This window comes from Euprymna scolopes, chromosome 23, assembly GCF_053919585.1.
Source record: "Euprymna scolopes isolate OS-2025 chromosome 23, ASM5391958v1, whole genome shotgun sequence".
NCBI lineage: Eukaryota > Metazoa > Mollusca > Cephalopoda > Sepiida > Sepiolidae > Euprymna > Euprymna scolopes.
Window position 1 is genome coordinate 78,255,405 of NC_136504.1, and position 237,945 is coordinate 78,493,349.

Consider the following 237,945-nt stretch of genomic DNA (forward strand, 5'->3'; position numbering starts at 1 on the left):
TGATATTCACATATGAGAGAAACAGTCCACCAACCTGATCTTTCAAAAATGCATATTTTTGGTTCAATGTGTTATGCCTACTCTAACATAAAAGGAACACTAGACCACAAAATGCCAAAAGGGGATATTGATATGACAGAAACCGCCTACCATATCTTGTCAATAAATAATCCAGAAAATAGAAAAGTATATAAAAATTATATTCATCAACAATGCCATCAAACAACACACTGAAACCTATCCACCAAGTAATGATGACAAGAATCTTTTCCCAAAAAATTTGATGAAAAATTTAAAATTAAAAGAAAACCGTAAACAATCTAGTGTTGATCAACCAATAATGCCACAGAAGAGGATAGCTATGCTTGGAGATACCCTAGGCGGGAGCACAAACTACCCATCTACTTACTATATGACAATAGTTCAGGACGAGAGTGATTACACACTAATTAATGTCGACTACTGCTACAGAGCTGCACATGGTGTACAACAGACTTATGAAGAAGCTGCCACTGGATCAAAGCAATGCGTAACCTCCTCACCAAAAATAACTTTACCGAGAATCAAGTAAATCATTGCATGTACATACATCACAATGATAAAAAAAAGAATCACTATCATCTCATGTCATTTGATGATTTAATTATTGCTGCTGATAATATTGATTCACTAAAATGAAAGACTTGAGAAAACTCCGCCATTTTCTAGGGATAGATTTCAAAATAGCTGAAGGTTATATACAAATGAACCAAGAAAAATATACAATAAAAATACTAGAAAGACAATTTGTCATAATCTACATCCTCTATTTCTGAATCTGAGGATTGTAAGTACCTTAAATATTTAGTCTTTCTATCACAGTGGCAATGCAACCGCTGCATCTTTTTTCTCATAAACAGCTCTAGTTTTAGAATCAATGGATAATATTCCATTAATGTCAAGTTTCTTATTTGATCATTAAGCAATTTCGCTTGCCATTAATTTTAAAATTAAAAAAAAACTTTAAACATACGTAGTCTGTGTTCGGTATGAGATTTATAAAAATCCAAGCAACAAAATACCAATAATAAAAATACCAGGCACGGTTGAAAAACTTGTGAAAAAAAATATTTATATGCCATTCAGCAGAGTCCATGCTAAGAATCGGAGAGTTCTTTTTTGTTTTGATTTAAAATTTTAATAACTGTAAAATAAACACTAGAAACATTTAGTATTATCAGCTTACAAGATACAAGGAGTCATTGCAGAAGTGAAAAATGTGGACTTGGTGAAGGGAAAATGGCATGTAAACAGGGGCTGTGGAGGTGTTTATGGAAAGGGGACTGGTAGAAGAAGTGCTAGTTGATAATGGTATGTCCTTTTGCTCAGAGAGCTATGTGCAAAGTAGAACGTTAGGCATTATATTCGAGTTGCATACTGGCCAAGTGGCAATGGGATTATAGAGAGGTACCATGATACTATAAAAGCTGTGGCAACAAGAAGTCAAATTTCACCCCAAAGGCAATATTTTGGTATAATATAGCACCAAAGTGTCGCCAAAATGAAATGTCAGTGCCACATCGATCCATTTTCACATACAAATGGAGACATCCATTGGCTGTAACAGAAAAAGTGAAATTGTCTGTGTTTGTGTTCTGCAGCCACAGCATACACACGTTCTCTGGGTTCTGTCACTTTACGGATCTCATTTAACCGCCCCTGTGGTACTCCAGGTACTCCAGTAAGTTGGTCAGCTCTGTTATCGTAAGACTTCATGAGCCCTACATTGATTGTTAATGTATATACAAGGCTAAAAGGTGATGCCTAATTAACATTTCTGAGGCTACTTTGGTGTGCACTCTCATCTGTCCAGACAAGATGTCAGTTATCTACCGATATACACAGGCAGAGTCCATTCATAAATATATGCTTTTAGCTTTTCACTGTAATGCAAGGTTGACACCTCACAGCGTAGCATCAAGCTCAGCTAAATTTATGTGCTTGTCTTCATCCTCTGCCACAGAACCATTGCTTTCCATAACCACAGCAATGGAACTAGCATCGACCCACACTATAACATTTTCTCCACAAATACATCAGTCACCTTTCACTGGATCGGCCTGGGCTGCTCTCAAACAAATGTCTTCGATCATCTGTGCTAGAATCGGGTCTTGCACTTCGTCATCCCATCCAGTTGTCATCATATTTACTCTTTGTTTTACAAATGCTGTGGTGATGCTTAACCAGCCACACACCCGGAAATGACCAGTCAGTTTCCCACACACTGAAAATACAATCCAGCGAGTAAGTCTATTGGGAACTACTGGAAGGTTACTCCATGCCGATATAACAATTTTCCGTGCTCCTCCTGGACACGTAATCCCAATACGTGTGAGCCCAGTCTCAACTCTTCTGGGATCTTGCTTTCCAAACCAAACTTCTTCAAATGTTCCTTGACACAGGTTCCAGAACACACTTTCATCTACAAAAATTTGTTAACATGTTCTTGCAAATAGGCTTGATGTCAATCCAGCACTGCAGTGTTTGGTCCCTGGTGTTGCTATTCCCTCAATTTTTGTAAGCAAATATTTGTGTTGACCGTATGCACATCCATATACTCATTTAGCTCCTGATAATCCATAATGGGCCACACTTTCTGTTTATTCTCCTGCACAACAGCCATGAGGGGGATTAGACATTTTGGAGGGCCAAGTTCATCTTCAGGATATGGCAGCAGCCAACCATTATCGATGCACACCTACAGTTCACAATCATTTTCCCTTTTGTAACCTGTGAACCATATAGTTGTCCCATAAACCATATGAAACTGTTTTTTCCATGAACTATATAAAATTGTTTTTTCCCCAATTTTTTATCACATAATTTGTGAAAAAGACTTTCATCAGAATTTGATGTAATTTTGGAAAAGGGGGAGATAACAACTGTTTGTAGGCCTTATGGTCTACCATACCTGAGGTAATATCACGTAACACTGAAAGAAATTATCATATTTTTAGCAAAATGCACACTTATTTATGGACTTTTCTTTTTTGGTATTGATTCTTCAAAGCATTTCTTATTTAATTATATATTAGCAATATTGGGCTCACTAAAAGAAAAAGGATTTAAAAGTAGTGTTTTTCATAAAAACAATGAAAATATATAATTTTTTTGCTAATCTGAAAGATAATTGTCATTAACATATTCAACGAATTTCACACTTCAAAACACAAAAGATGAAAAATTAAACACATTTAAAATTCAAATTTTCAACCTTAAAATCTGGTAAAGTGTTCTTTTTTGTTTGGTTGTTTTATCTACAATCCTCACCCTCCCCACAATACAATATATTTTGTTCAGTTTTGGCTTATTATTTTAAGCATATTTGTAACCAGAAATAAAGAAGAGGGGTTTTGTAGACAAAAAAACAATATATATAAATCTTGATTATAGAAAAAAAAAAGTACACCGTTATAAAGTTCATTCTTCACTCAGTGAAAATTTTATATTGATTTTTACTTGATTTTTTGATAGATTTTTAAAGAGAAACTCCATCAAAAAATACTTACTCCAGTAAGGTTTTGAAGGTTTTTGTTTCAATTATGAACTTTATGCAGCCCAATCAAAAAGTCGGCAAATTTTTCGCAACACCAAGTGACAGCAAGGGCTGCTTTCTCAACCTGAGCATATCTCTGTTCCATTTCAGTAAGTGCTCTCGATGCATAAAATACAGGTCTCCAGTCATTCCCTTGTTTCTGGAGCAGTATTCCTCCCAAGCCATAGGAAGATGCATCAGCCGAAATTTTTGTTGGCTTATCAGCACTATAATGGAGCAGTACTGGTGCAGAACTCAGATTTTTCTTTAGTGTTTTAAATGCAGTTTCCTGAGGCTCATCCCAAATCCATGCATTGTCATTCCTCAGATCTCCGAGTGGTTTTGTGGTCTCTGCTAAATTTTCAGCAAATTTACTAACATGATTTGCCATCCCTAGCAGTCGTCGCAGTTCAGACACGTTTTGTGGTGGGTGTTTTCTGATATATTTCCTCACTGTAGTCTTCTGCAGAATAATCTAATCCAAAACTGTTCTTATTTTTCTGGTTTATTAATAATACCGCCGGTGATATACTGGCAACCATTTGTGGTGTGGAGTTATAACACAACAGGAAATGGCTCAGTTTTGAACATAAACCTTCCTCATGATTCATTTTCTTCATTCTTAAAAATATGTGCACACGTATTTCAGCCAATTCATTTGAATATGCTTTGGTAATGCTTGATTCCTTGCCTCAACATAAAAGCTTGGAATTTTTCATCTACAAACATGGACACATTGTCTTGTATGATTTTTTAGGTCACTTGTGAATTGCAAAACATCTTTGTAAGTTTTTGTGGTTGCTGAGTTTGATATATTGACATCTAGCCATTTGCTGAAAGCATCTACTATTACCAGAAACATGAGACCTTTAAATGGACCTGCATAATCTATGTGGAGTCTGCTTACTTGAAATAAGACTAAAAAAAAAAATACAATAAAATAAAAAATGAAACTCCTTTATAAAGGTATCTTCAAAGTCTTTTAAAAGTCTTTCCTCTCAATCATTCTTTCAGAATGTGATATAAAAAACTGTTTTTACAAATAGTCTTTTTATTCACAAAGCGAATTCTATTCAAACCGTTTTGGGTTTAAATTATCTCTTCAGACTCTTTTTCGTCTTGTTGATAAATTTGATAAATGAAGAGAGAATCTCTTTTCCAATCTCTTCTAAAAAAAAAGTTGCTTTTTCCCAAATGAGGGCAGCCAAAAACCTGCCTACTCTCTTCGGTTCTGGCTTGTCAACAAATTTTATGTTTATAATTTCTATAGACGGAGTCCCAAAAACACACAACTGGGAGGAGATTTTAAAACTGACTAAAATGGCCAAAGAAACTTTGTTCCTCAAACCCCTCCTTCACCTTCACTTGCCAGCTAACCATTCCCATGTTGTAAATAAAACACACCTTCAGCTGAAAATGACACTCCTCAAAACACATCATTACCACACGTTCTAAAAATAGCAACAACCGTTTTCAAACAATAGAGAGAAAACACAAAAACTTCATCTTTCACAAACTAAACAAAAACAAAGGAATAGATTAAAATAAATACAGTTAATAAACACTGAAGACACTTTTAACTGTATGTAATACGGTGTGAAATGAATTATAGTCATTCATTATTTAGCGACACCATCACTGGTCATGGAGCCTGTATCACGAATGGCTCTTCATAAAGTCAGCAGTTTTCAGTTTTCAGTTCGGCCCGGGAGCTAGGAGCACTCCCATTTTAACTTGACTCTAGTTGCCATGGGAGCAAGGGGTGGCAGACTCCACTATTTACTGCTGTCTGCCTCCAGGGACTCACTCTCACAATTTGCCACTACGATCCCTAAACCTACTTCAACCCTGGCTCACTTCCAGTGACTCCAACTCACTCCTGCAGTGACTCCAGCGGCTCTCCAGTTTACTATTGTGGCTTCCACTTCGTTTCCAGCGACTCCAACTTACTCCTGCAGCACTTCCAGCTCACTCCAGCAGCTTTCAGTGACTCCAGCTTACTCCTGCAATTCTAACATTTCCAGTCACCAACTCCTACAGCTCACTGATGTCCGGCTACCCAACATACACATTACATTCAGCTATCTACTCCAGTGGCCACTGACGTCCAGTTATCTGCTCCACTGCCCATTGATGCCACTTGCTTCAGTGTCCACTGACAGCCAGCTACCCAATTCAAGTGCGCACTGATGTCCAGCTACCCGTTTCCAGTATGCACTGATGTCCAACTATCCGTTCCAATGCCCACTGACGTCCAGCTATCTGTTCCAATGGCCACCGATGTCCAACTACCAGTTCCTACCTCACAGATTCAAGAATCTCAAACCCACAAGATGCCTGTTCTCACTTTGGTGGCTTATCTTGAATCCATTGTCGTACATTTTACTTTTTTTTATTGTCTTAAACCAAACATCTGAATTTGTCATCCTTCTTAACTATTGCCGTTACTTCTTTGGCTTCTGTTCATTTTATTAGTTGCATGATTGATTGGCACCTTCACACCTGTTGTCGCTCATGCTTTTTTGTTCCTGTTTCATCCCTTTCCCTTTGGCTGGACTACTATGGAGGCAAGGAAGTGACAGAGAGTGGTCATGACAAATGACTCATACTAACTGAGCTAAACAGGCAAAAAGGGCTAAACTCTCATCATTTTCCCTGCACAGCTTGATGGCTGAAAGAGTTAAAAAAAATAACATTTTCAAAAATTCTTTTAGATAGTGGAAGACCGAATAGGATGAATAAAGAGTAAATTCTAAAAAAAGTGGTGGGAGGAGACCATTTGAAAGAGAGAGAGAGAGAGAGAGAGATAGAGAGAGAGAGAGAGAGAGAGAGAGAGAGAGAGAGAGAGAGAACCTAATTCTATTAGTTTTTATTATTATTTTATTAATATTTTATTAATTGTAAGACATACACATAGCAAACAAGAAAAGTACCAGACTCAAAGTCAGAAGCAAACGGTGTTCGTGAGATACATTTCCTTATATTAATCCATAATGTAAGTTCCAACAAAAGTTGCAGTTTCCCAAATTTATTTATTTTTGCAGTGATCTGCTATGTCTAGCTGGAATAAATAACAGGCAAGAATATTTTCACAGCAATTATCACTTTGAAACACGCGTAGGAACATGACTTTGTGATGTGACCACATGCATACATAAAAGCAAAGGAACTATGTTTATGCACCCTCGCGCTTGGATACAGTGATCAGTCCTGAAGCAGCAGGCAGCACTATAAAGGCATTTACCCCCCGAAAATCAAAGCAGTTTCTCTCCAAATTCTCAAGTGCAACACATGTTCAAGCGAACTCTGTCTTCATGAGATGTTAAAATACTCATCATAATTTTACGTGGGTCATGGAAATTCACCACATCCAGTGAGAACTCAAACCTCCATTTAAACATTCGTATCCTAAACCACTGTCTTTATAATACGAGCACACACACACACACACACACACACACACACACACACACACACACACACACACACACACACATTCACTTATATGGATTACAGCATTTCCGTGTTTTTTATCGAGTGCCGTCTTTTCCTGAATTCATTTTTATTTCTTTATTTAAGGATGTAAATTGGTAACTCTTCCAATAAATTGGCAACTCCATTTAATTTATTAAGGATCCTGAAAATGCATCCTAGAATTTCATTGTGAAACAAAACCCACCTCATAGAATGCAATTCTATGAGTAAACATCACTGCTGCCCGTCCTCAGCACATATGCCAAACTCTGTCTATTCCGATGTAAAACAGCTTCGGCGAGAATGCAGTGAAATATGTACCTTAATTCTCATCTTGGAAAGTTATCACATTGAACGAGAATTAATTCTTCTTAAACAAATTTTATTTCCAACTACTGTTTTCTTATGTGATGAACAACCACAGCATTCCGCTTTTTTTATTTATTTATTTCATTTTCACCCCAAACAAGACACAGTGCCACTTTGATATAGGGGGCTACTATTGGTGACATACGTTGCAGGGATATTATGTAGGGAGTTGAGCAGCGAGATATCTGTTTACATTACACTTGAATTTCTGAATATTAGTACAGTTGGGAAAGCAGGAACTCAGAAGGAGTTCCAAAGCCTAGTAGTTCTGGGGAAGAAACTATTAGAGTAAAAGGCTTTCTTACATCTAGGGATTTCTACTGTGTAGAGGTGAGATTCGGCTGCTTGTTAGGTCTGTCAGGGGTATTTACATTGAGGGGGTACAAGGGCTTGTAGTTTGTTGTAACATTCACCATTAAAATACTTGTAGAACAGGCAAAAGGATGCAACATTATGTCAATGGGACAAAGGTTGAAGCTTAGATGACAGTTTGGGACCAATCAGGTTGGCGACTCTCTTCTGAACACTGTCCAGGGGCGAGAGACTAGTAGCAGGTACACCAGCCCAAATGTGACAATAGTACTCCATACATGAACGAATGGTGGCCTTATAGAGATACAGGATACTTTCAGGTGTAAGTAGCTTTCTAGCATGGTATAGGGAGCCCACCTTCTTTGCAACAGCCTTGGCAATGCTCCCAATATATCTGTTCCAACTCATGTTCCCTGTGAACGTTAGGCCAAGGAGTTTGAAAGAAGTACATTCAGGTAATGTGTCTTTAGTCATAGCTATTAGTGGTAGAGAAGGTTTCTTGTAATTATTGAAGGAAACAAGATTAGTCTTACATGGTTTAATGACTATTTTCTTTCCCTCAGAAAATAACCACACGTGACACTTTGTCCCGTCTATAAGAATCAGTAATCTTAAGCTTCATACCATTTCCACGAGTTGCTCATTTACCTAAGCCTGCTAATGAACACTCGTTGTAAAAACCTTAACCTTGGAACGATTTGAATTAATGTTTCTCAAACACATAGATAAATGTTATTTCATTTCAATACTTTGTTAAGTGTTGTTATTTTCTGTAGTTATTCATATTTTTTATTTTATGTGTAAGGTGTGAGAAATTCCACATACAACTGCCATCTTTCTTTTAGGTCAGCCATACAGTTCTAGTAGCTGGTCTGTGATTAGTTTAAATTTGAATGTGTCAGGTGATTTGACTCGGCACCTTTTTTGTATTCATGCGTTTATTTTTCAGTCTAAGAAAAAACACGGAACGGTATAGACTCACAGCAGTTCGCTCTCTAGGAAGCCAAGACAATTCCTTCATGGACACCAAACAGTCGGTGAATGAAAGACACATCTCTACAAGCTGAGACAACTTATTTTGCTGAACCTATTCAAATCAAGGAGGACATTCTACTACTGTTCAGCATGTTATTATCCAATTATTGGATCTTATTTTATTTCTTCTTGAGTTCCAAGGGGCTCACATTATGCCTGATAATGTCTGGGTGAACACTCAGATTCAGTTTGTCGTGGAAGTAAGGGATTTCCTTACTCGTGTACAGTCTGGGCTGGGTTGAAAACCCATTTTCGTGTCATGTGGCCTAAAGTCCTTTGTGGGCCGAACAACATATTCTGAAACACAGAACAGTATTTTTCCCGTCTTTAGAAAATGAAAGTAAATGGAGGCCTTCTCTCACATGAAGTAGGTTACTTGAAACAACTTTCCGGTAAAGTGCCTCCTCCAAGGCTTATTCCTTGATAAAGATGGGTTAAATAGAACCAGAGGAAGGACACAGAATTCTGATATTCTGCCTTTCGAGGTCAAGTTTCCCCTTTTGTTGGAAAAAAATCATTATTTAACAAAACTGGCGATTAAGGAAGCTCATCTTAACTGTTGTCACATGGGGGTTAATTCAAATCTCAGTAAGTTAAGGCTTTCTGGGGTTTGGATCCCTCAGGGGAGACAAGTCGTAAAAGCCTTCGTCCGTACTTGCACCATATGTAAAAAAATAAATGCTCTGCCTTGTAAGGCACCTGCAGGGTCACTATTGCCTGCTCATAGGATGAACTTTGTTTGCCCATTCAAACAAGTCGGTGTGGATTTCACCGGTCAAAAGAACTGACCCATTAAATTATCGCCCTATTAGCCTCCTCCCACTTTTTGCCAAAATATTTGAGACCTTAATTAACCATGCTCTAGTCCAGCACCTTACAGATGCTAAACTTCTGACCGACCGTCAATATGGATTTAGACAAGCCCGTTCCACGGCAGACATCCTCACTGTAATCTCTGAACGCATATACCATTCACTGGACAAAGCAGGAGAGGGAAGAGCGGTAGCTCTAGATATATCTAAGGCTTTTGACAGGGTATGGCATGAGGGTCTCCTCAGGAAGATTAGATCTTACGGTATCACTGGTAGAATACTTAACGTAATTAAATCCTTCTTAGATAAGAGAAAAATCCAGGTTGTCCTCGACGGTCGTACATCTAAACAATATGATATAAATGCAGGAGTGCCCCAAGGATCTATCCTGGGACCTCTGCTGTTCCTGATATTCATAAATGACCTCCCCGACAAGATTGCCTCTGAGATGGGGATATATGCTGATGACACCACACTCTATAGCAGGCACGACAGGAAAACAAACGAACATATATCTAAAGTAATGGCAGAAACACTAGAGGATGACCTCCAATCAGTAGTGGAATGGGGACAAAAATGGATGGTAACGTTCAATGCCACCAAGACAAAACTGGTTTCATTCAATAATTACAAGAAACCTTCTCTACCACCTATAGCAATGGCCAACGACTCTTTATCTGAGAGTACGTCTCTCAAGCTCCTTGGCCTAACGTTCACTGGAAACATGAGTTGGAACAGTTACATCGAGGGCATTGCCAGGGCCGCTGCAAGGAAGGTGGGCTCTCTCTACCATGCTAGAAAACTACTAACACCTGAAAGTATCCTGTACCTCTATAAGGCAACCATTCGCCCATGTATGGAGTATTGCTGTCATATTTGGGCCGGTGCATCGGCTACTAGTCTCTCGCTCCTTGACAGGGTTCAAAAGAGAGTCGCAAATCTGATAGGCCCTAAACTGGCATCAAAACTTCAGCCTCTGTCCCATCGTCGAAACGTTGCATCCCTCTGCCTGTTCTACAAGTACTATAATGGTGAATGCTCTGAAGAACTGCAAGCACTTGTGCCCCCACGACGTGAACACCCTCGACAGACCCGACAAGCTGCAAAATCCCACCCCCACACTGTAGAGATCCCTAGATGTAAAAGATCCTTCTACTCCAGTAGTTTCTTCCCCAGAACTGCTAGACTTTGGAATTCCATTCCGGGTCACTGCTTCCCCAACTGTACTGACATGCATAAGTTCAAGTGCAACGTGAACCAACATCTCGCTGCCCTAATCCCTACATAGTACCCCAGTAGATGTTTCCCCTGATAGTAGCCCCCTACACCAAAGTGGCAATGTGCCTTGTTTGGGGTGAAAATGTAATAAAAAAAAAAAAAAAAAAAAATTAAAATGTACATATTACTCTTTACATGCATGAGTTTGCATGCAATTCACTTGAAATTATTGTCGGATATGAGCACCCGCTCTTTTATGCTGGTCTTTGTAAAGTTTACCAACTTATTTGGTATCCCTACGCATGTATATTCCGATAATATGAAATCTTTTGTTGCGTCTGGAATATTGTTATCGAACGTGTTTGAATCGGACGAGTTGAAGGAACAATTTAAATCTATACACATCATCCATCGAACAATTCCCCTTTACTCTGCGTGGCAGGGGGGAGCCTGGGAGAGACTAATTAAAACTGTCAAACAATATTTGAGGAAACTGTTGGGCAGAAGAAAGTTGGATTATTTTGAATTTCTGACTGCACTTTCTGATGTGCAAAAGGCAATAAATGACAGACCCCTCACTTATATTGTTTCTGCCGACAAAGACTTTAATATTTTAACTCGGAATCATTTTCTTCAAACAGGATACCAATTATGATGCTGAATTATTTCCTGACCCTCCAAATAGGACTGCCTTATTACATTCCCTCGAAATGAGGAATAAATTTGTTGAAAAATTCAATCGTATCTGGCATAATGATGAAGTCGATGCCAAAATCGGGAGCAATTGGACCCCCAAGTAATCTGTTGGAGAGATAGTACTTATTAAGACTCCCAACAAAACCAGACAATTTTGAAATCTTGCTAAAATAATCAAATTAATTACTGGAAGCGACAATAATGTTCATTCTGCGGTTGTTCTTAAGGATGGGTGTGAACAGGTCCATTCCTTAAAAAATCTTGTGCCCTTGGAAATTGAGAGAAATGATGATATTGTATCAACTGAGTTTATAGAAGAAGGAGGTCTCTTTTTCTGTTCAATGTGTTCTGTTCCTAATGATGGAACATCGCCAATGGTGTGCTGTGATTCCTGTGACAGCTGGTACCATTTCAGCTGCGTAGGAGTTAATTGGCAAGATACCTTAGGGGAGTGGTTTTGTTCTAGTTGTAAGGATGAAGCTCCTCAGGTCAGTCCATACAGTGGAAATTAGCTAATGTCTGGATGGATGAGAATTTTGAAGTTTAAACTGAAAATTGACAACAGAAAGTGGCACACATATATTAATATTAAAAAAAAAATTTAATTGAATTAAAGTTGTAATTAACTAGTATTGGGAAAAAGTAATGATTATCCATTACTTTTTCCTCTCCTCCTTGGCAGTGTAATATTAAGAAAGTTTAACTGAATTAAGTTATAATTATTGAATCTCAACCATATTAAGTTAAGAAATAACCATATTAAAGTTAAGAAATTTAACGGAATTAAAACATATTGAAATTATAAAATTGTCTAAGTTAAGACTTATGTTTATTGGATTAACTTGCTATTCGTCGTTTATCCGACCGTTTTATTAATTAACTTGTATTTGGAAAAAAGTAATGATTATCCATTACTTTTTCCTCTTCTCCTTGGCAGTGTGTGAGAAATTCCACATACAACTGCCATCTTTCTTTTAGGCCGGTCATACAGTTCTAGTAGCTGGTCTGTGATTGGTTTAAATTTGAATGTGTCAGGTGATTTGACTTGACGCCTTTTTTGTATTCATACATTTATTTTTCAGTCTAAGAAAGAACACGGAACGGTATAGACTCAAACCAGCGGTTCCCTCACTAGGAAGCCAAGATAATTCCTTCATGGACACCAAATACGAAGGCACATCTCTACAAGCAGAGACAACTTATTTTGCTGAACCTATTCAAATTAAGGAGGACATTCTACTACTGTTCAGCATGTTATTATCCAAATATTGGATCTTATCTTATTTCTTCTTGAGTCCCAAGGGGCTTACATTGTGTCTGATTATAGGCACCATCATTCCCGCCGTGTTCTCCATGATCATCATGGATCCTTCCAAAGGAACAACGAACTAACATTCCAACAATAGGAATTCATACTTAAGGCTCCATGCGTATGGTAGCAAATCGGGCCACCGTTTTGTAAAAGGACTTACCGGAACCAAAGAACTTTCATTGCTGTGACATTGTGAATAAATTTTGAGTGTAAGGTATGGCTTTTGTTTGTGGAATTCATTTGCTTCTGCAGGGAGGAAATTGAGTGTGTAAGAAAGAAATTTTTTACAAAGGATGTGATTTGGCGGAAGCCTGTTCATCGGCGATTACCTTAAATTTACCTTTAACGGTCCCGTGAATACTTTACTATTTTCGATTTCTAGAGATTCCTGCACCTGCAACCTCGGTCTTAAAAATTGATAGATCCCGATTATGAATTGGTGAACACCGACTACCACCCTCTCCAACGTTACAAATTGAGCTTTAGCTTTTCAAAGTTGCTATAAACTTCTTCATCCTTTATGGCGTCATCCATTTTTAATTAAATAAATCTTATAAAAACATGATCAGTAACTAATGTTAAAGTTAGTAAACTGACCCAACGGGTAATCTCTTAATTATATTTACTTGCCTTTAACAGAGTGGGGTGGGGAAAGCACACCTCTCCCAATCATAATAAGGGCCGCTAGCGCTTGCTGGGGTAGTGGTATTAAATTGTCTTTTCCTCCTATCGCGTCACTAAATTTTATTTACTCCCAATCACTACTTCCTCTCTCAATTTTTGTTGTTTATTCTCTCCCTCTCCTTTTTTAATTCTTACTCATACTGCTCCTCATCATTTTTCACGCAATAGCAAAGAGAGAGAGAGAGAGAGAGAGAGAGAGAGAGAGAGAGAGAGAGATTTATGTGTTATTATTATTATTATTATTATTATTATTACTACTACTACTACTACAAGGAAAAAAGTATACTGTAGCTGTTCTGGCTTCGGACTTCCACCCTGCAAGGTAGTTTCTCGTTGTTGATTATTTAATTGTTTTATTTTTAATAGATTTAGGTTGATATCTCGGATAATTCAGCTTCTTTTCTAACTTCTTCAGAATTCTACTTTAGAATGCTGAAAAGCTATTTTAATATATAAAAGTTGTTGAGCACTGAAACATCGATCAGGTATTTAAAAAAAAAAAATTTCATGATACAAAATGACATAATAGTATTACAATTTCGTCTTGCTTGGAAACTGTCTTGTATAAATGTATTTCTTTATAACTGAGACGCGAAGATATTTTGAAATATTTTAATTCTATGTATCGAACTAACCAGTTGGCAAACACCGAATGCAAACTAAAGTGATTAAAAAATGTCAACGTCCCAATATTAATAATCCCATATTTTAGTTTTGGATGTATTGAAACAGTTCGCTTAAAAATGCTTTTCATTGTTTTCAGGTGTAAAAAAAATTAAAGCAAAGACGATTATTCAGTAAAGGTTAATTTTATCAAACATGGTTTATTTTAAATTTTCTTTATTGTTTATATGATGTACGGTTGCAGATTACGCAACGTTTGCCTCGTTATACTCACGCGACGCATATGTCGTTTCTTATATATAAAATATTGATAATGTGTATTTTGAATACTAAACTAAATGTTAATATTTTTATTTTAATGCTGTTCTTCCGACTCAAAATTACCTTTAATAAATATGTCCCACTCATGTTTAACACCTGTGTTATTTTATGTCAATTCATGCTTACACTCAAATAAAAAATACAAACAATTCCACTTTTTAATTAATAAAAAATTACTTGTTATTACATTTATTAAAAAGTAAATAAAACCGTTTATTTGCCAATTTTCTCTATATTTGTCAAAAGTAAAGTAGAGATTGTTGAATTTATTTTCGTATTTTTATTTTTACAAATATTTCAATATTTGGCATAAATAAAAATATGAAAAATAGGGAAAATATTAGTAAAAATTAAAACCTACATTAAAAAAATATTAGTAAAAATTAAAAATATATAAAAATGCGCTGTTTAATTAAAATTTTTGGATTTTTTTTTATTTAGATCCAATAATATTTACGTTTTAATTTAATTTTGGATTGACAACTGACAGATCAACTGAAAACATTTTCCGTCTTTATTTAAAGTAAACAGTAATTTGACTGTTGCATGAAAAAAATACCCTTAAAAGATTCTAACCAGTTCTAATTGCATGAAAATGTTTTTTTTATTTTTTTTCATAAATATTTAAATGAAAATCTTTCTGACGACGATAACCTCATATTTGCATGTTCACCAAACAACTCTGTAGTTGAGCGCAATTACACAACACAGTGGGAGTTCCTTTTTTATTATTATTTTCTTTTTAGACACGACAGATTGAATTTAATTCGCTGTTTCCGTCTTTTGTTGTTTATATTGCAAAACTTCTAAATTATTTTAAATAATGTTGAAATAACGATTCATCAGTTTTATAATAAAACGCTTATTAGAAAAAAGATCAATCAATGTTTGGATATTTTCGATGCTAATCAATCGTAGGTGTGAGGTTTTTTTTTGCCCCCCCCCTCCCAAATATAAGCAAAACTTTGGACAAATTCTTTACTTTTATACTTCTACATTACACCGTCTCAGTTTGTCTAAAATTAGTATTTGTCCTGTGACTTAATTATTTGCATCAATTAAATTTTAGGGAAAATGTTGATATCGATGATCAAGCGATAAAAATAGTCGATACTTCTGCAGTTTTGTTAGGTGAAAGTACAGAATAGTTAACAAAGCCCCCACCCCTTCATCAAGAACGAGTTTCTAAATAATAGTTTCATTTCAGCATGGTCCGTAAATTGTAAAGATACCAAATGCTTTGACGTTAATATCAAACCATTTCCAGTTTAAATCTACGCATGTAATCTGATTAAAAACGCGTTCCAAATATGTAAATAAAGGTGCATACTGCATATTCAGATGGGCATTTATGGCGACAATTAAAAGTAAAAATTCGTATTTTCGTCGGCCATGTTTAAATCCGATAAAATAAAGGGGGGGGGAACTCAAATCGAAGTTGGGAGGTGAAAAATCAATGCAGTTTGGTAGCAAAATCGCTAAAAATCGCAAGTTTTCATTTTCTTAGTTTTAAATAAAACTATTTGATCGATTTACGTAATTTTGGGATTATGACATTTTCGTTCTGTAACGAGTACATACGCACCATATAGACCTTCTTTAATTGTCAATCTGAATAAGCACCAATAAAAACGCCATCTTGTAAAAATCTCGATTATTTTAGTATGTTTACACATTTCAAACGTTTTTCTTCAAATGACAAGCGGTAAAATCGACGGCCTAAACAGAATGCGCTAAAAATTTATAAATGCACGTATGCATTCTGTTTAGGCCGTCGATTTTACCGCTTGTCATTTTTTTTTTTTTTTTTTTTTATCAAACTGTATTGACTGAGTAGTTAGTAGGCTTGCTGAAAAATGATTCGGCGATTCTTAAGATAGAATCGACAGATCAATTATAAAAAAAAAAAAGTGTGGTTTTTAAGCAAAAACAACAGTACTCACTTAATGTCGAAAATAGTAACATATCCAAAAATTACGAAAATTCATCGAATAGAAAATTATTTGGCAATGTTAACTTTATAAGTCCGCAAGATGGCGTCCGTGAACGAATGGAAAGTGGAAAGGAACGCATTTATATATATAAAGGGAGTCACCACTTATCAAGGCCCGACCATTCGAGGATAAGGGTTAATAAGTGTACACTGTACAGTAGTTAGTTGGAAAATGTCGAAGTAATTGTTAGTAGTGGAAATTTGGTAAACTTGATTACTTAAGGGAATGGCTCATAAGCGAATTTGTTTACGTTGGACTTAAAGACAACCATATTGTATTCTGTTGGAAAGCAGGAAAACGGAACAGAGTTCCACACTCCACAGGTGTGCAGTTCTAAGAAAGAAGCTTTGTTCATGAAATCTACGTTTAGGTTTAGGCACAGATAAAGTGTGGAAAATTATTGATAATGGTTTTAGCTATGACAGGGGGACCATAAATTGGAGCTCAGACTGTCACTTGCCATGAAAATAACGATAAAGCAGAAACAGGCTTGCAATGTCTCTTCTGTGGGAAAGAGGTTGCAGGGAAGAGAAAAGGGCATTCCCAACTAGGCTACAAAGTTTATTTAGTCTTTGTCAAGGCAGCTCCTGCCCAGTTGTGGCAACAGTACTCCATCCTTACTACTTGGCTCTTATACAGGTAGAGAATTGCATCAGCAGTGAGACTGGAGCAGTAGAAGGATCCCACCATTTTTGCAGCAGCCTTGGCAATGGATTTGATGTAGTGTTCCATCTCAGATCAGGAGTAAAGGTCAGACCTAGAAGTTTGTCAAACATGGAGCCTCCTCAAGATGAGAACCATTCATTTTGATTGATGCCAGACGGGATCAGAGCATTGATGATGGAAAGATAGAAGCTTGGTTTTAGATGCATTAAAATTAACCAGCCATCTCTTTCCCCATTGTACCACGTGATCAAGATCAGAGGAGAGAGAATCAGAAAGAACTTGGTCGTTTGAGGTGTTGCCATAGATGGTAGTGTCGTCAGCATAAATGTCTACAAATGATCTTAGGATGTGATTTGGGAGATCATTTATGCAGATCAAGAAAAGAGTTGGACCCAGGATTGACCCTAAGGGATTCCAGCATTAATACTGAACTTCTAGTATTTGCCCATCAACCACTACTCTTATGAACCTATCAGAGAGAAATGATTTAATAACTGAAAAGACAGTTCCAACTATACCATAGCTGGATATTTTGTGGAGTAGACCTTCATGTCATACCCTATCAAAGACCTTTGATATGTCGAAGGGAGTGAAACGAAATTAGTCAGTTAAGTGTACAACCTAGCAAGAAAAAAACAAAAAAACTTGACTGTTGATAACAACAACTAATAACTAAGAAATGTTTTTTTGTTGTTTCAACTAGACTGTAGTTTCACATAACATTTTAATAAACAAAACATACCATAAAAATTGACTTTCATCTTCCTTTCTCTGCATAATTAACAAAACAATGAAATGAAAAAAAGCCAAAACTTTTTTTCGTATTTTTTTTCCAAATAAGACTGTAGTTTCACATAATTTCATAAACAAAAGATACCGTGAAATTGTTATGTGAAACTACAGTCTTATTTGGAGAAAAAAAAAAAAAAAAAAAATACGAAAAAAGTTTTGGCTTTATTATTTTATGTGAAACTACAGTCCTATATTTAAAAAAAAAAAAAGAAAAGTTTCTTAGTTTTTCCATTTCATTGTTTTGTTTGTAGGTACCTCCATCATGCACTACAGTTTGAACACCCCCTGTATGTAACACGATGTAACAGTAACTTAATTTAAAATTATCATCCTAACTATTTTACCATTTAAAAGAAGCTTCAAACAAACTTCTAATATTAAAAAAAAATTTGGTACTTGTACAGTTTAATCAAGACATTAAAAAATGAAAATATCGGAAAAAGGTTATATTGTACGTATCCATTTTGGACTGAAGACCTCCGAAAAAAAAATTTCAGTTAATTTTATGGAGTAGTTTTTTTTTTTTTTTTTTATGACAGTGTAGGTAGCCATCTTTGAATTTTTTTAACATGCCATGGGGAGATAACTCAGTTTAAAGCGCGACACTCCCTCCCCATCTTTAATACTAGCTTTTCTTCCTAAACATGACTATCTTTTGCTCGGTATCATAACAAATTGTTTTTTCGCTGTAAAAAGAAAACTACTTGATAAAATTAAAGGAATTTTTGTTTTCAGAGAACTTCATTCCATAATGGAGGCATATAATATAACTTTTTTTTCTCGATATTTTCATTTTTTAATGTCTTGATTAAACTGTACAAGTACCAAAACTTTTTTACAGCATACCAAAATAATGAAAATGCGAGACTAAAATCATGTTTACATTATCGACGCTTTAAAACAACGTTCCTATGTAGTGACGTTTTTGAAGCTGTAAACATACCCATGTTTTAAAAATCTAGCTAAAATCGTCATAATTAGTCCTATTTTCCTGAAGTTTCGATATTTATTCATTATTCAATAAACTTGCATAATAAAACGAGGTTTTGTTAAATATATTAGAGAAAATATTTTTTAGGTGTTCTGCCCTTCCCCCATATTTCATGTTACAAAAACTAAACAAAATAAATGAAGCTTGATAAAAATTTCAACATGCATTATTTTCATAAAAAAAGCAAAAATAAATTCATGCATTTTTTTTTTTTTTTTTTACTATTGAAGACAGATAACGTTGTTTAAACAAAAGAATACATTTGTACTAAGATTTAAGTAAAAATAACAGGTTCATTATGTTCCGTGATCATTATTTGTTAAATACTGAAAATTTCATTAAAATTGGGATATTTCCTGTTTTTTTTTGTGATTTTTTTAAGTAAAGGGAGTGGTCAAAATGTTTATACATTTTGAGCATCGGCATTCATTTTGCACGTACCTATTATTTTCTAGTTAACTTACAGTTTTACTATGTCTTTTTTTTTTTTTAAATTGTTAGATGAAAGTACAAAATAGTTACAAAACACCATCTTCTCCCCATGTTAAGAATGGCTTTCTAAACAATAGCGTTATTATTTCAGCATGATTCAGTAAGTGCACCACTGCACCGGTACTGCCATTCTTAACATGGGGAGGGGAGAGTGTTTTGTAACTATTCTGGATGTCCACCTACATATATTCTTATTTATTATATTTAAAGACAATATATTTTAATAATTGTGTGAAAATAAACATTTATGCGACAAACTTCATGAGGGGATGAAAAATTGGTCTATTCCGGAAACTCCTAATTTCCTGCTGATTACACTTGGCCTTTTGGCCAAGATCAAAGTGTAGTATCTGTTCTTCAGATGCTGCACTTCCATTTCTCGTTCTCTTTCAGTGGAGGAGAAATCCTTCACGATTGAGACAATTTTTATTTTTGTACCTTTTCTCCACGTTAAAAAACGACCCTGGTGTCTAACTCTGTCCCGTGGGGAGGCATTGTAAATAGGTACAATCAGTTAATATGCTGAATTACCAAACTTCAAGTCATGGCGAGAAAAGCAGGCATACACGAACAATCTTTGTAGTAAGATAAGATTTTCTATCACTAATAAAGATTAATTTGAAAATACTATAAAAAGGAATATCATGATAACATAAGTGCATAAGCACCAGAAATAGTATACACATATTCTTATTTATTATATTTAAAGACAATATATTGATGTCATTAATAGTTTGTAATAAAAAAAAATATGAACAGATTTAAATCATAACAAACAAAACACGCTTGATGACTAATTTCTAAGTTAAACCACAAATTTTTGGATTCTATTGGTGCTATCTTTGTCATATACAAGCCTTTTTAAAATTATTTTCTCATCGGTAAAAAGTTGTTTATTAAATACATGTAAATTATAATGATCATGATATTTTTAGCATTTAAAATAAAAAAAATATAATAGAGATATTTGTAACATTACTAATATACTAGTAGTACCTGTGACTCATTGGGTTATAACGATTATCCCTATGTCAGGAAAGATAGACTTTAACGAATGAAACAACCGAACAAAACAGGTACTACATTGTCCCTAACCTTAAACCCTAACCCTAGCTGCCCAGAAGAGGAGGTAATTAATCTCTGTGAGAATGGTCTCATGATGACAGAATAGATACTTGTAGGGGACTAGGATATATAAATACCCCAATCCCGTTACAAATGAATAATGAAACGAATGGAATTGAAGGAAACAAAGACTCAATTGATGGATAAGATAAACGTGTTGTTTATTTACTGTTGAAAGAATGAACGTTTTAGTTATAACATGTGTTCATGTCCGCGCGTGTGTAAACAATGTTCGTTGCGGGACTGGTGTTGTAGCAAGAATAGGAAATATGTATTCATCTCAAGTTCGGGTCACTATCGTTTGTTCGCGCATGGGAAGAGAAATGAGTGTTGTAGTGAAAATGAGAATGATAGTCCAGCGTGTAGACAAAGAAGAGGATATGAGAGTTGACATCAGTTAGTAGTCAGCTACGCGAAAGTGTTCTCAGGGACCAGTAGTAGATAGAGTGAGAAAGAGTGTGAATGTGTACATACGGTCTGTTAGCTCGTGCCCATACATAGTAGTAAGTGGGCTTGAGGTACGCGTGTGCGCACACCGAAACAGCGGCGGCTAGTGCGCCGACCAGCCACCTAGGAGGCTAGTCTCGAAAAAGTAAGAAGCCGGTTGTTACTCTCTCTTTTATACTCATTTCCGGTGGTCCTTTGCGCATGTGTATATTTCCTTAGAAAGCGGAAGTGACGTCGTCCATGTGTGCGTCCGTATGCGCTTGTGTGAGTACATATGTGTGCGTTAGCATGTGTGTATATACACATGAATGTGAGTGTATGTACGCGAACGTGAATATGTGTACATGTGTGGACGTGGGCGCGTATGTTTGTGTGCGCGTATGTATATGACATAGCTTGAAATGTGAATGTGTGTTTTTGTGTGAGGCTTGAAAAAGGCTTGTACATACTACACTATCCCCCTCCCCACTCAAAGGAGGAGGCAATGCTTGAGAGCGAACAGATGTTACTCCCTCAAAGGAGGAGGTAATGCTTTTGTGACAACAGAACATATACTATACGACCGACCCTTCTCTAAAAAAAACAAAAACAAAGGAGTAATGCCTGAGAGGATGATTATCTACTCACTCCTGAATTTAGTCTGAAACAGTATAGTAAACTGAACTGAACATTAAAAGATTAAAATAATTTTTTTTATTTTTAAAATTTTCTTATTTTGTTCAAGCTTGGGATGAGATTTATTTATTTTCTGTACCTCCCCCCTCAAATGTAGGGCAAATGAATAGTGCGTGTTTTCTTTGTTTTTAAAATTAATGTTTCCATCCAACAATTTACTATCTCCGGTACTACTCATTATTCACAGTGGCATGCACAAATCTTTCTGTAAATTTAACAAGCTCCTGGTTTTGACCTTTACTCCTGATCTGAAATGGAACACGTATATAAAGTCTGTTGCCCGGGCTGCTGGGAAAATGGTAGGATCCTTCTACCGCTCAAGAAGACATCTCACTACTGATTCAATTCTCTATCTCTATAAAAGCCAAGTACGTCCAAAGATGGAGTACTGCTACCACATCTGGGCTGGAGCTTCAAAAAACAGCCTATCCTGCTTTGACAAAGTACAAAATAGACTTCGTGGCTTAGTGGGGGATGCTCTCTTCTCTTCCCTGCAACCTCTCTCCCACAGAAGAGACGTTGCGAGCCTGTCTTTGTTTTATCTTTATTTCCATGGCAAGTGCTCGTCCGAGCTCCAATCTCTGGTCCCCCCTCGCCAATTTTTCATGATAAACACCCGTCTAGCTAAAACCACTGTCAGTAATTTCCTCCACTCTTTATCTGTGCCTAAATAAAAACGTAGATTCCATGAACATAGCTTTTTTCTGAGAAGTGCATGCCTGTGGAATTCTCTTCCGTTTGCCTGTTTCCCACCTGACTACCACTTGGACGTCTTCAAGTCCAACATAAACAAATTCCTGATTAATCGCCCCCTTAAGTAAGACGTTTTATCAAATATCCAATACCAACTATTACTACGATATTATCCCATTGATTATTGTACACAAAATAATCCTTATCCCCGAGTGGCTTACGGGCCTTGATAAGTGGCGATCCCCATGTAAAAAAAAAAAAAAAAAAATCCAAAACCTTCACCTGCTATCTCATACATTCCAGTCGAGATCTTTTTAAGATTCTAAACGTCCCTTTAAGTGTAATTGTTTGAATCTTTCTTGTACTTGGTTCACCAAGTAGTTTTGTAGAGCTAAAAATGAAATATTATTATATTAGCTTTTCAAGCAATAAAAAAACTCAGATAATCATAACATGTACATATATTATAGCTTTTTTCATGTTAAATAAGGCCATTGCCACTGATAATAAAAGAGGCTGCTGTGAACTAGGGGTCATACTTACAGAGGCATCTTAAGTGAAGAGTTGTGTAGCAGATATTTGTTTACATTACATTTAAATTTCTCCATGTTGATAAAGCCAGGAAAACAGGAAACAGGAGGGAAAATCCAAATGCTAACAGTTTGAGGAAAGAAATTATTAGAGTAGAAAGTGTTTCGGCATCTGAGGACCCCTACAGTGAATGGATGAAATTTTGTTGACTGATAGTTGAGAGTATTTACGTCAAGGAGCACCAGTGCAGCAAGTGACAGGACAGAGCTTGATAGTGTGGGAAACTATTAAATTAGAGGTTTTCATTTGGACCCTGTCTAAGAGGGAGAGAGACTAGTGTTTGATGTGCCAGCCCATATGTTACAACAATACCTGGATCTTTCTTTTGGCCAAAAAGATGATAGTAAATATTCCTCTATTAATATCATACAAATTAATTTACATGAGAATTTCTTCATGCTCGACCTTGTCAAAGGCTTTGAATATATCAAGCACTACTGTCCTAGCTTCACCAGCTTTATTCCAAGATGATCGTTAGAATATCTGCAGTAGAACGTGCTTGCGTGTTGGTCAGAAAGAAGTTTAGCTTTGACAAGGTAGTCTATGTATGTATAATTTGATTTCTCACGAGACAAAAACTAATGATCTCACTCCCTCTTTTTCTACAATATTTTAAGGAGTAGATAGGCTCTGCCTATCACCGGCTTCCATACTCCTTCTTTGCCTATTAGCCAGGCGCAGAGGTACTATCACAGAGATTCGACAGAAACACTCAGTGGTAGATCTTGTTTCCTGACTAGGGTAATGAATGCCGTTTTCCCCACTCCCAACACATCCCACCCCTCTAAACTTGGCACTTGGGAGTGCTTGAGTGTCACATATGCCAGTGCAATTAGATTGGGTTGACCTTCGTCTGATGGGTCGAGGGTACCAGATTGACAGTTCCTGGCTGCTGTTTCCAACTGGTAGTACAGGTGTCCTAACTCTTTGGTAGCACTTAGAGCAGCTGTTCCATTAACAGTTGTATAATATCGGGATGTTTGTAGTGCCATGTCGTGCATGAAAAGGGACCCTGCACTCATCCCTGATGGGCTTTCCTGAAACCACAATCCTAGTAGATGAAAGGTCAGCTGATTGTCTACTTGTGTTGCATGTCTGGTATTCTGCTCAACCACTTGTTCAGCACCCCCCTACCTAAACTGAAACTCCTTAACAAAACAAATGACAGTACAATCAAAAATGACGCTTATGTCAGGCTTAGGTTCAAAGAAAATCAAATTGCCTCCTCATTTGAGGCTTGCATTTATGGACATCCGTGGGCTTAGAACTAATTTAGATGATGTTGAAGCATTTTTCCTAACAAACACCCCAGATATCTTAGCACTGAGTGAGACTAACCTACACTCCTCCATCCCCTCTAACTACTTTAACATGCCTGGATATCTCCCATTCTGCCGTAAGGACTCTGACAGACATAGGCACGGAGTCTATATTCGTAATACCCTCGCCTTGACTAGAGAAAGAAACCTAGAATCGGTCGATCAAGCCTTTATGTGCTTTATACTTAACATGCAACATAACATTAGCTACTTCTATTTTCTCTACTGCTCTCCCTCAACCCAGGACTGTACCCTAATAAACAAAGTCTCTGACAACATAGATACAGCACTCTCCCTCGACACCAGTGCACAAGTACATGTATTTGGTGACTTCAATGTCCACCAGAGAAACTGGCTTGAATTCTCTACTCACACAGATGCTGCTGGTAGTACAACACATAGCTTCTCTATATCTCACTCCCTATTACAGATGGTTATGTTTCCAACCTGTTTCCCAGACCAACAAGAGCAACATGCATCACTTCTAGATCTGCTTCTGACCACAGTTCCCGATGATTGTATAACAAATGCGCACAGCCCACTTGGGAACGCTGATCATGTAGTGATAATGGTTGAAATCACCCTAAACTCTAGAGCCAAAAGTGAAGAGCCAGTGCTCAAAACAACGAGATACTATAAAAAGGCTGACTGGGAAGCCATCAGGGATCTCCTCAGAGATGCCCCATGGGGAAATATCTTTTCTCTTCCTGCTGAACAGTGCGCAAATGAGACCACCGAATGGTTCAAAACGGCAATTGAAGCGAATGTTCCCACGCGGAAATTTTATAGCAAGCCCCACTCTCCCCAATGGTTTACTTCTACTTGCGCAACTGCCATTGCGCAAAGGCAGCATGCGTACTGCATATTTAACCGACATAAGTCCAGTTCAAACAGACAGAAGTATATAGAAGCTAGAAATAACTGTAAGAAAGCAATAGCGATAGCTAAGAGAGAATTTACTGAAACAACCAAAAAATGCATCGAAGCACAAAAACTAGGAACCCGTGATTTCTGAAGAATCTACAATAGTGTAGTAAATAATGGGCAATCAACAATTCCCCCACTAACCAACAATCATGAGGTTGTTTGCTCAGCAACCGAGAAAGCTAACATGCTCGCCAGTCGGTTTGCCTCCAACTCCACACTGGACCCTGCAAACCACCCCCTCCTTGACATTCCTTTGCAGACTGACACCATGCTAGACGATCTGAAAATCACTTCTTTTCAGGTGCATGTTATCATAAAAAATCTTGACACTTCAAAAGCATGTGGACCTGCACTCATCCCGGTTGTGCTATTAAAAAAATGCTCTGCCGAAGTAGCTCCAGTGCTCTCCAAACTTTACAACAATGCCTTAATGAATCTTGCTTTCCGAACTGCTGCTTCTGTGGTACCAGTTTTTAAGAATTCTGGCGAAAGAACTTACCCATTAAATTATCGCCCCATTAACCTCCTCCCACTTTTCGCCAAAATATTTGAGTCCATAATTAATCAAGCTCTAGTCCATCACCTTACAGATGCTAAACTTCTGACCGATCAACAATGGATTTAGGCAAGCCCGTTCCACAGCAGATATCCTAACTGTAATCTCTGAACATATATACCATTCACTGGACAAAGCAGAGGAGGGTAGAGTGGTAGCTCTAGATATATTTAAGGCTTTTGACAGGATATGGCATGAAGGTCTTCTCAGGAAAATCAGATCGTATGGTATCACTGGACGAATACTTAACATAATTAAATTCTTCTTAGATAAGAGAAAAATTTAGGTTGTCCTCGACGGTCGTACATGTAAACAATATGATATAAATGCGGGAGTGCCTCAGGGGTCTATCTTTGGACCTTTATTATTCCTAATATTTATAAATAATCTCTCCGACAAAATTGCCTCTGAGATGGGTATCTATGTTGATGACACCACACACTATAACAGGCACGACAGGAAACAAATAAATACATATCTAGGGAAGTGGCAGAAACGCTAGAGGATGACCTCCAATCTGTAGTGGAATGGGACAAAAATGGATGGTCACATTCAATGCCGCCAAGACAACTTGTTTCCTTCAGTAATTACAAGAAACCTTCTCTACCACCAATAGCAATGGCCAAAGATTCATTAACTGAAAGTACATCTTTCAAAATTTTTTTTTTTTTTTTTTTTTACACAGGAATCACCACTTTATCAAGGCCAAGAGGCCACTCAAGGATAAGGGTTAAAGAGTGTACAGTAGAAATTGGACAATATAGTAATCATTAGTAATGAAAATTCGGTAAATTTGATAACTTATATGGAACGGCTCATCAAGAACTTATTTACGTTAGACTTGAACACAACCATATTGTAGTCAGCCGGAAAGCAGGAAAACGGAAGACAATTTTAAAGGCGTGCAGTTCTAAGAAAGAAGCTTTGTTCATGGAATCTACGTTTAGGTTTAGGCACAGATAAAGAGTGGGGGGAATTATTGATAGTGTTTTAAGCTAGATGAGTGTTTCTTGTGAAAGTTTGGCGAGGGGGGGACCATAGACTTAAGCTCAGTCGAACACTTTCCATGAAAATAACGATACATCAGAGACAAACTCGCAACATCTCTTCTGTGAGATAGTGGTTGCAGGGAAGAGAAAAGGACATCTCTTACGAGGCTACGAAGTCTATTTTGAACTCTATCAAGGCAGGACAAGTCCTTTCTAGCAGCTCCTGCCCAGATGTGGCAACAGTATTCCATCCTTGGACGTACCTGGCTCTTATATAAATAGAGAATTGCATCAGCAGTGAGATATCTACTGGATCGATAGAAAGATTCCACCATTTTTCCAGCGGCCTTGGCAACAGATTTGATGTATGCGTTCCATTTAAGATCAGGAGTAAAGGTCAAGCCCAGAAGCTTGTCAAAACTTGAGGCCTCCTGAAGACGAGAGCCATTTATTTCAATTGATGCCAGATGTGGATCAGAATGTTGATGATGTAAAGAGAGAAGCTTGGTTTTAGATGCATTAAAAGTAACCAGCCACTCCTTTCCCCATTGTACTACATGCTCAAGATCAGAGGAGAGAGAATCGGAGAGAACTTGGTCGTTTACTGTCTTAGATGTGCTACCATAAATGGTAGTGTCGTCAGCATAAATGTCTACAAATGATGTAAGGATGTGATTTGGAAGATCATTAATGTAGATCAGGAAAAGAGTTGGGCCCAGAATGGACCCCTGAGAGACACCAGCATTAATACTGTGAGCTTCTGATTTTTGCCCCTCAACTACTACTCTTATGAACCTATCAGAAAGAAATGATTTAATAATTGAGAAGACATTTCCAGCTATACCATAGCTAGAGATCTTGTGAAGTAAACCTTTATGCCATACCCTATCAAAGGCTTTAGATATGTCAAGAGCAATTGCCCTAGAAAGGTAGCCTCCGTCGAGAGATTTGCTAATCCTATGAGATATAACATAGCACATCTGCTGTAGATCTAGCAGAACGGAAACCATATTGAGTGTCACTAAGAAGGTTATTTTTGTTGAGATGGTTGATTACTTCTCTATTTAACACAGATTCCAGCAACTTACTCATGACACACAGAAGACTTATTGGCCTGTACTGAGAGGGGGATGAGCGATCACCTGAATTCTTAAATACAGGGCATACTGATGAAATTTTCCAGGGTGAAGGGAAACTATTCTCCTTAAGACAATGTTTAAAGAGTTTTGTAAGTATGGGCGCTAGTTCAGGTTGAAGTTTTTTGAATACTATAATTGGAATACCGTCAGGGCCAGTTGCTTTACTGGAATCAAGGGTTTTTGATTAGCTTGGCAACATCACGTACAGATATACGTATATCACATCGCGTGTTTTCTGATACAGGAGGAAATATTGGGGGTTGGCGGCCTTGGTCGCAAAGGGTAGAATTAGCTGCAAAGTTCTTGGCAAAGAGTTTGGCTTTGTCTGATGCTGACGAGATTACCTCAGGTTCATTGATGATAGTTGGGATAGAGCACACGCTTCTGTTCAGGATTCTGTTTGCTATTTGCCAAAACTGGTGGGAACCAAGCTGCTGCTCAGCTACTTTGGACTTAACGGATTGAGCATACAACTCTCTTGCGTTCTTTATTACTTTCTTAACTCCTTGGCCTAACGTTCACAGGAAACATGAGTTGGAACAATTGCATTGAGAGCATTGCCAGGACCGCTGCGAGGAAGGTAGGCTCTCTCTACCATGCTAGAAAGCTACTAACGCCTGAAAGTATCCTATACTTCTATAAGGCCACCGTTTGCCCATGTATGGAGTATTGCTGTCATATTTGGGCTGGTGCATCTGCTACTAGTGTCTCGCTCCTGGACAAGGTCCAAAAAAGAGTCTCCAACCTAATAGGTCCTGAACTGTTATCTAAGCTTCAGCCTCTGTCCCATCGACGAAATGTTGCATCCCTTTGCCTGTTCTACAAGTATTTTAATGGTGAATGCTCTGACGAACTGCAAGCACTTGTGCCTCCATGATGTAAATACCCTCAACAAACCCGGCAAACAGCTAAATCCCACCCCTACACAGTAGAGATCCCTAGATGTAAGAGAGCTTTCTACTCCAGTAGTTTCTTCCCCAGAACCGCTAGACTTTGGAATTCCCTTCTGGGTCTCTGCTTCCCCAACATGACATGCAGAAATTTAAGTGTAACATGAACCGACATCTTGCTGCCCAACTCCCTACATAGTATCCCAGTAGCTCATGTCCCTTGTAGTAGCCCCCTACACCAAAGTGACAATGTGCCAATGTGCCTTGTTTGGGGTGAAAATGTAATTAATTAATATATATATATATATATATATATATATATATATACACGTTTTATTTTTTTATTACCGTTTTATCTGTTTGGTTACATATGTTTCGGATGTTGGACCAAGTCTACGATCCAGCAGCCTCGTCAGACCTTACAGAAACTATTGTTATTATTTGGAAGAAGGGTTTTAGAGGAAATACGAGAAAAAAAGGGGGAGTAAGAGATAAGGGGGAGGGAGACGGGTATCGACAATAGTTAAGTTTTGAAGGTTAAGAGACATTAGATTGTAATGTGTGTGTGGGGGGGGGTAGCAGATTCAGGTAGGCGTGGGTGGATATATATGGATATAGGGAAAGGGAGGTAAAAAGGGGGTGGGAAAGAAGGAGGGAGGGAGGAATTTCGATTTTCGATTTTTTAGATTTGACCGCTTTTGGTTATTTTTGCCGGCACTGGAGTATATGGAATAGATGAGAGAGATGAGAGAGAGAGGGAGAGAAAGGACTTTTGTACGTGTTATATGTGCTTGGCCAGTAAGGGATTTCGAATGTTCATAGTAGCTATGATTCGTTCATTTGAGTTGACAGCAAGTTGTTTTTAGATAGTTAAGAGTTAATACATATGCCAACACACGCGCATATATGCATACATACATATGTACATATCTAGACATCCACACACAGTTACATACGCGCATACACATATATACATACAATACACATGCAAACATACATGCATCTAAATGCAGACATACACACACATACTCATATACATAAATACATATACATACACATATATACATATATATATACACATACATGGAGACATAGATCTCCAGTAAGATACTGATGTACATATACATACATACACACACATGTACCCATACATATGCATACACAATTATATAAATATACATATTCATAAAGATATAAATATACACACATATACAGACATATATATATATAGACATGTGCACATTTATACTAAGTAAATAAAGTAAAGTTAGGATAAGTAAATAAATATAGGGGTATAGTTAATAATGCAAGGTTAGGTAGACGCATTGTAAGGTATGTTCAAATATATGCTGTTGGTTTAATATTTAGGTGTCTGTATGGATTTGCCTTGCTGAAAAAAAAAATTTTTTAATTAGAAATTATGAAGTGAAAGTGATAGAGATAGTAGGAGGAAGGGGAGGAAAAATGATGATTGTAAATTAAATGTGGTGTTAATTTTCATTTTCTTAAGTGTTTTTTTTGTGTGTATATATTGGTTAAATTTACATGTATCGGAGACATAAATGTAAGTAGTAAGGGTTATTAGTAAGGCTAGGATATTCAGAATTAAGTTGTGTTATATTTATAGTTATATGGTTAGTAGGATGTCTAGGAGTTTAAACGTGGTTTGACCGATATAGTTTAAAGTTTAAAGATTATGAGGGTGGTGATTAAGTTCTAATGAGCCAGGGGTTCTTGTAGTTCTGTTAAATTCATATATAGAGGGGGTGGACTCCTAACATGATGTTTTGGGCAGTGGTTAGTTTAACCTTATTTTCAGTGTCAATTATATTGCGGACATAGGCACATATATACATACACTCATATAAATCCAGACATAGCTATACTTGTGTACAGACGTTCACCCATGCATGCACATAGATATACATATACACATTACCATTCAGATGCACGCATGCACATACGTGTATTTGTGTATATACACTCGACCCATGAGCATATACACCCATACACGCATATATATAAACACGTTCATAAACCTACACAAATATATACACATAGACCCAATCACGCCCACACATACACATACATATACATACAAAGATACATGTATGTGTCCAACGATAAGTAAGTAGGTGCGTTAAAGATAATAGTATTTCTGGCAAACCTACAAAAAAGTACATATATACACATACAGATATCAATACATATTCTAATATACATACACCCATATATATGTGGAGAGTTTTAGTAGTAATTAGTGAGTGGGGGGTAGTTGGATTCATGGATAGCCGTGTGTGTAGATGGTAAAAGGTAAGTGGAGGAATGAATAGAGGGTGTAAGATAGGTAGTTGGAAATATAGACGGAAGAGAGAGTATGGTGTAGGGGTATGGGGGGGAGGAGAGTATATCAGAGAATATATAGGAATATAGGATAAGTTGAATACTTAGAGTACTAGGAGGGAACAGAGTACATCTGGTGAATAAAGAGGTGAGTTGGTTGGAACTACCTGAAAACAACTCACTGTCAACTCAAATAAACGAATCATAGCTACTATGAACATTTGAAATCCCTTACTGGCCAAGCACATATGACACTTACAAAAGTCCTCGCTCTCTCTCTCTTGCTCTCTCTCTCTCTCGCTCTCTCCCCCATCTATTCCATATACTCCAGTGCCGGCATAAACAACCAAAAGCAGTCAAATCTTAAAACCTAAAATCGAAATTCCTGCTCTCCCCTTTTTTACCTCCCTCTCCCCCTCCCTATATCCAGATATCTCCACTTACGCCTACCTGAATCTGCTACCCCTCACACACACACTACAATCTAATGTATCTTAACCTTCAAAACTTAACTATTGTCGATACCCTCTCCCTCTCCCTTATAATCTCTTAACCCCCCCTTTTTTTTTCTCATATTTCCTCTAAAACCCTTCTTCCAAATAATAACAATCATTTCTGTAAGGTCTGACGATGTTGCTGGATCATAAACATGGTCCAACATCCGAAACATATGTAACCAAACAGATAAAACGGTAATAAAAAATAAAACACATATTTGCTCTGCAATAGTATTGAGCACTCTCTTCAGTTTTTTACTAATTACCAGTTTTACCAAATATATATATATTATTATTATTTAATTTTGACCATCTTAAACTTTTGATTGTTTAATTTAATTGTTCTTTCACATTATGAACTCAACTTGTTTATAAAGATGGTGATTACTTGTTTTTGGTCGAGTTTTCATTTCAGTAGTTTACAAGGAGGTTTTTAGTTCTCTCCTACAGCAAGAACTTAGACATCAGGGTTGGAAAGTGGGATTGAGAAGTCACCGCTCCCGAGGACGTGACACTCTGACCTGCAAAAAAAAAAAACCCCAAAAAACAAGTTTATGCAAAAATTAATTGGGAGCGATATTAATTTTGAACAGCTCTTCCAAAAACTTTTTAATGTTCCTGATCAAAATTTATTCTATAAAAAAAAAATGATAATATGGGATGTGTAACAATATTGACTAAGAATCAATGAAAATTTGGCTATGGTTCATTTAACATAAGGAGAATTTGCATTCTATTAAGCAAACCAGACCTGCCACTGTGAGTAGTGGCAGAGATAGTCAATTGTTGAATGGAAACATTAATTTTAATAACAAAGAAAACACACACCATTCATTTGTTCTATATCGGGGTGGGGGGTTACAGAAAATAAATACATCCATCTATTTATATTAATAAATATATATTTTTTCATCTGTCTTAGCTATACAGTAACATCGAAATAGGTTGTGCTTATTTAACTATCTAATACAACTTTGTTTTGCAATAAAGTGTAAATACCCACAAACACCTTTTAGAACTTAATTTGCATGTCAATTTATGAATAGTTTCTAATGAAGTAACATTATTCTTTAATTGTGATTTTGCATTATTATACAAACGTAATATTTTCGTCGATGATAAAGTCTGATGTTACTGAGATACCGAGAACAGATACTACACTTTGAATTAAAAACAAATCAGACACAAGACCATTTAAAAATGTGGGAAATGGATGTTGTTGGTCAACCTTTGTCACGATAACTAGAAAACTGATTAAAAAATTGATTGAAAATAAATGTCTATATACAATAATTTCATTTGAGAGTGGAGTGAGGGGAAAACAAAGAATAAAAAATTTGGTTAGTAAGATCTTTCCAACCCTTTCTAAATAATAGACCCCCCCCACTGTTTTCCAGTTTGTTTTGAACCAAAAACAAGTATACCAGTCTCTAAGTGAGGGTAAGATCTAAATGAGAGAGAAAAGAAAAAAACATGGGGATGGAGTTTGGAGCGTGAGTGATATCCTTCCAAGATGCAATTTGGTCAGGGATGAAAACATTTAAAATGGAGAGTAAGCATCTTGGAGGCTATTGTTGGTGGTGGTGGGGAGGAGTCATTCACTTGACTAGCTAAAAATAGAAACTTACCCAACTTACTGGGGTCTGACAGGATCAGGAAATGTGTGTGCCATGCTCACGCAGGGAACTTGTATTCATACTTAACTCCTTTTCATACACATAAGCTCACTACTTGTATCCATCTTTTCTCAAAAACCGCAGAATGTAATCTCTTTTTATCACATCCGACATTAACTTTGAATTGCTGCTTGAAGAACATCATCAGATCCTGGTAGCAAAAGATTCAAACCCTTTGTTATCTCCATACCACCATTTGCACTATGGCTAGAATTGCAAGAAATATCATTTGTCTACCTCTTTGCCACAGCGGTGCAGTGTTGTCGATTATATAGGATATGTTTAGTAGGAAAGGGTGCAAAGGATTAATACAAGCCGTTACCTCATTGACATACCACAAGTACCGCCAGAGTTTGTGATATTCGAAGAAGTGTATTTAGGTGTTTCTTCTGCTGGCGTGTTGCAGTAGGGATACTGGGTGAATTCACTATTCTGGACTGTGTTCAGAGTCAACGCGTTTCGGGCCAATCGCCAGGTCAGAGAGAACCTGTTAAGATGATTAAAACCTGGCATCTAACTCCGTTCAGGGTGAATCCTCTTTTCCAATCATCCCACCTGCCTGACAAGATTATCAGGCACCTCCCCTCCGTTACTAATCCCCTATGGAGTTCCTTTCTAGAAGTCAGAGAAAGGTCACTGGACCTAGAAAGCTTTTTGAGTGTAGCTTGGCACTTTCTGAAGAACTGTGTATTGTATTTCAGCCTACGATGACCCTTGACTGAATGGATGAGAATGAGGCAGGAAAGGTGCTAGCAACTGCAGGGTTCCAAAGTTCAGCTTAGGAAGCCCAGTCTCTAAGCTTCTCGATGACATATCATGTCTGGCATCTCCAAGCCTCTCTGATATGGACATTCAATATAAACCCGTCTGTGATAGTCATCAGTATAAGCAAGCATCCACATGTTTGTGCCTTGTGTGGCTCTACGTAAAAACAACAGCAATAATGAACTTACCTTCAGGTGGGATCTGAAAAAGAGATGCCATAAAGATTAACTGAATTTTTATACCAAAACTGGGTCACGTGATGGGGGGGGGGATGGATAAAAACGGTGTTAGAAATGGAAGAGAGAGCAAAGAAAAGAAATGAAGTCACCAGGCATTTTTGTTTAACTGCTACCAGGAAGCAACTGTTGCAGGGACAAATTTATTTTTTTGGAAAGGAAAAATCGGCAACTGAAGTTATTTCAACAATTTTTTAGTTGTTTCTGGCTGACTGTTGCTAACAGCACCATTTTCTTTCCCTGTGAAGTTTTTTCAGTCACTTTATTTGTCACTTTATTTATTGTAAAAAGACTTGATTTGAAGCTGATACCCGAATTTGACAGTTGATGTCAACCTCTGTGAAGAAAAGAGGATACACATGGTGATTTCCTTGAGATTAGCTGGAGGCGCCCTAAGTGTATATCAACAACTTAGTGCTACCAAGAATACTGATTTGACGGCAATTAAAAATGCACTAGACGAGGCATTTGCCATGGATCAGTGAACGGCTTATGAGAAATTTGCTTTGAGGACTCATGCCAGGAGAAACTGTGGATGTTTTTTTGCAGAGCTAAAAACCTTGTAATCCTGTTTGGTGGTGTAGTATTGGAATGAACATATGCATATGTGTTTTTTGCCGGCCTTCCAATCCGTGTAAAGCAACTGCTGAGAGCCTCCACCAGTATTTCAGCAACGCTCCTGGAACACTTGCTGGAACATGCTCAAGCCATCACCAGAGATGTGGAGGATGTAGGGGAACCAGTTGTGATGGCAGCGCAGACATGCCAGAATAGTACAGGGAGACTTCTAGTCTGAGCCCCACGACCAATTGGAGAGGTTTCCGCTGCGGCTAACGGAGTCATGTCGCGAAAAGTTGCAATGCGGCGGTGTTGGACACTTAGCCCAAAACAGTGCAGTAAACACATTAGGGGACAGGACGTCAGCGCCGTTCTGCTCCCCAGACAACATGTAAGGCGCAACCAACAATGACTGCATATGTAAACCAAGTGCTCAGCTCTCCTTGTCTCAGGCTGCTCATATACCATAGTGAGTGCCAGACTGTGTCGAACCTGGAAGAGAAGAACATCAAAGTCACCACAATAGGTGGTGAGATGCAAGCATGCTGTGAAACCATGAAAATCCATACAAACTCCGGTGTGGGCTCAGAATTCAATGTGTTGGTGACGCAAGGGGATTTGCTGGGGTTCGACATTGCTAGGATATGATGTCATTAAGGCACTGGGGGAAATAGTCATTGACCAAGACGGGAGTGTGCGCTTTTTGGAAACCCCAGTGTGTGCTGTGGTATACATCGGTTGGCCTGATTTCAAGGTGGACTCCAACTATCATCAGAAGGCCTGGACTACATCATGAAAGTAGACTGAGGAAAGATGGCCAACCGAGCTTAAGAATGGCATGGCAGAGTACCCCATACCTGACGAGGCTCATAATGAATACGAGCAAGAGCTTAAGGCGTGGATCCAATACCCTGATGACAAGCTGGGATCTCTTAAAGGTCTAATACCTTTAATGGCTGTGGTCCAGCATAATAAAACCAGTGCTGCACTATCATGAACTCGATAAGCACACTGTAGATGCTGATGTGTGCACCAGCAAACTGAGGGAATGGCGCCAGAAAGGCTCTAATGTATTGATATTAGATTTGCAGAAGGCCTATTTGCAGGTGCGAGTTGATGAAACATTCTGGCTGTTCCAGACAATGTGGTTTCAAGGTCAGACACGATTTGGCTTTGGTCTGAATGTAGTACCGCAGATCATGAAGACTATTGTGAATGCGGTGCTGTCCTAGGAAAAGACCATTGAGGATGCAACATCAGCCTACATTGATGATATGTACGTCAATGAGGATGTACAGTCTGCATTATGTGTCAGAGAAAAATTAGCTTAGTTCAGCCTGGAGTGCAAGGATCCAGAACATCTGAAAAATGGAGCACGCGTATTGAGATTTGACATCTGTGAGGAAGAAGGCACTCTACGATGGAGGCGGTGCAGTGAGATTCCAGGCATCCCTGACATTATTACACGACGGACTGTTTTTCCTTGTGTGGGAAACTTGTTGGTCATCGACCTGCCTGTAGCTGGCTCTGTGCAGCTGTCGGTGTTATTAAACGTAGTGAATTTTGTGACCACAGGTTGGGACAATGTATCTGATGATGCTCTCCTAACTCTAATGATAACAGAAACTCTGGAGAGAGTGAATGAAAAGGACTCTGCCCATGAGGAGTGGGTGTCGATGGTGACAATGTAAATGTGTGGATCGATGCCAGTTCATTGGCGTTGGGAGTCTCATAAGAACAAAAAGGAAATGCGTTTAAAGACACATGTTGGCTGCGACCCGTAAGTGATGCTCAGCACCTCAAACTGGCAGAATTGGACACTTGTAAAAGATATAAATCTGGCGCTGCACTGGCAGTCAAAAGAATTGCATCTGTACACAGATTCATTCTGTGTTTACCACTTGGTGTCTCACACACTTTCGGGACAAACAAGAATATGTACTAAGGCGGCCAGTGAAATGTTGATCCGGCAAAGACTAGACCCGCTGAAGAGTCTGGTCTGTGAGTACGGGCTATCGGTGAGTGTAACGCTGGTAGCATCACACTGTAATTGTACTGACCAATTAACTCATGTGCCTCACAAATAGTATAAAGCTGTGAAAATGTGCGTGGAGCACACTGTTCGATCTTGTGCAGTTGCAATTTGTGCGATGAGTCCAGGACAAATAAAGGAGATTCCTGCACAGAGCGGACATCCAGGTATCACGAGAACCTTGTATTTTGCGAGACACGTGGACCCAGCAGTGACAAGGGCAGATGTCAGGCAGATCGTCAAGCACTGTGAGGCATGCCAGTCTATTGATCCTGCACCAAAGCAATAGCAGAAAGGGTGATTGGAAGTTAAGGACATATGGCAACGGGTGGCAATGGTGTAAGCCCTTTTTAACTTGTTGACTGCAGACCTACGTGTTTTGTTGTGTGGCAACAAATGATCAGGCAGGATTTGGCAAATGTTTTCCGCCAATTATCATCCATCTTTTCTGAGCGAGGTGTACCAGAAGAGTTCTTGACGGACAACGACGCTGCTTTTTGCAGCTAACAAGTCCGGCAGTTGTTAGACGAATGGGGCATCTGACTAGGATTGTGATGTGCCATCAGGAAATTGCATTGCTGAAAATGACACTACACAGCTAGTCAATGAGGGAACACTCAACAGATATGAGGGGATACAGTCTGGGTGAGACCTCTAGGAAACCGGTGCACCACCAAGTTCAAACGGGGACAAATATCTGTGGTGATTAGCCAGCAGTCAGTCCTAGTTGATGGAACCCCATGCCATGTGCATGATCTTTGCCTGGCTTCTGAGATACATTACACAACTACAGAGGAGAGCGATGAATCATCAAGTGATGAGCTGCTGAAAAATGCGATCAGCGAACCCTCTCTGCCAGTTAGTCTGATGAAACAGAGTCAGAGCCATAACCAGGCTCAGAACCAGAGATGATGACTGTGCCCCTTAGCAGAAGTGAGCGAAATAAAAGACCAACACTGCAATGCACTCTGTGATCATGAGATCAGGAGGGAGTGTGATAGTCATTAAAGAAGCGCCCCTGTGCTTGTGACTTGTGTGGCTGTATGTAAAAACAACAACAGCAAACTTACCTTCAGGTGAGATCTGAAAAAAAGACGCCATAAAGATTGACTGAACCTTTATACCAAAACTGAGTCACATGTTTACAAGTCATGTGATGGGGGGGGGGGATAAATAAAAACAGTGTTAGAAGTGGAAGAGGGGGCAAAGAAAGGAAATGAAGTCACTAGGCATTTTTGTTTAACCGCTACTAGGAAGCAACTATTGCAAGAACAAATTTATTTTTTTCTGAAAGGAAAAATCGGCAACTGAAGTCATTTCAGCAAACCCAATGCTTTTTCTTGTCCCAAAGAAGTGAGAACATGAGATGCTGGAGGACCTTTTGGTTTTTCACAGGAAGAGAATACTACACTTTGATTTAAGCCAAAAGGCCACAGAACCATTAAATGTTTTTTAACTAGGCGTTTCTAAATGAATGAAAAAAAAAAACTATTATTGTATTATTTTTTAATGTAGTATTGGTTCTGTTGGGCATAAGATTGTCTTCTCAGGAATAGCCTCGTTTTATTTTATAAAGATGAGACTAATCTTACCAAATATTATTTCAGCATTTGAGGGAGGCAGTAATGTAGTATCTGTTCTGTTATGAGATCATCTTCACAGGGACTACATACTTTTTTTGGGTGGGGGTAGTGTAGTATCTTTTAAGTTTCCATGATAGCATACTCACAGATATTATCTTCGCTTATTATTGGGAATCCTCTTTGCTATTATCTCCTATTTTGGAGGGGTCTTGTAGTATTCTCTTGTTATTTCATTTTCTAAGATATTACAACATCCTTTTCGGAGAAGGGGATGAATTCTCCCAGGTTTTACCTTTTCCTTCGGCGGGGGGGGGGGGTAGTGTAGTATATTTTTCTTCATGATACATACTTCCCAAATATTACCTCCTCTTTGGAAAGTTACTGGGTAGCAGTAAAGTATATCTTCATTCCTCACGATACCATCCTCTCAAGATTGTTTTCCTTTATTTTTTGGGGGGAGTGAAGACAGTGCATGCTGTATTTATTTTGTCATCTTCCCGAGCATTAACTCTTCCTTTGATGGCCAGTATATATAGCTTGTGCACACTGATAATATTCCCAACCTAGCAAAACTATGTGACTGGAGGAAGTGTGTGTGTGTGTGTGTTCCCTTTTCAAAGAAAGATTAAAGAATCTACATAAAAGCTAAAAATGTATTCATATGTGAAATTTTCTGGGGAAGACAATCAAAGTGGTCTTGAATCTCCAAGTCTACAATTAAGCTATTAGAGCTGAACTTTCCTTAAAAGTTAAAATATATACTACTAGCATGGGTGCACGGCGTTGCCCGGGTGTTTGGAGGTGTGTTGAGCAAAAAAAAAAGTGGTAGTAGGAAAGCAGGCTCGAACCCGTATCACAAAGGGGGAAAAGAATGGGAAAAAAATGTGACGTCTTTGCTGTTACGACCACTGCCAAACCGGAAGTGACATAGGTTTAAATTAAGGCTAGACAATCGAAAAGAGGGGATGACTTTCGAAAATATCGGTGAAAAAAGCGATCCCTCCCTGTAGAAAAGTGCCCAGTTGAGGGTGAAGAAATTAATGTTTTTAGGCAAGTTTTTTGTATTTGTCGTTTGTTCAAGCATCAAAACAATACTGATCTTGTGAAAATCTGTCGCCTCTGTAGAAAGTTTTAGGCAGACATGCAAACATACATAGATTTATGTATTGGTAGCTCAAATTTTTGACCCAAAGCAATTAAAAAGCTTTCTGTATCTCTGAATACCCTTTATATAAAATTTCAAATGTTTAGACTGTAGAATAATCAAAAGAACTGTGTTAGTCAATAACACACAACAACAACAACAATAATAATAATAGCAGCAACACTTACCAAGGGTCCAGCTCATGCACAAGACAGACATCAGATTGAGCTGGACTGAGGGCTCGTATTTATGTACAAGCATATCCAATCAGGTGATTCAGCCAATCACAATCCAAGGAATAGACTGGCCCATGTGTGCACAATGGAATCTCCCATTGTGCCATAAATAGTTCTCCTCTTTCATGAGAAGTAACTTTAGTATTTGTCAAGTTATCCACAACTTGAACGCTGACCGAAAGTTCACTACACAATTGTCTGAGTAATTTTGTAGAGACCGCACAGGTCAAATTTTTTTAAAACTTTGACCCCCTATTATGACTCCTTAACACATTGTTTTGGGCTCAAATCAAGTTAGATCCATGTTCGAGGAACCTATATCTAAAATTTCAATTGTTTAGACACAATGCCTTTGATAGGGTATGGCATAAAGGTTTACTTCACAAGATCTCTAGCTATGGTATAGCTGGAAATGTCTTCTCAATTATTAAATCATTTCTTTCTGATAGGTTCATAAGAGTAGTAGTTGAGGGGCAAAAATCAGAAGCTCACAGTATTAATGCTGGTGTCTCTCAGGGGTCCATTCTGGGCCCAACTCTTTTCCTGATCTACATTAATGATCTTCCAAATCACATCCTTACATCATTTGTAGACATTTATGCTGACGACACTACCATTTATGGTAGCACATCTAAGACAGTAAACGACCAAGTTCTCTCCGATTCTCTCTCCTCTGATCTTGAGCACGTAGTACAATGGGGAAAGGAGTGGCTGGTTACTTTTAATGCATCTAAAACCAAGCTTCTCTCTTTACATCAACATTCTGATCCACATCTGGCATCAATTGAAATAAATGGCTCTCGTCTTCAAGAGGCCTCAAGTTTTGACAAGCTTCTGGGCTTGACCTTTACTCCTGATCCTAAATGGGACATGTATATCAAATCTTTTGCCAAGGTTGCTGGAAAAATGGTGGGATCCTTCTATTGATCCAGTAGATATATCACTGCTGATGTAATTCTCTATCTATATAAGAGCCAGATACGTCCAAGGATGGAATACTGTTGTCACATCTGGGCAGGAGCTGCTAGAAAGGACTTGTCCTGCCTTGATAGAGTTCAAAATAGACTTCGTAGCCTCGTAAGAGATGTCCTTTTCTCTTCCCTGCAACCTCTATCTCACAGAAGAGATGTTGTGAGTTTGTCTCTAATGTATTATTATTTTCATGGAAAGTGTTCGACTGAGCTTCAATCTATGGTCCCGCCTCGCCAAACTTTCACAAGAAACACTCGTCTAGCTTAAAACACTATTAATAATTCCCCCCACTCTTTATCTGTGCCTAAACCTAAACGTAGATTCCATGAACAAAGCTTCTTTCTTAGAACTGCACACCTGTGGAATTGTCTTCCGTTTTCCTGCTTTCCGTCTGACTACAATATGGTTGTGTTCAAGTCTAACGTAAATAAGTTCTTGATGAGCCGTTCCATATAAGTTAACAAATTTACCGAATTTCCATTACTAATGATTACTATATTGTCCAATTTCTACTGTACACTCTTTAACCCTTATCCTTGAGTGGCCTCTTGGCCTTGATAATGTGGTGATGCCTGTGTAAAAAAAAAATTAAGTGTAATGGAAGCATTAAAAGCTAATTTATAGTCTAAGTTATTACTAAGTACCTCTTGTTCAAAGAATAATGCTGAAATCTCTTACTCTAAATTGGAAAGAACAATGGGTGGAACCTACCTCTTGAATCATAAATCAAGTCACTGTTTGTGTTGGAAGACTGAGTCACAGTGCACTTGTTGAATGAATGTTATATTTTTTACCAGCTGTTTTCAGAATATTTTTGTAATTTTTTTTTTTTTTTTTTGATTTTATCAAATTTATTTGATTTCCAGACCTGTTTTCTTTATGTTAGATAAACTGACATTTCTAAGCAAACCTGCATTTTAAACTGCTTTGTCAAGACTGGACAGATGTGTTGATGCATGCCACAGGTAATAGGAACATCAGTGTATATGTTAATGACTATCTGATCATTTTCTTTTTGTAAGAAGGAAATATATTGTCGTCTAATTAAACCAAACCAGTGACAAAAGCAAAAAATGTTTAAAAAACATCTTAAGAAATCTTTAATTGAACTGAAGAATGAACAACACAGCCAATTTTTAATGTGAGGAAAATCAAGATCCCTAAAAAAAAGGTACTCTGAATTGGTACAAAAATAAAAAAATTGACTCAGTTTAGAAGGATTTCTCCTTCACTGGCAGATAGAATGAAATGTAGTATCAAAATAGATACTACACTTTGCTCCTAGTCAAACGGCCAAAACAATTGTTTTGAAGTGAAATAATTTAAACCTTTATTCTCAACTGATACTTTTGGTTCTTGATGGAAGAAAGTCTGATTAAACTGATTGAAAACCTCTTCAGTCTCAAGAGGTTAAAAATGCAATCTTTTGGAAATATCTAAAAGTTCTTTCACCATGTTTTTTATTTTTTTTTTTTAAATTAGGATGAATGTTTATTTGTATGAATCAATTACTGATGATCCCCATGACATGTCTGTGTTGTCTCCATCTACAAACTGACAAAAACTAAACTAATTGTTCATATAAAGATCAAAATGAATCATGTATTAATGTCCCTAGAAAAACTCCAGTTTCCCCTCTTTCTTCTCTCTCCTGGGGGGGGGGGGGTAAAATTGCCAAATTTTACCAATAGAAATTGATCTTTTTTTTTTTTTCAAATCCACCAAAAATTTTTCATTAATGCTTATTTATGCAAATGAAATACTGATGACTCTAAAGATGTTATAAGGATTGAAAACACCCTCAAATAGAGAAAAACTGCACTTTTTTAGGGGGGGGGGCTATTCTGTTTTTGTTTTGTTTTTTCAAAAAGTTAAAAATTATATACTGAAAACAAGGCACGTTGCTACTGAACTGTAAATTAGGAGGATACCTACAGGTATGCTCCTAATTAAGCAGCTGAGCAGAGAGATGTCTGTTCACATTACATTTGAATTTCTGCATGTTACTACAGTCAAGAAAACAGGGAAAGAAGAAACTATTAGAGTAGAAAGCTTTCCATCATTTGGAAAGGGGTGGGATTTACAAGAATCCTGTACTTATGAATATCGGTAAATATCAGTTACTTCCCCTGCCACCTCTCCATTGTTAAAAATTACTTCTAAATTACAAAGCTAGCAAACATTTTTCACAAATATCAAAAATGTTTGCTTGCATTAATTATTGGTCATCACAGTGCCTGTGGTATTCTATTTTTCACCATAACTTTAGTTTATTTTCACCATAACCACAAATAGGCAAGCCAAGTCTGCTTTTCTACCTGCTTCTAGCACCATCTGTTCCATGATCAGGTGGGCTGTTGGCAACTAAACTGACATTCCCATCGGGCAAGCTTTGGCTTGTCTGAAATAGATGCGTGAACACAAATAGCAATATTAAAAACAATTACTGTCAAAGGACGGATGGTCTCCATGGAATGGCTGTCCATATTGATAAAGAGTAAAAAGTAACTTTTGCCCCTCCCCGCCATTTTGCCCTTTTAGTAATGTTTCTAAGAAAGGTGGAAGAATTGCTGTTTTTTTTAGGTCGACTGTTGTTTTGAGTGGGTGGTATGTGGTGGAGATTTTCAATCCTTTTAGTTTTCATAATTCAACTTATCTAACATGAAATTCCTCCAATTGTGTTAAATGGTTGCTCATTAGTTGAAAAAAAATCAACACTTGTGTTAATTCAAACTTTAGATTAATTTTCATCTGAAACAGGCTAAATGATAAACTAAGACTCTGTTCTTAAGATTTAATGGCTCTTAAATGTTTTTTTATCTAGTATTGAGCTGCTACACAAAATATTCTTATTTGGATTCTTTGGACTACTTTTCTCATCTTGACTGTTTTTTTTTTTCAATGTTTCAGTTGATGTAACCTACCTTCTTCAGGTGTATCTTGTCGAATTTGGGAATGTTTCTGTTGAACTCTAGAATGTGCACAGATTTCAAATAGAACCCTTTACTTAATCCACAAGTATAGTATACTCTTGTTCCATCACCCATGTCTTGGTAGAAGTTCTAAATAATCTGCAATTGTATTTTCACCCGCACTGGGGATTAAACTTTCAACCTTCCAAAAAGTATAACTTTATAACTGAATTTTACCAAGTACTTGTAGACAATTTTAGTATAAATTTTAGGACTCTTAAAATTATTTTTATATCTAGATGTACAATCTTCTTATTATATATCACTATTTATTACTATATATATTAGGCCGCACAGCGTTACTCGATCATAAGATATGCTTAAATTCATGCGGATTACGTTTTCATTATTTATTATATTAAACCTAATACATAGTAGGGAGATCAAAACTAAAAAATATATGACTTGGGTGCCATCAGTTAGAACTGAAACCAAAGCATACACCTCTCCACTGTCATTCCTTAACACACACACATATATAAATTCACCAGTCATTCCTTTTTTAAAACATGGAATCGCATGACCATGGAAGACAAGATTCAAACAATTAAGCAAGGATATTTATATATATATACTAGCAGTACCTGCTAACTGGTGTTTCTCAGTGGAAGCGTGTCTCTTACCTTGAAAAAAAGTATAGTATGGTTGTTGCTTCCCACAGCTATAGAAAAAAATAAATAAATAAAAAAACAAAAAAACATTGATTAAGCCATTGAAGCTGTGGTAATGTTGACTGGTTACTTACCGGCCTCTGCAACTAAAAATAGTTTGTCTCAAAGTTTTATTAAGAAGTAGAAATTTATTTAAGAACACAAACATGGAATCCTATGAAAATGAAACAAAGCTTCTTTCGTGTATTTATCATTTATTATGTATTTCATTAATTACTGCAATAGTTGGTTGCAATTATGTCGCTTATCATAATGAAAGAAAAAGAAAAAAAATATAAAATAAAAATACACCCCCAAACAAACAAAACAGAAAACACCCCGAAAACAAATAAAGGTTTTTCTTTTCATTTTGATAAAAAAAAAAATGGTACGACACCAAGAAAGTGGACCATGCACACACTCATTCTCTCATTTGCTTTTTTTTTTAAGGCCTTTACGACCTGTGCTAATTTTCCAATAGTAGTTTAAAGTTAAATTCAAATTTTTATGATGTCTTTTTTATTGAATTGTTAGGTAGCGCGGGTCGTAAACTGCAGAAGTACTAAAATAAAATGTAACAAAATACTCAAAGAACAATGTTTGTTTTCTTTCATTTTGTTTTACACACCATTCACTAGTTTAAATTTATGTAATCACAAACTAAACCATTTGGTTTAAATATATTTATTACAGTAAATTAAAGGTTTTAAAACAAAGTTGTATGAATTTTCCCCAAAGAAAATGTCATAGAAAATGAAAAATTTAATTTAATAGAAATAAAATAGGCGCACGTAAAAATGAAAGAAAAGGGAATATAAAAAAATAAAGTAGAAAACCAAGTAAAAGTATGTTAACTGGATAAAACAAAAGTGTAAAAATGGAGAACCCTGCGTAAATTTTAAAACATTCCAAAAGAAGAAAAGAGTACGATCCGATGACTGGGAGCGAACGTTCAACCTGTAGCTTACAAAGCAAACGCTCTTATACGTTCCTCCATGAAGACGTCACTGGTATACGACATGTTTTATTCTATTTTAAACAATCCAAGGAAGATGGCTAAACGTGCATGCGTGGTTGGTGAAAGGAACGTTAGCCTTACTGAAAGGGATGTTTTTAAAAACGAAAATAAGTAAACATGGTGTAAATAATGAACTCCCCTTCCCCCATAAGAAAGAAACAAAAATTGGTTGTGAATTAAGTTATAACGTCTGATTGACCTAAATAATACTGCAAAACAGCTTATTTCTCTCTTTCTCACTCCCACTCTCTGTATTTCTCTATTTCTAACTGTCCCTCCCTCCAAGTGACTACACCCAGATGTAGTTTCACATAGCTGTTTATGATTTTGGGTGTCCGTTGATGTCAGATAAGTCTAACAGGATTGTCAATGAGTTATTTTTTTTGGAGTGTAATATTTTCACAAATAAACAATAAAAGTTGAGAGTTTCTAAGCTGAATAATTCTGTGAATTATATAAATAAAATGTAAGAATATTATGTACGTACTGAAATTTGTGGCATGTTTTATAAGTGAGAACTGTTCGTTTATTGGTAGAATAACCGAATAGGGGAATTGTAGAATGTATATTTCTCGTCCAATCAGCTGGGCTGGATATTTCAAAGGGAGAAATTATTATTTGTGTTGGATGTACGGGGGGATAAGAATATGTGATTGTGTAGGAAATTTGTAGTCAGTTAATGATGTCTGCCAGGAAAAGTAGAAAAATGTATAAAAGCACTCTGTGTAAAATGGTGTCGTAAAAAGACTTGGTAAAGTGAGGGTGAAATTTGAGCTACTTCCACTGTAGGTTAGGAAGATGATGAACATAGCACTCCTCAGACTAAATGTATGTTTTAATATTATGGAATAATGTGTATGTAATGTCGTTCCATGGCTAGATAACGTAATGGATAATGGTATAAACATCTGTTGTTGTTAATCTATGGTAGTTTCGTCCATAGGGGAAAAATTGCATCTCCTTTATTATATACAAGATAAATTCATTTGTCATCCCTTTTTTTCTAAAAGATGAAATCGCCTAATCAATGAAGACAAGATGCAAACAAGCAAGATTCACAATGTTATATTTATATTTGATATATATATATATATATATATATATATATATATATATATATATATATATATATATCCCCAAAGCCTCTGGCCTTGATGGAGGGAAAACTAAAACTTGGTGCTATGGTTTCAAATTATCTGAAATAACAGCAAGGGGAGACTTTATTTCAAATATTTCTCATATGTCATATCTCCCCTCTTTTGGAAATAGGGTACGGTTATGAATATTTCCAGTATCAAATAATCTTTATACACTGAAATTTACTTGTATGAAAACCAAAGAGGAGAGCTGTAACACATGAGAAATATTTGGAGTCAAGTCTCCCCTTGCTGTTATTTCAGATCATTTGAAACTATAGCAGCAAGTTTTAGTCTCCCTCCCATCAAGGCTAGAGGTTTTGGGGAAATATCAGATATTTCATAATTCATATGCAAAACTAGGAAAACTGATGACTATGATTGAAACATTTTATGGCTGTAAAAAAAGTGCCAAAAATAGACGCTGGATGATGAATGATCCCCTTGATATGTGACTTTAAGGGTAAATGTCACCTAGCATACTTCACAGTTCAGGTCATTAGTCACTGAGATTTGGAACTTATAAAATTGCCTCAAAAAGTTGTGTGTGTGTGTGTCTCAGGTATTTGTCTAGTAAGATGGTCCTGTGGCGATGGAAGTCATTTTTGGGCTCATGGACTTTAAGTGTCTGAGGGAGTGGCACTCGTCTGACAAGACGTTGCAATCATCATTATATATGTATATATATATATACTTGTAGCCAAATTGAATATTGAAATGCTCATATCTTTGGTTTTGTGAACGAAACTATAAATTTGCAGGGTTTTTGAAGATTATAATACTAGTCTATGCTTAAAATTTTATGACAATTGGTAAAAAAGAACCTATATTTTCAAACCAATAAAATATGCCCAAATTTGCCTATATTTGTATATATAGTGTCCTCGCAGGCCAGCTTTAGTTTTACTGCTTTGGGATGAATTGTGTACTTTTTTTTTTTTTTTGCTTGGTTGTTTCCTCTTTAGCCTTTCCAGGGCAGTAATATTTATAAAATAAAACGTTTGAATAACACTGAGTGCAGTGCCATTATTAATTGTTGAGTTTTTTTTTATAGTTTAGCCATATATTATTAAAGAAGAAAAAATTTGACCACTAAAGGAAACCAAAATACACTTCTAAAATATTTTTTCGTTTCTTTTTTTTTCTTCTCTTTAGCTCTAATTCAATGTTTAAAAACATAAATCAGACAAAAGGGGTGGGATGGAAAAAATAAAACTCTATCAAGAGGATACCCGGATGAAACTTTCTCTATCTTATACAGAGCATGCTTAAAAACTGGAATAGGGCCGACCACTTCCCTAGATGAGTTCATGATTAATGGATACTCCAATTTAACAGCTAAATCTGACTCCCAAGATCGCCATGGGCATGGAATATGTGCCTACATTAAGGATGGCTTCCCATGTGGCAGGGATATCTCTAGAGAAGATCCTAATTTACCCTATATGTGCTTCAGGGTTGCACTTGCTAACACCACTGCATTTATATTTGCCCTCTATAGGCCCCACAACAGCGGAGTTACTATCTTTAAGAGCATATCTGAGAAAATAGACCACATACTGTCTTCACATCCCTCGGCTAACATCCACATCTGTGGTGACTTCAACGTCCATAACGTGGAATGGCTGACCCATTCAAATAAGACAGATGATGAGGGGAGGTTTTGTCATGATTTTGCCATTGCTTATGACCTCACTCAGATTGTTCGCGAACCCACCCGTGTGCCCGATACACCCAATCAATATGCAAGCCTCTTAGACCTTTTTCTCTCAACGTCCCCTGAGCTATGTTCATGTACCGTTCATTCTCCTCTAGGATCCTCCGACCACTCCGTCGTTTCAGTTAAGATAAAAACGAAATGTAAGAAGCCCCCAGACGTACCCCTCCACCGTACTGTATACCGATACTCTATGGCTGACTGGGATAGCTTCCGTACATTCATATCTGATTTACCTCTGCACTCCATGTTTAAAAAGGAAGTGTCCTCTATAGTATCAGATCTGACCGAATGGTTAATTGTAGGCATAGACCAATTCATACCATCTAAAAAAATTCCAACAAAAACCTAACAGCCAGCCATGGTTCTCCCCAGAATGTGCTGCTGCTATCGCGCACAGAAATCACTTTTTCCCTAGCTACCAACTTAATAGATGCACTGAGACTAAAGCTGCTTTCAGGACTGCCAGCAACCACTGTAAAAGAGTAATAAAAAATGCAAGAGAGCTATATGCCCAGTCTGTTAAATCCAAGGTAGCTGATCAGCGGCTTGGTTCCCACCAGTTTTGGCAAATAACAAATAGGATCCTGAACAGAAGTGTGCGTTCTATCCCAACCATTATCAATGGACCAGAGGTCATCTCGTCAGCGTCAGACAAGGCCAAACTATTTGCAAAGAACTTTGCAGCTAATTCTACCCTATGCGACGAAGGCCATCAACTCCCCATATTTCCTCCTATAACACAGAACAAGCTAGGTAACATACAAATATCCGTGCATGAGGTCGCCAAGCTAATAAAAAACCTAGATTCCAGTAAAGCAACTGGCCCTGATGGCATCCCAATTATAGTGTTAAAAAAGCTTCAACCAGAACTTGCTCCCATACTTACGAAACTATTTAAGCGCTGCCTTAAGGAGAAGTGCTTTCCGACCCCCTGGAAGACCTCATCAGTTTGCCCTGTATTTAAGAATTCAGGTGATAAGTCATCTCCCTCTCAGTACAGACCAATAAGTCTTCTCTGTGTTATGAGTAAGTTGCTGGAATCCATATTAAATAGAGAAATAGTCAACCACCTCAGCAGGAATAACCTTCTTAGTGACACACAATATGGTTTCCGCTCTGCAAGATCTACCGCAGATGTGCTGACGGTTATATCCCACAGGATTAGTGAATCTCTTGACAAAGGCTTCCTTTCTAGGGCAATTGCTCTTGACATATCAAAGGCCTTCGACAAAGTATGGCATAAGGGTCTACTTCACAAGATTTCCAGCTACGGTATAACTGGAAATGTTTTCTCAATCATTAAATCATTTCTCTCTGATAGGCTCATAAGAGTAGTGGTAGATGGTCAAAAATCGGAGGCCTGCAATATAAATGCTGGAGTCCCTCAGGGGTCAATCCTGGGCCCAACTCTCTTCCTGATCTACATCAATGACCTCCCTAAACACATAATTAAATCATTCGTTGACATCTATGCTGATGACACGACCATCTACGGCAACACATCAAAGGCTGTAAATGACGAAGTTCTCTCTGATTCACTCTCCTCTGATCTCGAGCGCATGGTTCAGTGGGGGAAGATGTGGCTAGTTACCTTTAATGCATCCAAAACCAAACTCCTATCATCAACGCTCTGATCCCCAGCTGGCATCAATTGTGATGGATGGCTCTCGTCTGGGTGAGGCCCCGTGTTTTGACAAGCTTCTGGGTTTGACCTTTATTCCTGATCTGAAATGGAACACATACATCAAGTCTGTTGCCAAGGTCGCTGGAAAGATGGTGGGATCCTTCTACCGCTCCAGAAGATATCTCACTACTGATGCAATTCTCTATCTATATAAAAGCCAAGTACGCCCAAGGATGGAATACTGTTGCCATATCTGGGCAGGAGCTGCCAAAAACAGCCTATCATGCCTTGACAAAGTACAAAATAGACTTTGTGGTTTAGTGGGGGATGCCCTTTTCTCTACCCTGCAACCCCTCTCCCACAGAAGAGACGTTGCGAGCCTATCCTTGTTTTATCGTTATTTTCATGGCAGGTGCTCGTCTGAACTCCAATCCCTGGTCCCCCCTCGCCAATCTTTCATGAAAAACACCCGTCTAGCTGAATCCACTGTGAAAAATTTCCCCCACTCTATATCTGTGCCTAAATCAAAACGCGGATTTCATGAACAAAGCTTCTTTCTTAGAACTGCACGCCTGTGGAACTCTGTTCTGTCTGCCTGCTTCCCTCCGGACTACAACTTGGATGTCTTCAAGTCTAATGTTAACAAATTCCTAATGAACCGCCCCCTTAAGTAAACACTTCATCAAATCTCCTCATTAACGTAATGTACTTGCAATAACCCTTATCCCTGAGTGGCTTCCGGGCCTTGATAAGTGGTGATCACTGTGTAAAAAAAAAAAAAAAAAAAAAAAAAAAAACTCGCTTAAAAATTCTCAATGCAATATCTATTAATTTGCACCAACTGTTTCTGTGTAAATCGGAATTGGAAACTAGAAAAATGGGAACTTTTTATCTATTTTCCAATACCAAAAACGATTTTTTTATTGCCTTAATATTTGATTTTGCTTAAAGCAAAATCTTCCACTGCTGGTAGTGATGATAAAATAATAAATATTTATTGATTTTTAACAACCAGTAAAACTAAAATCTATAGATCACCCCCTCCCACAAGTGCGATTTTACATTTGAGAAAATATCTATTTTTAACACCTGTTTTTATGATAATCATGAAAAAAATAACTGTATAGTTAAATATAGAAAGATTTATAAGAATCAGAATCAGGAAAAATATTGGAATCGTCCAATCACTGTGTGTGTGTGTGTGTATATATATATATATATATATATAATAATAATAATAATTATTATTATTATTTAGAATTAATGGTGCTTATAGTGTGTTGATTCACTCTCTCCACACATTTTGATGTTCTTCTAACCTTTTAGTGGATGACATGTCTCAGCTTTGTGTAGTTTTCCACATTGATATGGAATCTCATACATACAGTTCTTAGTCATGATTTTTTTCTGAGGTAGTTTGACTCACATAAGATGTTTTTAGGGATTTTAGTTGCTCTTGAATACTGTCCTGATGTCATATGGATTACATATTCTTTAAATTTTTCTGACAAGCCCTTCATATATGGTATACAAATTCTGGTGTTTGGGCCAGATTTCTTGGAGCTGATGTCATGCTCTCTGGATAATTGTTTTAAGGGTTTTTTTTGTCCATCTCCTCTTGATATGCATTGCTGTTACTATATATTGTTTTGCTCAGTGTTGTAGGCAACAGATGATTCTTTTCTTTGTTATACTAGCGGGGGTACCCGGCGTTGCCCGGGTGTTTGTAGGTGTGTGTGGTGTTAAATAAAAAAGAACCCGGGGGGGGGGGAGGGGGTAGGATCGACCCCGAAGCCCTGAGGCAAAGTTTGAAAATAAAATCGGCCAGCCAGAATGAGTTAGTGAAAGATGTTTGAATTTATTTAAGAACGAAATTGACAGGTGCGTGGCCGGAAGTCGTTGAGCGTTACGACGACGACGATATAGGTTTGTTTGTTATAAGCGAAGTAAAAAAAGAAAACAACGTTAACACTTAAGCGGGGGAAAAAAAAACACAAAAAAAACTAACGTAAGGCAAACGAAAGATGAAAACAGAAAAACGAATGCGTGAAAAACGGCTTAAATAAGCCTGTTTCGATAATAAAATTTTAAAAATCGGTGGATACCCAGGTGTTTTTGGGTGTCGTTAAGAATAAGCGAAGTAAAAAAAAATAAAAATAAAAAAATGAACGTTACGTGAAAAATGGCTTAAATAACACTGATTCAATATTTGAATTTAAAAAATCGAAAAAAAAAACCATCTCACACCATGATTCGAACACAAAACGTTTACATAATGAACCAAGGCCTTAACCAACTGAGCTAAAGCGATGTACATGAAATTTGTTCGGTTTTTCAGCTATTTAAAGTAAATCAGGTCACAACATCATCTGACGCATGCGTAGAATTGGTCATTGTCACGAGAGGACCATTTTTGTTGACCCCTCCCCCTGTCGAAAACTGTGATTTCGGGGTGAAAAAGTTAACGTTTTTGGTAAATTTTTCGATATTTTTCGAGCAAAGGATGTAGCTTCGATGTGATACGGAGTTTGTAAATTTTCGTCGCATCTGTTGAAAGTTTTTAGCAGACATCCAAACATACACACATACATACATACATACGTTTTCACTTTTATATATATAGATGGAAGATGGATGGTGGGAGTTAAAGTTTAGATATTTTCCGGTGAAAGCTGGCTTTCAATGTATGGATGATCTAAACCTCTGATTATTGTGAGCTATCATTTAGCAATGATAATTTGTTGTTACTTTTCCATTATTGACTGTATAGATGGGCAGATAGAGTTCATAACAACATTGTGAAAATGACATTTAAGTTGAGAACAATAGTCTGAAGAATCCAAATAATATGAATAATCAAGCATCATCTAAAAAATTAAGAAATGTAACAAAAAATTATTTTGATATTTTTTTAAATAAAATTTTGTTACCATTTCTTGTTTGTGTATTTCTCACCTCTATGTGACTTGTATATTTTTTAATTTCCTATTAATTGGTTATTTATTGGAATTTACTGAAAATTATGCAATAGTATAAACTACTAAAATTTCTTCTTAAAAATCGTATTTAAAAAAATATTTAATTACAAAATAAAATCTGCCAGAATGAATTCACAAATCAGCTATTTCAATCTTTTGTAAAAAAAAGATAAAGAATGAATTTATTTGTGTCTCTTTGAAATTTGAAAGAATTTAAACTGATGAATAGAAAATCATTTGTCTTTTAAAATTCTGAGCAAATTCTCATGTATTAAAAGATTGAATATTCATTCAATAATTATATGAATAAATTAAAACAGCATTACTATAACAAAATCATAGTTTTATAACAATTTGGGCTATATAATTTAACAACCAAATTTAATTTTCAAACTCCTATTTGAAAAAATAATTTAGTAAAACAAAACCAAAATTTCAGTCAAAAGACTCCCAGACAATAGCAAATACATTAGTCTAAGCTGTAAATAAATATTTGATGACAGTCATAATCAAATAAGATGCCTAAACTATTTGCCAAATTACCTTTTTGTTGTCTTTGCTATTTTTTCTTTACCATTCCATATTCATTGCACACTTAATTCTTTATTCACTTTTAGTCTGCTACACAATTAGTTGGTCACCCAATGATGAAGATTAAATCCAATAATGCACAATTATTTTCAAACTGTTGCACGACAAGGGTTGGTTGACCCAGTTGTCAAAGGCAAAAATAAGTCAAATAAAAATAGCTATAAATTTGATAAAATACTCAATACAATCGATACTATATTGGTGTTCTTCTCTCTCACAACTCTCTCTCTCTCTCTCCTTCTCTCTCTCCAAGGATGTAATTGAATAAACCATTAAACAGCATCCAAAAATGAGTCTTCAATCTAACAAGCTCCTGTCCCATCACTGAACTGTTGTTGTACAAGTACTTTAATGAAATGTGTTCTGATGAACTCACAACATTAACGACCCCTCCCCCTCTCCAATAAACATGCCCAACCAACCTGTCAAGAAGCAAAATTTCACTCTTTCATTGTAGAGGTCCTCAAATGCTGGAAAGTATTTTTCCTTGGACTATTAGTCTTTGAAATTTCCTCCCCACTGATTGTACTAACAAGCAGAAAATCAAATGTAATGTGAACAGATATTTCATTATCCAACTCCCTACCTTGTGTCCCTGCAAGTATAGCCCCTAATTCACAGTAGGCCTCGGTGGCATTTCAAAACCATGAGATCTTAAATCTGATGTTTTATCAAATAACCTAATTGAACTTTCTTATAAATAGAGCATAAAACATTACGATAAAAATAATTATAGCTTCGGACTGACGTCATAGCTTTATGATTTATATAACGTTTCTAAGTATATTCAAATGATAACAAATAATAAATGGGTGAACATTATTAAGTGTTGGAAATTATTTTAATAATCCAAGACAATTTATTTTGCTTTAACTACTAATAAGTAGAATGTAGTTTTTTTCACAATTATAGACTGATTTTTTTTTTTTCTTTTTTTTTGTTAACTTCAGGAGGTTTTTACTGCCAAGTTTTTACAACACTGCAATATTTATTTCTCTGTTTCAATACATTTCATTAAAATGCTAACTTACAAATTATTTTTTGATGAATTTGTCTGGGAAATAATCATTCATTTTTGTTTGATAAGAAATATTTTATTAAATTATTTACATGTCTATTCTATTTATGAATAGACATGTAAATAATTTAATAAAATATTTTGATAATTTTTGATTGCAGATGAAATAAATATTTTTTGTTATCAGATACGATCAGATTTTGTTTCATGTGAAAAACAAATATTTTTTAAATAACATTTTATTAATAGTTTTATTTTTATAGTATGCCAGAGAAATTTGGGATTATTTGATAATAAATTTTAGAAAATTGTGAGTCTTATTGATTCGGTCTTCCATTCCTGAGTCTCTTTTTGTTTTAGTTTTAGTTGTGTTAGCTGCCGTTAATAACCTAATGGTGATGGGCACAAATCACTGGATGAGATGAAATAAAACTCTTTTAGAAAACTATTTCCAGCCAAATCAAATGAATATAACAATTCCATTCTTTTAGCATTTTAACAGTTAGTATTTTATTTTGAATCTCACATACAAGTGGACAATGAGAGTATCCATAATCATTCTTATATGTAAAACCTATATTAATTTTTGTTTATCCAGCATTGCTCCTAGCCATCAACTGAATAATCATTAAACAAAACCTTTCTTTTTCTAATGTAGATTCTCATCTAATTTCTATCCACTACCTTTTCTAATTCTCACAATCCGCTATTTAATCTCAAACCTCAGCAGGCAGCGCAAATTTTGAATAATTTTTAACGGACAATTGGACAAAAAATAACCCTTCTTTAAAATTAGTTAACTTGCCTATCTTGATATACATTGTTTCAGAAGTTGTGCCCCATCCAGTTTCTTTTGTTTGTTTTTTTATAAAAATGCATATTATATCTATAATCAAATAAGGATTGGCAAATGGCTAAAGGCTAGTCAGCTTCTGAAATAGAATGAACAACATAAAAATAAACAGAAAGCAAAAGGAAGCATATTGTTCCATCTCTTTTATTGGTTATTAGTTTAACAGATGGTCCAATTGTTTACCTCCTTCATCAAAACATGCATCAATTCTCTTTATAAAACTGTCTTTAACTCTTCTGGAGTTGATCGTTTGACACTTTGTGTGGATGAAATTTCTGTGTTTATAAGAATCAGATGCACTAATAATTTCCTAATCATTAGCTCCTGGCTTATTCTTCTTACCGATTTTATGAGGTTTTAGCAACATTCACCAAAACCTTGTTTTATCATAAGTTGCACTCTTTTGTTGGCCACATCTCTCACGGTCAGTAAAGGAGTCTGTTTCTGTGTAGCATGTGATCTAACAGCAGAAAGTAGTATAGCTCAGTAATCATTCTTGTTTAGGATGATTGTTGTGGAATTTCTGAGCTACACAGCAGTATGTTTCCTCATCTTTTCCAAACATAAAAATCAAATTAACTCTTTTTTCTACTGTTAACGTCTCACCTATAATCTGAAACATAGAAAAGAAAATGAAGACCAGTGTATAGCGCATGACTTCTGGAACAGCCCATATTACATAAGCAGAGAACCCTTTCAATTGTAAATAATTAATTGGAAATAAATTTAATCTGCTATGTTTTTTTTTCCTTAACCAGAAGAAAGAAGCTAAACTTCTTATCTGTAATAGCTAACTTTAAAAGTGGCTGCTATTTTTGCTATCGTTTGTGTGATAAACTATCTCCTGTGAATATGAGTGGTTTGAATGAAAACCTTTTTTTTTCTCATCGGCAAATTACTTTTCTTAGCTTTTTTTAGTCGGCTAACAGAATCCAATGTTTCTTTTAAATTAAGAAGTTTCTATTAATAAACATGTGATTATTTTTTAGTTTTGAATGTAGCTTGTAGTTGTGGGGTCATGTGACATGTTTATTGAAGTTTTGAATATCAATGTTTTTTGACGTGTAAGTAACTTGAATGCAGCTTTCCAATTCCCACATCTTTACCAATGACCATTTTATGCTACCTTTATTACATTGGAAATTTCCAAAGGTCCATGTTATTTCAAATTTTCGTATTGAATTTTAGTTGACATTGGTTAAAGCAAAAATGGGATATATATATATATATATATATATATATATATATATATATATATATATATAAATTGTTATAAAACTGCATGAGAAAATTCTGAAGGTTTAAGTTATTTAAATGTTACTGGAGATATTTTATAAAATTGCTAATAATATAAATGTATTTTCTAATCAATATCAAATAAAAGTTTAATGATTGAATTAGTGCTGGTAGATTTTAATTTTTTTTATTGCTTCCTTGCTGATTGTTGATTCTGTCTGATTGCTAAAACAATATCATTAAAGTTGAACGATATCGCAATTTTCATTTCTGTATTGATTTTGTTTTATTTTTTCTTAGTCTGAGTTGGTAGGCCAATTGATTGACTTTGATTCTGACTCCTAAATCAATAGATTTGTTTTGATTCCCCAACTCTGGACGCACATGGTTTAGTTGGCAATTTGTTTCCTTCTCCTGCTGCTGCTAGTTATATAAAAATCTTTTTTTTTAACCCTCATTAAAAATTCTGAATCTTGATTGGTAATCATAAAAAGTTGTATAGTTAGCTTTGTGTAAACTAGGGCCAAGTCAGTAGTTAATGAAGTTTGTTCAAGCAATTTACAGAAGTTCTTAAACTACTTTTTCAACCAAAGCAAGAGTTTATGAAGTGAAATCTGGCCACTCAAGGTTAAGGGCATGTGTTGTATGGAGAGAAATATGATAATGATGTGATGGATGTGTAATGTGAGCTTTAAAGATAGATGTAGATCTAATAACCTTAGAGGAAGATTAAATTTGGACAGTATAGGGAGATGTGTGCACAGCAGGAGATTTTGTTGGTTTGAACACATTGAAAGAATGGATGATTCTTGGGTTGAGATGTAGAACTGTTAAAGTAGTAGAGGCTGTTGACAGAAGAAGATCAAGGAAAGGATGGATGAAAGTGATAAGGATAGACATGAAAGGAAACAAAAATTGACAAACTTGGTCTCATATGAAAGCCCCCATCCTTTGCCCGACAAATATAAAAAAATTGGCCAAAAAAGTTAATTTTTTTCACCCCGAAATCAACACTTTTCTACAGGGGAGGGGGGTCAGCAAAAACCGTCCTCTCATGACGAGATCAGTTCTACGCATGCGTCAGACAACGTCATATCCTGATTTAGTTTAAATATTTGAAGAACTGATACAATGATCATGTACGTTGTGTTAGATCAGTTGGTTAGAGCGTTGTGTTAGATCAGTTGGTTAGAGCGTTGGGTCATTATCTAAACGTTTTGGGTTTGAATCGTGGTGTGAGATGTCTTTTTTTTTTTTTTTTCGATTTTTAAAATTTTAATATTGAAGCAGGGTTATTTAAGCCATTTTTCACGTAACGTTCGTTTTTCTGTTTGTTTGTTTTTTTTATTTCGCTTATTCTTAGGTTTTCATTAAGACCCCCCAACCCCGACCGACCACACACACCCAAAAACACCCGGGTACCCACCGATTTTTTAAATTTTAATATTGAAACAGGCTTATTTAAGTCATTTTTCATGTTTTTTTTTTTGGTTTTTATTTTTCAGAAGTTTTAACGTTTGTTTTTCTGTTTTTTTTTTTATTTTTACATTTAACATCGTTCGTTTGCCTTATGTTAGTTTTTTTTTTTGTGTTTTTTTTTCGATGTTTTGACCCAAACGCTGCCTCACAGCAAAGCTTAACTGCGTGCTTCTATTTGACCTCGTTAATTAGGTCAAATAGAGGCAGCAGAGTTAACTTTTATTGCGGTCACCTGTTTTTAATACTTAAATAAATAAATTCAAATGTGTTTCCATTGTATATCGCGGTGGCCTAGTGGTTAACGTTGCACTTTTTTTTTCTTTTTTTTTTTTTTTTCACTTTAATTTCCAACTTTGCCTCAAGGGTTCGATCCTCATACTCATACTTTTTTCCTGGCCAGCACCCTAGTCTGTGTAATCAACTCTGCCACCTCCATAGTATTTACACCGGGCAGTTGCTGCAGAGCTATAGAAATATGGTCCGGGAAGCCATTGATAAAAGCCATCTTAACCATCTGTCGATGGCCTCCTCCATTGAATCCTGCTAGTCCCGTCATTGTTGGCGTAAACATCGACAGGCTGTCCGGTCCACACCATACGGCTTAGTTTGCCATATGCCACAAACGGACCTTCGGTAAATGCTTCCTTCAACTTTTCCTCAATGGTGTCAACAGACAGGAGATCCTCCTCCCGCATCTCCAGATATAGGGCCAGAGCATCACCATCCGCGATGTCCAGCAACTTTGCGACAAGTTTAACCTTGGTCAGCCAGGTTATAACATCTCCCTCTCCAGAGAACGTCTTAAGCATTTCACTGCTGATCCTCTTTGCTTCCATAGTTCCCGCCGAAATAGCTTGTAGTAAAGTAGAAAAAAAAAAATAAAAAAAATAAATATATAAGACACAGCTGTTCCTTCCAAAAGGTCGAGCTCTTCAACGTCCAAAAATAATTCACCGTCACAAAAAGAATTCGCCGTCACTTCTTCCAACTGTTGTTTCACTCTCTGCACCCTTCCCCTGCTTAAAAAAAAGTACCGTTTATATGCTGCCCATTTCTCCACTTATGCAAATTGACTATCAACCAGAGCCATCTAGTTTTCCATTTCTCCAAACAGCCAATTTGCAAAGGGGGACAACTCAAACCACAGGGGTGATCCATATTTTTTGAATTTTTAATGTTATCATCAGGGAATTATGTGATGGTTGTAATGGGGAGGAGAAAGAACCATAATTATGTTAATTTTAAACAAGCTCTTGAGTTCTCTTTTGGGGTTGTTATGGAGAGAGTAATGTCCGTTAATATATATAATGTCCGTTTTGCGGTTACAAAGCAATGTCCCACAATGTCATATTCCAAAAATATAGAATATCTGTGGAATCATATTCCGGAAAAGACATAATTTCTCTTACTATTATGTTGTTGTTATGTGGGAGGGAATAACTACATTAATATTGAAATTCGTGGTAAAGTAAAAGTTGCCTAATCACAATCCGTGTTAATGCATTTCTATACTTACTTGGAAAACCTGCTCAGTTATGTTTCAGAAATTATATCATTTCATTTAAAAATATGGCATCGGTATTCGGGAGGAATAGAACACAGTAATGTGGAATTTTGTAGTGAAGCAAGAGTTGCCTTATCACTAAACTTGACACATTTGTGTATTTGTTTGTAAAACCTACTGAGTAATCTTCAGAAAATGAAGTATTTTTCAAAAACATTTTGTGTTGTTAGTGGGGAATTAAAATGAAACACAGTAATGTGGAATTTGATAATGAAGCAAGGGTTGTCTAATCACTAACTGTGTCAGTGTATTTAATCATTTATTTGAAAATCCTACTGAGACATTGTTAAAAAATGTCATAATTTTTCTTACAATTTTAGTGCCGATAGTGACGAAGGAAAAAACCCAGTAATATTGAAATTTATGATGAAACAATGGTTGCCTAATTCTTAACCAAGATGATGTATTTATGTACTAATTTGGAAAGTCTAATGATCTATTTTCTAAAAATTGTTTCAGTTTTCTTAAAATTATGGTAGATTTGGTGGTAAGAGAAATTATTTAACATGTTGTGCAATACCTGTCGATAGTATGTGAAATTGTTTCATGTATGTTTTTTTAATTACCTGTCCGAGGGTAGGTAAAATTATTTTAAATATGTGTTGTATATTACCCATCCCCGCAAAGGAAAAATTATTTCATATATATGGTATAAATTACTTATCCTAGATAAGGTACAATTATATGATACGTGTAATACCCGTCCTAGGGTAGGTAAAATATTCTTTTACTCGAAAAAGCTAATGATACATAGACATTAAAAATTCCTCTATCCGAAAATTAACAAATATGTTCAAAATCAGCTTCAATTTTCTCATTGTTTATACAGTCCCGAGCAACGCCGGGTATCCCCACTAGTCTATATATATAAAAGCGAAAATGTATGTATGTTTGTGTGTCTGCTAAAAACTTTTGACAGACAGAACAAAATTAACAAACTCGGTATCATATTCTTAGCGGCACCCAAAAACACCCGGGTACCTACCGATTTTTTAAAATTTTAATATCGAAACAGGCTTATTTAAGCCATTTTTCACATGTTTTTTTTTGGGGGGGGGTTTAATGTTCGTTTTTCTGTTTTCTTTTTTGTTTTTTCGATTTTTAAATCGTTCGTTTGCCTTATGTTAGTTTTGTTTGTGTTTTTTTTTTCGATGTTTTGATTCCCCCCCCCCGCTTAATTTTTAACGTTCGTTTTTATGTTTTCTTTTTTACTTCGCTTATAACAAACAAACCTGGTCATTGACCTCATTTGCTGAATAACTATTGCTTACGTCGTCATCGTCGTAACGCTCTACGACTTCCGTGCGGGCACCTGTCAATTTGGTTCTTACTTAAATAAATTCAAACATCTTTCAGTAACTCATTCTGGCTGGCCAAACGGTTCATGTTTTTTTCACATTTTATTTTCAAACTTTGCCTCAGGGTTTCGGGTTCGATCCTACTCCCCCCCCCCCCCCCGGTTTCTTTTTTATTTAAGAGCACGCACACCTCCAAACACCCGGGCAATGGCGGATACCCCCGCTAGTCTATAAATATAAAAGCGAAAATGTATGTATGTATGTATGCGTGTTCACTTTTTCTGTGCGTCTACAAAAGGCTTCTTTCAGAGAAGCGGTCGCTCGGTTCACAACTTTTTAAAACTATTTATATCACATGCAAATCGTAATATCTCAGAGTTAACAATGAAGCTCACCTGTCTATTTAATTTGCTCGATTTCGGGAAGATAAATATTCAATATTTGTCGCTCGCCGCATGTGGCTTAGTCTCTTTCCTATAACATCTTCGGGGAAAAAAAAAGCGTTCAGCAGTAAATACTATCCCGCAGTCAAACTGACCTCATTAACTCATTAAAACGAGCACCTGCTAAATCCAAGTAATTAAATAAATTCAAACGTGTTTCTGTAAGCATGTCGCGGTGGGGCAATGGTTAACGTCGCACGTTTTTTTTTTTCACAACTTTGCCTCAAGGGTTCGGGTTCGATCCTCATACTTACTTTTTTTTGACCCCCCCCCCAAACACCCGGGCAATGCCGGGTACCCCTCGCTAGTCTAATATATAAAAGGCAAAACGTATGTGTGTGTTTGTATGTGTGTGTTTGTATGGCCGCTAAAAACTTTCGACAGACAGAACAAAAATTCACAAATTTGGTATCATTTTAAAACCCCACCCTCCGGACGACAAATATCAAATTTTTGGCCCATTAGGACCAGTCTAATGGTGTTAGCTGGGTGTTTTTCTGCAGGGAGGGGGGTACAAAATGCTTTATGTAGATCACTAAAGTTAAGCAATATGTAGTCTGGTCATTCTAACATGTGATTATCAAATGACTTATGCAGATCACTAAAGTTAAGCAATATGGAGTCTTGCTATTACGAGATGGGTGACTACTTGGGATTACCAAATGACTTATGCAGATCACTAAAGTTAAGCAACATGGAGTCTTGCTATTATGAGATGGGTGACTATTTGGGAATACAAAATGTTTTATGTAGCTCACCAAAGTTAAGCAACAATGATGTTGGTCATTCTAAGATGGGTGACTACTTGGGATTACCAATTGATTTATGCAGATCACTAATCACTAGATTGTTATAATATGTAAGTGACCTCCCTTGGATGTAGCTTCGTTGTCGAATACCATTAGAATAATATACAATCATTATTATAATATGCAAGTGAACTCCCTTGGATGTAGCTTCATTATCAGATTGCATTAGAATAATATACAATCATTGTTACAATATGCAAGTGATCTCCCTTGGATGTAGCTTCGTTGTCGAATACCATTAGAATAATATACAATCATTGTTATAATATGCAAGTGATCTCCCTTGGATGTAGCTTCGTTGTTGAATACCATTAGAATAATATACAATCATTGTTATAATATGCAAGTGACCTCCCTTGTATCTAGCTTCATTATTGGATATCATTACATAAATATACAATCATTGTTATAATATGCGAGTGACCTCCCTTGAATGTAACTTCATTATCGACTACCATTAGATTATGCAAGTGATCTCCCTTGGATGTAGCTTCATTGTCAAATACCATTAGATTAATATACAATCATTATTATAATATGCAAGTGACCTCCCTTGGATGTAGCTTTATTGTCGAATACCATTAGATTAATATGTAATCATTGTAATATTATGCCAGTGAACTCTCTTCGATGTGGCTTCATAGCTGGATATTTGTACTAGCAGAATACCCAGCGTTGCCGGTGATTGGATAAGAAAGGTGGATATATGTACTAGCAAAATACCCGACATTGCTTGGGATTGGATGAGATTGGTGGGATGCTTCCTAGGAGCATACCTGGGGTCGGATAAGATAGGTGGATATTTGTGATAACAGAATACCCTATATAGGAAGATGGGGCGATTATGTTGTAAAATCATGAAAAATTATTGTTCAAATAAGTAGCATATCAAAGAATTATGAAAAATGATGAAATGTGAGTTATTTGATTGGTGTGTAATGAAATAACTAGCCTGACAATGTCTAAAATGTATTTTTTGTAAGAGGAAGGGGATTATGTGGGTTAAATCATGAAAATCGATTGTCGAAACTAGCAACATATCCCAGAAATATGAAAAGTGATTAAATGTAAGCTATATGTGTTTATAATGAAATAAACAGCCCATATATAGTCTGAAAGTGATTATTTTAGTAAGAGGGGGTCAATTATGTGGGTTACATGATAAAAAATGATCGTAAAAATTAGTAACATATCCAAGAATTATGAAAAATGAGTAAATTTGAGTTGTTTGGTGTGTTCTTAATGAAATAGAAAGCCAAGATGATGTATCAAAGTTATTATTTTAGTAAGAACGGGGCTATAATTAGTGTTAAATCAAGAAAAATAATTATTGAAATTAGTAAAATATCCAAGAATTATGAAAAATGATGACATGTGAGTTATTTGATTAGTGTGTTTGTAAAGAAATAGACAGCCCAGACAATGTCTGAAGTGTATTATTTTAGTAAGAGGTGGGCGATAATGTTGGGTAACTCATGAAATATGATTGTCGAAATAAGTAACATATCCAAGAATTATGAAAAGTTATGAAATGTAAGTTATTTTATTTGTGTGTTTGTAATGAAATAAACAGCCCAGAAAAAGTCTGAATTATTTCTTTAGTAGGACGGGGTCAATCATGTGGGTTTAATCATGAAAAATTACTGTCGAAATTAGTAACATATCCAAGAATTATGAAAAATGATGAAATGTGCGTTATTTGATTGGTGTGTTTGTAATAAAATAACTAGCCAGATAATATCTCTAGGCTATTATTTTACAACGGGGAAAAGGAATTATTTGGGTTAAATCATGAAAAATGATTGTCGAAATTAGTAACATATCCAAGAATTATGAAATATGATAAAATCTGAGGTATTTGATTGGTATGTTTGTAATTAAATAACCAGCCAGACAATGTCACAAAGTAATTATTTTAGCAAAAGAAAATGATATTATGTGGGTTAAATTATAAAAAACGATTGTCAAAATTAGTAAAATATCCAAGAATTATGAAAAGTGATTTAATGTAAGTTATTGGATTGGTGTGTTTATAATGAAATGAACAGCCCAGATATAGACTTAAAGTTAATATTTTAGTAAGAGGGGGTCGATTATGTGGGTTACATCATTAAAAATGATTGTTGAAATTAGTAATATATCCAAGAAAAGTGAAAAAGGATGAAATGTGTTATGTGATTGGTGTGTTTGTAATGAAATTACCAGCCTAGACAATGTCTCAAATGTATTACTTTAGTAAGAGGAAGGGGATTATGTGGGTTAACTCATGAAACATGATTGTCGAAATTAGTAACATCTCCAAGAATTATGAAAAATGATGAAATGTGAGTTACTTGATTGGTGTGTTTGTAATGTAATAACCACCCCAGACAATGTCTCAAAGTTATGATTTTAGCAAGAGGAAGGAGATTGTGTTGGTTAAATCACTATAAACGATTGTCGAAATTAGTAACATATCCAAGAATTATGAAAAATGATATAATGTGAGTTACTTTGTTGGTGGGTTTGTAATGAAATAACCAGCCATACAATGTCTAAAAGTTATTATTTTAGTGATAGAAGGGGGCGATTATGTGGATTTACTCTAGTAACATACCATAGCCTATGTATCAAAGTTTTTAATTTAGTAAGAGTGGGGACGATAATGTAAGTTAAATCATGTGACATGGTTGTTGAAATTAGTAACATATCCAAAAATTATGAAAAATTATGAAATGTGAGTTATTTGAATGATGTGTTTTTTATTTAATACCACACACATCTCCAAACACCTGGGCAACGCCAGGTAATCCTGCTAGTCTATATATATAAAAGCGAAAATGTGTGTATGTATGTTCGCTTTTTGTGTATGTCCAAGAAAGACTTTTTTCAGAGAAGCGGTCGGCTCGCAACTTCTTAAAATTTTTTATATCACATATAAATTGTAATATCTCGAAGTTAACAACGGAGCTTGCCTGTCTATTTAATTTGCTCGACTTCGGGAAGATAAATATTCAACAGTTTTCACTCGCCGCGTGTGCATTAGGTTTTTTCCTATAATAAAAGCGACATTAATTCTTGCGGTATTTTTCCGGTGGCGATCGCCAGAAATGTCCGAAAGCAATCAGCTTTGATCAATGTGGAAATATTTTCCTTATATCAAACAATTGCTATTCAAATTGGACAAGGGGAGCTGGGTCCCCCCCCCCAACACACATCTTGGGAAAATAAAAATAAAAACTCTGCAGTCAAAGTTGACCTCATTAAGTCATTAAAACGTGCACCTGCCAAATCTAAGTAATTAAATAAATCCAAACGTGTTTCCGTTTCAATGTCGCAGTGGCTCAATGGTTAACATCGCACGTTTTTTTTTTCACACTTTGCCTCAAGGGTTTGGGTTCGATCCTCATACTCACCTATCAAGCAAGGATGTGGAACTTTTTTTCTGATCACTGTTTTGCTTCAGACTACAGCCTTGGTCTTTTCAAGACTAAGGTCAATAGGCATCTCCTTTGCAATAATCAGCTTTCGTTTTTGTTACCTCCTTACATTGAGTGGTTCCATACTTTGCCTCCAGCAATTTCCATAAAAAACATAAATATAATATTTTTATGTAAATGAAAAATGTCCAGTACAAACGCTCTTCTCCCTTTTAAATGAGATTTCATGAACAATTACGTTTTATACTTAGAACTCCTCAATTAGTTTCATTAGAATTTAGTAGAGTCACAACTCTTTCATTTTTCCCTCTCTTTAACTGTGTACATTTATTGAAACGTTCTTCTTCTCTGCCCAAATGTTCATGAAATTAAATATTTTTAATCGCCAAATAGATATTTGTCTAATTTAAGTTTAAGCTTCACTCAATTATTGCCCATCTAATATATAAAGCAGAGCCAGTCTGTTTCTTGGGTCTTTTTGATTATTAGGGTTTTTTGTTGTTGTTGTTTTTTTTTTAATACAAACTATTATTCATAAAGATTACATACTCATTTTTGTTTCATAAGTCATATTTGTTCCTGTTCTTTTTTTTCTATTAATAAAAATTCAAATAATTACTTATTTATGAAGAAACCACAAAGTATTCTAGTAAATTTAATTTCTTTATTAAATTATTCTTTGAAAATAGTAATTAAAAAAAGATCTTTTTAGTACTTGATTTTCTTTTAATGTGTCACTCTGTGTCCTCGGATCCAATAAGTGCATCACAAAATTCCTACTACTACTCAAATTGGATTAGGGCTAAATTTCAAATATGTATTTTAGAAGGAAACAAAATCCATTTTTGCTAATACCTGTGAGACAAAAATGATTTAACCTCAGGAAATAAAATAGAAAGGTTTTTCTTTCATTTTTAGCTTCACTTTTTTCATTTTTATTTATTTTTAGCTTTCTCTTTCATTTTTCTCTTACTAATAATTGGTCCTGTTACTACCAGATCAGGCTGTCTGAAGATACCGGCTTCTTGATCTAAAATGCACCAAACATGATTGTTTTTTTTTTCTTTTCTTTTTGCCAAATTCAATCATTTTTTGCAAATCCAAAAAATAAAAACAATTTTCCTTTACACAACAACCAAATCAAACACTATATATGAATAAATGTTTTAAGATATAAAGAACTTGAAACATAAAATTATGACCAAAATGACCAGATTCAACATTAAATAACCCCCAAAAGTTGATCTGCCATCAAAGAAAACAATCAAACCAAACTTATAATTGCTAATTTGTAGTGAAAAAGAGGAAATCAGAAGAACAAGAACAAATATTTCTTCTTTATTTATTTGTGGAATATTATGCTCATTTTCTATAGTTGCTGTTTTACGACAATTCGGCCAACTATTCCTCTAGCTTTTGTCAGCTGGTAAAATGGTAAAATGGTGACGGGATAGGAATGCCGAGTCTCTTGACTGTATCCTCAGTAATTACTGTCTTCCATAGTTATTGCCGTCTCACCAAAATATTTCTTGCTTGGAAGATACGAGGGGCATGCAATAAGTAATGCCCCTGACCCACTTCCAGTTGTCTGATTTAGCTGAAATTTTGCATGTGCAATGATTTATATCTCTACAGGTTATGTGGCAAATTACAGCTCTGAACTAATTGTGGTTTCTCTTTTACAGGTGTTTGAACTGAGTCAGGTGTGAAATGGAATCTGTTGAATGTCGAGCAGTGATCCGGTTTTTGTATTTGAAAGGACGCACACCACAGGAGACTTTTGATGAAATGAAAGAAACTTATGGTGATAATGCCCCATCATATGACCTTGTAAAACGCTGGCATCGTGAATTCAAACATGGCCGGAAGTCTGTGGAAACAGCTCCCAGACTTGGTCCCCCCCCCCCATCTGACATTGATGAGACATCTGTCTGTCAAGTTGAGGCTGCCATTTTGGAAGATCGGCACATTACTATTCACCAAATAGCCCAAGATGTCAAGATTAGTACAGAGTCTGTGGAAACTATCATTCATGACCATTTGCATATACATAAGGTGTCTGCCAGATGGATTCCCAGGTTGCTCACACCATTCCAGAAGTGAAAACGGGTCGAGTGCTCGAGAATGAATTTGGAGATGTGCCAAGAAGATGAGTTAGTTTTTTAAAAGACTGATTACACAGGATGAAACCTGGGTCCATCACTATAATCCAGAGACCAAAGTCCCGTCAATGCAGTGGAAGCACTTGGACTTACCACCTCCAAAAAAGGCAAGGGTGCAGCCCTCCGCTGGCAAGGTCATGCTCACAGTCTTCTGGGACCAGGACGGAGTAGTGATGACAGATTTCCTGGCAAAGGGTACCACAATTACAGGAGCCTATTATGCTTCACTTTTGAGTAAATTAAGGGAAGCTATCAAAATCAAGAGGCAGGGCAAGATCAGCAAAGATACCCTCCTCCTGCAGGATAATGCTCCAGTCCACAACTCGCATGTCGCCAGATCAGAAGCACGGGCGTGTGGTTATGAAATCCTCCCCCATCCTCCCTACCCTCCTGAACTTGCACCCTCTGACTTTCACCTCTTTCCAGCCATGAAGTTGTTTTTGAAAGGCAAGCGTTTCCCAGATGATGCAGCCTTGATTTCTGAAGTCACGTTGTGGTTGGAGGACCAACCTGGGGTGTTCTACAAAAACGGTCTCCAGAGCTCCATCAACCGATGGGAGAAATGCATAACTCTGGGTGGTTCCTATGTAGAGAAAGACTAATAACTGTGCCAAGTTTCGTTGCTCTACTGCTATGGGAAGTGGGTCAGGGGCATTACTTATTGCATGCCCCTTGTATTTTTTAGAAATTGGGTTAATTTTAAAAATAAACTTTTAAAAATTTCTCCTAAACAACTTGTGTTTAGGTGTGCTTAAGATATTGTTTTTCATGGGGAAAATTGAGGTTCATTCCTGGAACAAACAGATATTGAGATTATACCTCATTTTAGATATTAGAGAAACCAGATGCACATTGAACAGTTTCGTATTGATTTGTAATAGAATCTCAAGCTAGAGTTTTTCAAGGTTATCATAGCTGAGTGTTGACAATAGGGACACATTTTCATTGTCTATAATTATACCTGACAGCACACACCTCCGACTGCCACTGACAGCTAAATCTGCCTCATTCCTGTTTCTGTGAATTAGAGATAAATCTGGTGGAGCTGCTACTATTGATAGGGTCAATTAATTACTGCCTTAAAATCGGTGCTTTGGGTAGATAGGGCTTATGTCTTGAGGAGACAACTCATCTAAGAGAAGGAAAATTAATCTTAAACCTTCACTGCTTTACAGCCATTGTAGGAAAAATCTCAGAACTCAACTGCAAGGAAGGTGAAGCCTGCAACAACACTGGAACCGTATGAATTGATGTTTGCTATTCCAGCAACATAGGTGTGCAGTGAAAGTAATGAAAAACGTGACTTACACAAGCAACAGCATCTCTGTTTATTCTATCTGTGGTGTAAATGAAGAGAAACAAGAACGACCGACCGCGTTTTTGTGTGGCTTACCTCGTGTTCATAATGAAGAAGAAAGAAACAAAAATGGCTGCCCTGTTTCTTTATATGCCTACAGGGTGACCACGAGGTATGCAAATGAGATGCTCCTGATTGGAAATAAAAGAGGAGTGATTTGGGGAAGGAGGGCATTCTGAAGTTTGATTGCGAGCAGAGAAGGTGTATTTGGAGAAGAGAAAAGCTAAAGTTGCAAAAGTGCGTTTTGGAGTGGAGAGAAGACGCGTCAAGCGGGAACGGGAAGGTGAAAGTTCGGACAGCAGTGTCACGCAAGCGACACTATCGGGTGATGGGATCAAGAAAGGAAAGAGAAAAGAAAAATTTTTTGTCTATAGATGGCTTATTAATATACACATGGCATTTGCATATGTTAAAAAGGCAACTACACATATACATAGTTCAAGTGTCGTGCTGTGAAAAAGAATGAAGGAGAAAGCACAGGACAGTCTTTTTTTAGGACAGCTAAAAGAGAGAGATGGTAAAAACAGTTAGCAAAAAATTATCGTTGGGAGTTGGCAGGAAAGTTTGGATGAATATTTATTATTTTTAAGTCTTAGTTTCATTCAGGTGAGAAGTTTGTTGTATGGATAACAGCTTTCTTTTAATCTTACTCTGGCTTTGAACTGGAGAAGTCATTCTCGCTAAATACAACTCCATAGTTCCATGATTGAAGGATGCTTATACATATACTACTATATACGAGTACTATGTTATATATTCTCTCAGTAGCCTGTTTTTTTTGGGGGGGGGGTGTTCTTTTTATCCTTTAATTTAGCTCTTTACCTACTCGCGTATCTTTGATATAAATTTACTACTGATATATGAAAAAAGGTACAAGCAGGTGCTTGAAAACCAGTGTTTTGTTTGGGTAGACAGTGCTTATCTGTCTGAGGACACAAATCATCTAAGAAGAGAAAAATTCTGATCTCAAACCTCTGCTACTTTGTGGCCTTATCCACTTATAGAAAAGACTTCAGCTGTCAACCCTAATAAATAATCTAATGTCAGAGTCCCAAAGTCAGTCTTTGTGGTTGTATAGAGCAATGTTGTTAAGGCAATTACTGTAACGACACTGGAACCATGTATACGTGTGGTTGCCTTTTCAACATAACGTAACTGAGATTGAACTCGCTACACGAGTTTTGTAGTGTAATTCAAATCTTGTCTGTAGCTAAAAACTTGATGCTTCGCTAGGGCTATCAAGGGTATTTTTTTATCGTGACGCATCTCTAGATGGATTGCCTAACACGTTACATATTCAATGCACCATTCATTATGAGATGACTGACCAATTTTTATAATTCCAGGTTCAAATGAACATCTACAGCAAGAATTAGAATACACTCTACTAAAACCTGATTGTCACAGCTGATAAATTTTAAAAATGCAATCTGAACGTGAGGACACTTTATAAGAACAATATGCAATAAAATTCTGTTTTAAACTTGAAAAAATGCCACATGCGTATGAACTGAGCATCAGTGTTTGAGTGTCATGACAGATTCAAGGAAGGCAGAGCGTTTGTGAAGGATGATGAGAGGTGTGGAAGGAGTAAGGAAGTCACAACACCAGAGTTGATTGGTCAAATAAAGAATTTCATGGCCAAGGTCTGTTGTCAGACAATAAGTGCCCAGTTTTGATGTTAGTGTAGGAACTGTAAACACAATTATTTGTATGGAACTGAAGATGCAGAAGATTTGCGTGAAGTTTGTCTCAAAGGTGCTTAGAGAAGATCAGAAAGAAAGTTATTGTCCTGACAGGAGGGAAATGGTTGAGCTGATCAATTTGGATCTCACAGTTCTTGATGCTCTGGTGACCTGCAATGAAAGCTCGATCTGCTATGACTGAGAGACCAAGAGACAGAATTTCCAGAGGAAGCATACTGGTTTTCCCAGACCCAAATCCACCTAGAATCTTTTGATGATCCTCTTTTTGACAGCATGAGCATGCACTGTTGAGTTCCCACTGGACAGACAGTAAACAAAGAATGCAATGGTGAGGTCTTAAGGAAGTTCAGGAAGAGATTCTGTCAGAAGAGGCCAGCACTCTTCAAATCGGATTAGTGGCATTTCCACCAGGACAATGCACCAGTTCATAACTACTTCATTGTCACAGACTATTTGACCAAGACGGGCATCAAGACAGTTCCTCACCCTCCTTATAGTCTAGATCTTGCTCCCTGTGATTTTTGGTTATTCCTTAAGCTCAAGGAAAACCTTAGAGGTGGTTGTTATGAAACAATTGAGGAGATGAAAGAGGCTGTGACGAGGATCATTGACACGCTCACACAAGAGGACTTCCGTGGAGGCTTCCAGAAGTTGTTGGAATGGTACAATAAGTGCATTGCAGCTGGAGGAGATTACTTCGAAGGGGACTAGAGTTTCATGTGTGCACTATCAATAAAAGTGCCCATACAAAAAATCTGGAAAGCACCTTGTATAATAGGTAAAAGGTATGTTATATTATGGAGTTACAGCACCATAAAAGGGGTTGTGTATCCTCAAAAAGGGATTTATGAGTGTTAATCATCTTATTCTGAAATAGGTCACAAATCAAAAAAGGTATATTTTTTGTAGTCATGTCTAGAGTGTATAAACTCGATGTGTATGTATTTGTAAAGAGCCAAATTTGTGTTACATGACCTAACTGAATGCCTGGTTCTTCATTATTTGGACCATATGAGGTCTTATCTATATATCTATCTATCTATCTATCTATCTATATATATATATATATATATATATATATATATATATGAAACCGTCTATTTCTTAGTGTTTTTGCTGTGCATGTGTGTCAGGCATATATTGTATAACATAACTTTTAAACTGCTGTGGGCTGTCTGTCTTTTGGCCCTACCTGGGAATGCCATCCATCCTTGGGGGAGCTGGAATCTTTTGAACAAAGGCATTTCAAACGACCCAAGACGATGATTGGTTTTATATAAAGATTTTATTTCACTTCCTAAGTGTCTTTACGCAGAAGAATGGAAAGTGAATATCTGACTTCTGGGTTTCTCCTAGTCTCCATTTTGAGACGCCTCACCTCCCTCTCAGGGATGGAGGACAGACCCATTTAACCCATCTACTCTCTTTGATGTCTGAAATCTAACTCTACAAAACTTATCTAGTTTCTCAAAAACCAGAAGAATGGACATGTCACTTCCAGCCACTGAGCTTGAGGTCTGTGAAAACAATGACTCTTCAATTCTGTGTGTTTTCTTTGTCAGTTAGATAATAATTACATAAACATATAGATAGATAGATAGATTGATAGATAACACTTTTAATTCTGCTATTATCTAACAATAGCATAGAGTTTAAAAAATTAAACAATGACACACTTAGCTAGGAAATCCATCCTACGAAGAATAAGTCCCGGTGTTAGATGCTAGTGGTACTAGTAGATTTTTGCATGTGAGTAAAATTTATTCCAACTTCCTGTATATATTTCTATTTTGTGGGAATCAGGTAAGCGAGAATAAATATAGGAAATTATAAAATCGAATGAAAAAACTGAAAATTTCTGAAAACATTCATCCATTGGCATAAACTTTTCAAAAGTTCATGGATAAAATTCATCACTGTATTTCCTCCTCACAACTCTCAACTTCCAGCACGCGTCTGTCCCTCCCCCTTCACCTCTGCCAACAGGCGTTTTATTAAAAAACTGATTGCATTTCATTTGCATATGTGTGCAGTGGCCGGTGCAATCTCGTGTGATTCTATGAGATCACACCTTATAAAGCCACCACCGCCATCTTTAATCTCTCTCTCTCTCAGATCCCACATGAAGGTAAGTTGTATAGCCACACAATGCACACACATGTGGGCGCTTGCTTCTTTGATTATAACATTCAGCTCTACACTCCCCCTGGTCTCCAGATCACACGTGGCATTGTCAATGTGGTCGTTTGTTGCAGGCACTCCTACGAAGGAGGATTGGCTGGACTACTTCATCTTCATTGGAGCTCTCAGAAGGGATGTCAGAACCATCAGCGTTAGGGTTTGCAGTCATGTCATCAGGCTGGACATCATCTTCATTGGAGCTTTCAGAAGGGATGCTGGAACTATCGGCATCAGCATTGGAGTTCGCAGTCGTGCCATCACGGGGAATAGGCCGGATCCACAGATCATCGTTGGATGGTTCACCATTACCGCTACTCACCAACTGGTTCATATTTAGGGCAGGCCGGACATCCCTCACATGGCATGGGGTACTATCGAATAACATGGCCTGCTCACTGATGATGCCAGTGATTCATCTTCTTTGAAAGCTGGTGGTATATCGGCTATTGGGAGGCTTCACCCAGACAGTGTCCCATAACTCATATGGCGCTCGGGTTTCCTGCCGATCAAGCAGACGGGCATCAATGTCTTTGATGTGCACTCAATAGCAATGGATTGCATTGGCGGGTGCGTTTGCTGCAGTCACGGCATCCTTTGGTGTTGCATTATATCTATAGACTGCCTCTGCGACTGTGCATTGTTTTCTTGCCGTAATCCTCTTCACGTTCGGTGGCACCACTCTGCTATGCCATTGCTACTCGGCACATACACACATCGGTTTCTGAGCCAGATCCCCCACTCATCTATGAAACGCCTGAACTCCCCACTGAAGAAGGCCATATTGTTGTCCATGGGGATCTCTTCAGGCGGCTCCTTTTCGTAAAATATAGACTCCAACTCACGGATGACACTGGAGGAATCCTGTCTTAATGGGCGCCAGATCACGAACCTCGTCAGTCCACAATCAATTAGGGTGAGGAAGTGCTGGCTACCATAGTGGGTTATGCCCATATTCAGTCAGCTCCAAGTCATGTCTACTTCCAGCCAACCTTTCCACCATCTAGCTGAGGCGGGGTCGATTGACTGGCATGTTTGACTAACACTTTCATTGCACTTTTGGATTGGTCAACTGCACAAAATATCATATCTGTCTCACTCCGAGGTGGCTACTGATGTGGTGTATCTCCCCGATTCTGTCTGCTACCTCTATAGAGGCTGCACATAGTAAGGATACTGGCTCAGCTTCCTTCTTCATGACGCCATACCATCTCTGTGGCACTAAGTGAGCCTATCAGCAAGGTTGCAATTTGAAGTGACCAGTACTGCATCAACAGACAGGTTGTACTCTGTTACCAGCTTACTTACGGTCTCCAACCTCCATCTGATCAGCATCTTGGTGGCTGCCTTAGTGCGCACCTTGGTCTTGCCTGTCAGTGTGTCCAATATCCAGTGGTACACGCATAGCGAATCAGTGTGTATGTGTAATTTCCTGACTTTCCACTGGAATGCCAGGTTGATGCCTTTTATCACCACATCGAGTTCTGCCAGGTTGATATGAGTAGCGTCATTCGCCAGTCGCAATCAGCAGGCGTCCTCAATCGCAGCCCCATTCTTCTTTAACAGCACACCAATTGCCAGAGAGCTCGGATCTACCCGCACATTCAGTTGATCTCCCTGCACACACCAGTCTACTTAGATGGGGGTCATCCTGCTTTACCCTTGCGATGATCTCTTTCACCATGTGAACCAACAGATTGTCTACTGTTTCATCATCCCAGCCCTTGGTGACTGCACTTGCCCTCCTCTTTCTGGTGCCTGTGTCTGCACGAGTCCATCCACACACTGGTAGATGCCCCACAAGTTTTCCACACAGGAAGAATACAACTTGCCTCATGAAAACATTGGGCACTTCAGGAACTGCAATTCCACACTCCTATCGAGGTCCCTCACTCCTGTTGAACGTTCAGGCCCAAGACACGGGCACCATCCTCCAAATGTTCCGAATCCTTGCAAAACAAATCAAACTCAGCCAGTTTGGACCTTATGCATGATGATGACACAATGTCTTCATTCACATATATATCATCAAGGTATGCTGATGTCCTCTCTTTTATTGTTTCTTCCTGTGACAACACAGCATTGGCGATGATCTTTATTATTTGGGGGTGCTACGTTCAGCCTGAAGCCTAGTCTTGTAAGGCAGGATCTCCTGCCGGAAAACACCATCATCTGAAATGGCCACATTGTTTCGCTGATCTGAACCTGCAGGTATGCTTTTCTTAGACCCAGCAGAGACACATTGGAACCCTGCTGGCACCACTCTCATAGCTTGCTGGCACAAACGTCAGCATCTGTCGTGAACACATCAACATGCACGTTTAGTTTGCAGTACTCCATCACTGGCCTCACCTTTGCTTTGTTGTACTGAGCAACCGCCATCAACGGGATCAGGCCTTTGGAAGGTCCAAGATTCTCATAGTGGTAGGGAATTAACCTGCCATTCTTGATCCATTTGTGGAATTCTTCTTTGTATGCAGGCCTCATTTAGTCGGGCACATGGTACTCGGCTACCTCATTTAGCAGTTTAGTTGATTCCTGGTTTTCCAACCACTTCTATGAGGCGGTCCAAGCCTTCTGCTGCTGGTTAAATTCGACAATAAAGTCTGGCTGGTAAATCTTCAGCACAGCGCACACCGGAGCCTTCTCCTGAAACTGTACCGCCCCCGTCTGCGTTATGTGAACACCACTTAGAGCTCTGATGGCATCATAGCCTAGAAGCAGGTCAAAGCTCAGTGGTTTTTCGAGTGCTACCAGTGCCTCAATGTTAGCCGAATTTCCAGTTCTTGTGCGAATGTTCACAGCGCCCACCCCGCAACATGTCCGCATCTCTCCACTGAGGGTGGTCATCCTGACATTCTTCTTTTTCCAAGTGCGGCAGAGGTCCATGCACACTATGGTGCCAGAGCACCGGGAATCGAGGAGTGTTGAGCACAATGCCTTGTTGATATAGACCTGAATGGTCGGAAGCGCCTCGTCTAACTTCTGCTTGGGGAAGAAGTCGCCGCTGGCACCTTGTCCCCAACCTCGTTTCCTGCACAATCCCGGGCCATATGACCAGTCTCATTATGCCGGTAGCATCAAACAGCTGTCAGTCACTGCTGGCAGTTCCTTGCAATGTCGCCCTGGCCATTGCACCTATAACCCACGACCTCACCACGCGGACTGGACCTCTGAAATAGTCCATCATTCAGTGTGGACTGTGCAACAGTGACTACTGGTTCTCTCATCTTATAGGCATTCTTCACGGTCCTGACCCAATCTACCAGGTCATTAAGGGACAACGAAACTATGCTTGAGCTAACTCATAGGAGTTGCTTTGCTACGCTTGGGAGCCCTGCCAGAAATTTGCATGCCAAGGCCCACTCAGCCCACTGAACAACACTGTCAACTTCGTCAGCTCTGCCAGATACATGTCGACAGTTTCACCTGGACGTAAGGTTTTTGCCTCAAATTGCTCTCAAGCAGTGGTGGGGTCGATAGCAAATGCCTTATATAATGCTGCCTTTATGAGATCATAATCCGGTTTTTCCTCAGGACTTAACTGTTGATACACTACGAAAGCTTCACTGAACAGACGTAGAGGAATCAACGTGTTCACGTTAGACAACAGGCAATGCAGTTCCACCTTCTCCTCCCACTCAAGTACTGGGGGTTGAGCCATCGAATTCTGGTATTAATTTAAGATCGAACTTGTCCCCCATTACACCAAAATAGCTTGCAGTTAAATGGGCTGGTATTTTGGGAGAAGATAAAAAAAACACAAAAGTTCACAGATAGTTCGTCACTGTATTTCCTCCTCACAATTTTCTTTCTCAACTTCCTGCATGCGTCTGTTCCCCCTCACCTCTGCCAATGTGCGTTTTATTAAAAAAAAAATGACTGCATTTCATTTGCATATGTGTGTGGTGGGCGGTGTGATCTCATGTGATTCCATGAGATCACACCTTATAAAGCCACAGTCGCCGTTTTTAATCTCTCTCTCTCTCTCTCTCTCTCTCAGATCCTACCTGAAGGTAAGTCATACAGCCACACACTGCACACACATGTGGACACTTGCTTCTTTGATTATTACATTCAATTCTACAACAAACAAGTAAACAATATAAAAAATGTGCGATTTAAAAACAGATCAAAACTACAGTTGTAGTAATCCATTGCTGAAAATTTATACAGATCTAGAACTCCTTCAGTCTCAAATAATTTTTTTTATCCTCATCTTTCTTTTATCAGTTTCTTTATTGTATTTTTTTTTTTACTCTGTTGCCTTTAATTTTCAGAAAAATATTTTAAAAATAAATGCCTAATCTTACTGATTAATTAATAACTAAGACTTGTGGAAATTCCATGGCATGAAAAATATATTTAATCAATAAATGTTTTGATATAGCTGATATTTTTTTTTTTTTTTTTTTTTTAGATAAAGCAAAAATTATGCAGCAAATATGAGTTTATTAACATTTCTATGAAAATAGTGCCCATTGTATTTTAAATATAGAATTGACTCAAATAAGATAAATTAATAAGTTCTCAGAAAGTAACATTGTGCTACATAGTTCAATACAAATAATAAAATCACATTCTAAGAAACACTCTTTAATTTTCTCCTTCAATCAAGCCCCTCTTGGCAGACAATGTTCCTCATATTTTCTGGGTTTTTTTTTAATGTTTCCTTTTTTTATGTAACATTTCGCTGACTTCTTTTTTCAGTGAAGAACTGCTGTACATCCAAATTACTAAGAATTCCTTTCTCACACCATCAGAACAATGATCATATATTATTATAATGATATTCGAAAATGAGACTGCATTAAAGGGAGATCACTCAAATTCTTATCCAGAGTTGCCAGCAAAATTACGGAAATTTGGCATTTTTAGAGGAATTTGACCTTCAAAAATTGTATTTGTCTTTTTTTCAAAGCATAGCATACTAAGGAAGGAACACGTAGAATATTATATAGACTGAACAGATTACATTTTTGTTTTTATTTGTTTGTATCAATTAAGTTTTAAATAAAACTAAAAAAAACTTCCTGTCTTCCCATAAACACTATTCAACTCTTAATGTTTAAAATATCGACTTATTTTTGTAAAAATTTAGTTGAATTTTGAAAACTATGAATAGCATTTTTTTTTTTTTTATGAATAAATTTTTCATATCCGTTCCAAGTAACTCAACATTTGTATCATTGGTATTGATTTTACATACTGGCTTGTGTTTACTGTCTTTTAGTAATGAACTTCCAAACTAATTTATCTTTATTTATCATTCTTTCTCATCACTTCCGATGTTTTCCGTTTATCCATCCCCTTAACTGTTCTACATCTACTAACCCAAACTCTTGCATCAAATTTTTTCAATCTTAAAACTTTTTTGTTCTGTGCACATCTCTATACTGTCCAAATTTGATAGTCCTCTGAGCTCATCAGATTTAAGGCTGTCTTTAAGACTAACATTACGCATCCATTGCATCATTATCATATCATTTTTCCTCATCGAATACATATCTTCAGCCCTCACTATTTTAAACTAAAGACAAATGACATAACATTATAAAGATTTCTAATCATTTTTAAATTCTAAAAAAAAATCATTGTAAAATTCAGTGTTTTTAGTTTTTTTTGTAACTGTATAATCTTTATTTTCACACCTTTCAAAAATGCAGTCGGTGACTTTTTATTGCTTTGAGGTATTTTGACGTTTTTTTTTTTCTTAGGTGAATTATTTCTGAGAAAAATGGTCTGTTTTAAATCAGTTATTTTTTGGTTAAATTGTGAAAGTGATAAACATAAACTAAGAAAAGTAAAGAATGATTTTGTTACTCTTTGATAGCTGAGTGATAAAATTCTTGAGCTTGTGCATTTGTCTGTGTGGGAATGGTACAGTAAGGTAGAAAGTCATGTAACCAGCCATTTTTAGATTTCAAAAGTAAAATGTTCTCATAAGATTTCTATGTATGTTTTAAGAAAAGTTTTATTAAATGGGATAAAACATGCTCATCAGAGAAACACAATTGAACTTTTGGTCCTTATCACCAAGACTGTCCAAGAAATTTGTTTACCACTCTTTATGTTGACCATACCTGACCTCATATCTGCCTAAATATTGATTTCCTTTTCTCATGCTCCTAGTTTATACAGGCAGAGTCAACCATTTAATCTTTGTTGACCTTCCCATCTTCAGCACATCCTGACTAATTGCTACTATATCAGCATATCTACTAGCAAACCTACCCACATCAATGCTACATTAAACTATGCAACAAGAATAAATGTTAAATAGAAGAAATAAGCCAAGCATCTGAGACACTGTTTCTAGTTAGCTGGAGAATATGCTAAAAGTTGCCAATCTGTTGAGCACTTTTATTGATCGTTTGCTTTACATATACACAAACTGTCAGATTAGAAAATTTGTAAATTACTTCTATTTTATAAAAATAGAAGTAATTTACAAATTTTCTAATCTAATACCTAATATATTTTTTAATGAGTCTTTACTGATCAAGGCTAAAAGCCGCTCAAGGATAATGTTTAATGAGATGGATAGGCTGAGTTGAAAGATAAATATTATGATGAGATGATTGAAAATGATGAATGAAATGAATAGCATTTGATCACAAATTTGTAACAAGTATTAAATTCCAAGGTAATAATGTTCTAGCCTTTAGAGAAGCAATTTTGTTGCAACATCTTCCACAGATGGAAGATCCTTAAAAAAGATTTTCATGGAAATTCTGTTAAATGTTTCGAACAAGATGGAAAAAGCTGTTTGAAAGTTTTTCAAAAATAAAATAACAGGAAAACTCATGAATATACTTATTTATCAGTAAGTGTATTATTATTAATAGTGTACACCAAAAATTATGGAAAATTAGCAAGAAGAATTTCAATGAAAATAAAATGAATTAATTATTCAGTTCACAATCTCTGAACAACATTCATATCAAGTCAAACTTGTAGATTATCTGCCTTCTTTCAATATGAAGACAACGTGCTAGCTTACCATTCAGAGTTTTTATTTTTAATAAAAAACATTACTCACTTATTTTCCATAATATTTGTGTACACGAATATGTTTCAATTCAAAAAAGATTTTATTTTCAATTGCCATATTTCGTAATAGACACCAACAATTTTTTTTACCTTGAATCTTAATGAACAAGAGGAAATGGCAAAATTATACATATTTTCTAAAAGTTTTGGCAATTCTTAGACCCTACAATGCTTCCCTCTTAACTATAAAAATCATTTTCACACAGTTTTCCCCACGTTTTTCATGATTTTAACATATTTTTAGATCTAACTTCCTGTTCTTGTTAAAAACTCCATTCTATAAATGGGTTTACATTGTTTTTCTATCAAATGGTTTATCCACTAATAATTCTATTTATATAAATAAAGGAACTCATGATACACATAAAAATATCAGTAAATTCTATTGAAGTCATGTTTACTATTGTTGTAATTTCAGGGAAGAAAGCATGTGTGATACGGATGCTGACGCCAGTGACATAGCAGAAAATCCTGATCCTGAAGCAGATGCTGCAGATGAGGATGTCTTTTCAGTCAACGAGCTGAGCCAAGGTGATGAAGCAGAATCGGACATCAGAGGAGTCCATGAACATGATCACAATGAAGTTGAGGTCAACCAGAACCAAAATGGAGACTTACAATACGAAGTTGAGGCCGGGAATCACTTGCAGGTGTTTGCTCAGCCATTATTGGACATAGCTACAGAGGAGGACCAAAGACGAAACCCTAACCCAGAGGATGTTCATGCTGAGGGTAGCAATGATAATGACCAAATGTGGCGAGATGTTAGAGAAAACAACAGAAATGACGTCGGTTTACTTGCAGATGCACCCGTTTCCATTGATAATAATTCTGTGTGTTTGAGAAATGTGGCTCTTGAAGATGCTGATGAGCAGGCAGAAGACTTTGAGCCTGAATGCGATCAAGCACCAGTAATAAGTGATGAAAATGACAATGTTTGTGAATGCATGAATGATGATGATGATTTGTTGAATGATGATGATATAGAGGATGAAGAAGAGGATGATGATGATGAGGATAGTGAGAACTTATTAGAAGCATCGCCACACAAAGTGAGGATGGAAGATGAATGCTGTTCTTCTGCTGATATGAATGTTCGGGAAGCAAGTATTGTGTATTGTGAAAGTGACGAATCGGAAAGTGGTGCTCCCATGTTTACCCATCGAGGGTATGAATCTCCTGAATTCTCCTCCATAACTAATGGGTCCAACCAACAAGGAAGTGTATATACAGATAGTCAAAAATTTAATTCATTACAAGTGGACAGTAACTCGGAGTGTAGCTCTGATGAAACAACTGTGATCAATTTTAACCGGATGCAGTCAGGAGGACCCAAGCCCTCAACTAGTCTTCTGCCTGCAAAAGATTCTTGTGCCAATATACAATCTGAAAACAGTGAAATTTCTCCAGACGAATCGTCAAGTTCTCATTCATATTCAACAACAGGTTCACCAGAAAATGGGACGTATGATCAATTAATAGATGATATTGAAGTGGACCAGGACGCTGCCATTTCTTTAACAAGTCCAAGTAATGATGATTTAATTGCAGTGTCATCTGCCAACACACTAAGCACTGCGTATGCAGTGACACGAACAAATGGAGCTTCTCTAGATCTATCGATTTCAGATCATGATAGTAAACCTGCAGATTGTGCTATCAGTAAAGATTTGACCACTAACGTGACAACATCCACATCGTTAGTGACAACAACCACATCGTTAGTAACAATGATCAGTGCAAATTCCCCAGAGTCTGGCATTGATTCTGACCATTCCAAAACATCCTCCACAAGCCAGACACCAAGTGAAGATCAACTTTTATCTGAATTAGAAGCTGAATTAGACACATCAAAATGCTTGCTCCCCTCACACAACAGCGAATTGCCTTTAAATGGAATGGCTAAAATTGATTTTGATCAACTGCCAGAATTTGTGGAACTAAAAAAGCGGTTACAGTTAGCAAACATGCAGTTAGCTGCCAAAGACGACCAAATTAAAGAGTAAGTATATTTTCATTTAAGAACAAAAAAAAAATTTTGTAATTTCATCTCGCACACAATAAAATGTTGACTTTTTTTTTTCTTTGTGGTAATTCATCTTTATTTTCCAACTCCAGGAGCATAAGGAAAAGTGAATAAAAATGCAGAAAATCTTAGAAAATCTTCCAAATTGTTATTAAACATAGAACCTGGTGATTTGCGTGGCTTGAAGAGGACTCTGAGAGGTTTAACAACTCTCACTCTCTCTATGACATTAGTAATGATAACAAAAACTGCTGATCAGATTAATTCAATGAAATTGATTAGAAATCAAAGTTTTTGTTTTTAAGCACATAGATCAATATTTGCTAAAATTGAATAAACAGTTTTAAGTATTTAACTAAAAAAGAATTTGAAGGATATTAGAAGGTAAAGATGAATTTTTTTACTTTGAAGAAAACTATAAATGGTTAACTTTTTATTCTGTGTGAGATGAAGCTACAGTGAAAGACAAATTTCTTGATTTTATTTAAAAATTGATTTTTTATGTTTTTTCTTTTTTACTAACATTAGAAAAAAATTCAATGATCAGACAGAGAGGGCCGAAAGAACTCTTAAGTAATCCTCACTTTATTTTTTTTTCAGTAGCACAGTAGTACAGGACGATAAATCTCATTTTAAAACTTGCCAAATAAATATGTTAAAAAAATGTTCTCTTTTAAAAAATATGAAGTTCAAATGATTATTTTAATTTTCTTGCAACATCTTAAATCACAATAGAAGATTGTATAAGCTTTTGGAAAGAGGATTTTGGACCCTAAAAATATGCGCAACTGAAAAAAATTGTAGGTCAAATAAAATGAAATGTTGCTATACAAAAGATAATTCCCCTTCCACCTGGTTTCCCTGAAAATATTTTGTAAAACAAAAAGATAATCAAATCTCATTTAATTACATTGCTATTTTTTTATTTAAAAAAAATTATTTTTGAATGATATTCTAAAAGATGTTTCAAGTTTATCTGCCTATGAAGTGATTAAGAGTGCATCATTTTGGGGATTTGGATTTTTCCCACATTAAAAATTGACTGTGTGTCAGATCCTGTTTGTTCAGTCTGAAGATATCATCATCCTGCGCATGACTTCCTCCTTTCTGAGAGAGGGATAAGTTTATTGTCTATAATGGAAAACAAAACAAAAAACAAAGATTTGATTAATTTTTACGACAAATTTCTTCCTGAAAGGATTCTTTTCATTACCACCAGAAAAGGAAAATCGAGTTGATATGAAATTAGTGGATCTGATAGTGAAGCAGTGGCAGTGAATCTTCAATGTTGATAAAGATTCAGAGAGAAAATAGTCCTCTCCATGTAAGAAGCATCTTATATAAGTAGAGATTCTATTGATCAGTTACAATTTTTTGAAACGTAAAAAATGCATTGCAGAATTTGTTTCCTGTCGGAATATCAGAAATCATAACTACTTTTAGAAGTAGAATCCAAACCAAAACCTTGAGATCTTTGATCTGATATTCTACCAACTGAGCTATTTTTTACCATAACAAAATAATTATAACTTTGGCATGATGTCATAGATTTATGTCATGTTTCAAAACATGAATTCAAACAAAAGTTATTAAAAAATAAATGAATGGGTAAACATTATCAATAGCATTGGAAATTATTTTAATAGCCCCAAACAATTTTTTTGTTACAATAGCATTAAAAACAATTTTAATATATACCAGGATTTGGGTCTATAGAGTCCATAATTCTAGTTAGATAAATTTGCCATCAATAGAGTTTTTACTTGTAATAATAAAATTCTGTGAATTTTGCTTGTTTCCATACATACTGGAGGTCTTCATCATTTTGTGACATCCTCCATTAAAACTGGTGTGAGATGACTATGCAGTAAAGGATGGACTTCAATCATTAAAACAGAGACTGGAGATAGCTGTGCCATCATGAGATTATCTATTAAACCAGAAAGTGTGGGAAAGATCCAATATTTATCAAGCTGATCTGTGATCTTATTAGATGAACCATCTAGTTCTATGAGGTTAAGTATACCATTGAAACTTTGATGGTTTTCATTATTTTGCTTGTTTGTCATCATACACACTTTAGCTGTGTATGGATGATGTAGATGGTGGAAGGAAGTGCAAATAATAACAGAAGTTGATGAGAGGAATGGAATGATGTAAATAATTGAAAGAAGGTGTAAGATAAACTGTGATAGGAGGGGAAAAGAGAGTGAGAGTGTCTTATGACCTTACAATATAATCTGTTTGAAATCTTTTGAATTTGTAATTCTTGTAAGTGCATGAAAGTTAAGAAATTATGGATTAAATGGATTTGAGGCACCTCTGAGCAGTGAACAAAATGTTTTATAAATAAAACTGTTTTTAAATTTAAAATATTTGTATAAAAAAATGTGCTTATGAGTAAAACTTTTGGTTCCCCCGATTTATTGGAGAGGGACCTATGTTTTCAGTGGTGTCCATGTGTCCGTTAGTCGGGATGATTGGCAGATAACCGTCCATTAGTTTTTCCTGAAATTTTTGCCACAAATTGTATTTCATTAAATAGATGTGCACAGTAAAAAAAAAATTTTTGCGAAAATTCCCATTACGTCCCCAGGGGCTCAAAAGAGGTCAAAAATGTCCAAAAATGACACGTTTTGCCCCATAACTTTTGATCAATCCATTAGATTTTTCTGAAACTTGGCCAAAATGTAAACCCCATTGTTCTTAATATAAATCCAATATGGACAACCCTGGCAAAATTCTGGTTCACATCACTGGGTACTTTTAGTGCTAAAAACGCCCCTTTTTGTGGCTCTTTTTTCATATTTCTCAACAAAAACTTGATATAGTCGTTTTTCGTAGTGGTCAACTCAAATATACATGTGTTGAGGCCTGAAACTGCACCCTTATCAATTTACACTGGGATCTGGCATATCCAGGGCCTTAAAAAAGGTAAAAAATGCCCCAAAATGGCCAAAAATTACACTTTTTTAGATTTTCCTGAAACTTGGCCAAAATGTGGAGGCCATTGTTCTTAATATAAATTCAGTATGGATGACTCTGGGGTCCTTCCATGTCAGATCATCCAGAAATATGGGATTTTGAAACCCATATCCTCAGATCTGGTTGTAGTTTGCACTACAGATAGACAAAATACTGCCAACCTAGAAAACAGCTTTTTCTTCTCCCTTTGTCAGAAAAATCACTCATTAAAAAATGAGGACTGAGGGACAAATAAGGAGAAGCGAGAGTAACGGGAGCTGCCGATAATGCATCCACAATGCGTTTTCTACTCTCCATTAAAAAAAAAAAAAGAATTATCAAGTATTATACTTACTAAAAGTCCAACGGACGTGTTTAAGGGAAAGTATGGTGATAGATTCCCCTCTCACAAACTAAAAATGAATACAATTACCTAAGCTATCTTTGCAATCAACTTGGTAGATAAATAAACATTTATGGACGAGAAAAATGCTAGCATTAATAAAACAGAAATACATAAATTAAATACTGAAATAAAATGTAGTTATTAATATTTTAATCTAAAAATAAAACTAGGATTAATATAGAAGTCACTTACTCGAAAAAACACTTCCATCTCCAAAATGCAAACTGTAGAAAAAAGTTTTCGTTTTAATAACATCAGTGTTCAAAAGACTTCTTTTTTCTTTTTTTAATTAAAGTAACAAAACTTGATGAAAAAAAATCGGTTTTTCTGAAAATCCCTGCACATCAACAAAATGTCAAAGCACTGCTAATTTTTGTTTATATGTGATCTAAGAAAGGAATGCAAAGGATATAAAATTTTTTCAATTTCTTGTGTTTCGTGGGGTTTAGACACATTTTAAAATCTGGGTCAAGTTGCCCCCCCCCCCCACTCCCTCATCCCCCATGGTCCACTGCACTCTGGAAAAAAAAAAACATGGTTTTATGAGGGTTAAGAAGCAAATCCTACATTACATTATTGGCTCCCTTGAAAAAAGTGAAAATGGTATATTTGTACCACAAAGCCCTACACACCTATACTATGTTTACCATCCAAAATGTCCTTAAACTATGGATGATCTAGAGTACTTGAGAAATTTGATTAAGAAACTTTTGGAACTACACGTCACAAATTAAGAAACTCCTTGTACTAAGAGGCCAACTCATGTTTCTTATAAAAAAAGAATGTAAGCAAAATGTAGTGCAACTAGATTCTAATTTTCTTTTTTACCTTCAGAAAACTAAATGACTTATGAGGCTTGCTCTATTGGTGTTCAACTCAATTTGAGTGTCACAAGTTTGACTATAATCAGTGCAAGGGACTTGAGAATCTATCAGACTTGGAGCAAGGAATTGTTGAGACATTGTTGTTGAGAGCTGGACTGAAAGAAAATGAAGGTGAATTATCAACCATTTGCTTCCATCACAAACAATAATTTGGAGATGTGTTTGAGTGTAGAGCAAAGACCACCAAGAATTGTGGTGGATTTTTACAACACAAGAGGTATAAGGTGAATGACCGATATCTTTGCCGATGGCAAGATATCTGGATGCAAGAGGGTATAATGTAACATCAGGTCACTTTCTTTGTCATCAGTGCATAAAGAAATATGTGAGCCTAACAGTTGACACAATGGATCCAGACTACGAACCTGTGAGTTCTGTGAAAACTTCACAAAAAATCTTGAATGCGAGACTGGTATCCATGGATGTTTCCCCTGTAGTGTTGCTTCTCATAGCCATGTTCATAGCGTCAAAAAGAAGTTAGAACAAATTGTTGAAACATTCAAAAGTAACATGGTGATCAAGTTGGTATTGACAAACTGACTGTGCAGAATTAATGACAAGTGAAACAGATATCAAAGAAAAAGCAGAACTAGATCAATTACATTATCTGATGGAAGAGAAGTTAAAAGCGCTTCAACTCCTGATCAACTCCAAATCATGACACTTGCTCCTGGTTCCTGGTTTTGTGCATATAGCTCCAAATTCTTCAAGAGGTCTGAGTATGCCGTTCAAACTGCCAGAGAACTGAAAAGGACCAATGGTATTTTGTTAAAACCTAACTCTAACAAAGGGAAATGATTTTCCCTGGAGACAGTCGACCTGATAATGAAAATGTATGAGTATAATGAATACAACTGATAATGCAAATGATTGAGAATAATGAATACAACTGATAATGCAAATGAATGAGAATGATGAATACAACTGATAATGCAAATGATTGAGAATGATGAATACAACTGATAATGCAAATGAATGAGAATAATGAATACAACTGATAATGCAAATGAATGAGAATGATGAATACAACTGATAATGCAAATGAATGAGAATGATGAATACAACTGATAATGCAAATGAATTAGAATGATGAATACAACTGATAATGCAAATGAATGAGAATGATGAATACAACTGATAATGCAAATGATTGAGAATAATGAATACAACTGATAATGCAAATGAATGAGAATGATGAATACAACTGATAATGCAAATGAATGAGAATGATGAATACAACTGATAATGCAAATGATTGAGAATGATGAATACAACTGATAATGCAAATGAATGAGAATAATGAATACAACTGATAATGCAAATGAATGAGAATGATGAATACAACTGATAATGCAAATGAATTAGAATGATGAATACAACTGATAATGCAAATGAATGAGAATGATGAATACAACTGATAATGCAAATGATTGAGAATAATGAATACAACTGATAATGCAAATGAATGAGAATTATGAATACAACTGATAATGCAAATGAATGAGAATGATGAATACAACTGATAATGCAAATGATTGAGAATGATGAATACAACTGATAATGCAAATGAATGAGAATAATGAATAAAACTGATAATGCAAATGAATGAGAATGATGAATACAACTGATAATGCAAATGAATGAGAATAATGAATACAACTGATAATGCAAATGAATGAGAATAATGAATACAACTGATAATGCAAATGATTGAGAATGATGAATACAACTGATAATGCAAATGAATGAGAATGATGAATACAGCTGATAATGCAAATGAATGAGAATGATGAATACAACTGATAATGCAAATGAATGAGAATGATGAATACAACTGATAATGCAAATGAATGAGAATGATGAATACAGCTGATAATGCAAATGAATGAGAATAATGAATACAACTGATAATGCAAATTAATGAGAATAATGAATACAGCTGATAATGCAAATGAATGAGAATGATGAATACAACTGATAATGCAAATGAATGAGAATAATGAATACAGCTGATAATGCAAATGAATGAGAATGATGAATACAACTTATAATGCAAATGAATGAGAATGATGAATACAACTGATAATGCAAATGAATGAGAATAATGAATACTACTGATAATGCAAATGAATGAGAATGATGAATACAACTGATAATGCAAATGAATGAGAATGATGAATACAACTTATAATGCAAATGAATGAGAATGATGAATACAACTGATAATGCAAATGAATGAGAATAATGAATACAACTGATAATGCAAATGAATGAGAATGATGAATACAACTGATAATGCAAATGAATGAGAATAATGAATACAACTGATAATGCAAATGAATGAGAATAATGAATACAACTGATAATGCAAATGATTGAGAATGATGAATACAACTGATAATGCAAATGAATGAGAATGATGAATACAACTGATAATGCAAATGAATGAGAATGATGAATACAACTGATAATGCAAATGAATGAGAATAATGAATACAACTGATAATGCAAATGAATGAGAATAATGAATACAACTGATAATGCAAATAATTGAGAATGATGAATACAGCTGATAATGCAAATGAATGAGAATGATGAATACAATTGATAATGCAAATGAATGAGAATACTGAATACAACTGATAATGCAAATGATTGAGAATGATGAATACAACTGATAATGCAAATGATTGAGAATGATGAATACAACTGATAATGCAAATGAATGAGAATGATGAATACAACTGATAATGCAAATGAATGAGAATAATGAATACAACTGATAATGCAAATGAATGAGAATAATGAATACAACTGATAATGCAAATGATTGAGAATGATGAATACAGCTGATAATGCAAATGAATGAGAATGATGAATACAGCTGATAATGCAAATGAATGAGAATGATGAATACAACTGATAATGCAAATGAATGAGAATAATGAATACAACTGATAATGCAAATGAATGAGAATGATGAATACAACTGATAATGCAAATGAATGAGAATAATGAATACAACTGATAATGCAAATGAATGAGAATAATGAATACAACTGATAATGCAAATGAATGAGAATAATGAATACAACTGATAATGCAAATGAATGAGAATGATGAATACAACTGATAATGCAAATGAATGAGAATAATGAATACAACTGATAATGCAAATGTATGAGAATGATGAATACAACTGATAATGCAAATGAATGAGAATGATGAATACAACTGATAATGCAAATGTATGAGAATGATGAATACAACTGATAATGCAAATGAATGAGAATAATGAATACAACTGATAATGCAAATGAATGAGAATAATGAATACAACTGATAATGCAAATGAATGAGAATAATGAATACAACTGATAATGCAAATGTATGAGAATAATGAATACAACTGATAATGCAAATGTATGAGAATAATGAATACAACTGATAATGCAAATGAATGAGAATACTGAATACAACTGATAATGCAAATGTATGAGAATAATGAATACAACTGATAATGCAAATGTATGAGAATAATGAATACAACTGATAATGCAAATGAATGAGAATACTGAATACAACTGATAATGCAAATGTATGAGAATGATGAATACAACTGATAGTCAAAATGAATGAGAATGATGAATACAACTGATAATGCAAATGTATGAGAATAATGAATACAACTGATAATGCAAATGAATGAGAATAATGAATACAACTGATAATGCAAATGAATGAGAATACTGAATACAACTGATAATGCAAATGTATGAGAATAATGAATACAACTGATAATGCAAATGAATGAGAATAATGAATACAACTGATAATGCAAATGAATGAGAATGATGAATACAACTGATAATGCAAATGAATGAGAATAATGAATACAACTGATAATGCAAATGAATGAGAATAATGAATACAACTGATAATGCAAATGTATGAGAATGAGGAATACAACTGATAATGCAAATGAATGAGAATAATGAATACAACTGATAATGCAAATGTATGAGAATAATGAATACAACTGATAATGCAAATGAATGAGAATAATGAATACAACTGATAATGCAAATGAATGAGAATGATGAATACAACTGATAATGCAAATGAATGAGAATAATGAATACAACTGATAATGCAAATGAATGAGAATGATGAATACAACTGATAATGCAAATGAATGAGAATAATGAATACAACTGATAATGCAAATGTATGAGAATAATGAATACAACTGATTATGCAAATGTATGAGAATAATGAATACAACTGATAATGCAAATGAATGAGAATAATGAATACAACTGATAATGCAAATGAATGAGAATAATGAATACAACTGATAATGCAAATGAATGAGAATAATGAATACAACTGATAATGCAAATGTATGAGAATAATGAATACAACTGATTATGCAAATGAATGAGAATAATGAATACAACTGATAATGCAAATGAATGAGAATAATGAATACAACTGATAATGCAAATGAATGAGAATAATGAATACAACTGATAATGCAAATGAATGAGAATAATGAATACAACTGATAATGCAAATGTATGAGAATAATGAATACAACTGATAATGCAAATGAATGAGAATAATGAATACAACTGATAATGCAAATGAATGAGAATAATGAATACAACTGATAATGCAAATGTATGAGAATAATGAATACAACTGATAATGCAAATGTATGAGAATGATGAATACAACTGATAATGCAAATGAATGAGAATGATGAATACAACTGATAATGCAAATGAATGAGAATAATGAATACTACTGATAATGCAAATGAATGAGAATAATGAATACAACTGATAATGCAAATGAATGAGAATAATGAATACAACTGATAATGCAAATGTATGAGAATAATGAATACAACTGATAATGCAAATGTATGAGAATGATGAATACAACTGATAATGCAAATGAATGAGAATGATGAATACAACTGATAATGCAAATGAATGAGAATAATGAATACTACTGATAATGCAAATGAATGAGAATAATGAATACAACTGATAATGCAAATGAATGAGAATAATGAATACAACTGATAATGCAAATGTATGAGAATAATGAATACAACTGATAATGCAAATGAATGAGAATGATGAATACAACTGATAATGCAAATGAATGAGAATAATGAATACAACTGATAATGCAAATGTATGAGAATGATGAATACAACTGATAATGCAAATGAATGAGAATAATGAATACAACTGATTATGCAAATGAATGAGAATAATGAATACAACTGATTATGCAAATGAATGAGAATAATGAATACAACTGATAATGCAAATGAATGAGAATAATGAATACAACTGATAATGCAAATGAATGAGAATAATGAATACAACTGATAATGCAAATGAATGAGAATAATGAATACAACTGATAATGCAAATGTATGAGAATGATGAATACAACTGATAATGCAAATGAATGAGAATAATGAATACAACTGATAATGCAAATGAATGAGAATAATGAATACAACTGATAATGCAAATGTATGAGAATAATGAATACAACTGATAATGCAAATGAATGAGAATGATGAATACAACTGATAATGCAAATGAATGAGAATGATGAATACAACTGATAATGCAAATGAATGAGAATGATGAATACAACTGATAATGCAAATGTATGAGAATAATGAATACAACTGATAATGCAAATGAATGAGAATAATGAATACAACTGATAATGCAAATGAATGAGAATAATGAATACAACTGATAATGCAAATGAATGAGAATGATGAATACAACTGATAATGCAAATGTATGAGAATAATGAATACAACTGATAATGCAAATGTATGAGAATGATGAATACAACTGATAATGCAAATGTATGAGAATAATGAATACAACTGATAATGCAAATGAATGAGAATGATGAATACAACTGATAATGCAAATGAATGAGAATGATGATACAACTGATAATGCAAATGAATGAGAATAATGAATACAACTGATAATGCAAATGTATGAGAATAATGAATACAGCTGATAATGCAAATGAATGAGAATACTGAATACAACTGATAATGCAAATGTATGAGAATGATGAATACAACTGATAATGCAAATGAATGAGAATGATGAATACAACTGATAATGCAAATGAATGAGAATAATGAATACAACTGATAATGCAAATGAATGAGAATAATGAATACAACTGATAATGCAAATGAATGAGAATAATGAATACAACTGATAATGCAAATGAATGAGAATAATGAATACAACTGATAATGCAAATGAATGAGAATAATGAATACAACTGATAATGCAAATGTATGAGAATGATGAATACAACTGATAATGCAAATGAATGAGAATGATGAATACAACTGATAATGCAAATGAATGAGAATAATGAATACAACTGATAATGCAAATGAATGAGAATAATGAATACAACTGATAATGCAAATGAATGAGAATGATGAATACAACTGATAATGCAAATGAATGAGAATGATGAATACAACTGATAATGCAAATGAATGAGAATAATGAATACAACTGATAATGCAAATGAATGAGAATAATGAATACAACTGATAATGCAAATGTATGAGAATGATGAATACAACTGATAATGCAAATGAATGAGAATGATGAATACAACTGATAATGCAAATGAATGAGAATAATGAATACAACTGATAATGCAAATGAATGAGAATAATGAATACAACTGATAATGCAAATGAATGAGAATGATGAATACAACTGATAATGCAAATGAATGAGAATGATGAATACAACTGATAATGCAAATGAATGAGAATAATGAATACAACTGATAATGCAAATGAATGAGAATAATGAATACAACTGATAATGCAAATGAATGAGAATAATGAATACAACTGATAATGCAAATGAATGAGAATAATGAATACAACTGATAATGCAAATGAATGAGAATAATGAATACAACTGATAATGCAAATGAATGAGAATAATGAATACAACTGATAATGCAAATGAATGAGAATGATGAATACAACTGATAATGCAAATGAATGAGAATGATGAATACAACTGATAATGCAAATGAATGAGAATAATGAATACAACTGATAATGCAAATGAATGAGAATAATGAATACAACTGATAATGCAAATGTATGAGAATGATGAATACAACTGATAATGCAAATGAATGAGAATGATGAATACAACTGATAATGCAAATGAATGAGAATAATGAATACAACTGATAATGCAAATGAATGAGAATAATGAATACAACTGATAATGCAAATGAATGAGAATAATGAATACAACTGATAATGCAAATGAATGAGAATAATGAATACAACTGATAATGCAAATGAATGAGAATAATGAATACAACTGATAATGCAAATGTATGAGAATGATGAATACAACTGATAATGCAAATGAATGAGAATGATGAATACAACTGATAATGCAAATGTATGAGAATGATGAATACAACTGATAATGCAAATGAATGAGAATGATGAATACAACTGATAATGCAAATGAATGAGAATGATGAATACAACTGATAATGCAAATGAATGAGAATAATGAATACAACTGATAATGCAAATGTATAAGAATAATGAATACAACTGATAATGCAAATGTATGAGAATGATGAATACAACTGATAATGCAAATGAATGAGAATAATGAATACAACTGATAATGCAAATGTATGAGAATGATGAATACAACTGATAATGCAAATGAATGAGAATAATGAATACAACTGATAATGCAAATGAATGAGAATGATGAATACAACTGATAATGCAAATGTATAAGAATAATGAATACAACTGATAATGCAAATGTATGAGAATGATGAATACAACTGATAATGCAAATGAATGAGAATAATGAATACAACTGATAATGCAAATGAATGAGAATAATGAATACAACTGATAATGCAAATGAATGAGAATACTGAATACAACTGATAATGCAAATGAATGAGAATAATGAATACAACTGATAATGCAAATGAATGAGAATAATGAATACAACTGATAATGCAAATGAATGAGAATACTGAATACAACTGATAATGCAAATGAATGAGAATAATGAATACAACTGATAATGCAAATGAATGAGAATGATGAATACAACTGATAATGCAAATGTATGAGAATGATGAATACAACTGATAATGCAAATGAATGAGAATAATGAATACAACTGATAATGCAAATGAATGAGAATGATGAATACAACTGATAATGCAAATGAATGAGAATAATGAATACAACTGATAATGCAAATGAATGAGAATGATGAATACAACTGATAATGCAAATGTATGAGAATGATGAATACAACTGATAATGCAAATGTATGAGAATGATGAATACAACTGATAATGCAAATGAATGAGAATGATGAATACAACTGATAATGCAAATGAATGAGAATAATGAATACAACTGATAATGCAAATGAATGAGAATGATGAATACAACTGATAATGCAAATGTATGAGAATAATGAATACAACTGATAATGCAAATGTATGAGAATGATGAATACAACTGATAATGCAAATGTATGAGAATGATGAATACAACTGATAATGCAAATGAATGAGAATAATGAATACAACTGATAATGCAAATGTATGAGAATGATGAATACAACTGATAATGCAAATGAATGAGAATAATGAATACAACTGATAATGCAAATGTATGAGAATGATGAATACAACTGATAATGCAAATGTATGAGAATACTGAATACAACTGATAATGCAAATGAATGAGAATGATGAATACAACTGATAATGCAAATGAATGAGAATGATGAATACAACTGATAATGCAAATGTATGAGAATGATGAATACAACTGATAATGCAAATGAATGAGAATAATGAATACAACTGATAATGCAAATGAATGAGAATACTGAATACAACTGATAATGCAAATGAATGAGAATAATGAATACAACTGATAATGCAAATGTATGAGAATGATGAATACAGCTGATAATGCAAATGTATGAGAATAATGAATACAACTGATAATGCAAATGAATGAGAATACTGAATACAACTGATAATGCAAATGAATGAGAATAATGAATACAACTGATAATGCAAATGTATGAGAATGATGAATACAGCTGATAATGCAAATGTATGAGAATAATGAATACAACTGATAATGCAAATGAATGAGAATGATGAATACAACTGATAATGCAAATGTATGAGAATGATGAATACAACTGATAATGCAAATGAATGAGAATAATGAATACAACTGATAATGCAAATGAATGAGAATACTGAATACAACTGATAATGCAAATGAATGAGAATAATGAATACAACTGATAATGCAAATGAATGAGAATGATGAATACAACTGATAATGCAAATGTATGAGAATGATGAATACAACTGATAATGCAAATGAATGAGAATAATGAATACAACTGATAATGCAAATGAATGAGAATGATGAATACAACTGATAATGCAAATGAATGAGAATAATGAATACAACTGATAATGCAAATGAATGAGAATGATGAATACAACTGATAATGCAAATGTATGAGAATGATGAATACAACTGATAATGCAAATGAATGAGAATAATGAATACAACTGATAATGCAAATGAATGAGAATACTGAATACAACTGATAATGCAAATGTATGAGAATGATGAATACAACTGATAATGCAAATGTATGAGAATAATGAATACAACTGATAATGCAAATGAATGAGAATGATGAATACAACTGATAATGCAAATGAATGAGAATAATGAATACAACTGATAATGCAAATGTATGAGAATGATGAATACAACTGATAATGCAAATGAATGAGAATGATGAATACAACTGATAATGCAAATGAATGAGAATGATGAATACAACTGATAATGCAAATGAATGAGAATAATGAATACAACTGATAATGCAAATGAATGAGAATACTGAATACAACTGATAATGCAAATGAATGAGAATGATGAATACAACTGATAATGCAAATGAATGAGAATAATGAATACAACTGATAATGCAAATGAATGAGAATGATGAATACAACTGATAATGCAAATGAATGAGAATAATGAATACAACTGATAATGCAAATGAATGAGAATGATGAATACAACTGATAATGCAAATGAATGAGAATACTGAATACAACTGATAATGCAAATGTATGAGAATAATGAATACAACTGATAATGCAAATGAATGAGAATGATGAATACAACTGATAATGCAAATGTATGAGAATAATGAATACAACTGATAATGCAAATGAATGAGAATGATGAATACAACTGATAATGCAAATGTATGAGAATAATGAATACAGCTGATAATGCAAATGTATGAGAATAATGAATACAACTGATAATGCAAATGAATGAGAATAATGAATACAACTGATAATGCAAATGAATGAGAATGATGAATACAACTGATAATGCAAATGAATGAGAATACTGAATACAACTGATAATGCAAATGAATGAGAATAATGAATACAACTGATAATGCAAATGAATGAGAATGATGAATACAACTGATAATGCAAATGAATGAGAATGATGAATACAACTGATAATGCAAATGAATGAGAATGATGAATACAACTGATAATGCAAATGTATGAGAATAATGAATACAGCTGATAATGCAAATGAATGAGAATAATGAATACAGCTGATAATGCAAATGTATGAGAATAATGAATACAACTGATAATGCAAATGAATGAGAATGATGAATACAACTGATAATGCAAATGAATGAGAATAATGAATACAACTGATAATGCAAATGAATGAGAATAATGAATACAACTGATAATGCAAATAATTGAGAATGATGAATACAGCTGATAATGCAAATGAATGAGAATGATGAATACAATTGATAATGCAAATGAATGAGAATACTGAATACAACTGATAATGCAAATGATTGAGAATGATGAATACAACTGATAATGCAAATGATTGAGAATGATGAATACAACTGATAATGCAAATGATTGAGAATGATGAATACAACTGATAATGCAAATGTATGAGAATGATGAATACAACTGATAATGCGAATGTATGAGAATAATGAATACAACTGATAATGCAAATGAATGAGAATGATGAATACAACTGATAATGCAAATGAATGAGAATAATGAATACAACTGATAATGCAAATGAATGAGAATAATGAATACAACTGATAATGCAAATGAATGAGAATGATGAATACAACTGATAATGCAAATGAATGAGAATAATGAATACAACTGATAATGCAAATGAATGAGAATAATGAATACAACTGATAATGCAAATGAATGAGAATAATGAATACAGCTGATAATGCAAATGAATGAGAATGATGAATACAACTGATAATGCAAATGAATGAGAATGATGAATACAGCTGATAATGCAAATGAATGAGAATGATGAATACAGCTGATAATGCAAATGAATGAGAATGATGAATACAGCTGATAATGCAAATGAATGAGAATGATGAATACAGCTGATAATGCAAATGAATGAGAATAATGAATACAACTGATAATGCAAATGAATGAGAATAATGAATACAACTGATTATGCAAATGTATGAGAATAATGAATACAACTGATTATGCAAATGAATGAGAATGATGAATACAACTGATAATGCAAATGAATGAGAATGATGAATACAACTTATAATGCAAATGAATGAGAATAATGAATACAACTGATTATGCAAATGAATGAGAATAATGAATACAACTGATAATGCAAATGAATGAGAATGATGAATACAACTGATAATGCAAATGAATGAGAATAATGAATACAACTGATAATGCAAATGTATGAAAATAATGAATACAACTGATAATGCAAATGAATGAGAATGATGAATACAACTGATAATGCAAATGAATGAGAATAATGAATACAACTGATAATGCAAATGTATGAAAATAATGAATACAGCTGCCAAATGCAAAAAAAAATTTTAGTTATAGCAAAGAGTGTTCACAAACAAAAACGCTTGATAGTAATTTGCATGAACTGTACGTTGCTTTTAAACAGAAGTATCCCGATGTCAAGGTGGAGGGTTCCAAATTTTTGGAGATGCATCCAAAGTGGTGTATTTTAGCTGGATCTATGGGTACACATTCTTTTTGTGTCTGTAGCATACATCAGGATGCAAAACTTCTTGTTGATGCCATGAAGTGAAACATCACTTACAAAGATTTGATTTCAAAGTTAGTTTGTGATTCTTCTAATAAAGAGTGTATGATGCATCGCTTTGAAAACTGCCCTGATAAAGAAGCATTGCAGAAATTCTTGGATGAGGAGTTGTATGATTTGAACCCTGATTGCGAGTTTCATATTAGTCAATGGGACACAACCAGCCATGCAACATTAACATATGGAGAATATAACGATTTGTTGATTGACACTTTTGATAATCTTACTAGACACTCATATCTAATTGTTCTGAGAGACTTTGCAGAAAACTTTCAATTTTTAATACAAGACAAAATTCAAAGTTATCATTGGAGCAAGGTATATTGCACCTTGCACTCAGAGGTGATTTACTACTGAGATTCTGATCAGCAGCTAAAGCACATTTCATTATGTTTTATTTCCAATGACAAAACTCATGACATTGCATTCGTGTATCAAACTCAGACACTGACTGTTCACTTAATCCAAACCTTATTACCGCATGTGAACAAATGATGGCTGCAGGGCTCAATATAAAAACTTAAGAATTTCATCAATTTATGTTTGCATAAGGAGGACTTCGGTATTGAAGGTGAGTGGGTTTTCTTCGCCACCAGTCATGGAAAATCCCCTTATGATGAAATTGGTGGTTCAGTAAAACGCCATGTGGTTAAGCGGTCACTTCAATGCCCTCTTAAATAATCAAATCTTTGATTATAAAGCTATGCTTGCTATCTGCCAGATGTCTGCCATCCGTTTCTTTGCGATCAGTAAGGAAATCATGGAGAAGGTGAGAAAGTCACTTGAAGCAAGGTTTTCCAGTGCCAGCAACCAGAGCTAGTCACCTTTTTGTACTATTATCAACATTACAAATTGGCCATAAGTTGTCCCGTGTGGACGAACTATATATTGATATTCATGACTGATTTGCCATCAATCCTTTATATCTCTGACATCACACCAGTTGGCCACAGATTGAAGATACATGGTTTGTTCCCATCAAGAAAATTCTTTGTGTTGTATTCCCAACAACATGTATTGGAAGGACATACGCAATAACTGACCAAGATTATGAAAAAAGCATTTCTGCATCTCAGTGGCATAAAGAACACAGCAGCATGTAAATGTTGAATGCTGACTTTAGTTGTGAAGTTTTTCTGAATACGATTTCACTGCAACTGCTTTATCTTTATTTTTATTTATTCAACTTTTTTTAATGGACGCCTGTTTGAAGATGAAATTTATGGAATTTGGCACGAATGGTCACTCCCCTGATTTAACCCCATACAGATCAAAACTGGTTGCTTCTCATTAAGGTACTTCTCAGGGAATAGTTCAAGTTCGTTTTTGTGTATGAAATAGTTTGTTTGCTCAGAGAGGCCTAGCTAAAACAAACAGCCCTTATGAAATTGCCATGTTTTGCATAAGAAAAGAGAACAAAGGGGAGAAAATGAGTGTACATAAGTTTTTGAATGTCTCAAGACTTTTGAAAAAGTCTTTACTTTCAACAAGACACAATTTAATGTGTGAGATAAATATACAGAGAAAGCCTGTGATGTGAGTTTAACACATATCTAAATTGATTATCACATCCGATAGATGGAGGGAATATTTTTCATCATCAAAAATATACCCGACTTGCAACGGAAACTGTGAGTAAACAACATAAGAACTTTTAACCATTTTTGGTCCAAAGATAATTTATTGTGTCAAAAAAATATATGAAAAAAGTAATGCGTTACCATACGAGGGGCGTGCAATAAGTAATGCCCCTGCCCCACTTCTCATAGCAGTAGAGCAACAAAACTTGGCACAGTTATTAGTCTTTCTCTACATAGGAACCACCCAGAGTTATGCATTTCTCCCATCATTTGATGCAGCTCTGGAGACCGTTTTTGTAGAACACCCCAGGTTGGTCCTCCAAGACACAACGTGACTTCAGAAATCAAGGCTGCATCATCTGGGAAACGCTTGCCTTTCAAAAACAACTTCATGGCTGGAAAGAGGTGAAAGTCAGAGGGTGCAAGTTCAGGAGGGTAGAGAGGATGGGGGAGGATTTCATAACCACACGCCCGTGCTTCTCATCTGGTGACATGCGAGTTCTGGATCGGAGCGTTGTCCTGCAGAAGGAGGGTATCTTTGCTGATCTTGCCCCGCCTCTTGATTTTGATAGCTTCCCTTAATTTACTCAAAAGTGAAGCATAATAGGCTCCTGTAATTTTGGTACCCTTTGCCAGGAAATCTGTCATCACTACTCTGTCCTGGTCCCAGAAGACTGTGAGCATGACCTTGGCAGCGGAGGGCTGCACCCTTGCCTTCTTTGGAGGTGGTGAGTCCAAGTGCTTCCACTGCATTGACTGGGCTTCGGTCTCTGGATCATAGTGATGGACCCAGGTTTCATCCTTGTAATCAGTCTTTTGAAAAACTTTGACTCATCTTCTTGGCACATATCCAAATTCATCATCGAGCACTCAACACGTTCTCGCTTCTGGAATGGTGTGAGCAACCAGGGAATCCATCTGGCAGACACCTTATGCATATGTAAATGGTCATGAATGATAGTTTCCACAGACCCTGTACTAATCTTGACATCTTGGGCTATTTGGCGAATAGTAATGCACTGATCTTCCAAAATGGCAGCCTCAACTTGGCGGACAGATGCTTCATCAATGGCAGAAGGGGTGGGGGGGTGACCAGGTCTGGGAGCTGTTTCCACAGACTTCCAGCCATGTTTGAATTCACAATGCCAGTGTTTTACAAGGTCATATGATGGGGCATTATTACCATAAGTTTCTTTCATTTCATCAAAAGTCTCCTGTGGTGTGGGTCCTTTCAAATACAAAAACTGGATCACTGCTCGACATTCAACAGGCTCCATTTCACACCTGACTCAGTTCAAACACCTGTAAAAGAGAAACCACAATAAATTTAGAACTGTAATTTGCCACATAACCCGTAGAGATATAAATCATTACACATGCAAAATTTCAGCTAGATCAGACAACTGGAAGTGAGTCAGGGGCATTACTTATTGCACGCCCCTTGTATCAGCCACACCCTTTTTTATTCGATTTTGGGGTGCATGTGGAAAACTCCAAAAAACCTTCATTTTGGAGAAAATCTGATGCCATTTTTTTTATTCCTTGGGTCAAAAAACTTACCTGAGTGATTTTTCAGGGCCATACAATCTTTCAATCAGAAAATATTTAAAGAAATGACATCACAAAATTGTTACCCGGGCGTCGCATCATGCGCCTAACACCAAAACAAAAAATGCTCTAAATTGGGAACCGCTTGGAGTTATGTGCTCAAACTTTCAGATTTTTTCGTTTTTATATTGTGTATCTGTAGTGCAAATTATAGCCAAATCTGTGGATATGGGTGTCAAGCTCTGGATGATTTGACACGGAATGAACCCCCTGGCAAAATTCTGTTTTGCATCCCGCTGGGACTTTCAGGGCTAAAAAAACATGTCTTTTTGGAGCTCTTTTTTCATATTACTCCAAAACTTTATATGTATGTCTATATAGTGGTTTTTCCACTATATAGGCATACATATCTATGCACCACAGGTGGACCACACACGCATGACTTGTTTGTTTCATATAGCTACTAGTGGAGGTGTTTGGAGGTGTGTGTGTGTTGGGGGGGGGTAGATAAAAAAAAAACGATGTTAAACTTCTTTAAAAAATTGGAAAAACCAAAAAAAAAAAAAAAAAAACGGCAAACTGTCCAGCATCGCCGGTGTGATAAAAGAAAAATAAGTTTTCGTAGTTAGGTAGGATCGAACCTGGAACCTAGAGGTGAAGATGGAAAAAAATCCTTACATGTTACCCGCTTGCCCATGACGGCAGAGTTACAGAAAAGTTAATTGACAAGTGTGCAAATTTAATGAGGTCAAACATATCCCGCAGTTAACTTTTGCTGCGAGGCAGTTTTTATTTTGTTTTCTTTCCCCAACTTTGGCTGTTTGTTTCCCCAAGATGTAGTGGGGGGGGGGTAGCTCCCTCTAAAAAGGAGTGTTCCAAAGACTAGCAATTGTCTGATATAAGGGGTTTCCACTGCATTGATCAAAACTTATTGTGGACGTCCCCGGCGTGTAAGCCGAGGAAGACGCATTGTTTCAACTGTTTCACTTTATTTATACTAAAAAGCTGAACAAACATGCGACACAGCAAAATAGCGCACATTTTATAAAAGTCGATCAAAATTAATCTAGACACGACGTCCTTTCACAAATCGTACATATTATGATCTAGGAGGTATATAAACGGAGAAGCCCTGCGAAAAAAAGCCTTTCTTAGAAATACAAAAAATGTGCGCACACATTTTGCCTTTTATGTATATAGACTAGCGGGAGGTACCCGGCGTTGCCTGGGTGTTTAGAGGTATGTGTGCTCAGGGGGTAAATCAAAAGAAAAGAAAAAGCTAAGTAAATCACTCTGTTTAAATATTACAAAAAAAAATGTTAAAACTTAAAAAAATCGAAAAAAAAAAAAACTAACGTAAAGCAAACGAATGATGTTAAAATTTCTTAAAATCGGAAAAACAAAAAAAGGAAACACGAATGTTATAGAAAAAAAACAGAAAAAACAAACGTTAAAACTTCTTTAAAAAATCTGAAAAATAAAAACAATAAAAAACAGAACGTGAAAAATAGGTTAAGTTTCAATATTAAACTTTTAAAAATCAAAAAAAACAAAAAAACAAAAGACGTTACCCGCTCGGCCAGCAACAAGGAGTAGCAGAATCGCGTTTGAATTTATTTAAGTATTAAAAACAGAATTGACACGTGTCCGCAATAAAAGTTAACTTTGCTTCTTCTATTTGACCTCATTAATGAGGTCAACTTTAGCTGCAGGGTAGCTTTTGGATTTGTTTACTCAACTTTGACTGTTTTTTTTTCCCCCAAGATGTTGGGGAGGGGGAAACCAGCTCCCCATTGTCCAGATTGAATAGCAATTGTCTGATATAAGGAGTTTGGCCCCACATTGATCAAAGCTGATTGCTTCTGGGCGTTCCCTTGTGCGATTGCCGGGAATGCTGCTTTAGCTTTGAATAAGTTTTGGTTTTATAAAAAGGCTGAACGAACACAAGACGCGCTGAAATAGCATTAATTTTGAAAAATCGACGTAAATAAGTCTAGAGGCAACCCGCGTTCGCAAATCTTAGATATTATTATCTAGGGGGTATATAAACAGTATAAATTAAGCGATATTACCCCCCCCCCCGGGACCGTCGGTGAAAAAACCTTTTTCGAGACATACAAAAAATGTGTGCGCGCATTTGCCTTTTATATATATAGATTTATATATATATAAATTTATATATATAGATTTATATATATATAAATTTATATATATAGATTTATATATATAGATTTATATATATAAATCTATAAATATAAATTTATATATATAGATTTATATATATAAATTTATATTTATATTTATAGATTTATATATATAAATTTATATATATAGATTTATATATATAAATTTTTATATATATAGATTTATATATATAAATTTTTATTTATAGATTTATATATATAGATTTATATATATAAATTTATATATATAGATTTATATATATACATTTATATATATAGATTTATATTTATAGATTTATATATATAGATTTATATATATAGATTTATATATATAGATTTATATATATAGATTTATATATATAAATTTATATTTATAGATTTATATATATAGATTTATATATATAAATTTATATTTATAGATTTATATTTATAGATTTATATATATAGATTTATATATATAGATTTATATTTATAGATTTATATATATAAATTTATATATAGATTAGTAAAACATTTTAAAAAATAAAACCGTTTTTTAAAATAACATCTTGTAAGTAAGCATCCTCTGTCATTGCAGTTTTTTGTTAAAACTAGTAGGCCGTCTGGCATTGCCCAGTCATAAAATATGCTTATATATGATAATTTGATTAAGGCAGATTTCATATTTATTACATTATATTGGACCTAATATATAGTAATGTTTTCAAAAGTTAAAAAAAAAAAAAGAAAATGACTTGTGCACCACCACTGAGAATCAAAACCAAAACGTTTAGCTTCCGATTTATTTTTACCTTTGCTGTTAATGACTGAGCTATGAAGATAGGTTTGCTGCAAGGCTAAAAATTAAAACATGAATTCCATTTTTTTAATTTTCGCACTTTTGCACCGATTTTCCCCAACTAAAACCCAAATATAAAGTTTTGCATAGGTTCAAATACCGTATATATTAAGTTACATGTCTGTAGGCCAAAAACTGACCAAGGAGTTTGGTAGGCAAAATGTTTTAAACATATATACACATACATAAATATATATAGAAAGAGGTTTGTGTTTACTATAACCTTTTTATGTAAATATTACACAAATATAAATCATGCAGATATTCTGCATGAATATAATTACACGTAATAGTTAACTAAAGATGATTATCCTATAAGAAAAACAGAAAAACTAAAAGAGAATTAATTAAAATAAATGTTTAGAAGAATATGCAAATTAGCTAGATCTTTTGCAGATGAATGCAATTCCACAAACCATATATAACAAAGTTGTATTTTCTTTTTAAGTAAATAGAAAAAAAGTTTTGTTTTTTTTAATATGAATATCAATATGTGCACACAAAAAACATATGGTTTTGTTTATAATTCAATTGGAAGTGAAAGTTTAAAACATTAGTGTCCTTTTGTTGTTACTCTTTCTGGGATGCCTCAGTCCTAAATTATACCAGACCACGTGTAATCCATTAGGTCAATATTTGTTATATATATTACTAGCTGTACCCACTGTACCATGCATTGCCGTGGTTTAGTCTGGTTGACGAACAAGCAAGCACGCACACACACACACACATAAATGAAAACACATATGCAAATGCAAACACTCACACACATATACACACTTGCAAATGCAAGTACATGCACACACATACACAAAAATATAAACCCACACAAACTTTGCAAATAGACAGGAATAGGCAGTTTAAAGGCTTCCAAATCGCATATAAGGAAATTTTTAAGTATATAAACTGTAAATTGATGATTATATATATATATAGAGAGAGAGAGAAAAGAAAAATAGACGGATGAATGTAAATGTTTAATAAAATGTTTATATTTATTTTAGTGTCGGCCTTAAAAGAAATGTAAATAAAGTATGTAGCTGATTCGTATGTATGTTTTTAGAGAGAGAGAGAGATGATGATGTAGAACACAACAATGTAATCAGAGCTGTGTAAAGGGTACCATTGAGATGCCATGTTTTAAATGTAGTTTATCGTTCGTTTAAGATGAGAACTTCGTATTGTGGAATGCAAGGCTGGTAAGAGCTCAACCAATCAGAATAGCTGGAGTCAGTGTAGGGAGATGTTAATATTTTTGTATTTAAAAAAAACCGTAAAGATTATGGTCTGTTTGGGTATCTAATAACCAGTTAATAATTATCCAACCAGAATATGCGTGGAAAATGGTGATTTGTACCCGTTGTCAACTAGTAGCAGTGGTAGTAGTAAATATTTATAGGAAAAAATCGTAACTACTTCCTCAGGAGATGTTCAAATTGTGATGGTGGTGCTCCTAAGATTTAATGTAGCATTTTAATATCACAAATGGACATGTATGTAATAGTGGTCGATAGTTGCCTAAGATAGTAGCTAATAGGCTAGATGTATTGAATCTGTATTTAGCATCTGTTGTTGCAATCCTACGATACTTTGGTCCAGAGGGGAATTTCTACAGTCAAAGTATTATATAGTAGATTAGATATATAATTTTTTAACATTAACGTTGGTTCATAATCAAGTTTTTACATGGATTACAAACAGGGTTGCGGAGTCGGATGGTAAAAGTCCGACTCCCGACTCCTAGAATTCCTAGGATGCCGACTCCAACTCCTTATATATCTTCGACTCCGACTCCTTGACTCCTATGTGAAAATCTATTCTGCAGATCCATATACCCGTCTCCCACATCTATTCAGCATGTATTTTCATGTATATCATATTTGACGTTTAACATTCACTTGTATGATAAATATACTCACATATACACTCAACCAGCTTTATTTATTTATTTTACTCATGTTAACTCCTAAATAGGCATATCACCACTTGGATGTAAAAGGGACCATGTCTAGGAAAGATTAACAAGATGTTGGTTTATGTAATATTTTAACTTTTGCATATCAGTACGACCAGGGAAGCAGGTAGCAGGAAGGGAATTCCAAAGTCTAGCTGTTCGAGGGAAGAAATTATTAGAATAGAAAGCTTTCTAGCATCTAGGAACCTCAACAATGAAAGGGTAAGATCTTATTGCTAAGCGGTAAACAGGTTTGTCAGAGATATGTATGGCGAGGAGTACAAGTGAAACGAGTTCATCAGAACACATTCCATTAAAATATTTGTAAAACAGGCACAGTGATGCAACATTGTGGTGATGAGACAAGGGCTGGAGCTTTGTAGATAGTGATTGACAATCCTTTTTTTTGGACCCTATCCAAGAGGGAGAGACTAGTAATAGATGCACCAGCCCAGATGTGACAACAGTACTTCATGCATGGGTGAATGGTGGCTTTGTAGAAGTATAGGATACTCCCATGTGTGAATAGTCTAGCTCAATAGAGGGAACCCACTTTCTTTGCAGCAGTCTTTGCAATGTCCTCTATGTATTTGTTCTAGTTTATATTGCCTGCAAATGTTAGGCAGGGTGTTATTTGTCATCGATATAGGGGGTCGGTGAGGCGTCTTGTAATTGTTAAAGGAGAGCAGCTTAGTTTTACTAGCATTAAATGTTACCATCCATTTGCGGCCCAATTCCACTATAGTCTGGAGGTCATTTTCTAACAATTTTGCCATTGTCTTAGATTTATGTACATCTGTTCTTCCCTCATGCATATTATAGAGCATTATATCATCAGCAAATATACCCATCTCGGACACTATATTATCAGGGATGTCGTTTATGAATATCAGGAATAATAATGGTCCAAGGATCGATCCTTGAGGCACTCCCGCATTAATGTTATGCTGCTTGGATGTATGTCCATCAATGACAACCTATATGCTTCTATTGTTCAAGATGGATCTAACTATATTTAGTATACATCCAGTTATAACATACGATTTAATTTTCATTAGCAGCCCTTTGTGCCAAACTTTGTCAAAGGCCTTGGATATATCAAGGGCTACAGCTATGGCTTTGCCCGCCTTATCTAGTACATGGTAAATGCGTTCAGAGATGAATGTTAAAATATCTGAAGTAGAACGACATTGCCTGAATCCATACTGTTTGTCAGAAGATTTGCTTTTGCGAGGTGGTGAACTAGTGCTTGATTAAGGTCTCAAAGATTTTAGTGAATAGGGAGAAGAGACTAATGGGGCAATAATTGAGAGGGTCTGTTCTTTCACCAGAATTCCTGTACAATAGTACCACAGAGGCCATCTTCCAGCTATTAGGGAAGCAATATCTAGCAAAGCATTAAGTATAGAGCTTGGAAAGTATAGGGGTTAGCTCAGCTGAACATTTCTTAATTAGTATAGCAGGGATGAGATCAGGCCTTTGAGGTGTCTAAGTTTTTTATAATATTGTGGACATGAGACGGGGTGATTTTTGCATCATCTAATGTGACTTCAGTTCGCATAGGGGAATTTGGGAAGGAGGTGTTTCTTGGCTCTAAGGTGGAGTTGAAGGCGAATCGCCGGGCAAGCAGTTCCACCTTCTCCATTGTCCTACATGCAACCTTCTGGTTGTTGCTCAATGAAGGAATTAGTGATTGCCCTTTATTCACTACACTATTATAGATTTTTCAGAAATCACGAGTTCTTATCTTTTGCAATTCTATGCGTTCCCTAATTATTTCATCATGCTTTCATTTGGTTGTCGCTATTTCACTCTTACAATGATTTCTAGCATCTATGAATTTTGCCTATTTGTATTTGACTTATGACGTACGAACTGGTGCAATGCATGCTGTCTTTGTGCAATGGCAACTGCACAATCTGTAGTAAACCATGGGGGTGAGTGGGGCTTGCTATAATACTTCCGTGTGTGAACATGTGCTTCAATGCCCGCTTTGCACCATTCAGTTTTCTCATTGGTACAATGTTTAGCAGGAAGAGAGAAGATATTGGTCCATGGGGCATCTTGGATGTGTTCTCTAATGGTTTCCCAGTCAGCCTTGTTGTAGTAACTTGTTATTTTGAGCAATGATTCCTCACTTTGAGGTTGGGATTTAAATGTAATGTCAACTGATACCACTAGGTGGTCTGCGTTTCCAAGTAGACTGTGGGCATTAGTCACACAATCCTCAGGTTGTGGTGAGGAATAGGTCTAGAAGTAAAGCCTGCTGAGGTTCACGATCTGGTAGGCGGGTTGAGAACATTACTGCCTGTGTGAGGGAATGGGCTTTTTCTTTTATTTTTTTTTTCCTTAGGAGCAGACGACATTTTCTTTTAGCATAATGATAGGCGTTGGAAACATTACTGTCCGTGTGAAGGAATGGGCTATAGAGAAGGTATAAGTAGAGCGTCCAGCTGCATCTGTGTAACCTGAGAAATCAAGCCAATTTTTATGGTGGGCATTAAAGTCACCAAACACAGGTATTTGAGCGTTACTATCTAAGGAGAGTGCTGCATCTATACTATCAAAGACATGATCGATTAGGGTACAATCCTAACTTGAAAAAAAAATGGTAGAGAAAATATAAGTAACTAACGCAGTGATGAAATGTTAGTCGAAAACACATAGCAGCCTGGTCATCCGATTCAAGATTTTTCTCTCTAGTTTAAGGAAGAGTGCTATAAATATATTTCTATGCATGACATGGCACTACAACTATCCTGATATTATACAATTTATGACAGAGCAGTCGGTCTAAGCATTACCAAAGAGTTGGGGAAAACAACAGCCAGACAAACTGTCAATCAGTTACCCTCAACCTCTCAAAAAGACCAACCCAAATAAGTCATGTGAGCACAAGTGGCATGTAAGCAAAACCAATTTTCTCAGTTTCTGAGAGAAAGAGTGAAATTTAAAATAGGGAAGAGGGGAACAATGTCCGATGTCCTAGTCAGAAGACAAAGCCAAGCTTTGTTGAGTCTCTGTTATTGTGTCTCTGGTCTGGCTAATAGACAAAGAAAAAGTATAAAAGCTGGCGATAGGTAAAGCCTATCTACTCCTTAAGCAAGTTAGGTTTGCAAACCAAGAATTTGTTCAAGTCACCAGCTCCAGGAAGGTTGTCGACCATGACTGAGGAGGCCTCCTTCTGCCAAATTTATTATCAGTTTTCTTTCCTTTAGATGAATGATCTGACAAGATCTACGGGTCCATCACACCGAGAGTAACCAGGTATTTCTACACCCCCGCATGAATGAAGATATTGAGTATCTTACTTTAAAGTTTTTCTCTATTCTACATAAATAAGCATAGGATTAGAGATAGATTCCCCTCTAACATTTACAAAAAACTGTATCTTTCAAGTATTGTGAGAGAATCAATCTACTCTACCAACTAATTTGTTTTAAAATACATGAATAAGATATTAATAATAATTACTTCAATATGTAAGGTAATATAAAGCATAGAAAACAAAAGAAATGGGACTAGATCTATATAAAGAGGTTACACACCACATGGATGCACTTAACTTGGTGTCTTCAAGTGACTCATGTTGGTCTAGCTAAAAGACTAGTGTCTCTACGTGGAATGAATTGAGGTGCAAAGATTAGCATTTCTTTGAGAGCAGTAAGAGGGAGGGAGGGAGGATCTGCCTTAAGAGCCAAATGTGTGCTTTGATTTTAATACTTCCTTCTTTTATTTAATTGAAATGATATAATTTTCGATTTCTGTATTAATAATTTAAAACATACAAATTTATTTACCAAAGGTGATGAATACTAAAAAAGAGATGCGTATTTCTAATTTTTCTATTTTGCCTATTCATATATTGCTAACTATTACTGATACATTACAAATGACATGCGAGAAAAATATGGGAAAAAATAGTTTCAAGTGCATAGATAGCACAGAATATAGAAATGGAATAAAATAATAAAATAAATTAATTTTTAATAATGAATTGAGGTGCAATGGTTGGGATTGAGCACATGTTTCTGCTCAATCCCAACCATCATCAATGGATCTGAGGTAATCTCGTCAGCATCAGACAAAGCCAAACTCTTTTCCAAGAAATTTGCAACTAATTATACCCTATGTGACCCCCCCCCCTCCGTATTTCCTCTTGTATCAGAAAACACGCTATGCGACATACAAATATCTGTGCCTGATGTTGCCAAGCTAATCAAAAACTTTGATTCAAATTAAAGCAACTGGCCCTGATTGTATTCCAATTATAGTGCTGAAAAAGCTTCAACCAGAACAAGTTCCCCTACTTATAAGGCCGTTTAAACGTTGTATTGAGGAGAATTGCTTCCCAACACCCCGAAAACCTCATCAGTATGCCCTGTATTTAAGAATTCAGGTGATCGGGCATCTTCCTCTCACTACAGACCAATAAGTCTCCTGTGTGTCATGAGTAAGCTGCTAGAATCTATATTAAATGGAGAAGTAGTAAACCAGCTCAGCAAAAACAACCTTTTTATTAACATGCAATATGGTTTCCATTCTGCAAGATCTACAGTTATCTCATAGGATTAGCGAATCTCTCAATGGAGCCTCCTTTTCTAGAGCAATTGCTCTTGACATATCAAAGACTTTTTATAGGGTATGGCATAAAGGTCTACTTCACAAGATCTCCAACTACAGTATAGCTAGAAAGTTTTCTGAATTATCAAATCATTTCTCTCTGATAGGTTCATCAGAGTAGTGGCTGACAGGCAGAAATCAGAAGCTAACAGTATTAATTCAGGAGTCCCTCAGAGCCCAACTCTCTTCCTGATCTACATCAATGATCTTCTAAATCACATCTTAAGATCATTTGTAGACATTTATGCTGATGACACTACCATCTATGACAACACATCAAAGGCCGTAAATGTCCAAGTTCTCTCTGATTCTCCCTCCTCTGATCTTGAGCAAGTGGTACAATGGGGAAAGAAGTGGCTGGTTAATGTTAATGCATCTAAAACCAAGCTTCTATCTTTACATCATCAACGCTCTGATCCCCTATTTGGCATCAACTGAAATGAATGGCTCTCGTCTTGGGGAGGCTTCATGTTTTGACAATCTTCTGGGCTTAACCTTTACTCCTGATCTGAGATGGAATATGTACATTAAATTTGTTGCCAAGGTAGCTGGGAAAATGGTAGATATCTCACTACTGATGCAATTCTCTACCTATATAAGAGCCAGGTACATTCAAAGATGGAGTACTGTTGCCACATCTCGGCAGGACCTGCTGGAAAGATCTTATCCTGCCTTGACAGAGTTCAAAATAGACTTCATAGTCTAGTGGGGATGCCCTTTTCTCTTCCCTGTAGCCTCTTTCCCATAGAAGAGACACTGCGAGCCTGTCCCTGCTTCATCGCTGTTTTCATGGCAGATGCTCATCTGGGCTCTAAGCGATGGTCCCCTCTCGCCAAACTTTCACGAAAAACACTCATCTAGCTGAAAACACTATCAATAATTCCCCCCACTCTTTATCTGTGCATAAACCTAAATGTAGATTCCATGAACAAAGCTTCTTTCTTAGAACTGCACATCTGTGGAACTCTTCCATTTGCCTGCTTTCCAGCTGACTACAATATGGTCATATTCAAGTCCAACGTAAACAAATTCTTGATGAACCTTTCCCCCTTAAGTAATCCAATTTACCAAATTTCCACTACTAACGATTACTATGATATTGTCTCATTGACCTCTGTTCACTCATTAACCCTTATCCTCGAGTGGCCCCCGGGCCTTGATGTGGTGACTCCTATCTAAAAAAAAAAAAAAGGAAGGAAAAACTATAAAGAACTATAGTTCCATGGGTTGCTTCTTATTGATTTATTGCTTGTTTTTTTAAGATTGTAATTCCGGATTGATCCCGGACTAATCCAGTTGCCAAATTCTAGTAGATTCAGGAACTGGGTAACTATCAGATTACAATCCGATCGTTTTCCAATGTAATCCAAAGTGATCCTACCTAAAGACAGAATTTTCATTGATCCTGCCTGTCTGTTTTGCATGATAAACATTAAACATCCTTATACTTCTAAATCCTCCTCAAATTCCTGTATAACTATATTGTATATTAATGCTGTATTCTTGTAAGTATATCATCTCTCCTGTTCCAACTTGACGAACACCAATTGCTCTTCTCCCCAAGCTGATATAATATCACATACTTTGCACGTACCTTGGGAGAGGGGTTTAGCTTCCTAAACTTTAGTAGGCTGACCCTTTAAAAATTGATAAATACTAAACATCTATAGATTTCTATTGCTAAGGGATGCATTAGCTTAACCTATATTTATACTCTATAGAATATCTATGAAATAGATAACTATTAGCCACAGTTTGTGCCCAGATTATAAGTGATCTATATTAACTAGCAACTATATCTTTCTTTCACTTAGATGGCATAAAGTGCTGGTGATTATCTTTACATGGAAACTAACACTAAGCACATTTCGAAATGCACCCTTACCTATATACTATAATTTCCAATGCGTCACTAATCCACAAACCAAATTTGATCTTTACTTAACCCTAGTAGATATTAACCTTAAATCTACACCCCATACTCATAGATACCTCCTTTCAAAATGTAACCACATCTTCCAATTTTAATCCTATTCTAAGGAGTGTAACTTCAAAGCAGATACTAACTCTATCAATCCAAACTATCACTTCAGGGGCATAGAAATACCTGGCTTTGAAACCAGGCACGGAGAAAATCCTTTTGGTACTGATGGACCTGTAGATCTGGCCAGGGCATCCATCTAGAAGGAGAACTCCGATTTGTAAACCTGTGCCACTGACTTCATACATCTTGGCACCAAATGGGAGAGGGAGGCCTCCGCAGTCCTTGACGACAACCTCCCTCTAGGCTGGTGAGTTGATCAAATCATTGGTTTGCAAACCTAAACTGCTTATCGCTCTGCCTATCGCCCAGCTCCCATACTCCTTTGTCTATTTGTCCAGGCGCAAAGGTGTGGTCGCAGAGGCTTATTAGAAACGTCCAGTGCTTAGCCTTGTTTCCTGACTAGGGCAATGAATGCAGTCCCCCACATTTGCTTCATTCCCTTCCCGTATAGCTGGGAATTTTGGGAGTGCTTGTTTATCATATATGCTAACATGATTGGACTGCTGTTTGACAGGTTTGAGAGTATCAGTTTGACAGTTGCTGGTGGCTGTTTCCGACTGACAGTACAGCAGCCCTAACTCTTTGGTAGCGCTTAGAGCTGCTGCTCTATCATCAATTGTATAATATCGGGATCTTTGTAGTGCAATGTCACGGATGGAAAGGGGCCCTACACTCATCTCTGGTGGGCATTCCCGAGGCCACATTCCTGTAGATGAGGAGCTGGCTGATGGTCTACTTATGTTGCATGGTGGTGACTATGCACATCCATTTTGCCTAGCACCTCAATCTAGATCTGAAACTATGAAATGACAACTCAATCCCCCCCAAAAAAACGTTCAAACCAGACAGACACTCAAAGAATTCGCCTACTCCCTTGAGGCTTGCATTTACAAATATCTTACTGGACTTAGAGCTAACTTAGATGTTGTCGAATCATTTCTCCTAGCAAACTTCCCAGATATCTTAGAAGTAAGTGAAACTAACTTGTACTCCTCCATCCCATCTAACCACTTTAACATGTCTGCTTATCTCCCACTTTGTCATAAGGACTCTGGCAGACACATGCACGGACATGGAGTCTATATTTGTAACACCCTCCTCATGCCTAGGGAACCTAAACTAGAATCAGGTGACCAGGCCTTCATGTGCTTTAAACAAACTTTACACCATAGCATTAGCTACCTGTATTTTCTTTATCGCTCTCCATCAATCTAGGATTGTACTGTAATCAATCATGTCTCTGACAGCATAGTTGTAGCACTCTTCCTTGACACTAACGCCTTTGGTGAGTTTACTGCCCACCTTCTTTTGGCTTCACTAATTACATTGACACAGCTGGTTGCATCATCCATAACTTTGCTATATCCCATTCCTTGACACAGACAGTAACATACCCGATCTGTCTCCCAGATCGTCAGGACCAGCAAGCCTCACTTCTGGATCTTTTTCTGACAACAGTTACTGATGATTGTGTAACAAATACTCATTGCCCACTCAGAAATGCTGATCATGCTGTGATCGACATTACTCTAAACTCTCGACCCCAAAGTTGAAGAGCCATTGCTCCAAACGACAAAGTATTACAATAAGGCTGACTGGGATGCCATTAGAGATTACATCAGAGACGCCCCATGGAGCAATATCTTCTCTCTTCCAGCAGAACAGTGCACAAATGAGATTACTGAATGGTTCAAAGCAGCAATTGAAGCACATGTTCCTACATTGAAGTTATATAGCAAACCCCTTCCCAATGATTTACTTCTACTTGCACAACTGTCATTGCGCAGAGGTAACATGCATACCATAGATTTATCCGGAATAAATCCTGTACAAACAGACAAAAGTTTATAGAAGCTAGAAGTAATTGTAAGAAAGAAGTAGGAACAGTTAAGAGTGAATATACTGAAACCACCAGGAACCGCATTGAAGTGCAGAGATTAGGAACTCATGATTTCTGGAAAATCTATAATAGTGTAGTAAATAATAGGCAATCAACAATACCCCGACTATCCCACAATCAAGGTTGTTTGCTCAGCAACTGAGAAAGCTAACATGCTTGCCTGTCAGTTTGCCTCAAGCTCTACCTTGCACCCAGCAAGCCATTCCTTCCCTGATTTTCCTCAGCGGAGAGAAACCACACAAGATGATCTGAAAATAACCCCTTCTCAAGTACATGATATCATAAAGAAACCTAGACACCTCAAAAACATGTGGACCTGATCTCATCCTGGCTGTCCTATAAAGAAAATGCTCCGCTGCGGTTGCTCCTGTTCACTCTCAACTCTTTAACAAGTGCCTTAATGAATCTTGCTTTCCTACTTGAAAACTGCTTCTGTGGTACCAGTTTACAAAAACTCTGCCGAAAAACTGACCCATTAAATTCTCACCCAATTAGCCTTCTCCCTTCTTTCACCAAAATATTTGAATCCTTAATTAATCAAGTTTTAGTCCACCACCTTACAGCTGCTAAACTTCTTTCTGACACTCAATATGGATTTAGACAAGCCCATTCTACTACAGGTATTCTAACTGTAATCTCTGAACGTATATACCAACCACTGGATAAGGCAGAGAAAGGGAGGGCAGTAGCCCTAGATATATCTAAGGCTTTTGACAGGGTATGGCATGATGGTCTTCTCATGAAAATAAAATCCTATCGTATTACTGGACGAATACTTAACATAATTAAATCCTTCTTAAATGAGAGAAGAATCCAGGTTTTCCTCGATGGGGGTACATCCAAACAATATGATATAAATGCAGGTTTATCTCGGGGATCGATCCTTGGTCCTTTATTATTTCTGATATTCATAAATGACTTACCTGATAAAATTGTCTCTATGAGTATATTTGCTGCGGACACCACACTCTATAGCAGGCACGTGGGGGAAAACTAATGAGCACATATCTAAGGTAATGGCAGAAACCCGAGAAGAAAACCTTCAGTCTGTAGTGGACTGGGGTGAAAAATGGATGGTAACGTTCAACGCTGCCAACACAAAGCTTGTTTCCTTTAATAATTACATAAAACCTTACCAACCGCCAATAGCTATGGTTAAAGATACATTACTGAAAATACTTCATTCAAACTCCTTGGCTTAACGTTCAAAGGGAACATGAGTTGGAATAGATATATCTAGATCATTGCCAAGGCTGCTGCCAAGAAGATGATTTCTCTCTACCGTGCTAGAAAGTTACTTACACGTGAAAGTATCCTGTACCTCTTACAAAGCCATCATTCGCCCATGTATGGAGTACTGCTGTCACATTTGGGCTGGTGCATCTGTTACTATCTCTTGCTTCTGGACAGGGTTCAAAAGAGTCGTCAACCTGATAAGGTTCTAAACTTTCATCTAAGCTTCAGCCCCTGTTCCCATCGATGAAATGTTGCATCCCTCTGCCTGTTTTACAATTTTAATGGTGGACGCTCTGACAAACTCCAAGCCCTTGTACCGCCTCCAAACCCAACAAGCAGCGAAGTCCCATCTTTACACAGTAGAGATCCTTAGATGTAAGAAAGCCTTCTACTCTAATAGTTTCTTCTCCAGAATTGCTAGACTTTAGAATTCTCTTTCGGGTTCCTGCTTCCCCAACTGTACTGACATGCAGAAGTTCAAGTGTAATGTGAACAGACACCTTGCTGCTAAACTCTCTACACAGTACCCCTGCAACTTATGTCCCTAATAGTAGCTCAGTACATCAAAGTGGCAATGTGTTTGGGGTAAAAATGTAATAAAACAAAAAGAAAAACTGGTAAAACCAAACAGGAAAACCATGTGAAAAAAAAAAATTATTGTACTTATGGAGTCGGAGTCAGATAAAAAACTACTACTTTTAGAAATCCGACTCCAGTTAAAACCTCCGACTCTGCAACCCTGATTACAAAACTACATACAACTTTTCTTGCAATGCAACCACATCTATGTTTAAGGCCATGAGGTCCCTCAGTATGTGAGCAGCTTTGCTTATTTGCTTTGGCACTTCATACCCCTAGCATTTAAACTTTTTAGATTCAAGGATATGTCCGTTACTACTACTCAGTGTTAACCACCGACTTGAAGACTTTGAGGATCAGTAGGCTGTAAAATTGGTCGAGATTGTCTGTAAGCAATTTGGACATAAACCCTCTGCCAACATCCAAGGAAAATGTAAGTTTGAGGGCCCTATAAAATGAAGAGTGGATGTACTTTGAGACTATCTCCTCACAACAGACTGCCAACTTTTTAAAGGAGCCATGTCCCTCCTCTACCAACTTCCCCCTTTGCTACCTCTATCATGTTCCATAGGCCTTAGGTGCAATCCACTCCAACCTGCTACACAAATGTGATGATTAAGGGGGCGTTGGGAAAGTTCCTTGGGTTGCTAACCGAACTTCCTATGGCCTGATCTAGGAGCTGCATTGGTCTAATAAATTGCACATTTACATCACATGTAAGGTCCCTCTTACTGGGGGACCTTATATGTAAAGAAAAGGGAGATTCTTTGTTTTGTTCCTTCTACAAGTGGGGGATGACACTGTTCTGTGGCTCATACTGGGTTTCTGCTCTTCTGGGCAGAGAACGGGCACCAACTGAGGGGTGGTCAAAAAAGGATGGGGATTTCTGTTCAGATTCAGGCTCGGGTCTTGGGGTTGCAACGCCCAAACAGGAGAGTCGGAGCTCTTTGCATTGGGAATGGGATCCAGTCTCTGTTTGCATTGGGAATGGGACCTGGTGTTTTTATGATCTTATTCCCTTTGCTGTCACTTTTTCTGAGGCCTGTTTTCCTCTATGTTGCTCTCCTCCCTTGCAGATCACTCTCCTTCTGATTCAGATGATAGGAGGACCTTTCTCTTTAAGGTGCTAGACTGAGCTACCTACAGCTTCTTGGAGATATGACTGAGTGACCCTTTGGGAAGCCACACTCTTCTTACTTCTGAGGGCTGCATCCTGTTGGAGGGGGCTTTCTCTAGTTTGGAGCTTTGTAGTTTTCCAGACTTTACCATTTTGCTGCAACTGTTCTTAGATGTAGCTGTGTTGCCTCCTGTCGGTTTTATTTTGCAGGAACTGTTGATATCAGTTTTTGCAGCAGCAACAGAGGTCTTCATTGGGTTTTTTGTTGGGCAATCTTTGCCATATACTCCTGCTACTGACAAAACCAAAATGGGGCCTCCTGCCCTCCACGATGACTGAGCAAGGTTAGGATTTTATTGTAGCACTCTTGGTCAAATCTCGTCTTCAGATTATAGTGTCCTAACATAAGGTTACGAGAACCACATGAGAGTAAAGCAATAGTGTAAAGATTTGTAACAATGGTTGAGATTGGTCAAAAATTATTTAAGAGGGTAGCTCAACAAGAATTTAACATTGCACTTAAAAATTACCTATTTATAATCAACTGAGAAACAACCCTGTGATGCTGTATTCCACAGATAGGTTTGGGGAAGAAACCTTGCTCATGGAAGTTTTGTTTAGTTTTAGGTACACAGAGGGAGAAAGAAAATTTATTTGCAGTTGTTGTAACAAAACAAGTTTTTGTTATGAATGTTTTACAGGGGAAACCATAGATTGAAGCTTAGTCGAGCATCTACCATGAAAATAACAATAGAGTAGAGAAAGAGGCTCTAGAGGAGAAACAAGTTTAATTGAAATTACTTTTCTGGACTTTCATCTAAAATATTTACATTCAATGAGATGAAAGTTCATAAAATGTAAATAAAAAATATTTAAACAGTTGGTTTGATATATTTAACAAAATAAATTTGTATTTGGCTTTTCTTTTTCTTGTAGGCTTGATACAACAGTTCTTTCTCAAACAGACCAAATTGAAGTCATTAAAATGGAAAGGAATTCTTACCGTAAAGAACTGGAGACATGTAAAGGAAATGATTTATATTTACCACAAATCAAAGCAGTAAGATAAATTTATCATTTTTTTTTATATGAACAAACTTGTACTATGAAATAATGTAGATTCATCAGTGGAAGATGAACAAACTTGTAATATGAAATAATGTAGATTCATCAGTGGAAGATGAACAAACTTGTAATATGAAATAATGTAGATTCATTAGTGGAAGATGAACAAACTTGTAATATGAAATAATGTAGATTCATCAGTGGAAGATGAACAAACTTGTACTATGAAATAATGTAGATTCATCAGTGGAAGATGAACAAACTTGTAATATGAAATAATGTAGATTTATCAGTGGAAGATGAATAAAGTTGCAGCTGTCACTTTCATCTTAATGAAAACAATTCTTTCAACTTTTTCTCACAAGAAAACAATTTTAAATTATACCTATATATCTAATATTATAGAAAAGGAACTGTGAGAGAGAGAGAGAGAGTTCCTTATAGATTCCAAAATGGCTGGACCAAGTTTTTTTTTTAATTTCACACAAATCTATTTGTGTCTGGGAGTGTTCTTATGTATAAATACGATGGTTCAATTGTACTCTAAACAGAAGCATTAATTTTGAACATGCCCCTGTCATATCAAAGAACCAACTGTTGATTTTATTAAATCATTTTTACATAATCACTTGAATTAAAGTTAAACGTACAAAAGTCAAGTATCATGATTCAATTGTGCTCTAAAAAGAAACATTCATTTCGAACATGCCCATTTTATAAAAGAATCTACTGTTGATTTTATATGCTGGGTCTTTCTGTTTGTATGGTGATAAAAATTCTTAAATGCACTTGTGATATTAGGTTGTATAAAATTGTTAACTTTGGTTGAAATCAGACTTTTTTTCTTTAATCAGATTTTCTGATTATCAACTTTTGATACTTATCAGAGGCGTTCTGATACAAAACTTACATAAGAACACTTCCAAAATCATCAAGTGTCTTTGTGTGAAATTTTTTAAAAATCGGCCCAGGGAATGAACTTACACAAAGTTCATTTTCTATAATAGTGGATAAATTTATAAAATCAACAGTAGGTTCTCTACACTGCAATGTAGACAAGAATGTATGGTGGACTAAGTCATTGCAGGAAGGCATGTAATGTTTCCACTTCGTGCACCGCAGTGTGTCCCCAGCTAGTGCAGGCAGTTAATAGATTTGATTAAAAAATGGGCAATTTCACCGATTTCGATGACAATAAAAGTATGTTGAACTCACACAAATTCAATCCCAAGTAAAGTCATACTTCATAAAAAGTGTACTTCTAGTACTTCATAAAAAGTGTACTTCTAGTACTTCATAAAAAGTGTACTTCTAGTACTTCATAAAAAGTGTACTTCTAGTACTTCATAAAAAGTGTACTTCTAGTACTTCATAAAAAGTGTACTTCTAGTACTTCATAAAAAGTGTACTTCTAGTACTTCATAAAAAGTGTACTTCTAGTACTTCATAAAAAGTGTACTTCTAGTACTTCATAAAAAGTGTACTTCTAGTACTTCATAAAAAGTGTACTTCTAGTACTTCATAAAAAGTGTACTTCTAGTACTTCATAAAAAATGTACTTCTAGTACTTCATAAAAAGTGTACTTCTAGTACTTCATAAAAAGTGTACTTCTAGTACTTCATAAAAAGTGTACTTCTAGTACTTCATAAAATGTGTACTTCTAGTACTTCATAAAAAGTGTACTTCTAGTACTTCATAAAATGTGGCCTGTTGTGATATTCTTAATGTAATTTTAAAATTGTGAATATTTGAAAATATTTTATACATAAGAATAAAAAATGAAAATAATGATAAATCAAAATGCCAGTAGCCATTCAAGTGTATCTTAAGAATGATTTTTTTCATAAGTTATGAATAAATTGCAACTTTTGTATAGACCTAAACTTTTGTTAGTTAAAACCTGATAGCATTAAATCTATGAGTGATTGAACTAAATGATGTAAATATGTTAGCTTTATTATGTTATTTTTTGTAGAATAGATTTCACATTAGGAAATTGAATATTAAATTAATATTAAATTGCATAAAAATATGCAATTTCCTGTTCCAATTCATAAGACTTTAATTTGAATCTTTCATAGAAATAGGTTTCCTGTTTCTGAATTATAATAACTAATTCAATATTTCTTAAAGAACATAAATAAAATCAATGTGTTCAATTTTAGAAGCATTTGATGACAGTATCATTCAGAATTTTCTTTAAGGCATTCAAAAAAACAATTCTGGATTTTCGTAACAATGGAAATCATGAAGATTTATGACTCAATTAAAACTGTAAAAAAAAAAAAAAAAATAGTCTCCTTTCAACATAAAAATTGATATAACTTCCAGTAATTGCAGATTCTTTTTCAAATCTAGTGTGAAAACTCTCAGTACTGTCTATAATCACAGCATTAGTCAATTAGAAGATAGAAATAATTTACAGATTTTGGTTCTGTATTTTTGATTATAATGCTCAATATTTCTACATTTATTTACTAAACTCTTAAAATATTCTGGGGTCATATTTTATAATTTCATTTTTATTGTGATCCAAAGACAGTATTCATATTGTGATCAAAAAAACAATATTTATCAAACTTTGAATAATCATTTATGATTGTCTTTTGTTTATTTTCATTCTGTATTTCTGATTATGAATCAAATTCTTTTTTATTTTTCTCCTTTAAAGCTTGAGACAAGCCTTGTTCAGAAAGATACAGAAATCCGAGCCATGAAAGACAGATTAGCTGCTCAAGAGGTTACTTCTAAAAGAGCGATGGCAACTATGCAAAGTGAACACAAAGTTCAAATTGATCAGGTGAATGTCAATGATTCAAATAAAAATCAAATTACATACATTTTAAGATTTTTTCATGTTCTTAGTGACAAGAGGTGATATCAAAAAGACAAGACTGAACAATTCAGGATACTCATTTTCTTTCCACATCAAAGTTACTCTACATGAGACTCAAGGATAAATTACTAGTTGGTCTTGTTCATTTTCTCAGCATGAAATAGTTTTACTTAATGAATTTAATTTCTGCTCTTCCACCAATTCACCCAAAGCCATCTTGTTTATGACATCATATGCTGACATGTAGTTTTAATCTTTTTAACTATTAATGAAATTTTCCACTTTCTATTTAATATAACCTTATGTGTTAGATACCTTTTAATAGTAGCCCACACTCCTTGTTCACTTAAAATTAATAATTTTATCTTTTGAACTTCTCAATTGTATTATATTTTATTTTAGATGTGTGTTGCTATATCCAATTATTCTGCTGAAGGTGCAATTAAATAAAAATGTCTTTTTAAATCACCAGATGGCAAAAAAGTGTGAGGATAGCAAACGAGAAAAAGAATCGATGGTAATGAAATTTGCTCAAGCTGAGCATAAAGGTCTTGACATGCAGAAAACAGCAGAGAAGCTTGAAGCACGCCTTAAAGATGTTCTCAAAGATAAAGACATTCTCTTGGGGAAATTGAGCAATCTACGAGCAGAGAGGCAAAAGATAGTTTCACGGATGGACAGCAAGGTAATATTCTATTTTTTCCATTCATATTAATTTAATATATGTCTTTCAAACTAAATATAAACACAGTATTGTTTGCTGAAAAGAATGTTTGAGTAACGCATTGATCGAAAATTCAAGTATAATGAATTAATGCAATTTGACACATTTTTAATTCAGGAACTGCATAATGTATGTTTCCAGAAACTATGCTTACTATCTTCTTTCAAACTTATATTTATTCCAGATTGGCTGGTTTCCCCAACTATTTATTGCACAAAGAAGATTACAATCATTTTCTCTCTCCTACAATCAACTACTCTAATGCCCCCTCAAATTTACCATGGAATTTATTTTCTTAATAGAGATACTATTGCTTTAATTATTGTAATTATATCATTTTTTTTAAATCTTACTCTTACCTACATACTACATCAGATTTTACAAATAACAAATGCTCCCTCAATTTTACTTTCATACTTCCAGGTGTTGTGACTGTATTCGAGGAATTAAGAAACATTAGATTATATGTCTAATACATAGACCATTATTCTTATAAAAGACTTATTTGTGATGTGATTACTTTAATATTTTAGAAAAAAAATTTATTAATTTTGTAACTGGTCAATTTTGCTATAATAGATATATCATTATGCAGGGCAAATATTGATCTGTGCTATTAAATTGATTTCATTGCTTTAAATATTTAGTCATATATAGAAGAAGATGGAGAAGCTTTCTTCCCCACAGCAAGAAGTCTTGATACCTAAATCACTGATTTTATAATGAACAAATATTTGGATATTCATTAGTGAAAAAGGGAAAAGAAGTTTTCTTTCTGTTCTTTTCACTTTCCTTCTCTCCTTTTTTCCATTACATTTGGTTAATATGGGGAAGGGAAGATAGAGGGAATTCTGGTTTTGAGCAACATTCGACTATGAGACACAAAATTGATTTAGTGGTTAAAATGTTAGCATGCTATATGTTGTGTCGTGGAACAACAGTGGAAATAAGAACACAAAAACAAAAACAACAGCCACCTTCCCCTTTCTTTTTTTTTATCCTTCCCTACTTCCCAACCACGTCGGTGGGGCATTAGAATACACTGACTGTCCCCCTGCAGAGAGTAAAAGCCTCTCAAAGGGGCCACATGTTAGCCATGGGTGGCGACCCGTAATGACTCGGAAAAGGATCCTGGTGGCTGAGCAACTGATATCTAGGGAAATTAAAGATATCAGTTGCAACACTCCACTTTGACCTCGTACAAGGCTAGACGGGCGGTCAGAGGGGCCCGATCCGATCAATCGGCTAGTTACATCAAGCCCTAACACATCTACTTTTCTATGAATTTCCTCTAAACCGTAACAAATACAGTTCTACCCTGTACCACTATAAACTATATACATGTTTTCCCCTCTTTTCCATGTGTTAGAAGGCGGTGGCTAGGGTCAAATGTGCCAAATGATTAAAGTCATGACATGGCTGTATAGTGCCGGAAGTTACCACAAATGACTTGGTTTGTGTAACTAAAGGGTTATGGGTGCTCATGGCTCCCATTTGGAACATGTATACTCTTTATGTAGTTTTGGCATGACAAGGCGAATGGGTTTCCCCCTTAACATGCCCCAATATTGGACTCCGAGGTGGGTGGGAAGCATAAACAATGAATTTAAAACATATGACAAATTATAAAAATTCCAAGCGCCAACACGTCGAATCGGATAGTTCAGATAACGAACTACATCAAACATCCTCAAAATTTATTGTATCGGAATCCACCGAAGAAATCAAAATAACTGACTTATCACCATTATACATAAAATTATATCGGCATATATTCCCCCCCCCCCCCCCCAAAAAAAAAAATGTAAAAACTTAAAAAAATAAAACCCTACTGGTGGAAGTGGAAAGAGAAAAACATGCCACTTTTCTCCTAGGAATGAAAACTTTCCACAACATAAATATCAAAACTTATCCACACAAGAATCTGAATACATCCAAAGGTGTAGTAAAATCGAAAGACCTCTCAATATGCACTAGTGAAGAGATAACAAAAGAATTTAAAAAACCAAGGAGTAATAAACGTTAAAAGAATTACAATAAAAAAAGAGAATCAGACTATACATACAAACACTTACATTATGCAGTTCGATAGACCCACTATCCCAAAAGAAATTAAAATTGGGTTCAACGTTGAAAAAGTTAAACCCTTTAAACCAAACCCACTTTGGTGCTTTAAATACCAGATTTTTGGCCACCATAAGGATGCATGTAGGGGACGAGCAGTGTACGGCAGATGTGGCCAGAGAGATCCAGACCACTCTTTTTGATTGTCTAGTTTTAATTTAAACCTATGTCACTTCCGGTTTGGCAGTGGTCGTAACAGTAAAGACGTCAAATGTATTCAATTTATTGTATACAATTGTTTGAAATAGCATTAAACACCTCCCAGTAAAAAAAAAAGAAAAAGATTCATATGCACACAATGACATCTTAAACAGATAAACCAAACTTTATAAAATTATTTTTATACAAAAGATCATTTTACAAAGTTTTGCTTTACTCTCACTTTATTAAATGTTATTCTTAAAGTTTCATAACTGAAACAAAATATTGGAGCAATAGAAAAATCATTCTGTGTTAATTTTTCCTGCTGTATAAAGTTAATTCTTTGCTTAATTACCTTATTCTTGTCTGTATAGACAAACTGTAAGTATGCAAAAAAAAATTTTTTTTTATATAATTTTATTTGGACATATTGGGGGAGGGGCGTTATTTTTATAAAATCTATAGGATATGCATCTGAGAAATGAGTTACTGTAACATGTAAACAAAGCAACTAAATCTGGCATTTATTTCTACTGATTTTTAGCTTAAATGATAAATGGTTTGATAATTCTTTTCCTTCTTTCAGACTGCAGAATACAATGTTTTGCAGAGGGAATTAGAAAAACAGAAGGAACTCGTTTCAACCGTTGAAAATCGTATGAAATGGACTCAAAATAAATTGTCTGCAGAAATTGAAGCACATAAGGTAAAAGCTTCCTTTTTTCTTTTTTTCCAGAATGAATTATGCGACGTGTGTGCGTGCACATGTCTGCCTTTCGGTGCATCATCCAATCGCTACTGAACGTGATGTAACAGTGTAGTGTTGCATGGGAGTTCTTCAATCTTTACCCAATGGCTTGGAATCTTTTCATTGACAGAAAACAGCAGTTATGTCTCATTGGCACGTTGTGGTTAGTTGACTCAATTGGTAGAAACATTTAGCTGTAAATTTGGTCATGATGTAGCAGCCAAATTTTCTGTACTGTCATCTCTTCACTTGCAGTTGTAATAATACAACAAATAAAAAGGGCAAATAATTGTATTAATCGATAGCTGGTTGCTTTACTTTATTATACCAAACCATTAATGAAGGCTTAGTGTGTCTATTACTTTATATCAAAGTGCCATTAAGTCAACTTAACAAACTTTGAGTGTAGAACTAGTGTACCAAATGCTTCCTTATTACGGTTTCTTATTCAGATGAAATTCTCTAATAAATATGAATCTTTTTTCAAACATAACTCAGTCTCAAAATCGAGGAGTGTACAATGATTTATTTTCAAAATAATAAAATTCTGTGTTTTTTTTAATTATTTAAGATGAATCTCCCACTCTAGAAATGTTTTTCCATTGACTATTGGTTATGATTTGAGATTGTGATCATCCATAAAATATCTAAAAATTATTTAATTTTACACATTGGAGCCGAGATAACTCATTGTGTAAAAAAATTTTCAAATGCTGTGTAAATAAAAATTTGCTTGACCCAGTTGACCTTTTCCTACTCATTTCAAATCCATAAGATTTAAATGAAACACGAAATTAAGAAGATTAACAAAGTACATTTTGCCATCGTATGCATTCATTTTTATATCTAACTTTGCCAGCTCATTATCGCTTTACAAAATACGCTATTTGAAATATTTCAAACTAAAATTTTAAATAATAAACATTTCATAAGTTTCTTGCAAATACCAGAATAAATGTTTTGCATTTATTTGTATAAATAGATAAAAATTAAGTCTGTAATGAAATTAAAAGAAGAAATCAATTCCCTTGAAAAAAAAAAGATGTCATAAATGGGAAAGTGAAAGGAGGGGGGTGAGAAAGAGAAAGCTAGTAAGACAGCCATTTAGCCACCAATCAACCACTCCCTCTCCGTTTTTTAACTTTTGACTGTCTGTAAGAATTCTAGGGAGCAATGTTAGAGGAAAGGTTTTTAGAAAGTTATCCATTTTTTATTAAGCAACTTTAATTACTAACAGTAGTATCAATGAAATTATTGTATATAGACAAAATGGTACAGTAAAATTGCAAATGTATAACACAAACTAAAAAAATAGTTATTGCTAACCAGGCATTCATATGATTATTATGGGATCATTAGTTAGTACTATACATAGAAAGAGTATTTCCAAATATTATGCTATATTATTGATTTAAATAACAGTAACCCATTTTGATAGTAATAAAGAAACAATAAATGAAAAAAAAATTAGCATTTATTTAAAGTGCATTTAGTCTTTCTGCATCACCAATTGTTGAATGTCTTTCAGAGCAATGTATTATTATATTAAAGTTAATAATATTTATATATATATATATATTTATATATATATGTATATACTAGCATTTCAGCCCAGAATTGGTTTGGAGGTGTTTGTTGAGCAAAAATAAAAAAACGTGGTAATAGGAAGGCAGGCTCGAACCCATACCGCGAAGGAGGAAAAGAACGAGAAAAAAGCGTGACGTCTTTACTGTTACGACCACCGCCAAACCAGAAGTGACATAGGTTTAAATTAAGGCTAGACAATCAAAAAGAGGGGATGACTTTCGAAAATATCAGCGAAAAAAAGCGACCCCTCTCTGTTGAAAAGTGCCCAGTTGAGGGTGAAGAAATTAATGTTTTTAGCCAATTTTTCAGTATTTGTCATCTGAAGGGTCGACCTTCAAAACGATACTGATCTTGTAAAAATCTGCCGCCTCTGATTAAACCGATTAAAAAGCTTGCCCTATCTCTGAATACCCTTTATGCAAAATTTCAAATGTTTAGACCAGAAATTGTTTGAGTAATTTGGTAGAGACTGCAGAGATCAAATTTTTTTTAACTTTGACCCCTATTATGACCCCTTAACATTTATTGTTTTGGGCTCAAATCAAGTTATTAAGTTAGATTCATGTCCAAGGAACCTATATCTAAAATTTCAATTGTTTTGTACCCAAAATTGGTGGAGTTTGGTAGAATTCTCAAGGGTCAAATCGTTGAACTTTGACCTCTTAACAGCCAAATTTACAATTACAAAGATTTTCCCAAATCTCAGTACCCTGTATATTAAATTTCGAGTCCGTAGACTGAAAATTGACAGTTATTGTGTAGGGAAACGTACACACACACACAGAGACACTTTCACTTTTATAGACATATAAATATCACAAAATACACGTTAAAATATTCCTGATTTTTTAGATTGAGTTATGTTTGAAAAAGAATCCATTTTAATTATTCTAATAAACTGTAAATCATAATTATTTCATCAAATGACCATTATTCAATATCTGTCCACCACCCTCATCCTCTCTTGTTTGATTTCCCACTCTCTTAATACTGTATCTATCACTCTTGCTTCTAAGACAGGAATAATCCATTGTAATAGGGAATAAGTTTTATGTGTAACTAAAAAGGAAACAAGATAAAGATATTGTATTTTGTATTTCTGGCTTCCAAATGGTAATGAAACTTTTTATAAACATAGAAAATATATTGAAACTAAGATAGGAACAGTGGGGAAAAATAAAAAGTAATAATTTAATACAACGCGAAAAGAAAACTCAATAATTAGCACTGCAAAAGTTTACAACACATTCTAGAAGCTTCTAAGCATTTTAGCATGATAAGCCGTCATAAAATTATTGTAAAATCTAATGAATTTGATATGTGTTGTAAACTTTTGCAGTGCTAATTATTGAGTTTTCTCTTTGCGTTGTGTTAAATTGTTATTTTTTATTTTTCCCACTGTTTCTGTCTTAGTTTCAATACATTTTCTATGTTTATAAAAAGTTTCATTACCATTTGGTAGCTAGAAATACAGAAACTGACAGTTTCCAATGTGTATTATAAACTTTTGCAGGGCACTGTATATTATTACTGGCATTAATCTGTCTCAGGAGACAGTAGATTAATCCATTGGTAAACTGCAACGTCTACTGTTACTGTGCAAGTCTATCCTGGATCAACAAGCTTTGTTGCAGATGCCACAAATATAGGTGGTGTCTGGTTGCAAGAACTCTGTTGCAACATTCTGCTATTTGTACTCTCTACTTCAACTGCTGGTCTCTTCTAACTGTGTTGGAGCATGTTTTTAAAGATCTTTTCCAGCAACTACGGTCTGCAACTGTGAGGAAAATGGTTTACCATACAAACGTCCTCGTGTCTGTCTGTCCTGTGAGTTGCGTGCGTCAAGAAAGAAAGAAAGAGTCTGTCATGGCGGCCGTGACATTTTTTAGTGAACGAAGTCTTGCGAGATCACGTGCGCGTGCCTTATAAAAACAGGTCACTTGTTGGTGGCAGAGGATCGAGAAATCATTTGACGTTTGAGAAGCGGCAAAATCAGTTGGAAGAATTTGTGTGAGCAGTGATTTTTGCCTGTTGATTGACCGCAAGCTATTTCGGCCCATTTTTTTGCAATGAACAAGTTTGATCTGAGATTGATACCGGAGTTCGACGGCTCCTCTGCCGGACTCTCGGTAGTTGAGTGATGGGAAAAAGCTGAGCTTGTTTGCCGGCTTTGCAAAATAAAGGATCCTATGCTTGTCATCCCATTGAGGCTGACCAAGGGGGCATACTCCGTTTATCAACAGCTCGGGGATGAACCAACTCTGGAGGAGGTTAAGGAGAGACTATACACGGCCTTTGCTACAGACCCTTTTATTGCCTGGAGGCAGTTCACCGAACGCCGGCTTGGGTTGGATGAGATGGTGGACGTCTACCTGGCGGATTTAAAGAGATTAGCTGCGCTGTTTGGTGGAATGACTGAATGCATATTAAGTTGTGTCTTTCTCACAGGACTCTCGGATGACACCAGCCGACTACTACGAGCATCATCAAGGCTCAGCGAGATTGGGCTTCAGGAATTGTTGGCTAGAGCCCGCAATATTTTAAAAGAAAAAGATGCGAAGCCGGTGCTAGCAGAAGCATCTACTCCATTAGAAGATGGCATAAGCTGTTATAAATGTGGTGAGCCAAACCACTTTTCTAGGGACTGCCGAAGCCGTGTAAAGGACACGTCTGCTCAGGAAACACCAAGACGCATGCGTTGCTACTGGTGCAGCAAGGTAGGTCATGTAGCAAGGAGTTGTCTGGGGAAACGGACAAGGGGAGTAAACTATAGCGCCAGTATTCTCCCCAGATCACTGACAAATAGCGCGCAACCCACAGTGAGAGTGCGCATGAACGGGTGTGAACGCTTTGCGCTCATAGGCACAGGGTGCATGCAGACTCTTGTGCACAAGGCATGCTGTGACGCATGGGACAAGAGGATTCCAGTATTGACAGCGGGGGCATGCTAGCCTCTTGTGGAGTTAGTGTCATTCATACACGTGTCGGTGATGGGCCTACAGTAACCGTACAAGCCCTGGTTGTGAGCGGGGACCTTCTTGGTTATGACCTGCTGTTAGGAATGGACGTTATCAAAGAATTGGGTGGGGTCTGTATTGATGGTGAGGGTAGGGCACATTTCTCTAACACCTGCCTTGCTCTGGGTGCATCCATGAAACTGGAACAGCCTGGCTTTCATGTGGAATTCAACCAACGTACGAGATCCTGGAAAGTTTCTTGGAAATGGTCGTATGAGCAGCCACCCAGGAAGTTGTACAATAGGGTTCCGGAATATAAAATTCCCCCTGGAGCTTGTGGAGAATACGATAAGAAACCACAGACTTGGATAAAAAATGGATGGCTAGTTTTCTATTCAGAGAAGGAATTGGGCCCCCCAAATTGTCTTATCCTGTTAATAATAATAATAATAAACAGAAGGTGAGGCTGGTACTCGACTATCGGGAACTAAACGAGCACGTAAATCCTTTTACAGCCCGCGCGGATGTATGTACCGAGAAGTTGAGGGAATGGCAGGATCTAATGTATCTGTGCGGGATCTTCATAAAGCATACCTTCAAGTGCATGTACATCAGTCACTATGGTCCTATCAAACTGTGCTCATCAAGGGAGAAAGGTATTGCTTAACCCGCATGAGATTTGGACTTAATGTGGCGCCATCAATTATGCAAAGGATTGTTGACGCTATATTGACTAAGGATGAGCGCATTCAGCGGGCAACATCTGCATATATTGACGATGTGGATGAAGAAATTGTGCCTGCAACGCGTGTAAAAGAACATCTTCACAACTTTGGCCTTCTCAGCAAGGAACCAGAAAGGCTATGAGATGCAAGAGTGCTCAGTTTGCAGGTCTGGGAAGAAGATCATGTCCTGTGTTGGAAACGAGGCAATGAAATCCCAGGTATGCCCTGTGTCTTCACGCGACGGAACGTATTTTCATTATGCGGAAAGTTGGTTGGACACCTTCCTGTGGTTGGTTGGCTTCGTATTGCAGTGGCATTCATCAAACAGAGAGCCTCTGATGTCACCACCGGATAAGATGACAACATTTATGACAGCCCTCTCATTACAATGGTCAGAGAGGTCCTCACCAGAGTGTACAAAGAAGATCCAGCACGGGGCAGATGGTGTGTTGACAGCCAGGACCGTAGTTTATGGGTTGACACAAGCTCTCTTGCCATTAGTGTGTCGTTAGTCCATGATGGAGCCGTAGTGGAAAACGCTTGCTGGTTACGCCCAGAAAAGGACTCCCAACACATAAACCTGGCAGAACTCGATGCAGTGATCAAGGGAATAATCTTGGCAATCCTTTGGAAGACAACCACCCTGCGACTATTCACAGATTCTGCTTGCGTCCATAAGTGGATTTCAGACACTCACCGAATGGGCTAGAGTGCGAACCAAAGCAACGAACGAGATGCTCATCCGTCGGCGGTTCGGCACAATCATGAACCTGGTGAATGAATATGCACTATCAATGGAGGTGTCCCTGGTCAGATCCAGCATAAACAAGGCAGATTGTTTAACAAGGGTACCTCAAAGATGGCTTGATGCCATAAAAAGAACTGTTGAACCTATGCAACCTCCCTGTGCCGCATCTATGATCCCTGGTCAATCTAATCAGATTAAGGAAATCCACCAACAAAGCGGGCATCCTGGAGTCAAGCGGACCCTATATTTCACTAAGTTGGTTGAACCAGGAGTGCAAAGGGAAGACGTCATGGAAGTGGTCAAAAACTGCGTGGAATGCCAGTCCATTGACCCGGCACCCGTTCGTTGGGAAAAGGGGAAGTTGGAAGTTAGGAGCCAGCTAGCGATAGACATTACTCACCACAATGGCGAGGATTTCCTGACTCTCATCAAGGTTTGCCATATGGCGTATGCTGCGTCGACAAGATACAGTCACTATTGTCCGTCAACTAAACAATATTTTCCTTGAATGTGGACCTCCAACAGAGATATTGCTTGACAATGGTGCTGCATTTACCAGTGAGCAGTTTAGAAAGTTTACGGACAACTGGAGAGTACATCTGAGGTTTCGATGCGCCCATGTACTTAGTGGAAATGGGATGATTGAACGGAATCATCGAATCGTCCAAAAAATCACAGCTAGCTCAGGCTGCACAGTGTTCGAGGCAGTTTATTTCTACAATGTAATCCTGAAAGATGATGTTTCACCCTCTACGGCGCCGGCTGATACATTGCATAGGTATCACATCAGGATGAAGGGCATAGAGACGAACCCGCTGCCTGAACTGGAAGTAGCCGGAGAGAGAGTGAGGAAAGGGGATGTTGTGGGGGATCAAAAACCCGCAAGGAAAGTGCACGACAAGGTATGGAGTCGGGTGAGTCACTGAAATAATTAACCCACAAGCGGTGTGGGTCGACGGCGTGCCCCGTCATGTTAAAGACATACGGTTAGTAACACAACTATCATTAGACGACACAAGCAAATCCGTCAGAATCTAGCGAGGCATCACTCTGGATTGCAGCACCACCATCAGACAGTGACTCTGAGATTAGTAGCTTCCCAGAAGATAAAGAGATTAGGGCTGCCATAAATAGTTGTTGTGTGCATAAATGTCAACGGAGTATTTTAGAATATGATTTGGAAGATTATTTATGAAGATCAGAAAGAGGCTTGGGCTGAGTTGGATAATTGCATTTCAGTTACTTAATGCTTCATCTGAGCCAAGAAATTATAATGAAGAACAAATATCTAAATGAATATATGTGAAAGTTCTTTCCACCTATCCTCACTATATTAGCATCAAAACAGATTATGCTTTTGTAATTCTTTGATCCAGCATAAGATTTGGAAATAGCAATACACATGAAAAAATTGAAATAGCTTAAGATATTTCAATATTGGTATCTATAGAAAGAACTTTATGAGCTAAGAAAGAATCTTTTTAAAGCTTTTAAATCCAATTAAAATCAAGGAAGTTATGACTATTTTTGTGTCTCACACGTTTGGATATTTTTCCCCTCTTTAAGACCATATACATTTTGTCACATTTTTTATACTACTTTTTCAGTAAAAATGCTATATCTTTGTTAAAACATAAGATTAAGCAATGAAATTTACCATATAAGTGTATTTCTGTGCTAAGAATTAGAATATGTTACTAAAAATCTCCAGAAATTAATGGTTTCCAAATAATCTGCAGTAAATGCACATAAATATGCTGCAATTCCTTAAAAATGCCATGTATTCATTAAAAGAAAATAAGTTAGAGAACTCAAAGCTGAATTGTAATGCATTTTATGTACAAATCACTGAAATCGAAATCTAGGACTGGTAAAAATGAATATATTACATTATTTCTTTGGTATTATCGTAGATTAATACCTTCCATTAACCCCCGCCCCCATCTGACCACCTCTCCAAAATATGATTTTTACCTTTGTAGGCATGTGAACACCTTGAAAAACTTTAATGAAAGATAAACAAGTATTATTTTAGAGATTGTCGGACTGACTTCCTCATCTTGGTTGTTATCGTCACAACGTTTCGGCCTTTTTGCCCTCCGGCCTTCATCAGGTGTTTTGTATCGAACTGGGGAACCGTTTGTTAGGAGTCAATACAGACAATTACTAAAGATTATTTTAAAATTTAATTTAAAATGATTCCCCATTTTGAGCAATTCTAGCGTTTTAGGGCAGTTAACCATTTTTATTTTCTATAGGAGATAAATCCTATGAGCTTTTTTTCTTCTAAAGACGATTATGTGTGGTTTTAAGAGGGTCTTTGTGCAATTATGAGAAGGTGGAGAGGTTGCCACTCTGACTTTGGGTTAATGATAGAGTTAAGGGAAATTATGTTTGAACATCCTGAAGACTTGATAGAAACAAAACAAAAACAATTTTAGAATTAAGAGTGGGGGTTGGTTTCACATAAATTTAATGTAAAATAATTCACCATTTCAAGACCATTCTAGCATTTTAGGACAGTTCACTAATTTATTATTTATGGGAGATAAATTGTGCACTTTTCTTTAAGGAAGTATCTGTTTTTGTTTTTTTTATTTAGACACTTATATGTAGCTTACCAAGGAATTTTGTTTGGTAGCTTGTCACTCGGACTTAGCGTTATTGTTAGGGCTAAAAAAGGTTTTAGGTGGAGGTTTGCCACCTCGTACCTAGGGTTAGAGGTAGGATTAAGGGAGTTTCTTTTTTTTTTTTTTTTTTTTTAGAGAGCATTTGACACTCATATTTACGGTTAATGAGTCATAATTATTGGCTTTTGAAAATATTATGCCTTAGATTTTGAACATCAAATTACTTCTAAATATGTAAAATGAGAGGGGTGGAGCTTTACAAGAATTATGACGAACAGACAAAAATAAATTACAGAAAATGTGATGTTTTTAAAACTAAGTATTTTTTGCCCATCTATTTAAATATCAAAAAACAATCGTTCACAAATTTTGGATGAATTTGGTTTTTAAATATTATTTTCAATTAGATTTCGGTACTTGTGCATTTAACAAACCAGACGTAACTCGTCATTTGCTTGGCTTTGTCCAGCGCATGACGTCAACAGCCAGATAAAACAGAGCGTTGCTGATAAAAACAACACTACAAAATAACTGGAAAATGAAATTGTAAATGTAAATATCCAAAAATAAATAAAAAACAAAAACCTACTGTTCATTTATGTTTTTTTATTATTAGTATTATTGTTTGAAATTGTTTTCTGTTTGCAAAATAAATACATATGACATTTTTTGTAAACAAATAATAGTTAGCAATTATTTTTTTAATGAACCTTTTTTCTTTTTTTTTTTTTTTCAACTATTTACGTAAAATAACCAGCAAATGATATTTGTAGGATAATTTTTTTTTTAAACAGCTAAGTCAATAATTGTTTTTTATGAAAGTTTTTTTTTTTTTTTTTCTTCTTAAACTATTTATGTAAAAAAAAAACAAAGAAAAAATCGTAAATAAAAAGAAAAGGAACAAAACTTTTTAAACCAGGATTTTTTTTTTCTTTTTTTGGCCAGGAACAATGAAAGTTTTTTTTTTTTTTTTTTTTTTTTTTTTTTTTTTTTTTTTTTTTTTTAAACCAGAATCCCTGCGAGATTTTTTTTTTTTTTTTAAATTTTTTGCCAGGAACATATTTTCTCAAGATGTATTTTGCTCAGACTTTTGGAGGGCATCAGACGACAAAGTGGATGGAGGTTCACCGTTAAATGGTGATACCCCTCCTCTCCTCCCACTTTGCTGTAAGCCCGCCAAAAGTCTGATACGACCGTGGTCCCCGACAGAATGTTGTTTCTTATTAGTGGAAGGAGGGTTTTGGCATTCCTATTTGATACGTTAACCAAAAAATCCTCCTTTTCGGCGGAGTCAGTGTATCTACCGAAGACCCAGACCGGTGTTAGACGTCTACCGACATTGTGTTTCCGGCGGTTGAAGAAGACAGACTCATCGATTTCAACCGTATGGGCCTGGGCTTTCTATCTGCCGGGGATTCTTGAGAAAGTAATCCCGGCATATATCTCACAGGAAATTCTTCCAGTCCACAATTGTGTGTCGTGACCACAACCCACATTCGCGCTGGAGATTCTTAGTTGCCACCATCTCGAATGCCCATATCGAAATTCTCGTCTGCTGTTTGGTGCGTGCACACGCGGCGAATTGAAACTAAGCGCGCATCGTTTTGATTGGCTGATGACCATGTTTTGCCAGACAGCAGCAAAACCCGAGCTGTTGATGTCATGCGCCGGATAAAGCCGAGCAAATGCTGAGTTACGTCTGGTTCGTTAAATGCACAAATACCGAGATTTCTTGTCCAAGTTACACATTATTTCGTTAAACTTTCCAGTTCAAGATGTTTTTTTATTTCTCTACGTGGACTTCAGGCCAAGATCGCTGTGTAGTATTCTGATGCTACACTTCGCCTTTTCTGTCCTCTGTCAGTGAAGGAGAAATCTTTTATGACTGAGACAATTTTTATGTTTGTTTATATCCAGATTGGCCCTTTTTGGGAGCTGGATTTTCCCCACATTAAAAACCTACCTTGTGTCTAACTCTGTCCTTGTGGGGAGGCAAGTAAATAGAAACTTAACTAGAAACTGAGCACCTCCTACAAATATTTAAATATTGATTTTGCGCTTTTTTTTAATATATAATTGGGTAGATCAGTGTCCATTCGATTATGAGCCACTGAAAAAATTGTAAAAAAGATGGGGAAAAAAATATATTGGGGGTGGGTGGGAGGTACACACACCTGAAGCAAAATCATATTTCACATTATCGTTTTTTTTTTTTTTTTTTGTTTTTTTTTAACAAAACACTGTTTAATTCACTGTTAAAAACTAATGCAATGGATAAAAGTGCACGCAAGTTACGTATTATATAAATATGTAACTTGCGTGCACTTTTATCCAGAGCTTATTTTTTTGTCTTTTCAACCATATAAATATTTTTAAAATTTGACCAGAAATAACACCGGGCTGATTGGGTTTGCTTTAATTATATATTCTGAATAGCTCTAATTAAACAAATTATGTTCTGATAATAAAATAACTCCAACTAAATATGTAAGAACATTTTTTTTGTATTCATATTTCAGTTTTTAAATTTTTAATTCATTCTGGAATGAAAAAAAATTAACAAAAAAACGTTTGTTTACAACAATGTTATCGCTGATAGTATTGCTGATGCTGGTGCTACAGATAGTTTTTAGATATTTTTTTAAAAATAGAACGATTTTTTCCCCAGGTATCATGATTTTAAAGTGTTCAGTACCACAAGAGAAAGCAAGTTACAATTTTCCTTTTAACGGATAAAAATAATAAAAAGATTGATTTATTTAACAGTGGGTGTCTGAAGAAAATATTTTTCAAAATGTTCAATACTCGTCATGTGAAAGTTTTTTGGGTTTTTTTAACGCAACAAAGAATGGGTTGTCAAAAGAATTTCAGACACCTCAATCTAATAAAAGTGACATCTCTTCTAGTTAATTTCCAAATTTCATGAAAAATATCTTAACACAAACGCAGTATGACCATTTACAAATAAGGGGGAAGGGTTCATTACAAAATCTTACCAAAAACGCTGTTTTATGATAACATTTTTATCACTTTATTTGCTTTAAATTACTAAAATATCTAATGTGTGTGATTATTTATTAATTCATTTGAAAGTATATTCATTTCTGAACATAACGGTGGTATTTTGAAGACTTAAAGTGCTTTGGATTTTGAAATATGACGATTTTAGCAGGACTCCCTTGAAATCTGTGATTATCCAAAGCGTTTTATCGTTCATGTGTATTACTATTTGAAATAATATATAGTAATGATAGTAATTTGCTTTGGGTTTTCTGAATTTGCATATTTATTTCATAAACTGCTTCTAATAAATTAATATTCTATAATATAATTTTTAATTAGCGTTGTTATATTTTCTTAGACGCAATAATTTAGTTGATAGTTATGATGTAACTTGTATGCTGAGACTTGATCTTAGTCAAGAAACTATATAATTTTGTTTTTAAATCATAATAGATTAAAAGAAAAGATAATACTATTTATGTGGTGGGTAGTGTAGCATCGGCTTTATATCATCCTCCCAAGAATTACCTCCTTGATTTTTTTTGGGAGTGGTGGTAATCCTCCCAGATATTACATCTTCTTTTGGAAGAGGGGGTGATTTAATATCTATTGTTATTATAAGACCATACTCACGGGTATTCTTTCTTCTATTTTTGTTGAAGGTAGGTTAGTGTGCTATTTATTCTGATATATCTCCCTCCCACAACCGGAAGATATCTTAGATCGGGAAAGTGAAATTTGACGTCAGCACCCAAGCACTCTGGCTAAACGAAAATTGCCTGGACAACCCTGTTGACATTCCTTGGTAGAGATCCCTCAGTTAATTAGCAATAAACTAACCCTTTCTCAAAGGGCTAGAAAGTAAAGCCTGAGTGGATGAACCTCCTAGAACTTCAGATAAACAGAGGAGCAACAATCCAAATACTGCTGGTTGGATTTTGGTATGAAATAATCACCCAGAGGAGGGTGTAGTGTAGTACATATAATGCTAAGAGATGTTTGAGATTAATTGTCAACAAGTTTCTTGAAATCTTGTTTTCCTTTACAGGACACAAAATTTACACTGCAAACAGCAAACACCAAACTGAAAGAATCAAAAGAAGAATGTGAACAGATCCGAAGAGATTGTCAGGATATCATCAAAACATATCAGGTTGATTTGCATTTCATTTCTTTTTTGTATGACTTTGCCAATTATTTCTTTTTTCAGTGCTTACTTAAATTGAAACTCAAGTGAAATATGGCAGTTCAAAATAAAATAGTAAGAAAACTTGTTATCCTTACTTATCTGTCCTATATATAAACACATTCAGATTTCACTTATATTCAGCTGTTCATGACAATAGCATAGGCATATATATATATATGGAAATTAAGCTACACAGGATTTTCTGTTTCATCCTCATGAAGATTCATCAAGCTATTACATGAAATCAATGTTGCTTCATATTCCATATTTTCATCTTTTTATATATTCCCATGGTACTGTCAGCCAATTATTCTTTGTTATTCATACATTAATTCATCATATCTAATGAGTTCAGGTTTAATAGGCAAGGGTTCACTTAATCTCTAATTTACTTATTTTTTTATTCTTTTTGGTGATGATCAGGTTTCTAATTCTCCAGGATTCATTGTCAGGGAATTTAACTGGTTTTGAACAATCAATATACGTTTTTATTGGTCCCCCGATTTCGGAGAGGGACCTATGTTTTCAGTGGCGTCCATGTGTCTGTGTGTCCCTTAGTCCGGACTATTGCCAGATAACTGTCCATTAGTTTTTCCTGAAATTTTGCTACAAATTGTATTTCATTAAATAGATGTGCACAGTAAAAAAAATTTTTTTTACAAAAATTCCCGTTGTGCTCCCAGGGGCTCAAGAGGTCAAAAATGCCCCAAAATGGCACATTTTGCCCCATAACTTCTGATCCATCAATTAGATTTTTTGGAAACTTGGCCAAAATGTGGAGCCCATTTTTCTTACTATAAATCCAGCATGGGTGACCCTGGCAAAATTCTGGTTCGCGACCCAGGGGACTTTAAGTGCTAAAAATGCCTCTTTTTGTGGCTCTTTTTTTCATAATTGTCAACAAAAACTTTATATATCTGACTATATAGTGGTTTTGCACGGTGGTCAACTCAAATATACATGTGTTAAGGCCTGAAACTGCACCGTTATCCATTTACATTGAGATTTGGCATCCCCAGGGGCTCAAAAAATGTCAAAAATGGCCAAAAATGACATTTTTTGACCTATAGCGTTTGATCCATCCATTAGATTTTCCTGAAACTTGGCCAAAATGTGGAGCTCATTGTTCTTAATATAAATTCAATATGGGTTACTCTGGCAAAATTCTGATTCGCATCCCACTGAGACTTTTAGGGCTAAAAAAATGCCTTTTTGGAGCTCTTTTTTCATATTACTCAAGAACTTGATATGTATGTCTATATAGTAGTTTTCCATGGTGCTGAATTCAAATATACATGTCTTAAGGTATGAAACTGCATCGTTTGTCCATTTTCACTGGGATTCGGTGTTCCTAACAGCTCAAAAGGGTCCAAAAATGCCCTAAAATTGCAAAAAATTACACTTTTTACCCCATAACTTTTGTCCCACCCATTAGAGGCTGGCTAATTGCGAACAGTGGCAGCTGTGGTCGAAGGGAATGATAAGGTAGGGATAAAAATAATAAAAAGATTGATTTATTTAACAGTGGGTGGGAAATTAGTGAGAGACCATTCCTTCCAGGGTTGGGAAATTCATCCCTAATTTCAACTCGTTTTGCTATTAGCCACTCATGTCTGTGAGGAATTCCATTGTCTTTAAAGACAACATAATCATGTATTCTCAAAACAATTAGCTTTTCCAAAAATTGTAGGGAAATATTTTCGTTTTCCACAATTATTATATTCAAATGAGAATGTAACTTTGTCCTCAAGAAGGAAAAGAATTTTCCATTTTACTTAGTTTATCTTTTAAATAAAATGTTCATTAATTTTCATTTTGAAAGAAACTGTGTTTTCATATATGAAATTTGTTTTCAAAAAAAGTTTGGAGACTTTCTATCTTTTACTGACTCTGAGAAGTTGGCTTGTTTGTTTTTGATCTGAGAGAATCCTAAAAAGGAAAGAAAAAACATTGTTTTTAACTGAATTTATTTTACCAGAAAAAAAATTTAAATTTATTCATGAAAAATTATATGAGCTGACAATTTACAAACTTCTCTAACAAAATTTTTTGCTATACTGTGAGGATTTCATGTCTCCGGTCAGTCTCAAAAGTCAAAGGATACCCTCCCCCCGCCCCTGTAGGAGCAGCTGCACATGTAATTGTGAAGCAAGAGTTGCACAATCCTCAGCCACACCTCTCCTAAATCGGCACTGTTTGAATTCAGTGGCAAGGAGAAGTCCAAGATGACTGGAAACAATCAGAGAGCACATACAGCACCTGAAGTCCCAAATGGTCACCCATTTAGTACTGACCAGGTTCAACGTTGCTTAACTTTGGTGATCCAGTGAGCAAAATAAATTGTTTTGAACTATTAAAATAATTTTCAATACTTTGGAGAATGTTTACTCATTTTTTTATAAGCAATTATATTTGAATTCATGTTTTGAAACATGACCTAAATCACAAATCCATGACATCCTGCCAAAGCTTTAATTATTTTATTAAGGTAATGTTTAAGTTCAATGTATAAGAAAATCCTAATAGTTCAGTTGGTAGAATGTCAGACTGAAGATCTCAAGGTTTTGTTTTCAATTTCTGATCGTGGCATTCACTTTATTTGTTGAGAATTTATTTAATATGGATGCAATATTTTTCATTTCTTTTAATCCTGAATATTAGTCTCGTTTTCTTTTTATTTATCTTTTTTTGTTTTTCCTAAATCTTTTTTGTCAAATATACTATTATTAACCAATACTTTTTTCCTATATTTAAAATGAGAAAAAAAAAAGAAGTCTCCTATGAAATTGAACATTTCCCAAATTATACCTGAATATTATCTGAACTCAAAAACATGTGGCTTTTTTTTCTCTCTAAAATATGCATTACTTCTAGCTAGTCTAAACTTAATACGTAATCCTAAAGGTATTACTTCTTAACCAGTTTTTTAAACGAGTTAAAATTTAACCAGACTTTCCAATTTGATAAAAGTTCCATTATAGCATATTTATTATGGGGTGGAGCTGGAATGGTTGAACATTCTAGCTCGAGGTAGATAAAGGCAAAAAGTATCCATGTATTAATATGGGAGGGGAGATTATCTTCAAGTACTGTCCTAAACTGGGAATGGGGCAACGGACTTTAAGTAGATATTAATAAGTCCTTCTCACCTTTTTTTTTAAATGGAGAGTAGATAATACATGTGGATGTGTTATCGGCAGCTCCAGTAACTCTTGCTTCTCCTTTTTTGTCCTTCAGTCCTCATTTCTAATGAGTGATTTTTCTGACAAAGGGTGAAGAAAAAGCTGCTTTCCAGGTCGGTAGTACTTTGTGAACAGTAGCCTGAGATGTCGGAAAATTTCTGTTTCTATGTCTATCCTTGTGATCATGTCATTAGTAAGGGTGCTGGAGGTAAACGTTTCTGGTAGGGCCTCTTGATGCCATACTAGTGGGTAATTGTTACGGCTTTACCTTATGTGCTACAAAAAAAAAAAAAAAAATTTTTTTTTTTTCTCTTACTTTCCCTCTCTATCCTGCTCCAACCAAGTCTATCGACCTGTTCCACAAATCCCAAAACCTCAATATGACAAATCTCCAAAAACAAAACACGAATAAACCTAGAACCCTATCCTCCAACATAGACCCCTACTACCAGGTCTCCTTCTCCAGCATCAGGGGTCTACGTTCCAACCTTCCAGAGGTTGAAACAGGAGATGAAACCGGACATATTCTTTCTAAGTGAAACTGGCATAGGGCCAACCACTTACCTAGACGAATTCATAATTAAAGAATACTCTAACTTAACATCTAAATCTGACCCCCAAGATTGCCATGGGCATGGAATATGTGCCTACATTAAAGATGGCTTTCCATGTGGTAGAGATATCTCCACAGAAGACCCTAATTTACCTTATATGTGCTTCCGGGTTGCACTAGCTTACACCACTGCATTTATATTTGCCCTCTATCGCCCCCACAACAGTGGGGTTACTATCTTTAAGAGCATATCTGCAAAAATTGACCACATCCTGTCTGCTCATCCTTCGGCTAACATTCACATTTGCGGTGACTTCAGTGTCCATAATGTGGAATGGCTGACCCACTCAAATAAGACCGATGATGAGGGGAGATTCTGTCATGATTTTGCCATTGCCTATGACCTCACTCAGATTGTTCACGAACCCATCTGTGTGCCCAATACTACCGGTCAGTATGCAAGCCTTCTAGACCTTTTCCTCACAACTTCCCCTGAGCTATGTTCATGTTCCATTCTATCTCCTCTGGGATCCTCTGACCACTCTGTTGTAGCAGTTAAGATAAAAATGAAATGTAATAAGTCTTCAGACGTACCTCTCCACCACACTGTATATCGATACTCTATGGCTGACTGGGATAGCTTCCGTACATTCATATCCGATCTACCTTTGCATTCCATGTTTAAAAAAGATGTGCCCTCTATAGTATCAGACCCGACCGAATGGTTAATTGTAGGCATAGATCGATTCATACCATTCAAAAAATTCCAACAAAAACCTAACAGCCATCCATGGTTCTCCGCAGAATGTGCTGCTGCCATCGCGCACAGAAATCACTTTTTCCATAGCTACCAATGTAATAGATGTACTGAGACTAAAGCTGCTTTCAGGACTGCCAGCAACCACTGTAAAAGAGTAATAAAAAATGCAAGAGAGCTATATGCTAAGTCTGTTAAATCCAAAGTAGATGAGCAGCGGCTTGGTTCCCACCAGTTTTGGCAAATATCAAACAGGATCCTGAACAGAAGCGTGCGTTCTATCCCAACCATCATCAATGGACCTGAGGTCATCTCATCAGCATCAGACAAGGCCAAACTATTTGCCAAGAACTTTGCAGCTAATTCTACCCTATGCGACGAAGGCCATCAACTCCCTGTATTTCCTCCTATAACATACAAATATCTGTGCGTAAGGTCGTCAAACTAATCAAGAACCTTGATTCCAGTAAAGTAACTGGCCCTGACGGCATTCCAGTTATAGTGCTGAAAAAGCTCCAACCAGAACTTGTCCCCATATTTACAAAACTGTTTAAACGTTGCCTTAAGGAGAAGTGCTTTCCAACACCCTAGAAAACCTAATCAGTATGCCCTGTATTTAAGAATTTAGGTGAAAAGTCATCTCCCTCTCAGTACAGACCAATAAGTTTCTTGTGTGTCAAGAGTAAGTTGTTGGAATCCATATTAAATAGAGAAGTAGTCAACCACCTCAGCAGAAACAACCTTCTTAGTGACATGCAATATGGTTTCTGCTACGCAAGATCTACAGCAGATGTGCTAACTGTTATATCTCGTAGGATTAGTGAATCTCTTGACAAAGGCTTCCTTTCCAGGGCAGTTGCTCTTGACATATCGAAGGCCTTCGATAAGGTATGGCATAAGGGCCTACTTCACAAGATTTCCAGCTGCGGTATCACTGGTAATGTTTTCTCAATCATTAAATCATTTCTCTCTGATAGGTTAATAAGAGTAGTGGTTGATGGGCAGAAATCAGAGGCCGACAGTATTAATGCTGGAGTCCTTCAGGGGTCCATCCTGGGCCGAACTCCCTTCCTGATCTACATCAATGATCTCCCAAAACACATACTTAAATCATTCGTTGACATCTCTGCTGATGACACGACCATCTATGGCAACACATCAAAGGCCGTAAATGACAAGGTTCTCTCTAATTCTGTTTCTTCTGATCTTGAGTGTGTGGTACAGTGGGGGAAGAGGTGGCTGGTTACTTTTAATGCATCCAAAACCAAGCTTCTATTTTTACATCATCAACGCTCTGATCCCCATCTGGCATCAATTGAAATGGATGGCTCTCGTCTTGGGGAGGCTCCATGTTTTGACAAGCGTTTGGGTTTGACTTTTACTCCTGATCTGAAATAGAACACGTACATTAGGTCTGTTGCCAAGTACGCTGGGAAAATGGTGGGATCCTTCTACCACTCCAGAAGATATCTCACTACTGATGCAATTCTGTATCTATATAAAAGCCAAGTATGTCCAAGGATGGAGTACTGCTGCAACATCTGGGCAGGAGCTGCTAAAAACAGCCTATCCTGCCTTGACAGAGTACAAAATAGACTTTGTGGCTTAGTGGGGGGGTGCCCTTTTCTCTACCCTGCAGCCTCTCTCCCACAGAAGGGACGTTGCGAGCCTGTCTTTGTTTTATCGTTACTTCCATGGCAGGTGCTCGTCTGAACTCCAATCCCTGGTCCCCCCTCGCCAATCTTTCACGAGAAACACCCGTCTGGCTGAAACTACTGTCAATAATTTTCCCCACTCTTTATCTGTGCCTAAATCCAAACATAGATTCCATGAGCAGAGCTTCTTTCTCAAAAGTGCACGACTGTGGAACTCTCTTCCGTTTGCCTGTTTCTCACCTGACTACAACTTGGATGTCTTCATAAACAAACATAAACAAATTCCTGACAAACCGCCCTCTTAAGTAAGACACTCTATCAAATCTCCAATACTAATGATTACTACAATACTATCTCATTGATTACTGTACATGCAATAACCTTTATCCCTGAGTGGCCTCCGGGCCTTGATAAGTAGTGACCTCCATGTAAAAAAAAAAAAAAAAAAAAAAAAAAAAGTAGTTAATATCTGATATTTCGAAATGAGACAAATTTTTCAATTTGTTTATTACATTAAAAAAATTGTGAATGACGGACAAAAATCTTTATTTATATAAGATTTGTGAATGAAGTCTGTGTTTTTTGTTCTCGTATTTGTTATTGAATTTTTCCTTCATTATTAATTAGTAAGCAAATTCACTTGTTAATAACAATCTCCTTAGTTCTAGTTTTTATTATGACTTTTTGTATGTACATTTAACCAATTTTACTATTCTTGTGTTGCCTTGATTCAGATTTTGTAGAATGACAATATAATATTGTTTACATTTGTCCCTGTAGGAATCAGAAGAAATCAAGTCAAATTCTTTGGATAGCCAATTGAAGGTTAAAGAAAGTGAACTCAAGGTTCAAGAGCGAGAAAAAAATGATCAACAAGAGGTTGGTACAGTGTTTCTAATGCTTCTCTTTGTTTGATTGTGTAAAATTTCTAGTTAATAGTACATGTATAATGTTTCTAATCAATAAAGTTATTTAATTATTTCCTTTTTGTTAAAATCCTGTGAAAAAGACAAAAAGTAGATCTGTCCTAATTAATTGTAGAAATGTTATCTTAGAAATTTTAGTAATTTATGAAATCTCATTCCAGCTGTTTTATTATAAAATTAATGTAGCATGGCTACAGCATTTATTTCAGCTTTCTATTCATCTGTGTGTGTATACTCTTCAGCTTTGCAACATGCTTTCAAACAGAAACACCTCCTCCTCCAGTGGTGGTTTGTACTGTTGTTTTATGGCTTGTGTGGTTGAACAGCAGGACTGTAGTGTTTTTACATCACAAGTTGTTGCTCAGTATATAGTGATGTTTCCTTTCTATTTTCTCTCGTAATATGTAGCTGAAATCTTGTTTGGTTGACACATCGTAAATTTTTGACTCAATGGATAGTGACATCTTTCTGTTTCTTTCTTGATATATTTGACTCCTTAATAACACCGATTGTAAAAGTTAATAATAAACGCAAAATAGGCATTCAATAATACTTTCAGGAGTTTTATTTTTATTTCCACTATATGATATACATACATAACATCCCCCAATCAATAAGCTGTTGTTCCCAAAGCATAATCGCTTTCTCATAGTTCAAAAAAAAAGAGAAAGATCTGATCAACTTATCTGCTACATCTCACTACCAACTTTCTGTTTGTGTCGCAATATCTTGACACATAGCTTCAATTCTAACTTGACTTTGAATAAAAAATTCCATTTTTTTGTTTAAACAAACTTTACATGGATTTTCCCTTTTTAACTTAATTTTTACGCACCCAACATGGAATCTTTCTGATAAAAAAGAAAAGCCCAGCTAAAATGCTTTTGATGCAGTCTAATTTCAAGTCTAGCAATAATAATGTGAAATCTGAAAATAATGCAAAGTTTGTATATTTGTGTTGGTTGAAGTTTATGAAGTGAAAGTTATATAAATATCTCTATATGAAAATGGATGGATACCTTTTAGTTTTAAAGATGTTTTTTAGGTACTTGTATAATAATGAAGTAATGTTTATGTGGTTACTCCTGGGTACTGGTACAATTTGTGACCCATGCTAAAATCAACTTTTTATTAGCATATTCTAGCTGTTTATGTAAATAGTTGGAAGATGCTGAATGAAAACATCTAGGTCTTAAAATCAAATTTTATGTGATATATTTTGTGATGAAGAGATGAAGAAAATATAATGAAATAATTTTTTTTTTACATCAGTATCTACTCTGTAACACAGATCACATTTTTCACAAGAAAATTAAGGTTCTTTTAATTATTTTTTTTTTTTTTGTTTTAATATATTTTTTCTTGTACTGGTATAGCTTTTAAACCAGATGTTAGTTTAGGATTAGATGTGTTAGGATATAAAGAAATACCATGGTTTGTTTTAAGTTGTTGTTAGGGTTTGGCTGAAAAAATATTTTTACATTTTTTTAGTCCTTCAGGAGACTAACTGAATTTTCCTAAAATACTGAAATTTGTTGTCATTTCAATCATCTTAAAGAAAATTATGATGTATTCGATTCACAATTGCAAATTGTTGTCTGCTGCAATTTGATTGGCTAAGCACATGCATTTTGTCTGGTTTCATACTCTTTTTTTCCTTGTGAATGTAGTCTCTTAAGGGGAGTTACAAAGGCTTCCACTTTAAGGCAATTGTAACGGTTTTTGGGATGAGCCCAGGGGTTTGAAGTATATTGGGATTCCGGATGGAGATCCCATGTGCCGGTAGCCCAGAGCTAGGAATTTCAAGGAGAAATTCTCCTCCCACGTTGTAAGATAAAAGAAGATATGCAGTGTGCCGGTTGTAATGATATCACAACCAAATGGCACTTGCCGAGGTTCGAACCAGTGTTATCGTCATGAAACACCTTAATGACATTCACAGTTAATAATTAGAATAAGGCAATAAGAACGACGATGATACAATCGGGTACGAACATACTAAAAATACATTAATTTATTTGCATGAATGTAATACAGGTGAATGCAAAAAAAACAAAAAACAACAATAATGCAAATGGAGGTGCAGACAACATATGGGTTGAGATGAGGAGAGGGGAGCGAACGATAATAAGGTTTATTCATGGAGACATATTGTCTCTTTCCCCCTTTCGAGTCACAGTTATTGTTCAGAATCAGACAGTAATATGTTTTCTTCTTTCTTTACGCATGGCAAAAAGTCAATTTATATATAGCAAGAATAACATTTGAGCATAAGGACATGGGATTGGGTTCGGCGGATTGGGGAGAATGAAAATTGGAAGATACTTAGCTCTGTTAGTGATTATCCATTCCTGTCGAGCGTGTGTTAACGTAAATATCCTTTTTTTCCTTCGTCACCATTCTTTTCTTTTTTTTTCAACATTATCCCTGATGTGTGATTTTTAGTACATAGTCTTCCATTGGAGGGCTATTCATCTCCAAGAATAATATTTGGCCAAAGTAAATCCAAGCTTTGAGTTGATTTCCCTTTTTGGTCGTTGGCAATCTGGTTTGAGTGGGCTGTATTTTATTCACCTCTGCGACTTTCTACGCTGGTGTTCAACTCCATTTTTCTCAGGAGCGATGATTTCACTAAGTGTCCTCGTTGCTTGCAGCAGCCCAACTGAATTTCCCGCTCTTTTGTCCATGTGTTTCCTTCTGAGATGGGTGTGGGTTGGGGTTTCTGTCTGGCTCACATCCGTTCACATTTGTCATCTCCTCGCAAGGCGATGGGTTGGGGCTAAGGATCTTGTCTCTGTGACTTCCTTTGCATGGGTGGAATGAAAAGAGGTTGGGGTAGGTTGTCTATTTCGACTTGGTTTTCAATCGTCGCTGCTCGACGAGTGGGGAATGGGGTGTCTGCTTGACTAATAAATACATTTATTATGAAAAGAGAAAGGGGTGGGGTTCTAGTCTTTTCTTATAACACAATTCACTTCTCTTCCATAACCCAAAATCATTGTACAATGAATTCCTGTTTTTATAGTTCCCCAATTTTAGCAAGATTTCTTGATTTTGCTTTTTTTTTTAATAATTTGACTCTCAATATGATAATTTGTCTCTCAAAGTTGTTGAAATAGTATTGTGAAATTTTCAGCATACTGAAAATTTTTGAAACTGAATGATTTGTGGCAAATTTTTTCATTAATTGAAGAATGTATCCATTTGATGACGTTCTGATTTCCATATCAATAGATAAGTCAGTTCATTGTGCAAAAGTTCCACCAGTTAATGCTAATATTTAAAATTTGAGAATTACCAGAATGCAAGATTTCACCTGCAACAAAATAACATATTTTTTAGTTCTATTATTTGAAAACATTTATTATAAAGTAAGAGATGTATATAAATACTGGAAAATATGTCTGAAAATCATAAAACATCTAAAGACTTCTTAGAAAATACACAAGATTATATTCAGAATCCTAATGTTATAAATATATATAAAAATGCAAGGAAGATAACATGCAATTTTCTGATAGTATTTTCAAGTTAATTCAAGTTTTACAGTATCTTTTGTTTATTATATTGTTAGGTGAAAATACAGAATAGTTACAAAAAAATCTTCCCCTTGCCATGTTAAGAATGGGTTTTTAAATAATGTTATTATTTCAGCACAATACATAAATATTGAAAAAATATTTGAAAGGTTATAATTATATATTGTTTTATTATTTCTAGGGCATGCCAGTAGATAATAATAAAAAAAGAAAAAAATGAATATTTCATTGTTTTAGTCAATTTGAACAAACGTTTTATAAGTTTTTGTTGTGCGTCACAGCACACTAAAAATTCTCATATTATTTCCACTCGTCAGCATTTCTATTAATGTGTATGTAAAAAGGGTTCAACCAATTTTCTTCAAATTTTAAGACAAAATAAATTAATATATTGGCTATTAAATTTACTTAGCTTTTTACTACAAAGCTTCAACTTTGAAATGTTCTAATTTTTGCCTGAAAAGATGACCATGTTTTATTCAAATTCCATGGCAAAGACAATTCTTTTCCCTAATTAACTAAAAAAATATGAAACTTCATCGAGTGGGAGAATTTCCATATCAAGTGTTTGTGAACAGACCTTGATCGCATAGTTGCAAAAAAGTCATCTATCACTAACAGGCATGCTATGCTGGCATGTTTTATTTTTAATAGTTAGATGTAAAGAGCGATTTCTTGGAATACACAACTCAACAAAAAATATTCAAATACTTTTATAGTTAAAGAAAAATTTATTGTGATTCCATATATGTTTGATTTTGATGGACTTGGGAGAAATTTACTAATGATTGATTTAAAGACTATGACTATCAGATTAAATAGCAGCATGCACCTTATCCAGCACTGAACAGTACATTTTCTGATATTGCTACTATTAAGATTGTATACACTTTTAAGAACAGCAGATTGTAAAAAAAAAAAAACTCCTCAACTAGCACCAATATGGCCAACTTTGTATACAATTATTATGAAAACACTGTTTTTATACATCGTCTATGAAATTTTCAAAATACAATTAGAAAAACTTACAAATCATCCTTGCTCATATGTGTACACTAGACCTCATACAAGTTCTAACATTTACATATAGACCCGTTACATATTTCATTCATACAATTCTAAACAAAACCCAACTATTAAATAGTGACCATTACGGTAAATCAGACAAATCCAAATGATATCTACTGGATCTCTTCACTCCCTAAAGAACATACAATGATTTTAGATGACTATAGACGCTCTTACAAATTCGTCACTTTGTTTCCCCTCATACTTGGTTGGCCATTATTTGTTTCCTTCCCACTTCCATCAGTAGTAAATGAAAATGCTTGAAATATTGGTACATCTTTAAAACTGTGTCCTTAAATATTTTTCTCAAGTGATCATGAGGAGTGTAGATCTGAGTTAAAAAGTAAAAGTTCCACTGCTTTCCTCTAAATATAATAAAATATTGGAATTAAAACAATAAAATCGATTGAAAATAATTTTTTACTTTTAAAAATGCGGATCAATATTTAGCATAAATGATGAAAAAGAAGAAAATTATTAACATCAATTACAGTAGAACCCCCGGATATGGTGGCCCTAGGATACGTTTTTTTTTTTTTTTTTTTCCAGGTTACGATGTTGAATACAATGTTTGTTTTTTTTTAACCCCTGGTTATGATATTTGCCCCATCTTATGGTGTTATTTATAATGTTGTTTGATTATATACATGTGTATTATGTACTGTAATGTATTTTGCTACTAATTTTTAATGCCGTATCCCGGGGTTCTACTGTAAATGGGAAGGTCATCTTTACTTTATATATAAGATAATATTACATATGTTGACATGTAACATGAAATGAAAGGAACAGAAATTCATTTGTAGGCCAAAAAAATGGCTTATAAAAATGGTTAATGCTAATACTATTTATTGGATGCATGGCAGAATGTGTTACATATAATTTGATTTAGTACTAAAGTGTCTGTAATGTGCGGAAAGTCTTATCACATGAAAAAATACCACATTTTGAGAAGTTGTAGAAGAAATTGACTAATGTCACACATTTAGAGCTACGTACAATGATAAATGAATGCTTTTCAATTTGTTGCTTGTATTTCTGTTTAAAATCTTTGTTCTTGCCATTCTCAGATATGCCATGTTTATCTCTTGTTTTTCAGCCTGTATAAATATCAGTTATTTTATTTCTCCTCCCTCCAGTTTTCCTCATTCCTGCTTGTTTCATTTCTTTTAATCTTCTTGTAAGATTTGCAAGTTTCACTCATTGATCCATTCAATTACTTTACAACCATTCATCTTTTGCTTTTCATTTCTTCTCATCTTGGCTACCAGATTATGAAAAAAACAGCAAAAACTAATAACACTTTGATTATCATCAAAATGTTACAATGAATTCTAAATGATAATAGACTTGTAAATCATTTAGGGCTTATATTTTCTTTTGCCTTTGATATATTCTGTTCTCGTTGTAGTAGAATATACTGACCAATAACAAATGTGTCTATAAAAGTAGGTTGAATCTATTCTCAACTGGGGAATGGACAAAAGTATATTGTCTGATGTCTTGTTCGATTTCTCTTGGACTATGTTGTTTCTATTTACTTACCTCCCCACAAAAGCAAAGTTAGACACGAGTTTGGTTTCTGATGTGGAGAAAAATCCAGCTCCCTAAAAAGAGGCACTCTGGATTGGAACAAAATAAAAAATTACCTAAATCTAGGAGGACTTCTCTTTTACTAAATATAGATTAGAACAGATACTACATTTTGTACTTAGTCAAAAGGCCAAGGAAGCATTTTGTTGTTAACATGTACTTAAATGTGTGACCATGCTGGAATGTTGGTTGCTACTGTACGTAAAGCCGAAGACTGATACCAACCTGTGAATATAAAAACATAGCAGTAAACAATCCTGGACTATTTGTTGTGATCTGCACTGGTCAATGATGATGGATCCAATTCAGATTTGGATAATGACCATTGAAAATAATTTTCTTAAAAAATGACTTTGTTATTTATGTAGTATTAGCATGCTAAGGCAACGCCAAGAATGCAATCATGGTAGTAGGTTGCAATGTACTGCTCGTAGATCATCTTACTGGAATCAACAAGACCAGAAGCGTAGTTAAGTCTGCAACCCCTTGGGATGTTATTTTGCGCGCACTACCATACTGTGGATTGAAAAGATTCATATCCATTTGAGACAGGCAAGATAGTGGTGATGTTATAGTCTAGGTCCAGTGTGAAGCTTTCCCAATTAGCTCTATGATAGTTGAATCAAGGCTTAAGCTTGGTGGTGATAGACTGGACAACTGATTGAAGTTCAACTACAATGCCAACATTCCGTAGCATCCGCAGGTTCATCTGTATGGACGACATGTGCCTTGTAACCCAATCAAATGACTTCAAAGTCATCGAAGATCGATTGATACCAGCGCTCATGCAGTTGTCATTATACTATGACGAGTGTCATCTCAACACAAACGCAGGTAAAACTAACATGTGTTCATTCCATCTTAAGAACCACCTAACCCAAAGGAAGCTCAACATCACTTGGAAAACATCCCATACCCAATTTATCTCGACAGGACACTGTCATACAGAACCCATATCGAGCTCTGAAAGAAGCTATCGATGCGCAACAGCCTACTCGTTAATCTGACTAACAACCCTTGGGGAGCCGAGACACAGATGCTGCATCTGTCAGCTTTAGTACTGTGTCACTCAACCGCAGATTACTGTGCACTGACATAGCCTTATTATGCTCATGTTGCAAAGATGGACGTTGAGCTCAACAAGGCATGCAGGATGATTACCAGCAACCTGAAATTGACTAACCTGCCATCTGCCTACAGGATGTCTAGAATCGCTCTGCCACCGATCCATTCAGAGGTGATAGCAAAGGTAGAGCATGATAAGCAGAGCAACAACCATCCCCTATTTGGGCACCAAGATGTGCCGTAGTGACTACCATCCCGCAAGTCACTATCACTGGCCTTGGACGAACAACACTAGGATCCTTCTGCTTGTGTTGGTGGAATGAATCGATAACAACAATGAAGCTCTTCTGCCACTGAAAGAAGACGGCAGGCTCTGAACTCCCCCAGAAATGGTGAATGCCACTCAACTGGGCCTGAGCAAAGGTTGACAAAACACTGAACAATCTGCACAAGTGGGGCTATGTACAGGATGCTCAGTGCCCCTGCACCGCTGATGTGCAGACTATTGCATGCATCCTCACAGACTGTCCCCTAAGTGAGGTATGCTCTGATGTGGACACTGCCCAACAATGAATCTCTAGATGGAGTGAAACGTTATGATTATGATGATCTAAATTAATTTGTACTTTTTAGATTTAGTAAATTTTTCAACATTTTTCTAATTATTTGAGAGATTTTTGTATTCTATTACTTTATTATTTAATTATAATGCCATGAAAAATTAGCACATAGTGAGTCTGATGGTGTGTGGATTAATAAGATGTGAGTGAAAATAGCAGTCATGTTCCATTTAGGAGAATCAAGTAACCTGGAAAAAAATATAAATATTGAAAGAGGAAGAAATGAATTCATAATTTCTGAAACTGGCATGAAGGGTTTGGTTAATTGGGTTGTGGAACAGATAAGCATATAAATGTTTTGGTTTTATGCTGTTATGTTTGAATGTGGGGAGGATCGACTTTACTTTATATATCTATAAAAGTCAACGTGTCTATATCTGTGTGTCTGTCTGTCTGTACATTTCCCTACGCAATAACTCTGTTAACAGTACTACAGACTCGAAATTTGTACTACAGGGTACTGAAATTTGGGAAAATCTATGTGATCGGTTTTCGGCCAGAAATTTGGCTGTTAAGGGGTCAAAGTTCAACGATTTGACCTTTGAGAACTCTACCAAACTCCTCCGACAATTTTGGGTCTAAACACTTGAAATTTTAGATATAGGTTCCTTGGACATGGATCTAACTTAATAACTTGATTTGAGCCCAAAACAATAAATATTAAGGGGTCATAATAGGGGTCAAAGTTAAAAAAATAGACCCCTTTTTTTTTTTTTCAGCATACACCTTCAAACACCTAGGCAATGCCAAGCACCCATGCTAGTATATAAATAATTTAAAAGTATAAATTAATATGGAATTCAGTTTTCCTGTTATGATGATGTGATAAACTATGTAGTGACTTGAACTATGTTAAAATCAATCAGAATTTCTACATCTAGGTAAATGGTTAAAATCGATCAGAATTTCTACATCTAGGTAAATGGTTAGGTCACATTAATTTATAAAAGATGAAAATTGTCAGCAAACTACTTTTTATTATTCAACCTGAAAACTATCAGATTTTTCAAAAACTACTTTAACAAAATCTTGAGGGAGCATAACTAAAAACGATTGTACTTTTGATTTTAATGTTTAAATCACTTTCGCTAATCGGAGCATAAACTCTACAAAAAGTATTTTTAATCACATTAGATATGTAAGCTATATTTTTGCACCATTTTTTCATAACCGTGAATGATTTTTATTCCGTTTAAGTCTGACCATTTTAACTTTTTAAAGCATTCATTTTCTTTTATCTCTAATTTTAATGAGGCATAAGTTTGTTGGTGTTGCCGTTTCCTAATGCATAATCTTAGATCATAAAATCATGAGGCAATCATCAGGTCATAATATAAAAGATGCGACTCAGAGTCCACTCCCCTTTTGTATTTATTTTTTTGGACTGACTCTTGAGGGGGGGCAACATGTTTGCCAAAATCTTTCTCTTTTTCCCCCTTTTCAATTTGGTCACCAAAGGAAAACATTTGTTCTTGCAACCATTTTGTCTAAAATAGTTCTTTGATATACAGTCATCTCCTCATATAAGGCAAGCTTTGTCAAGATGCCTTTGAAACACCATGTGGTCAGTTGCTGCCTAATTCATACCAGTTATGTTCGACATGCCTCTACATATATCGATAAGTCCATCTTTCCAGATCTCCAATATCAAGAAGTTTTTACATATGTTGAATATTTCAATGTATTACTTGTGAGCACGAATAAATTCTGTTATATTTTTAGAAGTACAGTTTATCTATTTTGTAAACTTGAATATAACAGTTAAAAAGATTAATTTCGAACAAATCACAAAATGTTATCATTTCTAAAAACAAAATCTATTTTACTTATTAAACTTGTTGAAGTCCATAACTTCACTTGTCTTTTCTATTTTTCAATAGTTCTTACCAAAACAATCAATGATTTTGATTCCTTCGTGATTTGATTTCATTGAATTTGTCTCAATTATGAATATGACCTAGAATTGATATCTCAACTCGTGAAAAAAAATCCAATTTGTAAGCTAATTGTAATTGTTTTAAAACGTTTTATGAAAAGTTTGAATAATTATAATATGAAATTGTAATAAATTTGATTCTTAATGTAATAATATTAGCATTCATAAAATTCTCAAGATCAACTCGTGTTTGAGGTTGCCTATCTTCAAGATATTGTAGAGAAGGAATTGTTTATTGTTCTAGATTTACAGTTTGGTTGTGAAAGAGCTGGAATCGCTAAAGGTGCAGCACAAAGACGTCTTAGAAGAGCTGAAGACTGTGAAAGATAAGGTAGGAAGAAGCTTGTATCATTTCTGTGAATTGCTTTAAGTAACATTAATGGTAGCCATCTTGAACTAATCTTCTCTCATCTACTCACCCTCTGTCTTTCATTTCATTTCTTAAATAACTTGCTGACAAGGTCCACCATGAAACGATGAAACCAACAAAATTATTGACAGAATGCATAGAGTAGGCATAGCCTATGTTCTGTCTCTTAAATTTTGCGATCACTATTGCAAAAAATTATTAATGAATAAGAACATGGATTAATGTGGATTAAAAAAAGTTTGATTTGAAATTCTGTACAGATTTTCAAGTTTGGCAAGACTCACCTAAAGAAAATCAGATTAAATCAGTCGAAATGTAGTAAGAATGACATCCGAGGTGAAATCGGTAGTCTGATTAATCAAAATAATCCATCTTACCTCATTTTAACCTATTTTGTCATTCAGATATGAAGAAATTCTCTGCTGCTGGTTTAATGTTTAAAATTTCTTAATAAAATCCAGTTGAATGAAGATTTCTAAAGGAAATTAAAAAAATGAATGCTTTGTTCTTATTGGATAGTCTTGGTTTTTATATTCCAGTTTCAACTCATGTAAGTTTTTACTTTCTTTAGGTGCATCTTTTCAAACTTATGAACCTTCTAGTCGAACATGAGAATCTTTATAAGAATTCAAACTGAACACTTAATCCACATGTATAGATTGTTGTCATTCTAATCAAGTAAATGTGTTAATTTGTGCCTGTAGTCAATGTGTTAATTAATGCCTGTAGTAAGGATCAAATCTTCAACCCCCAAACGATTGTCATTTAGAACTGATTGTTAATCAATGCTTATTCATAACCAGTAGACTATATGTCTATTTTTGAACAAGTTTAGCATGAATTTTGCAACCCTTAAACGTCATCATCTCGTTCTTGAAGAGTTATGTGTCTGAAACATAATTGTGTCCAAATATGTTGACATAGTAATTTTATAGTAACACAACATATTTTTCCTATTTCAATACAAACCTTACTCCCCCCACTTTTTTTACTGTCTTCTTCACATATATTAAGAACTGTCATCTTTTTTTATTCTTAATGACACATGATGTGACCTCCTGATAAATTTTTTGTGATTGGTGAATCCTTGAATAATTTTCATTACAGACTAAACTTTTGTGTAAGCAATATTGCCTGAAAAGGTCTCTAGTTATTTGTAATCGGCTGACTGAAACATGCTCATGAAACGTATTAATGCTCATGTAAAACAAATGAAAAATATATCTTGCCCTACTTTGATAGTGAGCACTCTTGTTAAAACTTTATTAGTTGCTTTACCTCTGGAAAATATTAATCTGGAATTTATATATGCCTGAAACCTCATTGATTACTATTTTCTTACTTGTATTTTAATCTCTATTTATGATTATTGGTTTGCATATTGCATTGAATTCTAAACTACCTTTATTTAGGAAGCTGTTGTCACCCAACACATGTTGCTTCTTGGAGGTGTCTTGCTCTCCACAGTTCTATCATTTAAATTCATCTAACAAGAGTAGATAGTTTCCCTCTTCCTCATATTTGGTCAACCATTCTTGACTTTTCAATTTCTCCACAGATTAAAAATTTTTGTTCTTTTACTCTGAATTTTTAGATGCACCTGAAGAAGGTGAAATGGTTGAAAAAATAAAATGCTTTTGGATTGTGGTCAAGTCATAAATACAAATTTTTTGGTTATGAAAGCTTTGTAATTTTCAAAATGGCATTTATTGCATTTTGCATTCAAAGTCTTCATATCTATAATACACACAACCTTACTCAAACATGAAGCTGCAATTTTGTGATCAACTGCTTACACTCTGTATTCTGTAAAACATAGAGAAATACTCACAAAAATATTATTGCATACCAAACCTCATACTGTTTGAAATGAGCCTACTTTTCCTCTTTCAACCTGTATAAAAGAGACCAAAGAAACAAATGACTTTCCAGAACTTATCAAATGACTATATTTATAAATACATTGTGTGGCACAAATAACTTGGAGATTGTGTGTCATAAAACAAACAAAAAAAATTCCAGTCCATTGAATGACTCACTTTTCTTTTGTTTCATTTAGTCTGCATATTCACGATCTACATCTCACTCTTTCTGTTTTTTCTTTTTTTTTAAATATTTCTTCACAAATTTTGAATTGCCTTCACTTTATGAAATTTTTATGAAATACTTCATTTTTGTCTATTTAGGTGACTTGTCTAGAAGATGAATGTCGAAACAAAGAAGACACCCTTTCTAAGTTTAAAGATGTATTGCAAAATCAGAAGTCTAGAATTAAAGAACTTCGGACACGGCTTAAAGAACTGGAAGATATCAAATCGGATTATGATAGGTAATGAGAGATGATGTGTATATATATATATAAATATACAAGTTAGAAAATCATTTCATCCAAGGCATGAAAATTGTGAAACAAAATGTTTTTACTATAGGCCTTAAAAATAAAGGTACAAGATTCAATTTGAAATTTATTCATCTTCAAAGTGCACTTTTATAAATTTTACAAAGTAAGGTATAAAAATTTAATTTAAATTGAATCAAAAAATTACCTTGGATTTATTTTATGTAATGTACATTCTGTTGCACTTTTTAAAAAAAAATAATTAAAAATTTTATATCTATATCATTAATTGCTAGATGAAAGATAATGTTTTTAAAGTGAAGAAATTCCAATTTTTATACCTTCAAATCTCAACATAAAATTTTATACCTTCAAATCTCAACATAAAATTTTATACACATTTAGAATTACACTTATTTTTTAAAAAATTACACTTATTTAAAAAAAATAAATAAAATAATCTTTATGATGTATATGCTGGTCACAGAAAGAAGAAAAAAATACATAAATTGATTAAGTATTTTTTTTTTATCAAGCGCTTAATAAAATAGCAAAGCCCATAAATCTCGGTAATTGAATGGAGTTGTCAGTCAGTCTTTGAATTTTAACACATTCTAAAATAATACGGCCGCTTGCAGCCCTTTCTAGTCTTCCTCAAAATTTGGTTTTCTTTTTTAAAAAAAAATACTACTTGATCAAGTTACATAATTTTTGGGATATGACATTTTCATTTTGTGACAAGTGTATACACATCATAAAGATTTGTCTGTATTTTCTAAATAAGAATTTGCAAGTATTTCCTAATGTTTAACTTCCTTTCCACAATGATAACTTTCCTTTTCCCATAAACAGTGACATCAGAAGAATCACCTTTACACTTGAGACATCATTTAAGACCAAATTTGAAGAAAATGACAGAACATGACACTGTGTCCAAAAAACATAAACGGTGTACAAGCAAAATGTAAATGTCAACCTCAGAAAATCTTGCTGATTCATTAAACTAATTTCTTATTATACAGATCATTATTGTAGGTTGATGCTGCCATTATCTAAGAATCATCTGTGTATGTGTGTGTGTGCGTGTATATATATATATATATGTGTGTGTGTGTGTATTTTAACATTTAGGTATCATAGATTTTATTGAGAATAAATAGCATAAGTACTGAAATGATGAAAGCAAGAAATGGTCAAGATTTTAGAATGAAATAAATTCATTTTGTATAGGGTGACCTCCCCACCCCACCCTCACAACAAAAAAATGCCACCTATGCAATAAATATTGGAATATTTGTAAGCTTTTTCATAGTGCATTGTATGAATTAAAAAAAGCATGAAAAATCTTGTAATAATATGAATTCAAATGTACACACCTTAATCTTGCTTGTAATTTCTTGTATTTAATTCAATTTAATAGAATTATTGTTTTCTGCAATAATAATTTGCAAATTATTTGTCAAGTTTATTATTATCGTGCAATTTGATTCTATAATATATATGTGTGTGTGTGTGTGTGTTTTAACATTTAGCTATTATAGATTTTATTGAAAATAAATCAATTGGAATATTTGTATAGAAAATGTGTAGAAAGCTTTTTCATAGTGCATTGTATATATATATATATATATATATATATATATATGAACCAATATCGGTGACATACCAGCACCCATCCTTTTTTCAATTTACTTTGCCACAATGCTTGTGTATGCTTTTAAAGATGGTGATGTAGAGGTGTCTTTGTATTTTCAAGATTCTGGTAGGCTGTTCAATTTTCAACATTTGAATGCAAATTCAAAATCTTTCCACTCTATTGTTTGAGTTGTTGCATACAGATGCAGATCTTGTTGCGCACACAGGGGAGGATATGCAGTTAACAATTGATAAATTTTTTAACGCTTACGAAACTTTGTCCGACCATTATTTAAAAAAAAAAAAAAAAAGATCTTATGCATCCACCTCCAATTTGGTGTTGCATATATGGAACAAACTGTTCTGATGAATGGGAAGATCTTGATAGTTTACTGAGTAAGGATCAAACATAAGATGGTGAAATAACTCACAGGATAGCTCAGACTAGCTCTGCTTTTAGTAGGCTTGAAAAACGTGTCTGATCGGGTAGAGGAATGAATGTGAAAACAAATATCAGTGTGTATAAGGCATGTGTCCTTTTTTTTTTTTTTTTACACAGTGATCACCACTTATCAAGGCCCGGAAGCCACTCATGGATAAGGGTTATTGCAAGTACATTACGTTAGTGTGGAGATTTGATGAAGTGTTTACTTAAGGGGGCAGTTCATTAGGAATTTGTTAACGTTGGACTTGAACACATCCAAGTTGTAGTCCGGTGGGAAGCAAGCAGACGGAACAGAGTTCCACAGGTGTGCAGTTCTAAGAAAGAAGCTTTGTTCATGGAATCCACGTTTTGATTTAGGCACAGATATAGAGTGGGGGAAATTTTTCACAGTGGATTCAGCTAGACGAGTGTTTTTCGTGAAGGGACCAGAGATTGGAGTGTTTTTCGAGGAGGGACCAGAGATTGGAGTTCAGACAAGTACCTGCCATGGAAATAACGATAAAACAAGGATAGGCTCGCAACGTCTCTTCTGTGGGAGAGAGGTTGCAGGGTAGAGAAAAGGGCGTCCCCCACTAAGCCACGAAGTCTATTTTGTACTCTGTCAAGGCAGGATAGGCTAATTTTAGCAGCTCCTGCCCAGATATGGCAGCAGTATTCCATCCTTGGATGTACTTGGCTTTTATATAGATAGAGAATTGCATCAGTAGTGAGATATCTTCTGGAGCGGTAGAAGGATCCCACCATCTTTCCAGCGACCTTGGCAGCAGACTTGATGTACGTGTTCCATTTCAGATCAGGAGTAAAGGTCAAACCCAAAACACAGGGCCTCTCCCAGACGAGAGCTATCCATCCCAATTGATGCCAGATGGGGATCAGAGCGTTGATGATGTAAGGATAGGAGTTTGGTTTTAGATGCATTAAAGGTAACCAGCCACGTCTTCCCCCACTGAACCACGCGCTCGAGATCAGAGGAGAGAGAATCAGAGAGAACTTTGTCATTTACAGCCTTTGATGTGTTGCCATAGATGGTCGTGTCATCAGCATAGATGTCAACGAATGATTTAAGTATGTGTTTAGGGAGGTCATTGATGTAGATCAAGAAGGGAGTTGGGCCCAGGATTGACCCCTGAGGGACTCCAGCATTAATACTGCAGGCCTCCGATTTTTGTCCATCAACCACTACTCTTATGAACCTATCGGAGAGAAATGATTTAATGATTGAGAAAACATTTCCAGTTACACCGTAGCTGGAAATCTTGTGAAGTAGACCCTTATGCCATACCTTGTCGAGGGCCTTTGATATGTCAAGAGCAATTGCCCTAGAAAGGAAGCCTTTGTCAAGAGATTCACTAATCCTGTGAGATATAACCGTCAACACATCTGCGGTAGATCTTGCAGAACGGAAACCATATTGTGTGTCACTAAGAAGGTTGTTTCTGCTGAGGTGGTTCTTACTTGTCTACTGTATGCATCAAAAACATGGACTATATACCAAAGGCATCTTAAAGCTCTGGAAGGATTTCATCAAAAGTGCCTCTGTAAAATACTGATCATCAGCTGAAGGTTTTTTTGTTCCTGACACTGTTGTCCTTGAACAATCCAACAACCATAGCATAGAAATAAGGATCATCAAAAATGAAATGCATTGAACTGGAAAGTGAGGATGAGAGATAGAAGGATACTATAACAACTACTTTATGGTGTGCTTTCCAGAGACCGCAGCATAAACCTATGAAAAGGTTTAAGGATGCACTGGGGATAATCTTAAGTTGCTGGAGATTGATGTGAATAACTGTGCAGTTCAAACTATACACGTTCAATAAACATTTTTATTACAAAGAAATGGCCAAAACAACAAACTTTTCCAAATGGTATTGACAAAACGTAATATATTTAGATAGAGTGGGGAAAATTTCAATGGAAATTACTAAGATATTGACTTAAAAAGAAAGATTTTTAGAATTAAAATTAAATATTATAATTAAAAAATATTTCAGAGGCCAGGAAAATCTTGCTGAAATGGAAAAAAATCTACAGGAACAGAAGCAAATTTGCAAAGATACTGAAACTGACATTGAATCGTGTAAAATGAGGGAGTCAGAGTTGTTGGTACTTACATCTAATCTGAGTGGCAAGAATGCGCAGCTGCAATCGGACAACATTACCGTGAGTAACAAGGTAAGTACAAAATGACAGCATTTATACAAATCACATTCACTTGGAATCACAATTTCTTTTCGTACTGGTACAGCTTTTGAACTCAACAAAAAACAAACTATTTTTTTTTTCTTACTCTAATCCTAACCTAACTCTAAGCTGATTCTAACCTGGTTTTTGTCTGGTTCAACAGCTGTATTTGTTTTTAATGGTTGGATTATTTGCAGTAACCATTAAAGATTTGCTCTTAAGGTGGAAGAGCTAAATAAATTCATAGAGATGATATAGAGAAATATAGCACAAAGCACAAAATAACATGGAAGGATTGTGTATGCAAAAAGTTTACAAAAATCCTCTGAGGATTATGCAAGAAAGTCAAAATTAAGACGAGAAGTCAGGTATTTCTTATCGAGAACACAAGGAATGAGGTGTCGCAGAACATTAATAATTAATAGGGATGCACACTGTAGAATAAGACATTTTAAAGAGTCTGCTTGTGTTCTCAATTGTTCAAGTTCAACAAATTTGTTAAGCACTCCTGATAAATCAAATACAAACTTTTGGAGTTAATATATAAAATTATAACCTATTTTAAATAATTCATTATATCTGCTGTCAATAGAAAATCATGACTAGATTCAGGAACATCAGAAAATGACAGTAGAAATCTAGAATTAAAAATTAAGCTGATGTGATATATGATATGACATCATGGCATCATCCCAAGTGACATCTAATGTAGAAAATAATGGCGTCACTGTCTTGGCTGGTGGTCTGAACAGATTCAGACATATTTTTCAGAACTCCTGCCTTCCTCCTGAAGTAACAACCATTTTCGCTTGTTTTAAAGAAAGAATAAAAAAAAAAATTGAATTGATGCCGTTTCTTTTAGTTTTTTTTTTATTGCTTCAACAATTTCAGTTGATGTAACGACAAGAGACTGTTATGGTTTTTATCATCTTTCTCCCAATCCTTGATTAACTTTTCTAAAATTTGGAGTAAAAGATTGTATAAACTATGTGTAATTTCCTTGTGTGTTTGTAGTGATTAAAACCTTTAACAAATAATGCAAGATTTGTCTTTTTTATTTCACAACAATTTTAATCGCTACAACTTCTGAAAAAAAAAGGACAGAATACTGCAACCTGAAGATTTGACATAATCAATTCCTAAATCTGAAAAGCTGTACAAACATTGGAAACTGGCATTTGAGAATTATTTCAAATGATTAATGATCACTGTGAAATCAATAATAACGCCAAAACTTTTTTGCATTAGTTAATACTATATCTGCAACTTCAATGACTATAATAGTGCTATGGAAGCACTAAATGCTGCTGATGTAAAACCAGTGAACTTTGTGTATTACAGATATCAGCTACTAACTCTTAGGCAGCAACTGGACAAAACTATCAATTTGTTTATACTACAACTAGAAGTCCTTGCTAAATCATGCAATTTCCAGGCTGTAACGGCTGAGGAAAATGAAAGGCAGTATATATATATATATAGTCTTTGAAGTTTTTAACCTTTAAAACTATACAAAAAAATATATTTTTTATCATTCATTAGAAAACCATCTAGTCAGTAAGTCATTCAATCACCTGCAATCACTGCATCAGACTGCTCTAGAATTTACTATAGCACTAATAATTTATTTTTTAAGGGATCATCAGTTGCTTACCATGAAACACTGTTTCGGGGATTTAAAAGCAAAACAGCATATTACATCATGGCTCCCCAGTAGTGTTGATCAAACACCATCTCCCTTAATCTTAGGAAGAAGACATGTTACAAATATTTGATCTAATTTCCTATTCTTAATTTCATTATCTAACCTTTTCATGCTATAAAAATGAATTTCTTACCTGTGTGATTCATCAGTTTCCAAATTTAAAATGGATAAATGGATATATTTTTTAATTTACCAGTCTTGTATTTATAAGATTAGGATTAATCCATTTACCTACTTATCCCCCCACTATGATTAGTATTTTGTATATTTACATTCATATTTATTTAAAATTAAATATATAAAGGTTAAAAATGTTTATACATATCTACATTTTTTTTTAATGTAATTATAAATACATTTTATACATTACTAATATAGTTTTGGATTTCCTTTATTAATATATTCTGGTTAATCTTAAACGATTCAAAATAAATATATATATATTACACCCCGTGCTAGAATTATATGCAAATCGATATTTTTGTTCTAACTCTGATAGTTTTCAATGAAAATTTGTAAAACTTTGCACGTTATATGGCAATACTAATGCATGCACAGGTATAAAATTTTAAGCTGATCTGTGCAATAACGAGCAAACGGCAACTATTTTGGTGACTTGCAGTTTTTTTCAGCGTGCCAACTTTATATGCAAGATGGGACATAAAGGCGCTTTAAGTTAAGCTGAGAAGTCTAAAATTGTTCAAAGGCTTCATAATAAGAAATTGCTAAAGAATTACACCGTGATCATCGTACAATAAAAAAATATTGTACTAACCCTCAACTTTGCTATGGATGTTCTGACAAAGGGAAAATTCGTAAGAAATCATATGTCAGATTGAACAATGAGCAAAATCAAGAGAGAAGTTTGCCGTAACCCACTTGAAACTAACAAACAAGTTTTTGAAAAAGCTAGCATTCCTGATGTGCCCAAATCAACTCATTGCCGTATCCTGAGGACGATTGCAAAATTTGGAAAGCCAGAGGTCCGCCCTCAATTGAAGAATATCCACAAAAAAAAGAGGATGGAGTGAGCAAGAGATCACATGAAGGTGAATTTTCAAACTGTTCACCGATGAGTGTCGAGTGACCCTTGATAGACCCGATGAGTGGAGGGGAGGATGGTACTATAATGAGGGTCTACGTCCCCAAAGGATCAGGTGTCAACAAGGAGGTGGTGGTGTGATGTTCTGGGCTGCAATCATTGACAATGAGCTGGTAGGATCACTTTGTTACAGATGGAATGAAAATGACTGCCAAACTCTACATTGGCTTCATTAAGGAACAATTGGAACCCTGGCCCAAGAAGAAGAATTTGGCATTCCGGAAAAAGATGGTATTCATGCATGATAATGTACCGTCTCATTCTGCAAGGATAGCCACTGAATATTTGGAGAGAGTTTTTGCCAAACATGGGAAAATAATACAATGGCCAGCCTGTTTTCCAGATTTAAATCCCATCAAAAATCTGTGGAGCATCTTGAAACAAAATATTTACTCCGGAGGAAGGCAGTACAACTCCAAGGATGACCTGGAATGCTATTCTGACTGCTGCCAAAGACATTTCATCAGATGAAATCGAAAGTTTGACATCTTCAATAGACCAAAGGCTTTTTGCTCTTGTCAATAAAAACGGCAATTATATAAGATATTGATTGTTCTATGAAACCATATTGAAGTTGTTTGTTCTTTATTATTGTTGTTCTCAATTTACAAATTCCTAGAATAATCAATGTTTCGATGATCTTTTAGCATTTCACCATATTTTAACATTGGTTTGCATATAAAGTTGGCACGCTGAAAAACAAAATGCAAATCACTAAAATGGCTGCCAATTGTTTATTACTGTGCAGATTAGCTTAAAATTTTAGATCTCCGCTTGTGTTAGTGTTGCCATATAACGTGCTAAATTTCACAAATTTTCATTGAAAACTATTGGAGTTAGAACAAAAGCATCGATTTGCATATAATTCTGGCATGGGGTGTGTGTATGTGTGTGTGTGTGTGTATGTATGTATATATATATATATATATATATATATATATGGGATGCGTTTATCAGTAGCATCACTTTTGATAACCAACACTTACTTGAAAAATCCTTATTTACCCTTCAAGAAGCATGCAAAATGGCTAGATCACTAGAACAAGTAGTAAAACACTCAGAATATTATGAAAATAATAACAATACAATGGTTGCGACTATAAGTCCGCCAAAAGCTGTCTATGTAGTCACTATACAAAAAATATATTCAACTCTTTGTGGCAACTATATCTGGCGCATAATGCAAAGGGCAAAAAATGTAAAAATAATAAGGACATTGCGCTAATGTATGTAGAGCTTTAGTTACTGCTTCTACACTTCACAAACTGGACTCTCTTCTATCCTATATTGCCAGATTTGGAACAAAAGTGAAAGACATTACCTTAATAAAATATAAAATAAATGACTATATCATTAATGTCATCATCAATTCCAGCAGATTTTACTTTAATGAGTAAAAATATTATAAAAGAATTATATCTCTTTATTATACTGAAACAAAAAACAAATAATTTTAGCATATCTTAGAAAAACATGCTAAAATCATTGGTGAGGCAAGTAGTAGATGTTTCACTGGAAAATAAGACACATTCTAATGTAATAACAGTGGCTCTCTTTACTGATGAAATAGGATATCCTAAAAAAAAAAAGACATTAAAATTTATTGACCCAAGGAATGAACTTGTTATTGGAACTGTTAACAAAAATAACCCTTTTCTATCCATAAATATCCCTCCTCTGCCTCTCTTCTGGCACTTCCCTCCTAAATTTATAAATTTGGAAATCTCTTTACTTTTAAAAAAGGTTTAATAGAGCTCTCTGTGCCTCCTTGGCGACCTCAAGTATGAGTGACGTTCAATGAAAACCTTGCAAAAAAAAAAAAAGAACGATTGTTGATTACATGTGTATATTCAATTATGCCATCATCTGTCACTTTACTACAGCGAGAAATTTCCCATTCTCTTTAAAACAAATAAAAAGCAAGATTGATTCATGTATCTCTTGTCAGTACCTAAAACATAAATTCATTAATAGTAAGCAGAACAATTCCAACAACTAAATATTGATTTCAAGGGACCACTTCTGGCGTTCATATATGGAAATACATATCTACTCATTATAATCAATAAGTTCTCCCTTTTCCCCTTTGCTTTCCCCTGCATTGACATAACAAGCAAAATGACCATATGTTGTTGAAGTCAACTATTTTCAATTTTTGGTATGCCTGATATGATACACATTGACAGATTTTCTTGTGGAAGAGACTAAAAGCTTTTCATTAGAAAAAAGTATTGCCACTTCTAGAAAAAGTAGATACTATGTGGAGGTAAAGAACAAGTTAAGAAACTTATCATGGAAGAATTTTGTGTCTAAAATCAATAATACCAAAGACACAACTGTTTGGAATATGATTAAAAAAATATCAGGAAAAAACATGTTCCCCTCTCAACCACCTCTGTATAAACAATAATAAAATAACTAAAAAAGAGGACATGGCAAACCTGCTTGCAAATAATTCATCTTCTCAAAATTACAATAAAAAATTCTAGACTATTAAACAGGAATCAGAAAAAAACAAACTGAATTTTAAAAGTAATAATGAGGAAGAATACAATAAACCTTTTACCATCTATGAACCAAAGGATTCATTAAAAAAAGCCAACAACATGACTGAGGGACTCGATGAGATAACATGAATTTCTAAAACAACTACCAGATGAACCATTAAAGTATTTCATTTTCATTCTTAATGACATCTGGATCAATGGCAATCTTCCAGCCATATGGAAACAAGTCGCAGTCATTCCTATACCAAAACCAGGAAAGGATGCATCTGACTCCTCCAATTATCGCCCTATAGCTCTAACAAGCTGTGTGTGTAAGATCATGGAGAGAATGGTCAACACCGGATTAATTTGGTTTCTGGAAAAAAATAAAATAACTTATTTTCAATGTGGCTTCCGAAAACATTGGAGCACAAGTTTAGAAATTTTCATCAGAAACTCATTTATACAAAAAAAGCATATAACATATCTTGAAAAGGCATGTGATACCACATGGAGTTATGACATCATGAAAGATCTCAAAGAAGCTGGAGTGAAAGGAAGACTACCCATCTTCATCAACAACTTCATAAATAATAGACTATTCAATGTCCATGTAGGAACATGCCTCTCGGACATCAAGGAACAAGAAACGGGAGTCCCACAGGAAAGTATTTTGTTGGTAACATTATTCAGCCTAAAAATTAACAATATTGTTGGATGCATAAACCAAGGCGTGGATTGCTCTCTATATGTTGATGATTTTTTAATTGCATACAGCTCGAGACATATCCATATAATTGAGTGTCAACTTCAACAATGCATTGACAAAATAAAAAACTGGGCAATTAGGAATGGCTCCAAATAAAACAAAATGTATGCACTTTTGTCAACTAAGAAAATTGCACCCAAATCCTCTTTTAAAACTAGATGACATCCCGATTCCTGTTGTAAATGAACATAAATTCTTAGGGCTAATATTAGACAAAAGACTTACATTCATCCCTCACATCAAACACCTTAAAAATAAATGTAACCAAAACTCTCCAGCTAATGCGGGTCATTGCCCACACAGATTGGGGAATGGACAGACAAACCCTATTAAAGTTATATAGATAACTAGTGCAATCAAAACTAGATTATGGCAGCTTCATTTACAGTGCCACCAGAAAGTCTTACGTAAAAATATTGGACACCATTCAACATCAGAGCCTCAAGCTTGTGCTGGGAGCCTTCGAACTTCCTCCATCGATAGTCAGTATGCAGAAGCCAACAAACTTCCATAATCAATTCGACGCGACAAACTAGCCTTGCAATAATTGACCAAAATTCTCTCTTGCCCAGACAATCCTGCTTACGACTGCATTGCAAACTCACTAGATTACTCACTCTGATAGGAAAAAATCACAACCAACAAATCCAGCCCGTAACTGTACCTTCAATCCAAATTACCAAGATCTATATAACCAAAAAGTAAAAGCTATTAAACCTTTTAGTCTCCATACAAAACCACTAGTAGAAGATGCAGGTATCACAATCACCAACATCCATAATATCAACCTACTACCCTGGCAACTAAAACAACCTGAAATTATCTTTGAATTAAATAACCTCCCAAAAAATCAAACCCATCCGTTAACCTATCAAGAAAAACTCCTTATCATTCAGGAAAAATACACAAACCATCAGTGCATCTACACAGATGGCTCCAAATACAGCAACAGAACTGGATTGCGGAGTTGTATCCACTAACATTACCTTACAGAAGCGACTACCAGATTATGCTTCAATTTTTAGTGCCGAAGCCACAGCCTTAGATATGGCACTAAACCTCATTACTGACCTCACCCATAGCAAATTTATAATTTTTTCAGACTCCCTATCGGTACTCAAATCCTTAAAAAATAAAAACTTGAATAACCTGCTACTCATCAAACTATTACAAAAAATACACACTCTTTCACAAAACAAAAGTATCAAATTCTGCTGGATCCCCAGTCATTTTGGAATTCAGGGCAATGAAAAAGCTGACATAGCTGCCAAAAATGCATTAAAACTCAATAAAAGCAATATAAAAATTCCACACTGACTACAAACAACAAATAAATAATCTCATTATGAAGAAATGGCAAGAAAGATGGAATAACTGTTCAAATAACAAACTTTTCAAGATCAAACCCACAATAGAAGAACGATTACTATATGCCAGAAGATCATGTAGCGAGGAAGTGATTTTGTCCCATATTCGCATAGGACACGCATATTACCCACTCCTTCCTGCTAAAAAAAGAAGACCCTCCAGAATGTTTTGCATGGCAAGAACCTTTTACAGTAAAACACTTTCTTTTGGATTGTGGCGATCTCGTGTATATCCAGCAAAATTATTACAATGTCAACAATATGAAAAAAACTATTTAAAAAAAATAAATTCCAACAAAATACTAACATTTCTGAAAAAAGTAAATTTATATAAAAGAATATAACTTTAACTCAATCCAACTCTACCACACACCCGAAAAGAAAAAAAAAAGCACATCACCTAATGATGCAAAAAAGGCTGACTTGACTTATTGAATAAATTAAAACGTCTAATCCACAAAAAAAAAAAAAAATGAAACTCTGCATTAAATAACCAAAAAAAAAAAGGTTGATATGCCATAAAACCAAACCAAACCAATAATTTTCAAATGAAGACGATTTGCTAATAAAGATCACTCTACAAGCATTGGGGGCACTAGAGAATTGCCTATTGTCAATGTAGAGAAACCAAGAGAAGAAATCAATATTTCTCAAAAAAAACTAATACTATGGATTTAGAATCGCAAGAACCAGCATGAAGATCATTTAGGATAAGAAAAATACTTAATAAATACAAGGACTTTGTAACATAAGTTCTATCATTTGTTTTGAGGGGAGAAATGTATCATCATTCTTAAGGGGAGAATTGTTATGGTTTTAACCACCCTTCCCATCCGTTCGATTAATTGGAACCTGTCTACAATCTTGAGTAAAAGATTGTATAAACTATGGGTAATTTCTAGTGATTAAAACATTTTATAAGGAATGCAAGATTTGTCTTTTGTTTTTCTTATTTCACAACAGAAATCAAGAGGAAGAACGACTCTACTGTCACTACTATGGAAAGAAGTTGAGATGTCACAATTGAGTGAGATAACTCTTATAGCAAGTGAACAACTGTATTTGTCAAACGTCAAAAATTAAGCACAGAATAATATAGAACCCTACAGCAAAAATAATCGATATTTTTTTTATTACTTTAGCAATTAAAAGTTGTTGATGTTTTTTTATTATTTTAGCAATTAAAAGTTGTAACAACAAAGAAGGGAATAAAAGAGAGGGCAACTACAAAAAGAAGGGTGAAGAGGTCGCAACTGATTTCTTAAAAAATAGCAAAGTGAATGTTACTTCAATTCTAGACACAATAGACATCATTACCACCTTTTAATAGGTTGCCACATGAAACATTCATGCCAACATAGAATACTGATCTCTCCTCCAATGAGACAAAAGCAACCATGGTACATCCTGTAGGATAAATACCCTCGAAAGATACATCCAAATTATGGTTTATACAGGGTGGGGCAAAGCAACTTGCTTATTGTGTTTTAATTGATATTCCAAATAAGCAAGTTGCTCTGCCCCACCCCGTATTTTATGCCAAGAATCTGTCTGCATACATCCTCTGCTGCTTGAGAGCTAGGTAGTAAGTTGGGCTGATGATAAATCCAACAGTATCAGTCGAAAATAGAAGACCTAAAGTTCAATGTTTCACTCAACTGTTGCACAGGCTTTTTCAAGATAGAAAAGATAAAAAAGGTAAAAGACTAGAAGATCTGTAATTTGGGAAAATATATAAGCAGAGTATAATTGAAGTCTGTAAGGAAGGGAGATAAAAAATAATACATATATGCATATCTTTTTCTTCATGTATTAGGTCTGTTTTTGCAGACATCGATGATCATGGCTCATCAGTCCCTTTGGCATTCAAACTGTTTCTCCATGATGTTCTTTGCAATATAGTACCTATAGTAGGTTGCAATTACTTGCTATAGTGGCAGTGTTTATGCAGAGCAGGTAGTCTTAACCATTGTACCCCAATCAGTATCATTTGCTTAACAGTTCATCCATCATCTGCCTGCTGTGACTCTAATCAAGGGACTAAGTGGGTACTTGACCTTACACTGGTTAGTGGAGGGAAAGAAGCACCTTACTACTCTTGATGGTGGAAGCTTCTGCCCTGCCACCCTATACACCACCTAGTATTTCCAGATGGTCATCCATCTGGAACTGGCCAAACTCATTGTTGCTTAACTTCAGTGATTTGGCGAGAACAGGTGTGTCAACTTAATTATGCTGTATTAAATTAAAAAATTAAGTTAAAAAAATTAATATATCTATATATTTTTAGAATAAAAAAAACTGTATGATGTCAAATATGGTATATTTCAAAATGTTATATTTTTTTAGCAAATGGAGTGATGAACAAAGGCATTTCAATTTGTTGCTAATCTCATCCTCTCACTATTTCTCTTTCACGTTCTTGCTCTCAAACATACTTTTACACATACATCACTTTAATTTACATTGATGCTGATTTTTGGTAAGTATTTAAGAATCAATATTTGCTAATTATTTTTGTATATTTACAACTATTATTATCGAACTTTCATTTTATTTGTATTGCTGTCAAAGATATCAAACTTTAATTTATTTTTCAATAGATAATTTAGACAATTAAAACACATATGTATCCCAACATTTTCATTTTTTACACTTGTCTATTTATATTGCTGAATTTTATATAAATATTTTTTGTTATAATTAAAATGTTTATTTCACTAATCAGTTTAATTATTAAATATATTTGCCTTTTCATGTGATTTTCATTCAATTGAATGATTAATTTCTTTGAATTTTTAGGTGCTTTTATTAGAAGATGGTTGTAACAGTATGAAGATCAAGATTCAAGAGTTGGAAATGAAATCACAAGAATTGGTAAGTGCATAAAACTAATACTAGCAGAACCCATGGAAATTCCATGGAATGAGAAATATATTGAATCAACAAATGTGTTTGAATAAAGCAAACTAGTTAGTGCAAAAAATTAGTTTTTGAGACAGAAAAACTAATAACAAGCAGCAAATGAGTTTATTAATATTTCTATGAAAATACGTATTTTGAATATAGAATTGACCTAAATGAGATAATTGATTACTCAGAAAGTAATATTGTGTTACATAGTTCAATACAAATAATAAAATTACATTGTAAGAGACAATCTTTTTCAAAGTCAAATTTTGCAAATTTCTCTGTTTTAGAAGCAGTTTTGCCTTAAAAAAATTTATTCGGCTTTTTTTTTTTTTTTTTTTTTTTTTTGAAAGTGTAATGTACAGACTTACTAAGGAAGGAGCAAGCAGAATATTATACAGATTTAATATTTATTAGAATTGTGGGCCTTATAGACCTAAATTCTGGTATATAATAAAAGTTTAATATAAGTTAAAGCAAAAAATTTGTTTTAAATGCTCTTGATAATGTTTACCCATTCATGCATTTATTTTTTATTATCACTATGCAAATCATAAATCTATGATGTCATAAGCTATGATTATTTTGTTATGGTAACATTGTATGAGAAAGTCGCAGTGATTTTGAGCTTTTTCTTACCTTCATTTTTTTTTTTTTTGCAGCTCTCTTATATTTGTCATGTTTGTAACGGTTGCTTGACAAATCTATTTTATTTATATGTGTAATATCTTGCATTATGTTGAATTGTCTTTAGGCTTGGTACATGTGAAGTAATGTCTACTGCATAGGCATGAAGACACTACTGTGCTGATGCAACAAATCAATGTGCACATAGTAAATTACCGCGAAAGACAATTCAATTCCTATGGTGTTAATAAGACTTATCCTGTTCTCGTCCTGTGGCCAAATGAGATGGAACTCAAAGATACCACATTCTGTTCTTTACAAAAGCCAGTTTATCAAACAACTCTTTATCTTCCAGTGTTTCTTGTAATAAAGTTGGTTAGTGGAGATATTGATATTTTCTTTGGAAGATGGTGACCCATATCTTATTCAATTCCAGTCAGATGCGTCCAGACATGACCAACTCTACAAAGGGACTTTCTTTATTCTGACATTCTTTCAGACTTATCATCTCACAACTAAATTTGGTAACTCAACGTGATTTTATTAGTCATCTTTATTTTTTTTAATTTTTTTTTTTTTAATAAAAGTGGTTGGAAAAGTTATTAATGAGAGCACAAAATGAATTATGGTTTAACAATTTCATGGTTTTTATTTTTAATTTCAGATTTGTACATGCAAACAGGTTTACTATTTGCATGTACAAATCTGTATATGTTAAACAACACTCTTTTTTAGCTATTTACATGCGGATGAGCATGGCTAAGAGACTAAGGAATCAGACTGGAGACTTGAATGTTTTGGTTTCAATTCTAAGCGACGGTATCTAAGTCATTCTTTTTTATTTTACTTTTTTGAAATCGTTACAATATAATGGGTGCAATATAATAATCAATAGAGTTTTGGCTCTATAATGATGAACACAAAATCTTCATCTTAATTGATTTAAGCTAATTTTATGACCAGGCAATGCCAGGGGCAGCCTGCTTGTAAAAAAATATTGCTCAAGAAATTTATTTTTACTCTGCAGCAACAGAAATTTGTTTTTACTCTGCAGCAACAGAAATTTGTTTTTACTCTGCAGCAACAGAAATTTATTTTTACTCTGCAGCAACAGAAATTTGTTTTTACTCTGCAGCAACAGAAATTTATTTTTACTCTGTAGCAACAGAAATTTGTTTTTACTCTGCAGCAACAGAAATTTATTTTTACTCTGCAGCAACAGAAATTTATTTTTACTCTGCAGCAACAGAAATTTATTTTTACTCTGCAGCAACAGAAATTTATTTTTACTCTGCAGCAACAGAAATTTGTTTTTACTCTGCAGCAACAGAAATTTATTTTTACTCTGCAGCAACAGAAATTTATTTTTACTCTGCAGCAACAGAAATTTATTTTTACTCTGCAGCAACAGAAATTTGTTTTTACTCTGCAGCAACAGAAATTTATTTTTACTCTGTAGCAACAGAAATTTGTTTTTACTCTGCAGCAACAGAAATTTGTTTTTACTCTGCAGCAACAGAAATTTATTTTTACTCTGCAGCAACAGAAATTTGTTTTTACTCTGCAGCAACAGAAATTTATTTTTACTCTGTAGCAACAGAAATTTGTTTTTACTCTGCAGCAACAGAAATTTATTTTTACTCTGCAGCAACAGAAATTTATTTTTACTCTGCAGCAACAGAAATTTATTTTTACTCTGCAGCAACAGAAATTTGTTTTTACTCTGCAGCAACAGAAATTTGTTTTTACTCTGCAGCAACAGAAATTTATTTTTACTCTGCAGCAACAGAAATTTATTTTTACTCTGCAGCAACAGAAATTTATTTTTACTCTGCAGCAACAGAAATTTGTTTTTACTCTGCAGCAACAGAAATTTATTTTTACTCTGTAGCAACAGAAATTTGTTTTTACTCTGCAGCAACAGAAATTTGTTTTTACTCTGTAGCAACAGAAATTTGTTTTTACTCTGTAGCAACAGAAATTTGTTTTTACTCTGCAGCAACAGAAATTTATTTTTACTCTGCAGCAACAGAAATTTATTTTTACTCTGCAGCAACAGAAATTTATTTTTACTCTGCAGCAACAGAAATTTATTTTTACTCTGCAGCAACAGAAATTTATTTTTACTCTGCAGCAACAGAAATTTATTTTTACTCTGCAGCAACAGAAATTTATTTTTACTCTGCAGCAACAGAAATTTATTTTTACTCTGCAGCAACAGAAATTTGTTTTGACTCTGCAGCAACAGAAATTTGTTTTGACTCTGCAACAACGAGTGCTTTCCAACACCCTGGAAAACCTCATCAGTATGCTCTGTATTTAAGAATTCAGGCGAAAAGTCATTTCCCTCTCAGTACAAACCAATAAGTCTTCTGTGTGTCATGAGTAAGTTGTTGGAATCCATATTAAATAAAGAAGTAGTGAACCACCTCAGCAGAAACAACCTCCTTAGTGACATGCAATATGGTTTCTGCTACGCAAGATCTACAGCAGATGTGCTAACGGTTATATCTCAGAGGATTAGTGAATCTCTTGACAAAGGCTTCCTTTCCAGAGCAATTTCTCTTGACATATCGAAGGCCTTCGTTAAGGTATGGCATAAGGGCCTACTTCACAAGATTTCCAGCTACGGTATCACTGGAAATGTTTTCTCAATTATTAAATCATTTCTCTCCGATAGGTTCATAAGAGTAGTGGTTGATGGACAGAAATCAGAGGCCCACAGTATTAATGCTGGTGTCCCTCAGGGGTCCATCCTGGGCCGAACTCCCTTCCTGATCTACATCAATGATCTCCCAAAACACATACTTAAATCATTCATTGACATCTATGCTGATGACACGACCACCTATGGCAACACATCAAAGGGTGTAAATGACAGTTCTCTCTTATTCTTTCTCATCTGATCTTGAGCGCGTAGTACAGTGGAGGAAGAGGTGGCTGGTTACTTTTAATGCATCCAAAACCAAGCTTCTATCTTTACATCATCAACGCTCTGATCCCCATCTGGCATCAATTGAAATGGATGGCTCTCATCTTAGGGAGGCTCCATGTTTTGACAAGCTTCTGGGTTTGATCTTTACTCCTGATCTGAAATGGAACATGTACATTAGGTCTGTTACCAGGGATGCTGGGAAAATGGTGGGATCCTTCTACCGCTCCAGAAGATATCTCACTATTGATGCAATTCTCTATCTATATAAAAGCCAAGTACGTCCAAGGATGAAGTACTGCTTCCACATCTGGGCAGGGGCTGCTAAAAGCAGCCTATCCTGCCTTGACGAAGTACAAAATAGACTTCGTGGCTTAGTAGGGGATGCCCTTTTCTCTACCCTGCAGCCTCTCTCCCACACAAGAGACATTGCAAGCCTGTCTTTGTTTTATCATTATTTCCATGACAAGTGTTCATCTGAGCTCCAATCTCTGGTCCCCCCTCGCCAATCTTTCACAAAAAACACCTGTCTATCTGAAACTACTCATTAATTTTCCCCACTCTTTATCTGTGCCTAAATCCAAACGTAGATTCCATGAGCAGAGCTTCTTTCTTAGAAGTACACGACTGTGGAACTCTCTTCTGTTTACTTGTTTCTCACCTGACTACAACTTGGATGTCTTCAAGTCCAACGTAAACAAATTCCTGACAAACCGCCCCCCCCTTAAATAAGACACTCTATCAAATCTCCAATACTAACGATTACTACAATACTATCCCATTGATTACTGTACACGCAATAACCCTTATCCCTGAGTGGCTTCCGGGCCTTGATAAGTGGTGACCTCCATGTAAAAAAATAAAACAAAAAAAAAACAGAAATTTAGTTTTACTCTGCAGCAACAGAAAACTCTTGCTGATAACTGTGAAAGTTATGTGCTAATTCCTTGCATAGCTTGTGTCAAGCATTTCAATGTCTTAAAATTGTTTTCCATTTCCATAAAAAAAAGTTAATAAAACCCAGTGGCTGGAATTACATTACATAGAAATTGTTAACAGAAACTCTTAGTTGACATTTATTTTGACTTAATCATATTACATCACACTAGTCTGCTAGTTATTAATTTATGAACGTGATTAGGTTTATGCAGCTTCTTTATTCTAATTTATTCAGGATGGATGTCTGAAGAATTTGATAAATGTATATATATTGTATATATATTTTTATTATTTAGCAAATGTTTTGTTTTTCTTGACAGCATAATGCTTTGGTAGAAGAAAAACAAAAACGTCAAGAAGAAACTACTTCTTTGGCTGAACAGTTACATGACAAAACAAAAGCAGGTTTGTGTCATTATTCTACTTTGAAAAACTTCTTTTATTTGTGGGTTTTTTTTTTTAATGGAAATCGCTTTAGCAAAACGTGAAACCACTTGTAAAGAGTAACAAGAATGAAAGATTATTGCAAAGACAGGAGATGCCTATTTGCCTTAGTCTTGAAAAGACCAAGGCTGTAAATATGAATAAAACAGTCAACAGAAAGAAACTTCCATAATCCTGCAGTTTTTTCTTTTTTTTTTTTCTCATGTTGGCTATAATATGCAATGGTGTTATCTGTTTTTGCATGAAAACTAAAATTTTAAATTCCAATGTCATTTTGAATCATAGTTTAACTCTTCACCCTCTTATTCTTATTTTACTTTATTTTTATTAACAACCTATTAACCATATTTTATTCCTTCTTTAAATCTAATTAATAATTATTAGTTTAATGTTTACATCTCATGCTTCATACTTACCTCCCTATTTTCCATTTATAATGAGGAGAACCTATTATCAATTTTATTTTAATTTTTTGTGGAGAAGTGTAGATACTTATTCTAAATAATCACTCAGTTAATCCTAATTATCCATGTAGGGGTACAAAAATACCTGGTTCAGAACCCAGATACAGGGTTACCTTTTTTGGTGCTGATAAACCCATAGATCTTGTCAGGTTATGTATTTAGAAAAAAGAAAACTCTGATGTAAACCTGTGCTGCTGACTTCGTACATCATGGCACCAAAGAAACTAGGGAGAGGCCTTCTTAGTCCTTGTTGATAACCTTTCTAAAGCTAGTGATACAAACAAATTACATGTTTGCAAACCTAAAATGCTTAATGGGTAAATAGGTTTTGCCTATCACCGGCTTTTATACTCCTCCTTTGTCTATTAGCTAGGTGCAGAGATACGATCACAGCCACTCAGCAAAGACACCCAGTGTTTGGCCTTGTTTCCTGACTAGAGCATCCCCAACTTCCGTCTCATTCTCTTCCTCTAAAACTGGGCATCTTGAGAGTACTTGATTGCCACATATATTCACGCAATTAGACTAAGCCACTCTTGTTTGGCAGGGTTGAGAATACCAGTTTGATAATTTGTCTGGCTGCTGTATTCTGACTGACAGTACAGGCGTCATAACTCTTTGGCTGCTCTGTCATCAGTTGTATAATATCAGGATGGTTGTAGTGCCATGTTGCATATAGAAAGTGAATCTGCACTTATCTCTAGTGGGCTTTCCTGAGGCCACAATCCTGTAGATGAAGAGTTTGCTGATGATCTACTTGTGTGTGTATGTTTGGTATCATACAGATCCACAGTGTCCAATACTTCCTGCCCTAAAACTGAAACTATTAAATGAAATGACAGCCAAAACAAAAAAATATGATCAAACCAGATGCACACTCAAACAAAACCAATTCACCTCCTCGCTTGAGGCTCACATTCACAAATATCTGTGACCTTAATTCTAACTTAGATGATGTAGAATCATTTCTCCTAACAAATTCCTTGGATATCTTAATGATAAATGAAAGTAACCTGCACTTCTCCATCCCCTCTAACTACTTTAACATGTCTGGTTATCTCCCACTTTGTGTCAAGGATTCGGACACATACACAGACGTGGAGTCTATATTGGTAACCCTCCTCTTAAATAGAGAATCCAAACTAGAATCAGATGACTGTGCTTTTGGCTAACCTTGCAATATAGTGTTAGTTATATTTTCTCTACTGTTCGCTCTCAACCCAGGATTGTATCCTAATCAACCATGTCTCTGACAGCATAGATGCAGCACTCTCTCTAGATACTAACATTCAATATATTTGGGGACTTAAATGCATCTGATAGTATCACACATAGCTTCTCTATATCCCATTTCCTGACACACTGTCACGTTCTTGATCTAACTCCCTTTTAGACCCATTTCTGACCACAGTTCCTGAAAATTGTGTAACAAATGCCCATACCCCACTCTGGAATGCTGATCACATTGTAATACCAGTAGACATCGCTATAAGCTCTTGACCCCACGCTGAAAAGTTATTGCTCAAAATAAAAGGGTACTTCAAGAAGGCTGACAGGAAAACTATTGGAGATCACATCAGAAATGCCCAGTAGAGTAGTATCTTTTGTGTTCTTGTGGAACAGTGTTGAAATGGGGTGAATGGTTTAAAGCAATTAAAGCACATGTTCTCCAATGGTTCACCTTTACTTGTGCAGGTGCCATTGCTCAAAATTAAATCATACAATCAATTCTAATTTGTAATCAATAAGCTACTTTTACATACTCAATCCGTTTAAAGGATTCCATTAATTATTGCTTTATTATAAAATATCCAACCTTAGATATTTTGGTAGTTTTTTTTTTTTCATTAAAAATTGAATTTTTGTCCGTTTAAACATGCACTGCATTTATTTTTCTCTTTGAAAGTGGAAGAGTTGAGTGTTCAGCTGGAAGAAGAAAAAGATGATATGCGGACATTAAAGCGGAAACATGCAAACAACATTAAAGTAAGTTCAGAACATTTTCAAACTTATCGATGGCTTAATTTTTGTTATTTTTGGGATAATGTTTGTGATTATATACATGTCTAGTTGTAATGGGATTGGTTGGTTGTGAATGAATTTATATTTGAAATGAAAAATGTGAAAATCATATGGATTCTTAGTTCAGCTCCTGACTTATACAGACAATGGAGAACAGAAATGGGTTGAGTTTCTATAGATTGATTTATGGTAGCAATTGATCAATTAGAATAGTTAGAGGAATATTTGTGGAAAAATAAATTTGAAAGATTCAGGATTTGGACACAAAAAAGTTTAAAAGTAACTTGGTTCCCAGTCTAGGCAATATAGCTGAAGGTTTGTAATGGAATTTCCATGTCAACTCTTGTTTTTGCAAGTTCCTCCCCTACCCATATTACATATTTACTTTATCAAATACAATAATAAGTGTCCTTCAATGCCTTCGATAGTTTGTTTTAAAAAAAAATATAGGTAACGATATATAATAGACAACATTGTTTTAAATAAACTTACTAATATGTTTCAGAATTTTTAAGTTAAGAATTAACATTTTGGATTATTACACTGGTCAACAACAAATTTGTTGTCTGCATTTTTTCCAGCTGATTTAAGATGAATCTGATGCACTAAATCCAAAAATCACATTGTTTTTGTTCAATCAGGTCAAGTTTTTGAGCTATGGCCACGTGTCGTATTTATGTTTTTGTACGCATGTGTAGAGCATTTTAAAAATTGGTGGGGGAATAATGCCATGTTTTGATGGGAAATGATTGTTTTAATTACAAGAAATGTTCAGATCCGATAGTTCTTGGTGACTATGTCCAAAAGAGATCAGTTTGAAGTCATAAAACCTTGAAATCTTCCGAAAATTGGTGCTCAGCTTACACAAAGAATAACTGGCCTGTGCAAGAGGAACTAGTACCTTGCAAAAAAAGAATGTCATCAATGACCCTCTGGTGGACAGACACAGAATACTCTTCCCACTGCTTCACATCAAGCTCAGTTTAATCAAGCAGTTCACTAAGGCTCTGAACAAGAATAGTGACAAAAATCAACTGATAATGCCACAAAAATGCAATCGATTTTGTCACAAGATCTGATTTTTTTTCACATCAACTTAGCACAAAAACCTGACCTGATGGAGAGAAACGGATGCAAAAAACCCCTTAATCTGTTGTAGAAATCTCGACAACATTCAAAAAGTAAAAAATTGTTGTCCAATCTTATTCTCATCTTGGTTGTTATTTTCAGAATGTTTCAGCTGATGTAAACTTTCAGCTCCTTCAAGTACATTTTGTCAAACTTAGGAATCTTTCTATCGAACTTGAGAAATCTATATAACATTTCAAACTTTATTTAAACAATGGGATTAGATAGTTCTCATTCCATCAACCATGACTGGGTAAAAATATATTATTATTCTTCAACCCTCAGAAGACTGTCACTTAGAACTGATTTTTAATAAATGCTATTATCCATTGTGCCACGAGTTCATGTGGATAGTTCTTATATGAATTTGGGAACTTTAAACTTCACCTTGTTTTAGCTGTGTAGTATTACTATTTATTTTATTTACCCTTCCAGGAGGTTAGGCACAAAGTCAGGTGTTTAGTTGAAAAGTCAGTGCGCTATGGCCCTCAAAGAATGCCTTACCAGTCTCATCAGCATTCTCATTTCATTTACATCATTTGTCAAAATTTGCTTCCTATGGAAAGAGAAGTTGTTGCAGGTGTTGAAAGAATCGATAAACTCATCTACCGAGATAACATAATTGATTCCAGTAGGAGAATCGACACAACAATAAGCCAATATATATTTGCCACATGGAAAGTCTTCAAGCAGTTGCCAACAAAAATGCAAGAATCTCATTATATGTGAGAGTGGCAGCATACAACATGTCCGACTTGTATTTTTGTATGGCTTCAAATCATAGTCACAACATGATCTTGGCTACAGTGCATCGGATGGTTAAAAGTTATGGTCTCATTCTACAGACTTTCATGAGAAAGTATGTTGTACAATGACATTCCAATTTGTATGGTCATGTTGCTCATCATCAATCATTTGAAATGCTATTGATCACATTGATGTTGATTACTCAAGACTACATGGTAAACTGTTTCAGACATGGAAACGGTTAGTTGATGACAACCTGATTTTTACAGGCAGCACAAGCGAAACTTGTGTAGACAAGAAAAGTTAGAAGTCATTCACAAAACGTCTAACCTTAGGCATGAGACATAAAGACACAAAACGAAAATGATAATTATAATAGTGCTAGAAAACTTGAGTTTCTTTTCTCTTTTATTGAAACCATTTATTAACTGTCGTATTTTTCTCATGACATAATTCTGACTTACAGTATCTTTACAAAAGTTGTTGAGTGTTTTTTTTTATTCAATTGCCTTCTTAAAAATTGCATACCAAAGAAAAGATGTTGGGATAGTCAACAGTTCTTCATATTTTACATGTGCTATTTACAAATAAACTATTTACAAATAAACTATTTACAAATAAACTATTTACAAATAAACTATTTACAAATAAACGCAAAATTGTTTGAGTTTTTGCTTAATTCTTGTAAAATTTAAAAAAAAAAAAAAAAAAAGCTATTGATTTTTTCTTTTTAATAGGATCTAACACGACAGCTCACTCAAGCTCGACGGAAACTTGAAAGCTATGAAAATACTGGAGAAAAAGACAGCACCAGTCTCAGTTCGCGAACTAGTTCTAATGGTTCCTTGAACACGTTGGACAGTAATGTTATCCACCGAAATGGCAACCCTGATCAGGTAAACTTGCAAGACTCACAACAAAATATGCAAGTGTTAGAAGAATCATCTCCAAATGAACAACTACAACTAATTTTACACCCGTTTTGCTTTCTTCATTTCCATAATTGTCAGCTAGCAATAGGCAAGTAGATATCAACTAGAACAATGTCATTTTGATATCCCTACCATCTAGGGAAGAAAACGTTCAATGGACATCAACTTCCATTTTGTTTATTACAACTAACAAATGGATATGCACTCAGCACAACCATAGCAATCTTAATCGCTACTAAATTACGAGTTTTACTTTTTATATAAAACAAAAATGATTTAATTCATATTTTTCGATTATGATAATCATTAACCTTTTCATAAAAATTTGATTTATCTCCTAATTAAATGAAATTTCTTTCATTTAGTGTCTGAATATTTTTATCTTGCTAAATTCTATGGAAATATTTTGCTAATAATTGCTTACCAAAAAAAAAGCTGATAGTCAATAGTTCTTACATCTGAGGATATGTTTGTTGTCTCAAAAGATAATTGTGTGTACAATTTTTGTAATGTAGAATTTCTTTGTCATGTGTTACAGGAGTATCCAGTTATCACTGAACAAGTGGAAGTTGATAAACAGGTTCTTATTGAAAGGATAGTGAAATTACAAAAATCACATGCACGTAAAAGTGACAAAATTGAATTCATGGAGGATCACATTAATCATTTAGTGGATGATATTCAAAGGAAAAAACGGTATGTATCTCCCAAAAAAATAAAATTGGAAATTCTCTAAAAACTGAACAAAATTGAATTTATATCTTTTCGAATGCAACAAGTTTTAGTGCTCTTCAAGTACCAGGTAACTTGATATTATATTTATGGTATCTCATTTCTTCTCTCTATTCATAGTTGAAATTGGAAACAAAGTCTTATACCAAGATGAAAATAATTTATTTGAAAGAATAATATCTTGAATAAAATTTTATGAGGATTTCAATCATGGTATTACTTTTGTATTAGAGCATTTATGATAATATCACCTTGGATCACAATAAATATCAAAGATCACGTTTTATCTCTATATATAATAAAATGACTGCAGAAATTCCCCTCTGGACCAAAGTATCATAGGTTTGCAACATGCTACAAACATATTCAATACATGTAGACTATTAGCCACTATCTTATTTAACTTTAGAATACCTTTGCAAACACATTCAATCGTGATAATAAATACTACATTACATCCTAGGAGCAACACTAACACAATTGCACATCTTTAAAGGAAGGGGTACTTATTTTTCCCTCTAAATACTACCGCCACTAGTCTACACTGGGAGGAAGTCTACATGTTCCGCAAATTCTACACTAACCCTAACCCGTAACTACCTCATACACACACAGACATACCATTAACTTTCCCATAATAGAATCAAAACATAATAAAGTCTTCCTTGGGAAAATCCGCTGCCTCTGATTGGTTGTCCTCTCTCTTATTCCGGAATTAAATCATTCAAATGAACACTTCAGAACATTATATGGCATCGCTACAATAAACATTGATTCACACGGCATCAATTTCAGTTAATAAACACTTAATTTCCAACATATAACAACAGCGAACAAATCTTACTACCTTTTTACGTAAGTATTTAGCTTCTCTGCTAAGACTAAAACATACACAAACGTACATAAATGTACTTTCTACATTCTTTCTTTCTTTGTGTTCATCACTGTCAGATGTAAACAACATACTAGTAGTTGTTGACCGATATTATATCAGACGGAGTTTAATGATTAATGTTTGCTTATTTTTTTTTTCCTTTACACATCTAATTATACACATTAACTGGTACTTCTGCAGTTTAAATCTTGTTTATCCTTGAGTCTCACTCAGCAACACCTGGTGACCGACAAAAAACGTAGGATTATATTGAGCAAACGGTCCCTAAAAAAACAACCTACCCTAATAAATTCATAACTTTTACTGGTTTTTATTTAGGTTTTCTTTTTTGGCAATTGTTTTTTTCTGTTTTTGTTATAAAAGTTTTGTTTCTTTCAATTAGTGAACAAATATACTTGTTTTGTTTTGTGTATGGAAAGTTATTTTGGTAATTTTTTATGATGTAACCCAGCATCGTTTAACACCTAAAAAAACAAATGATAATCTACTTTTTGTTTTTTGGGCCTATTACGTTCAAACAGCCTTCAATAAGGTATTTTTTACGACTTAACCCAGCATAGTAAAAACACCCCGGACATCCCTATGTTAAGAATGGCTTTCGGAATAAACATATTAACAGCTTCTGAGGTTGGGGGTGTTATTAAAATAAATCGCAGAAAGATATTTTTATTATACAAATACAATTTTTGGCATTTATAATTTAAATATAATTTTGAGCATATAGCTTTACATGTCTATGGTGTAATCTAGTGGTCCAATTTTCACAAACTCTATGTAGTAAATTGAGCTGTTTTTTGGAAACAATGCTTTGAATGCTGTCTTTCAAATGGTCTATTGTGTCTGGTTTATCATGGGACGTTAAACATCCTGAAAGAAAATAATCTTATAGGTTAAATCGCACAAACGAGGTGGCCAGTTGACCATTCCATTTTGGGAAATTATTTGTTCATCAAATGTTTCTCTCAGTAATTTACAATTTGAAAACACTGCTCAAATGTTAGTATTTTCATGATGAATTGCCAAACCAAGCTGAACTCAAAGTAGCCAATAGTTTCCAAATCTGCCATTAAATATAAGCAGTTGTCAATTTAAAGTAAGATGCCTATAAAAAACATCCTACACATTTAAAAGCACATATGAAAAGCACATATTTCCAAATAAAAAATATTTAATATACTTGCATATCAGGCAAAAAATAAGCATCCTCACCAAAAGTTGGGAAAAAATGTTGAGTTGAATTTTAATAAAGTAAAAATTTATTTTATGGTATTTTGCGTGATTCACTATTAGTCTAAGCATAGTTTTGAAGAGTTACATAAAACAGAGTAGCTAAGTCTCTTAGGATGTAGTCCCAGATAACATGACTGCCCCTTTCCAATCTCCTTTTCTCTTGTTAACAATGCCTTTCTAAATAATATAAAAAATGGATGGATGCTGCCGAAATGAAAAACTGATTTAATTTTTTGTTTTACATAAGTCTTCAAAATTACTTAACCTGAATTTTATAAAATTGATTTTTATTCTTCATTAAAATTCTACTCAATAAATTTTCTTAATATACGAATATTTTAAGCCAATATTGCCATATTGATGTTCCTATGACTGAATATTCTGCTGTATTACAGCCAAATTGAAACTCTTACAAGAAAGCTGTTCATATTTGTTTTCTTTCAAAATTGAGTAAATTAAATTTACAGTCTATGAAAAGTAAATCTAATTGTTGAGATAACATCTGGTTGGAAGAATAAGATCCAGCTGATTGATGTAAAGACACCTACAGGCACATTGGATGAAATACATCTGTTTGGTACATTAATAATATATGGCTGGGAACTATGTCCCACAGGGAATGTGGCTATATTCAGTGCGTAGGCAAAATCCCAGTTGAGGATGTATGGATGTCGAATGGTTTCTATTGAAATCGACAAAGTGGCTGGTTGGCTGAATTCAAGAGATCAGTGTTTTTCAAATTCCATGCAGTCTTCCTCTCATTAATTCTACTCATCTAGTGCAAACCAACAATAAAGATATTGTATTTTTATACCCAAGTGTTCAATGTAATTCTTTTAAACACACCAACATTCTACAGAAATTCATCACTTCATAATGGCATATAACACTGACATATTCAAATAAGTTTTTTATTTTAAAACTGTGCTAATTTCAATTCTTTAAAACCATTATTTCCTTACCTAATCAGTGTATTATCTTTTTATATCTTTAATGATAAATACCAATGTTTGACTATTTAAACTTGAATATCTATCAGAATCATCCAGAGTTATGCTTTGAGAGAAGAAGTTGGTGTCCTAGCACCTGAATATATGGATAAAAACAAGGTAAGAGTTCTTGGATATTGTCTTAGACTGGAAAATTCATTTCTTCTTTCTTATTTGCATGGTTGTTATTGCTTCTTGTTTTTTTTTAATAACAATCATTAGAGAAATAGTTCATAATTGTTATGATTACTGGAATGTTATAATTATAAAATATGAGATTTTGCACGCTTACAATTTCATAAACAGAAACCTTCAATTTAAGTCTGGATAAAGGGGGTGTACTGGTCCGATGCAATGTTGCTTAACTTTGATGTTCTAATGAGAACCAGTGTGTCAATGTGATTATGCTGTATAAGCAATGTTGAGCCTGGCCACACTATAAGATGGGTTATCATTTGGAAGTACTAGGATCTGGGATATATGGAAGCGGGTAAGGTTAGAGAATAAATATGCATGTTCGATGACTTATATGGAATGAGAAAGAACCAAAATTATTCATATTTACAACCGTGTAATTGATTTAAGCATGAAGAAGCATTTAGACATTTTTTTTACAATCTTTTGGTGAAGAATGCATAAGATATATGTGTGCGTGCATACATGTGTATTGTTGATCATTGCTGCTCAAGTGTGGAATGAAATAAATATTTTGTTTAAAGTTGTTATCGAGGTAATTTATGCTTGCAAAGTTTGTTTGTTCATGGTTTGCAATATTTAGGGCTTACCTTGATAAGGTTGGAGTGTTGCAAAAGTTCATTGGATTTTAGCATTGGTTTGCTTGTGTAAGACACATTTGGGGTGCATGGTACACATGTCCTTTTCGCCTGCTACTCAAGCAAAAAAGAGGAAGAAAAAAAGGGGTAGAAGACGAAAGAGAGAGAAGGAAAAGGGGAAATTAGTGTCGCTCCCTCTCTGTTAGAGATATGGTTAAATGGGTTGATAATTGCCTATTTTTTCTTTTACAATTTGTGTCTGTGTATTTGCTTTGCGCAAAGCTTTTAAACTTGTATGTCTCTATAAGTTATTATCAGAGGCTGAGCAAACTGTGTCTATTCTGCCTCTTTTCATCTATTTTTACAAACAAGGCATGCACACACCTGTAATCATCTGCCACCATGTACCATATGTCTCTTGACATATTACTTATCCGAAGAATCAATCATTTCTTCATCAATTCACTATACTTTGTCTAAGAAAACCAACATTTGGATTTGCCTTGTCTGCCACAAGATCATTAAATATTTAAGAAATATATTAAAGTTTATTTGTGTTTTTGTTGATTGATATTTTTCTAACACATTTTATTTGGCTACAAGTTCATTTATCTATTCCAAATAGATTTCGTTTATTTGTTTGCAGCTGATGTTTAATTATGTTGCACCTGCTGTTTTTGTTCATTTAAAGAGTTCCCACCTCCCCTTTTTTTCAACTCCTTTTTAGAAACACCATTTTTTTTTTTTTTTTAGAACAATGCATTTTTTTAATCAACCCCATCTTTTTAGAACCAACTGTTTTTTTTTTTAAATCAACGTTTTTAGAATCAATTATTATTTTTTTTTTATTTAAAATTTCCCTTTCTTTTCACAAAATCATTTTTTTAGAATCAACCCTTTTTTTTATAATTAACCATTTTTCAAAGCCAAACCATTTGAGAACTAACTACTATTTCTTTTCATCCATTCATATATATATATTTCCCCCAAACCTCTGGCCTTGATAGTGGGGAGACTAAAACTTGCTGCTATGGTTTCAAATGATCTGAAATAATTTGGTTTTCATACATAAAGTAAATTTCACAGTATATGAGGACTATTTGATACTGGAGATATTCATAATCATACCCTATTTCCAAAAGAGGAAAGATATAATGTATAAGAAATATTTGGAATCAAGTTTCTCCTTGCTGTTATTTCAGATCATTTGGAACCATAGCATCATGTTTTAGTCTTCCCTCTATCAAGTCCAGAGGTTTTAGAGAAATATCTATACTTGTCACTAAATTGAATATTGAAATGTTCATATCTTTGGTTTTATTGGACGAAACTACATGGAAATTTGCAGGTTTTCTATGGTTAAAATTTTATGACAATTGGTAAAAAACAAACTATATTTTCACACCAATAAAATATGTCCAAATTTGCCTACATTTGTATATATAGTGTCCTGGCAGTTTAGCTTCAGTTTTGTTGCTTTGAGATGAATTTTGCTTTGTTTTTGTTTTTTTGTTTTTTTGTTTTGTTTGGTTGTCTCCCCTGTGGCCTTACCAAGCCACTAATATACAGGGTGTCCATAAAGTCACTTTAAAAAATTTATAACCTTATTTGTATTTGCAATAGAAATAATCTGTAAAAAGGATTTGAAAGAAGTAAATCTATATTTTTTAAGCTTTTATTGAAATTTTATTTAACTTTCCACATACCCTCCATCATTAGCAATACAAAGGGTAATACGATTTTGCAGCTCACGAAAAACATTTGCCAAATGATTTATAGTAATGCCTGAAATCACATTAGTTATTCTAGCTTTCAAATCTTCCAATGAACTAGGTTTGGTTGCACACTCAATTGTTTTCACATGTCCCCATAAAAAAACCTAATGGAGTCAAATCTGGTGAACGTGGAGGCCAATGAAATGGTCCACCCCTTCCGATCCATCTATTAGGAAATTCCTGATTTAGAAACTGTCTAACACGCCGAGCAAAGTGACAAGGAGCTTCATCTTGTTGAAAAACTGTATCATCTTTCAAGTTTAATTGTTCAAGTTGTGGAATAAAGTAATTCTGCAACATATCTAAGTAGCTGTCACTGCTAATAACATGATCTTCAAAAAAATATGGCCCTATGATTCGATTTATTCCCAAAACACACCACACATTAACTTTAAGAGAGTCCCTTTCATGTTCAACAGTTTCATTTGGGTTTTCAGTTCCCCAAATTCGGCAATAATGCCTGTTGACCTTGCCACTAATGTGAAATGTTGCTTCATCGAGAAAACAGTAAATTACTCACAAATGCATCATCATTACAAAGTTTTTCATTGAACTGGTGACAGAAAGTTAGCTGTGCATAATAATCCTCTTCTAACAACTGTTGATGTAACTGAATTTTGTTAGCTTTCATATGAAGTTTTGCCCACAGAATCTTATGCACAGTAGACTTTGGCAGCCTGAGCTCCAATGATGCCCGTCTTACAGACTTTCTTGGACTTGCAGTAAAGGATTCTTCTATGAAAGCAACACTTTTGTCACTGACACATGTCCTTCCAGACCGTGGTTTATCATGGACAGAGCCTGTCTCTTTAAATTTTTTCATCCATTTAACAATGGTGTTCCTATGAGGCGCTTTTTTATTGTATTCAATTCTAAACTTTCTTTGTACAGCAATAGTAGATTTCAATTCAGCCAACCAAAGGACACAGTTTACTTTTTCCTCAATTGAAGCCATGGGATCAAATTGATTCTGAAAAACAAAAGAAAACATTTTTTACTTATTTTTTACTTATCTAAAAATTGTTACGAATTTTGTGGTGAAAAATTATTCAATAACTATACTTAAAACTAGATACATGAAACTTTATAACATTTTTTACAGATTATTTCTATCGCAAATATAAATAAAGTTATAAATTTTTTAAAGTGCACACGAACTTTATGGACACCTTGTATATATAGTATCTTTATTACACAAACATTATTGGTTACATATGTGCATACATGTTTCAGTGGAATCTCAATTTAGAGAGACTGATTTCTTCAGACCAAAATAAAGAAGTGATATTGAAGCTAAAATCAAATTCATTCATTTTGTATGTAAAAAAAAAAGACATCTGGGTGTGATTGGAAAAGAGAGGGTTAATTTGTCAAGATGAATAGGTTGGGTTAAGGAGTAAAGATGTGGCAAAGAAAGAAATAGTGGGTGAAGAGAGGGGAGAAAGGGGAAATACATTCCAGTCTAGACAAAGTATCTTAGTTGGGAAGGAAGGCGGGGGGGGGGGGGGTTATAGCTATATTTTAGTTTTAGGACAGAAGTGTCTATACTTTGACCTGAAGTGGTTTCAGGTCATACACTCAATGGATAATATAGCATATAGATTTAAGGGTCACGAAAAATTATTAAATACTAAAACAGAATCGCCTCTAAGTTGTAAATACTTTAAAGGATATGCATTAAATAAGTCATAAAAAAGAAACAGCTATTCCCTTCATTTGAATGATATTACACTCCATACACCTCCTTTCCCCATAAAGATATCTTAATTAACAAACAAATTTATTAATAAACCCCTTTTTCTAGATATTTTTATATACAAAATGAATGAATCTTTATTTTGGCTTCAGTGTCGCTCATTTTTTTCGTCTGATGAAGTGGGTCTCTTTAAATTAAGATTCCACTGAAACATGTATGCACATATGTAACTGAAGTTTTATATAATAAACAAACTATATACCTGCTCTGTCCCCCATTGAGCACTCTTTAATAAACACATGGGTCTCAGCAGATCTACATCTAGGAAACCAATCTATACAAGCATATTATATATGAAAGAAAAATGAGGAATAAAAGTTGTATATAAATTTATTATATCATCAGAACAATTAGGAAAAACAAAATGGGAATATAAAAAAAAAACTTAGGTTATAGCATTTCGAAGCTAAATGCTTCTCCTCAAAAGAGAAGAGTGGCCAGAATTTAAAAAAATGCAAATATAGATAAAAACAGTTTTATCTGAAGAGCTTTCAGGTAGTGTGTCATTAGCTATGGCTATCAGTGGTTGAGAAGGTTTCTGATAATTGTTAAAGGAAAGAAGCATTTTAACTAAAATGACAATGTGTGTGTGCGTCTGTACAGTATATATCACTACCAAATATGACCAGTGACAATGAAGAGTGAATGGGACAAAATGGGTACGTAAATTTCTACGTTCAGTCCTTGTATAGTGGAGTGCATTTTCAATTTATTAAGCCTCAAAATTTCACTAAAAAGAAGAAACAGGTGATTTAAATAATTCATTTTTATGTTATGGTCTTGAATTGCAGGTAATAATTCAGACGGGCACGGTGGTATAATCAACAAAAGTGTGTTACAAAGTATACATCTGATTCTGTGGCCATAATTGCCATAAATAATTGCCACAGCGTTTTGCCATAACTGCATTTATTGTGTCTGGGTTATTCCATTTATTCCTGAAATAGGTAGTTTCAACTTGCACCATAAGTTTGAATGAAAATATACTTTATTGTGATATAAAAATTTTGCCTGTTGTTTATCAATGTTTAATTGATTTAGTTTGAAAAATCTAAAAGTTTTTGACGATAATCTATTGTGAAATTTGGAGTTGGATTTTTCTGCGATTAAAGTTCATATATTTTTTTTTTTATCGTTTATTATATTCTTAGTTATGGACAATTTTATTTGTACGAATGCTAATCTTTGATCAATGTTTTTTATTGGGATATGAGTTAATGAATTGTCTTAGTTTAACTTCTTGTACAAGTTTGATTATTGCAGATTTTTATGTTTTAAATTTGTTTTTTAAAGTTGTGTTGAATGTATTCTTAGTATTGTCTAGTTTTTTTCTCTGCCATGTTTATAGATTCTATTTTAAGGGCATGCTGATTTTCACCAATGCATACTTGATTGCTGTTTTTACAAGGGATTGTGTAAATGCCAGCCTGTGTGAAATGATGCTAGTGGTTTTATGCTTAATATATTTTAATTACCCTACTGACTTTTTCACATTGTTTTCTCATCCATTACTTTCCATATTCTTCAACTATGTTTTTCTCCTGTTTACTGTCTTTTCTTTTTCTTTCCTCTTTATACTTTTCTTTTCACCATAACATTCCTCCTTTTTTTACCCACTTAAACACACCCCTATCTTTACACGCTCCTTACTCCATTATCTTTCACATGCAAGTTGTTCTGTTTACTATCAACCACACCTTTCTTCCACCCTAACACCTTCCCCCACTTCAAGGTTTGCTTGTCATCTATCACCACTTCCAACTTTTTGTATATTTAATTTGTTCAGTAAATGTTACTCTCAACAAAGTTTCAGAACTGGAGCAAAATATTGAATAAAAAGAAGCATGATTCTGTGTTAATTTTTTCTATTTTATTTGCTTCTTTTTTTTTTTTTGTTATGAGTTACTTATCAAAACCCAAAGTCCACTCAAAGGTAAAGATAAGATGGACGATGAGACAACACTGTGATGATAGTAATGATTAAATCCAGGCAGAATTTAATTATTTAAGAGGATGACTCAATAAGAATTTGTTTACATTGAACTTTAAAATTACTATGTTGTAATCAACTGGGAAGTAACCCTGGGGTAATGTGCTCAACAAATTAACAGTTCTAGGAAAGAAACTTTGCACATGAAAGTTCTGTTTAGTTTAGGTACATGAGGAAAGAAAAAAATTAATGATAGTGGTTATAGCTAGACGAGATATTGCCATGAATTTTTTATAGGTGGTAACTGTAGATCGGAGTTCAGTCGAGCACTTATGAAAATAATGACGCAGTAAAGAAACACTTGCAAGATTTCTTTTGTGAGAAAATGACTATAGGGAAGAGAAGAGGACATCCCCCACTAGATTTCAAAGTCGATTTTGTACTCTGTCAAGGCAGGAAAGGATGTATTGAACAGCATCTCCCTAGACAGTACTCAACAATCTTAGGACTTGTACAGGTAATGGATTGCATCAGGTATGAGATACCTTCTGGAATGTTAGGATGAGCCAATCATTTATTCAGCAACCTTGGCAACAAATTTGATGCAAGTCTTCCATTTCAAGGTCAGTCCTAGAAGATTATCAAAGTAGAGGCTTCCTTGAAGAGAGAACCATTCAATTTAATTAGGACAAAGTGAGAATCTGAGCATTGGTTGTGAAAGAACAAAAGGTTTAAGATGCATTAAAACTAACCAGCCACTTCTTTCCCCATTGCACCACATACTTCAGATCGGAAAAGAGAAAATCAAAAAGATCTTGATTATTAATGCTCTTTGAAGTGTAGCCATAGATTGATGTTTCATCTGCATATATGGTGATAAATCATCTTAGAATGTGATTTAGAAGATCATTGATGAAGATTAGGAAGAAAGTTTAGCCCAACACGCCAGCATTGATACTATATGCTTCAGACTTTTGCCCATTAATGATTACTTTTATAAACTTATTGGAGAGAAAGGATTTGATTGTTGAGAGGACATTTCCAGATATTCTATGGCTAGCAAGCTTGTGAAGTAAACCTTTATGCCAAATCCTATCAAAGGCCTTTGATATATCAAGAGCTATTGCTCTAGAAATGAAGCCCCTCCATCACTAGATTCACTGATTTTGTATATTACAGTCAGCACATTAGCTGTTGATCTTGCAGAATGGAATGAAATCTATATTAGTTTTTGTTGAAATGATTGACAACTTTTTAATTTATCACAGATTCAAGCAACTTATGATGCTTATGATGCACAGATTCAAGCAACTTATGACTGATTGATCTGTACTGAGATGCAGAAGATCGACCTCCAGTTTTTTAAATACTGGCCAGACTGACAGTTTTCCAAGGTGATGGGAAGCATTTCTCCTTTAAGCAAGTATTGGACAGCTTTGTAAGAATAAAAGCTAGTTCCGGTTGCATTGTTTAAGCAGTATGATTAGAATGTCATGACCAGTTGCTTTGCTAGCATCAAAAGTCTTGATAAGTTTGGCAACATTCTGAAGGTCATTTAGAATGTTTTCACTCATAGGTGGAAATTTAGTAGGCAACCTTGGTCACAAATGATAGAATTTAATGCAAAGTGGTCAATTGATGATGGTGGGAATCGATGTTATATATGCCAAAATTTATGAGAATTGAACATCTGTTCTGTCACTGCAGATTTAAAAGATTGAGCATATGGCACATTTGTTATAAGTTTTTTTTTTGTAGTAGTTGTCTTAAAGGAGATTTTTTATTTCAGAACATCTACTGCAATTGAAATAGTGGTTTCTGTAAGCAACTGTGGCAGTACATTCTGGAGTGTAGGATAGCTGGCAGTTTGGTTTCTGTTGGAATTTCTTGGAGAGTATGAAGCTCTCAGTATCAATTATTAAGGAATCAGTTAAATCAGATACAGGACATATTCTTTTTAAATATGTAATGCAAAGGAATTTCTTATATGAAACATCTGACGCTTTCCCAGTCAGCCATCGAGTATCCATACTCAGTACAATGGAGAGATTTCAGAGATCTTATTACACTTTTTGATTTTGATTAAGAAAAATGACTGATTGGAAGATCCCAGCAGAGATGAAACAGTGGATGAGCACAGTTCAGGAGAAGATCAAGAAGACTTGTGAAACCTCCGTCTGCATCGGGTATGAGAGGAGGTTTGTCTGAAATGATAAGGGAAAAATCGTGACAAAACCTTCCTCTCTCATTATTCTTGTTTGAGTGGACTATCCATTTGTAAAGTCACCACAGACATGGATGCTAGCAAAAGGATGTAGAGACAGTATCTTATCACATGTCAGAAATATTTTCAATAATAATAACCCCGACCAGTGAATGAACAATAGAAAGCAAAGATGAAAACATTTATTGCAACATGTAAAAACATAAAGAGCAAATTAGGTTCTTCTTAGAAAGTATCTCTTGCACATGAAAAACTGTCTCTGATGTTGGTGCAAATTCCATGACTGATGATCTTTGCTTATTACTTTATTCTCATTAATATTTACACATTTTGTCAGATATTTATTGTCTTAAACAAACTTTCATGTACAGTAGAAAATGATGATCCACATCTATATATAAGCTTTATATATCTAAATTCATTTTTTCTCCTACAACTAGTCATTATAGCAAAATAGCTTACCATTTCCTCTGTTAAAATTTCGGACTAAACTATTATCCTACATGTTCATGGGTCTCAAGAAATTTTACATTAGTTTTATCCTCTTTCAATTATTGTTACATTTTATATGGGAAATCTGTCTCTTGCTTCTAAAACTTCCAAAGAGAAAGTAGCTACACATTTTACCCACTTATAGTTTTCTACTCTAACTACTACCCAAGTCATAGTGTCCGTTGTTTACATGAGTGGAAATCTTACTATACCAAAACATTCCAGATTTAGGGAATTCAATTCTGTAATTCCAATTGCTTGAAATTTCTATGTATTGGGTACTAGATTATGCTTTAATGATCAAATAGCAGCAGGACATATTTCCAATCACATGTAATAATAATAATAATAATAATAGTAATAGTAATAATAATAATAAACGAATATGAACATATTTATGCAACTTAATAATTGTATGTTTTGGGAGATAACAGCAAAACAATTACATTATCGGAAACCAAAGAAATTAAGTTAATACATATTAGATTTGTATAACTAAGAATATATTCGAAAGAGTAATTACAATTTTGTATCTATTTTCAAACATCGTTATGCATTTCTGAACATACAGAATAATCACATTACCAAGGAACTTTTTGTTTTTGCTTATTTATTAAAACAGTTTTTTTAACTAAATAAGCAAATAAAACAAAAATCAAGTGAATTTTGCGTTTTCATTTATTGTTACTGTTTTTTGTCATTATCTTTGCACTTTTTCCTCACAGGTTCATTTAGAAAAAATATTATTTGGTGAAAATAATTGCAAAAAATAAACAAGTATTAATAATTAATTTCAGTAATTCAAGTGGGGATCATTTTCTCATATCTGTTTATGATAAAATAATCACACATAGACAAAAATGTATCTTTCTCCAAGCAATTAATATGTTGAATTTTTCTACAATTGAACAATTTATCTCACAATGCCTAACAGACAGATTTTTAATTTGACTCAATTTTATTTTTATATGATTGCTCATTGAAATATTATTTGAAAATTATCAAAAATATAGGAAAAGAATGAAATATAAGAGATATTCTGATAGTCTCTCTCTGCTACAACTGACATTTTTTTCTTCTCATTTTCTCTCTTCCATATCTGCCAAAAAGTAATTATAAAAAAATATGCATTTTAAACTTTATGGTAGGGATAACATAAAATCAACACTCACTTTCTGTCCGGTTACCAGTAAATCGAAAGGTATATTCAAATATTTTCTCAATTTTGGGACAGCAAAATTGGGGTAGTGATATTTTTCTTTTACTTGTCCAAATTAGTTTAAGTAAGGAGGGGGTAAGTATAAGCTTAGCGCGCACACATGCACACACACACACACACACACACACACACACACACACACACACACACACACACCTTCATCTCATTTTAGGTTAAATTTAAATATGAAAGTGATCCCCCATTGTAAAAGATAAAATATTTGATTTTAAAATTCTTTTTTGCAGACATTTTTCTATAGTTAAATCATTCTTTTATATACTTCTCAGGCAATGACAGAACATAGATCCTGCTATTTATATATCAAATATGATTTATATTTTTCATTACAGCTTCCCAAACTATTTCTTTGTCAATTCTTATAGCTCAACCAGAAACTGCTTCTGCAATTTTCCAATGTTTTTTCTGTTCCAAGAAAACTTAGTATTAAACTTATCTCACCTAATAACATTTCCATGCATCATTCTTGTTGCAGCCCATTGTCATTTTGAATGTATTTCTACCCATATTTATCTTTGCCATCTGTTTAGTTGAATACCTAATTTTTCTGGCCATCCAGTTGTAATATATCTTTCCTTTCTCAACCTCCATCTTTTTGCCACCAGATAGATATTTTTATTCACTATATCTTTTCTCCACTTCATCATTTCTGATTTTCTTTCTCATCTTCCTTCGCTTTGAAGACCTTTTTGTCCACCCACCAGTCTTGTCTGTTACTCACAACAGTGTATTCTTCAACTTCTTCCATTCACGATTCATGTGTTTGTCAACCTTCATAACTTTTTCTTTAACTCATGCATATTCTTTGATTTAGTCACAAACAACTTATGGTGTGTTACAATTTCTTCACCAATTATTACTTTCATATCACTCAAGAACTTTCTGGTCTTTTTTCTTACCAACAGATAATGAACTTGTCGCTATTCCAGATTCATGTGTAAGTCCTAAAGACAAGAGTAGATAAAGTAAAGGAATGTGTTAATGCGGGAAAGAAGTGAGGTTAATAGTAGGCAAACCATTGGATGTGTGATTAAAGATGATTGGTAGAAGAGATTAGGTGCTGAAAGAGTATTTAGAAAAATCGGGTGTATATAAATGGGTAGGTGAAAAAAGGCAGTAGGAATATTAAGGTTGTAGTAAGGTAGTTTGTGAAATGTTGGGTGGTAAGAGGAATGTTAAAGGTGGTGGGAAAGGATGGGAAAGAAAAAAGAATAGTTAAAAGGTGTAGAAAACAATGGAAATGGGCATTAAGAGAGGACGTTTATGTACAACATAAGTAAAAATCTGCAGAGTTTGAAATGGGGCACTTGATGTTTATCCACTGTCAAAATTGATATTCTATAGTTTATGACATTTTACCTAAGGACAGTGAGATTTGAAAAAAAAACAAAAAACAAACATGTCTGTGGTTGATATAGCTTTTGTGGTTGGTATACAAGTCTAGTTTGTTTTTCTGTAATAGAAATCAATTACAAATATGGATTTGTACTCTAAGATTATAAAGTCAGTCATATTAATTTGCATGTTTTTAATATAAATTTTAAAACTTTCTGTACTTACACCTGGATTATTTAGTAATAAAAAGACTTTAACACTTCAATATTTTTAAATTGGTTTCCTTCATATATGAAACTGATTATATATTTAGGAGATTGGTTTTGGATTGAATTATTCATTTTTGTCTTTAGAAGTGGAAATTTTCTCTTATATTTTTGGATTCTAAACCATAGCAAAAACAGAATTTTTTTTCATGTTTTATACTTCTGTTCTCATTTTAGTTGGTGCCATTTTCACAACATATAGCTAGTTGTACTCACATTTTCACAACATATAGCTAGTTGTACTCACATTTTCACAACATATAGCTAGTTGTACACACATTTTCACAACATATAGCTAGTTGTACTCACATTTTCACAACATATAGCTAGTTGTACTCACATTTTCACAACATATAGCTAGTTGTACTCACATTTTCACAACATATAGCTAGTTGTACTCACATTTTCACAACATATAGCTAGTTGTACTCACATTTTCACAACATATAGCTAGTTGTACTCACATTTTCACAACATATAGCTAGTTGTACTCACATTTTCACAACATATAGCTAGTTGTACTCACATTTTCACAACATATAGCTAGTTGTACTCACAGCACACAGGTTGTTAATTGGGTGAAAAATTGGATATCACTAAAAATGACAAAATGGTGCAGAATTAAAAATTAAAAAATGTTGGCCCTGGATATGACCTTAAACTATATCCAGTGGTGAAGCCCCAGCTTGCGGGCTTTGGGGAGTGTGGAGCTACCCTTTAATTGCCATTGCTCTCAGGTCCACTCTGTGGTAGTACCTGTTAGGGTCCCAACTATGGGTTAAATAGAAACCGACTTGAAAACAACAAATATATTCTATTAAAAAATTCTTCTTCAAAATCTTTGAATTCGGCATTAAATAACCTGAAACGGGTTGATATGCCATAAAACAAAAACAACCAAACCAAACTAAAAAATGTAAATGATGCAAAAAAGTTCTTAAAAGAAAATGACAACTTTTTGAATATGACACAAGTTAATACAGAAAATACATTACCTCAAGAAATAACAGATTTTTTCCATTTTTTTTTTTTTCACTTATGTTTTTTAATTATCATAAAGAAAGACTTGAACATAAACTAATGACTTAATATAAAGTGTATAGCTAATGTATTAGAAAGCTATTTTTGCAGTTTAAATCCATGAATTTGGAATACAGATAAAAGGTATTTAATCCTGACTTTTTGGCAAAATTCAAAATTAATTCTCAAATTATCTATCACTGACAACTCTTTTAATTGCTTTGATAATTCTATGATACTATCTGATTCAAAGATTAATAAATCACATAGTATCATAAAATTATCAAAATTGTAGAATTTTTGTCTTTTATTTAAAAAAAAAAAAGAAAAAAAAAGAGTTCCAATTCAAAATGATGAAAAAACACATTCAAAATAATGGGTAATTACAAAAAATCTTTAAAACTTTAGAAACAGATATCTTCAAAATCTTTTAATATTTTCTAATTGTAAAAAAGCTACCAACTCTTCATCATCAAAGATTAACTTTCACTTTAAATCTTATCTTAGATAAGTTTTTAGAGTGTTGCATGATTGGAACAAAATAGCACAATATTTGATTTGTCATGTAAAACCTAAAATAGCAAACACTTAAAAAATTTATCAGTTGGAAATAAAATGTATTACAAATGTTATTAAATTAGAAATCCGAACATAAGAACCATAGCAAAACAATATGGAAGAGGTGTTGCAAACAGATGATAATTTTTTGCCAACTTACAATGGAAACAATGATTTGGATGAATATGCTTAGATATATGGTGATTTGGAGGAGGAAAAAATTTGTTTTCATATTAAGATCATTAAACGGACCTTCAACTACTCTCTGGTGATAATTTATAGCAGAAATATAATTGTTTTCATTTTCCACAATAGCATTCTTCAGAGGCTTTCTCTCATCTTTGTTTATCTTGTAAGAATTTTTTAACTGAACCATTTAGCTAAACTCCTACCATTCTATATTCCATGTTTTTAATATTCAAGTTAATTTCTTTGTTGGGTTCCTTCACCAGGAATTGGACTTGCTAATCATTATGGAATAAGAGCGGTATATCTATTCCAGTAGATTTAATGAAGGATTTAGTTTGAAATTTTCACGTTATTAACCATGATAATATGCACTTAAAGAATGCTAGGGGAGAAATGCCAACAATTATGAAAATAACAAATCATGATGAGGAGAAGAGCCTGAAACGTGTTGCATCCAACTTAATTGCAGAAATATTAGCCCATTTTTTGGCTTAACTTTAAGCATAAAACATTAAGAAACATTTTGATTCCTTCTCTGTTGTTTAAGAGCACACTTTTAACTTTGCTTCATAATGGTTCGGGCACAAATTTCTTTTTAAAAAAATTATTTAAATTTTCCATTTGTCTCAAAATTTGCTAACATAATTCCTTGTTTTTACACATTTGTTCTCCCCTCCATTAATGACACTCCTTGCCTGACAGGTGGTCGTGCCGTCTTCTAGGACTGATATTAAGGTAGGTAGTTGCTGCTGCTGCAATAACATTTATCTCCTTCTCAAAACCGGCCACTCTTTCTTTTCTAAGATCTTACTTTCTTCTACTTAACTGACCTTTTCTTCTTTGCTCTCAGTTTGATATGTGCATCATCATCATCGCCATCATCATAACTTTTTGTTGCTTCATTCAAATGAAAAGTAATTTTTTTTAATGTAGCCAATGTAAACAAATGATGCAAGACAGAAGTGAAATATGTCTACTCATAATGACACCAAGGAAATATCTTCCGCTTCCTTTAAAAAAATTGTTTTATTTTTGCTATTTTGTAAAAAGAAATCAATAGCTCCCTTCCATCAAGCACTATTTATTTACATCGGCTATATAAAAAAAAAACATGACAAAAGTTTTTTCATGATTTTGCATGCCCAAATTGCTGAATTAGTGTTTAAAAAGATAGTTTTATGCAATAATCTGCTGTTTTGAAATAGTGCTAAATAGCTTTTTAAAAACTAATCTATTATATTTTAAATTAAAATTAATCATAAGTAAAAAATTAACCTAGTTAAAATCGTTTTTTCTTTTAAATTTATAACTATTGTTTTATCGTTTAAAATTAAAACAACTCAAATAATTTTCAAATACTTTACTAAAATTACAAATAATAAATGATCTTTTTAAATTTAAATGGTAAATTAAAAACCTAGGCTGCTGCTCTTATTATTTACTACTATTAACATTACTGTTATAGCAACATTTTCATTTTAGTTAAAAAATTTTAAAATGTGTAATGCGATGAAAAAATCAAAATCTAAGAAAGAGAACTCATAAATTTTACCTTAAGTTAAAAAAGGAATTATCTTCCTTACAATTTAAGCCTTTTAGGACATTAATTTATCTCCATTGTAATAATGTTCTTTGCAAGAATAATTATTTTGGGAAAGAAACCCTAGTTGAAAATGACTTTCTAAGTGTAAAAAACATATGCTGCAAAGATAGAAAGGGAGAAATTGTTAGAATCAAGTAGCAATTTGGCAGATCCATTGCTATTTAGAAAATACATGATAACTTTATGTAATATTATCTGAGTTATCACATGATTTATTGCTGATAAAAACTAGTGGTTTTTCTTGGCGTTTGATGTAAGACTTCCCAGATTTTCAGTACTTCTCATTCTATACTATTACCATTGTGACTTGGTGTCCTTACACCAGCCATATTGAAATATTAATTTTGCACTGATAATGGTTGGTGTTTTTCCCTGGAATTTGAGTGACAATAAGCCTCCTCAATATTCAAGTTCATTCCAGTTGAGGTCTGAATGGTGTTATTCCTTCTTTATCTTTCCATGCCTCAGACCGTCTTTAGCCAATTTCTGTAGTACAAACCACTGCGCTTTTGGGGTTGATGTATTTTGCATTCCGTATCCAGGTGTGCTTATTGAATGTTGATAAAACAAAGACTGTTGGACATTCATCAATGAAACTTGATGGACAAGTCAGGTATAGAATGAAGTTTATTTGTACCTAATATCATTGGATTGCAGAAAGGATTATGAATTGTATTAATGATTCCATGGGTGGCATTTTTAGAGTTGAACCTGCATAAGGAGGTGAGGCTATTACTACAACCTAAAGACAGAAACTGTAGAGATGATCTTTTTGGTTTTTATTATAAGCGCATGTGATCAAGTGCTTGGCATGCTTGTATTCTAATCAGTTGGTGACATGTTCTATACCATCTCAAAGCCCCCTTGGCTAGAAAAAATATATTCCTAAGATTAACCCAAGCCTTGTGAATGAAATCGTCAGATGGCAACACCTAGAAAGGGATGCATACTACCAGTCTTTGCAAACCCAAAAATCATTGCAGTTAGCATATATCCACAAGGAAGCACCTCCTACAACCTCTACCTCTGGAAAGAAGAGACTCTATGCACTTAATTTAATTCAAAAGAATTAGAAAATCATTGACCAGTTATGAATTCAGCACTCCCTATTATGCTAACAATTGAAACGATTTAACCATAACACTCTACCTGACATCACCCAGAGTCCATACCTTTTAAATATAAACAAAATGCATACTTTGAAATTCATTTAATCTTGGAATATTTTTTTCCATAAAAATATTCTAAATAAAAATAAATTATATACAACATTTTTAAATATTCACTTGAAAAAGTATTCATTTGATTAAATACAATTTTTAATGAAAATTCTTTTTCTAATTTAAAATGCTATCCTTAAACTATTGAAAATTCAAATCTAATTTAAATTATTAAAAAAAAGAAAAACTCTGAATAAAATAGAAATTTTAAGATAAAAAAATGATTAAAAAGTGAAAATGATATAAAATTATTTCTATTTATGTAACCATTTCTGTCACATATTTTATTTGAACTATAAATTTTGTCAAAAAATGTTTAATGACTTCTAAACATTTTATTTCCTTCATTTCTCTGGCCCGGTTGTTGAGTGTCTCCCATATGTTTGCCTTACTATTTGATAGCTATGGTATAAATAAAGACTGGAAAAACCTTTTTGTGTCTTATCAGTTTTATTCAATTTGTACATGGGATTCCAAAATAATTTATATCGTCTTTAAATATAAGAGGATGCTGATCTTAATCCAGAGAAAATATATGATAATATAAATAAGGTAAAAATAACATAATCCCATTCTCGAGCTCCGGTTTTACCTTATTCATTTGTAATATTTTTTTATCCTGAATTTAAAACCTACATTTTTAAAATTTTTACATATCTAAAGACGGTATACATTGTTTCGAGATGCCATGTATAAATTAAATAAGGCTGGTGGGACACGAGTTTATTTATAATGTACTGTCAGATATTACTTTTCTTTATATATATATATATATATATATATATATATATATATATATATATACATACACACATACATGGTGATTTAAATGTAGTTTGCTATTATTTAGTGCTCATAATTTATTACTGAAATAAAATCCTTACAAGAAATGAATATAAGAAAGTGAATAGTATTGGGTTTTATTTAGAATCCAATATAGGATTCAATATTCACCATTGGCTTCTTAAGCCACTTGGGAATCACATTAATTGATTTCACAAGTAATTTGCCATTTTTTTTATGAATAGGTTAACAGTTCAAACAGCAATTCTTTCCCCTTTGTCAGAAACATTGCTCATGGAATGTGAGGACTTGCTGTTTTCTAGCTGTTATTTTTTTCTGGAGAGGAGTTATGTTGAAATTTTCAGTTCTTTTATAGTATTTATTATCATTCAACTAGTAAATAAAAAACTTAGTTGAGAAATCTATTGATACAAATTGATGTAAAATGCTAATACTGATATTGAGTTCTATATTATAGATTTTCTTATATTCATTTTTTTGTAAGAAATTATATTTCAGTCATAAATTACAAGCACTTAATAATAGGCAACTACTTTCCATACACCCTGTTCGTGTGTGTGTGTGTGTATATATATATATATATATATATATAATTTTTTTCTTGTGACTTGTAGTTGCCTGCATTTTAGGCAGTTTTTATGGGGGTGTTTGGTGTGTGTTGTTTCAGCATTTTTTTTTCTATTTCTCTTTCTTCAAATCCAGCTATGATAATCATAAACTATGGTGGTGATGCTAATGGTTGTGGTTATATGGGCAGAATCGTTCTTTTATTTGTATAGTAGAAAACTGATATCTTTTGACTGCTCTAGTAATATTGGATACTTCTTCTCTGTATTCTGGTCCTTTTACTCATTATCTCTTATTTTTTTTTTTTACAACTCCTTTTTTAACAGATAACATGGATTTTCTCTGAAAACCCCTTTTTCTCATTGGTTGTCTTTTTTATTATTCAGAGTTTTTATTCTATTTTTTATTTTTTTTTTTTTGCCAACTTTTATAAATCATCCATAATGCTATTAATTTTATGCAAAATGTAAATTTTAATTACAATTCAAATTACACAAGTCTGACCAAAAGATATCCTCAATAGCATGATGACACTGTTGAAAGTTCAGATAAGAATGAATTTTGGATTTTTTTTTATATATATTCTTTATTTCAAGAATTACCTTTTAAACAATTAAAAAATATAAATATTGTGTTTGTATTGTTCTTTTTCAATATTTGTAGGAACAAGTAATCATTTAATTTGTAGATGAAATAAAATGATTGTGATATTTGTGTAAATGTGTAAGATTTACTGCACTAATTGTTTGTATACTAGCTGTCCCTACCTGGTGTTTCTTGATGGTGTATTTACTTTCAATTTTTGTTTTTCTCTTTTTGAACTAAGCTTTTTTTTTCTTTTTTTTTTTCAAAATATTATCTTTTGTTTCAATGAAAGGGAAGTAATGAATATAGAATTACATCCATTTTTTAAGATGGCAGACATTTGGAAATAATTCCAACCCAGTGAAAGTATTTTCTGGGAGGAATAAATCGAATTATACTGTTTTTCTTAACATATTGCAATGATTCACAAGAAAAACTGACCAACCAGAATCAAATATTGATTTTGTAGGAAGAAAAGTTATCAAAAAGAAACAAAAAAACGACCAACTTTTCTTGATATATTAGATATTGTCCAAATGCTTAAAAATTTGAACATCAGAACAAAATGATTTGAAATGATATTAAAACTCACTGTTGTGTCAAAATAAAATTCAGCTAAAAAAACATTGCAGATTGTGTTTAATTAGATTTTAAATTGGTATCTTTAATTAAAAAATATTTCTGTTTTTTATCAACATAATTATTTGGTGTAACAGTTTACATATTTTTAAAATTCGTCTCCATCTTGCTTGTTGTGTTGCATTCTCAACCTTGTGCATCAAACAAGTCGCTATAATCATTGCAAAAATATTCCAGTTCAGAAATTGCTGATGGTCATTTTCTTGCACACACTTTTACCATGATCATCCTTTAAGCTAAAATTAAACTTGTAATTAAAGCTTCTTCTATCTTTACAAAGACTAATTCCACACAAATTTGACAGAATAAAGCGAGTCATTTATTTACTGTGATCTTTGTTTCTAATCATTGCAGGGGGCGGAGGGAGGGGGGCAGAGAGCTGTGACAAAAATTCAGGATGAAGACAGTAGTCAGAAATATTTTTCTACCAAGTATTATAACACATCGCCCAATGGGTTGTCATCCCTCTGTTGGCCTTTTCTTTCTTTTTCTTTAATTTTTTTTTACTAAGGAGTCACTACTGACCAAGGCCAAAAGGTCATTCGAGGATTAGGGCTAATGAATTTGTAAGGTGAGACAACACCATGAGGATAATTAATAATGATTGAAACTAGGCAGAATTTGATTATTTAAGAGGATGGCTCAACTAGAATTTATTTACACTTGAACTTGAAAATGACTGTTATAGTCAGCTAGGAAGCAACTCTGGGGTATTGTGTTTCAGGTAATTCTAGGAAAGAAGTTTCTTTCATGGAAGCTCCATTTAGTTTTAGGTATACAGCAGGAGAAAAGGAAATTAGTTACAGTGGTTATAGCTAGACAAGATTTTGTTGTGAATATTTTACAGGAGGCATCTATTGATTGTAATTCAGTCAAGCACTTTCCATGAAAATATTGAGCAGAGAAAGACTAGTAACATCTCTTTTGTAATAAAGTGACTGTAGGAAAGAGAAGAGGACATCCCCCACTAGATTTCAAAATCAGTTCTGTACTATGTCAAGGCAGGAAAGAGTGATTCGAGCGGCACCTCTCCAGATGTGGCAACAGTACTTCATCTTATATGACCCGTTTATGCAATGATTTACTCATAAAATCCATTTAACTTCAATTGTTCAATTAATTCAAGTTAATTGAAAATAATGCGTTTTCTTATTGTTGGTTTTGTATGTGTATGTTACTATCCTGCCCAACTGATGACAATTTCTTAGTTATAATCCAAAGCCATCTCATGCTTATTGCGTCAATTACTCCATTAATTGAACAAATCTTGAAGAATGATCTATTCAGTCAGTTGCAATGTCCAGATGCACAAAGTCATGATGATGAAAAGCTGAGAGGAGAAAAAAAAACTTATCAGAATGTTAAGATTGCACCAACCACTCCATCTGTTGTCTTTTTCGACCAATCATTACTTCCTATTCTCGCATATCTTGGACTTGTGTTGATCTGGTTATTGTGAACTCTTGTCTAGTTTAAACTTTGTTTAATCGTTAAGGCAGATCCACCTAAACAAATATTTGTACTAATATTTATACTAGCCGTAGTATCCAACAATCTTTAACACAAGAATCCTCTGGATACAAAAGCTGTGGTGATTAGCATTGATTCAAAACTGATGGTTGTTAGTCAATCATCATCATCATCATCATCATCAGTATATTAACGTCCATTTTACATGCTGACATGTGTTGAACAGCTTGAAAAAATTGACTTCCAAACTAACCTATATCTGACCAGGTCTTTATATATTTATTTTTCTTCCAAGTTCATTTTTATAACTTTATCCCCTGCTTTACGCAATGCACATTCTATTTTCTAAGGATCTTATTTCGGTGTGGCATCGGAACACATGTAAAATGAACAACAGACCCCTTTTTGGTCCCCCCATCCCCGACAAAAGGAGGGTGGACCTGTAAATTCACCTTTTTCTGTTCGTCTGTCCACACTTTTCTCAGTAACTACGCCTTGGAATTTTTTTAAATTTTGCACAAACATTAAAATGATATGAGTAAAAAAAGTAACAGAACAAATTTTCCGGGAATACTCCGGTTGCCCCCTTAGAGGTGCCTTTCGGGTTAAAATGGCTAAAATTGACACTTTTGTGTTTATTAAAAAAAATTTGATGCCTTGGATTTTTATAAAACTTTCTGAAAAGTTGTAACTAACTGATTTTTACCTAATTTTGTTTGTCTATACTTTGCGATAACTCTTGGGTGTGCCCCAGTGGCTCTTTTAGGACTAATAAAAACACTCCATTTTGGGATTATTTTACCATATTTGTTCCAAATTTTCTGTATGTCTATTTAGCAGTTTTGCATGGTGCTGAACTCAAATGTTAAGACTTTGGGGACTCTTGGGGCTAAATGTTTTTGCATGGGACAGAACTCAAATTTATATATTAAGGCCTAAAACTGCATCATTTGTTCATTTTCACCAGGATTTGACGTCTGCTTGGGACTTTTGAGGCTAAATGGGGGGGGGATGCTGAACTTAGTCATTTTTTTATGCCTCATTCACTGTGCACTCATGGGGGACCATGCATGCTTCACTTATTTTCTTGAAAATTGTTTGATGTGAAGGGGGTGGGGCTAAGTCAGATAAAGTTTCCAAGAAAAAATAATTCTAAAATTCAAATGAATGTTCTCAATATTTTCAAGGGTGTTAATATCTGGATGAAAAACTTAGATAAATCTCTGCAATAAAGATAATGTTTTTTTTTTTTTTTCATTTCAAAGCTGTTGTAGCCTTGCAGGCCAGTAATAATCAAAACAAATACATTGGTATAATTAACAAAAACTGTATTAACATAAGTATATACATATTATGATTTTGCGACCATAACTGCCATGAATCAATACTACAATGTTTTAGATTAACTGCATTTATTAACTATTATTCTTGAAATAGGTATATCAGCTCACTTCATTATAGTAGCATTTTTTGATACAAAAGATATTTGAAAATGAAAGATCACAAACCTTCAAAATTTTTTAATATTTATTTTTCAGTTCTGAGGAAGGTAACACACCCAAAACATTATGGAAAATAAATATTTAAAAATTAAAAGCATTTGCAACCTTTGATTTGATTTTCAAATATAAATGGTAACTTCAGCTCTCTCTCTCTCTCTCTCTCTCTCTCTCTCTCTCTCTATATATATATATATATATATATATATATATATATATATATATATATATATATAATTTATTTACCAGTGGTGAAAAAACCGGACTAGAGTGCTGAATGTGTAGTCAGAGCAGTATATAGGAAATTTATTACTGTGAGTCTAGAATGAGTTTACAAATTGTTTCAGCTAGAGGAAAATCCTCAAAGAGGAAAAATCCAACTAGCATCGTCAGAATTCATAGATGGACTAAGTTATAAAATCAAATAAGAATGGAAAAATCGTAAATGAAGGGGAGTTAGAAAAGAAGGGGGGAGTGGTAGGGAGAGGACGTTGGAATTTAAAGTAGTAGGAGTGTATACAATAATAGAGGGGTTTATAATTAAATATTAATTATGTGTAAATTCTTATATACGATATAAAAAAAAACGTATATAAGAATTTACATTTACAATTTAAAAAAAAAAACGTATATAAGAATTTACACATAATTAATATTTAATTATAAACCCCTCTCTTATTGTATACACTCCTACTACTTTAAATTCCAACGTCCTCTCCCTACCACTGCCCCCTTCTTTTCTAACTCCCCTTCATCTACGATTTTTCCATTCTTATTTGATTTTATAATAAGTTATAAAAGTAATAAGTCTATCTATGAATTCTGACGATGCTAGTTGGATTTTTCCTCTTTGAGGATTTTCCTCTAGCTGAAACAATTTGTAAACTCATTCTGGACTCACAGTAATAAATTTCCTATATATATATATATATATATATATATATATATATATATATATATATATATACATACACACATACTAGTTATATATATATATATATATATATACACACATACTAGTTGGACACCTGGTCGTACAATACACTTAAACATGATATTTTAATTTATACAGATTATGTATTATTATAGAATCAATCCTCTATTGAACATTATTTATTACGAGGAATAATTTGCCTGGTGGACTAATTTGCAAAAAAAAAAATTAAAAAATCATAAGGACAATGTTGTTCATCAAATTCTGTCTATGTTTGTTTACAATATCATGTCAGCTGATATTTAGGCTTGACAATAAATGCTCTAGAAAAGTCACTTTTGATTAATGTTTAGTATTAAAATATGCAAAAGAGAAAAATGATTTGTGGCGATTTTAAATGGTACATATTTATCATAAATTGAATTCATTAACAAGAAAATATTAAAATAAAATGGTGAGGTACACCTGTGCTTGAACAGAGGATCATTCGATCTGTAGTCAGATGCTCTACCACTGAGCTATATCTCTAGATGTCAATAATTCTGTTTTTTTTTTGTTTTTTTTTTTAAGAAATACTTTGCTAAGATTTTATTATCTCCCTTGCTGGTGTCACTTATAAAAATTCCCTTGTAAAAATTCTTCTTTTTTATTTATAAGAAAAAAAAACTGATTTTAGGATCGGATTTTTTTGATTTTTGATACTTATTAGATGAAAGTCTGACAAAGATTTTGACCTAAGGACAAAATGATAATAACATGTCTGATACGTGTGAATTAGGAAATTACTCGTTATTTCCTCTACAGAATATTTTATCCAAAGACACAACTTGACTTTGTGCTAGGATTAAAGTGTAATAGTCCTTCTATTTTCAACCAGAAGAGACATTCTAGCAATTTTTGTCCCATTCAGAGTGCCCCAGCTGAATACGATCTACATTAAAAATCGACTTTATATCAAGCAAATAGAAACACACAAAAGTGGATGTATATTAATAATTTATGGAAGTATTTCTTTCATATTTTTTAAATTGTTAATAATGGTATTTACAGTTGACAACCTATTCAAAAATTTCATGATTAAGTTTTAATTAAAATCATCTTAAGCACTATGCATCAGTTGATGGAAGTTTGAATACCCAAAATGGCAGATATTTAAAAAAGACAACTCAAAAGTTGAAAAATAATATGTAGCATTTATTTTTCAGAACAGGACAAACTGCCTTGTAAATATCAAGGTTTTCTGCTTTTATTGAAAAAAAATTATATTTTTATTTATATTTGAGAGTGTGATGGGAAAAAAATAAAAAAATAAAAGTACTCTTTTGATATGCTTTTATCACAAAAATAATTTAGTAAATTTTAAAATTATGGTACAATCCTCTAAATAAGAGTGACAACAGAAATAAATTTTTATTTGTGCAATACAATTTTCTTTATATTTTTAAAAATATCTAAATAATAAACTTTTCAATTAAAATTTTTTAAAAACTCAAAATTTAAAACAAAGAATATTTTGCACTTATTTACAATATTACTGCAACTAATAATTTTGATTCTTAGCACTGCATTATTCAATTACAATTTCGTCAAAAACATCTTTCTGCTTTTTAATCAAATTTAAAAATCAGTTCTACTATAAGTAAAAAGCAATACAATTATTTCATAAAAAAGCATATCAAGAGAAAACAGGGTTAATTTACTTGAAAGTCTGAACCTCTTGCCAATTGTTGACAATGTTTTCTGCTGATTAGATATGCCCCCTCCTCCAATAAAAAGAAAGCCACACACAAATAAGTGGGTTAAAGATATTGTTATTCGCAAAGCACAATTAAGGTCTAGTCTAGAAAATGAAGAGACCCTTTAAATGATGATGCAAGTACAAAATGATATTTAAACTTTGTTTAATTTCAAATCATTTTTATATCAAATAATTAAGAAAAACAATCTATTATTGACTTTTCATTAAAACTAAATTCACTCTCTTTTTCAATCATACCCACTGCACCTGCAGACTTTTTCGTAGCTAATAGTAATAAGCATCTCAAATTGTGATTCCAGTTTTTCTTCATTCAATTCAACAAATTCATGCTCACTTCTGAATTCTCCTTACCCTCCACAATTCTGATTGTTATTGATCTCATATCTTATTCCCAGAATGAGAACATTTATACTACTTTTGGCAGCAATGTCATCCACCTTACTTTTAAGTTGCCATTTAATTAACATTTTACTTTTATTTGTTCTAAAATAAAGCTTTTATAATAAAAAATAACAAAATTAAAATTATGAACTGTTAATGTTTATATATTAAGACAAATATAAATTTCCAATTTTCTGCTTTTCTTATTAGGCCGTTCTGTCCAGGAAGGGTGGCATCATGGCTTCCCTCTACAATTCCCACTCAGCTGATCAGTCAATGACCCTTGACCTTTCATTGGAAATTAATGGTAAACTTCAGTCTGTGTTGGAGGATACGTTATTAAAGAACATTACCCTGAAGGTAAGAAGACTTGAGAAAACTGTCTGAATCATAATGATCTTGTTTAGCTATTTTGCAATTCATCTCATTTGTTTTGTTTCTTTGTACAACGTATGAGTGTAGATGCTACACATGATTATTATTAGCTGCCAACCAGTTTCAGTGTTAGTGACACAAATGACAACTTTTGTAAATCAAAGCCTTCCGATCAGATCCTTTCCAGCAGATAAAAACAGGATCCCCAGAAGCATAAACAGGATGTTACAAGAGAGGTGATTGTGTTATACACAGAAGACAAAAACTAGTGAATAAGCAAATTTTTCCCATTTAAACTATAGGAATGTCATCAGTGATTTTTTTGGCAAAATGACTCATCTGCATAGTCAGTGACACTATGAGCAGATCATTTCTGGGGAGAGTATCTAGGTATGTCTGTGTTGTGGAGACGTTTCTGGAAGGATTATTACATCCTGGGCATGGCAACGGCGAATAAACATAAAACAATAAGCACATCATTTTTAGATTAAAGGGTTGATATGGTGTTGGCTACCTTTGCTTAATGGATCTTCTCGACCGTTTTTCTCAGCGTCATTTACTGGCAGGGTTTTCTCCATATCATTAATGGCAGAGACTATTTTGCTGGAATTGAACGCATTTTATATGATAAGCATCTTTTTTATAAAAATCGAATGTTCTTTATTTTACCAATTTATAACCTCAACAAAGTCAAGATTACAACTTTTTGCAACCATCCTTGCATTGTGTCCAGCTTCAACTGAATTGCAATTCTTTTCTCATTGAAAGAAAAATGGAGAGATAGAAAACTGAATGCATATATTTTATTAAATTCCAAAAGATTTTTTTCAATTTTAACCTTTTTTCAGAAGCTTGTGTCGTCAACATGCATCTCGCCCTGGCTACCTTAGCTTTTGTCAATAAATCGTCAGCTTCAGTTAAATGTTTTTAATAGCACGTTAAAATATACTTGTCTCCATTTGAGTACATGGCAAGTTGGGTATAAGGCCCCCAAATGTGGGGAACTCAAAAGCTCCCCCCAAAAGGGCTTTTTATTATTGTACCACAACACGGATGAGTCATCTATTTCAATTATCTTTTTACATTATGTGTTCCTGTGCTGACTTTGCTTATTTTTGGAAAGCTGCCATCCCACGTTCACTGAACACTGCACACAATGTGGATGGTTATCACCACTGAAGACAGTGGATAATATATTTTGCATATCAGCTGCACTGCATTTGGTCACTGAGCAGCTATTAGTTTTCTTATTTATGGTGTCGGTTTTTTTCATTAATAGTTTAGTGTTGATTGTACAGCATATATATATATATATATATATATATATATATATATATATATATATATATATACATGCTTTAATATTTTCCAATAACATTTTTTTTTTTTTTCATAAACTATCTTCACTTTTACATTCTTCACCATTTAAAAAAAGTTATTACAGATTTTGAAATGTTGAATCTATTTAGACTCCAGACATCTGTATGCCACTTGCAGATGGCTGATTGGAGTTTACAAGTTCACTGACTGAACTTTTAACTATTTCAAATATACTTCTCTCCGAGTATATCATCTTGTTCAATCATATCTCTCTCCCATCTCCTCCTATCGCACATTTGAGTAACTTCTGATGCCATTTTTGAATACGACAGGTTTACAAGGTATCGTTAAAACATGTAAATAAAAGTGCTTTAAAATATCTTAGAACACAAAAGTATAAAGCAGATAAGTTTTCTTGACAGTTTTTTGTTGACTATTTAGGTTTTTTGCCTTTTTTTACCTTTTTTTTTTTTTTTACTTTTCATTGTAAGAAATTCTTAACTAAATTCACTGATTCATTAGAATTAATGCCAACCCATTTAATTTGATAACATCTTGAACTATCAAAGCATTAAAATATGAAATATTTAATACATATTTCACAAAAATGTTTGAGTAAATGAATTTGAAGGAGTAAATATAATAAAAAATTGTAGGCGATAAAAATAGTTTCATGTTATTTTTGAAATAATATTTAATGAGAAACCATTTCAACTTAAAATCTATTTAGTATGACACATGTAATCCGAAAGAAAACATTCAGAATGTATAAATATGCTACAAGAAAATGAAGTCTTAAGGGATGCTGTCATGTTTTTTAAAAAAAATTTTGTATCACTCAAAACAAAAAAGTCTTAAAACGTCTTTCTGTCCTTATTACTATGTGATGTAATGAATATGAATACATCAGGGTTCCTCTGCACAAGAATATGATTGGGTCATGTAAGCCATAAATACAATTACGAACACACATTTATTAAGGTGACTTACTCGATTGTATTACTTGATTACAGTAACCAAAACAACTCAACTACTTCAAATAAATATATCCCTGTAATACTAAATTGATTTTAACTCCCAAACATTCTTCATGTCATAATCTTTTATATATATCTCTATATATATAAATATATACACTACTTTTATTCAAAGTTTTGAAAAAACTGTTTAAGCCTTCAAACATTATTATATATTAGTATTATAAAATACAACTTTTTTTTTATTCTTGCATTCAGGACAGCCTTGATACTCTTGGCAAGGAGATCGCTCGCCTCTCTCAAGAAAACAGGCAACTTCAATTGCAGCTCCAAAGCCACAAATAGGAATTCAAGATGTTTGGTAGAAGAAAACTACTCTGGAACAAAGTATCATTGCACATCTACAAAACCTTTTTGAAAGTGACTGTCATTCCATAACTCCAAAGATGGTATATCTAAGTTGCTATTGAACAGCATCTCATCAGGCCGCCATCTATTTTTATCTTTGATTTGTTGGAAATTCATGTCTTTTTTGGTGCCAATTTTTTTTTTTTTTGGTCATGACTCTGAATGGATCTTAACACATCTTTACAAATGGATCTCTCTTTTTCATGGGGAAAAATGAAGAATAATTTTTAATGGAATATTTTAAAAAATAAATGGGGGGGGGGGTTATTCGAACAGAAGACGCCAGAATCATTTAAAGGTTGATTAAAATAAGACCTTTATGAATTTGTGCATAGTTGGGTTTTTCAATTTATTATTCATGCTTCAAAGAAGTTGATAAATTATCTTTATTAAAAAAAATAATAAAACAATAGCATAGGATTTTATTGATCACGTTGCCTCCCTTCGCCCTTAGAGGGTTTGTGTGATCAAGAAAGAAAATATCAGAATGAATGTACAGCAGCTGAAGAAAGAGTATTGAATTCATGAAACGAAAATAAAATCATATTTTATATATAAAATGAATCCTAATTTTTTGGAGGGCTTTAAAATATATTTATAAAATGGGATTACTTCTAAACATTTTTGATTGATAGTTCTGTCAAAACTGAGGGATCTTTTCTTATTTCAATATTTTGGTTTCTCTATTAATCACCTAAATTAGGAATTTTCTCCCCTACCCCACCTTATTTTCCTCCTGTTTGTATGTATGTACACACACAAAAAAAAAATGTGAATATTCAGAATTTTATAGTGTATAAATCTATTATTTAAATAACCTGAAAACGATTATAAACTTAAAAAAATTATTTCTTATATGGATATACAAGTACATTTAAGTGAATTTTTACTATTTTTCTATTGTTATAATTTGAAAATTATTCGTGTTGTTAATTAACTGCATGTTGTAGAAAAATGTTTAACATTAATTGATAATAATTTGTTCATTCTTTTTTTAAACAGTTTGTCATTTTTCTGTTTGATATCAAACAATTTATCCTGCCTTAATTTCGATAGATATTGCTTCAAATGATTTTTTTCCCAAGATAAAAATCTAAATGTAATTCTTTTTTTCTGCTGATAAGCATATATGTGTATGAAATTGTTTCTTTACTCATAATTAACAGATCATCCCATAATTTAACTTAATTGAAATTTTCTACAAGAAATTTTAACTACTGTTTGATTATCATAAATTTGACAAACTGAAATACTTATTATTATCGATTGATATTTTCTCAAGTGCAGTAGATTAAATGTTTAATGCATTAACACATTTTTGTGCTTCTTTTTATTTAATGCTCATGTGAAATATGGCAGTTAAAAATAAAATAACAAGAAGATTTATGAATATATGTACTAAAAAATATTAGTGCAAACCAAAAATTATGGAAAGTAAGTGAGCAGAATTTTAATAAAAAAATAAAATTAATTTATTATTCAGAGTACATGAACTTGAAGTGACATTTGCGTCAGTTAGTTGATGTCATAGAATATTATCTCCCTTTTTCTAAACTAAAGATGCCATGCAGGCTTGTTTGGACTCTGAACAGTAAATTAATTTTATTTTTTATTCAAATTCTACTCGCTTATTTTCTATAATTTTTCAACTACACTGATAAGTTTTCCTTTTTTGAACTACCATTTTATGCTTAAGTGTCAATAAAAATAAGCACCATTTTTTTTTCTTAACACTCAATAGTTATGTGTTTCTACTAAGCAGTTATTATTATGCCTGTTTGGGCTGATCTCCCTTTTTAAGCATTTTATTAAATCGAAACTTTAAATTTAGACAATAGTAGTTGTAGTTTTATGTCTGTATGCTTTTCAATTTTATTTAAATCAATATTTATATTGCAGAAAGCTATTTTGGAATTTTAATTTATTAACAAACAAGAAAACAGAAGTCAGTTTTGTTAATATTTAGATATTCATTTTTATATAATGCGATGGAATAATGAATACTAAAATGCCTACAAAATTGATAATTGGATTTATACAAATATTTTTCAGTCTTTAGCAAAAAGATTTTGAGCAAACAAATCTATATATTTCTATAGTTTTATATCAATTTGAAGACCTTCTTGCTCATGCTCATACAGATTGTACTACATTAATTATTTCTATATTTTACATTCCAAAACTTCATCTCTATTTGCTAGATTATTTTAGATGCTGTTAAAATGCTACTAATTCTTATTGTGACAAAATAGATTTTAATGGGCATCCTTTTTTATACGTATACATGTAGATTAATGTTGTATGCAGATTCAAAATGATAGAGTTTGTTTATAATCTTCAAAATTACATTTCACTATTTTGAATGACTTGGACCCAAATTTTTATTTGTCTCGTTTTTTATTTTTGTTTTTTATCACTATTTCTCATTTGCTAACTTTTTGTGAGCTCTTCAACTTTTTAACATTTAGTTCTAAAAATTTCATCATCAATTCTGAAGCACTTTCATATACATTGTAAACTATGTTTATAAAAGTGCTTCAGAATCGAAATAAAAAAAATAAAATTACATAACATGTAAAATTATTGAAAACAGCAAAATATAAAAACAAATAAATGGGAGAAACTTTTTGTCAAAAATGACAGCCATAAATTCATACATTAATTTTCTTAGCTTTTAGAGATCAACACAAAGTTAGTAATTGACATTTTTTGTTCACCTTATCTGATCAAATCATGTATTTTCATTGACTATGTCGACGTTAATGAATGAAGATTCATTACATGCATTTTATATATAATATATATATATATATATATATATATATTTATAAAATATCTGTGTGTCAGAACATTGGATGATATAATTACAAGAGGCTCATGGGAAATGATTACTTTAGCTCCTTCATTAAGATGAAGATGTTTGATATGCCTCAAGAAGATTTCCCTCTTCACATACATATACATTGTTGGTTTTAAAGGTTAAAAAACTATTATTTTTGGCTTTCTTAATTTCTATAATACTTCAAATATGAAACAATGCCAATATTGTATTTCATTAACTGATAAGTGGTAGGATAGAAAGAAAATTCTAATATTTAAAACAACTTTTCATTGTAAATGAGTTCTATTTCTATTCAACTTATTTCATTGCCCTCAAATGCTTTGTATTCGTTTTACAAATCCAAAAGGCATGTTTTACCTTTTGATGATTACCATAAGGGATAAAAGAAAGACAAAGTCTCATTCTAACATTTAAAATAACTTTATTGGGTCGTCTTTGTTAACATGTAAATAAAAATAAATGAAAGCGAAGGATGTTACTAAATGAATACATTCATGAGTATGGACAAAAAACAAAAGGTTAGAAAGTCCATGTGTTGTTAAATAAATGTCTCGTTAGTATGGAAGAGAGCAGAATAGGATGAATGTCCTGCTTGTAAAGAAAGGAAAAGAGTTCATGTATGAAAATATGTTTATATACACAGGTGTTGGAATCAGTCCACGGCTATATGTGCTGGTGTGTGTTAGATTAAGTCTACATGTGTGCAGCGGTAGTCATGTTGGAATCTTGGGTCTTTTTTTGTTGAAGTCGAACCCATAGTTCAAATAGCTTGGGAGATTTTGATTTGTGTCCCAAAAGATAAGTTTGGAGGATTGGTTTGTGCAGTATGCTGAGTTGTTGACAGTCGTGTCTCCTGGCCAAAAAAGAGAAAGTAAACAGTGTGCGACCCCTTTTACAATCAGGTGTAATCTCATATGAGAGATGACCTCTAATTGAGAAAGTTACGAAGAAAGTTAAATGTATTCACCAATCAACACCCAGCTTAGAAATTAATCAAAGATTCAAAATCATTAACCATGTCATTGCTGTTGTTATGTAGAGTATCACCACTACACATCTAGCCACATATGACACGCTGACATTCCGATCAACCATTATCAACAACTTGCAATGTTTAAACCATTCAACTCTTTCCCACATATACAAACATATAAATGGAGAAGTAATAGATGGGCAGCTTTTTTAAGTATTGTTTCATATTTAAATTATTATTAAAAATGAAACAAAAAAAAAATCGATATTTGGTTTTATTTTCTTTAAAATAAACATTTACCTTAAAGATATGAACAAGCAAGTTTTCCACTTGATATGCTCTTGTCAAGCAACTTTTTTTAAAAGTCATTTTTTTCTAAGGATATAAAAATCTGTGAATAATAGTCTGTTGAGATGTTGCTCTGAATAGTCTGAAAGTCTTTTCAAGCACAAAATATGGTTTACATAAGGTTAATGAAATATATGATGAATATTGGCACTTTCTTTAAATATTGTTTTCCATTTGAAGTATTAAAAATTTAAGAAAGACAAAAAACGCTTTAGATGCTTCGAAAGCTGCTTGTTCATAAATGTTTACTTAAAAGAAGAAAAAAGTTATATCATTTTTTGGCTTTCTTAAATTTGTAATAACAATACAAACAAACGTTTGGTCTTGAGGTTGGTGAACTTTGCTGATATTTTTGTAAAATGTTACCATGATAAAAAGAATGATGGAAGTATGTACATATATTGTGATGCTCTAAACATCAAACACATCAGCGAATTTCCTAGCAACATTTCTAGTTACTATAAGAATGCCCTCGGCTACATCAAGAATCTTGCAATGTTTGGAATTTCATACATCTGGAAAAGTTAGACATTTTTTGTTTTAATTTTTGAAATGCCTAATGTCATGTGATGCAAAAAAAAAGGGGGGGATACATATTAATATGCATTTACCATGCATGTTAGCAGAATGGCTTACATATTTATAAAATTCATGTAAAAAGTAACCAAATTAAATAAAAATGCAATACCAATAAAATGTCGATTCTGGTGTGATTATCTTTTTTTTTTTTTTCTGATTGTGTTTATATTTTCTATCTAAATCTTAGTGAACAAATACAAAAGATTTTTTTCTTTTTCATCTATCGACTAATATTTGCTTGAAAATGGGTAACTATTCACCTCCTCGCCAGGAGGTGATACACAAGGTTTGGTATGTTATAAAAACCAGTACACTAGAATAAGCACATTTTGGCCTACAAAAAGTGCTTGAGCAGCCTCATCGGCATATCTTGGTAGGAGTGCTTCAAGTGATTAGCCATGTTGTATATATAGTAATCTGCAAAAGGTATTCTTACTTCTATTTTTCTAATAAATTGATATTCTGTAATATACATTTTGCATTGCCATATTTTCTTATATATATGCAATAGGTTTGGCAATAGTAAAACGTCTGATTGTTGCTGGAATGCAGAGAATAGATACTACACTTTGAAATATTTATTTGCAGAAATAGCCAAAAAACAAAGGAAATGACTAGGCATTTTTAAATGACTGAAAAAATCTGATTTAATCTATTAATTTTTAATGGGGATGATACTGATTTTGTTGTTATGAGAATGTCCACCCAGGTATTACATTCTCCTTTGAGAAAGGGATAATGTATCTGTTTTGTAGTCCTGAAACCATCTTCCAAAACATTACTTTCTCCTTTTCTGGGAGGGAGGAGGTAAGTTTAGTATCTTTTCTGTTTCCATGATGCCATACTCATATGTGTTACCTTTTCCTTTTAGAGGTTGATCCTCCCAGGTATTACCTCCTCTACTTTAGAGAGAGTATTATACTATCTGTTGTTGTTGATGATACCATTCTATTAGGCATTACCACCTCCTTTTTGGGGGAGGGTAAGAATCCTCCCCAGTTTTATTTCTCCCTTTGGGGTCTAGTGTAGTATATTTTCATTCATCATTATGCCGTCCTCTCAAGAAATAAAGCATCCTATCAATCCTAGTGACTATGTATTGTTTTTTTTCCAGTAATACTATCAAGGTTTAACAAATAGTTGCAGAGTGTAGTTCTGTGGAAAAAAAAAACTAGTGGATACAAAGCAAACATAAGCTATAAATTGTTCAATTTTAGAATGTATGAACGTATACAAAAAATTTCTAAAGTAATATTTTTTGGTTTTGCATTTCATGTCGTTTATTTCATATTAAAAAAAAAAAAAAAATAGAAAAGGACACATCGAGTTCATAAATCCCAGTTCTTTGCATTTTCAAATCTGAACGTGTTTCTTTAAAATTTTCTTTTTAACAAAAAAAATGTGTTTCTGGTGTAAAAAAAAAAACTATGAGAATTAGTCTCCCGATTTTTCACAATCCTATGAATTATATAAAACGGAAATTTTGGCTTGGTTCAAAGTGTCAGAATTACCTAAAACAAAGGTTGCTGTTGCGCTTTCTCTACCAGAGTCCAATGAGTCTGATATTGGAAAAAGATTTTTCTCAGTTATCTATCACTAAATTAAAGCAGGAGAATGACCTGGATGTTATAATAAACATTTCGAAAATGTGATTTAAGTGAAATTTGAAGATTTTGATGAATTCTCTCAAAATAAGAATCAGTCTGTGAATGCAGATATTGATATGTTTTGTTTTTTATGGAAATTACTTGAGACAAAGCATGAAGCCATTCAATGTTAGGAGCTAACAAGAATGAAAGATGATTATTGCAAAGACAGGAGATGCCTATTGACCTTAGTGTTGAAAAGACCAGGGCTGTGGGTAGAAGGAAAACAGTGAGCAGGAAGAGAGTTCCACAACCTTGCAGTCCTTGGAAAGAAGCTACTGGAATAGGAAACTATTACAAGGAGGAATTAAAACAATGAATTGATGGAGACCTCTAGACCAATGAGTCAAATGAGCTGGAACAAAGGAAGCAGGGAATAGATCAGACAGTTCTGAAGAATACATGACATAATAGTATTTATAGAAAAGACTGAGACTAGCAACATCATATCTGTGTTGCAGCGAAGAAGAAAGTGTGGGACCAATCAAATTATGGATACGTTTCTGCAATTTATCAAAACTCCTCAAATGGGACACACATTCACCGGCTCAAATATGACAACAGTACTCCATAATGATAGATACAGAAAAATAGAATAAAAAAATATGAAATGACTGGAAATTCTGTCTTTCAAACTTTTACTTAATTTCCAAAATTTCTGAAGAGGAAGAAATTTTAGTCCTTACTAATATGATTATAAAATAGACACATTCTATGGGCAAGCAAAATGGTTCCAAAGAAAATTCAGGAGTGATGAAGCAAAGAGCGCCAACAGTGTCAGATTTGAATCAACTTTCCTTGCTGAAAATGAAGACGTTTTGTTGGTGGCTGGCTACGTTAAAAAGGTACATTGAAAGAAATAGGTATCACTCTAGAAGAGGTAATCGACGATCTGATTTCGCAACTTTACAAAGAAGAACCAAACCCATAAATCCTTCAGGAGTCGATGAGAATATTTAAAACTGCAAATCATGTGGGTCTTATAAACACTTGGTGGGGAAAATGGATCTGATGGGAACTACTGAACTTGTAGATCATGTAACTCGATAGTTAGATGTACTGACAGTTTTAAAAATATGGCCAAGAAGAAAATGTGGTCTTGTTCACTGGATACCACAAACATAAAATATTACAGCTTGGAACTGAGGCGAGAAACTGTAGTCTTAGATAGTGCTTGTTCCAGTATGGTATGTGGCCGAACATGGTTAGACAGCTACATGAATGAAGCTGGTAAAAATAAAATTATCAACCAGGAGAGACAATTTTTTTTAAATTTAGGGAAAGAGCAAAATTGAAATCTTGTGGTGAATATATGATACTAGTTCACATGGTCGGAAACAATGTCACTATAAAAACAAATGTGTTAATGTCAAGGTCCTCAATGAAAAAAGCAAAAGTCAACATGGACCAAGAAAATGACACTGCAATAATCCTGGGGAAAGAAGATGCACTGAATCTCACATCATCACAGCATTATTGTATCCTTATTGATAAGATTAAGATTGTCCAAACCTAAAAAGTGAATCCATTTAAGCTTGAAGAACTGAATATTTCGGAGAAAATCAACCCTACTGAAGCTTGATCATCATTTTTCTTGTCCTTTAAAGAAATGACCAGTAGCACTGTTTAAAGATGCTATGGCATGAAAGAAAGCATATTTTGAAGGAAATGACTTGCAAGTACGAGATGCAAAAACACCTCCTAGACCAATGACCACAACTTTTGTAGATGCTTTTGTAGCGAGGAGTTCTTTTTACAGGATGAGGGTGCTGGCCCCATGCCCAACCTTCCCAGAAGGTACATACAGCGCCTAGTCTTCCTAAATGGTCACCCATCTGGTACTAGCTAGGCTCAACGTTGCTTAACTTTGGTGATCTGACGAGAACCGGTGTGTCAACGTGATTGTGCCATACGATTTCATCCATGTTAGCAACAAATATGTTGAGACGGTAATCAACAAATTGCACACAAGATTCCTGGCTGGAAAAATTGAAGATGAAGACTTCAAATATATTGGTTTCTGGAGATAACATAAGAAGCTGATAATATAACACTGGATCACAAAGATTGTTATCAAATTTGGACCATCTGCAGCTAGAGCTGGAAAGAACTTCTCAGTAACTTGATCAGTTCAACCTAAAAAGCAAATGCAATACCGAAGAATAATTGGACAGCTAAACTGGGCTGTGCAAGGTTTGAAACGGTTGACATGAGTACAAAAGCAAACGTTGGTGACTTGATGCGAGTGATAAAAACAATTGGATGATTAAATGAAATGCACAGCTCAGCGGAAATGAAGCTAACGATTGGAAGGCTTTTTTTTTTTACTGATGCTGCTCTCAGAAACCTGAATGATGGAAAGGCAGTGTTGGAGCTTACTTGATATGGTTGAAGGATAGGTTTAGAAATTGTTAGCCTGTTAAGCTAAAAGATAAGTAGGTTTATATTATACTAGCGAGGGGTACCCGGCGTTGCCCGGATGTTTGGAGGTGTGTGTGGAAATCCGGGGGTGGAGGGGGGGGGTTAAAAAAAAAAAGTAAGTATGAGGATCAAACCCGAACCGTTGAAGCAAAGTTGTAAATTAAAGTGTGAAAAAAAAAAAACGTGTGACGTTAACCATTGCCCCACCGCGAGATGCTAATGGAAACACGTTTGAATTTATTTAATTACTTGGATTTGGCAGGTGCCCGTTTTAATGAGTTAATGAGGTCAAGTTTAACTGCGGGATAGTATTCATTTACTGCGGAACGCTTTTTTTTATTTTTATTTTCCCAAGATGTTATCGGAAAAAGACTAACCCACATGCGGCGAGCGACAAATGTTGAATATTTATCTTCCCGAAATCGAGCAAATTAAATAGACAGGCGAGCTTCGTTGTTAACTGTGAGATATTACAATTTCTATGTGATATAAAAAGTTTTAAAAAGTTGTGAACCGACCGACCGCTTTTCTGAAAGAAGCCTTTTGTAGACATATAGAAAAAGCGAACACACATAGATACATACATACATTTTCGCTTTTATATTTATAGATACACTAGCGGGGATACCTGGCGTTGCCCGGATGTTTGTAGGTGTGTGTGGTGTTAAATAAAAAAGAACCAAGGGGTGGGGTAGAATCGAACCGGAAGCTCTAAGGCGAAGTTTGAAAATAAAATTGGCCAGCCAGAATGAGTTAGTGAAAGATGTTTGAATTTATTTAAGAACGAAATTGACAGGTGTGTGGCCGGAAGTCGTCGAGCGTTACGACGACGACGTAGGTTTGTTTGTTATAAGTGAAGTAAAAAAAGAAAACAACGTTAACACTTAAGTGGGAAAAAAACAAAAAAAAACTAACGTAAGGCAAACGAACGATGAAAACAGAAAAACGAACACGTGAAAAATGGCTTAAATAAGCCTATTTCGATAATAAAATTTTAAAAATCTGTGGGTACCCAGGTGTTTTGGGTGTCGCTAAGAATAAGCGAAGTAATAAAAAAAAAAAAAAACGAACATTACGTGAAAAATGACTTCAATAACACTGATTCAATATTTAAATTTAAAAAAATCGAAAAAAAAAAAAATCTCACACCACGATTCGAACCCAAAATGTTTAGATAATGAACCAAGGCCTTAACCAACTGAGCTAATGCAACGTACATGAAATTTGTGTGGTTTTTCAACTATTTAAAGTAAATCAGGACACAACGTCATCTGACGCATGCGTAGAATCGGTCATTGTCACGAGAGGACCATTTTTGTTTACCCCCCCCCTGTCGAAAATTGTCGATTTTGGGGTGAAAAAGTTAACGTTTTTGGCCAATTTTTCGATATTTTTCGAGCAAAGGATGGAGCTTCGATGTGATACTGAGTTTGTGAATTTTTGTCGCGTCTGTCAAAAGGTTTTACCAGACATCCAAACATACACACATACATACATACATTTTCGCTTTTATATATATAGATTTAAATTAATAAGGAGGTCAACAATTGCAGCAAAAGATTTGGCTAGGTTTAGAAGCAGCAGTATAGTACAGTGAGCTGATAACCAATCTCTTAACTTTTTAGCAAAGCAGCCACCAATTATAGCTTTTATGGACAACAAAAACATTGAAGTATTACAGTCAGCTAAACTATTTGATGATATGCTTTTACAGGTTGACATTACTTCACTCTGTAAAATGCAGTACCACAACTGGCTGTCTGTAAAATGGTGCTCAGGGAAGATCCAGTTTGCCAATTTAATAAGAGTGGAGCATGTGGAACGGAACTTTAAACATTCTTCAAAAAGGAAAGATGGTAGAAGAATTTATGTAAATTTTTTTTTTTTAATTAAAGGCATAATAATCCTCCAAACCCAAGGGTAATGTAACCTGATGAAGATTATAATTTTGTATTTTTTTTAAATAGAGAAGAGAGAGAAAATACAATTAATGTTAATATGTTAAATGGATGCAGGAATTTTAATCCTTCTCTATCTTCTAAGATTTGTGGAACTTTTTAGTAACAAAGTCTTTTATTTACATTAAGAGATCAGCAAAAGAGGTCTCCGGGAGAGGTTGCTTGTATCCATGAAAAATGGTGAAGTTCATAAGAAATAAAGCGTCTTGTAAATCCTAGTGACCATGTGTTTTGTTTTCTTCCAGTAATATTATCAAGGTTTAACAACTTCTTCCCATCTTTAAACGCTAGAACATGGTGGCTGAGGGTTAATCTTATTAAGGAAACAAAGGGTTTGACCACTGCTTCATGTTACTAAGTATTAGTTTCTGAGTACTAATTCTCAAACTAGCAGTGACTCCAAACTATACTTGATGCGAGTATATTGTTGTTGTATATTACCGTCTTAACGAAAGTAATTGAAATTCTCCATGGGTTAATTCCAAACAAAAATTGGACTCTATGGTGAATGGCAGAGCAAAGGAGCTGGAGAATTCTACTTTTTCTTTTATATAAAAACGAATTGAACAAACAAAAATATCAAAATGGCAGGTTGAATGATAGGCAATCATTAAGTAATTAAAAAATAGATAAGTAACATATAAAAAAAGAAAAATAGGAATAAAGCAGAGATATGTGTCGATTTCTATTAAAACCATAAAATTAATAGTGTATCATAATGACAAAGTAGTGAAGTGACAAGGAGCTATAAAGAATCTCAGTACATAAAGATTTAATATGGAATTTATACAGAGTGGAAATACACATTTCTGAAAAATTAAAGTATACAAAAAAAATTAAAAATAGAGAAAAATCCAAACTTTTAAAAATATATAGGAAATACTGAGAAAACAAAAGGGTAAAAACAAAAATACATTTGATTATAATATTTTGAATTTAGAAGAGTGTACAAATTGCTAAGAAAGTGTGATTTATAATGCTTGCAATTTATTGGTGTCTCATGCTTATTGAGGAGCATATCTCTGCCCTTAAATCTAGTTATATACAATTTTTCACTGAGGCATAAGTAACATGGTGAATTTAAAGATTTACGGGTACTAGTTTTCTTTAGAATATTCCAGTTCATAACTGGCCGTAGATTTTTATTGGTTGAATCTCAATAGCATAAAGAAAGTGATGTTTTATTTGTGTAGTTAGGATTATTAAAATAGCATTTATGGCCAGTATATCTTTTCTATAAAGATAAAACCTTTAGGTTTTTCAACTAATGAAAGAAAATAAAAATGAATAAAATCCGTTGAAATGCAATAAAATAAAATATAGCAAATTAAATATTTAATGCTGTCTTACTAGACAGAAAAAATAAACAAATAAATAAAAATAAAAATCATAAACTAAATACAACCGCACTCTCCTTTCTCTTAAAAACGATTACTTTGCCAATATTGACCTCAGTCGTCTTATTTGGATGCATCTGACGTTTTAATCTGATGAAAAATCATGTGACGTCTACTGACCCACTTTCTTTTCCCCTCTTCTCTTCCTCTCTTCTCTTTATCTTTTTCATGGTTGAAACACATAACTTTCCCTGTTTTCAATGTTTTGTATATTTGATTTTTTATCTTCATTTAAGAACGTGACTTTGTGCAACAAAGATAAAAATTTTTCTGTCACCTGACAAGAGTTGGTTGGTAACTACTATAACCAATTGGACTGAAACATGATTTTAATTGTGTAGCGACATTAATTAATATAGCATTACAAGCATATGCTGTATTTTCGTAAACATCGGCAATATTACATACCTAATGTGCTCCAACCAGTCATATCTTTTTTATTTGTGGGTCAATTTTTAAAAGAATTACATTGATGGAAAGAGAATAGAATAAGCATTCCAATGATGCTAATTTATTTTGCTTTTATGCGTTCAATGATTTTATGCTTCAAGTTAAAAATGAAAAAAAAAGAAAACGGTAAAAAATGACTACGGCAAAAAGGGAAACTGTTTTTTCAATGTTTACATTGTATACGTTACGTTTGGATACAAATGCACGGGGTTAAATTTGATTGGATATGGCTGAAATTTTACAGGCTATATAAACAAAGAAGTCCATCTCTACTGGACTTTGATTTTTATTTTTATGACCACAGGAAGCAAAGTTACGACTGAGCAAAGTTGACGAAGAATATTTCAAAATTGATAAGATAAATCGGTATTTTCATATAGATAATAGTGTCAGAATTATTCTCATGTATAATATGTAAATATTTGATAATTATTAATTGTGCAGAAATTTCTTTAAAATGTTATCTTTTATAGAAATTACAGAATATAGAATTTAACAGAAAAATGACCTACTATGCGCTAATGCACTGACTACATCAGTGTATTAACTAGTTTCGTTTATATTCGCTTTAAAATAGAAAACTGTTTTTTCTGCTTTCAAAACGAAAGCAGAAAAAAGTTTCATTTTTTTTATTCTGAGTTTGTCAATTTAAAAAAATTATTTTCAAGTTTTTCAAATTTTATTTCCAAACAATACAGGGTAGCATGTTTTGTTAACTCTTCTGTACTTTCACCTAACAAATAATAAAAAAAAAAATGATATCGTGAAACTTGAATTTAACTTGAAAATATTATTTGAAAAGTTAGCACGGTAACATAAGTGCATAAGTACCAAACTAAATATTACCAAAGGCAAGATAAGTGACTCTTCTACCTAGTTGGATAAGTTTTTAGTGTATTTATTTAATGTAAAATGTTTGTTTATTTCGACAATTAGCGTTACACAAGCGCAAGAAAACTAACCACATGGTATCTAATGTCTTTGAAATCTCAACGATGACCTAAAAATATACAAGATACTGTTAGAAACCTAACCAATATATGTTCCCGTGACATTTATTGGGTGGGTTTCTAATAGTATTTGTATAATTTTTTTTTATTTTTAACTCCTTGTCAAGACCTTTTTCGAATCTGTAAAACAAACCCGTTTTTTTTTTTTTTTTTTTAACTGAGGATATCTAAATGATAACAATAATAATAATAATTAGGCGGTTTGATAAAAAATTTCATTGTGATGCATTTTGTAAATTTTTACCTTGTTTTCACCTTAACATTTTTCTTTAAAATGACTACCTTTTAAGGTTTTCGGGTATGCTGAAAACGAATATCGCATTTAAATTTTCTGCAAATAAGTAGCTTTCCGGATATTAAGCAATGTCATTTATTATGTTATTGCTGTTGGCCATCTTGGTACACACGTTTGCGCATAGTTTCTCGGGGTTACGCTCATGCGTACCAAGATGGTCACCAGCGATAACATAAGAAATGACATTGCTTAATATCCAGAAAACTACTTATTTGCAGAAAATTCAAATGCGATATTCGTTTTCAGCATACCCTAAAATCTATAAAAGTAATCATTTTAAATATTAAGGTGGAAACAAGATAACAAATTACCGTTTTATTTCTTTGTTTACATAGTTGAATTTTCAGTAAAACAACCAAATAGAAATTACGAAAATTACCATTAACTGGTGAATATATAGTTGTTGCTTATCAGGATTCCTGGTATCCTGGTACTGTGAAAACTACATCGAGAATTCATGTAGAGTACGATTTATGGTTGCATCTCAGAAAACAGGGGTATATTTTAGGCCAGATAGAGAGGATTTACAAAATTGAAAATTGGACTGGTCCCAAAATGCATAAGTTCTGGTTGACTATCGAAATTTCCATCTTTTACAGAAATCTACAATCTATATGAAAAATTTTCTTCAATTTATTTCTGAGATTAATTCATATCTACTCAATTCTTTCTCTTCTTTGAGGGGAGTAGTAAATACTGGCCATGAATGCTCTTTAGGCATTCAATGGCTACACCCCAGATTAAGCTCTCCTTGGGGGGGGGGGGGTAAATACCTATTCTCAATAAAGCTGTATTTAAATACCACTATAATACTTAGTTTTGTTCATGAATAGACACCCACTGTATGATACCATGCGCCAGTTTAAAAAAAAAAATTGAAATTTGTACATCTTAATTTATAATTCATGGCTTATGGTAAAGAGATACGTCAGATTTGACTGCATAATCAGAAAAAGCATACAATTTTACATAAGAGTACCAAGTTTCATGAGAGTAGCTTAACAAATAAATAAATGGTGGTGAAATTACTTAATTTAATTACGTAATTTAGCTCACTTTTTCTAAAGAAAAATGTCCATGGAAAAGTATAAATTTTTTCACTTAAAATTCTCATAACTTTTGAACTACAAATGGTATTTGCATAATTCAAACGGTTTTTAAATATCTTTTACATAACTCTTTTCATGCAGGTTGATAAAATAACAATTATCTAAAAAGAAAAAATCAACTTGTAATTCTAATTAATATATATATATAGTAAAAAGTCAGTCATTTGAAGTAACAGAATAAAAATGGATGATTTTAAAAACACAATCCTGAAGATTTTCAAGCACAGCAAAATGAACAGCTACAATTACAGGAAGAACAAACATCTTACAAAAAGAAAATGGAAGCAAAAGAATAGAAATTGCAGAAATAACGGCTGACAAAAAGTAAGATTCATGATGTTCATTCAGATCCAACAGCAACAGAAGAAATTGAATTGTCAATTGAGTGGCAAAATGGTACAGATGAGAGCGCATTCTCTCAGAATGCAGTTTGTGACACATTGATAATTTCAACTATGATCCAGACAACAAGCTTACTTTTGCCTTGTATTTCAAGTATTGTGACAACATATATAATAAAGACTGTGAAAACTGCACTGATTTATAATAGGTTTGGTTACTTTTAAGGAAATCGGACACAGTAGAACATAGGAAATTTGTAAATTATATTTTTAACCTCAAAAAAAAAAAAAAAAGTACAGTTCTTAAACTTAGTGAAACCGTGACCGAATTATTTGCTTCAAAAACATCTCTTTTCCACTAAATGATGGAAATACAGGAAAGGATAATGAAGACTACACAATGCTTGCACGCTTAGTAAATAAACTCTGTGATGACTACAGGTTATCAGAATTAATTGCTAATAACTTCAAATGTATCACATTTGCACAAGGATTGGTGTCAAACACAGATGTGGAAACTAGAAGGAGAATTCTTAACACACTCGAAAATGAGTCAGATTTAATACTGTAGCAAATAAGCAAACATTGTGCCAGAATTCAAAGCAAATCAAACAATATGAAATGTCTCATATCAGAAAAAATCTGAAACAAGAAAAACATGACTTCACCAGTAAGTTGTGACGTACAGATGCATTGATACGAAAATTGCTCTATAAAATGAACAAGTTCTTTAAATGTGATCATGTAGAGCATAAATGTATCTATTGCAAAATAAAAAACAAAACAAAAAAGCATTTTATCAGAATCGACAAATATGATGAAATTGGAAATATTAGAAAGTTTGTTTAAGTTAAACTATCAAATCTATATAATTATAAAACTCAGATCGGCTTGTTTGTTTGGGCGTTTAAACCACCCATCTGGTTTCTGACTTCTGTTTTAAAAAAATTCGTCTGTTTACCTATTTCATGGCCACCCTGTCTTAAGTCTGCTATTAAAAGCATACACAAGATCAACAATATTTTTTTGTTTTAACTTATTTTAACGTTTTTCCTTACAAATAAATGTAATTTAACCCCATTGGGTTAAAAAAAAAAAAAAAAAAAAAAAAAAAAACTGATTTAAATATAAATATACAATATATAACTATAATCATATATATAACCATATTATCTGCTTTTAGTAGCACTTCTGTGGATTCTGACAATTTATTTTTTTTCAGGCCTTACTTAAAAAATATTTTCTCTTCAAGGAGGGGAGATAGAAACTTGGTTTTAGTAGTGATTTTAGTAGGGCCGCCTTAATTTTAATTAGTGCTTGCAGTAGTGCTTTGGAGGTTTCCTGAGATTTATTTTTTTCCCTTATTGCTAAAAAAATGCTTTCTTATGACAATGAAAGGCAATATAGTCTCAAAATCGCCTTTTATTTTGATCATTTTTCATCCTTACCCTTTAAGGGGCAATGACTATACTATTTAAAAAAAATAGCGTGGGTCGTTTAATGCAAAAACACCTTTTAAAAAGTCGTAAATAAATAAATAAATAATGACGGGGAAGGCAGACCAAACTTTTCTCAAAGTGTAAAAGTTGCAAAAAAAAAGAAAATAAATAATAATAATAATAATAATAATAATAATAATAATAGTGGGGAAGGGGGCTGAAAGAGCCAACGTCAAATCGGGGCTGTAAATCAGTTCTAAAAATGGGGGATCGATTTACTAGAACATTGTATGTGAAACTGAACCCCCTTCCAAATCTTTAAATATTGATTTTTTTTTTCAATGTTTTTAATAATCCGGTAGCTTAGTGTCTAATAATCCGCAGAAATAGTTGAAAAAAGATGAAAAGGAAAAAAGTGTAGAGGGGAGGAGATTGTTCAGGTGCACCAACATTTTTTTTAAATATTTTCTTTACCAAAATTGTGTGTGATTAAAACTAGAACTTGATTTTTTTAAAAAAAATTGTTTTTCGTGTCCAAAATTATTTATTTACATTTATTTTATTTGCATTTTTCATTGCAAGTTGGAATTGTTTTCAAACAAAAAACAAAGCAAATATGTTTTTCTAATGTAAAAAAAAAAATACTTGATCAAATTTTATATTTAAAAAAAATATTTGATTTTATGACCTAACCCAGTGTAGTTTACCACCTAAAAAAATAAAATCAAATCTATTTTTTTTTTTGCAAATATGTTTTAACGGCCTTTAAAGATAATATAAAAGAAGGAATATTTTTAAATAATTAAAATTTAACATTTTAGCATGAAGGATCACTTTCCTATATAAATTTCATGTAAAATAAGACCCCTCTTCTTGGTGGCGTAGGAGACATGTAATTGTTAACATTTTTCTCAGGTTTGTTGGCAGGGTGGGGGGGGGGCAGGGGGGGGAAATGCCAAACATTTTTTAAATATGTAGAAACACTTCAAAACATGTGTGAAGTGACTTTTTATTTTTTTTAAGATTTGCTTTAAAAAGGTCTCACCGTCAAATATTACTTCATCAGTTAATTATTATTTCCTGATATTTTTAAGACTGTTAACATACACACACAAAAAAAAACTAGGGTGAACCTGTACAATACACATTCCCTCCTTGTATTTTTTCTTTTTTTTCATTTTTTTTCAGTGGATTACACTTCTGTTATATTAAGGATTTTTTATTTAATCTAAGGGCAATGATGTCAAGATCTTTATTATCCAATATATTCTGTATTCTTTTCACTGGTCGCCATGTTTGTTTTCGTGCATGCATGCATTCAATTTTTGTGTATTTATACATTAATTCTGTATACTCACTTGCAGTTTTATACATGAATTGTGTATACTCCCTATTACATAGCTAGCTATAACATATACTAACCCAAAGGGTCACGGGTCTAGTAATATCAGAGAACTACTTTCATACGCACACCAGCTGTGGACCCTTGGTGTATGAATACATACAAGGACCTCACTTTCCGCTCGGGCATGGGCTAGTTACCATGTGTATATCTTTTCCTTATGTATATATAATTAATAAATCATTTGTTCATCTAAACGTCTCTGCTGTAATTCAAGCATCAACATGTCATGCTGTATTGTGCACAGATGTGTAAGAATAAGATTGGAACACGTGTGTCTGGTTGGTAAGAAGGAAACTGAATAATGGTGCCCCGCTTTATTGATTAATTGCTATGCACATGCGTGAGTTCATACAAAAGTTAGATCACGAAACCGGAACGAAAGAGTCTATATAAAAGTTACTGAAACGAAAGAGCTGCGCTATCATTACATCTCCCTTTCTCTGAAACAAAGATGACTTAGGCATGTAAAACAAAACAAAGAAAATGGAAAAGCTGGTTCAGGGTAGACTGCCTCAACAGCTACAGCGAAGTGGATCCACAGATGTCGCACATTTTTGTAGAGCTGTGTTGGGAAGGTCTTGCGACATTTGTGGGGTAGGCGTCACTGAAATACTTCTTATGTGTTGTCGGTTTCTTTGCAGCACATGACCGTTGACATTCTCCAGGAGATAGGAGCGTCTACCTAGGATATTACAAGTCGCTGGGTTCCAGCTTCAAGACACAGGATTCTGCACCCTTACCCATTGACCATGGTATAGGGGTGGTAGATCTTCCTTAAGTGCATGTCAGTCAAAATACCTCTTTTGGTTCTGCTGGCGTTGTTGGAATGCACTGTATATCTGATCCTGATCATGGGTGTCGTTTCTGATTTTGGTGTTCAGTGGAGATTGGATTCGTCTATCCATGAGTAGTTGTGCAGGGCTTGGTATGACACTTGAAATTGGGGTGCAGCGCCAGTGCAGCAGTGCGATCTCAGGAGTTGTTCCCAACTGTTTGGCTTTCTTGAGAATATTCTTGATAGTCCTTATTTGACGTTCTATGAAGCCATTCCCTTGTGGTCTCCAAGGTGACGTGGTCTCATGATGGAAGCCCCATTCTTTGGCGAATTCGCGGTAGAGATGACTTGAAAAGTGTGGTCCGTTATCGCTGACTATCTTGGATGGTATGCCAAACTCTGAGAAGATTTGGGGTGTGATGTTCACTATGACACTGCTTGGTGAATGATCAGGTAGGTGTTTCACTATAGGATACTTTCAGTAATAGTCAGCTATGATCAACGATTGACTTTCATGGAGATCAAACAGGTCTGTGCCAACTACGTCCCATGGCTTTGTTGGGATGTCATGTTGCATTAACGGCTCTTGCATTTGGGAGGGCTGATGCTATTGACAGATACTGCATGACTTTGTGAACTGGTCAATGTCTTTGTTTATGTTTACCCAATGAACAGTGTCCTTGGCAAGGAGTTTTGTTTTTTCTTGTCCTAAATGAGCAGCATGTAGTTGTTCTAATATGTCTTTTTGTAGTGTCTGGGGGATGACGATTTGTTGTCCTTTGAGGATAAGACCATCATCAATTGAGAGCTGATCTCCTAGGCCCCAGAACACTCTAATGTCAGTGGGCAGCTGCTTGATTGTCTCTGGCCATCCCGTGATGATGGTCTCTCTCAGCTGGTTAAGCAGAGGATCCGCTGTCGTACACTGTCTTAGCTGTTCGATGTAATTAGTGGAAAAACGAACTGTATCAACCCGGACATCAAGTTCGATAGGGTCCGCATTACAAGGTGGTGGTAGGCGCGATAAACCATCAGCCAAGATGTTGTCAGATCCCTTGTTATATGTGAGCCTGAAGTTGTATCCTTGGAGTTTTATTAGCATACTTTGCAGACGTGCCGGGGCTGAGGTGAGCGGTTTGTTGATGATCATAGTGAGGGGTTTGTGGTCAGTGACAACTTGGAAATGGTGGCCATAGAGGTATGTGTGGAACTTCTGTGTGCCAGATACGATGGCCAGTAGCTCATGTTCGATACATGCGTATCTCTGTTCTGTCTGTGTGAGGCTCTTGCTAGCATATGTGACAGGCGATAGATTGTCCTCCTCATCTGGTTGTAGCAGAGCTGCACCGATTCCATGTAAACTCGCATCACAGTGCATGTATATCGGTTTTTTAGGGTCAAAATAGTGGAGCAGGGACGTTTCAGATACTTCACTTTTTATCTTTTTGAAAGTTTCCTGATGGTGTGGTTCCTACTGAAAAGCAGAGTCCTTGCGTAATAGGTCACGCAACACTGCTGTCTTGGAACTGAAGTCCTTGACAAAACGAGACTGGTATGTCATCATACCCAAGAATTGTTGTAGTTTCGTCTTGTTATGTGATTCAGGCATTTTATGCGAATTGCAGGACTTAGTGAACATCGACACCTCTCGACTGGATGTGGCCCCTAGACAAGGGATCTCGGGGCCGCAATGTGCGTTCGAGGTGTTTTCTGTAGGTCATGTACCTTCGCTGGGTCTGGTTTTAGACCGGTGTGTGTATACAGGTTTCCAAAAAAGGATATTTCATTGCATTTGATCTTGCACTTCTCCGAGTTCAAGATAAGGCCTTCTTCGGTAGCAACCTCCATGAAACATCTTAGGTTTTCGTCATGTTCCTGCTCTGTCGACCCATATATGGTGATATCGTCAGCTATACCACAAGCACCAGTGCATTTCTCGAGTATTCTGTCCATCTCGAGTTGGTAGATGTCCTGACTGACACAGAAAGCGAATGGCAGTCGTTCAAAACAATACCTTTCAAATGGTGTTTGGAAAGTTGTTAGTGGCTGACTTTCAAGGTCGAGCTTTATAGACCAGTACCCAGACTTAGCATCCAACTTTGAGAAGAATTTTGCTCTTGCAAATCGGTGGTTGAGCTCCTCGACAGTTGGAATTTGGTGGTATGGCCATATGAGAGCTTTGTTTAGCGCTCATGGGTCTAAGCAAACCCTAATTGTGTTGTCACGTTTGGTGACATAAGTGAGTTTGTGGGTTCGTTGATGCGGCAAATGGCTCCTTGCGATTCCATCTTGTTGAGTTCCGATTTATTTTTCCGTGTATGGCTATAGGTGTCCTTCTCAGTGGGTTTATGTTGCATGGTACATTGGGGTTGACAACAAGCTTGTGAGTGTTCCGAAATTCACCAATATGGTCAAATCTCTCAGGGTATAGATGCATTAGGTCAGCTACACTATTGATGGGTTGGTGCTGGGCTGAGATGGCACAGTTCATTGTCACTACCCTAAGAGCCACTGATGTTGACATGCCCAATATGGCTGCTCCTGGTACATCAACCACATAGAATTGGGTATCCAACCATGGGGAGTTTTTATACTCGCACCTAAAAGTTGTGGTGCCATAACAGTTTATCCTGGTATTGTTGTAGGCTGTTAACAGACATTGTGTTGAGGTGAGTGATCCGGGCATTGGGTTTCCAGCTTCGTCTATACTGCTAGGGTACATGTTGCGGAATATGCGGATAGGCAATGCATTTGCTTGTGCCCCTGTATCTACTTTCAGGTTAAAGGTATGAGTACCTGGGTGGTCCTTTATCTTGATGCTTAGATCAACAAATGCCTCATTTCGAGGATCTTTCATGTTTGCTGACTTTCCGCTGTTAGTTGTGATGGAGCTAAAGGTGAGGTTCTCCATTGCTGTACCTTCATGGCTTGGTCATCGTGTTTGGCGATGCTGTTTATTTTCTTGCCAAACTCTTATTGTTGGTTATGACTGTTATGCCAGGGCTTTCCTTGTTGTCGTTTGGTTTTGTGCTTCCCTGAGATGCAAACTGTAGCCCAGTGACCTGTTTTGCCACATGTGCGGCATATTTCATTTTTGGCAGGGCAGTGTTCTTTGCTAAAACGGTGACTGCGTCCACAATTTTTGCAGGTTTGTCCGCATTTTCGGTCAATCCCTTGCCACTGGTGTGTACCATGGCTTATTGTGGCTATCTGTGGTGATTCCTGTAACTGGTGAAGCTGGTTGACATAAACTGCTGAAGCCTCGTGTGAACGGGCTAATCTAACAGCTTCCTCGATTCTGTAACCCTTCGGTTTGTTTAACAGTTCCTTTTGCAGTTCGGGTATTGGTGTGCTGGCAATTAGTAACTCGACGAGGCATTCGTTTAATTCATCGGCACTGAAATCACATTTCTTTGTCAACAGTCGAGATCCATTGATGAAGATGTCTGTTGTTTCATTTGGTCTCTGCTGGTATTTTCCGAGTTCCAGTCTACAAACGCGGTGATTTGTTGCCGGTTCTAGCTGCTCCAAAAATGCAGCAAATATTATTTGTGGATCCTTGCGATCATCATCCGACATTGACCAACTATTATACCGGTGTAAACCTCCTTCGCTGGTCGTGAGAAGTATTAGAGGGACTTTATCCTCGTGTTTTGTCGCTTTGACGGTGAAGTAAAGTTCCATTCGTTGTTGAAATAGTTTGAATGATTCGGCAATACATGTCGAGCCCCAATCAAAACTAGGGACTTGTTATGAAATTGTGGCCATTACAATAAGAAAGTGTGAAGAAAAAAGGTACAGACAATTTATGTGGCATGGGAGGTTAGAAAAAAAATTCGT

The 237,945-nt window shown here is 34.4% G+C and overlaps 1 protein-coding gene and 2 pseudogenes across 4 annotated transcripts; 2 read left to right on the forward strand and 1 right to left on the reverse strand.

The window, feature by feature from the left end:
• Positions 1 to 13,702: 13,702 nt before the first annotated feature.
• LOC145246027 (coiled-coil domain-containing protein 186-like) lies at positions 13,703 to 215,816 on the forward strand. 4 transcript variants are annotated; one of them, XM_080107851.1, is made up of 20 exons: positions 13,703 to 13,808; positions 80,442 to 82,025; positions 119,191 to 119,314; positions 121,992 to 122,120; positions 122,629 to 122,841; positions 125,732 to 125,851; positions 138,592 to 138,696; positions 145,660 to 145,758; positions 155,871 to 155,957; positions 158,183 to 158,325; positions 162,412 to 162,592; positions 172,833 to 172,907; positions 177,759 to 177,843; positions 180,253 to 180,332; positions 182,981 to 183,139; positions 183,714 to 183,871; positions 187,072 to 187,141; positions 201,279 to 201,311; positions 212,248 to 212,397; positions 214,968 to 215,816. In XM_080107851.1, the coding sequence occupies exons 2-20, from the start codon at positions 80,452 to 80,454 to the stop codon at positions 215,052 to 215,054; spliced, it is 3,672 nt and encodes a 1,223-aa protein (XP_079963977.1). In that variant the 5' UTR covers positions 13,703 to 13,808; positions 80,442 to 80,451; the 3' UTR covers positions 215,055 to 215,816. The 4 variants fall into 4 exon arrangements, with proteins under 4 accessions (XP_079963977.1, XP_079963978.1, XP_079963979.1 ...); XM_080107852.1 differs by lacking the exon at positions 201,279 to 201,311; XM_080107853.1 differs by lacking the exon at positions 155,871 to 155,957.
• Positions 19,678 to 19,809, forward strand: LOC145246342 (U2 spliceosomal RNA; annotated as a pseudogene).
• A 7,487-nt stretch (positions 215,817 to 223,303) lies between the features above and the next one.
• On the reverse strand, positions 223,304 to 223,420 carry LOC145246358 (5S ribosomal RNA; annotated as a pseudogene).
• Between the last annotated feature and the right edge of the window lie 14,525 nt (positions 223,421 to 237,945).

Coding starts and splice junctions, on each gene's coding strand:
- LOC145246027 (XM_080107851.1), top strand. CDS start 80,452: ATGTGTGATACGGATGCTGACGCCAGTGACATAGCAGAAAATCCTGAT. Junction 82,026..119,190: donor AAAGACGACCAAATTAAAGA/GTAAGTATATTT, acceptor TTTTTCTTGTAG/GCTTGATACAACAGTTCTTT. Junction 212,398..214,967: donor TAAAGAACATTACCCTGAAG/GTAAGAAGACTT, acceptor TCTTGCATTCAG/GACAGCCTTGATACTCTTGG.